General features: G+C 42.0%; 15 protein-coding genes and 1 long non-coding RNA gene across 29 annotated transcripts in view; 9 read left to right on the forward strand and 7 right to left on the reverse strand.

Annotated features, from left to right (window-relative positions):
* syncrip (synaptotagmin binding, cytoplasmic RNA interacting protein) overlaps positions 1-4,025 on the forward strand; it is a 6,134-nt gene extending 2,109 nt beyond the window's left edge. The window contains exons 3-10 of the mRNA XM_058613991.1: positions 87-205; positions 499-720; positions 805-981; positions 1,325-1,460; positions 1,558-1,763; positions 1,881-2,030; positions 2,126-2,247; positions 2,745-4,025. Of these exons, the coding sequence (XP_058469974.1) occupies positions 87-205; positions 499-720; positions 805-981; positions 1,325-1,460; positions 1,558-1,763; positions 1,881-2,030; positions 2,126-2,247; positions 2,745-3,369 (1,757 nt within the window). The 3' untranslated portion in view covers positions 3,370-4,025. The remainder of the gene's footprint in view (positions 1-86; positions 206-498; positions 721-804; positions 982-1,324; positions 1,461-1,557; positions 1,764-1,880; positions 2,031-2,125; positions 2,248-2,744) is intronic.
* A 1,183-nt stretch (positions 4,026-5,208) lies between these two features.
* On the forward strand, positions 5,209-7,940 carry LOC131443912 (uncharacterized). Its single transcript, XR_009233677.1, has 2 exons — positions 5,209-5,532; positions 5,618-7,940. It is a non-coding gene; the product is annotated as an uncharacterized LOC131443912 (long non-coding RNA).
* Positions 7,941-9,424: 1,484 nt separating this feature from the next.
* On the forward strand, positions 9,425-19,252 carry snx14 (sorting nexin 14). 6 transcript variants are annotated; one of them, XM_058613985.1, is made up of 28 exons: positions 9,425-9,874; positions 10,179-10,299; positions 10,406-10,482; positions 11,040-11,118; positions 11,222-11,265; positions 11,373-11,460; positions 11,558-11,642; positions 11,734-11,890; positions 11,982-12,057; positions 13,330-13,374; positions 13,477-13,557; positions 13,885-13,999; positions 14,304-14,459; positions 14,545-14,669; positions 14,990-15,048; positions 15,213-15,345; positions 15,422-15,635; positions 15,718-15,804; positions 15,911-16,011; positions 16,125-16,236; positions 16,383-16,423; positions 16,919-17,038; positions 17,735-17,855; positions 18,018-18,182; positions 18,632-18,727; positions 18,809-18,900; positions 18,971-19,027; positions 19,117-19,252. In XM_058613985.1, exons 1-28 carry the CDS (start codon positions 9,753-9,755, stop codon positions 19,141-19,143), a joined length of 2,796 nt encoding a protein of 931 aa, XP_058469968.1. In that variant the 5' UTR covers positions 9,425-9,752; the 3' UTR covers positions 19,144-19,252. The 6 variants fall into 6 exon arrangements, with proteins under 6 accessions (XP_058469968.1, XP_058469970.1, XP_058469971.1 ...); XM_058613987.1 differs by having other exon boundaries at positions 15,721-15,804; XM_058613988.1 differs by having other exon boundaries at positions 15,449-15,635.
* A 1,448-nt stretch (positions 19,253-20,700) lies between these two features.
* On the reverse strand, positions 20,701-31,807 carry nt5e (5'-nucleotidase, ecto (CD73)). Its single transcript, XM_058613992.1, has 9 exons — positions 31,372-31,807; positions 30,052-30,274; positions 29,769-29,957; positions 23,747-23,944; positions 23,453-23,607; positions 22,401-22,509; positions 22,177-22,326; positions 21,890-22,090; positions 20,701-21,335 (listed from the first exon to the last, which is right to left on the reverse strand). Exons 1-9 carry the CDS (start codon positions 31,726-31,728, stop codon positions 21,166-21,168), a joined length of 1,752 nt encoding a protein of 583 aa, XP_058469975.1. The 5' UTR covers positions 31,729-31,807; the 3' UTR covers positions 20,701-21,165.
* Positions 31,808-40,661: 8,854 nt separating this feature from the next.
* Positions 40,662-60,038, reverse strand: mei4 (meiosis-specific, MEI4 homolog (S. cerevisiae)). Its single transcript, XM_058612690.1, has 5 exons — positions 59,747-60,038; positions 58,456-58,704; positions 53,791-54,302; positions 48,483-48,614; positions 40,662-41,303 (listed from the first exon to the last, which is right to left on the reverse strand). Exons 1-5 carry the CDS (start codon positions 59,787-59,789, stop codon positions 41,064-41,066), a joined length of 1,176 nt encoding a protein of 391 aa, XP_058468673.1. The 5' UTR covers positions 59,790-60,038; the 3' UTR covers positions 40,662-41,063.
* A 1,755-nt stretch (positions 60,039-61,793) lies between these two features.
* On the forward strand, positions 61,794-66,620 carry LOC131444207 (5-hydroxytryptamine receptor 1B-like). Its single transcript, XM_058614417.1, has one exon. The coding sequence runs from the start codon at positions 61,891-61,893 to the stop codon at positions 63,028-63,030; it is 1,140 nt and encodes a 379-aa protein (XP_058470400.1). The 5' UTR covers positions 61,794-61,890; the 3' UTR covers positions 63,031-66,620.
* Positions 66,621-72,872: 6,252 nt separating this feature from the next.
* On the reverse strand, positions 72,873-86,069 carry LOC131444076 (uncharacterized protein DDB_G0271670-like). Its single transcript, XM_058614205.1, is given in 7 exon segments — positions 72,873-73,128; positions 76,224-76,418; positions 79,580-79,653; positions 83,339-83,361; positions 84,503-84,642; positions 84,819-84,883; positions 86,058-86,069. Coding segments are annotated over 7 exon segments (765 nt in total).
* Positions 86,070-88,190: 2,121 nt separating this feature from the next.
* Positions 88,191-117,800, forward strand: LOC131444101 (titin). Its single transcript, XM_058614244.1, has 18 exons — positions 88,191-88,390; positions 93,131-93,352; positions 93,422-93,588; positions 94,434-94,471; positions 94,672-94,721; positions 96,927-97,528; positions 97,878-98,027; positions 98,518-98,576; positions 98,898-98,918; positions 102,734-102,930; positions 103,027-103,082; positions 103,233-105,494; positions 105,543-106,548; positions 107,674-108,314; positions 112,582-112,801; positions 113,589-113,796; positions 115,165-115,250; positions 116,171-117,800. Exons 1-17 carry the CDS (start codon positions 88,324-88,326, stop codon positions 115,202-115,204), a joined length of 6,006 nt encoding a protein of 2,001 aa, XP_058470227.1. The 5' UTR covers positions 88,191-88,323; the 3' UTR covers positions 115,205-115,250; positions 116,171-117,800.
* A 105-nt stretch (positions 117,801-117,905) lies between these two features.
* myo6a (myosin VIa) lies at positions 117,906-185,040 on the reverse strand. 6 transcript variants are annotated; one of them, XM_058612662.1, is made up of 36 exons: positions 184,856-185,040; positions 177,924-178,058; positions 173,017-173,086; positions 172,474-172,547; positions 171,666-171,795; positions 171,396-171,501; positions 170,634-170,689; positions 170,269-170,366; positions 169,072-169,236; positions 165,444-165,524; positions 161,086-161,266; positions 158,791-158,935; positions 150,987-151,144; positions 149,655-149,746; positions 148,130-148,202; positions 147,376-147,503; positions 147,167-147,262; positions 146,416-146,586; positions 145,901-145,939; positions 144,251-144,344; positions 140,336-140,466; positions 139,825-139,902; positions 138,330-138,459; positions 136,754-136,844; positions 131,928-132,078; positions 130,819-131,027; positions 129,988-130,066; positions 128,145-128,305; positions 127,543-127,581; positions 127,048-127,083; positions 126,508-126,546; positions 125,115-125,218; positions 124,872-125,003; positions 124,315-124,341; positions 121,400-121,618; positions 117,906-120,695 (listed from the first exon to the last, which is right to left on the reverse strand). In XM_058612662.1, exons 2-36 carry the CDS (start codon positions 178,038-178,040, stop codon positions 120,496-120,498), a joined length of 3,900 nt encoding a protein of 1,299 aa, XP_058468645.1. In that variant the 5' UTR covers positions 178,041-178,058; positions 184,856-185,040; the 3' UTR covers positions 117,906-120,495. The 6 variants fall into 6 exon arrangements, with proteins under 6 accessions (XP_058468645.1, XP_058468647.1, XP_058468646.1 ...); XM_058612664.1 differs by lacking the exon at positions 126,508-126,546; XM_058612663.1 differs by lacking the exon at positions 124,315-124,341.
* A 2,016-nt stretch (positions 185,041-187,056) lies between these two features.
* Positions 187,057-200,509, reverse strand: senp6a (SUMO specific peptidase 6a). Its single transcript, XM_058614023.1, has 23 exons — positions 200,362-200,509; positions 197,859-197,952; positions 196,646-196,709; positions 196,066-196,172; positions 195,823-195,975; positions 195,622-195,692; positions 195,053-195,147; positions 194,540-194,924; positions 193,903-194,141; positions 193,661-193,801; positions 193,100-193,133; positions 192,790-192,990; positions 192,285-192,478; positions 191,276-191,457; positions 190,954-191,070; positions 190,738-190,860; positions 190,560-190,652; positions 190,130-190,470; positions 189,392-189,477; positions 189,198-189,286; positions 188,946-189,014; positions 188,660-188,810; positions 187,057-187,675 (listed from the first exon to the last, which is right to left on the reverse strand). Exons 1-23 carry the CDS (start codon positions 200,390-200,392, stop codon positions 187,436-187,438), a joined length of 3,300 nt encoding a protein of 1,099 aa, XP_058470006.1. The 5' UTR covers positions 200,393-200,509; the 3' UTR covers positions 187,057-187,435.
* A 2,046-nt stretch (positions 200,510-202,555) lies between these two features.
* Positions 202,556-223,081, forward strand: LOC131443280 (filamin-A-interacting protein 1-like). Of its 3 annotated transcripts, none has more exons than XM_058612752.1 (7): positions 202,556-202,646; positions 209,113-209,296; positions 209,383-209,678; positions 210,366-210,545; positions 212,120-212,298; positions 218,197-220,936; positions 222,500-223,081. In XM_058612752.1, the coding sequence occupies exons 3-7, from the start codon at positions 209,394-209,396 to the stop codon at positions 222,701-222,703; spliced, it is 3,588 nt and encodes a 1,195-aa protein (XP_058468735.1). In that variant the 5' UTR covers positions 202,556-202,646; positions 209,113-209,296; positions 209,383-209,393; the 3' UTR covers positions 222,704-223,081. The 3 variants fall into 3 exon arrangements, with proteins under 3 accessions (XP_058468735.1, XP_058468736.1, XP_058468737.1); XM_058612754.1 differs by having other exon boundaries at positions 202,628-202,646; positions 209,243-209,296; XM_058612753.1 differs by lacking the exon at positions 209,113-209,296 and having other exon boundaries at positions 202,566-202,646.
* Positions 223,082-224,012: 931 nt separating this feature from the next.
* On the forward strand, positions 224,013-230,789 carry LOC131443281 (cell cycle control protein 50A-like). Its single transcript, XM_058612756.1, has 7 exons — positions 224,013-224,539; positions 225,364-225,483; positions 225,566-225,673; positions 226,609-226,696; positions 226,825-226,965; positions 227,635-227,841; positions 229,422-230,789. Exons 1-7 carry the CDS (start codon positions 224,297-224,299, stop codon positions 229,613-229,615), a joined length of 1,101 nt encoding a protein of 366 aa, XP_058468739.1. The 5' UTR covers positions 224,013-224,296; the 3' UTR covers positions 229,616-230,789.
* A 2,110-nt stretch (positions 230,790-232,899) lies between these two features.
* On the forward strand, positions 232,900-234,559 carry nkx2.2b (NK2 homeobox 2b). The gene is made up of 2 exons (XM_058613934.1): positions 232,900-233,114; positions 234,012-234,559. The coding sequence occupies exons 1-2, from the start codon at positions 232,907-232,909 to the stop codon at positions 234,554-234,556; spliced, it is 753 nt and encodes a 250-aa protein (XP_058469917.1). The 5' UTR covers positions 232,900-232,906; the 3' UTR covers positions 234,557-234,559.
* Positions 234,560-241,837: 7,278 nt separating this feature from the next.
* Positions 241,838-244,985, forward strand: nkx2.4b (NK2 homeobox 4b). Its single transcript, XM_058613877.1, has 2 exons — positions 241,838-242,758; positions 243,891-244,985. Exons 1-2 carry the CDS (start codon positions 242,206-242,208, stop codon positions 244,595-244,597), a joined length of 1,260 nt encoding a protein of 419 aa, XP_058469860.1. The 5' UTR covers positions 241,838-242,205; the 3' UTR covers positions 244,598-244,985.
* Positions 244,986-245,770: 785 nt separating this feature from the next.
* Positions 245,771-275,018, reverse strand: xrn2 (5'-3' exoribonuclease 2). 2 transcript variants are annotated; one of them, XM_058613861.1, is made up of 31 exons: positions 274,785-275,018; positions 273,477-273,604; positions 273,273-273,384; positions 272,959-273,070; positions 272,345-272,403; positions 272,157-272,246; positions 271,998-272,070; positions 271,781-271,831; positions 271,533-271,690; positions 271,036-271,110; positions 270,760-270,893; positions 270,170-270,227; positions 269,971-270,078; positions 269,832-269,876; positions 269,597-269,737; positions 269,464-269,508; positions 269,285-269,379; positions 266,884-267,019; positions 262,074-262,181; positions 261,891-261,980; positions 261,703-261,775; positions 261,529-261,612; positions 261,015-261,112; positions 259,280-259,359; positions 259,089-259,145; positions 258,287-258,355; positions 257,455-257,583; positions 255,627-255,733; positions 249,524-249,584; positions 247,007-247,268; positions 245,771-246,125 (listed from the first exon to the last, which is right to left on the reverse strand). In XM_058613861.1, exons 1-31 carry the CDS (start codon positions 274,857-274,859, stop codon positions 246,063-246,065), a joined length of 2,976 nt encoding a protein of 991 aa, XP_058469844.1. In that variant the 5' UTR covers positions 274,860-275,018; the 3' UTR covers positions 245,771-246,062. The 2 variants fall into 2 exon arrangements, with proteins under 2 accessions (XP_058469844.1, XP_058469845.1); XM_058613862.1 differs by having other exon boundaries at positions 247,007-247,249; positions 249,523-249,584.
* Positions 275,019-286,785: 11,767 nt separating this feature from the next.
* LOC131443830 (bifunctional protein GlmU-like) overlaps positions 286,786-288,358 on the reverse strand; it is a 2,031-nt gene continuing 458 nt past the window's right edge. The window contains exons 2-3 of the mRNA XM_058613846.1: positions 287,674-287,865; positions 286,786-287,286 (exon numbers count right to left, since the gene is read on the reverse strand). Coding sequence (XP_058469829.1) covers positions 287,026-287,286; positions 287,674-287,865 — 453 coding nt within the window. The 3' untranslated portion in view covers positions 286,786-287,025. The remainder of the gene's footprint in view (positions 287,287-287,673; positions 287,866-288,358) is intronic.

Consider the following 288,358-nt stretch of genomic DNA (forward strand, 5'->3'; position numbering starts at 1 on the left):
ATTCAATTAAAGTATCTGTTCAAGTTTTTCTCATCAAAGCGTTATTTCCATAACAAGTTTTTTTTTCTTAATGAATTGATTTTTAGGACTATTAGCACACAGTGATCTCGACGAAAGGGCGATTGAAGCCTTAAAAGAATTCAATGAGGAGGGGGCGATGCAAGTGCTGGTGCAGTTCAAAGACAGCGACCTGTCGCATGTGCAGGTGAGTCCTCGAGTCACGGTCTATGTCCTCCTACGTTACGTTATAACTGAGGTTACATGCAGGGTTTCAGGCTGATTATTTGATTTTAGAACTGAAACTGAAAGGTGTTACAAGAAAGTGAGTGTGGAACTGAAAATTCCAACATTTTACGCTTCCTAAATGAATGAAAATGACTATTTTTATAAATAAAATGGGTTTCAAACTAATTAGTCAAGAAAATAATCGTCAGATTTATCGATGATGGAAAATAACAGGAGTGTGCATTAAGTTGCGCGTTTCTCTCCCTCCTGCAGAACAAAAGTGCCTTTCTCTGTGGAGTGATGAAGACTTACAGGCAGCGGGAGAAACAAGGGACTAAAGTTGCAGACTCCACCAAAGGACCGGACGAAGCTAAAATCAAAGAACTCCTGGACAGAACAGAGTACACGCTCGATGTAACGACCGGACAGAGAAAGTACGGCGGCCCGCCCCCTGAGTCGGTCTACACGGGCCATCAGCCCACAGTTGGAACGGAGGTAAACCTGGATGCCGTCCATTTCGCCGTCATCTGTACATTGTCATTTAACAGGAGTTGGTGCTCATGTTCTTCTTCTCTGTAGATATTTGTTGGGAAGATTCCCCGCGACTTATTTGAAGATGAGCTGGTTCCTCTCTTTGAGAAGGCCGGGCCCATCTGGGACCTGCGGCTAATGATGGACCCGCTGACCGGGTTGAACAGAGGCTATGCATTCGTCACGTTCTGTACGAAAGAAGCGACGCAGGAGGCGGTGAAGCTGGTATGTCTGTTGGGACGTTTGGTGGAATTTAGCCAAATATTAATATTTCACAAGAGTGTGCGTCTTTCCAGTAATTCCAAGACACTATAAATTAGAACTAGGTTTTCTGATTTCTCAGCTTCTTTTCTTTGCTCCATGTTGTAAAGAAATCATTTGAACTGATTAATTTTAATTTGTGGACAAACTTTGGGAATATTGTTTCCAGGTTTGGGAAAAATTGTTCACAAATTGATTATGAAAATAATCTTAAAATGTTCACTGAAGCTGTAGTTGTAGTGTGTGAAATACTGTCGATCTTCATCGTGTTCAGTCTGACGTGTTTTTGTTTTTTGTTGTTTTACAGTGTAATAACTTTGAGATCCGCCCTGGAAAGCAGATCGGTGTGTGTATATCCGTCGCCAACAACAGGCTGTTTGTCGGCTCCATCCCCAAGAGTAAAACGAAGGAGCAGATCGTGGAGGAGTTTGCAAAAGTCACAGGTAAAAACCTCCCGTCCGCGTTCTTTGCCGGACGATCCCTCGACCCCGTTCTGCTGACTTTTTTTTTAAAACTGCGTTGGTCTGTGTGCGCCATCAGAAGGACTCAGCGACGTCATACTGTACCATCAACCTGACGACAAGAAGAAGAACCGCGGCTTCTGTTTCCTGGAGTACGAAGACCACAAAACGGCGGCCCAGGCCCGGCGCCGGCTAATGAGCGGGAAAGTCAAGGTGTGGGGCAACGTGGTGACAGTGGAGTGGGCCGATCCCATCGAAGACCCAGACCCAGAGGTCATGTCCAAGGTCAGCTTCAGTTACAATGCGATGGAAAAAAAATATGAGTTTGAGGACGCCACTGAAGCAGCAGGACCGCAGCAGCCACGTGATTAACCGGTGCGATGTTTGCCTCTTGTTTCACAGGTGAAGGTTTTATTTGTCAGAAATCTGGCCAATGGCGTCACAGAGGAAATCCTGGAGAAGTCCTTCAGTCAGTTTGGAAAACTGGAGCGAGTGAAGAAGCCCAAAGACTACGCTTTCATCCACTTTGAGGAGCGGGACGATGCAGTCAAGGTACAGAGTTTCACCCCCTGTTGTCACATATGTCACTTCCTCTGCCTGAAACTGAAATTGATGAGTGTATTTGTTTTGGTTTTTTTTCTTCTCAGGCACTGGAGGAAATGAACGGCAAAGAGCTGGAGGGAGAGCCCATTGAGATCGTTTTTGCCAAACCACCAGATCAGAAGAGGAAGGAGCGCAAAGCCCAGAGACAGGCGGCCAAAACGCAAATGTAAGAAACGCCTCAAACGTCTTCTGATGGAAACACGGGGCACTGTTGACGATATCTTTGAGACGTGTTTCACGTCTTTATCTCACTGTGAGACAGACTTTTCCAACAGGAAACTGAAGTTTGTAAACCACTCACTCTCCCGCACCAAACCCCATAGAGAAAACCAGTGATTTTAGCTCGCAGGGACGCAGGAGCTACTGGCCCTCTGCTGCCTCGTGTGGTCACTTTGTGTCACTGAGGTAAATCTAAGTGAAGGATTTCAAACACTGAAGTGATAAAATAAGACATTTGAACAGTGATGGAGGCAGCAGTGGATCAACAGCTCCTGTGTGCTGTGGTGTTAAAATCACTGGTTTTCTCTATGGACTTTGGTGTGGGAGAGTGACGTAGAAAGATACTGACTCAGCACAAGTCATCTCGGGACATTGTTGTCAGATCATGGACCAATCAGGATGTTACTCTCTGACATCACTTCCTCTTGTTTTTGTTTAAATCAGGTATGATGATTACTACTACTACCCTCAGCACATGCCGCCGCCTGTGAGAGGCAGAGGCAGGGGTGGTAACCGGGGCGGCTATTCTTCTTACCCCCCGGACTACTACGGTGGTTACGAGGACTACTACGACTATTATGGCTACGACTACCACAACTACCGCGGTGGCTACGAAGACCCCTACTATGGCTACGATGACTTCCAGGCTCCGAGCCGAGGGCGCGGTGGCAGCCGAGGCTCGCGGGGCGGATCCTCTCCAGGCCGAGGGCGCGGCGGGGCCGGCGCACCCAGAGGCCGTGCCAGCTTCCCCCAGCGAGGCGGACCGGGACCAGGCCGCGGCGGACGGGGCGTGAGAGGAGGCGGAGCGGGAGGAGGAGTGCAGCCGAGAGGGCGCGGAGGGGTACGTGGTGCACGGGGTGGCCGCGGTGGAAATGTAGGAGGAAAGCGCAAAGCTGACGGGTACAACCAGCCAGATTCCAAGCGTCGCCAGACCAATAATCAGAACTGGGGCTCTCAACCCATTGCTCAGCAACCGCTCCAAGGTGGTGATCATTCTGGTAACTATTCCGGTTACAAATCTGACAACCAGGAATTTTATCAGGATTCTTTTGGGCAACAGTGGAAGTAAATCCCCGTAGGTCTTTGATAAGCGTTCCGTCTTTTGTTTTGTTTTTGTTGGTGTCCTTTTTTGTTTTTTTAAATGTAGAGACTTTGATCTGATTGGCCCTCAGTCCCACACGGTTGCCTGCAGTTTTTCCTCCCTCAAATTGGTGACATCTGGCAAGATCTTATCTTTTTGTACATATTTTATTAATTCGCTTGGACTCGAAGCGTAGTCGCACTCCCACCTGTTTCTGGCGAACTGGTTTCCCCCCTCCCCCCCTTATATTTGTTTTTATTTTTTTAAAAGGGTCGTTTTAAAAGATTTTTCCATAACGAAAAAGTGAAAACAATTTTTAGATGCAATTATGTGGTCGAGCTGTCTATTTGGCTATAGCTTTATGTATGTTTTAGGAATTCTGGTTATGTTCCAAGTAGCTCACAGCAACAAAGCATATGTCTCTCCTAAACATGTATTTAAAAACAAATGAAAAAAAAATACAATTTGTATTGTCACAAAGTTAATGCGTGTCTTGTTATTGAGAAAGAAAGAAAAAAAAAAAAGAAGAAGAAAAAAAAAGGACCATCGTTGTCCAATTTTTTTGGCTTTACATTTTGGCTTGTATCCTTTGCTGTTTGTCTGCTTTAATAAACATACACGCACACGTGTACAAAAACTTCAAATTGTGTTGCAAATTCATGTTTCGGCAAATTCTCTCTTCAAATTGCCTTCAAACTAATTTTTAAAGGCTCCTTGTGGAAGAAAATGGATTAAAGGTTTGCCAATGTTGGCCACATGCTACAGTGTCACCTCTGCATGCCATCAAATTCAAACCAGTCCAGTGTTCTGTATGTGCAGTGACATACTTCATCCTTATCAGTCCCTCATGACAAAAAACAAAAACACATAAATGTCTCACAATTCGGTCTGAAATTCACTGTCAGCGCAGCATCAAGAGTTAGCCCCGCCCCCCTAATGACTGTTACTGGTGGTGGTGCAGAATAAAAGCACAATTTGATCAATTTAGCTTAAGCGTGAAGCTTTTTCCTTGTCCCAGAAGGATCTAGTCGCTGTTGAAGGCCTGGATACTAATCTTGCATGTTTCTCTCTGGAGGTTTGATGTTGTGCTGCTGCTGCTGCTGCTGCTGCTGCTGTTGTTGTTTGCATGACTCCTCCCTCTGCTTTCAAAGACAAATGGGCTGCCCCTGCTGGCCACCCCTCACCCTTTCCCCTTCTCTCTGCTCATATTTTCCACCTGCTGCACACGGGACCTTTCAGATTTTTCTGTTTTAAGAGCGCGTTTTTCCTGGAGGTGCTCGGTGAAAGCGCGGCTGTCACGACCGACGTCATAAAGTCTATGATACCTTCTAATCTCAACGTTAGACAGAATTTTCTCAACGGGAAACTGACGTTTGTAAACCACTCACTCTCCCACACCAAACCCCATAGAGAAAACCAGTGATTTTAGCTTGCGGGGACACAGGAGCCGCTGGTCTACTGCTGCCTCGTGTGGTCACTTTGTGTCACTTAAATGAATCTAAATCAAGATTTTCAAATACCAAAGTGACAAAATAAGACATTTGAACTTAGTGATGGAGGCAGCAGTGGATCAACAACTCCTGTGTGCTGTGATGTTAAAATCACTGATTTTGTCTGTGGGCTTTGGTGTGGGAGAGTGAGTGGTTTATAAACGTCAGTTTCCTGTTGGAAAAGTCTGTCTCACAGTGAGATAAAGTTAAAAATCTGTCTTCTTTGTGTCTCTACTGGCAGCCACGTCTTTACCGAGAGTGAGCGTCTGCTCTCGGGCTGGTCCTGAGCAACAGGGGGCGCTCACATCTGCTCAATCAGCCACACTTGAGGGGTGGGGTGGGGGGGGGGGACCTGATCGATCCCTTTAACTCATGTTGTGAATTTGTCTCTCGCTTTGTTGTCAGTGACATGTGCATGCTTGTTCTTGTGTGTGTGTGTGAGCGCTTCGTCTTCTAATGCTCATGTTCCATGGATAAGTGTGTGTGTGTGTGTGTGAGAGAGAGACGTTGTATCCGATCCCTGTTTCCATTCTCTAATTTGCTTCCTTCTGTTACCTGACTAGCAGGGCAAAGGGGTCGAGGCTGGTCCTGACGTGTCACTATGAGGACTGACCAGCGTCCGGCGTTGTCACGCTGCAGGCTGTCACTGGTGGATGGAATGGTAAGGTCACCTGACTCAGTGGTCCAGTCGTATTCCAGCCCTTTTTTTCCTTTTTTCTTTTCTTTTGCTTTTGTCCCCTCTGAAGCTGCCGTGCTGTACAAGATAATCACGAAACAGGAGCTGTGACTTTGGGAGTGGATCACGTTTTTCTTTTTGTGTGGCGTCACCACGGGCGGATGGATGGACGTCCTCCTGGAAAAGCACTTTTTTTTTAATCTTAAAGTCTGACTTTCTGAAGTCGGACTCCATGTGACGTGATAATCTGATTATCAGGTCGCTCACGTGAGACGATCGTTGCAAAGCTGGACACTAGGATAACGGTTCTCTACAGATGTGATCATGTGACGCTGGCCGTGGGCTTGTTAGCTACCTCAGTTTCAAGGACTCGCTGGAGGCAGAGCTCCGCCCCCTCTGGCCCTGCCACGCACACTCACGCACGCACAAGAAGCAGCAACAACGAAGCACTTAAAGCAAGCGTTTTCACTTCTGAGACAGGAGCTGATGGACAGAGAAAAAACAGGCAGTCATCCTATGTCTTCCACTGTGGGGGGGGGGGCATATAGTTAAAGGGGTAGTTCAGGATTTAGGGTAAAAAAAAATTCACAAATTTTAGCCACTTAACAAAAGTCTGTTTAAAATCTACGATGTGTTCACGCCACGTCTCCCACACCAAAGCCCATAGAGAAAATCTGTGATTTTAGCTTGCGGTAGACACAGGAGCTGCTGGTCTACTGCTGCCTCGTGTGGTCACTTTGTGCCACTGAGATAAATCCGAATGCAGGATTTTTAATGCCGAATTTTACAAAATAAGACACAGTGATGGAGGCAGCAGTGGATCAACATCTCCTGTGTGTGTGTGTGTGTGTGTGTGTGTGTGTGTGATGTTAAAATCACTGACTTTCTCTATGGGCTTTGGTGTGGGAGAGAAAACGGTGAGATAAAGACGTGAACATGTTTCTTAAGATGTCGTAGACTGAAACTGACGTAGATTTTGTCTTCTGTTAAGAGGTTAAAATGTCTGTTTTTATAAGCCATGTTTTCCTGAGTGTGCGCGCTCGTGCTCACTCAGCTGTGTGTAAGATGCTGTCAGTGACTCATAAAACCTGAACCATGCCTTTAATTTGTCCTTGTTTCGTGTGTCGTGGACGAGTAACGACGTCTAGTTGGGCTGCCAATTTTTTCACAGACTCTGTGACTTGTTTTGTTTTTAGTTTCCACATCCTTGTTTTGATCATGTGGATCAGTCCAGTCCAGTTTAGTCCCGTTCACTGTGGCACGAAATTAAAATTGTGTTTCCACTGTCAAACATTCAAATTGTTACCAAAATAAGTGATCTGTACTGCCCCCTGCTGTTCTGGTGGTCCAGAAACAGTCGGTCACATGACTAGAAGACAGCACACGGACAGTTGTGTGTCCTACTGTCGCCCTGTATTTAATTTGTCGCGCTCTTCTTTGCTCAGTTTTGTTCCTCAGAAATTTCACTGGTGACGTTACGTCATCTACGTAGCTGCGCATCTCTTACGTGAATAGCATGTTTTAACGTAACTGACTCCGCAGTCAGATCAGAGGGAAAGGTTGTGAACCGCACCATGGTGACCTGGACTAGACTGGACTGTGTTGGACTACAATAAACTGGACTAAACTAAACCAGACTGGACTGGAATTTGATTAACTGAACCAGACTACAATGGACTGAACTTAATTGAACCAGAATGGACTGTGGTTGACATAAGTGCAAAGTGGACGAGACCAGACTGGACTGTGGTGGATGAAAGTGGACTTGGCTAAATGAAACCAGACTGGACTGGATTAGGGTGGACTGGACTGAAGCTCCTGGTAGAAACGAGGCTCAGACGTAGAAAAGGTTTGATTTTTAACATTAAACTGATTGTTGTGTTTTTTTTACAGTGAATTTGTGTCAAAGTCATTTCTTTAAAAGGAAAAAAAACAGTTTAAACTTCCTGTTGTTTTATGCTGTGCTTGATTCCTTTCACACACACTTTTTACAAACACAAAAAAGTTAAATAAAATCAGGAAACTTTTCAACTAAAAAACGTTTTAATTCAACACACAAACATTAAAAAAAAAATGTACTTTTAAAATGTTAATTCTTCTATTCTGAAGTTGAAGTTTAAACAGAATTTTCCTTCAAATGTTTGAACTGGGTCACGGCCAAAGGCATTGTGGGAAACGTAGGCAATGACGGAATCAATCAGGCGAGAGGTGACGCGGTGTTTCAGTGTGTTGCAGTTCCACATGTCTGTTTGTTTTTTTCCTGTATTGACTTTAAGTGTTTTTTTAAAGTGACTTTTCTTTGCTACGGTGTTTTCTTGTAAATGAATTGTTTTATACTGTACAGTGAGCCCAGGTCAGACTATTTTTTAATAAATAAAGTTATTGACTTTGAACTTGTTTTCAATTCTGTTTGGATTTTATAATTTAATCCCTCGGATTAGATGTTTTCACTTTATTCTCCTCACATTTCCCTTTGGAGTAATTTTGATGGGAAGTAAAACCATAGACATAAAATATTCTGTGTATCAGAATGAAGCTACTGCCTTTAAATGTGGTTTAAAAAAACACCTGAAATTCTACTTAATACTGTTCCAATCAGTTATGTACGATAGTGCAAATGAATTCAATATTAGCCATAAAGTGCAACATATGGAAGAATATTAGTGCCACACAAGATTTTTTGAAATGAAGTTAAAAAAAATATTAAAAGGGCATGATTTCTGAGAAAACTCAGAAATGTGACTTTTTTACTTTGAAAACATTTAGTGTATTATTTGTGCAGGTGTTGAGATGACTAGAAACAGCTGAGGTCGTAAAAAAAGTGGTTTTATTCAAGTCTGTGACGAGAGCAATTATATAAAATACTCGTCCATTCATTCATCTGTGTTTGTGTCACAGATTTGATATTTTAGATGATAAAGCAAGGACAGGTATATATATAATAAGTCAGTCAGTCATCATCTACCGCTTTATCCTCAACCAGAGGGTCGCGGGGGGTGCTGTGCCAATCTCAGCTACATCGGGCGATAGGCGGGGTACACCCTGGACAGTTCGCCAGTCCATCGCAGGGCCACACACACATAGAGACAAACAGCCATTCACTCTCACACTCACTCCTTTGGTCAATTTGGAGTGTCCAATTTACCTAATCCCCACATTGCATGTTTTTGGACTGTGGGAGGAAGCCGGAGAACCCGGAGAGAACCCACGCACACACGGGGAGAACATGCAAACTCCATGCAGAAAGGCCCTTGTTCCAACCGGGGCTCGTCTTCTCGCTGCAAGGCGAGAGTGCTAACCACTACACCACCGTGTGGCCCTATATATAATAAGTACATAATAAAATTAATATAAATAATAAAACATCTCATCACCAGAACTGTATTTAAATGACGTAAAACTACAGATGCCAAACTGAAGCAACAAGGGATTTAAAATGTAATTTATCTGAAATAAAAATGTACAAATGTTTTTTGTCTGTGTGTATAAATAACCTTTGATTGTGATTGTGATGCAGTGTTTTGTTTTTGCAAAAAATAAAAATAAAATAATTTTTAACCAAACAAACGAATCCAGAAAAATAACATATTACAGGAAGTGATCAGGAAAACAAACATTCCCTAATCTTGTATTTCAAAATAAAGGCGAGTCAAAGGCGTGAGTTGATGAAACCCTTATCGGATTAACCTGGTATAGTTTTCTTTATAATCTCATTAAACTGCAGGATTATTGTCTCGCTGTGTTCAAACACAGTAACGATAACACGTTTTATTTTATGTACATAAAACAATCAGGGTTGGGGTTTTTTCTCTCCCTCCGTGTTTCCGTGAACAGACCTGGCAACCCGGGATTAGGCGACACTCCCTGTGCGGAAGTGACCTGATTCACCGACGAGTCAACGCAGAGAGAACGCTAAAGTTAAACTGCGCAAACTTCAACGAACGAAAACGAACGGATGACGTCATGATTGAGCGTATGCACTGTTTTAGTTTCACGGCGAAACTTTTGTTCGTTTGTTTTATTTTAACGCAACGAACGTAAGTTTAAACGTGGAAAAGCTGCGTCAACAGCGAGCTCTGTTATCTTAAACCTACCCGGGTTACTGACCCGTGTTTGAGGCTTAAACTCCTCAGAGAGTCACGGAAAAAACAAACGAACGAACAACAACAACATGTCGGTGAGGTGTCGCTCTGTCTCGTGACAACATGGCGGCGCTGTTACGGTTGCTGCGGGACGTGAGGCGGGAGCTGATGGAAGCATTACGTCACTACCCGCTCTTGTGCTGCCTGCTCGTCACCATGGCGACAGTGACGTTGCTGCTCAACAGGTGAGCCCACAGTGACGTTCACCTGTGTGCATGTGTGTGTCTGTCTCTGTGTGCGCATCTGTATATCTGTGTGTGTGTGTGTGTCGGTCTGTCTGTGTGTGTTTGTATATCTGTGTGTGTGTCTGTCTGTGTGTGTGTGTGATATTTATATTATGATATATTATAATTCACGCTCACTCCAGCAGAAAACATTTATTTCCTACTTAAATATTATTATTTTCTTTTTAAATTTGAGACTTTTCTGTTATTGGCTTTAACGTGTGTGTGTGTGTGTGTGTGTGTGTGTGTCCTCACCTGTGTCCAGGTACATCCACGTCCTCATGGTCTTCTGGTCTTTCCTGGCTGGAGTGGTCACCTTCTACTGCTCCCTTGGACCAGAGTCTCTTCTCCCAAACATCCTGTTCACCATCAAACCCAGACACAGAGTATGTCACGCACACACGTCTGCAGCCGTGTTTGCTGGAGTTCTTCTTCTTCTTCTGTGGTGTGATTATTGACGCTGTGTTCCTCCTCCTCCTCCTCCTCCTGCAGCAGCAGCAGCAGCAGGAGCTGTTTCCTCTGGGTCACAGCTGTGCTGTGTGTGGGAAGATCAAGTGTAAACGTCACCGGTACGTTCAATAAACGAACAGTATTCTCTGTGTGTGTGTGTGTGTGTGTGTGTGTGTGTGTGTGTATATATATATATATATATAGTATGTGCGTGCGTGCGTGTGCGTGTGTGTACATGTTCCCACAGGACACGATATCTACAGAGCATGTGTCCACGTCTTTATCTCACTGTGAGACAGACTTTTCCAACAGGAAACTGAAGCTTGTAAACCACTCACTCTCCCACACCAAAGCCCACAGAGAAAACCAGTGATTTTAACATCACACACACAGAGTTGTTGATCCACTGCTGCCTCCATCACTAAGTTCAAATGTCTTATCTTCGTGGATTTGGTATTTTAAGTCCTTTGTTCACATTAATTGCAGTGACACAAAGTGACCACACAAGGCAGCAGTAGACCAGCAGCTCCTGTGTCCCCGCCAGCTAAAATCACTGATTTTTTTCTATGGGCTTTGGTGTGGGAGAGTGAGTGGTTTACAGACTTCAGTTTCCTGTTGGAAAAGTCTGTCTCACAGTGAGATAAAGACTTAAACTGACCACACTAACTGTTTTCAGGCCGACGCTACTTCTTGAAAACTACCAGCCATGGTTGGACCTGAAGGTTCCTTCCAAAGTGGACGCGTCCATAGCAGAGGTACCGAGATGATTTAAAAGAATAAATAAATAAACCACAGAATTAACCTTTAGCAGAGAAGAGTGACGTCCTCTAACCTCTGTCTCCACGTCGCCCCCTGCAGGTGTTTGAGTTAGTGCTGGAGAACTTTGTTTACCCCTGGTACAGGTAAGAAGATCCGTCGTCTGAACACGGTCGGTTTGTCCGCAGTCGTCTGCTGTTGTTGTTGTTGTTGTTGTTGTTTACGTCCTGCTCCGTTTGTTTGTTTGTTTCAGGGACATCACAGACGACGAGGCGTGTACGGACGAGCTGAGGACGACGTTCCGATTCTTCGCGTCCGTGGTCGTGCGCCGAGCTCAGAAGGTGACGCCCCGAATCGCGACTTCTGCCGATCTTTGCTCTCTGTGAAGTTTCCATGTCACGTTAACTTTCCAAACTTTGTTTGTTTGTTTGATCGCAGGTGGACGTCCCCGCCGTGTTTGCGGACAAGGTGATGAAAGCTGCGATGAAACACATCGAAGTCATCGCGAAGGCTCGAGGAAAAGGTACCGGCAGAGCGAGGCCATCGCGAGGCCATCGCGAGAATGTTGACGGGATTTTAAACGTGAAGTGTGAACCGGGTGATTTTGTCCGCAGTGAGGGACGTGGAGAGTTTACAGCAGGTGGCGCTGGAGGAGTACGGCGCCGACCTTCACGTCGCTCTGCGCAGTCGCAAACACGAGCTGCTCTACCTGAGGAAACTGACCGAGCTGCTGTTTCCTTACGTCATGCCTCCCAAAGCCACCGACTGCAGGTCAGTGGCAGCAGTGGCAGCAGCGCCCCCTACAGGCCCATCTCTGTAGTTGCGTAAACCTTTTTTGTGTTCTTCTTCTGTGGTGGTTCAGGTCTCTGGCTCTGCTGCTGCGGGAGGTGATGGCCGGATCCGTCTTCCTGCCGACCATGGACTTCATGGCGGATCCTGTGAGTAGAACGCGATAAATCGTAAACTTGTCGTTTGCGATGTTAGCGTCCTGCAAATACACGTCTTTTTTTTTTTCTTTTTTTTTTTAAATCGTATTTTGTTTCATCGTCCGTAACCCAACACTAACCCGGACCAGAGGGGTATTCCAGAAAGCGGGTTATGTGAGAACTCTGAGTTTGTTAACCCTGAGATGAGGGAAACTCTGAGTTATCCGTTCCAGAAAGAGAGGTAACTTAAACTCTGGGTCTGTTACTGCGGTAACTTACTCTGTGAACATAACCTGCTCGCTGGCAGGTTTACTATAAGAAACCCAGAGTTTCTACCCGTCTTCTCCCACACGAAGAAAGCAGTTAGACATGGATTGCCCATTCATTAGAAATCCAATCGACATCGAAGCCGTATTGATTAGAAATGCATTACGTCGTGAGAGAATCTTCCGACCCAGATTAGACGTTTTGATTAAAAATAAAAGACAAATTCACATGTGATTTGGTTCTTCTTTATTCTCTAAAAGTACAAAAGCCAACAGTCAGGATTTGTAATATAGTTCCAACTATTAACATACATGTCAAACTATAGGCTATGCTACGATCTTACGGTTAAATGTTACGTCAATGGAATAGTACGTTCAAACTTACGCATTGACTCGGGCAGCAATTTTCTCCCATGCGGTCTCTCTCTCCTTCGCTGCTGCAGCTGTGTTGCATTCGCAGCGAAATATGTGCTCATATTCTCCGTAGGCCAGCATAAGGATCTCCAACTCCTTCGCACTGAAATAAGTTGATCTTTTTTTTTTCTCGGTTGTCATGGTGACTCGTGGTATCGGGGCTCCATTGATGATGGCTTTTTATAGTGGTTGTGCACGCGCGTACCTCGAGGTTAACATACTCAGAGTTGATTGAACTAACTCAGATCAGCTGTTCTGGAACCGGATACTCAGAGTCTCCCGACTCAGAGTAAGTCAACTCAGAGTTCAGGGATAGACTCAGAGTGTGTTGAACCTGCTTTCTGGAATACCCCTCTGGACTTTTGATGACTGGAAATGGACTGATTTAAAAAAAACAACAACAATGTTTTTGTTATTATTTAAAAAAACACGAGTTGATTTGAAAGCGTTTGGATTCTTTTTCGGAGTTTGAATATTTCCGTGGAACTGAACACAAGTGAAAACCTGACATGGAGTTTTGTTTTTTTTGATTTGATGGATCTTTGTGTGTTGTGGATTTCGTCATGTGACTTCACTTTAATAATAATAACCTTGTGTTTTTCAGGACACTGTGAATCTCATGGTGCTCATCTTTGTCGACGACTCTCCGGTAAAAAAAATCAAACCTTATATTATAAATATATTAAAAATATATTATAAATGTAATACAAGACAAAATTTTTTAAATAATAAGTCGTCTGTGTGTTTTCAGCCAGAAGAAGCTTCAGAGTCTCCGTCTGCTCTCGTCCCATTTCTGCACAAATATGCTGACGTCAGCAACAAGAAGTCCTCAGTGAGTGTGTGTGAGAATATGTGTGTGTGTGTGTGTGTGTGTGTGTGTGTGTGTGTGTGTGTGTGTGTGTGTGTGTGTGTGTGTGTGTGAGTGTGAGAATATGTGTGTGTGTGTGAGAATATGTGTGTGTGTGTGTGTGTGAGTGTGAGAATATGTGTGTGTGTGTGTGTGTGAGAATATGTGTGTGTGTGTGTGTGTGAGTGTGAGAATGTGTGTGTGTGTGAGAATATGTGTGTGTGTGTGTGTGTGTGTGTGTGTGTGAGTGTGAGAATATGTGTGTGTGTGTGTGTGTGTGTGTGTGTAATAACCAGCAGTGTTCATGTTCAGGTTCTGCAGCTGAACCTGAAGCAGATCCGGGACGAGCAGGATCTTCTGTTCCGGTTCATGAACTTCCTGAAGCAGGAAGGAGCCGTTCACGTGCTGCAGTTCTGCCTCACTGTCGGTAAGAGACGACGACGACAGTGATTCTTATATGTTGAATATTTCCTGCTTTCTTTGCTCCATAAAACAAAGAAATCCTTAAAAACTGAATCATTTTCTGTTTGTGGACAAAAACAAAGACATTTGACAAACATCATTTCCAGAGTTTGACAAACCCTGATCAATATTTTCTGGCATTATCGGGATCAATCGATGAATGGATGATGAAAATAATCATCAGTTCATGTCCTGGTCTGAGGCGGTAACATGAATCTTTTCTGTTTTCAAACCCTTTTCTGCTTGTTTTTGCTTGTTTTCTCCTGCAGAGGAGTTTAACGATAAGATCCTGGTCCCGGAGCTGAGCGACGGCGAGCTGCAGCGCCTGCACGGCGAGGTGCTGCACATCTACGAGACGTACTGTCTGGACGAGAGCGTGGACAAGATCAGCTTCGACCCGTTCATCGTGGAGGAGATCAGGAACAGTAAGACCTCGGCCGCTGGGCGTTTGATTGTTCGTTGGTTCGTCCTCGTAGAAACGGCGTCTCGTGTCTCCTCCCTCCCTCTCAGTTGCTGCAGGTCCGTACGGGGGCGTGGTCAAGCTGCAGACCATGCACTGCCTGTTTGAGGCGTACGAACACGTCCTGTTTCTGCTGGAGAGAGTCTTCACTCCCATGTTCTGTCACAGCGACGAAGTACGAGGCAACACACGCACGCACACGCACACCCCCCCACACACACACACACACACACAGTCAATAGTTTTAAAATTTGTAAACCACTCTCCCACACCAAAGCCCATAGAGAAAATCAGTGATTTTAACATCACAGCACACAGGAGCTCCTGGTCCACTGCTGCCTCATGTGGTGTGGTGTGGGAGAGTGAGTGGTTTACAAACTGTTGGAAAAGTCTGTCTGGTTCTCAGCAGCAGGGGGCGCTCACAGTGCTGACTATGAACTATCAGTGTGTTGTGATGCGTTCACTGACACTGTGTGTGTGTGTGTGTGTACTCAGTACTTCAGGCAACTGCTGAGAGGGGCGGAGTCTCTGACCAAGAACTCCAAATCCAACAGGTTGGAATTATTTCATTGTTCTAGTTTGTTTACAAGTTGTTGTTTTCTTTCATTTTCTTGCTCACGTGAAGTTTTGTGCGTCTTATTTCAGAATTAGCTTCAGTCCAGAAGAAAAGAGGTGAAACAAACACGTTTTTGTCTTTTTGCCTTCGCTCTGTTTCCAGAAACACGTTAAAACGAGGAGAGACGTTCGGCATCAGCAGAATCGGCAGCAGAATCAAAGGCGTGTTCAGGAGCACGACCATGGAGGGCACCATGCTGCCCCCTAGTGCCATGATCGACTTTGACGACGACGTGGTGAGAATCACATTCACATTCACTTTCCTGTTGGAGAAGTCTGTCTCACAGTGAGACAAAGACCCTTTGACGTCAGCGCCTGCGTGTGATTGGTCGGCTGCAGGTGGAGGAGGCGACCGTCGTGTTGGAGGACGACTGTCCCACTGAGCTCGTCTCTGCCGCGGGAACCACGAGGAACCTGTCTGCGTGGAGCATCACCATCCCGTACATCGAGTCCTGCGACGACGACGTGAAGAAGGAGAAAGTTCCCGTCTTCTGCATCGACGTGGAACGCAAGGACAGGAGGGACGGTGAGCGAGTGGCGAGGGGGGCGGAGACTTCGCTCCGCCGCAGGTCTCACGATCGTAACCACGTCCTTTTTCTGTCTCTCAGCAGTCGGTCACGAGACGGAGCAGTGGCTCGTCTGCAGGAGATACCCGGAGTTCTACGTCCTCGAGTCCAAACTCACAGAGTTCCACGGTAAAAGTTTCACACCACATCGCCCCCTGGTGGTGACTCTGCATATTCTCTCATCCTGATTCACTTCACAGAGGAAACTGAAGTCACTTTGTTTGTTTTGTTTCAGGAACTTTTGCAGACGCTCAGCTTCCGTCCAAACGGATCATCGGACCAAAGAATTCTGAATTCCTGTCTTCAAAGAGGGAGGAGTTTGAGGAATATCTGCAGGTAAATCCACCAGATTATTATAAGATTACAATCTCTGTAATCCAGATTTGTATTTCTTAACCCTGGAGTAACAATGTGTGTCTCACTGTCCCTCTGTCCCTCTGTCTCCACAGAGACTCCTTCAGTGTCCTGAGCTCAGTAACAGTCAGCTGTTGGCCGACTTCCTGTCTCCTCACAGCATCGAGTCTCAGTTTCTGGACAGAATGTTGCCTGACGTCAACCTCGGTAACACTGACTCACCGCTGCCCCCTGTCCTCTGTCTGTGGTATTACACTGACTCACCGCTGCCCCCTGTCCTCTGTCTGTGGTATTACACTCAATCTGTTCAAATTCATCCTCTCATAATAAAGATACGTGTTTCTGTTTCACAGGCAAGATTTTTAAGTCTGTTCCTGGGAAACTGATCAAAGAGGTGAGTGAGTGAATGAAGAGTGAGTGAGTGAGTGAGTGTGACTGATTCTGTAAAAGGTCATGACCTGAATTAAAGAAGACACTGTGTGTGTGGGGCCACACGGTGGTGTAGTGGTTAGCACTCTCGCCTTGCAGCGAGAAGACCCGGGTTCGAGCCCCGGTTGGAACAAGGGCCTTTCTGCATGGAGTTTGCATGTTCTCCCCGTGTGTGCGTGGGTTCTCTCCGGGTTCTCCGGCTTCCTCCCACAGTCCAAAAACATGCAATGTGGGGATAGGTAAATTGGACAATCAAAATTGACCATAGGAGTGAGTGTGAGAGTGAATGGTTGTTGGTCTCTATCTGTGTGTGGCCCTGCGATGGACTGGCGAACTGTCCAGGGTGTACCCCGCCTATCGTCCGATGTAGCTGAGATTGGCACAGCACCCCCCGCGACCCTCTAGCAGAGGATAAAGCGGTAGATGATGACTGACTGACTGTGTGTGTGTGTGTGTGCAGCGAGGACAGAACCTGGATCCGTTCCTTCAGTCTTTCTTTAACTCCTGTGAGTCGCCCAAACCTAAACCCAGTCGCCCAGAACTGATCATCCTGAGCCCGACAGCAGAGAACGACAAGAAGGTACGAGGTTCAACAACAACAACACACTCAGGATTAGTCAGGTTATAATAACTGAACATTTCAAGTGACTGTTCATGATTGTACTAAACATATTTACCACAAGGTGGCAGCAGCAGCAAACTTTTCTGTGGTTGACACCACACACGTGCGCACACACGAGAGAGAAAAGTCTAACAGTGAGATAAGGCGTTTTTCCGTGTTCTTCTGTCAAAGGTCAACATTCTGCCGTTATCACACGTGAGGAGGAGTGAGTTGACTTTCCTCTGCTGTCAGGGAGTCACAGTTTGTCTGTATTTAGAGTGTAACTCCCAGGTCAGTCGCCATGGAAACGTCTGGATAAATGAGGGGTTTGTGGTCAGTGTGTCTGAACGAGACCTTAAAAATACACGTCAGGCGTGTCTGTTTTCACTGTGGCGCCAGTGTTTGGACAACAAACGTTATGTTATTATCACTTTAAACAGTAAATCAACAGAAAGAACAGGATTATTTTCATGTAAACTCAACACAATAAATCCACTGTGGACGACTTTTATAGAGCTTTTGTTATTTAAAGTGAAAAACATTTGTACAATCGCAATATCATGAAGTAGGATTTTTGTCAGGATGATTGCGACGTTAAAGTTATTCACTTTGACAAAATGTAACAGATAAACACCCCCCCCCCCCCCACGTTGTTTTTTTAAATATCTTTTGCAGCTCTCCAACAACCTCTTCAAAAACAACGCAAACCTGTCGCAGGTTTCAGAGCGGAGCAGCGACTGCCACGCCTCGCCGGACCCACGGGTCCACGGGATGTACGACTACGCGATGTACGTCGGTAAGTGACTGTGATCAAACGTGCGTCAGCCCTGAGATAAGCGGGTTCCGGTGAACGCGATATCTCTGGAGTTTCAAACCAAATCACCTGGAACTTCTTTCTTCTTCTTCAAGTTAAAGTTACTTTAAATGTGGGAACATGTTTGACCTTTGACCCCGGCAGGTCGGGTGGTTTTCCGCATGTCGGACTGGCTGCACCACGTCCTCGCCGCCGGCAGGATCCTCTTCAAACACACGTTTGAGGCGTTCATGGACCAGAACATGCAGAGCAAGCTGGAGCACCTTCTTCAGGAGCATCGACTGGTGTCGCTGATCACACAACTCAGAGGTGAAGACATGAAATATTCATGTTCTGTCACGTGACAGGGTTATTACCCTGACCCTCACACCGCTGAACGGTAACAGGCATGACGTTAGATGCTAGCAGCACAGCTAACAGTTGCCAAGTAGTAGCAAGACAGCTAACAGTAGCAAAATAGCTAATGCAAGCAGAGCAGCCAACAAGTAGCAAGACAGCTAACACTAGCAGAACAGCTAACAAGTAGTAGCATGACAGCTAACACTAGCAGAACAGCTAACAAGTAGTAGCAAGACAGCTTACACTGGCAGAACAGCTAACAATTAGTAGCAAGACAGCTAACGCTAGCAGGACAGCTAACAGTTGCAAGACAGCTAACACTAGCAGAACAGCTAACAAGTAGTAGCAAGACAGCGTCACTGTGAAGGGATGCTGCGTTCAGGTTCAGTGGGATTAAACGGCGCCGTTTCCTTCCTCAGACGCCGTCTTCTGTGAAAACAGCGAGCAGCGAAGTGGTGACGACAAAAAGGTCAGAGCCAAGAAGACGTTCGACGAGATGATGAAATATTTACCAGGTGAGTGAAGACGCCGCCCCCTTGTGTTCATATAGAGACAAACTGAGGAAAACAACCGTCCGTGCGTCTGTCTGTTTTCAGACTTTGTGGAAAAATGCATCGGCGAGGATGCAAAATACGAAGGAATCCGACTTTTGTTTGACGGTTTACAGCAGCCGCTGCTCAACAAACAGGTGAGACACAGGTGAGACAGCAAGACTTACGTCAACAGCTGGACTCACGACTCTTTCTGTCCGTCCTCAGATGACGTACGTCCTGCTGGACGCGGCTGTCGGCGAGCTTTTCCCTGAACTCAGCGAGGTGAGTGTTTTTTTTCTGCCTCTGTTGATGCTGAGGTTTGACAAACAGAAAAAAGAGACTCTGAGCAGTTGTTTGTTTCACATCAACAGGAAGTGATGGAGGCGACCGTCATGTGACCTCAAGGCCACAAACCACATCCTGACAAACATCCACGTGCAATAAAATCTCTGCTTTCTCTCTGTGTTCATAAATAAATAAATAAAAACTTGTATTTATTGAAGTAAACACATGTTTTTTTTGTCTTCATTTTTAAAATTAAACGCGTTTACACTTTGTGTCTGTGTGGTGATGCGTTCACTGACACACACAGTCTGTGTGGTGATGTGTTCCCTGACACACATACACTGTCTGTGTGTTGATGCATTCACTGACACACATACACTGTGTGGTGATGCATTCACTGACACACACACACACACACACTGTGGTGATGCGTTCAGGAAACCACGGTTGGAAAAACAGTGAACAGACACTAAATGTCCCACACAGCCAGAATCAGGAAAAACACAAGACTGACGCGGACCGAGAATAGGCCAAGACTGAGTCGAGACTAAGACCAGAGTCCAGAAGACTAAGAACAGAGTCCACTAACCAAAGTCAATAAGACTAAGACCAGAGTCCACAAGATCAGCGTGTACACAGATCGATACCAAGACTGAGACCAGAGAGTATTACGATCAAGACTACTAGCAATCACAATTAAGACCAAGAGTTTATAATGAGGAATTTATCCACAACCAAGTCTCAGTCTTGGTCTGTGTCCATCTTGGGTTTGGTCTAAAAGTTTGTTGGCGGGTCAGCTGAGCGTGTCCTCACAGTTGTGGCAGCTGGCAGCTGTCGTGTGTTTGGCAGCCGTGTGAACATCAACACAGAACACTTTGTTCTGGTGCCTGAAGACTTTGCCCTCAGAGTCTCAGCTTCACTGATTGTCAGGAATTATTCTGGCTGCTTTGGTCTCAAAATGTCTCCTGTTGGACAAGCGTGCACTCGCTGACGGAGCTGATGAGTCTCCACGGTAATGTCTCAAACGCTTGGAAAATAGTTCTGAAGACATGAGGTCACCGCTCTCTATCACGCCTTAAAGAGACAGTCCAGGCTAACTTCAAACATGGCTGCCATCAGGGACAACACACCAAAGTTAACAAAGTCAGTTTAAGTCTACGATGTCTTTAAGAACACGTTTGTGTCTTTATCTCACTGTGAGACAGACTTTTCCAACAGGAAACTAAAGTTTGTAAACCACTCACTCTCCCACACCAAACCCCACAGAGAAAACCAGTGATTTTAGCTTGTGGGGACACAGGAGCTGCTGGTCTACTGCTGCCTCGTGTGGTCACTTTGTGTCACTGAGGTCAATCTAAATGATGGACTTTAAATGCCGAATTGACAAAATAAGACATTAAAACTTATGGTAGTTAAGTTACTGTTCTTACTGTTATTCAACAACTGCTGTGTGCTGTCATGTTAAAATCACTGATTTTCACTATGAGGTTTTGTATTGAGGAAGATTCGTTTATCCACTTCACAAAGGTTCATAAAATCTACGTCAATTTAAGTCTACGATGTCTTTAAGAAGAAATATCATCACATGGCCACGACATTCACCGCTCCAGCTCCCCCTACTGGCTGTCAAAAGGATACACATTTCTTTATTTTAAAACACAAGCAGAAAATGAAGTGGTGATTTGTTTAATTTAAACTTGAACATGAATCTGTTAGAAATTTAAAAATATTCAGTGTTAGCGTAAAATGTTAAGTAAAAATTTTGGTTTAAAATGGTTTCGTCGTGGTTAAAAAAAGTGACAGACGGAGGCCGAAGTTATCGTTAGCGAGACGGCGATGATGATGAAGTTTGACGATCAGTAAAATTTTGTGAAAAAAAACTTCACAGTTTAAAAAATCTGCTGTTTATAAAAAAATTGTGCGATTAGAGCTCAGTGCGAACATCTGTAATCGTTAGACAAACGCTATAACACTTGGGCGTGTCCTAATACTTCGCAGACCAAAGTATCGGGTTCCGACGTTAAAAACGTCTGTCGGGAAAATGTTTGGTTACCGGAGCAACGACACGACTAGTCCGCTCATTTCATTCTTCCTGTACCCGACGTTTTGTCTTTTTCTGGACAAAATCCAGTGTCTCACATGACTCCGCCCACACGACTCCACAGCAGCAACGCTAACACCAGCAGAGACATTTGTGCCCGAAGTCCAGAGGACGAGTTGAAGACTTGAATTCTTCCTTCGACGGAAGGATAAACTTTCCGTCTTTGTGTGATGTAGTTGGAGACGACGGAAATGTCCAAATCACCTGCAGGGGGAGACATTTGAGAGACACTGACTGAACGGAATGCTCCTTTATTGTGACGAGTAATAAAATCTACGATGTCTTAAAAACACGTTCACGTCTTTATCTCACTGTCAGACCTTTCCAACAGGAAACTGAAGTTTGTAAACCACTCACTCTCCCACACCAAAACCCATAGAGAAAATCAGTGATTTTAGCTGGCGGGGACACAGGAGCTGCTGGTCTACTGCTGCCTCGTGTGGTCACTTTGTGTCACTGAGGTTAATCTGAGGGACAGTTTAAAAAGCCAAATTGACAAAATAAGATATTTGAACTTAGTGATGGAGGCAGCAGTGGATCAACAACTCCTGTGTGTGTGACGTTAAAATCACTGGTTTTCTCTATGGGCTTTGGTGTGGGAGAGTGAGTGGTTTACAAACTTCAGTTTCCTGTTGAAAAAACAGTGAGATAAAGACGTGAACATGTATTTAAAGATAAAGTCTTTTATTGCATGGTTAAAATCAGGTGTCTCAGCAGCGGCAGGGGGCGCTCACCGCGCCGTCAGAATCAAACCTCACCACTGTTGTGTGCGAGCATCTCGTCTGCGATCATGGAGAATCCGTCGCCGCCGCTCACCATGTACGACGGGAGCACCACCGCGTACACCTCCTCGTCCCGCACCGGCTCATAGTGGGGAACGCGACAGTACGTGCAGAGGATGTCGAGGCGCTGCACGCGCTGCCACGCGGGTTTGGAGACATTAAACTCCACGTGGAACCCTGGTGGACGAACACAGAAACTGCATCAACCGTGATTCACATGGGCGTTCCTAACTACGTGGACACGGAGGACAACGGTTAAATACCGGACACTTGCAGGAACTCTCCGGTGCTCTGACCGTAACGTTTCACCGAGTGTTCAAACACTTTCCTGAGCGTGGAGCCTCTCAGCTGCACCAGGTCAAAGGTTCCTCCGAACGGTAACACGGAGATCAGGTCCTCCATGGTGATGGAACCTGAAGACAAAACGTGGACAGTCAGAGGCCCGAGATCCTGCTCCGTGTTTCATCAAACACACGCAGCGACGCACCGTTCCTGCTCTGCTCGTCGATGGACGCTCGGACGCCGCCGCCGTTAAAGACGCAGGCGCTGACGTGATTCCACCTGTCGTCGTCTGGGAACCTGATGCTGTTGTCGAGCTGAAGATCAGAGAGAGTTTTCCCACAGTTACACATGAAGAAAGCTGTCAACGGTCATTTTTCAGCTTCTTTAATGTGAAAATTTTCGAATTTCTGTCATTTTTCAGCTTCTTAAATGTGAATATTTTCTACTTTCTGTCATTTTTCAGCTTCTTCAATGTGAATATTTTCTGTTTTTTTTGCTCCATGAAACAAACAAATAATTGAAATCATGAACCAAACAAGCCACTTAAAAGACTCAGCAACTAAAATCTACGTTAATAAAGCGTTCACGTCTTTATCTCACTGTGAGACAGACTTTTGTAAACCACTCACTCTCCCACACCAAAGCCCATAGAGAAAATCAGTGATTTTAACATCACACACACAGGAGTTGTTGATCCACTGCTGCCTCCATCACTAAGTTCAAATGTCTTACTTTGTCAATTCAGCTTTTGAAATCCTTTGTTCAGATTAACCTCAGTGACACAAAGTGACCACACGAGGCAGCAGTAGAACAGCAGCTCCTGTGTCCCTGTGAGCTAAGATCACTGACTTTCTCTGTGGGCTTTGGTGTGGGAGAGTGAGTGGTTTACAAAAGTCTGTCTCACAGTGAGATTAAGTCGTGAACATGTTTTTAAAGATATCGCAGACTTTCTACTCTTAGCTGAGTCTTCTGTCAAGCAGATAAAATCAGTTGAATGAGTCACGTCTCTGGATTGGTTGAATGGAACCTTATTTTGGAACAAAGTTCGTCAGATGTGAGGGATGTATTATTCCATGTTTGCTCTGTTTGTTGCTGCTGGTAAAAAAACACATGTTCACAATCATCTCACGATCTTTGACACGTAAGATTTTCCTCTGGAGGGAAAAACAAGGATACGTCCAAAGATCTTTCTGAAGGAATTGTGATTTACAGAGCGAGGAAACGACATGGAAACATTCCAGAGTGTGTTACTCTCACCATGGCGTCACAGATCAGGTTTCCCAGGTTACACTCACGGAAGCGACACTGCTCCGTTTCCCCGTTGAGGAGAACCAGAGTTCGTCCGATCACCCGCGTCGAGTAATTGGCCAGATTCTTCTTCCACTCGTCCACATCTGCACGGACGACTGGATCTGGATCAGACACAGTTCGGGTTCCTGACTCACCGTGGTTTTACTTAATAACACTGGTACATTCCAGCAGTTAATCATTAAACAGCAGCACAGAAAGTCACACATAAAGACAAAGATCTTTGTGTTACGCGCTCTGTACCCTGCTGGACGCTGCTGTCCAGAAGGATGGGGTTTCCCGAAGACCTCACCACGTTTCCCGCTTCATCAAAGGTCACTTTCAGATAACCCAGATATTTCCCGAAGGCGTAGGCCTGAACGACAGGAACCTGCCGCCCGTCGTCCGACTTCACCATGAAGGGATAAGGACCAACAGGAACTTCAGTGGAGGGAGGTTTTCCTGCGAGAGAAAATAAGGGAAAAAAACTAATCTCACTCATCTACCCTTCACTTAAAAAAAGGAGATTTCAGACATTAACTTAAGAACATGTTTCACGTCTTTATCTCACTGTCAGACAGACTTTTCCAACAGGAAACTGAAGTTTGTAAACCACTCACTCTCCCACACCAAAGCCCATAGAGAAAATCAGTGATTTTAACATCACACACACAGGAGTTGTTGATCCACTGCTGCCTCCATCACTAAGTTCAATGTTATGTTGTCAATTCTGCATTTAAAATTCTTTGTACAGATTTATATCAGTGACACAAAGTGACCACACGAGGCAGCAGTAGACCTGTGTCCCCGCGAGCTAAAATCACTGATTTTCTCTATGGGCATTAGTGTGGGAGAGTGAGTGGTTTGGAATTTCTCTTCTTCTTTTCTCCCAAACCTGAAACTCACACATAAACTATTCCTGAGAAACTGAAATCCAGGCATGACTCGTAGAAGCTCGTGGAAAAATGTGGCAGGACGATTACAAACAATGACTCAGCGTTTCTCTGACACACCATAATACTGCTGGTGTCTCTGTGCTGTATTTGACTTACAGAGAAAACAAACCCGGTCCTGACTGAGGTTCATTGTTTAAACTGTGTAACATATACATTTGCAGTCACCGATGGAAACCAGACTGTGCTTTTCATCTGGTTTGTTTCCTCACAGACACACAAGAGAGAAAGTCAACGGTTTAGCTCATCCTCCTCAACATGGGCGGAGTCACAAACACTGAAACTAGTGACCAAAAGCAGTTGTTTTGGGTGAAAGTGAATCATTAAAAAGATTTGTTCACAGATTCAGGACTCTGTCTGACACAGTCACTGAACTGAAATACCACTGAACGTCTGAAACTGAACTGAAATACCACTGAACGTCTGACACTGAACTGAAATACCACTGAACATCTGACGGTCACTGAACTGAAATACCACTGAACATCTGACACGGAACTGAAATACCACTGAACGTCTGACAGTCACTGAACTGAAATACCACTGAACGTCTGACACTGAACTGATATACCACTGAACGTCTGACAGTAACTGAACTGAAATACCACTGAACGTCTGACACTGAACTGAAATACCACTGAACGTCTGACACTGAACTGATATACCACTGAACGTCTGACAGTCACTGAACTGAAATACCACTGAACGTCTGACACTGAACTGATATACCACTGAACGTCTGACAGTCACTGAACTGAAATACCACTGAACGTCTGACACTGAACTGAACTGAAATACCACTGAACGTCTGACACTGAACTGAACTGAAATACCACTGAACGTCTGACACTGAACTGAACTGAAATACCACTGAACGTCTGACAGTCACTGAACTGAAATACCACTGAACGTCTGACACTGAACTGAACTGAAATACCACTGAACGTCTGACAGTCACTGAACTGAAATACCACTGAACGTCTGACACTGAACTGATATACCACTGAACGTCTGACAGTCACTGAACTGAAATACCACTGAACGTCTGACACTGAACTGAACTGAAATACCACTGAACGTCTGACACTGAACTGAACTGAAATACCACTGAACGTCTGACACTGAACTGAACTGAAATACCACTGAACGTCTGACAGTCACTGAACTGAAATACCACTGAACGTCTGACACTGAACTGAACTGAAATACCACTGAACGTCTGACAGTCACTGAACTGAAATACCACTGAACATCTGACAGTCAAACATTATACCAGTCATCTTCTGTTATTGCTAGTCCAAGCTCTTTTTCCCATTTTTCTTTAATATAGACAGTTACCCGCACTGGCACCTAGAGCTTGGTATAGAGCTAAGATTACATTTCCACCTACATATGCATTTATCATTATTTTAATAATCATGTTCTGTTCTTTGGGTTGTTCTAACTTTATTTCCTTCAAATAGTAATCCCTCACCTGAAAATATCGAAAAAGTTTGTTTGCCTCCAAATCAAATTTCTCCCTTAAAGCCTGAAAACTCTGCATTTCCTCCCTCTCAGCTAGTGTACACATTGCTGTAATACCACTGTGTGCCCATCTCTCAAAGCCCCAGTCACTAATTCCTGGTTTGAATCTCTTGTCATGGGTTATCCACCTCAAAATCTTTGCTTCGTTCTGTAATCCATACTTTTTCACTATCAAGTACCAAATCCACAATGTGAATTTAGTTACCGGGTCCAACAATCCCTCTTCCCTTTTAAATAATTATCTATTGGTTATTAATATTTGCACTGGCCTAGCCCCCACCTTCATTTCTATATCCTTCGACCTAGCTACATATTCTCCATTACACCAACAAGTTACGGCCCTGAGCTGTGCAGCATAGAAGTAGTCTTGTAGTTTTGCTACTGCCATGCCCCCTTTGTCCTTGGGGAGCTGCATGGTGCTATATCGAATTCTTGGCCTCCTACCCCCCAAATGAACCTGGATATCCATCTATCCCACTCCATAAACTGTTTCTGTGGTATCATTACTGGAAGAGTTTGGAACAGGTACAGTAGCCTTGGTAATAAATTCATCTTAATTATTTCTATCCTTGAACTAAGATCCAATTGTAATTATTGACCATCTTCCTATATCCCGTCTGAGTTCCTGATTAATCCAAATGTAATTAGCAGTGTACGGATATCTGGGATGTTCACTCCCAGATATCTAATGGTTTCTGAATTCCACTTAATTTTGTATTTCTCTCCTATGCCCCTAACTATGTAGGGGCATAGTTTATAGCCAAGATCTGTGTTTTGGTTACATTAAGTTTGTATCCTGAGTAATATCCATACTCTTCCAGTAGATTCATCAGTGCAGGGAAGGACTCACTGGGTTACTCCGCATAAGTTCCTTCCTTGCTCTCCCAGCGATGTTTTTCTCTCGGTCCCCAACTCTGCGCCACTTGAAGTGGCCTCAAGCTGCTGCTCCAGCGTCGGTTGTTGTTCCCCCATCAGACCACCCACCTTCATCCCCTTCTTCTCCATCACCCGTGCAGCTTCTTATGGACTGCCGTAGGTTTGGACGCCTCCTTGCCAGTGGACTTTCAATGACGCTAGCAGTGACTGGAACTTAATCCCTTCTCCCTTTAAAACCCTCTTCAGTCCCGCATAGCTACGGCGCTTTGCAGCCATCTCTGCTGCGTAGTCGTGGTCGAACTTCACTGTCTTTCCCCCAATCTCGATTCTTGTCTGCCATGCCTTTTTGAGGATGTCATCTTTGATTTGGTACAGCAGGAAGTTGACAATGATCGCTCTGGGCTTAAGCTCTGTGCGAATCAAGCGCTCTATAAACTCGAGTGCCGAATCCTTCTCTTCGCCCTCTGGTACTCCCCAAACCCGAATATTGTTCCTTCTCGATCTCCTTTTAAGTCAGTTATTTTCTCCTGCAGCCTCCTTTGCTGCTTGAGGGAAGAAGCGAGAATCCCCTTCAGCTCTGTGTTCCACTCCTCGGTCTCCACCACACGCTCTTGCGCGTATCTCACGTATTACATTACATGTCATTTAGCAGACGCTTTTATCCAAAGCGACTGACAATGGAATTGAGTACAATCAGCCAGGGGTGGAGTTGAACTTGCGACCATGAGGTCTTTCGCACACAGGGTACCCGTCTTAACCACTGAGCCACTCCACCCACCGTATCTCTGTATCTCTGACCTGGGCTTCCATCCCCCTGACGATGCCTTCAAACCTGTTGCCCATCTCCTCTTTAAAAGTGGCTAGTTCTTGTCTCAACATACTTCCTAGATTTGGAATACTGTCTCGAATGTCCTTCATTTCTTTTCGGTTTTCCTCGCTATTGGTCCCAATCTGCTTATTCATGCTATCAAAGCCAGCCTTCATGCTAGCTAGCATGTCCTCGTTAGCGGCATCTGACCTATCGTCACACTTTCTATCTCCCATTTTTTCTCGCTCTCTTTGCTTCTTCTCCTTTTCTTTTTTGGTAAGTTCCCTTCTAGTCCTCATCCCCTCTCTGGTTGTGCGTTCAAATTTTGGCTTTTCGATGTTTTATAACTTCACCCACCAGGAGCTCCTGATTTAACGTCTACCCACTCATTCGCTAAACCGGAAGTCCACATTTTTTGTTTTTCAATTAAACTCATGGATGGTGTTGTGTCTCAGGGCTCTTTGAATCACAGGTGTCAATCTCAGACACCTGTGATAATCAGTTTGCCAGGTGAGCCCAATTAAAGGAAAAACTACTAAAGAAGGACGTTCCACATTATTAAGCAGATTTTCAAGCAATATGGGAAAGAAAAAGGATCTCTATGCTGCTGAAAAGCATGAAATAGTTGCCTTGGACAAGGTATGAAAACCTTAGATATTTCAAGAAAACTTAGGTGTGATCATCGTACTGTTATGAGATTTGTGGCTGATTCGGAGCACACAGGGGTTTGTGCAGATAAAGGCACAATGAGGAAAGTTTCTGCCGGACAAATACATCGAATTAAGAGAGCAGCTTCTAAAATGCCATTACAAAGCAGCAAACCGGTATTTGAAGCTGCTGGTGGCTCTGGAGTCCCGCTAACATCAAGGTGTAGGATCCTCCAGAGGCTTGCAGTTATGCGTAAACCTTCTATTTGGCCACCTCTAAACAATGCTCACAAGCAGAAACGGCTGCAGTGGGCCCAGAAATACACGAAGACGGATTTTCAAACAGTCTTGTTCACTGATGAGTGCCGTGCAACCCTGGATGGTCCAGATGGATGGAGTAGTGGATGGTTGGTGGACGGCCACCATGTCCCAACAAGGCTGCGATGTCAGCAAGGAGGTGGCGGAGTCATGTTTTGGGCTGGAATCATGGGGAGAGAGCTGACCACTTTCTTCCATGGTACAAAAAGAAGAACCGTGCTTTCCGTAACAAAATCATCTTCATGCATGACAATGCACCATGTCATGAGGAATACCTCTGCATCATTGGCTGCTATGGGCAGAAAAAGGAGAGAAACTCATGGTGTGGCCCCCATCCTCCCCTGACCTGAACCCTATTTAGAACCTTTGGAACATCCTCAAGCAAAAGATCTATGAGCTCTGGGAGGCTATACTGACATTCTGCAAAGAAATTCAAGCAGAAACTCTCCAAAAACTCCAAAAAGTTCAATGGATGCAAGAATTGCGAAGCTGCTACCTCAAATAAGGGGTCCTTTGTTAAAATGTAACTTGACCTATTAAGATGTTTTTGATTGAAATAGCTTTTGATTTCAATAAATATGACCTCCTAAAGCTGCAAATTAAACAAATGACCATTTTCAGTTCTTTACAACCTATAAAATGTTTTGAAACTCTGTTGTGCATAATAATTTGGAACAGTGCATTTTAAGTTTAAGCTGTTATCATTGGAAGGTTTGATCAATAACATTCAAATTATACTCTAACGGTTAATGACTTGACAATAATGCTGACTGTCATTTGCATCGACTAATTAGATAAATTAGAGAAAAATATCACTTGCATAATAATTTGGAACGCGGTGTAAATACACCATACTCCTCTGTTATATATTGACATTTTAAACATTGTAGTAGATTTTTTTAAGTAGATTTTGGAACTTTAAGTAGAATTTTTAAGTCTTTTTAACTGCTCTACAGTTGGTCATTGTTTGCTTTGACTCTTCAGTGACGACGCTCTCTGTTGATGTCACATTTTAGTATCAGCTCGCTTTAACGTCGTCAGAGCAGGAACTAAAACCTCTGGACTCGACTCGCTCACTACATTCAGCCTTTTCTGATAAAGCCGTAGGTGACATCGTCGTGGTCGGAGCCGTGATCATGTGACAGAAGTGACACGCCCACCTGAGTAGAGGAACGTGTTGGTGTGTCCGCCCACGACCACGTCCACTCCGCGCACTCTCCTGGCGATTTCCCGATCTTTGGTGAAGCCCGAGTGACCCAGAGCGATGACTTTGTCCACGCCCAGCGTGTGGAGTTTGTCCACGTGCGGCTGCAGCGCCGCCACCTCCTCCTCGAAACGCAGGTGCAGTCCTGTAGGGGGCAGCGACAGGTTTACAGGTTACCGTGGGATACGGCAGCAGAATAAAGCCACGCACAGGAACACAACAGCACGTCGTTCACGCACCAGGTTTGGACAGAGCGGGCGTTTCCTGCGACGTGTACCCGACCACGCCCACTCTCTGATCGCCGACCTGCAGTATCGTATACGGACGATATGAGACCCCGAACGTCGCAGCCAGAGTTTTGTCGGGTTTGATGTTCGCACTGATCATGGGAAACTTGACTTCCTGCATGAACGGCGCCATGAGTCCTTCCACACCGTTATCAAACTCGTGGTTCCCGAGAGCCTGAAAAAAACAGACGTTAAATAAAAAAACGTCTCTGATTCTGTCTTTGAAGATTTGTTTTTTTTCCGTGGTGGGTTGTGTTGTAATTTTACTCGTAGAAAGTTATGAAGAGTTTTTTCATTCCTTACATAACATTAGTGTCCTTATATAAGATTTTAACCACAGTGCCAGGGCGATACGTCCACAAAATTATCGTGATAAAAAAAGTTTGAAAATGAGTGGACATTAATAATTATTGCGATAAAATATCAGACGAAACAAAAAAAGATAATCACATTTTTATATGAAAAGCAGGATTTTTGGCTGGTTGAATTTTGACCATAATTCACATTTTTTTCTTTAGCAGATTATGACTATGATTATTATTGCAGATTTAAATGATTTTAAAACTGTGCTGATTGAAGAGCTGCACTCAAACACCACCGATGCTTTTAAGCAAATTAAAACCACTGAGGTCTGAGTCATGTGATCAGATCTGGAACACTTAATTAACTGAGTGTTTTTTTTTCAGCTTCTTAAAAGTGAATATTTCCTGTTTTTTTGCTTCATAAAAACAAAGAAATCATTCAAACTGAATCATTTTGTGTTTGTGGACAAAAACAGGTATGTTGGTAGGTAGGAAGGAAGGAGGGATGTAGGTAGGTAGGAAGGAAGGAGGTAGAAATAAGGCAGCAGTTCATTTCCCTCTCCTCATGTTCAAACAGTCGTACACAGACATATAAATTCATTGTTAAACAACTCAATTTATCGAAGAAAATATTTAGTTTTATACAAAGTTCTTCATGTTCTCAGAGCAACACAAGGACATTTCCATCATTTAAACCTTATATTTATTTAAAATGTGTATTGTTAGTCTCACACACACACACACACACTTTATAAAGTTGTCCTGGCACTCTGTGTTTTTAAATTTAAATAAAAACTCGTCTCTCTGTCAACAAAGTCTTTATTTGATTTGGAACATGAGTCATTTCTTGTTTTTAATAATAACTGTGCAGTCTCTATTTCTGATGTTATTCATTTATCTGGTCCGGTCCGCGGGCCGCAAGTTTGACAACTTTAGCCTGACTGTGTGTGTGTGTGTGTGCGCGTCTCACCATGACGTCATACTTGAGCAGGTTCATGTAGTGCGCAGCCTCGGCTCCTCTGTAGTAGTTGAACCACACGGTTCCCTGAAACTGGTCTCCAGCGTCCAGAAGCAGCACGTTCTGCTCTGAGCTGCGGATCTGCTGCACCATCGCGGCTCTGCGCGCGACACCGGCGAAACACCCAGAACCAGAGCCAGAACCGGTACCACTGCTGCTGCACTTACCGGACAGTCTGCTGGTCTCCTCCACCCGCGCGTGCACGTCATTAGTGTGGAGCAGAACCAGGTCCCAGGAGGATGAAGAGGAGCAGGAGAGGAGCAGCAGGAACAGGAGGTGAAGGCAGGGGGCGCTGTGCACCTCCTCCATCTTCAGATAGGCGAGAAGAGAACCGGGGACAGTCTGGTTCTGACTCAGTGTCTGAAGACTGTTACAGATGAAGACACTGAGAAAGTGAGAGGAGGGGCTGAGAGGGAGGGGGCGGGGCCTATTCACCCTGTCATTAAAACAGGAACAAATTCTGAACATGAACATCATTTCCATATATGTAAACATATGTGGCTTTAATGTAGTTTTTATTTCACTTCAGTTATTTCACTTCCTCATAATCACAGACTTTCTGCACGAAATACAGACAATAAGTGTCAAAGAAATGTTTAAAAAACACTGACGCGAGTCAATGTGTTACGTTAAATGTTAAGTTAGGAGTAAACACTGATTTTTAGTCACTTAGTAAACGACTTTTCCAACAGGAAACCGAAGTTTGTAAACCGCTCACTCTCCCACACCAAAGCCCATAGAGTAAACCAGTGATTTTAACATCACACACACAGGAGTTGTTGATCCATTGGCTGCCTCCATCACTAATTTCAAACTCTTATTTTGTCAATTCAGTGTTTAAAATCCTCCACTCAGACTTCCCTCAGTGACACAAAGTGACCACACGAGGCAGCAGTCGACCAGCAGCTCCTGTGTCCCCGTCAGCTAAAATCACTGATTTTTTGACCTGCCAAACCAGAGATTTTGAAATTTGATACTAATATACTATGTTAACTTAAATCTGCGATATCTTTAAGAACATGTTCACGTCTTTATCTCACTGTTAGACAGATCACCAAACCACTCACTCTCCCACACCAAACCCCAGAGACTAAATCAGTGATTTTAGCTGGCAGGGACACAGGAGCTGCCTCGTGTGGTCACTTTGTGTCACTGAGGTAAATCCCAACAAAGTTTTTAAAAAGCCAAAGTGACAAAATAAAGACATTTAAACTTAGTGATGGAGGCAGCAGTGGATCAACAACTCCTGTGCGCTGTGATGTTAAAATGACTGATTTTCTCTAAGGGCTTTAGTGTGGGAGACATGTTCCTCCTCCTCACCTGACACAGAGAAAGATTTAACCATCATGTTCCTGCTGTTACCTTTTATTAAAGTGTAAATCACCACTGACAGCTCTCAGAGGACGGTGTTCTTCCACTAGAGGGCAACAAAGTGTAAGAAATGACAGCAGCGGGTACACTCTCTCTCTCTCTGTTGATAGATGTAACATGTTAGTGTACATCCATCCATGAAGACACAGTGAACTTTACACACAAGACTAAATTCAAAAATAAAGTTTCAATGACAGAATTTATACTCACATGTTTTTTCTCAACATTCTTCATGTGTGTTCAAAATAATCAGAATTAGATATTTGTTCAAACTCGTTCAGCTCAGAACATCTAAAATAAAAATGAATGACCCAGATGTTTCTGAGTGTGTGTGTTTTTATAGGTGAAGGACATGATTCATTTTAAATCACATATTTGTTTAGTAAAAGTCTGTGTTCTAAGAGTGAATGTAGACTTCTCCAGGTTGCTGTCGTAGAGACACCTGTACAGCAGGGGGCAGTAGAGTCACACGTCCACTGTCTCTGTGACCACAGGAATGCCAAAGTGTGAAGATTTCTGTGTTTGTGTCATCTGGAGGATGTGATCAAGAAGAACGTTGAGAAGAACAACAAGAACATCAAGAACAACAACAAGAACAACATCAAGAACAACAACAAGAACAAGAAGAAGAACAACATCAAGAACATCAAGAAGAACAACAAGAACGTCCAGAAGAACAACATCAACAAGATCAAGAACTAGAACTTTAAGAACATGAAGAACAAGAACAATAACATCAAGAAGAATGAGAAGAACAAGAAGATGAAGAGAAACAGATGAGGGGACGAGGAGAATGAAGCACATTCATCCTGTCACAGCGCCACCTCATGGTGTAGAAGCCTTTGTCATGTTTGAGTCTTCACTGAAAAACCATGTCACTGTTTCTCATCATAAGAAAAAACCTGAAGCTGTGACAAAGTCACACATTTTCATTCATGAGTGACAGAGTGACAGTGAGACACAAAGACCTATAAAAAAAACAAGATTTAATATTAATGTCAATAACTTAATAAAAAGGTGATTTTCTTCAATAATAAGAGTTTAAACGTTTGTGAAGTTTGTGACAATAACCTGAAAAAAGTCAGCGTGTCATTTAAACATCACGTGTTTGACATGTTTTCAAAAATCCACAGAAACTTTTAATATTCTTTCATTAAATCAAATTTAATTATAATTTACTGTCGAGCTCACGTCGAGTCATGGGACGAAACAATCAGGAGCGTTTGTGATTTAAAAATAATCAAACATCTGTGTGTTTTCTGTCGTAAACACTGACCTTGTCAGGACCTGGTTTAAGGTTAGGGTTAGTCATTAACTGGTTATGGTGAGTTTTTGTTTAAAACTCATCATCCTGTTAAATCTCAAGTGTTTTTAAAAACTGGATCAAAATTTTAATAACTAAACTTTCAATAACAACAGTTAATCCACACGAAAATTAAATCAACAGGAAACTAAAATCCACATGAAAATGAAAACAGGAAACTAAAATCCACAAGAAACTTAAATCCACACGAAAATAAAATCAATCTCTTCAGTGTCTTCAGTCTCTCTGTATGTCTCTTCAGTGTCTTCAGTCTCTCTGTATGTCTCTTCAGTGTCTTCAGTCTCTCTGTGTGTCTCTTCAGTCTCTGTGTGTCTCTTCAGTGTCTCTGTGGGCCGAGGTTAGCAGAGATTTCACACTTCAGACGTTTGTCAGAAGAGCAGACGCTGGCCCGGCCGCTCGGTCACACACTCGTCCAGAATACTGAGAGGATTCTTCACTGAGGACCAGAGGACAGTTTGTCTCAGCTCCAGCACCCGAGGTTTTTAAATTCACACTTTCACAGAGCATCAAGGTTTCATTCCCTCTGTGGAATAACATGAATTAAATATGTACAATGTCAAGCATAAAACCATCAAATCTTTTTCATTATGCAAAAATATTCCACTACAATTCTTACATTTACATGACCTTGACTTTGTGTATGCTGCTGTTTAGAGACTTGTCTCTCCCACACCAAAGCCCATAGAGAAAATCAGTGATTTTAGCACGCGGGGACACAGGAGCTGCTTGTCTACTGCTGCCCCGTGTGGTCACTTCGTGTCACTGAGGTAAATCTGAACAAAGGATTTCTGATCCTGAAGTGACAAAATAAGACATTTGAACTTAGTGATGGAGGCAGCAGTGGATCAACAACTCCTGTGTGCTGTGATATTAAAATCACTGATTTTCTCTGTGGGGTTTGGTGTGGGAGAGTGAGTGGTGTACAAACTCATGGGTCTGAGCATGTGACCTGGGCTTCACTGAAACAGGTCATCATCTTTAAAATCAAACAACAGATGGAGAGGAGGATGATGAAGAATAAACACATGCTATGGAAAATGATTAGCATGCTCCTCGTCTTCTCATGGAGCAACAACAGTGTTCACAGATACATAAATTACAGTGTGAGAGGATAAACAGCTGCTCACTGAAGATCAGTGGTGTGGAGAGACTCTGCTACTCACGCTCCGAGGAGGAGGAGGAGGAGGAAGGATTACAGGATAGGAAATCACTCCATGAGGTGAGTAGCCGCACCGAGACACGTTTATTTAGTTTGGGAATAATGAAGCGGAGTCGACACCATATGTTTCAATTTTCACTGTCTGGCTTTGAGAAATGAAGAGGTGTGAGAAGAGAATCTTAATTATCTTACAGTCAGACACAAACTCATCTGTTTGTTATAATAAAAGGAGTTTTTCTGTTCTTATTTTAAACACCCCTGTCTTTCTGTAATTGTTCGTTTTGATTGATTTGCCGAATGAACTCAGAAAATGATGGTAATTATATGCAGGAAGTTCTTACGGGCAGTCCAAAGTTCCTTCAACGTAGTTCAAAGTTCCTTCCTTCAACGCAGTCCAAAGTTCCTTCAAGGCAGTCCGAAGTTCCTTCAACAAAGTTCAAAGTTCCTTCCTTCAACACAGTCCAAGGTTCCTTCAAGGCAGTCCAAAGTTCCTTCCTTCAACACAGTCCAAAGTTCCTTCCTTCAACACAGTCCAAGGTTCCTTCCTTCAACACAGTCCAAAGTTCCTTCCTTCAATACAGTCCAAAGTTCCTTCCTTCAGCACAGTCTAAAGTTCCTTCCTTCAACACAATCCAAAGTTCTTTCAACACAGTCCAAAGTTCCTTCAACACAGTCCAAAGTTCCTTTCTTCAACACAGTCCAAAGTTTCTGCAACACAGTCCAAAGTTCCTTCCTTCAACAGCCAAAAGTTCCTTCAAGACAGTCCAAAGTTCCTTCCTTCAACAGTCCAGACTTCCTTCCTTCAACGCAGTTCAAAGTTCCATAGTTGCTTAAATTCTTAAGTTCCGTAAATATTAGATACTTTATCACTTCAACTTTTTCTGGCGTCATACTTTAACTCCAGTGAACTTTCACTTTTATTCTCAAACACCACGGATGGAAACATCGAGTGCAGATAAGGAGAAGAGTTTTTTTTTCCTCTCATTAACACGACTTCCATCCACCTGCCGCTGCTCAGTCGAGTGTGTCATGGAGAAAAAGGGGGAATATTTTGGACATTAAGATTGATGGACACCATTTTTTGCTGCCTCCTCTGTGTATTTGCATTCACTCAGAGGTGGCTGCGGTGAGAATCATGTCGTCTTCTCCCCGGTGACGCAAAAACCCTGTCAGAGTGAGACGAACGAGCACGAGTCTCTCCTGATTTACAGCTCTCCCGAAGCAGAATCCATTCATCAGCGTGACTTCTCAGAGCGACCAGCAGGAGGAGACAGCGCTCATGTCCGTGCAGAGGGAACAAGAATCATTATTTTTTTGAATTTCACAGTTAATGAGTGTGTAAAGTAAAGGAGTGGCAGAATGTGTTTATGGTTAATTCATAATTTATTCATTGTTTATTTATCATTTAGTTTAGAATAATGTGATGTTTGTTCTGCTGAATTCAATGAATCTTAGATTTTACTTGTTGTTTTTTGTGTGTGTTTCCTTGTTAGAATATTTAAAATATTTATACGTTATCATATTTAATATTAAACAGGGTGTTAAATAGAAACTTTAATATTTAACAGGGTGTTAAATGCCCCTTTCCCCAAATAAATGTTCCAGACTTTTTTCAAAACAGAAAACATTTTGTTTCCAACAGGAAACTGAAGTTTGTAAATCAGTCACTCTCAACGCAGTCCAAAGTTCCTTGAATTGATGTAGTTTTACACTTGCATGTTGACATTGTTCCTGTTGTGTTTTACTAGAAAAGTTAATTTTTACTATTAGTTGGCAGCAACTTTGGGTTAGTGGGAGGAGCCAACGTGTAGTCGTGCTACAATGGCTACAGCCACAACACTGTTTTTTCCTCTGACACGTCTGCAAGACGTCACACTGAGGGCATGGTTAAAGAAAAATTGAGATTGTGACACCGCTAATGTTAAGACTTTTAAGACCTGCGCAGACACCCTAATTCAAGAATATGTCCAGCAATCAATCTGCATGGCCAGACTTATTAATATTCACGGCTAAACTAAGCTGTAGAAAATTTAATTTGCAGCCAGAGTTCCGACTAGAAACTCCTCGTTAGCTCGCGACCTGCAAAATCCAAACTCTGGTTTGGCCAATCGCATCGTATATAGAGTCGGTGGGTGGTCCAAAGTTGCCTGATCACAATCCAAAGTTCCTTCCCTCAACAGTCCAAAGTTCCTTCCTTCAACACAGTCCAAAGTTCCTTCAACACAATCCAAAGTTCCTTCCTTCAACACAGTCCAAAGTTCCTTCAACACAGTCCAAAGTTCCTTCCTTCAACACAGTCCAAAGTTCCTTCAACACAGTCCAAAGTTCCTTCCTTCAACGCAGTCCAGAGTTGCTTAAATTCTTAAATTTGGTAAATATTAGATACTTTATCACTTTAACTTTTTCTGGCGCCGTACTTTGACTCCAGTGAACTTTCCCTTTTCTTCTCAAACACCACGGATGGAAACATCAAGTGCAGATGAGCTGAGCTCGCAAGTCGGCTCGCAGTCTCGTTTATCGGAACGACAGTCGATGTTGGGTGGACAACACACCGTACACAGAACACTCGCCCGGACTCTTTTCTGTCGCTCTGACTACACCGCCTTCTTCATTGCTCTGATTGGTTGTAGCGCTGTTCTATTGCGTGCGGACGAAATTTGAAAGACAACTGTTTATCCTGCCTCTCGGATTGAGCCCTGCCAATTGTGTGTGCCCAGACCAAACATGTTGATGTAGGTCTGGTTTACCAGACGAGGCTAAACCAGCTTTAACTCACTGATTTGACTAAAGACCAAAGTGAAACTTTATCATCAAAAACATGCAACACTTTTAGAAACTTTGGACACATTCAAACTGAGTTTTCTCTCAGCAGAAGATTAAAAAAAAAAAGCGATTGTCCAGCACGGCGGTGTTGAACCACCTGACCATGAAATACCGAAGTCGTAATGAAAAGCATGAAAATAAGGAAGGAGGACATAAATCAGCGACACTGTGGAGCAGCTTAGTGTGCAGAGGCTGCAGAAACCAGTGTGAGCAGAATGTGTAAATAATGCTTCACTAAGGCAAATCCACACAGTTGTGGATGATTTATGAGTGCAGTGGCTCTTTAAATCTGCTACATGTTGATTGATATAATTAATTTTCCATATGTTCAGTCGGCGGCTGCTGTTTTTGTGTTGTCATGGCTGTCGAGGTCAGCGTCGCCTGTAACCGCGTGAAGGTCACGCGGCAGGACTTTGGGAATAAGAGCATAAAAACATATGCTTCATAATAAATGCAGCAGACACTTCCTCCTCCTCCTCTTCTCTGTATTTTAATAGGTGTAAGAAAAAGACAAAGGGAGAAGCTGACAGTGAATATTTTTCAGCTTTGTTTGCCCCAAATTTAACAAGCTGGAGAATTGATTTTTAAACGAGTGGAGTCAGAAGAGGATTAAAAGTCTCCGTGTTTGTGGAGCTGGGATTCAGGAGACAATATTATCTTTTTATCTTTTTTTATAAAAAAAGTGCTGGAGACTTTGTGAGGCGGTAGGGAATGTCAAACTACGATGAAGAAGGTGGATCGTCGTGCTAGTGGAAAGAGGACACACAAGAGCTGAGCTACAAACTCACTGTGGACCAAAAACCTCCGTTCACACTGTTTAACACAAGTTTAAGGACAATAAAAGTGTCTTTTGTGAAAATGCACGACTGAAAACGCAGGATTCTTCTTCCATTTTCTTCTACTGCTTCATTTTTGGCTGTGAAGCTAATTCTGGTGTCATTTCCATCACAACACTGAAGCTGTGTTTGCATCATGGTACACTTCAGTACACTTCAGTACACTGACTGTCAAGTTCTGGATCAGGAGTGTGTTTCCACTGAGAACTGTACAGACAACGAACGACGACACAATTGTTTGTGTTTGTTGGTCTTTGTGCGAGAATAGACCGCAGGCGTCGAAGCTGACTTTCGTGGGTCTAGCTCCACCCCCGACCACACCGTGACTATGCACCCTCAAGGGAAGGATCCTGAAAAATGGGGCTGGTTATTTTGGTACTGTTCCTAATGTAAACACAAAAAAAAGGGTTCCGGAACTCTATTAGTTACATAAAAAACAACAACCTGATGTTTTTACGGCAGTCTTTAAAAACAGGGTTTTGCTCTTTTGTCTGGAAAACAGTTTCAGCTGCAGCCTTTCCTCTTTTTTTATTTATTTTTTACATTTCAATCACGAAAAATTAAGACGATATTTACAATTAATCATGAGCAGACTACTGCAGAACTTTTCATGATAGAAAATCATAATCAGTCTCATCATCATCAAACTCCACCAGCTCTTGTCTCATCATAAATGTGCATGAGCGGCACTGAACTTTGAAAATTGAGTTTAAATAACTCCTGGCGGAGGCCTGAAGGGAGCGCTGGATGTGATATTTATAGTACTATAGTACTATAATTATAGTACTATATTTATAGTGCTATATTTATTTATATATAATACAGTACTATATTTATAGTGAAAGTTTGAGTCTAAATGTTTTGCCTCATTTCTCATATTCATGTAACATTTAACATAGGGTTTTTCGCAGACTTATCGCAGCTGCGTCCTCACCCCGCTGGCAGCTTTTATGACTGCGTTAATCTCAGCTGTTTAAACTCTGCTGTACTTGCCCGACGACACCGTGGGTTTATCTCTCACACAGACACAGACACAGACACAGACACACACACACACACACACTGCGGCCTCTGCTCAGACTCATTGATCATCAGAACACGTACGTGTGAGCCATATTTATTTGTGTGGTGAAGCTCCGCCTCCCTCTCTCTCTGCTCTACTGTGGACAGGATATGAAAGATGAGGAGATCACAGACAGTGAGAACCACAGACTCACAGCTGTCACAAAAGCAGCGATGATTATCAGCTCAGCCTGGACGTGTGTATGTGTATCAAAGCCAGTCCAGTACCAGCAGAGAATCCACTATTATTACCTAAACCCTGTAGAACCTTCAGAACGTCTAATTCTCAGTGAGGCGTCGCCTTCTCTCCACCACACGTCGTCTGTTTCTGCTGAAGATCTGAGATGAACGACCACACGAGTGATAACCGCCAATTTAACAACATAAACTCTCCGACAGTATCACCATTATTTTATGGGGACGGAAAATATCGCGATATCATATGACTTAAACATCGTGATAATATTGTATGGTGAGTTAAACATCGTGATACTTAAACGTTGTGATAATATCGTATCTTGATTTAAACATCATGATAATATCGTGTCTTGACTTAAATATCACAATACTTATCGTGACTTGACTGTCACGATACTGTCACGATACTATGATACTATGAAAATATCTTGATATATCGTGAATTAAATGACGAATTTGTTATTTTTTCATCGAATACTTCAAACCTAGTTTAAGTGATTTTCCAGCTTCTTAAATATGAATATTTTCAGTTTTTTTTTTAAACAGCAACAGAATCAGAGAAACGTCGTCATGTATCATCTGCATAGAAACTGACTTTTCAAAATATCCTTCCCCAAAAATACAACAAATAAACCTGCACATAATTCATTTGACAACATTTAATTCACACTAGCCCTGCAACTATTAATTGAATAATTGATTACTAAATTATTTCCAACTTATTCGGACAAGCGTGGTAATTTTTCAGCTTCTTAAATGTGAATATTTTCTTTGTGTTTCATGAACCAAACCGAGAAAAGTCTCTACTCTTGCTGGTTTAATTCTGTCCTTTATTGGTTCAGAGTGTACGGCATCGCGAGCCCGTGTGCCGTCACGTCTCCGAGGACGTCAGGAGACGTCCCACCCTCCACATGTAGACTGAAAGCAGAGGGAACTCATCTGACAGCAGGAAGACGCGGCGCTCCAGGTGACGCAGGAAACCCGTCCGCTCCGACGCCACGTCCACCCCCACGGACGACGTCTGCAGGAGCTGCTCCGCAACCCACAGCAGGTGGCAGCAGTTCTGGTACTGGTCCAGAGGGAACGCGTCCAGACCGCCACTCTGCTGCCCCTAGAGGAGAACATCAATATCATGCAGGTCTGCATGTGCAATGTTGTATAAATTTGTAAAAAAAAAAAATAAAACAGCTGCAAACGTACATTATGACAAAAATCAGGAGGTCGAGGTGACTGATCACGGTCATGTGACCAAAATATTTATAACCGCATGACACCTGCATGTGTTTGTGTGTGTGTGTATGCCCGCCCTCTAAGTGAGAGGATGAAAAACAGCAGCAGTGACTGATAGTTGTTTGTTGGCTCGTTAGCTCTCCTCAGGGATTCACTGGTTCACAGCCTGACAGTGACAGGATCCAAACAGATTAACCTCTGCCTCAGCTTCCGCTGCACCACCGCGTCTCCCCCTGTGCCTCAGGTCCAAACCGCCCGCGCGCACACACACACACACACACAACAAATTTTATTGTTGAGCTAAAAACCTGCCGATTTCATCATCGACGTGATAATGAGTCGTGTCTTTGAAGCTGTGCAAAGTGACTCAGCAGTTTCTGCTCCGCTGATGTCACTGTGACCTCCACAGCTAAAGGACGGGATGATATTCAGTGAATAATCTCAACTCCAGAGCATGAGAGTGAATTAAAAACAAAGCAGAGCAGCTAACACGCTGCGTTCAAGAAACCCTGGAATTGTCATCACTTCTGCAACACCTTCAGTTTAGAGAAGCGGCTCAAAGATGCGTTCAAGAACTCTCGTAAATGTCATCACTTCTGCAAAGTCTTCAATGTGTTGCGCTCAGGGGAGTGGCTTAAAGATGCGTTCAAGAACTCTCGTAAATGTCATCACTTCTGCAAAGTCTTCAATGTGTTGCGCTCAGGGGAGTGGCCTAAAGACGCGTTCAAGGAACTCGTAAATGTCATCACATTTGCCACATCTTCAGTTTAGAGAAGCGGCTCAAAGATGCATTCAAGAACTCTCGTAAATGTCATCACTTCTGCAAAGTCTTCAATGTGTTGCGCTCAGGAGAGTGGCCTAACGGCACATTCAAGGAACTCGTAAATGTCATCACATTTGCGACACCTTCAGTTTAGAGAAGCGGCTCAAAGATGCGTTCAAGAAACCTTGGAAATGTCATCACTTCTGCAAAATCTTCAGTGTGTTGAGCTCATGGGAGTGGCTTAAAGTAAATCTTATAAAATCTTATGAGGTTTATTTTTGCACATGAATGAAACAAACAATCAAACAAACCAATTATTAAATTGATTGTCAACTACTTTGATCATCAATTAGTTTTAGATTTTTCAGCTTCTTAAATGTGAATATTTCCTGGATTCCTGGAAGACAAGGAACACATCATTTCCAGGTTTGACAAACTCTGATCAATATTTTTACAACAACTTCTGGACAAAACAACTAATCGAACTGAAAGATCGATCAAGGATGATTATAATTGATTAGTTGCGCTGGTTGACATCACAGAGGAAATCAGAATTCATTCCTCAATGTATTCTTTTGTACACACACACACACACACTATGGTGTCAGAACCTCATACAATCATAAAAACTGAACTCTCTCACCTGCAGAGAATCAGAGACATCAGTGTTTGTGTCACTGGAGATTTCATCGTCTTCTTCACACTGACCACACACACACACACAGAGAAATTGATTTTTTGTCTCTGTGTGTGTCAGTGCTTTATTTCGTCCACGTCCATGTCTTTCAGTCGACTCTGCTGACGACTGACAGAAAATCAATCTGGTCTCATCCTAGACTCCGAGGTCCTATCTCCACATTTTCATCACCCAAAAACCCAGAAACATTACATGCGTACAGAATCCTGGATTTGTAGAACGGAAAATAATCGTCAGATGAATCAATAAGAACGATTGTTGTAGCTCTGCTATCACATATGTACGTCTTCAGTCGTTCTGTTTCAGAGTTAAATACAAACAAACAAAAGATGACGTAGTTTGACGATGTTGGGACACAGCGTGGGATCATGGGAATTATTTGCCAATGAAAATCTATCAATGGAAATCACAGAGGGTTTTGACCAGAGAAGTTAGAGCCGAGACGAGGAGAGAAAATTAAATAAATCCACCCTTTTAGAGAAAAAAGGTGGTTTTAACCACGTAACAAGACTATAATAATAAAATCTATGTCACTTTAAATCGACGATATCTTTAAGAACGTGTTCACGTCTTTATCTTACTGTGAGACAGACTTTTCCAACAAGAAACTGAAGTTTGTAAACCACTCACTCTCCCACACCAAAGCCCACAGAGAAAGTCAGTGATTTTAGCTCGCAGGGACACAGGAGCTGCTGGTCTTCTGCTGCCTCGTGTGGTCACTTTGTGTCACTGACAAAAATCTGAGCAGAAATGTTCAAATGCAAAAATAAGTCATTTGAACTGGAGTGATGGAGGCAGCAGTGGATCAACAACTCTTGTGTGTGTGATGTTAAAATCACTGATTTTCTCTGTGGGCTTTGGTGTGGGAGAGTGAGTGGTTCACAAACTTGGAAAAGTCTGTCTAACAGTGAGATAAAGACATGAAACATGTTCTTAAAGACATCGTAGACTTAAACTGACGTAGATTTTATTTAGTGGCTAAAATCTGTGTTTTCACTGAGCGTGAGCCTAAAAAAGCCTGTTATTTTCTTCATTCCTGTGTCTTGTGTGGGGACCTCCTCCTCCTCCTCCCCCCTCCCCCCCCCCCTCGGTGGAAACGTTCCATTCCTCTTCGCTGAGCTGTTGTCAGTGGACAGGAACATTATTTAACGTCATGTACGATCACTCGTATCAGGCTCCACATAAATGGAAGCTTGAGAGTTTGAGTAATGGCTCCAAACGCCGCTCAGACGCGTTCACATCGGCTATTTCAGTTTGAGTTACAATCTGAGGGACTGAACTTAAATCTCCCCGAGTGTCGTGAGGACGAGGACGAGGAGGAGACGAGAGCTCGCGTCAGCCAAGCGGCTCCAATGTAACCGAGCCAACATTTAAACCCGTCTGCTCCCATGCCAAGTTTGTTTAAAGAGCAGGATTTTGGGCCCAGAAGGAAAATTGATTTAACTGCCAAAAAAAGAAATAGAAAAAAACAACAAAAAAACCTGCACTCGAGTCCAAACTGAGTCCACGTCTGCCAGATTATTTATTCTCAGAGTCAAACAACGCGTTCTGACTTTAAACTGTCATGTTAACATAAGGTGAAAGCATTTGTGTGTGAGGCAGACGACGTAATGTCAATAATCTGCACCCTCATTCATTCAAAACCTCCAAAGATATGCACAACACAACATTACACAACACAACAGTGTAGTGGTCTCATGTCACACTCTCACGTCACTGTTTCAGGTTATTTGTGCAACTTTAGCTTCGATAAATGTTGGATATTTTCTTGGATTTTCTCTCACATCTTCTACATATATCTGATTTCATCACAGATTAGAAAAAGGATTTTTTTATCCATTGACTCGACATTGTTCTCCTCAGCCTCACCTCAAAAATTCATGTATTTTCAGTCCACTCTGAGTTTTATTACTTTTCTAAAAGTTTACTGTATATTGGTGCCAAATTATTGAGTTCTTGCAAATAATCTTTATTCTTTCAGTTGTTTATTAAATTTTTCTTAATACACACGCAGTGTCAGCACTCAGATATCAGCCAAAAGTCCAATATTGTGTGTCCTATTATTATCAAACGAATAATAAATATGATTTTCCTGTTTTTTAACGGAGAGATGTCCTGTGTGTGCGTGTGTGCATGTGTGTGTCAGTGACAGGATATTTAAGGCGACGTGAGACGAGCTGCTGGACTCACTCGCAACATTTCCAAGAAAAATGACTTTCATGTCACACTCATGTGTTGTTGTTGTCCTCACGTGTGTGCGCGTGCGTGCGTGCGCGTGCGTAGCTTCACAGACTGTAGGCGAGAAGATGCTGAGTCACGTTGAGTGACAGGTGTAATAAAAAAAAAGCATCATCAGTGAGTGTGGAGAACTGCACCAAGACACTGGAAATCTGATTACTTCAGTGGGACGTAATCAGATTAATTCAGTGGTTTTTATTGGATTATTTCAATGTATCCAATTCAGTTATTTTAGTACAAATCAGATTATTTCAGTGGGCACGATCAGAATATTCTGAGGACTGTATTCAGATTACTTTGCCGGATGAAAACCGATTAGCCCAATTGGTGTAAACAGATTATTTTGGTGTATGTATAGAGGATTTAATCGGATAATTTAATTGCATCTAATTCAGTAATTTTAGTACAAATAATCAGATTATTTCAGTGAGTTTGGTCAGATTATTTTGGTGTAAATATTCAGATTAATTTGCTGGATGAAAAGAGATTACTGACACAGATTATTAGCTGATACAATGAGATTTTTTATGTTAAAATCAGATTAATTCAGTGGTTTTATTCAGATTACTTGAGCGCATCTAATTGTTATTTTCGTATACATAATCCAATTGCGTCAGTGGACATAATCTGATTATTCTAGTGAACATATTCAGATTAGCTTGCTAAGTGAAAAGGATCGGATTAGACACAATAGGATTATTTTTGTTGACATAATCCGATTAATTCATTGGTCTGAATGAGATTATTCTAGTGGGTGTATTCAGATTACATGGCGGTATGAAATCAGATTACTTATGTGGTTAAAATCACAATGACACGATTTGTGTTGCAGGAGAATTTGTCTGTGTCATTCAGATTATTATTATTCAGCAGATTCTATGAAGCAGGTGATTAATCCACGATGTTTGTTTTGAGTGTAAACAGAGCCGGTGTTCGAGGTTCAACAGCATCAGCTGTGAGACACTCGTCATGGTCCCAAAACCAGGATTAACATCCTCGAGCCAGACTTAATCTGGTTAAGGACGACGATCCCAGACGCCGGCGCTGAAACTCATCACATCACTGAGCTCACACAACACTTTATCTCACTGTTAGCCAGAAAAATAAAAAAAAATAAAAAGTTTAAAGATTGCTAACTTGTTGACGATGAGTCAAAAACATGCACAAATCCATTCAAAGGAATATGTGACCCAACGTTTTTGAAAATTCATTATTAATAGATATTTAAAAAGTTTAGTTAAAGCTTAAATTCATTTTTTTTAATTCTTGTTTTATTTGTTTGTTTCTCTGATCTCTCACAGCGCGACACAAATCCCTTTCTCTTTTGACAGGTTTAAATCCAATGTCTTACTTTCTAAAACTAACTTAATCCATTACTGAATAATCAGTTCATTGAATGTGTGTTTCTATGATTTTCAGCTTCTTAAATGTGAATATTTTCTGGTTTCTTTGCTCCATAAAACAAAAATCATTCAAACTGAATCGTTTGTTCAAAATCAGATTCATTCAGTGGTTTTAATCAGACCCAGTAGAATCAAATACACAAGCTCTGATTTTGATCATTTACTGTTTATTACATTTATGCCACTAAACCCTTTCATGTGTTACAGACTACACCTTTAACACCGAGTGGAGGAGGCGTGGCCTACTCCAGTGCCTACCCGCCGCCTGCCTGCCACCGCAGCTGTGACGTGAATGATAACGAGGATGATGAGTGAGTGAGATGCCGCGTCCTTCGCTTGTCGCTTCAACCTCTGGAAGGTAAAAGTGCTGAGTCAGGGCAGCGTCGTCTGACGGACAGATGGACAAACGGATGGAGGGAGGAGGGAGCTGCTGTTGTTCCACTTCATTGACTGCTGACCTCACCATTTTATTTTATTGACTGATATTCACAGATTAAATAATCTGGAACCATGTCCTCAGAAACAAGGCTTCATTTTAACTCACGTGACATCATCAAATGTCAAAAACTGAATCCACTAAATTACAAGCAGGTAATTCAGGGTTTTTATTCAAAGCTGACTGAGCAGCACCCCCTGCTGTTAAGAACCAGCACCCCCTGCAGTTAAGAACCAGCGCCCCCTGCTGTTAAGAACCAGCGCCCCCTGCTGTTAAGAACCAGCACCCCCTGCAGTTAAGAACCAGCGCCCCCAGCGCCCCCTGCTGTTAAGAACCAGCGCCCCCTGCTGTTAAGAACCAGCACCCCCTGCAGTTAAGAACCAGCGCCCCCTGCTGTTAAGAACCAGCGCCCCCTGCTGTTAAGAACCAGCACTCCCGATGAAAACAAAAGGCTTGGCCGATAAAAAGAAAAAGGTAAATGTTAATGTGATGCTTTAGATTTGTCATGAGTGGGATTACAGTGAACTGTTACATGTAATATGTTGTGGTGTGTGCGTGTGTGCGTGCGTGTGTGCGAGCAAGTCAACGTGGAGGGAAAAAAAGAAAGATTTTTCTTTTCACCACATTTCCGTTTCATCACATACTCTGACTCCACACTGACGCAGAGGGCGAACGAGGGTGAGTGAAGTGTGGTGAGAGAGAGAGAGAGAGAGAGAGACAGGCAGAGAGAGAGAGAGAGAGCCGTTTGAACGAGTGTTAGACAGGAAGCTACTGGGTTGACGACGTATCGATTACTGCGCTTCACAAGTGACCGTGGCAACCGGTCGATACAGAGATGAAGCAACAAAGACTGAGAAAATAAAAAAGTCAAAGACAACAACAGAGGAAGAAAACTACTTCTGTGTGTGTATATATATATATATATATATATATATATATATATATATATATATATACACACACACACACATATATATACACATACACATATATACACACACACACATATATACATATACACATATATACACACATCCATATATATATGAAAATATATGTATATATATATATATATATAAACACACATACATATGAATATATGTATGTATATACATATATACATGTATATGTGTATACACATACATACATACACATATATATGAATTTTAACATAATACAAATAATTTGTGATTTAATCACAAATAAATTGAAAAAAATGTCAGAATTCTAATAGACTTTAATCCCAGAATTTGATTTAAACAGATTTTCTGAGACACCCGATTTTGATCTCAGTCTGCAACAAATTTCATATTACGATTCTGACCCTAATCTCAGGATTTGACCTTCAATTTAGAATTATGAACTTAATCTAAAACTTTGATTTTCTTTTTTAATCTCATATTCTGACTTAATCTCAGATTCTGATTTAATCTCATATTCTGACACACCTCCAGCCCTAAGAGGAGAATGTGAAGCGGTGCTGCTGCTGCGGCGTTGTGTTGTGGTGTTGTTGTGCTGTTTACCTGGAGCAGCTGCCACAGCTGATCGGCCACGGTGCTGATCTGTGAGAGGATGTGACCAATGAGGAAAGACTTTGACATGTTGCTGTTGCCCAGAGTAACCAGGTGTTCTCGGAGTGTCTCTGCAGTCTGCAGCTGAACAACAGACAAACAGAAAGAGACACAATCACTGTCCTCATGACTGTCTGTACATCAGATTATAAATCTACAATCAAGACAAATGGTCATAAACTTAGTTATTTATAAATACAAGGAACGTCCCGTGTAACTGTCCAACAGAAGACATTTGAGAACATCATCATTTCCAGGTTTGACCAACATTTTATGGACCAAACAACAATCATTTCATCCCTTTTATTGATTTCTGAGCCGAGATGAAAGTCTCTCTCTTTTCACATTCAGCACTGATAGTGCTATGAGCGCCCCCTAGAGGCACATGCTAAGTGAAAACAGAGAGGGACACGGTCTTTCAATAATTCAAGAACATGTTTCACGTCTTTATCTCAAAATCAGTGATTTTAACATCACACACAGGAGTTGTTGTTTCACTGCTGCCTCCATCACCAAGTTCAAATGTCTTATTTTAACACTTCGGTATCAAAAATCCTTCATTTAGATTTATCTCAGTGACACAAAGTGACCACACAAGGCAGCAGTAGAGCAGCAACTCCTGTGTCCCTGCGAGCTAAAATCACTGGTTTTCTCCATGGGCTTTGGTGTGGGAGAGTGAGTGGTTTACAAACGTCAGTTCCCCGTCTGTCTGACAGTGAGATAAAGACGAGAACGTGTTCTTAAGACATCGTAGACTTAAAGTGACTTAGATTTTAGGAGAAGCAGAGTGTAAGTTTTGATATTTCAGCTTTTAAAATATGAATATCATTGGTCATGGATTCACTGATGTTACTGTTTCAGCCCTTATATTAATTTGACATCATGTTGAAAGTCTGAAGCCAAATTCGTCCTTAAACTTGTGTTTCATTCTCCTCCTTCTAGGGACTTTTTGTAAATAAATGTAATTCCAGCTTCTTCGTCTTCTTTTTAAACACATATTCAGAGGTTTGTTCCCCTGCACTGCGAACTCCATATTTTATTGATTTCCGAGGCAAGATGACGAAAATAAAAGTCCAGCATCAGCAGCAGCAGCAGCAGAGAGACGTTTAGAAAGAAAATGAGTTTTTGTTTTGCTTTTTCTTTCACTGAGGTGGAGAAAAGAGAGAAGAGGAGAATGTGCTCACATCTTTGTTGAGCTGCAGTGGGCAGGTTTTCATTTGTCTGCTCCTGCAGGCTGTTTGTCCGTCCTCATTCACATTCACTCCACCGCTCTCACTCATGTTTAACTGTGAGCAGCAGCAGCAGCAGGTTTGGCTCAAGGGCACAGTAAACACCATCACCTCTCAGTGAGGTGAGGGGGAATTCAACTCGTTACCACACACACACACGAACACTGAAAACAGGGAGTTTAATGTGTGCGACTGTAGTATAAAAAGTGAATTAACCTCAGAGTTGATGAACCACCAGGATAGTGTTTGATGTTTAATGACGGTTTGACCTGTTTGACCTTGTGACTGAGCAGATGAACTCTCAGACTCTCTCCTGCGTGTGTTTAAACAGTTAAATCACACGCACACACACACAGTTGTGCTCCATGTTGACGTGAAGCCGCTCAGAGAAAAAGCTCAGACTCGACACTGAAACAGGCAGAATCCATTAATTTTAAATTGAATTTGTGACGAAGACAAAGTGTCTGCTGAGATTCCTCCGGCCTTGACGGTTGTTGACAAACGTGTCTGTGGATTCCAGGGTTGTCAGAGTCTATTCTCTCCTCTGCCCTCACGTCTCTCACGTCTCTCACGTCTTACATTTTTCTTTGTTATTATTTTCTTGTTGTTAAATGTCCGTTTTTCTCTTCACAGCAGGGAGAAAAACATGTTTCTTCAAGAGCCGGAACAAACATTTGAAAGGTCTGTGTTTTTGTATGAAAAGTCACGCACTGACTGTGCTGTGAGCGCCCCCTGCTGCTGAGAACCAGCATGAGACACAAGAGGCTCACTCTCAGTGAAACCATGGCTTTGTTCAGTGGTGTTAGCGGTGTTAGCCAGAGTCACTGACGTATTCAGTGCTGACTGCGCTCCGAGCGCCACCTAGAGACACATGCTTGGTGAAAACATGGCGGCCAGAGGGGGACGCAGTCTACAGTGTCTTGAGAACACGTTCACGTCTTTGTCTCACTGTGGACAGTGAGATGGACAGTGCTGTGGTTCTGTATGTTTGGTATCTGCTGTACAGGCGAGACAAATCAGATGGACATGTCTCTTGTGGTTGTCGTCGTATGATGTCCACCAACAGTCCTGCAGTTTATACGTCGTCTCCTTCTACTTCAGGGTCAAAGAGCGGGGTGGACATTTTGGACAAGTGCAAAAATGCAAGAGTAATCAGACTATGAATCACATGATCCAGGTACGTTAGTCTGACTAAATCAAGCTGGATTATAGTCGGACTAATATGTTTACATGACATGAAGAAAACTGAATTATTGTCTTAGTCTGACTAAATCGAGCTGGATTATAGTCAGACTAATGTGTTTACATGACATGAAGAAAGCTGAATTATTGTCTTAGTCTGACTAAGACTAGCTGGATTAGTCAGACTAACGTGTTTACATGACATGAAGAAAACTGAATTATTGTCTTAGTCTAGACTAAAATCATTTGATCAGAGGACAGACATTTGATTATATTTAAAAGTTGCATAATGCAGCTTTAAGTGGTTATTCACTTCTTATTTTCTTTTAACGTACAGAGCAAAAAGTCCACGGATTTGAAAAATCTCATCACATCACTGCTGCTGCTGTAAAGCAAGACAGGGCCTCGTGTGTGGAGCCGACGGAGCAGCGATAAAAAGGTGGCGCTTGAGATTGTGATTGAGGTTGAACCACATCAGACACACAGGAGCCACTACAGCAGCAGGAGGAGATAATAAAAGTTCCTCCGCTGGACAAAAAGGGCGACATTTGAGGGCTTTACAAGGCCAAGACGTGGTGTGACATTTCAACGACACCACTCAGGATTCACACTCTACATTTTCACCGTCTGGACTCTTGGAGTCAGGTCTCGTCCGTCCGTCCGTCCGTCCGTCCGTCCTCCTGCAGAAATTGCAGCCGCTTGTGATGCGTCTCAGAATGGAGGACACTCGCTGACATTTCTAGAAGGTTCTCATTGTGCCGCTTTTCATTTCATACAGAGCCAGGAAGAGAAAGAGATGAGGACAGTGTTGGCGTTCCCATGGTAACAGAAGCAACTCCCCATCTGTGACTAGTACTTAACAGGTGGTTTGTTGAGTGAAATGTTGAGGTTTAAAGGACCAATGCGTGACAAGCTTATTGGCACAAATATAACACTTTGTATTATTGTAAAATAAAAATAGTTTAACAGATAAACAGCACCAGTCACTCTCTATGCAGACGACTCATGATCTACACTAGAGCTGAAACAATTACTCTATTCATTTTTTGACCACCGCTTCTTAAATGCGAATATTTTCTTCGTTTCTTTGCTCCATAAAGTGGATGGACAAAACAGGACACCATTTCCAGAGTTTAACAAACACCGATCAACATATTTGAACCTTTTCTGACATTTTATGGACCAATTATGGACCATAAAATGGACCAATTATGGACCAATTCCTCGATTGATCGAGAAAAAAATCAACAATCTATTTTGAAAATAATAATCAATTATGAAAATAATCGTTAGTTGAAGCTCTAGTCTATACATTTTAGAGCAGAGACGTGAAACTGAAACCTAATAATCAATAACAGGTCGATTTTCTTTAATGAAACTGTTTGTTTAATCTTCAAAATAACGAAAATGTCTCTTTGGAACTTGAACAAGAAGACATTTGACCTATTACTCATTTGGTTCATAAAATGTCATGAAATATTGATCAGTGTTTGTCAAACTCTGGACATGACAAACTAAAATGATTTCTTTGTTTTATGGAGCAAAGAAACCAGAAAATATTCTCATTTAAGAAGCTGAAAAATCACACAAACTGGTTTTAAAAAAAAAATTTAAAAAGAAAGAAAAAAAGTTGACAGTTAATTTAGTAATCAATTAATAATCCATCATATTGTCACTGGAATTAAAAACTCTCAGCAGTTCGTGAGGACACTGAATCTCAAACAGCCTCGTCTCTCCACAAATATGAAATTGTTTTTGAGCAGCAGGTTTAATGGATTAATCTGGTGTCAGGACGTTTTAGAGCGCTGTAACGGTGGTGAGGAGTTTTCCCCTCTTTTCAGTTTTATAATTAGCGCAGCTCTTCATCTCTGACGTGGCCGTCAGCGTCTCAGCCGTCTCACACAATCGGCCTGACTGACAGTGACGGCGCGTTCACAGAGCGCAAACACAAAGAGTTCATTAACGAGGAGGAATCCTTTAAAGTCTGCGCTCGCCACGGGAAAAATAAAAATGTACATTTTGATGGGAAATCAACGGGAAGGTCATCTACTGTAGAGAGGACAGTAAAAAATATACATGCAGACGACTCACACTGAGGTCCATGTGTGTTATAATATCATAAAGATGAAATTTGAACCCTTAACATGTTGAAATATTCAACATTTAGCTTTACAAGACAGGAAAATACAAAAATACCTGAGTTTATTTTCCTCTTTGCTGCAGTAAAACGCCTTCAAAACCACCGGCAGCAACAGAAAAAAAAGAGGAGCCTCAATCCTTTTCCTCTCTTCACAAACATCCATTTATCAACTTCAACAAGTGAACAACAAACAATTCTCAAGACGTTACCAGCCGACAAAAGCCCAATAACAAGAGTCTAAGAACACGTTCACGTCTTTATCTCACTGTTAGACAGACTTTCACAACAGGAAACTGAAGTTTGTAAACCGCTCACTCTCCCACACCAAAGCCCATAGAGAAAACCAGTGATTTTAACATCACAGCACACAGGAGTTGTTGAATAACAGTAAGAACAGTCACTTAATTTACATATGTTCAAATGTCCTATTTTGTCACTTTGGCATTTGAAAAACTTGGCTCAGATTTACTTCAGTGACTTAAAGTGACCACACGTGGCAGTATTAGACCAGCAGCTACCACTTTCGGCACCGTACTGTTCCTTTAAAGATATAATCATGTTCACAGCACCTAAATCATGTCTTAAAAACAACCGTCAAGAGTTCACTCACAATAAAACGAGGCAGACGATAATAAACGTACAGGATGAGAAACAGCAGATGGTCTGTTCGTGGTCACATGTCCCCCTCCCCGTGGATCACATGACTCACCTCGCCAGGCTGACGGCCGTGCAGCAGAATGGTCGTCATCTCCCTCAGCGACTCCTCCACACGCCTCCTGAACTCTGCTGACGGTAGACTGTGCCGGCAGAACACGTCCAAGGCCCGTGCCACCACAGCACAGGCCCGCCGGACCAGGTCCCCGGGGCCCAGAGGGGGCGGGGCCCCGCACGCCGCCACCACCGACTCAAGAAGCTGGCACACGGAGTCAGCCAGGACCGAGCCGGCGCCCCCGTCGGGGCCGAACCACAGAGCCTCCAGGCCTCTGCTGGTCCGCGCCACTCTGTGCAGAGAACACAGCGAGTGGAGGAAGTGAACGTGAGGACACAGCGCGGCCTCCTGTGGAGGGAGGAGGTGGTGCTGGTGAGAGGAGGGAGGTGCAGGCTGAGAGTCTGGTAGAAGGAGATCAGGAGTCGCTGAGTCATAGTCACAGTCAGCTGGAGGGTTTGAAGAAGCAAAGCCATCCTGAGAAGCGTCTACCACCGCGCTGTCATCATCATCACCTGCAGGGTTTTCACACACACACAGAAAATATCACTGCACTCACGGAAATAAAGGTTTGGAGCTACAGAAAAAGTCAGAATTCTACAGAAAAAAGTCACAATTCGGAGATTAAAGTTAATTCTGGAGAAAAGTCACAATTCTGAAATTAAAGTCACAATTCTGAAATTAAAGTCACAATTCTGAGATTAAAGTCACAATTCTGAAATTAAAGTCACAATTCTGAGTATTCGATGAGGACATTTTTAGGGGGAAAATAAAGTTTTCTCGTACTATTTCCAAGATAATTTTAGTTTAGTTTCATTAAAGAAAATCAACAATATTGATTATTTCCTGATCAGTGAAGGTCACTTTCACGTCGCTACTATACTGAAATGTTTTGATTATTAACCAATTACTAAAATAATTGCCTAGTATTTTGATAATTGATCAATTTTGTGTTAGTGGACAAAAACCAAGACATTTGGGAAACATTATCATCATCATCATCATCATCATCGTCGTCATCTCAGCAGATGATTAGTTGCAGTCGCTCTAGTTTCCAGAGTGAAGAGTTTGTGCCAAAGCTGAAGCACACAGTCCGTCTGTTTTTCAGCGGTAGCATGTGTAAGCGGAGAGAAGGCGGTCGTGGCTCCAGTGCGGCCACAGAGCCATCTGTTAGCGGGACAGATTAACAGATTAACACCCCCCTTCACTTCCCACCCACTCTCTTCTCCTGGTCTCCTCACAATCTGCTCCTTCAACTTTTCCGTGTGGAGCTGCGGTCTCGTTTAATCACTAATCACACGTGTAAATCAGACGCGAGACAGGCTGCACTCGTACCTGCAGCGTCTCACCTGTGCTACAATTAATCCACCATTCACAGTCACATTAGTCATTTTTATTGACACGAGCAGGTGAGCACTCTGCGTTTGGAGGATCCTCGTCTCCAGGGTCACGGCTGAGCGACTGCAGCTCTGGAGACCGTGTTCATGGCGGAGGAGGAGCAATATCACATAATCATAATGAACATGAAAATATCACAGCTATTAAAAGGACATAATTACAGTCAATCATTTAGTGGGATAATCACTGTGAGGGTGGAGCTTATTTTTAACTCTGCGTCAGAGAACGTGGGAGCAGGAGGTCGTAAAAACTGCGGGGAACACAGAGCCGTGTGTCTGTCGACGCGTGAAGGTGGAGGAAGACCATGATGCTTTGCTGCATTCATGTAAATATTAAAGAATCGCCTCATAAATCTGAGATGAGCTGGACCACAGTCGTCCTCCTGAAATGTCTCCCAATCGCAGCCTTGAGGTCTCAGGGAGGACAAGCTTTTCTTTTTTTTTTGCCTTGAAACAAGTGTCGTCATGAAGTCGATGATATTTACAGCTGTGTGTGTGTGTGTGTGTGTGTGACAGGAATGAGCCGTGAGTGATGGACGAAGCTCTAAAGATGCAATTACTGTATATGGTGTCAAGTGGACTCAGCGTCGCCCCCCTGTGGACTTCTGAGTGTGGTCGCTATGTCTCCCCGCTAGAGGGTCAAGTATTGATTAAAAACTGGAGCATCTTCTGCAGTTTTTTTTTCTTAGTCCACTCTGTCATCCCCCTCTTGTCCAATCAGCATGAGGCTTGTTGTCCCAGACTCCTCCCCCTTTTATAAACGCTGCAATAGAGGTGGGCAATGAATACATTGTCTGGGACAGTATGGTCACATTCGTCTTTATAAGTTTCTGTTCACGGTTTCCTCCATCAATCAATGACTCGTTTGGTTCATAAAATGTCAGAACAGTTGAAAAATATTGATCAGTGTTTGTCAAACTCTAGAAATGATGATGTTTCTCAAATGTCTTGGTTTTTGTCCACAAACACAAAATTATTCTGTTTTAATGATTTCTTTGTTTAATGGAGCAAAGAAACCAGATAATATTCACATTTAATAAGCTGAAAAATGACAGAAACTAGAAAATATTCACATTTAAGAAGCTGAAAAATGACAGAAACTAGAAAATATTCACATTTAAGAAGCTGAAAAATATCAGAAACTAGAAAATATTCACATTTAAGAAGCTGAAAAATGACAGAAACTAGAAAATATTCACATTTAAGAAGCTGAAAAATGACAGAAAGTAGAAAATATTCACATTTAAGAAGGTGAAAAATGACAAAGTAGAAAATATTCACATTTAAGAAGCTGAAAAATGACAGAAAGTAGAAAATATTCACATTTAAGAAGCTGAAAAATGACAGAAAGTAGAAAATATTCACATTTAAGAAGCTGAAAAATCACAGAAAGTAGAAAATATTCACATTTAAGAAGCTGAAAAATGACAGAAAGTAGAAAATATTCACATTTAAGAAGCTGAAAAATGACAGAAAGTAGAAAATATTCACATTTAAGAAGCTGAAAAATGACAGAAAGTAGAAAATATTCACATTTAAGAAGCTGAAAAATGACAGAAAGTAGAAAATATTCACATTTAAGAAGCTGAAATCACAGATGTTTTGCTTTTTTGGTCAGATCTCTTATTTTTTACCTCAGTGCGACATTTTTCTGGTTAAATAAACGGTTAAATCTAAAGGATCCGATATTGCGTCACAATACTATAGAGAGTTTACAGCACGTGCTCTTGTGCTGCAACGATTGATTGATCAATAACTGAATAAAAGATTAATCTGCAACTATTTTGACACTCAACATATTAGTATGAGCGCGGGTTAGGGTTAGGGTTCTTCTAGGTTTCTGGGATTTTTCAGCTTCTTTATTGTGAATATTATCTAGTTTCTTTACTGCTCCATAAAACAAAGAAATCTTTCAAACTGAATCATTTCGTGAACATCATCATTTCCAGAGTTTGACAAACACTGATCAATATTTTATGAACCAAACAACTAATTGTCTAATGTCAGATTAATGGATTATAAAAATAAGATGCTCTGATATGCTTTGTTATCTATGACCATCAGCTCCATTGACATTCCCCCGCTGCACACAGGAAGTGATTTGTTTTACATGGAGACAGACGGAGGCACCATCCACACGTCTCACACATGACGTGAGACGACTGTAAACAGGGAACACAGAATCGTGCACGGAAAGCTTCAGAAGTGAATTCTACTGCCGTTTGACAGGATGAAGCTCCTGCTCTGCTGCTGTATACACACAAACGCTCCCTCAGTCAGTTTTGAGAGGCTGAATTACAGTTCCATTGTTTCTGTACAAACTCGTCATCCAGCTGTGAGCCTGACACACGCACAGCGACTCTGAGGACTCACATCAGACCCCCGTCTGTCCTTCAAACGTCCTCAGCATGATGGCATCAGCAAAGAGACGCTCCTAGAGTGCTGACATTAAAGAGACACCGCTGACACAAAGACCGTGTTCAGACCTGGTCCTCAGTATTCTGATCACATCCAGACCAGACGGCGACCAATCCATCCCCACAAGAACATGTGACCACATTCCTTGACTGCACAAGCGCAACTAGAGACTCCGCCTCCACTGCAGGTGGTTGGGGTTTTTTTTGTTGCTTTTTTAAAAAAATTCAGCAAACACCGCAATTTGAATTATCATAATATTTTGTAATATGTTAAAACGTATTTCATGTTACAGCAGCATGAGTGGGGGCCTTGATTCACTCCGCCTCAATTTAAGTCTAAGATAGAACATGTTCACGTTTTTATCTCACTGTGGGACAGACTTTTACAACAGGAAACTGAAGTTTGTAAACCACTCACTCTGCCACACCAAAGCCCATAGAGAAAATCAGTGATTTTAGCTGTGATGTTAAAATCACTGATTTGAGAGAGCGAGTGAAAGTCAGTATCAGAGTGAAATAAAGACGTGAACACGTTCTTAAGACATAGTAGACTTAAGCTGACTGTAGATTTTATAAGCCGAGTCTTTTGTTAAGTGATTAAAATCACTTAGTTTTCCCCAGCATCTCCTATGGCAGCCATGTTTCCAGTAACAGCATGTGTTTCTCTGACACTGGGCCAGTTCTATATAAACGCACATCAAAAAACATTTCATCTCGAATCCCTGAGTTTTACAAGCAACAGTTTTTATCCAACAGGTCGAACAGGGGCAAGTGTTGTTTGATGTAAAATCACTAATATTTCTAGTATTCTTGGAATATTTGTATTATTTCTGAAGTATCTATGGTGTTTCTACCTGCTGCCTCGGTGTTGCTCTCGGCAGTTGACGTCACCCTGGTGATGAGCAGCTCCTGTCGCAGCCTCAGCACCTCCTGCTGCAGCTCCTGGGCTCTTTCCCTCCACCTCTCATCCTGCCTCTTCAGCTTGCAGGCCACGGCCTCCGCGTGCTTGCGGCCGCTCATTCCCGCAGGCTTGGTCTTTATTATCGCCAGTGCCAGGGCCACTCTGACTTGTGTGAAAAACCACGACACTTGACTCCGCGTTCCTGTCGAGAGGACAGATTTTTACAACAGCAAAGTACAAAATGAAGAATATAAATAAATAAATAAAAGATGATGCCGGTTATTTCAGGTGGAGGTCGATCGGGTTAACGGCAGCAAAGGGAGGCATCATCCCACGATTTATCACCTGAGCGATCTCCACCTCTACTCAGGACTCAACCACTTTCATCAGTCAGTGTAATCACTGCAACATCATGAAGGTCATTATGTAACACACACACACACACACACAGATCTATTATTTTTAAAAGACAATCCAAACATTCACAACTTTGAAAATTTAAATGTTTGATCAAAAGTCACTTCACTTTTTATTAAAATATTAATGAATTGATGGCTTAGGGCTGCAACATATCAATTAGTGATTAATGAGCAATTTAAAGCGAAAATATACACTTTTCGTCATACATTTATCATAATGACACCTTTGAGTTGAATCAGTCTCACTGAAAACAACGTCAGTTTAAGTCTATGATATCTGAAGGACATGTTCACGTCTTTATCTCAATGTGAGACAGACTTTTCCAACAGAAACTAAAGTTTGTAAACCACTCACTCTCCCACACCAAAAAATCCAAGCGTGAGATAGGTTTGATTAAATGTTAGCGTTTCATTCCACTGTGAGCAACTTCATTTGTTACAGCAGCAAATAGTCAAAGATGGACAATTATTAAAATACAAAAATATAAAAACATGAAGAAAAAATATTAGAAAAAAATCAATTAAAGTAAGATTATTAATTACTGCTCAATGCATGTGTTCTTTATCAGAACATCATTAAGATTAAGATTTATTATTTAATATAAAACGGCTTTGACACAAAAAACCTGAATTATTTTGAAACTAATCGTAGGTTAGCACTCGTTAGCTTAAAACAGTCATAAATGAATGTGGGTTTTTTGTTTGCAGAGCAAAAGCTAGCTTAGCGCGGCTAGCTAACAATTAGCGCGACACGCGTGACACCTCATGTTAAAACACGACACTGTTATTAGCTGTGGAGCTTTAGCTGCGACGCTAACGCTGTACCTGCTAAATGAGCTGCTTCATTCTCCGCCGCCGTCATCGTCATCAGGGCTGGACTCAGGTGTGTGTGTGTGTTTGTACAAACTACTGTTACTGCTGTTCTGTCAATAAACACTAGCTAATGCGCAAACATTCACTATTTAACATAAAACTGTTGGTTTTGACACAACAACAAAAAAGTACTATTCCGAATTATTTTGAAACTAATCACAGGTTAGCACTTGTTAGCCGTTAACTATGGTTAGCGGTAGCTTTAGCTGCATCATTCTCCTCCTCCGTCATTCAAGTAGGTCCAACTAATTAACTTAGCCCGGACTCACGAAGGCGTGGGTGTGTGTGTGTGTGTTTCTTTTGTACAAACTTTATTGATAACAAATACACAGAACAGCAGAGCTGGACTCCTTGTATTATAACACTGTACTTGGACATTCTCGTATAAAAGTACCTTAAAGTGATACTTTTAAGTATGTCACATCAGAAAATGACTTGGGTAGAAGTTGAAGTCACTCTTTATAATATTACATAGTATAGTATGTGAGTGAGTTAGGGAGAGTGAACAAGTGCGTGTTTGTGTATGTGAATGAGTGAGTGTAAGTGTCTGTATGTGAGTGAGTGAGTGTAAGTGTCTGTATGTGAGTGAGTGAGTGTCAGTGTCAGTGTCTGTATGTGAGTAAGTGACCTATGGTCAATTTAGAGTGTCCAATTGACCTAATCCCCATATTGCATGTTTTTGGTCTGTGGAGGAATCCGGAGAACCCGGAGAAAACCCACGCACACACAGGGAGAGAACATGTGACCTCCATGCAGAAAGACCCTTGTTCCACCCGGGGCTCGAACCTGGTCCACTTGCTGCAAAGACAAGCGTGCTAACCACTACATCCACTGTGTGGCCAAGTTTGAGTTCAAATGTAAAACAAAATCCATTATTTCTTATTAGTGACTATTTAAGAAGAATATTATCGATAATTAAGTATGCTAGTTTGTCCACAAGGGGGCACTAAACTTATTTTTTCACACTGCAAAAAAAGTTTGTAAAAAATGTCAAACATTGCTTTATTTAGTTGATCTGTTAAAAAATAATACTTCAATGCAGTTTGTCCACAAGGAGGCGCCACCAACTGTTTTTCTACAGTGTAAAACATTCTGGCAATATATTATCTAATATAATATTATGTTTTAAAAAAAAGTAGTTTTATTATTTTTATAATTATCATTAATGGTTAATTGTCCATGTGTTCTCACATAATTAACCATTAATAAAAATTAATCTCAATAATCCAGTGTCTTTTTAACAGTGATAGTGATGGCTTCAATCTCATATTCATGACCAAATGTCATCTTTTTATTATTGGATGAATAAATGAATGAATGAATGACTAGAGGCTTTGTATTAGGCACACACACACACACACACACACACACACACACATATATATATATAATGTGAATATTCTACTGCTGAAAATCAATAAAGGGATTTTTTGTTCTGTGAAAATCAAGTCTGATGATGATGGGAGGGACAGAGAGGGGGAGAGAGAGAGGGGGGGAGAGGGAGAGACAGAGGGAGAGAGAGACAGAGGGAGAGAGAGACAGAGGGAGAGAGAGACGGAGGAAGAGAGAGAGAGAGGGGGTACAGGGAGAGAGTATAAAAGCAGCAGCAATGAACTTGTGAGCGCAGACACACACACATAAAGAGCGGAATAAAAGATTTTTCTTCTTTTTTGCGGAGGAGCACAGATGTGGAGCTGGTTGTGACGTCACAGCTCTGATAGACGTGAGGATGATGATGAAGATGAGTGGATCTGCTTTTTCTCTGGTGGATTTTTAAGTTGATGAAAGAGAGAGGGAAGAAGATGCTGCAGGTGAAGAAGTGAAGAAGAGGAGGATGAGGAAGAGGAGGCAGAAGTGTATGTGTTCTCTGTGTGAGTGTGTGTTCTGTGTGTGATGTGTGTGTGTGCGCGCGCTCTGTCTCCTGGACAATGAAGACGCTTCTTAATCTTCATCGTCTTTGCGCGAGAGAAACGCGTCATTTGCGGGTTTGTATCTTTGCGTGTGTGCGGCCCCGCCCCCTCCTCCCCCCACTCCATGACACCTGCTGCTGCTGCGGCTGCGGGTGGACGTGGATGTGACGCGGGACGGTGGAGGTGATGGAGACACCGGTGCCGGACGCGGAGCTGCTCAACATCTCCAGCGGCGGCAGAGGCGATAACCTGACGTCCACGGACAGCCAGGTGGCGCTGCAGGCGGGAGTGGCGCTCACTCTGGCGCTCATCACTTTCGCCACCACACTCTCAAACGCCTTCGTCATCGCCACCATCTACCAGTCCCGCAAACTGCACACGCCCGCAAACTTCCTGATCGCGTCCCTGGCGGTGACGGACCTGCTCGTGTCCATCCTGGTGATGCCAGTGAGCGCGCTCTACACGGTGACGCACACGTGGACTCTGGGCCAGGTGTTCTGCGACATCTGGCTCTCCTCTGACATCACCTGCTGCACCGCCTCCATCCTCCACCTGTGCGTCATCGCGCTGGACCGGTACTGGGCCATCACGGACGCGGTGGAGTACTCCAAGAAGCGCACGCCGGCGCGCGCCGCGGGCATGATCGCCACCGCGTGGGTCATCGCCATCTCCATCTCCCTGCCGCCGTTCTTCTGGCGCCAGGTGAAGGCGGAGGAGGAGGTGACGAGCTGCAACGTGAACACGGACCACATCTTCTACACCATCTACTCCACCTTCGGCGCCTTCTACATCCCCACGCTACTGCTCATCGCGCTTTACGGCAGGATCTACGTGGAGGCGCGCAAGCGCATCCTCAAGCAGTCCAGCAACAAGCCCGGGAAGCGGCTCACGTCCGCGCACCTCATCACCGACTCCCCGGGCTCCGTGGCCTCCAGCTCCTCGCTCAACTACGGCACCAACGACACCAACTCCTCCCCCTGCTGTGACCACGCCTCCTCGTCGTCCTGCGCCAACGTGGGTCACGTCAAAGTGACGGTGAGTGACGCCCTGCTGGAGAAGAAGCGCATCTGCGCTGCCAGAGAGAAGAAGGCCACCAAGACTCTGGGCATCATCCTAGGGGCCTACATCATCTGCTGGCTGCCCTTCTTCATCTACACGCTGCTGGTGCCCGTGTGTGACTCGTGCTTCCACCCGGAACTCTTTGACGTGTTCACATGGCTCGGTTACCTCAACTCACTCATCAACCCCATCATCTACACCATGTCCAATGAGGACTTCAAAAAGGCCTTTCACAAACTGCTGCGCTTCCGGTGTTGCAGAGCCTGAGCCCCGCCCCCCACACACTGAGCCCCGCCTCCAAACCGAGACAACTGACCACGACTGACTACAACAACTGACCAGTCCAGAACCAACTCTTAACCAACACAGAACTGAGTTTTCTTACCCACACCTGATCATACCTGACCACAACTGACCCATAACTGACCTCAACTGGTCCATAACTAACCCAGAACTAACCAATAACTCATCACAAGAACTGACCAGTCCAGAACTAACCATAGCTTACCTCAACTGATTCATAACTAACCCAGACCTGACCAGGACTGACCTCAACCAATCCAAAACTGACCAGAACGAACTCATAACTGACATCAACTGGTCCATAACTAACCCAGAACTAACTCATAACTGACCTCAACTGGTCCATAACTAACCCAGAACTAACTCATAACTGACCAGAACTAACCTCTACTGATCCATAACTAACCCAGACTGACCAGGACTGACCTCAACCAATCCAAAACTGACCAGTGCTAACTCATAACTAACCGATAACTCATCACAACAACTGACCAGTCCAGAACTAACCATAACTGACCTCAGCTGACCTCAACCAATCAAAAACTGACTAGAACAACTGACTAGTCCAGAACTAGCGCAGAACTAACCGTAACTAACCAGGACTGACCAGAACTGACCTCAGCTGGCCTTTAACTAAACCCATAACTGACCATAACTAACAATAAGTAACCACAGCTGGTCAGAGCTGACCTCTCCACTTGCAGTCATGTGAAGACTTGGATTGAACCACAGCTCCCTCTACAGGTCGATTTGAGGATTACGCCATGACAATGTCGCTGCGACACAGCAGAGGATTGTGGGAAATAATGACTGACCCTCAGTCAGACTGTGCTGCTGCCATTTCCTGAGCCAGTGGAATTCCTTTAAAGGCATAGTTCAGGTTTTTTCGTTTAACGGTACAGGTGTCTACGTCTTTAATAATCTGCAATAATCTGTAATAACAAAAACATCTGCAGCGCTGCAAGAAATTAACAAAAAACATTGTTAATGTTTCACCTTAACGAATGAGTGCCACAAGGGGGAGCTGTATCTGTCTGTGTGTATCTTTTTTTCACTTAAAAACATATGAATCCTGTGTGTGTGTGTGCACTTTACCACATAGCTTAGCATTAGCATCATAGATTTCACCAGAAGAAGATATTTTTTCAGAGAGAATGACAAACTTTTCTTTGTCAGATTTTGTGCTGAGAAATTTTAATTTTCCCTTTTAAAAGTTTAAGTTTTTTGTGTCTGATTTCATTTGTTTGATGTTGATTATTTATTTAAATTTATTTTTAAAATAAAACACTCAGAAAAAGGGCTCTGAGGTCAAACCTCTAAAAAAAAAAGAAGAAAAATATGCAACAACATCGTGAAAAGTCAGAATGTTGTTGATTTGAATAGTGAAAAAAACAAATGTTGTATGAAATATGTTTAATTTAAAGAAAATATTTTAAGTGGAAAACAAAAATCTTTAGATAATAAATGAAATCATTGAGAATGACAGCAACGATGCAGCTCCCCCTTGTGGCACTTTTACATTACATTACATGTCATTTAGCAGATGCTTTTATCCAAAGCGACTTACAAGGGAAGGGAGTAAATCAGCAGGACTGTTTTTTTTGGGGTTCTTTTACAGTTCTTTGTGCTACATCCACACTCTTTCACACTCACATTTTCTTTTATAAAAGCCAGATTCACGTGTTCGTCCACTCTAATGCGCTATTTTAGAGGTTGAAAACTCTTTTGTGTTTTAGTCTGGATGAGAACGAGTCACGCAGTTTTTTTCTGCGTTTACGTACGCTACATCCACACTGCTCCATGTTTGTTTGAAAACACACAAATTCTGCTCCAGATTCACAGTTGGTCCACACTAGTGCATTACCTTTCAAGAAGTTAGTCCAGAGGACTGATTCGGTTTTTTCACATTTTTTGTTTGATTTTACTGCTTTTATGTTTATGTTAAGTTTCATTAGGCTACATCCACAATATCTTCATTTTTGTTTGAAAACTCAGACGACGCATTTTAGTCTGGACGAGTAAAAGTGCAGAAAACTTGACACATTTTGTGTTTTATTTTTCTGCTTTTTATTTTGTCTGCATTTGTGTTGTGTGTGTTGTGCTACATCCACACTAATTAGTTTCGTCCACACTAGTGCGTTATATTTCAAGTAGTTTGTCTGGATGAGTACGAGCGTGGAATTTTTTCAAAACAGCGATTCAGTTGTGTTTTATTCCACAATTGTTTCTTTAAAATTTTTCTTTGGGCTACATCCACACTATCGACATTTTTGAAAACTCAGGATGCATTTTAGTCTGAACGAGTAAAAGTGCAGAAAACTTTCAAAATGATGACAGTTTTATTTTTATTTTTCTAAGCTTACATTGGCTACATCCACACTAATTACTTTGTGTTTGAAAACACACAAATTATTCTCCACATTCACGGTTCGTCCAGACTGCTGTGTTAGTTTTTGCTGGTTCTGTTTTTTATTTGAGGTTATGGTTTTAGTCTGGATGAGTACGAGCGTGGGAAACTTTCAAAAATGATACCGTTCACTTCCTTATTGGTTCTTATTGAAACCGAACAAACTGAAAAACTAAAGAGCAGAAAGCCAACTTCCTGTTTTTTTTACGCAGACACACCCAGTGTAGCTGAACACTTGTGTGGTATACATTTTCAGGCATGTAAGTGTGGACGCGCAACAATGCTAACGCTAATGGAGTTAAAACTGTTGGTTGTTTTGATGTGAAAACATTTTGTTGAATGAAAACGTGTTAGTGTGGACGTAGCATCATAGACTGGATATTAAAAGTGGGCGTGGTCTTCTAAACAGGAAGTTCACAACCAGGCTCCTATTGGACGACGGCAGCTGTCAATCACACTGTCGTCCACTTTTCTGAAAAGAATTCACTCCTCAGGAAAATGTTGTATGGCATAAGAAAGTCGCCCCCTGGTGGATATTTAATATATTTTCACCCAGAAGACGACATCCATTTTTAATATGCAGTCTATGCAGGGCCGGCTTAAGCCTTTATGAGGCCGCAAAACTACTTGGTTTTTCAAACACTAGAGGGCAGTAAAATCACAAAAGTGTCCTCTTATTAAATTGCACTTTCAAGTGAAGCACAAAGTGTGTTGATGTTAAACTGAAATCAAACTAGTAAAAAAACAGTAACAACTAGTTTAATGACTTTGGTTTTAAAACTTAAAAAAAAAAATCACTGGTCCTGGCCCTGGCCCTGGCCCTAGCCCTGGTCCTGGCCCTGGCACTAGCCCTGGCCCTGGCCCTGGAAAAAACCTGAACTATCCCTTTATCACATCAGTGGAGTAAGATGATGATAATGATGTTTGTGTTGTTGTTATAAACACACACACACACACAGTGGGATTTTAAGCACAAACAGTTTAGCGCTAAGCTAACATTAGCCCTGCGGGTAAAACAACAACATTGTTATTTATTTATTTATTTATTTATTTATTTATTTTTGTTGTGTTTATTTTATTTTTCCTGACTCAGTGACAAGAAATCCTGGTGCCTACAACACTGACCCTGACCCAGACTCACAGTCTGACCCAGACTCACAGTCGGATCCAGACCCAGACTCACAGTCTGACCCAGACTCACAGTCAGACTCTGACCATTAAAATGTCATATTTAATCTGTGGCGAGCTGCCAGAGGCTGAACACAATCCTCAACACACACAAGGTCATCACTGACTGCACCGTGAGCGCCCCCTGCTGCTGAGGACTGAGGGAAAACGTGGCTTCCAGCGGAGACAAAAAGAAAAACTGGTTTTATAAACTTGATAAAAGACTAAAGGTTAATAAAATCTCCTTCATGTTACAGGAAACTGAAGTTTGTAAACCACTCACTCTCTCACACCAAAGCTCATAGAGAAAATCAGTGATTTTAACATCACACACACAGGAGTTGTTGATCCACTGCTGCCTCCATCACTAAGTTCATATGTCTTATTTTGTAGAATTCGGCCTTACAAATCCTGCATTTGGATTTACTTCAGTGACACAAAGTGACCACACGAGGCAGCAGTAGACCAGCAGCTCCTGTGTCCCCGTGAGCTAAAATCACTGATTTTCTCTATGGACTTTGGTGTGGGAGAGTGAGTGGTTTACAAACCTCAGTTTCCTGTTGGAAAAGTCTGACACACATCGCAGAGTCTTTTGTTAAGTGGATAAAATCTGGTTTTCCTTGCGTTTTCACTGCACAACCTCATAGTTGAACTTATTTAAATGTTTTTTTTTCTTCAGTGTCACGTAGGAGCCCTGTTTTATTCGTTTTGAAGAATTTCATAGTTGTTTTCTTGCCTTGCTGAGAGTCTGATGCGACAATCGATTGATTGAAATCTTTATTTACAGTTATTGATCATTATTTCACATGGTCCATGTCCACCCACAAATACTTTCAGTCGAGTCCGACTTTATTTGTAAAGCACTTTAAAAAGAACACAGTGGATAAACAAAAGACGCACACGGTCACACGAGGCAATAAAATACACTAAAAAAGACAGAAAATGCTTAGATGAAAGCAAAGTATCACTTCTGAACACATGAAACATAGCGGTGTCATCTCACTCTCAGCAAGAAAGTGAAAAATAACAAACTTTCCACTAAATGAAATGTAAAAAAAGATGAAAAAGAACAACGAAAAGTGTGTTTTTCAGCCAAATCAAAGAAGAGGAAGCTGCTACAACTTAAAAAAGAACAAGACATTTGAAAGAAACAAGTCGCTGCATCAAACATGGCTGCCAGAGATTCTGATTTATGAGCGTCATCTGTTTGGAAGCAGGTGTGACGCTGTTTCAGCTCAGTGACGATGGATCGCCTCTCTGTGGACAGTATTGATCGGCTCCATGTGAAACTGTGTAAATCCCCATGGATGTTGCATTTCACGCGGGCGTAGCTTCTGCTGTACAACGCTTCTGCACCGTGTCTGCACCGTGTCTGCTCTGCTCTGCTCTGCTCTGCTCCGCTCTGCTCCGGAGGACCTGGAGTCCAAACGCCCGCTGCACCCGGGAGCACCACAATGCACTGCTGCTGTTGTGAAAGCTGAAAAAAGAAAAAAATATCAATAAAACAAAAGGTCTATGGATTCACAAGGTTCTGACTCTTTCAAACACATGTTTATATAGTTTAACCTGTGATTCTGAAGCAAAGATAAACATCATTTTTATCTGTAGTGATGATGAGTGACGTGTATGATCTGACTATTCCAACAGGAAACTGAAGTTTGTAAACCGCTCACTCTCCCACACCAAAGCCCACCGCGAAAACCAGTGATTTTAGCTCGCGGGGACACAGGAGCTGCTGGTCCACTGCTGCCTCGTGTGGTCACTTTGTGTCACTCAGGTAAATCTGAACTAAATAAAAAAAAAAAATAAGACATGTGAACTTAGTGATGGAGGCAGCAGTGGATCAACAATCCTGTGTGTGTTAAAATGTTAAAATCACTGATTTTCTCTATGAGAGTGACAAGGAAAAACAAAGATTTTAGTCCTTAATACAAAATGAAATCGACGTCACTTTAAGTCTACGATATCTTAAGAACGCGATCACGTCTTTATCTCACTGTGAGACAGACGTTTGTAAACCACTCACTCACACCACCCACACCAAAGCCCAGAGAGAAAATCAGTGATTTTAACATCACACACACAGGAGTTGTTGTTGATCCACTGCTGCCTCCATCACTAAGTTCTAATGTCTGATTCAAGTGAATTCGGCATTTTAAATCCTTTGTTCAGATTTACCCTTAGTGACACAAAGTGACCACACGAGGCAGCAGAGGACCAGCAGCTCCTGTGTCCCTGTGAGCTAAAATCACTGATTTTCTCCATGGGCTTTGGTGTTTGACGTTAGCATCTACTACAGCTTCTCTCCCACACACACGTAAATGAGTGTATAGCGCCCCCTGTATGACTGTTCTCTCTTGACTCTTTGACGAGCAGCTGTCCAGCGTGACCTCAGTGTGAGTTGAAGGTCAGGACGTTCCTTGTCTGCAGAGCTTTAATCTCACAGCTTCAGGTTCTTTAGAGAGTAATAATAATAATAATAATGATAATTATGATAATAATAATGATAATAAAAATAATAATGACGGTCCTGCTGTTGTAAGTCGTTACTGCAGACGACAGCAGAGGCAATAAAGAGGAAACACACACACACACACACACGTGTGTACACAGTGTATATGACTGTATGTTGTTTATACGTATATGGTATATACATGTGTATGTGTGTTTATATACTCACATACACATTCATGTATATGTGGTGAGTCAGTCTCACCCTCTCATTTTCTCTCAGTCTCTCACCCTCTCATCCTCTCACAGTCTCACCCTCTCATCCTCTCACAGTCTCATCCTCTCTCAGTCTCACCCTCTCATCCTCTCAGTCTCACTCTCTCTTAGTCTCACCCTTTCATCGTCTCCGTCTCGTCCCCTCAGACTGTGAGTGTTTTAGGCTCCGCCTCCTGTCAGTCGTTGACACTGGTGTTTCATTCTTTCATTCAAGTGTCTTTTATATTTCAGTGTTTTAATTAAATCTGAACTCATTTAAAGTGAAAATAATGATTTCACGTCAGATGAACGTGTGACTGCTGTCGATTTATTTGTTTGCAGCTGGGACAGAACAAACGCGTCTCTTCACGCTCTGTCCACGTATGGACTTCCTGTCGTCTCGTGTCATTTCCTCTGTCCTCGTCATCGATCGTATTGAAAATGTGACGGACGGACAGACAGACGGCGGTTTCCCACTGAACTGTGGGATTGCAGACGTGTCTCGTGTAACTGTCAGAGTGTTTTCTTTTCAGCAGAGAAGAAGAAACTTTGTGACAAAGTGACAGAATGAGTCCTTTGTCTCTCACATGAGCTGTGAAAGTCTGTCAGAGAGGACAGAAGACAGAGACACGAGAAAAAACTGCTCTGTCAGAGAGGACAGAAGACAGAGACACGAGAAAACTGCTCTGTCTGAGAGGACAGAAGACACAGACAGAAGAAAACTGCTCTGTCTGAGAGGACAGAAGACACAGACACGAGAAAACTGCTCTGTCAGAGAGGACAGACTGCTCTGTCAAAGAGGACAGAAGGCACAGACACGAGAAAACTGCTCTGTCAGAGAGGACCGAAGACAGAGACAAGAGAAAACTGCTCTGTCAGAGAGGACAGAAGACAGAGACACGAGAAAACTGCTCTGTCTGAGAGGACAGAAGACACAGACACAAGAAAACTGCTCTGTCAGAGAGGACAGAAGACAGAGACACGAATAAACTGCTCTGTCTGAGAGGACAGAAGACACAGACACGAGAAAACTGCTCTGTCAGAGAGGACAGAAGACAGAGACACGAGAAAACTGCTCTGTCTGAGAGGACAGAAGACACAGACACGAGAAAACTGCTCTGTCAGAGAGGACAGAAGACAGAGACACGAGAAAACTGCTCTGTCTGAGAGGACAGAAGACACAGACAGAAGAAAACTGCTCTGTCTGAGAGGACAGAAGACACAGACACGAGAAAACTGCTCTGTCAGAGAGGACAGAATACACAGACACGAGAAAACTGCTCTGTCAGAGAGGACAGAAGACAGAGACACAGACACGAGAAAGCTGCTATGTCAGAGAGGACAGAAGACACAGACACGAGAAAACTGCTCTGTCAGAGAGGACAGAAGACAGAGACACAGACACGAGAAAACTGCTCTGTCAGAGAGGACAGAAGACACAGACACGAGAAAACTGCTCTGTCTGAGAGGACAGAAGACACAGACAGAAGAAAACTGCTCTGTCTGAGAGGACAGAAGACACAGACACGAGAAAACTGCTCTGTCAGAGAGGACAGAATACACAGACACGAGAAAACTGCTCTGTCAGAGAGGACAGAAGACAGAGACACAGACACGAGAAAGCTGCTATGTCAGAGAGGACAGAAGACACAGACACGAGAAAACTGCTCTGTCAGAGAGGACAGAAGACAGAGACACAGACACGAGAAAACTGCTCTGTCAGAGAGGACAGAAGACACAGACACGAGAAAACTGCTCTGTCAGAGAGGACAGAAAACAGCGACACGAGAAAACTGCTCTGTCAGAGAGGACAGAAGACACAGACACGAGAAAACTGCTCTGTCAAAGAGGACAGAAGGCACAGACACGAGAAAACTGCTCTGTCAGAGAGGACCGAAGACAGAGACAAGAGAAAACTGCTCTGTCAGAGAGGACAGAAGACTGAGACACGAGAAAACTGCTCTGTCAGAGAGGGCAGAAGACACAGACACAAGAAAGCTGCTCTATCAGAGAGGACAGAAGACAGAGACACAAGAAAACTGCTCTATCAGAGAGGACAGAAGACAGAGACAAGAGAAAACTGCTCTATCAGAGAGGACAGAAGACAGACACGAGAAAACTGCTCTGTCAGAGAGGACAGAAGACACAGACACGAGAAAACTGCTCTGTCAGAGAGGACAGAAGACACAGACACGAGAAAACTGCTCTGTCAGAGAGGACAGAACACAGAGACACAGTCACGAGAAAACTGCTCTGTCAGAGAGGACAGAAGACACAGACACGAGAAAACTGCTCTGTCAGAGAGGACAGAAGACAGAGACACGAGAAAACTGCTCTGTCAGAGAGGACAGAAGACACAGACACGAGAAAACTGCTCTGTCAGAGAGGACAGAAGACAGAGACACGAGAAAACTGCTCTGTCAGAGAGGACAGAACACAGAGACACAGTCACGAGAAAACTGCTCTGTCAGAGAGGACAGAAGACACAGACACGAGAAAACTGCTCTGTCAGAGAGGACAGAAGACAGAGACACGAGAAAACTTCTCTGTCAGAGAGGACAGAAGACAGAGACACAGACTCAGGTTAAGTCTATGATGTCTTAAGGACACGTTCACGTCTTTATTTCACTGTGAGACAAACTTCTCCAACAGGAAACTGAAGTTTGTAAACCACTCACTCTCCCACACCAAAGCCCATAGAGAAAATCAGTGATTTAAACATCACACACACGCACACACACACACACACACGCACACACACACACACACACGCACACACACACACACACACACACACACACACACACGCACACACACAGGAGTTGTTGATCCACTGCTGCCTCCATCACTAAGTTCAAATGTCTGATTTTGTCAATTCGGCTTTTGAAAATTAGTTTTTTTGCCTTGTTCAAATTTACCTCAGTGACACAAAGTGACCACACGAGGCAGCAGTAGACCAGCAGCTCCTGTGTCCCCGCCAGCTAAAATCACTGATTTTCTCTGTGGGCTTTGGTGTGGGAGAGTGAGTGGTTTACAAAGACGTGAAACATGTTCTGAAATAAGAATTAAAACAATTTCATGGCGCTGAAGCTTCATCTGTGATAGATTTAAACGTCTTAAATGTGTAGAAATGATCTAAAGTTAACTGGTGATGAAGATTATTTTCAGTTTCATTCCAGACACATTTCTTTTCTCTAAACTGTGAACACAAATGCCAATTTTCAAGCTACATTCACAAAACCTCAGACTCTTCTTGCAAAACCAAACTTTCACCTCAAAACAGTTCAATCTGTGCTCAAAACTCAACTATGTTGTCAAATCAAAATGAAAAACACTACTGAACAGTCACTAAACACGACGTAGAAAAATAGAAAGCACAATGCTCAGGACATGAAGCTGGAGAAATAAATGTTTATTGTTCACTGTAGGCTACATGCATGTTGCACAACAAAAAACCTGTGCATTTAGAATATAGACTATAGAATATATAATAGCACTTGTACAAAAAGACAAAAAACTGAAATCTTTACACGTAGCCAGGCAACGGGGGGAAAGCCTCTGGCAGGCCGTATCCAGACTGTTTCATGTGCAGTCTGACACGATCAACAGCAGAGAGGCTGACACTGTTGATACCCTCAACATTGACATGGTCCTCAATGATCTTCTGCTGAATTCCACTCAGTTTAATGGCGTAGTTCTCACGGACCATATCAACAATTAGGGTCTCTTGGTGTGGGGAGAACATACGTGTCCTCCCACCCCCATGTGGCAGTCCTTCAATTCTACAACAAGAGAACATGCGGTTACAAAAGATATACATGGAATACTAGGCCTACAAACAGTTAGACCAAACCTCCATTACAATACTACAGTACATTGGTACAGTGATGTACTGAAACATATATTTACTTACAGTATACTGTGGTGCAGTATATAGTATGTCATACAGTAATTGTTGTCAACATTTGCATACTATACTGTACTATAATGTCAAAAAAGGTAATTACCTGTTCTCTTCTCTAAATCTTGGGATTATGGTGGACACAGTGAATCTACTGATGTTTGGTTGTAGCCTTTGTCCGGCCTCCCTCATGCTCATACCATGGACAAGAACATGGTCAATCACAGTCGCTCTGACTGTTCTTTGTCTTCACTGACCACCTCGACCACCTCGACCTCCTCGACCTCCTCTCACACGAACCCCTCCTTCTCAGATTTCTATCCATCGTAGGGCCTCACACACCAGTGCTCTCTGAACTGGCGTATATGTTCCCTCACATCATTAGCCACAAGTGTGATCAGCTTTAAGTTGTTGTGTTCACATGGTGACACTTGTGCTCTAACTGTGTTTGACATGTGTCACCTGTGCTCACCATTGCATGCAGCACGGGTGCATCACAATGAAAATGTGTTGGCAGGTTGTGTCTAAACAGGTGAAAAGTGCTGATGGTTTTGCCACAAGAGTGATTGAGTCAATCAGTGGCTTCAGGCAACTGAGCATTTGGTTCAGACACTAGGGTTTAGTGTTTTAACTATTGAGAAGACACTGTGCTAATCTGCTAATCTCACTTCACACACACACACACACACATTCATGCTGTGTCCAAGATCCACTGTGTGTGAGTGAGTGATGGTGAGTGAGTGAGTGATGGTGAGCGAGTGAGTGATGGTGAGTGAGTGAGTGAGTGAGTGATGGTGAGTGAGTAATGGTGAGTGAGTGAGTAAGTGAGTGAGTGAGTGATGGTGAGTGAGTGAGTGATGGTGAGTGAGTGAGTGATGGCGAGTGAGTGAGTGAGTGATGGTGAGTGAGTAATGGTGAGTGAGTGAGTAAGTGAGTGAGTGAGTAAGTGAGTGAGCGAGTGAATGTGTGTGAGAGAGTGACAGAGTGAGTGACTGTGTGATGGTGAGTGAGTGACTGTGTGATGGTGAGTGAGTGAGTGACTGTGTGTTGGTAAGTGACTGTGTGATGGTGAGTGAGTGAGTGTGTGATGGTGAGTGAGTGAGTGAGTGAGTGAGTGAGTGTGTGATGGTGAGTGAGTGAGTGAGTGAGTGAGTGTGTGATGGTGAGTGAGTGAGTGAGTGACTGTGTGATGGTGAGTGAGTGAGTGATAGTGAGTAAGTGAGTGACTGTGTGTTGGTGAGTGAGTGAGTGAGTGAGTGAGTGAGTGAGTGAGTGACTGTGTGATGGTGAGTGAGTGACTGTGTGATGGTGAGTGAGTGAGTGACTGTGTGATGGTGAGTGAGTGAGTGAGTGAGTGTGTGATGGTGAGTGAGTGAGTGAGTGAGTGACTGTGTGATGGTGAGTGAGTGAGTGACTGTGTGATGGTGAGTGAGTGGGTGAGTGAGTGACTGTGTGATGGTGAGTGAGTAAATGAGTGAGTGAGTGTGTGACAGTGAGTGAGTGAGTGAGAGAGTGTGTGATGTTGAGTGAATGAGTGAGTGTGTGATGGTGAGTGAGTGAGTGACTGTGTGGTGGGGAGTGAGTAAGTGAGTGTGTGATGGTGAGTGAGTGAGTGAGTGTGTGAAAGTGAGTGAGTGAGTGTGTGATGGTAAGTGAGTGAGTGACTGTGTGATAGTGAGTGAGTGAGTGAGTGTGTGATGGTGAGTGAGTGAGTGAGTGAGTGTGTGATGGTGAGTGAGTGAGTGTGTGATGGTGAGTGAGTGAGTGAGTGAGTGTGTGATGTTGAGTGAGTGAGTGAGTGACTGTGTGATGGTGAGTGAGTGAGTGAGTGTGTGATAGTGAGTGAGTGAGTGAGTGAGTGAGTGAGTGTGTGATGGTGAGTGAGTGAGTGAGTGAGTGAGTGAGTGAGTGAGTGAGTGTGTGATGGTGAGTGAGTGAGTGAGTGAGTGAGTGAGTGTGTGATGGTGAGTGAGTGAGTGAGTGAGTGAGTGAGTGTGTGAGTGAGTGTGTGATGGTGAGTGAGTGAGTGAGTGAGTGAGTGCAGTCAGACGCTGAGCTGCATTTTCCTGAAGCTTTAAAGTGACTCTGATGTTTGGGATGAGTCACAGTGTCAGTGAGTGTCAGTCTCTGACATTTACCTTCATGTGAACATGATACAGTTCATTTAAGGACATGAAAGAGTGAGAGTTTTTGTGCTGATTTTTGAAGTGTGGCTGCATGAGGAGCTGACACATAGTTAGTGCTGACTGGGCTGTGAGTGCCCCCTGCTGTGGAGAGTGAATTTTAGTCTACGATTAACAGTTTGTAAACCACTCACTCTCCCACACCAAACCCCACAGAGAAAACCAGTGATTTTAACATCACACACACAGGAGTTGTTGATCCACTGCTGCTTCCATCACTAAGTTCAAATGTCTTATTTTGTCACTTCGGCTTTTGACATCCTTCACTCAGACTTCCCTCAGTGACACAAAGTGACCACACGAGGCAGCAGTAGAGCAGCAGCTCCTGTGTCCCCGTCAGCTAAAATCACTGATTTTCTCTATGGGGTTTGGTGTGGGAGAGTGAGTGGTTTACAAACTTCAGTTTCCTGTTGGAAAAGTCTGTCTAACAGTGAGATAAAGACGTTTTTATATTTTGGTGAGGGTGAATTCTCGGGAGTGAGACGCGATGAACTGATGAATCTCGTGTCTCTCAGATCATTACTGTGTGTGTGTGTGTGTGTGTTCAGGTGTAAATGAGTGTGACGCCGCTCGTCCTCACGGCTATCACGTGTCTCCTCTCTGTCTTCATTTATGCAGAGAGGCGTTTGAAAATGAAAACACTCCAGACGAGCGGCGAGAGGCGAGGGACACGGACGTGTGTGTGTGTGTGTGTGTGTGTGTGTGTGTGTGAGAGAGAGAGAGAGAGAAGTAAGAAGATGAGCAGAAAATAAGATCATTAAAGAAAAAATCGACCTGAGTGTTCACCAGAGACAAATGAACACATGAATGTGGTGACAAAGAGCTGCTGCTGTTACTGCTGCTGCTGCTGCAGTTACTGCTGCTGCTGCAGTTACTGCTGCTGCTGCTGTTACTGCTGCTGCTGCTGCTGCTGTAACTGCTGCTGCTGTTACTGCTGCTGCTGCTGCTGTTACTGCTGCTGCTGCTGCTGTTACTGCTGCTGCTGCTGCGGCACGGCACGATTAGATTGCATCTCCACTACAAAAAGTACCTACTTAACGTGGGCGGAGTCATCACTGCACGGCTGAGTGAAACTGAGGTGACTTTGTTTTATACGTGACACACACACACACACACACACATACACACGAGTGACTAGTGACTTTACACCAGACTTGTGTAGTTGTTGGAGATCTACAGTTCGGCTTGATTTGTGACGTCTCTTCCTGTGACGGGACTCTGGCCAGTCAGCGGCCGGCAGTCTGACCAATCATCGCATAGTACCTACTTAAGCACGCTTGGAACCTCGCTGGAGCAGGTACTAAAAATACTACCTGGTACCAGGTAGTATGCTAGAAACGCTACTTAAACCGTGGTGTGGCGTGGCGAGGCGAGTAGAGCTGGTGGAAATGCGCCATAAGACAGCTAAGACTATGATGTGACTCCGCCTCCATGGTGGCACTGTGTCTCTTTATAAGCTAGTGTGTATGTGAGTGAGTGAGTGAGTGAGTGAGTGAGTGTGTGTGTGAGTGAGAGTGAGTGAGTGAATCTGCACGATGGACAGAGATTATACTGTGAGTGTTATTGTAGGTTGTGAATGAGTGTGAGTGTGTGTGTGTGAGAACAAAGCATCTGAAGGCCTCCTCCCCCTCCTCCCCCGCCTCCCCCTCCTCCTCCACCCTGTTCTCAAACATCGTTGTCATGCACCACGTTTCTCTCCTGACCACCGTTGCCCGGGCAATAAAATCAGAGAGAGAGAGAAAAAAAAGCCTCTTTATTTATTTTATTTTATTTCTTCTTTCACGTCTGATCCTGGTCCTGGTCCTGGTCCTGATCCTGATCCTGGTCCTGATCCTGATCCTGGTCGACTGTTAAAATATCATTCTACGGCCTCTTCGTGTGTGTGCATGGGTGTGTGTGTGTGTGTGTGTGCATGCGTGTGTGTGCGTGTGTGTTTGTGTGTGTGTGTGCGCGTGTGCATGCGTGTGTGTGTGTGTGTTCTGCTCACCAACATAAAGTCCTCAGTTTTGGTAAGAAACTGAATCATATTTGATGATTAGGAGCTAATTCTTAAGATTCTGTGGACACGTCTGTCCATCTGTGGACACGTCTGTCCATCTGTGGACATGTCTGTCCGTCTGTGTCTCACCAGGAGAACAGCAAATGTTTATGATGTTATGATGAGTCTCAGGTGTTTTTAACGCCATCTGAGTTGAGATGAGTGTGTGTGTGTGTGTGTGTGTGTGTGTGTGTGTGTGTGTGTGTAGAGGTCAACAGAGGTCAGACCAACATTAGTTGTGTCCTTGTTTTTCTCTCAGCTGTTCAGGGAAACACAGTTTCTTGTTTTTCTCTCAGCTGTTCCTTGTTTTTTTCTCTCAGCTGTTCCTTGTTTTTCTCTCAGCTGTTCAGGGAAACACAGTTTACTGTTTTTCTCTCAGCTGTTCCTTGTTTTTTCTCTCAGCTGTTCAGGGAAACACAGTTTCTTGTTTTTCTCTAAGCTGTTCCTTGTTTTTCTCTCAGCTGTTCAGGAAAACACAGTTTCTTGTTTTTCTCTCAGCTGTTCCTTGTTTTTCTCTCAGCTGTTCCTTGTTTTTTCTCTCAGCTGTTCCTTGTTTTTCTCTCAGCTGTTCCTTGTTTTTTCTCTCAGCTGTTCCTTGTTTTTCTCTCAGCTGTTCAGGAACCACAGTTTCTTGTTTGTCTCTCAGCTGTTCCTTGTTTTTTCTCTCAGCTGTTCCTTGTTTTTTTCTCTCAGCTGTTCCTTGTTTTTCTCTCAGCTGTTCAGGGAAACACAGTTTACTGTTTTTCTCTCAGTTGTTCCTTGTTTTTTCTCTCAGCTGTTCAGGGAAACACAGTTTCTTGTTTTTCTCTCAGCTGTTCCTTGTTTTTCTCTCAGCTGTTCAGGGAAACACAGTTTACTGTTTTTCTCTCAGTTGTTCCTTGTTTTTTCTCTCAGCTGTTCAGGGAAACACAGTTTCTTGTTTTTCTCTCAGCTGTTCCTTGTTTTTCTCTCAGCTGTTCAGGGAAACACAGTTTCTTGTTTTTTCTCTCAGCTGTTCCTTGTTTTTCTCTCAGCTGTTCAGGGAAACACAGTTTCTTGTTTTTTCTCTCAGCTGTTCCTTGTTTTTTCTCTCAGCTGTTCCTTGTTTTTCTCTCAGCTGTTCAGGAACCACAGTTTCTTGTTTGTCTCTCAGCTGTTCCTTGTTTTTTCTCTCAGCTGTTCCTTGTTTTTTTCTCTCAGCTGTTCCTTTTTTCTCTCTCAGCTGTTCAGGGAAACACAGTTTCTTGTTTTTCTCTCAGCTGTTCCTTGTTTTTTTCTCTCAGCTGTTCCTTGTTTTTTTCTCTCAGCTGTTACTTGTTTTTCTCTCAGCTGTTCAGGGAAACACAGTTTCTTTTTTTTCTCTCAGCTGTTCCTTGTTTTTTCTCTCAGCTGTTCCTTGTTTTTCTCTCAGCTGTTCAGGAAACACAGTTTCTTGTTTGTCTCTCAGCTGTTCCTTGTTTTTTCTCTCAGCTGTTCCTTGTTTTTTCTCTCACAGTTCCTTGTTTCTGGTCATGATCATCATCCTCAGTTTCACTGATAAAGACGTGATTAAAGAGTGTGAGGCTACATTCACCTTCTCATCTTTGTCTCTCTGACAGAAGCAAAGTGTAAGAGATGAATCACAGAGGCGGAGCTTCATCCCAGAGGACCAGGAGGAGGCGGAGCCTCATTAACTCAGGATTTATGATTATTATCATAAAGATCATGAAAGAAGGTAAAATAACTCAAAATAAAAAGACAAATACTCCTGAGACAGATGCAAATAATTTGTAGAATAAAAGCAAAGGTAAAAACATTTAAAATAAAATATAAAATATAAGATGATGTTTAAAAGTAAGTTTACATATATAAACAGTATACTAACCCAGTTACTCATGAGCAGCTCAGAGCAGCAGAACCTCAGAGCGAGACCCGAACACGACAGACTGACCCAGTTCTGATCTGCTGCCACTTTAAAAAACACAGACTTTGTTTCAAAGACAGAATCTGACTCACAGCTTTCTTTTATCTCTTTTTACTAAAGCAGGAGCTTAAAGGAGGAGGAGGAGGAGGAGAATTCTTCATCTGGTTCTGCTGGGTCACTGTGGAGAGACAGAGATTAGAAATCAGTTTAATCTCATTAATCTGTAAATGATTCTGTAGATGATGTAGATGATGTAGATGAAGATGATGTAGATGATGTAGATGTAGATGATGTAGATGGTTCCTGGTTCCTGGTGCAGCAGCACTTTCTCCAAACTATCCCAGTAACGATCAGCTGATGATCAGCAGAGTGGACGTTTAGGTGTTCCCCACATGAACAGCCTCCTCTCTGCCTCACACACACACACACACACACCATCTGATATATATGTTACATAACAGCAGCGACTGCACCTGAATATCAACGAGTGTTTTTATGATGCTGATGGACTGAGAGCGAGCAGGAGACTCAGCAAGAGAGGGATTACTGTTTTGGGTTTTTTTTTTAAGAGAGCAGCACTTACAGTATCATGTCACATATTCTGCTCGTTGTACACACTCTCTAAATTATGCAGCGTTGTTCTTCTGCAAGTTTAAACAGCAGCAGTTACAGCCACTGCAGTCACGGAGAAGTAAAAATCCATTAAAAATCAAACCACGAGACTCCACAACTCACAACTCCAGCTGAGAACTTTGAATACATGAATTCACTGTTATTTTCAGCTGTTTAATGCGTTTTACTGTCCGTTTATAACCGTGCATTTAAACTGAGAACACTAAGAACATGTTTCACGTTTTATCTCACTGTTAGACAGAAACTGAAGTTTATAAACCACTCACTCTCCCACACCAAACCTCATAGAGAAAATCAGTGATTTTAGCTCACAGGGACACAGGAGCTGCTGGTCTACTGCTGCCTCGTGTGGTCACTTTGTGTCACTGAGGTCAATCTCAATGAAAGATTTTTCTGTCTAACAGTGAGATAAAGACGTGAACGTGTTCTTAAAATATCAATTTTGTTTTGTATTAAGGACTAAAATCTGTTTTTTCATTCATTTATAAACCACTCACTCTCCCACACCAACGCCTATAGAGACAATCAGTGATTTTAACATCACAGCACACAGGAGTTGTTGATCTACTGCTGCCTCCATCACTAAGTTCAAATGTCTTATTTTATCACTTATAATTATAATTAAAAGTCCTGCATACAGGTTTACCTCAGTGACACAAAGTGACCACACGAGGCAGCAGTAGACCAGCAGCTCCTGTGTTGGTGTGGGAGAGTGAGTGACTTCCGTTTCCTGTTATTTTACTTTTTTACTTCAGTTTAAGTCTATTGCCGTTTCTCAATACTCAAGTAAGCAAGTATGTACTTGCTTACTTGGGAAGTATATACTTGAGAAGTACGCTGGGAGTATATACTTGCCAAGTACGGGAGTACACAAGTATGTGGTTGTTTCTCAATACTCAAGTATGCAAGTATGTATGTATTGTTCTGCTGTTTGAATGGTGGCTGGCGCCAAGTGCTGCAGCCTCATTACCGCCACATACAGTGTTGATAAAGGAACATATGAAATACTTTTAATAAATGCATATATATGTAGTTATTAATTTCACATTTTAAATATTTAACTTCATTTATTAATGTATTTCTATTAAAATATACAATACAAATAATACAATGTGGAAAATAGATATATTACAGCATTGTAGAGTAGTATATATGTATATATATATGTATGTATGACATATATGTACGTGTACAAATATATACTACTCTACATACTATACTATACATATCTAATATTTACATATTATATTTAAATATAAATCTCGACTTTAATATAAATCTAAAATTCAAAGTTAAAATAAATAAAACATTAACAATATACAAACTTTTAAACTGTCAGGTCAAAACGTTTCCATTAAAAACAAAATAACACGTCAACAACAAATCTATGGATCACACCGAGCATCTAATGACAGCGACGTCTGAGCCAGCGGATCATTTCATCAGGACAGGCCGAGGTAACGCTGCTCTGTGCCGGGCACAGTGAGCGCCGAGCGTCCGCAGAGGCGGAGCTTATCACCATATATGAGATGCTCGGTGTGATCCATGATGATGATGATGATGATGATGATTCAGAAGAAAAACCACGATGGCATCTCCTCACGAGGAAAAAAAACCCCATCTCACAGGAGAAGAACTTGTTCATTACCTCATTATACAAGTAATCACTAATGGACTGAGTCCATTCGTCACACTTAACGCACTAATAAAAGGGCCCTAATCTCATCGTAATGGACCTGGCTCTCATTAGCAGGTCTTGTCGGGTGATTTCTTCTTGTTTGTTTTTTGTTGCTTTGATTGAGCTGGAGTTGAGACGTTTGGGACCAGGTCTGCATATTAACAACTCAGACAAGTGGTTTTAAAGCCTTTCAATTATAATTATTGTTTCTGAAGATTCAAATTGATTTTATTCTCCGCTCTGTCTGAAAATGACACTAAAAATATTCTACGTATTTATATACATCAGCCTGGTCAGTTTTTTCTACATGTGGTGACTGACATGAGACAAGATCTGGTCCTGGATTCTGGATAATTCAGCCTAGTTGTTTGTGCTTTAGCAGAATTTGACCATATTTACAGTTTAGTGAGAATGTAAATTTCCTTTATTTAAAGATATAAAGCAGATTTGATCTAAAATGATAGGTAATGATTAAAAAGTACATTTTAAGATCATGTAACACAGATCATAAACAGTAGATTCTATTTTATTTTACAGTGTATTTTACAGTGCTTTTGAGTCCAGAGAAACAAACCTGTGTGCAGCTTTATATCCACATATATTATCACATAATCTCATATATCAGGATAAATAGACTCTAAATATCCACAGATTATTTTTTTATGAAGTATTGATTGATTTACTTAGTGATGTATTGATAATTATATGCATATGAAGTAAACAATGTCATGATGTTGATGAGTTAAAGTCATCGTCTGTCACTCGACGTTCTTTTATTTTCTCTCAGTCTTTTTGTTTTTTTCCACTTAATGTCTGTGGGCTGTAAATATGCAGCGTGTCAATGAGAAATTATGGAGCTAATGATGAAGCGCCTGCGTCTCAATTATGTCTTAATTGGGTCAGAGTGAGTGAGTGAGTGAGTGAGTGAAGCCTCAGCACTTTTCTAATATTAGATATTTTCATTGGAACTAATGTGGACTAATGTCTCACATGATGGACGACGGCCGTCTCTAATCTGATGGATTATAAACTTCAGTGCTTTACGAGAATATAGTCATTTTTATATAAAATAAACAACACGTTAACACTAGGGCTGTAACTGACCATGAGTCATACATAATCCATTCATTATTGATTTTCTTTAATAAAACCTGTCGAAATATCTAAAATCTACATAGAAATAGTTCAAGAAAACTTTATTTTCCCCCTAAAAATAGTTTTTTGTAGCAAAAATTGATATCGCTCAAGAATCATTTCATTTCATTTTAAATCAGTTTCCTGTTTTTATTCCAGGTCTATGTGTTTCCGTTTGTCTGTGGGAGATTAGTTACTGGCTGTAGTTTCATGTTTGTTTGCACACACAGATGAAGACTTGGATTAAAAGCCTGCACAGAAAATGTTCCATCAGCCCGTCACAGTCTGAACCTAATCCTCAGCTGTTTATGACACGTCACACCTCACTCACAGAGACATTTATTATATGTTAAACCATCGTCATAGTAACATTTTAGCCACTTATCAAAGGCCTTGTGAAATATAATCTACGTTAGGAACATGTTCACGTCTCACGTTCACTGTGAGACAGACTTTTCCAACAGGAAACTGACGTTTGTAAACCACTCACTCTCCCACACCAAAGCCCATAGAGAAAACCAGTGATTTTAACATCACACACACAGGAGTTGTTGATCCACTGCTGCCTCCATCACTAAGTTCAAATGTCTTATTTTGTCATTTCGGCTTTTAAATTCCGATGTTCATATTTACCTCGGTGACACAAAGTGACCACACGAGGCAGCAGTAGACCAGCAGCTCCTGTGTCCCCACCAGCTAAAATCACTGGTTTTCTCTATGGGCTTTGGTGTTTCCAACAGTTTCCTGTTGGAAAAGTCTGTCTCACAGTGAGATAAAGACGTGAACGTGTTCTTAAAGACATCGTAAACTTAAACTCAGGTAGATTTTCTGATTTGAGTCGTTTGTTCAGTGGTTAAAATCTTGTTTTTGTTGGAGACTGAGCCTCTTGTGTCTCTTGACTCATTTCCACAGAAGTCGCTGCAGGTTAAACTGTGAACGTAAACATGTTCAGGGCTGATAATCTGTAGATACTCGTGATGAAGTTCACGTAATCAGTCACACAGACGTGTGTATATTTTAAGACAAAGGATTATCAGGATTAACGGCAGCACATGTAATAAATAATAAAAGTAGATTCAGGTTTCGTTGATTTACTTAATAAGAAACGGGCGCGGCTGACTGTGTCGTTGCCGTGGGAGACAGCCGTGGGGGACGGGAGGCGTGGAAGATTATTTTTAGCGGTTAAAGGTTAAACCGAGACACTCGACAGACGAAATTAACTGGATTATCTGTCGTCTTCGTGTGGATTTCACCGGTCAGTTTTCTGAGACAGAATCACCTTCTGTAAATGTGGAGAAATTAGAGAGCGATTTTCACACGGCGTCGTTTTTATTCCTCCTCATCACCTCCGCTTCATTCCCTCAGCGGTGAGGTTTGAAGTGTTTCATCAGATGTCCGAGTCCACAGAGAAATGACAACGAACTATGACGGTGAAACTTTTATTAGACCGACACGAGGAAAATCTATCTATCTATCTAAGAATGACCTGAAAAGTTCCATAAATGAGCCACAAAAAGATCCAACTGAGGAGAATGAATAAGAAAACACGTCATAAATGCTACAAACAGAACTAGCAACATTCAACACAGAGAGAGAAACAAAGTACCATGTTACTACAAAGTAAAAGTACTGTAGTAAAAAAAACAGAGAGGAACTTTATTTCTGCTGTGTCCATAAACATTTTTATACCAATACATCAAGTTCTACTACTACTACTACTACTTTAACTATTAGTACTACAACTATTACTATGTTTACTATTAGTGCTACCGCCACTACTACTACTATTACTATTAGTACTACTACTCCTACTACTACAATTACTATTACTACTTTTACTATTACTACTACACATTAGCATCATAACCACTCAGCTCTACTACAACAGCTGCTACTTCTTCAGCAAGTAGTGCTTTTGCTACTACAAATTCTACCACTACTACTACTACTATGACTTAGCATCACTACAGCAGCTGCTCCTGCTACAGCAAGTAGTGCTTGGTACTACTACTACTACTACTACTAACCACTATTACTATTACTTGTACCACTGTCACTCGTACTGGTATTAGTGTCAGTACCGTTCAACTAAAAGGTTCTACTACACTTTTTACTACCACTACTGCTGCCACAACAATAACTACTACTACTACTACTACAGGTAGTGACACCACCGTTTTTACTACCATGATGAATATCAAGTACTGTTCCTACACCAAGAACTATGTTTCTTCCTACTACTACTACTACTACTACTGCTGCAACAGCTAGTAGTGCAGCTGATGTCACACCAATTATTACTGCAAATACTGATGCCGTAAACACTCAATACTTTGTACATTACAGCAGTTATTACTGCACTGTCACTGCTACTACTATTACAAGATAATACTGCTACGACTAGTAGTACTTCATATGACCCTTACTGATACTATTGCAACTACTACTGCTGCCTCAACTACAACTATTACTCCTGGTACTGCATCTGCCGTTCTACGACTGCAGTTACTGCAAAGAGTACTGCTGAGTACTGCCTCGAATACTTACACCAACACCACTGCTACTGTCACTGCTTTAGAGTATTACAAGATAATCATGTTACAAGTACCACTAGTATTTCATATTACCAGTACTGATGCTACTTCAGCTACTACTGCTGTCTCAATGGCTGAATAGAAATACTACAATAATTACTGCTGGTACTGGCTCTGCTGTTCTACTGCTGCTTCTGTGAATACTACAAAGAGTGCTGCTAAGTACTAGCACAATACTGCTAACAAAAATACTGGTACATACTTCAAATACTAGCTCTAAATGTATCTTTACCACTGGCTAAGGCTGCTAATGCTAAAAGTAGTAGTAGTAGAGGACTACAGTAGTAGTACATGGATGACCACGGGTACTTCACATTAACATACAGTTTACTTACTTATTAGTAACATAATCACAGTGTTTACTTCTTATAGTATTACAACAACTAACTACTACTAATCCTACTGCTGCTAATCCTGGTAATAGTACTACTGCTACTACTGCTACAACTGCAGTTATTAGTACTTGTTTTTCTGAGGCAGCGGCAAAAACAAACGGAGCTGCACGGAGAAACAGCCGTGGGATTAGAGATTAAAAGAAATGTCTAATCTGCTTTTCCTGGACTCTGAAACGTCCAAACTCACTGAAGTCTGAGCTTCAGCTGACCTACAATCACTCATTCACATCAAAAACAGGTCAGCGTCCTCCTCAGCGTCCTCCTCATCCTCACGTGTCTCTTCATCTTCACTTCTCAATCTCAGCAGTTCCACTTGAGAGAGAATCAATATTTGGTTGGATGTCTTTTTAATCTGTGAGACGACAGCGGAGACGGCGTCCACCGGTCAAATCCAACGTCTAATCCTGCTCAGTCTTTTATTCAACAATTTGGAAGTAGAAAATATTCACATTTAAGAAGCTAAAAAACGACAGAAACTAGGTTTTAATGATTAAAAAAGTAACACAAAGCAAATCAATTGTGATCAAAATAGTTGAAGATTGATTTAGTCATCGATGAATAATCTCTGAATAATCATTCCACGTGTAACCAGATCTTGATCAGATATTATTTCTTAATTATTATTCTACATTATTAAATTGAAATTTCATCTGGATTGTTTGAATTCATGCATTTAATGTGATAAATGTGTTTGTTTACATTTGTTTAACTGTTATTTTTATAAAACAAAGTGATTTAATCAGGCAATTTCTTTAAAATGTAGGAAAAAAGGAACATTTCAGGTGTGATAAAAGTATTAAGCTGTCACTTCTTACTGAAGTATGACAGTATATATAGTTTGTGTTGTGTCTTCAGATCATTATTTTCCTCCCATCCTCCGCCTGAAACTCTTACTGTGACTTAAACCCATGGGACAGAATAATCTTCCGGAGTCATCGGATTTGTAACATACGCACAAAAAATAAACACAACAGAGGATTTAAGTTTTGAACGCGTGACTCGGAGCATCGCTGCAGTTAAAGCGTCCTCACAGTGAACAGTAGAAAACTAATTATAAATAAATGAAAGGACTCTTTACAGAACGAGCAATTAAAACAACGTAAAAAAACAGGCTAACGACGACAACAGTGAAGATAACAGTAAAAGTTACACAATTCAAGTAAAAGCAATGACACCGTTGAGTAATGAAGCTGTTAATGAGGAAAAAAAAACATCATATATATTTAAAGAGCCGATAAAATACAAATAAAGTAGGATGTAGGTGGATAGAAGGCAACAATAAAACCTGAAAAAGTTATAACGCAACAAAGTTTGCGTAAATAAAAATAGATGCACTGGAGGACTGAAGTTTGTAAACCACTCACTCTCCCACACCAAAGCCCATAGAGAAAATCAGTGATTTTAACGTCATACACACAGGAGTTGTTGATCCACTGCTGCCTCCATCACTAAGTTCTAATGACTTATTTTGACAAATTCGGCTTTTGAAATCATTCGTTCAGATTGACCTCAGTGACACAAAGTGACCACACGAGGCAGCAGTAGACCAGCAGCTCCTGTGTCTCCGCCAGCTAAAATCACTGATTTTCTCTAGGGTTTACAAACTTCAGTTTCCTGTTGTAAAAAGTCTGTCTAACAGTGAGATAAAGTGTTCTTAAGATGTCGTTGACTTAAACTGACATAGATTTTTATTACATGAGTCTTTTATTAAGTGTTAATCTAATTTTAACACACCAAAGTCCATAGAGAAAATCTGCAATTTAAGCTAAATGAAATGAAATGTCAAAACAAGAAAAAAGAATAAAAACCAACATATAAAAGCCTAAAAAAACAATGAGAGTGAAAATAATAAATAAATAAGTCTAACTGGAGCCTTTAACAGTCTTGTCACACGCAGACTGAGCTGACATGTTTTTGCCCGCAGGGCAACGTGTCCACCGCCCATGGACGACCAGCAGGGGCTGTCACGGCGGTGGACGACGTGTCAACGTAATGAACAGGAACAAGCGACCAGGAGCCTTCAACAGAACGAGGTGACTGCGAGGGGTCACGTCCTCTTCATGCCGCTCTGTCGGCCTGCTGGGAACCACACACCTCTGCAGAGGAGGCGGGCGGCGGCGCTGCTGAGCAAACTGCTGCTGCTGGTTGACAGATGCCCTCAAAAAAGCCACTAACAGGATGACGCCAGCAGCGCTGCCAGGGCCGTGCGGTAAAGACGGATTATGTCTGACGGCTACATAATCAGATTATGCCTTTTTAACCTCGTCACTCTTGCCACACTTCACCTGCGCTTCCTGGACTGAAGAGGCTGCTTTACCGCCGCTCATTTAGTGTTTGAGCAGGCCTGAAGGATCCACTGTCCTCCAGACCCTCTACCACCACGTCATGGCCTCCACCTGAGAGAGAGAGAGAGAGAGAGAGAGAGAGAGAGAGAGAGAGAACACCCACGTCCTCCCAGCTCCTCCCAGGTCCTCCCACCTCCCCGTCACCCTGCTGGATTTACTTTGACCTTCATATTTGGGGAAAGTCTTCCTCCACGATGCTCTGGGGCCTTGGACTCGTGTTGTTCTTCGCTTCACTCGCTCCATGCGCCGCTGGAATTAAAGGTGAGCCCCGTTTCCGTTCACAAAAACACATCTTTATTCACAGGGGGAATAAAGTTGGCGCTGGGTGAACGGGAGCGTTGAGAAACGAGGATTTAAAGGGTAAAAAGTGTCTGAACACATAAGGTAAAGTTGCTGGCACTGGGAAATGCAAAGCCTATTATGATTGCATAAGCACTTGACTGCAGAGTCATTAAAGTGCAGGAGATGACAGAGGACGCGACACTGTCGCCGCTTTAAAAGCACGGCAAATGTGTCTGTGAGTCACTTCTCAACTGCAGAGGCAGCTGACGGTGATTTACCATGAAAATGTGACCAAAGTGAAACATGAGAAAACAAAATCTTGGCAAAAAAAGAAACGGAGGGGTACGTGATGGATTTAAAGCTGCCTAACCTTTGTTGATCGTTTGTTATTCCTCTTCGTTTGCGGCGTCAGACCCGACTGAGGGAGCGTTTGTGTGTAGACAGCGGCAGAGCAGAGGCGGGCGGAGTCTAGCAGAGTTTATCCCGTCAAACAGCTGAACGACTTGCTAGAGTTCACTTATTTTCAAGTTTTTGTGGACGCTTTTACTTGAGACAGACGTGGACCTGGTAAAGTTGGACGACTGCAAACACAAAGACAAAGTGTCTAAAACTAAAAAGTTTCTCAAACTCTTTCTAGGGCTCAAAAAAATAGGGACGGGAAGAGGGATCACATGATCCAGGTACGTTAGTCCGACTAAGACTTAGTCGGACTAACGTGTTTAATTGACATTAAGAAAACGGAATTATTGTGTTGGACTTTTAACATTCACGGAAACACACTGAGTGTCTCTCACGGTGCCCTCTGCTGGACCACATGGTGATTACTGCAGACAGTGTGATGGTGTTTTTAGGCTGTATAATTTGAACTTTGAATGGGTTTTTAAAGTGTGAATTGTATAATTGGTGTGGAACAAAGAATGACAATTAAAAACAGTTCTTTCACTTTCTTCTCCACTGAAAACTGGGAGAAATTGTGAAATTGGGAGAGCTGTAACATCCCTAGTAGTAACATATTTTGTTGTTTTTCATTCACTCAGCCAGTGGAATTATGTAAAACACCCCCAAATAACAAAGAGCTGGGCGAATACTCTCTCCCAGTCTTTTACGGATCCCACAGCCAAATTGAAATTAGTGGTTCAGAGATTGAGGCACCGAATATGTGCAAACATATGCAAACAATAAGAATAGACAATAAAACCGGATAATGGCACAGTTTGGTGGATTTGCTGCCAAAATGATGGCAGCTTGACAAGTTGAATTACAGCTTTCCTTTAGACGGAGGAGAGACGACGACGAAAAACAAAATATCTTCAGATAAAACGAGAAGTCTCAGGTCGACGTGGACGGGCTGAGTCTCACCGTCACTTCAGAAACATTTCATGTAACATATATTTATTCTAAAAGCACTGACTGAGTGGGCTGCCCGCTGAGTTACACCTCCCACTCAGCCCCGGCGCCGTCTGCGAGAACGCAGAGAGCCGGTGTTTGGATGCTTTTATGCCAGGCACACTTCAAGTGCTTTTATTTTTACTGTGAGTGGGGAATAAGGAGGGAGAGTGAACCCTGAACTCTGACAGACAGACGGACGTCGAGATCGACTTAAACCTGTCAACTTTGATCACAGTCGTGGATCAGAAAGCGCACAGCGACTTCCAGCTCCGTAACGAGCTTGAAGCGTAAGAACGTAAAGTGTAAAGAACAAGTGAGGGAGTGTAAAGAACAAGGGAGGGAGCGTAAAGAACAAGTGAAGGGAAAGAACAAGTGAAGGAGTGTAAAAAACAAGTGAGGGAGCGTAAAGAACAAGTGAAGGGAAAGAACAAGTGAAGGAGTGTAAAAAACAAGTGAAATGAAAGAACAAGTGAAGGAGTGTAAAGAACAATTGAAGGGAAAGAACAGGTGAAGGAGTGTAAAAAACAAGTGAGGGAGCGTAAAGAAAAAGTGAGGGAGCGTAAAGAACAAGTGAGGGAGCGTAAAGAACAAGTGAAGGAGCTTAAAGAACAAGTGAGGGGGCGTAAAGAACAATTGAGGGAGCGTAAAGAACAAGTGAGGGAGCGTAAAGAACAATTGAGGGAGCGTAAAGAACAAGTGAGGGAGCGTAAAGAACAATTGAGGGAGCGTAAAGAAAAATTGAGGGAGCGTAAAGAACAAGTGAAGGAGCGTAAAGAACAAGTGAAGGAGCGTAAAGAACAAGTAAGGGAGCATAAAGAACAAGTGAAGGAGCGTAAAGAACAAGTGAGGGAGCATCAAGAACAAGTGAGGGAGCGTAAAGAACAATTGAGGGAGCGTAAAGAAAAATTGAGGGAGCGTAAAGAACAAGTGAAGGAGCGTAAAGAACAAGTGAAGGAGCGTAAAGAACAAGTAAGGGAGCATAAAGAACAAGTGAAGGAGCGTAAAGAACAAGTGAGGGAGCGTAAAGAACAAGTGAGGGAGCGTAAAGAACAAGTGAGGGAGCGTAAAGAAAAATTGAGGGAGCGTAAAGAACAAGTGAAGGAGCGTAAAGAACAAGTGAAGGAGCGTAAAGAACAAGTAAGGGAGCATAAAGAACAAGTGAAGGAGCGTAAAGAACAAGTGAGGGAGCGTAAAGAACAAGTGAGGGAGCGTAAAGAACAATTGAGGGAGCGTAAAGAACAAGTGAGGGGGCGTAAAGAACAAGTAAGGGAGCATAAAGAACAAGTGAAGGAGCGTAAAGAACAAGTGAGGGAGCGTAAAGAACAAGTGAGGGAGCGTAAAGAACAAGTGAGGGAGCGTAAAGAGAAATTGAGGGAGCGTAAAGAACAAGTGAAGGAGCGTAAAGAACAAGTGAAGGAGCGTAAAGAACAAGTAAGGGAGCATAAAGAACAAGTGAAGGAGCGTAAAGAACAAGTGAGGGAGCGTAAAGAACAAGTGAGGGAGCGTAAAGAACAATTGAGGGAGCGTAAAGAACAAGTGAGGGGGCGTAAAGAACAAGTTAGGGTGAGGGAGTGTAAAGAACAAGTGAGGGAGTGTAAAGAACAAGTGAGGGAGCGTAAAGAACAAGTTAGGGTGAGGGAGCGTAAAGAACAAGTGAGGGAGCGTAAAGAACAAGTGAGGGAGCGTAAAGAACAATTGAGGGAGCGTAAAGAACAAGTGAGGGGGAGGGAGCGTAAAGAAAAAGTGAGGGAGCGTAAAGAACAATTAAGGGAGTGTAAAGAACAATTGAGGGAGCGTAAAGAACAAGTGAAGGAGCGTAAAGAACAAGTAAGGGAGCATAAAGAACAAGTGAAGGAGCGTAAAGAACAAGTGAGGGAGCGTAAAGAACAAGTGAGGGGGCGTAAAGAACGATAAAATACAATATTTCTGAATGGTTTAATCAATGTTTTATTTGCGTCTTAAATGTAATCCATAAAGGAAGATGCATCGATAATCGTTTCCTCATCGAATCGTGGGCCCTGAATCGTAGTCGTAAGGGCTGATGAGAATATCGTGTCTGTGCGGCGACTTTGTTCGTGAACGTCCGCGGCGTCAGGAAGAGGGAGCGGTGACTCTGGTGGCATGCGCCGGTTTTAGTGACTCTGCCACATGGATGAGGTTTCCACTCACGAAAATGCATCATTCTTCCATGAATAGCTGATTAATAAATAACAATCATTAGAAAATGGCAAATCCGATCAGTTAATCCCGACACGACATAGTCAGTCTGTCTGTCTGTCAGAACCTCACACTTCAAAAAGCCATCTCTTTCTAAAACTAGGGTGAATTGAGGTTAAGCAGTTACCATGGAGACTGCTCCTGTTCCCTTTATTGTTCGTTTTTTCACCTGATTTATTTATTTTATTTTTATTTTTTTTAAATGTCCTCCTGCTCGTGAAGGTTTCTCACACAAGCAGCAGAGAACACGGCGGCTTTCAAGTGAGAGGGCAGTTAGAATAAGTGCCCAGTAAATGGGAGCGGACACCTGCTGCTGCTGATGAGGAGGAGGAGGAGGAGGAGGAGGAGGAGGAGCCGTCACAAACGAGAACCATTCAAACAAACAGAGTTGTTCTCCAGCAGCAGACGTTGAGTCGATTTCACAGTCCCTGCTTTTTCTTTGGCAGCGTCAGACTCTGTCTCAGCTGCAGAGTCTGGGCGTGAAGTGATTTCCCTCAGACCCTCGACTCGTTCCGTCAATACGTCAACGTCACAACACGTAGAACTAATGTGGACCTCGGGGATGTGACAGATTTAGGGAAGAGAAGTGCTTTTTTTCCTACGGTGCTGCTGAAACATCTAAATTTACTGCTGCCTCCATCACTAAGTTCAAATGTCTCATTTTGTCAAATTCGGCTTTTGAAATCATTCGTTCAGATTGACCTCAGTGACACAAAGTGACCACACGAGGCAGCAGTAGACCAGCAGCTCCTGTGTCCCCGCGAGCTAAAATCACTGGTTTTCTCTATGGGCTTTGGTGTGGGAGAGTGAGTGGTTTACAAACTTCAGTTTCCTGTTGGAAAAGTCTGTGTGACAGTGAGATAAAGACGTGAACGTGTTCCTAATTTAATTTAATAAGGTGAGTCTTTTATTTTGGTGGCTAAAGCCAATTTACTTTATTTTCCTGCCGGCAGCTTAACTTTCTCGTTAAATAAAATTGGATAAACGGTTACCAGGTGGGCGGGGTTTCATTGTCATATCTGTGGTCATATTAGTTGTAAACACAGTTGGATCGGATCAGACTCTCATAAGCCTTCACACTGACTCCACATGGTTCTCGTTTCTCCTGCTCAGAGAATGACGCGAGGCTGCGCCCGGGAGTCCCGGCGGACGCCGGCGCCTCCACGCGCCTGGTGGAACTCTTGACGGCGTCGACGTACGCCCAAAGTTCGGGTTCTGACGTCGGAAAACCTCGAGCCAAGAGGTCAGTGTTCATTCACCCCGGAGTGAAGATCTGTCCTGAAGAGAGCGTCAGTGAAGTGCTCGCCAGCCACCAGGCGTACTACCAGCTCAGAGGTACACACACACACACACACACACACGCGCGCTGGTTTCTTTATTTATCGTGTTTGTTTGTGCACTCAGTTTGTCAGGAGGCGGTGTGGGAGGCGTTCAGGATCTTCTTGGACAGGATTCCCGGGACAGCGGAGTACCAGCGATGGGTTCACACGTGTCAGCACGAGTTGCTCTGCATCTCCGACCTCGCCAAGAACTTCAGCGGCTCTGAGGAGCACGTCAGATTAGTTCAGCGGGTAAAGACGTCTGTCTGTCCGTCCAACAAACAAACACACACCATCAGATCTTTTCTAAAGTGTCTTAAAGGTGACATAGAATGCTTGTATCACACATATATGTTAGTTATGGAGGTCTACTTACATATATTAACTTGTTTTCATGGTTAAAAAACCTCCTAATCGCTGCAAACGAGCCGAGTGTCGATCCGCTTCGCAGAGCCCAGGAAAACAATACAACACTATTTTCTCAGCAGTGGCTGAACTGTTTGTTCTGAAACTTTAGGGTTTCATAAACGAGGTAATGACGCAGATACACACACAAACGCAGCGTTAATTGGAGCTTCCGGTCTATGTGGGCTTTAGAGGGTAAATCGAGGGCTGCTGGGATTTTAGTATCTTCACAAAATACTCTAACCGACTAAAATCTGTCAGTTTAAATCTACGATATCTTTAAGATCCTGTTCATGTCTTCATCTCACTGTGAGACAGACTTTTCCAACAGGAAACTGAACTCACTCTCCCACACCAAACCCCACAGAGAAAAGCAGTAATTTTAGCTTGCGGGGACACAGGATTTGTGCCACTGAGGGAAGTCTGAGTGAAGGATTTCAAAAGCCGAAGTGACAAAATAAGACATTTGAACTTAGTGATGGAGGCAGCAGTGGATCAACAACTCCTGTGTGTGTGATGTTAAAATCACTGATTTTCTCTATGAGGTTTGGTGTGGGAGAAACAAACAAACAAACAAACAAACAAACAAGAAAAGGAGGTGAATTCTGACGATCAGCTTGTTGTCAGAGTGAATTTTCCAAACGGAGCCTTTTGACTAACAGCTGTTGTTGTTGTTTGTGTTTTGTTCACAGAGGATGAGTCGACTGAGAGACCGGAAGCCGCCGCCACGGTAAGACACGCCACCGCAACACGTTCAAGTTTAATGTAAAAATGAACAGAATTTAGTTGTTGAACAGTGACTCTGACCGTTCAAACGAACTACCAAAAACAATACGAGTAACAAAACAGACAAAGATATTCTATTTCCATGCATGCGATGTAAATGCAGAGGTTTATGTTTCAGTCTGACATGTTTTTATTCTCCCGCAGAGAATCAGTGTCTCCTCCGGCTGCGACGCTGAAACTCCCTGACATCAAAGGTACAAAATCATTCAGAAATTTAAAAATATTCACATTTAAGAAGTTGAAAAATGACAAAGTAGAAAATATTCACATTTAAGAAGCTGAAAAATGACAGAAAGTAGAAAATATTCACATTTAAGAAGCTGAAAAATGACAGAAAGTAGAAAATATTCACATTTAAGAAGCTGAAAAGTGACAGAAAGTAGAAAATATTCACATTTAAGAAGCTGGAAAATGACAGAAAGTAGAAAATATTCACATTTAAGAAGCTGAAAAATGACAGAAAGTAGAAAATATTCACATTTAAGAAGCTGAAAAGTGACAGAAAGTAGAAAATATTCACATTTAAGAAGCTGAAAAGTGACAGAAAGTAGAAAATATTCACATTTAAGAAGCTGAAAAATGACAGAAAGTAGAAAACATTCACATTTAAGAAGCTGGAAAATGACAGAAAGTAGAAAATATTCACATTTAAGAAGCTGAAAAATGACAGAAAGTAGAAAATATTCACATTTAAGAAGCTGGAAAATGACAGAAAGTAGAAAATATTCACATTTAAGAAGCTGAAAAGTGACAGAAAGTAGAAAATATTCACATTTAAGAAGCTGAAAAATGACAGAAAGTAGAAAACATTCACATTTAAGAAGCTGAAAAATTACAGAAAGTAGAAAACATTCACATTTAAGAAGCTGAAAAATGACAGAAAGTAGAAAATATTCACATTTAAGAAGCTGAAAAATGACAGAAAGAAGAAAACATTCACATTTAAGAAGCTGGAAAATGACAGAAAGTAGAAAATATTCACATTTAAGAAGCTGAAAAATGACAGAAAGTAGAAAACATTCACATTTAAGAAGCTGGCAAATGACAGAAAGTAGAAAACATTCACATTTAAGAAGCTGAAAAATGACAGAAAGTAGAAAATATTCAGATTTAAGAAGCTGAAAAATGACAGAAAGTAGAAAACATTCACATTTAAGAAGCTGAAAAATGACAGAAAGTAGAAAATATTCACATTTAAGAAGCTGGAAAATGACAGAAAGTAGAAAACATTCACATTTAAGAAGCTGAAAAATGACAGAAACTAGAAAATATTCACATTTAAGAAGCTGAAAAGTGACAGAAAGTAGAAAATATTCACATTTAAGAAGCTGAAAAATGACAGAAAGTAGAAAACATTCACATTTAAGAAGCTGAAAAATGACAGAAAGTAGAAAATATTCACATTTAAGAAGCTGAAAAATGACAGAAAGTAGAAAACATTCACATTTAAGAAGCTGGAAAATGACAGAAAGTAGAAAATATTCACATTTAAGAAGCTGAAAAATGACAGAAAGTAGAAAACATTCACATTTAAGAAGCTGGAAAATGACAGAAAGTAGAAAACATTCACATTTAAGAAGCTGAAAAATGACAGAAAGTAGAAAATATTCAGATTTAAGAAGCTGAAAAATGACAGAAAGTAGAAAACATTCACATTTAAGAAGCTGAAAAATGACAGAAAGTAGAAAATATTCACATTTAAGAAGCTGGAAAATGACAGAAAGTAGAAAACATTCACATTTAAGAAGCTGAAAAATGACAGAAAGTAGAAAATATTCACATTTAAGAAGCTGAAAAATGACAGAAAGTAGAAAACATTCACATTTAAGAAGCTGAAAAATGACAGAAAATAGAAAATATTCACATTTAAGAAGCTGAAAAATTACAGAAAGTAGAAAACATTCACATTTAAGAAGCTGAAAAATGACAGAAAGTAGAAAATATTCACATTTAAGAAGCTGAAAAATGACAGAAAGTAGAAAACCTTCACATTTAAGAAGCTGAAAAATGACAGAAACTAGAAAATATTCACATTTAAGAAGCTGAAAATTGACAGAAAGTAGAAAATATTCACATTTAAGAAGCTGAAAAATGACAGAAAGTAGAAAATATTCACATTTAAGAAGCTGAAAAATGACAAAGTAGAAAATATTCACATTTAAGAAGCTGAAAAATGACAGAAAGTAGAAAACCTTCACATTTAAGAAGCTGAAAAATGACAGAAAGTAGAAAATATTCACATTTAAGAAGCTGAAAATTGACAGAAAGTAGAAAATATTCACATTTAAGAAGCTGATATTCTTCGATCTCTGGTTCTTCACTAATAAAAGTCTGTCACTCCACTAAAATGTTGAATTTTAACTCAAACTGTGTAAAAATGTGTAATGATGTCACTTCAGGTTCAGACGTTCAGACGATCGACTCCACAGAGACACCGACTGCCGTCACCTTCCCCGTCCATCTCACTCCTGTGAGCTCCTCACCAGACCAGGACCTGGAAGAAACCCAGTCTGAGGAGGAGGTGAAGGTTGAAGAAGAGGAGGAAAATAAGAAGGTGGAAGAAGATGAGGAGGAGAAGGTGGAGGTGGAGGAGGAGGAGAAGAAGGTGGAAGAAGAAGAGAAGAAGGTGCAAGAAGTGGAGGAGAAAGAGAAAAAGCTAGAGGAGGAGGTGAAGAAGGTGGAAGAAGAGGAGGAGGAAGAGAAAAAGCTAGAGGAGGAGGTGAAGAAGGTGGAAGAAGAGGAGGAAAAGAAGGTGGAAGAAGAGGAGGAGGAAGAGAAAAAGCTAGAGGAGGAGGTGAAGAAGGTGGAAGAAGAAGAGGAAAAGAAGGTGGAAGAAGAGGAGGAGGAAGAGAAAAAGCTAGAGGAGAAGGTGCAAGAAGACAAGGAGAAAAACGTGGAAGAAAAGGAGGAGAAGGTGGACAAAGAGGAGGAAGAGTGGGTGCAAGAAGGGGAGGAAAAGAAGAAGATTGAAGAGGAGGTGGAGGAGAAGAATGAGGAGGAGGTAATACTGAGCTAACACATTTTCAGATGTTGACTGTAGAGTGGGAGGAGCTGGAGGAGGTGAGTGACAGGAGGACTTTTTTGGAGAATTCATCTGTGGAAGCTTTTGAAAGAAAGAAGAAGAAGAAGAAGTAAAGAAGTCTCAGTCTCTGTTTGTTGGTGCAGTGACAGAATGTCTGTTGTTGTTTGATGAGAGCAGGTTATTACTGTTTTTACACAGACTGACATTTCTATTATTGTGGAACCATTTTCTCTCTCTGCTGTTTCTCTTACTAATGTTTTACTCCTTTGTTTTTCTTAACTTTTCTGCAATGACTCTTTTCTTTGTTTGTTTCTTTGTTGCCGTGCAGGACCCGGAGCTTCCTAACGTGGTCCCTGAGAGTCCGCTGCAGCGCGTGCTGGAGTTCAGTATTGACCTGGTGGATCCGGGTTACAGAGACCTGCTGGACGACCCGGACTCCCCACAGTACGTGGATCTGGCTCATCACCTGCAGGACCAGGTGTGACTTCCTGCTTTTCTGTTTATGGACGTTTCCTGTGTTGAGCTTTCACTCGCCCACTAGAAAGAATATGATAGAGAGAGAAAAATCACACAGAGTTGTTGATCCACTGCTGCCTCCATCACTAAGTTCTAATGTCTTATTTTGTCAATTCGGCTTTTGAAATCTTTCACTCAGATTTACCTCAGTGACACAAAGTGACCACAAGAGGCAGCAGTAGACCAGCAGCTCCTGTGTCCCTGATGGCTAAAATCACTGATTTTCTCTATGGGGTTTGGTGTGGGAGAGTCTATCAAAGGGAGGACATTTTCAAAAAGGGAGGACATTTTCAAAAAAGTAAAGACATTTTCAGAAAGTCAGGACATTTTCAGAGAAACCATGTTCAGGTGCTTTAGGAGTCACAGACAGTTCATCTCATCCCACTCTCACTAACACACACTTCCTGTCAGATCTTCACTGACCTCAGTTTTCGTTTTGTCTTGTGTCTCAGATGCAGCACGTCTTTGACAAACTCCCAGGATTTAAAACCATCAACGTGCTGCGAATCAGGTCAGTTGTAAACATTGTGATTTAAAGAGAGAGACGTAATAAACGCTAAATGCTCTGTATTTATACAAAACTCATTCACACTTTCTATGTGCAGCACTTTTTTGATTCATATTGGTTTTTATAAATAAAGTTAGTATCGTCGTAACGTTGAGTTTAGAGAAAATACAGCGTCTCATAAACTGAAGTGGTTTTTACTTATCGAGACGTTTCAGTGTCGTAAACACCAACTGCTGAGTGTGTGTGTGTGTGTGTGTGTTTGAGAGAGTGTGTGTGAGTTTTATTTCTAAAACTTACTCTTGATTTTCTTCTCTCCAACATAAGCGAGACTCAGGACACTGACGGGTAAGTGAGACACACACACACACATATACACAGCTCTGCATTGAGCTTGGATCTGAGTCAAAACATTGAAAAGTGTCCAAACAGAGACAAGGACGGAGACACCTGCTGGGACCTGAGCGTGTTTGTGTCTCCAGCTGAAGGTGACGTCCTCGCGTCTGTCATGGTCAATAACACGGAGACGAGGTCTCAGCAGGAGCTCGTCCTCTAAATGTTTGGACAGATTCATGATCCATGGTCCTGGTTCTCTGTCTGCACTGCACTGAAACAACCTCAGGGGGCACTGTGTGTCAGACTGTGTCAGGGAGCGAGGACATTTACAGGAAGTGGGGACATTTTCAGAAAGTGAGGATATTTTCAGAAAGTTAGGACCTATTCATTAAAGTGAGGACATTTTTTTTTTTAGTGAGGATATTTTCAGGAAGTTAGATCATTTTCAGAAAAGTGAGGACATTTTCAGAAAAATCTGGACATTTTCAGAAAGTGAGGATATTTTTAAAAAAGTGAAGACATTTTCAAAAAGTGAGGACATTTTTTTTTTTACTGAGGATATTTTCAGGAAGTTAGATCATTTTCAGAAAAGTGAGGACATTTTCAAAAAAAATCTGGACATTTTCAGAAAGTGAGGATATTTTTAAAAAAGTGAGGACATTTTCAGAAAAGTCAGGACATTTTCAAAAAGTGAGGACATTTTTTTTTTTTACTGAGGATATTTTCAGGAAGCGAGAACATTTTCAAAAAAGTGAGGACATTTTCAGAAGGTGTTCTGTTCAAGGATTTGCAAAAATGTGACTCGTACAGTGTGACAACAGCCTCTTCTGTGTGTTTTATTGTTATTGTGGACATGATTCACCTTCACAGACAAATCTGCGTCTCCGTTAAAAACCATGAGACCTTGAGGTTGAAGAAGACAGAAGGAAGCAGGACTTTGTTTGCTTCCACGATGTCCCTTAACTTTACAAAGAGGAAGAGGACACACGTGGCAGGCCAGATTGTCCGTCACATGAAAGAAAAAACATCTTTGAAGACAAAAGACAAAAGCGGAGGAATAAAAGCTTGTTTTGCTTGTTTTCGGTGAAGGTTGTTTCCCTCAGCGGGAGCAGTTCAATGCCCTGTGCTCAGCCTGGAGAGTTAAAAAGCCTTTTTGTTGTGTGGGCCGCCTCCACTGACTCCATCTCTGCAAAAATAGCAGCGACGTGAAGCCAGGTGAGGACGCGCCGGGCAGCAGGTGTAGTGTTTTCAACAGCGGTGGAGTGGGCGTAGACGTGTTCGACCCTTTTTAAAATGCAAGCGCACGGGCACAACACGCCGGAGAGCAAATAAACCAAAAAACATATTTTCACATGTGTGACGAGGAGAATGAAAGTCAGGCCGGCAGTCGCTCGTAGAGACGAGAGGACACGCACACACGAGCAGGACAAAAATCAGCTCCACTCGAGACAAAGCAGCTGTGTCTGAGGACGGAGAAGCTCTAATGAGGAAGAGCTGTTGTTTGGCAGATGTTTGGTTTTTAAAGAAAAACACAGCATTTCCATGTGTGTGTGTGTGTAATATGGATGATAGAGTCCTGTCCTCTTTATTCTTTTGCCACATGTTTTGTGTCATTTCCTCAATCAGTGTGATAAACTCTGACAGAAACATTTATGGACCTAATCAAGTCGTCAATTAATCGAGAAAATAGTCGACAGAAACTTGTCAAAGACAAACTCGTAGACTCGTTTTAGTTTTGAAGCTTAAATTAAAGAAAACCAACGTGTGATTGATTATTTCCTGATACTGTAAGTAAAGGTCGGGTTTCACGTCTCTACTCTGTCGAGACTAGAACTTACTGTTCTTATAACTGAGTAATTGTTTTGAGTGTTTATTTTAAATAAAGTTTCTGGAATTTTTTAGCTTCTTAAATGTGAATATTTTCTGCTTTCTGTCATTTTTCAGCTTCTTAAATGTGAATATTTTCTACTTTCTGTAATTTTTCAGCTTCTTAAATGTGAATATTTTCTACTTTCTGTAATTTTTCAGCTTCTTAAATGTGAATATTTTCTAGTTTCTGTCATTTTTCAGCTTCTTAAATGTGAATATTTTCTGCCTTTCGTCATTTTTCAGCTTCTTAAATGTGAATATTTTCTAGTTTCTGTCATTTTTCAGCTTCTTAAATGTGAATATTTTCTAGTTTCTGTCATTTTTCAGCTTCTTAAATGTGAATATTTTCTAGTTTCTGTCATTTTTCAGCTTCTTAAATGTGAATATTTTCTAGTTTCTGTCATTTTTCAGCTTCTTAAATGTGAATATTTTCTACTTTCTGTAATTTTTCAGCTTCTTAAATGTGAATATTTTCTAGTTTCTGTCATTTTTCAGCTTCTTAAATGTGAATATTTTCTGCCTTTCGTCATTTTTCAGCTTCTTAAATGTGAATATTTTCTAGTTTCTGTCATTTTTCAGCTTCTTAAATGTGAATATTTTCTAGTTTCTGTCATTTTTCAGCTTCTTAAATGTGAATATTTTCTAGTTTCTGTCATTTTTCAGCTTCTTAAATGTGAATATTTTCTAGTTTCTGTCATTTTTCAGCTTCTTAAATGTGAATATTTTCTAGTTTCTGTCATTTTTCAGCTTCTTAAATGTGAATATTTTCTAGTTTCTGTCATTTTTCAGCTTCTTAAATGTGAATATTTTCTAGTTTCTGTCATTTTTCAGCTTCTTAAATGTGAATATTTTCTAGTTTCTGTCATTTTTCAGCTTCTTAAATGTGAAGGTTTTCTACTTTCTGTCATTTTTCAGCTTCTTAAATGTGAATATTTTCTACTTTCTGTCATTTTTCAGCTTCTTAAATGTGAATATTTTCTAGTTTCTGTCATTATTCAGCTTCTTAAATGTGAATATTTTCTAGTTTCTGTCATTTTTCAGCTTCTTAAATGTGAAGGTTTTCTACTTTCTGTCATTTTTCAGCTTCTTAAATGTGAATATTTTCTACTTTCTGTCATTTTTCAGCTTCTTAAATGTGAATATTTTCTACTTTCTGTCATTTTCCAGCTTCTTAAATGTGAATATTTTCTACTTTCTGTCATTTTTCAGCTTCTTAAATGTGAATATTTTCTACTTTCTGTCATTTTTCAGCTTCTTAAATGTGAATATTTTCTACTTTCTGTCATTTTTCAGCTTCTTAAATGTGAATAATTTCTAGATTCTGTCATTTTTCAGCTTCTTAAATGTGAATATTTTCTAGATTCTGTCATTTTTCAGCTTCTTAAATGTGAATATTTTCTACTTTCTTTAATTTTTCAGCTTCTTAAATGTGAATATTTTCTACTTTCTGTCATTTTTCAGCTTCTTAAATGTGAATATTTTCTAGTTTCTGTCATTTTTCAGCTTCTTAAATGTGAATATTTTCTACTTTCTTTCATTTTTCAGCTTCTTAAATGTGAATATTTTCTAGTTTCTGTCATTTTTCAGCTTCTTAAATGTGAATATTTTCTAGTTTCTGTCATTTTTCAGCTTCTTAAATGTGAATATTTTCTACTTTCTGTCATTTTTCAGCTTCTTAAATGTGAATATTTTCTAGTTTTGTCATTTTTCAGCTTCTTAAATGTGAATATTTTCTAGTTTCTGTAATTTTGTAGCTTCTTAAATGTGAATTTTTTTTACTTTCTGTCATTTTTCAGCTTCTTAAATGTGAATATTTTCTACTTTCTTTGCTCCATATAACAAAGAAATAATCAAAACTGAATAATTTTGGTCTGTGGACAAAAACAAAGACATTTGTCTGTGTAGACAAAGTGGACAGAATTAAAGGGTTTACAGTAGGTGTGTCTTCTCCTCTTCAGGTCTGGAGGAATCTCGGTGCTCTACTCTCTCGTCTTTGACGTCACGTCGCCTGAAATCAACCTGGGGGAGAATTCGGAGGTGGCGACCAACAGTCCGGAGTTGTCGGCTGACTCCGCCCTCAGGGCGATGGTGACGGAGGCTTTAAGAGAAGAGGCGTCGCTGCCCATCGACCTGGACTCGCTGAACTTTGAACCAGGTAGCTGCAACGTCACGTACAGTTTATGCTTTTTCAGTTTCTGCTTCAACTTCAAAAATATATTATTAGAATATTTTTTTGTCTTCTCTTTGACAGAGGTCAGCCTCATGCCAGCGTTTACCTCCTCATCTTCAGTAGAAGTAGTGAACGAGGTGAGATGTTGGGTTGTTGTTTTAGGGCCGTGACTAACAAATGGTTTCTCTTAATGGAGAGAAATTGATTAGTTATTTGGTCAAGTTTTCAGGAAATGCTCAGGCTTTAGAAAGCTTTTCTTAAAGGGCATGTCGTTCATCTTCCCACAGTCCAGTGAACCAGACTCTCACAACGAGTTTGAAGTGGTCACCGAGGAGCCGGAGGTGGGCAAACCTCGTCTGCCAGTTCCTCTCATGCCCCTGGAGAAGGAGAACGCCCTGGTGACCCTGCTGGATCCCACAGCTCTCCCTGACGATGGGATGGCGGTGACAGAGTTTAGGAGTGACGCTCCGCCCGCCACAGAGGATCTCATTGATGAATCGGAGGCGATTTATGTGGGTGAGCCATCGAGTGAAGGCAGAGAGGAGGAAAAAGAGGAATCGCTCATCATTACACACGAGATTGAGACCATTCGTCATGATGAAACTGCCGAACTTGTGAGAGAGTACATCCCGACCCCAGCGGTGATTCTTCAGCTGGAGACGGATGCTTCATATATCAGCCTGTCACCTAACCTGATATCAGAGGAGGACCTAGTTCCTGTAGACGAGGACAGCCACAGTCCTCGTGTGGATGTTGATTTTACTACCACTACTGCAATTTTATTAACCACCACAGCCTCAACCAAAGAGGCACTGTCTGGTTTGGGACAAGCTGTCACAACACTCTCTGCCCTCACAGGCCAACCACCCACCGAGTTAACACTCCGTCTTCAAGAAGCTGACGAGGCAAATGCTCTTCCAGACGAGGAGGGTGTAGAAACTGGAATTGAACTGCAAGAACCAGAGAGAGAGTTAGAGGTCAAAGCTAATGAAGGAGTGCTTGAGGTTTTGCAGCCAAATCCTAAACAACCCGAAAACTTTGATGCAGAAGAAGCGAAATTAAAGGTGTCAGAGGAAGTTGGTGCTACGGAGCCGGAAGGAGACCCTGCAGTAGAATCTCCTCCTAAAGAAGTGTCACCTGAGGTTCCAGACACGGAGGAGATGGAAGTTGAGGATTTGACAGAAGGACAGGAAGAAGGAGTTGAGTTTTTGCAACCAGAAGAGGACATAACTGAAATTGCAGAAGAAGGTATAGTTGACATGTCAAGTCCAACTTCAGAGCCTATGGATATACAACCTGAAGTACCTGAGGAATTTTTACTGGAGGTCTCCAATAATAGGCTACCTGAGGTAGCAGAGAGAACAGTACCTGAGGTAGTAGAGAAAACAGTACCTGAGGTAGCAGAGAGAACAGTACCTGAGGTAGTAGAGGAAACAGTACCTGAGGTAGCAGAGGAAACAGTACCTGAGGTAGTAGAGGAAACAGTACCTGAGGTAGCAGAGGAAACAATACCTGAGGTAGCAGAGGAAACAATACCTGAGGTAGCAGAGGAAACTGTATCCAAGGTAGCAGAAGAAACAATACCTGAGGTAGTAGAGGAAACAGTACCTGAGGTAGCAGAGAGAACAGTACCTGAGGTGACAGAGAACACAGTACCTGAGGTAGTAGACGAAACAGTACCTGAGGTAGTAGAGGAAACAGTACCTGAGGTAGTAGAGGAAACAGTACCTGGGGAAGTGGAGGAAATGGTACCTGAGGTAGCAGAGATAACAGTACCTGATGTGACAGAGAAAACAGTACCTGAGGTAGTGGAGGAAATGGTACCTGAGGTAGCAGAGGAAACAATACCTGAGGTAGCAGAGGAAACGGTATCCAAGGTAGCAGAAGAAACAATACCTGAGGTAGTAGAGGAAACAATACCTGAGGTAGTAGAGGAAACAGTACCTGAGGTAGCAGAAGAAACAATACCTGAGGTAGTAGAGGAAACAATACCTGAGGTAGTAGAGGAAACAGTACCTGAGGTAGTAGAGGAAACAATACCTGAGGTAGTAGAGGAAACAGTACCTGAGGTAGCAGAGGAAACGATTCCTGAGGTAGCAGAGGAAACGGTACAAGAGGTAGCAGAGGAAACGATTCCTGAGGTAGCAGAGGAAACAATACCTAAGGTAGCAGAGGAAACGGTACATGAGGTAGCAGAGGGAACAATACCTGAGGTTGCAGAGGAAACAGTACCTGAGGTAGGAGAGGTAATGGTAACTGAGGTAGCAGATGAAACGGTACCTGAGGTAGCGGAAGAAACGGTACCTGAGGTATCGGAGGAAACGGTACCTGATGTAGTGGAGGAAACGGTACCTGAGGTATCGGAGGAAACGGTACTTGGTGTAGTGGAGGAAACGGTACCTGAGGTAGCGGAGGAAACGGCACCTGAGGTAGCAGAGAAAATGGCACCTGAGGTAGCAGAGAAAACGGTACCTGAGGTAGCAGAGAAAACGGTAACTGAGGTAGCAGAGAAAATGGTACCTGAGCTAGCAGAGGAAACATTACCTGCAGTAGCAAAGGAATCTGTACCTAAGGTGGTGGAGAAAACGGTACCTGAGGTAGCAGAGGAACCTGTACCTAAGGTAGGAGAGGAAACAGTATCTGAGGTCACAGAGGAAACAGTACCTGAGGTAGCAGAGAAAATTATACCTGAGGTAGCAGCAGAAACTGTACCTGAGGTAGAAGAAGAACTGGTAACTGAGTTAACAGAGGAGCTGGTAACTGAGTTAACAGAGGAGCTGGTAACTGAGTTAACAGAGGAAATGGTAACTGAGTTAGCAAAAGAAACTGTAAGGGAGGTTTCTGAGGAAGCAGTAGAAGATATTCCTGATGTTCCAGCACCAGATGAAGGTGTGGTCGACTCTTTGGAATCAAAGCAAGAATTGTTGCCCAAGGGGGAAAACAAATTTACTGAGGTGACAGAACCAAAAGTTGTCAAGGTTGAGAGTGCAGAACCAGAGAAGGAACAAGAAGTAGTTTCTGAACCTAGTGATAAAGTGGTAGAAGTTGTGGAACTGGGGAAAGATTCTGATGAAACACCAGAGGAGCCAGTTGACATTTCAGAACCCAAACTACCTTCAGTACTTGAGGAAGAAACCCAGCCACAGGAGATGGAGGAAAATCCAGAACCAGAGGAAGATATGATTGAAATTTCACTGCCAGTTGAAGTTCCTGGGGTTTCAGAGCCAGAATCAAGTGACACTGTAACAGTTCAAGTTCTAGAATCAGAAGAGGAGGATGTTGATGTACCCGAACAAAATCCAGAGGAGGAGGTGGTTGAGATTCTAGATCCAGAAACAAAGGAATACATTACTGAGCCTCCAGCAGAATCCATTAAAGTCCTTCGCCCCTTAGATGGTAGGAAAGGCCTTCACTTTGGTGCTGACACTATTCAGGTTGTTGAAGATAATGAGGTCCTTGAGTATCATTTTGATGTCGATAATTTACCTGACGTCCCAGCAGCCATCCATCCTTCTATAGAAGCTGAAAACGATTCCAGGCCTTCAGTGACCACAGAGGAAGCAGAGGACAATCTGGAGTTTGAGACAACCTCCATCACTGCAGGTGAGCAGGAATCTGTGTCTGTGCAGATATTACAGAAGATACTTAAAAGTCCGCTGAGTTAATAACATTATGTTTTTAGAGCTGTGCATTTCTTGTTGACATTTTTTTGTGGATCCTGAGAGGGGAGCAGTTCAAACCTGGAGTGTGATGGATGAGACGGATTAGCTTTTTCTCACAAATGTAGTGACGGAACTAGTCGAGGAACAGCTGGTGATGGCAGGTTCAGGTGGAAATGGGAGCCTTCTTGCTGTGAGGCAACAACACCACTAGAGTAGTGAGTCAAGTTTGGAAATGGTGTCCCCTCCCACTTTCAAATGCAGAGCGACAGTTGTAGTTTTTTTTATAGGAGCGATGGCTTCTTAGAACTGACATCTAACGATTTTAGCCAGGGGGGATCCGTGGAGCAACTCGTTAAAGCAGAACTTTGCTAATCTGGAGCTCCCCCTACAGCACTGTACAGTATTTTTTTAAACGTCCATCCATCCATTATCTACTTCATTATCTTCACTGTTGTAAAAGCTCACAGCTGACGGTTGTTTTCGACAGAGCTGGCGAACACAAGCCGTGGAGCCATGTCCATGTTGGTCAACATCCTTTTTTCATGCTTCTGTGGTTTTTAATTCTTGCTATTTACTCATGTGTGGCCCCTCGCTCGGTCAGACAGTTGGATCCTCTTCCTCGCAAGACCTCCTGATTCTAAGGACTCTGGGTCGGCGCCCCTGAATCTTGCAGGGCTGCTTTTCCACTTACAGACAGTAGAGGGCAGTGGAGACGGCCCCCAGTGTCCCCGCAACAAGACATGTTTAACCCGCACAATGACTCTGAAGCTGTAACCCCGCCTCTAATATGCCAGGGGTTTGTGAACATTGCGAAGTTGGTGAAAACAGTGTCCTTGCCGGGTTCACCCACATTAGACTCAAGTGATGTTCAATGTAATTCATTTGTGGAAGAAGTGACAGAAGTGACAGAAGTGACAGAAGCCCCTTTTTTAAGCTAAAATCTAAGCATGAAGCCGTTTGAATGTGTTATGCATGATTCAGGCTCATTTCTGTAATTTGTGGAAATCCTTTGTTGGGCATGCATGATTTAATTTTGCTTTTTTTTTTTACCTCTGACATTTCAAAGAGGTGGCAGCTTCAGATAGACGAGACACAACAGAGCACATCAAAGACCAGCCGGAGGCGACACAAGAAAGTGATTCCTCCCCGGAGAGAGACATCAGCGCGACAGCACCGCCGGTTTCACACTCCCTCCCTTCACCTCAGGCTACGTCTGCTTCTGAAGTTTCCTCGTCCAGCCCGACTCCAGACTCTGGACTCTTTGAGGTGGCGGAGCGAACTGTGATCCCCTCCGAGTTTGATCTCAACGAGTCGGAGCTAAATGAGACTGCTGTCGTCGTCACAGATGAAGACTTAGAAGAGACGCAGCAGCAGGGAGGAGGCGAAAGCCAAACCAGCTCTCCGGCGCCGGCTGCTGTCACTGACCAGAAAGACCTGTCCGTCGAGCTGGAGGAAACAGATGTGGTGACCACTGAGGCAAATGAGCCACTGCATGAGGGGAGTGGCTTCATGGCAGCAGGTGACGACGTCACAACCCCCACTCCGACACTGCGGTACCTGACCACGCCCTCTATGACCGCAGCGAGCCATGGCCGGGAGCTGGTGGTGTTCTTCAGCCTGCGAGTCACCAACATGAACTTCTCTGAGGACCTCTTCAATAAGACGTCGCCCGAGTACAGATCCCTGGAGAACACCTTCCTCGACATGGTGAGTCAGGCACACTAGCAACTTTATATCACGTCTTATAAAACATGTGTTAGAAGTAATCTAATCTTTTTTTGACAACACCGTCATACGTCTCAAATATTTCTGTGACGTTTTTTAAGAGGCTCTCAGTGAAAACATGGCTGCCAAACACAGATAAAGGCAGTTCATAGAGAAAATCAGTCATTTTAACATCACACACACACATTTACACACATTTGCTACCACATTTACCTCAGTGACACAAAGTGACCACACGAGGCAGCAGTGGACCAGCAGCTCCTGTGTGTCTCTGTGGGCTTTGGTGTTGGAGAGTGAGTGGTTTACAAACTTCAGTTTCCTGTTGGAAAAGTCTGTCTGACTTGACCGTACTCTGTTTCTCTGCAGTAGGGGGCGCTCACAGCACAGACTGCAACCACACTCTCAAAAAACCTTATTTATCCCTTTAAGACTCACTGACTTAATTGAATTAGCTTCAGATCTTAATGAGGTAATATATTGTGTACTCGGCTGTTTGTATGTTCTCTCTTTTTCTCTGCAGTTAAATGTATTTATTTGTTTGTTTCTCGCTTGAGTGCAGCTTGTAAATCTCTTTCAATTAGCAGCTGGGCAACAGTTTCATTTACAAGATGTGTTTTTCTGCAGCTGGTTTCAGTGATCTGGATCACAGTGTCAGTGCTGTGTGTGTGTGTGTGTGTGTGTGTGTGTGTGTGTGCCACGAATGGCAGGGGCACTCGGCATACGCTGATTTCCACCGAATTCCCCGAAACTTGGTGGGAAGACGAACACAAAAGTTGACCGTAACCATGGCCTCAACTCAACAGGAAGTCGTCCATTTAGAGTCTTGGTGTCCATTTTGGCGACAGATTGATATTTGAGGTGTCAGGATGACAATTCCTGTTTCTCTCTGTATTATTCTGCACATTTTTTTAATGTTTTTAAAGAGATTTTCGTCCGTGTGCAAGTAAAGGGATAATTGGATGGACTTAAAGGGCATTTAAGTGTATTTTTTAAGTGTATTTTCATACTGGTTGGCGACAGTGGTCGACACACTCGGCGTCTTTGGCTGTTTGTTTTGTTTGTTTTTTTCACTCCCAGTTAATTGTTTGTGGTGTAAAGATTTCTGCTCTTTGTGTAATGAGACACTTTATTCTACTGAAGGACACACACACACACACACACACACACACAGAGACACACACAGACACACACGCTGTCTTAACATCTCTTACAAAAACACTCATTTGTTTGTATCGACTGCTGACACTGTGTGTGTGTCTCTGTGTGTGTGTGTGTGTTCCCCAGGTGTGAATGTTGTGTATATTAAACATGCAGAGACAGAAGCTGGTGCAGAGTCAGCAAACCTTCAAATGTTGACTTGTTCTGTGTCCTGTGAGAAAACACTTGTGATTCTTCCTGGATTCAGTGACTGAATGAAGACAAAAAACTCAGGGTTGATGAAATAAAAGGAGTTTTTTATCTCTGCAGTTTACAGTGAGTGAACGTTTAAAAGTTATTGATCAGAGTTGTTTTTTAATCAAAGCCGACGTTTCACGGCTGCCGTTCAGAGACGAGGAGGCGTGTCATTGTTTTTAATGAGCTGCTGAAAACCCAGCGTCCACCAAGAATCCACGAGACACGGGTTTCACACAGAGACGCACGGTGGTCACGAGGCTTTAATGTAAACATGAGTTTTACTGCAGTAAACTTCAGTGTGGACCAGGAATCTGCAGCAATTACTCCATTAATCAATTATTCAGCAATTCATCTTCAACTATTTTCAGTTTCTGTCATTTTTCAGCTTCTTTAATGTGAATATTTTCTACTGCAAAGTTTATTTTACTTAAAAAAACACATTTAAACACCATAGAAACTGAATCAGTGTCTGAAACACAGTCATTATGATACGACGCGTCATTTAGCTCAACACTTTCTGTGAAACTGCGTCAGTCCAAGCAATTACCAGAGGTCATGTGGGAGTTACACAAACTAAACTGTCAAGTGTTTGTTTCTTTTGCTTAATTGAGTTGTTGAAATGTAGCACCTCCGAGGCTGTTTGGAGTGTGTGTGTGTGTGTGTGTGTGTGTGTGTGTGTGTGTGTGAAACATGCTAATTTGTTCACGCGGCGTCTGCCTCGATGCTCGACGACCTCGATTACAGGAGGAATCAGTGGAGAAAAGTGACGACTGAAATAAACTTAATCAGCCGTCGTGTTGTTTAACTGCGTCGCCTCGGTAAACAACACAATCTCATCAGCTGCAGCTGCTGCCACTAATGCTTAATAATCTATTTATCATTGTAGGACGCACACACACACACACACACACACACACACACGCACGCAGCAGCTAAAAATGAATTCTGATGATGGAATTAATCCAATTTTTCAAGATTTTTTGTTAAATATTTTTTAAGTGTGGTTGTATTGACACATAAAGCTGACTGTGCTGTGAGCGCCCCCTGCTGCAAGAACAACAACATGTTTACGGCTTTGTCTCACTGTTAGTCGGACTTTTCCAACAGGAAACAGTTTGTAAACCACTCACTCTCTCACACCAAAGCCCATAGAGAAAATCAGTGATTTGAGCTGGCGAGGACACAGGAGCTACTGGTCTACTACTGCCTCGTGTGGTCACTTTGTGTCACTGAGGTCAATCTGAACAAAAGCATTTCAAATCCCGAATTGACAAAATAAGACCTTTGAACTTATTGATGGAGTCAGCAGTGGATCAAAGTCTGTCTGACAGTGAGATAAAGACGTGAACACGTGTTTTTAAGATATTGTAGCGCACTAAAGTCCTTCATCATCAGTCCTTCATCATCAGAAAAGTTGTGCAGAAACTTTTCTTGTGTAATAAGAGACTCATGAGAGCAGAGCAGACCCAGAATCACCTCGTGTATAAAATGACAGATGCTCAGAAAATCTGATTGAAGACACAAATCTAATTATCTCAGATTTTCATCTGCGACTGATGAAGTGATTTGATAAATGAAACCAAACGCGTGGTCATTAATATCCCATTATCTCGTTTTCATGTCTCTGTCTGAGGCCTGTCCGTCTGTCCGTCTGTAACCTGTCTGACTTTTGTGTAACCTGTCCTCTGAAGCATTTATGGTCTTTTTACGACATTTTTGACACATTACTACCATGTTATTACCTCATTTTGAACACATTACGACAATGTTTTTACTTCATTTTGAACACATTACTACGATGTTTTTACTTCATTTTGGACACATTACTACCATGTTTTTACTTCATTTTGGACACATTACTACAATGTTTTTACGTCATTTTGGACACATTACGACAATGTTTTTACTTCATTTTGAACACATTACGACAATGTTTTTACTTCATTTTGAACACATTACGACAATGTTTTTACTTCATTTTGAACACATTACTAACATGTTTTTACTTCATTTTGGACACATTACTACAATGTTTTTACGTCATTTTGGACACATTACTACCATGTTTTTACTTCATTTTGGACACATTACTGCAATGTTTTTACGTCATTTTGGACACATTACTGCGATGTTTTTACGTCATTTTGGACACATTACTACGATGTTTTTACGTCATTTTTGACACATTACTACAATGTTTTTACGTCATTTTGGACACATTACTACGATGTTTTACGTAATTTTTGACACATTACTACGATGTTTTTACGTCATTTTTGACACATTACTACAATGTTTTTACGTCATTTTGGACACATTACTACGATGTTTTACGTAATTTTTGACACATTACTACGATGTTTTACGTAATTTTTGACACATTACTACATGTTTTTACGTCATTTTGGACACATTACTACGATGTTTTACGTAATTTTTGACACATTACTACATGTTTTTACGTCATTTTGAACACATTACTACAATGTTTTTATGTTATTTTTGACACATTACTACCATGTTTTTACGTCATTTTGGACACATTACTGCAATGTTTTTACGTCATTCTGGACACATTATTATGATGTTTTTTATGTAATTTTGGAAACATTACTACGATGTTTGTTACATTTTTGACACATTACTACAACGTTTTTATGTAATTTTGGACACATTACTACAACATTTTTACGTCATTTTGGACACATTATCATTAATATCCCATTATCCTGTTCTAATATCTCTGTCTGAGGCCTGTCAGTCTGTTACGTGCCCTCTCGGTGACCTTTAAGGTCTAAAACTATGTTGTGAAAGTGAATAACGGAGGTTAAAACCGTTGTTGTGGTGTTTCCAGCTGCTGCCGTACCTGCAGGCCAACCTGACGGGCTTCAAGAAACTGGAGATCCTCAACTTCAGGAAGGGCAGCGTGGTCGTCAACAGCAAGATGAAGTTCGCCAAGTCTGTGCCGTACAACGTCACCGAGGCTGTCCACGGCGTCCTGGAGGAGTTCTGCTCCGCCGCCGCCAGGAACATGCACATCGACATCGACACGCGCTCCCTGGACATCGAACCAGGTATGAAACCTGCCTCCAGTCCAGGAGAACATGGTCGATGAGCAACTCACACGATGGTTCTGTGAGTGAGTGAATGAGTGAGTGAGTGAGTGAGTGCTTGTGTTGCACATTCACAACCTCCACAAAACAACCGGAACATTCCAAGCAAAAGAACGAGCTTGAGTTTTATTAAGTTGGAGTGAATGAATGACTGTGTTTAAAGATGAATCTTTATTTCTATTGTGACATTAGCCTTGAGGGAGAAATGAGTGAAGGCCTTTAAGCTCATTGTTTATGTTCCAGCTGCGTCACACTGACGTCCAACAAGAGCTTTTCTATGAGTGTGAGGACAAGCAGCAGCAGCAGCAGCAGCAGCAGCTTGTTTGTATTCTCCTCAGCCTCCACCAGCTTTGTCTTGTAATGTTGTCCACGCAGAGGAGCTGGAGGCAGAGCAGAGATCACACACACACACGTTCAAACAGACTCAGTGATCAGATGTGCGTGTGTGTGCGTGTGTGTGCGTGTGTGTGTGTGTGTGAGTTCAGCTGTTCACAGAGCTGCAGATGAAGATGATGAGTGAGTCTCTGCCTCACAGGAGGCTGATTGTGTCTCATCATCATCATCATCAACATCTTATTTACTATGCTACGACAATTTTTAAGACAACTATATTGCGATGTTTTTACCACATTTGTGACATGATGTTTTCAAGACAGTTATTCTACAATAATGATAAATTATGATAATAATTGTCTTTATTGTCCCAGAGGACAGATTTTAGAGGACGTTTTGTCTCCTGTCTTCACAGCTGACCGAGCAGATCCCTGTAAGTTCCTGTCGTGTGACGACTTCTCTCGCTGCCAGGTGAATGTTCGTACACAGGAAGCGGAGTGTGTGTGTGAGCCGGGCTTCCTGTCTATGGACGCTCAGCCATGTCAGAGTGTTTGTGTCCTGCAGCCAAACTACTGCAGCACGGGGACATGTCACATCGTTCCTGGACACGGTGCCATCTGCAGGTAAACATGCGTTTACTCCTTATCTTACTGTTTATGTGTTTACGATGTTTTTGATTCTTACGATTTTTTAATGTTTTTTTAATGCCTTAATGTTCTGGGATGTTTTTCTGACAGCATATTGTAGTAAGACAATTTTCTGATATTCTGACACATAACGATGTTGTGATGTTTTTAACGACAGTTCTTATTATACTACGATGTTTTTATTCCCTGATGTCGTACTCTAGTATGACAATCGTGCAACATTTATATGATACATACTGTATAAGTATATTTATGTTGTTACGACATTTTTTACACCTCACTATGTTACAATGTTTTTACGACAGTTCTCATTGTACTACGAACTTTTTCTCTTATTATACTACAATGTGTTACGTAATTTCTGACACCTTACGATATTGTGAGGTGTTTTACGACACTTGTCATTATACTACAATGTTTCTACGTCATTTCTGACACCTTACTATGTTATGATGTTTTTTTACGACTTACCGTATTATGTTCTTTCGTTTTACGATGTTTTTTAAGTACTTCGTGTACTGTATTTTTTCCGACATTCTTGCTACGCAACTTGCATAGTTACAGAGTGAAGTGTTATTTTCAGATGTGAGACGTTTAACCACACACACATTGATGAGAGGTCGATGGTGTGAAGTAAATGAACACAAACATTGTTTACTGCCTTTGTCTTCTCTCATCTCTCACATCTCCAGCCCTCGGCGCTGTAAATCAATGCTATGTTGATTTTTAATGGAGAGAAGGCGTTTATTTAATTAACCACTGACTCACAGACTGACGGAGAAAATCTCATTTGACTTCTGAGTTTAAACATTCATCTCCTCCGAGATACTTTAGGTTACGTCCTTATCATCATCATCATCATCATCATCATCAGGCCTTTTGCTCTCTCACACAGTAAAGATTTCATTCTCTGAATTTTTCCATTTAGCCTCTGAAACTGCAGAGGAGACGACAGCAGAGAGCTGAAGGTCAAACACAGATGATAATAACATCACAGCTCAAGTCTGCAGGAGTTCTTTAAGGGGGTTTGGTGTTGAATGTTGCTGAATATAACAGCTGAATATTTTCTACTTTCTGTCATTTTTCAGCTTCTTAAATGCAAATTTTAAAATGTTTAAAATGTTTTATCACAAAAAAATCACAGTTGGATATTTTTCCCACTGAATCACTTGGGTCTTGTGAAGAAGACATTTGCACGTGTCGAAGTGTCCTCAGGAAGTGTCCTCAGGAAGTGTCCTCAGCTCTGGTTTGAGGGCGGAGTCTCGTCCGTGTGCGTGTAGCAGAGTTGCTGTGGCTGCAGTTCTGTTCGGCTCTCACACCTGCTTCATTATTCTCTGTTTACAGACACACACGCCGCTCGTCGGCGCTCGGCCTGACCAGTTAAGAAAATCTATGTTGCTGGACGTCGCCTGAGAATACACGAGGAGGAGGTGAGAGCGAGGCAGTGATGTTCTGCCTTAAATCCCGCATGTGCAATCATGTGCTGGTGCTGGCTCTGCTCACTCAGCAGTGTTTCCAGACCATAGCAGAGACTCTAAATCACAGTGATCGGCCCTGATGGTCTGGAGAAACATTGGTTTGGAACAGTATCGAGTTTTAGAGACACAGAGGTGAGCTGAGAGTAATTAAACCTCCCACAGGATCTGAGAGACGGAGCAGGAGAAGCTGTCGTCGACACATTAACACACCGCGACTTATCCACAGTTCATGTCTCTCCTCGGGCTCATTAGTCTGCTCCACGTTCTGACCCGAGGCACGAGACCGAACAGTTCACGTGTGAGACTCTCGGAGTCAGTTTAAGTCTACGATATCTTAAGAACACGTCTTTATCTCACTGTCAGACAGAAACTGAAGTTTGTAAACCACTCACTCTCCCACACCAAAGCCCATAGAGTCACTTTGTGTCACTGAGGGAAATCAGAGTGAAGGACTTCAAAAGTGGAATCGACAAAATAATGTGAACTTAGTGATGGAGGCAGCAGTGGATCAACAACTCCTGTTTGCTGTGACGTTAAAATCACTGATTTTCTCTGTGGGCTTTGGTGTGGGAGAGTGAGTGGTTTGTTCATGTCACAAAAGTTTTTAAGTTTTGTGATATTTAGCTCAAAAAATGCCTGAAAACATCAATAATCCATTTGTCTGAGTTATAAACAAAGACGGTGATAAACTAGAATTATGTTTCCAGAAGATTTCAGTGTGTAGTTTAGTTTTCATCAGGTCAGAAAAAGCCTCTGTAACCAGATCATGACTCGTACTGTGTTTGAGTGGCATCATGGGAAATGTAGGAAACATTTAAACCTTTAATCTCACCTTTGACCTTTTCTTTTTCTCCTTTCCTTCTCACCTGCAGACGTGAGGACACAGACTCAGGAAGTGGACGATGGACTCAAGCATTTTTCTTTCAGGATAAAACTCATTAGCGCTTCAGCTTCACATCAGAGACAGCGCCCCCTTCAGGGCACCGTGACTCTCAGACCACTACAAACAAACAAACAAACAAACAAACTTGGGAAGATTTGTCGCAGGAGAAAAGCTCTGCTGATGATCAGGTGTTTACTGATCAACTCTGGTCTGTTTTTTGTTTTTTTTCGTAACAACATATTTTCTGTTCTGTTTTACGACTAAACAAGTTTTCTTCTAATCTACAACATTTCCTGATTTTGACTTTTAAAAGGTAAAAGTTTTCTTTAACCTGATGCTACGTGCTGGTTAGCATGCAACAAAATTCAAAGAAAAAGAATGAAGTAACTAAATCACTGAAAAACCTAAAATCAATAAACTGTGTCGCTGGTGGCTTGCTGGTTAGCATGCTTACTTGTTTAACCCTCTTGTCATTATGGACAAAAATGTCCATAATAGCTGACCATCATTTTGATGACGGTGCAGAAAAAGTTTCTCTCGACATATTTTGGAATTAAAAAAATTTTTTCCATTTGAGGACAAAAACGTCCACTTCAAAAACATTACAGATTATAATTTTGAAGTCATGTTTTTGAGGGTTTTTGTTTTAGCATCATGTGATCAAACTGGCATTTAAAGGATAAAAATCATGCTACTTATTCAGTGTTTGATCGTTTTGATCAGGACTGAAGTTGATCAAAAGATTTAACCCCCCCAAAAAAACGTTTTTGTTCTATTTTTAAAGCAGTTTTTGGAAGTGGACATTTTTGTCCTTAATGACTTAAAAGCATAGTAAATTAAACTTATGCCTGAGGGTGGAAATAAAATAAAAGAAGCTGTAAAACACTTATTTTTTTAAAGTTATATAAAATCCTTCATTACCATAATTTAGTGTAGGCTTGTATAACTTTGTGCTAACTAGCTAATAAGCATGCTAACTTCATTAAAGTGTTTGTAAAAGCTTAAATGGACACGTTTGTCTTAAACTTGTCTTTATGTTACGTCATAAAAATACGAGAAGCAACTTGATCCTACGGTCATGTGACTGGCTGGTGGCTAACTGGTTAGCATGCTGTAACAAAAGCAAAAAAAGAATTTAAAGACAGGTTAGCTTTAACGTTTTGTATGGCTAAATAATGTTGTGCTAATGTTAGACTTTTGCTAATCTGCTGGACACAGACCTAATGCTTATGTCAGGGAAGGCGGGGCCTAATCCTCAGGTTTCTACTCAGTGGTACAGTGTTAGCATGTTGACGCTAACAAGGATTATTAAGTAAGTTTTAGGCTAAAAAAAAAATCGATTTATTGTGTGAAAACCACAAACTCTGGATTACAAATGTTCTTCAAAACTCTGTCGTTTCCTTTCCTTGTAAGATTTTGTTTGATTACTCGTTAACTGTTAATGAAGTTTTCAGTCACGCCAGCTGTCGTCATGATGACGCACGAGGAGTGACAGTGAATCAGCTAATGAAACGTTTTAAAGACTGAAACCTTATTTTTTCACTGTAAAATAACTGTGTGTGTGTGTGTGTTAGCACGTGTAAATACATCGTTAAGTTTTAGTAAAAAAATACAAACAGTTGAAGAAAAGTCGTACGTCCGTCTTCACTTTGTTTCCAGTGTTTTCTTTCAGATGCGCGGTCGTCGTTGACGACGCGTCGTGGACAGACTGAGAGACTAGCAGGTGAGTGAAAACATGAGTGAATTTATTCATCGTTAGATCAACATTAGAAAAGAGGCGGAGCTTCCTCAGGAGTGATTGACACGTGAAGAAGAAGAAACTGACGGAAGCAAAAAAAGAAGACGCAGGACGGAGCTCAGAGCGACTCGACATTAAGGTTTTTGTTTGTATATTCGTGTTTTCAGAGTGAATCTAAACTGCGATAAACGTGTTTCTATGACGATTTATAGGTTTAAAGGTCCAGAGCTGAAAAACGCGATCAGTGACTGTTGACGACGATGTTCACGGTAGGACAATTACGTTTTTGTGTACGAGCACTTTTTAATCTTTTACATGTCAGTTAAGTCTAAATTCTCATGACTTTGTTCACGTTACGCTTAAGTTTTGAAACGTAGTTATGTGTTGCTTCAAACAATCGGCTGTAAATGAAAAATGCGTAGACTTCACGATCATGAAATCTAATTTGCGACATTGGAATTTTAATGAGGAAAGTTGTGAGAACACAACGGCGGAAAAACAAAACTTTTCCTGAGAATTTTAAACAATTCCGAACTTTGTACGACTAAATCTACTGTAAATCACCTTTCAGTTCACAGAGGAAAAAATCTGACATGTTTTAAAACAAAAAAAAGGCTTTAAAAAAAAGTGGGGCGGGTCCAAAAGAAATTATCTCATAAAGACGATAAATATGACGCCATCAAAGGCCAAACTAAAGTTAATTCGCAACGTTATAACTTGTGCTTGTCAACCTATCGTGATTAAGCACGATAATTATGATGTATGACATTATTACGATAAATTAATACCCGAAAATGTCTCTACCTGACATTTTGGGTATGAAACATCGCGGACAGGAAGCAAGAAACAAGCAAAGTAAAAAACAAGAATCATTATAAATGGAAAGATGCAGCGCCCCCTTGTGGTGCTTCACGACAAATCACTAGGACTGTATTTTTAAGTAATTTGTGTGAAATATTAAAAGTTTTTTTCCCCCATTTATGATTAAATTAACCAGTACGAACTTTTTTTCCCTTTATCGCAATGATTTTAACGTGTCATCTGCTTCCTGTTACGTCATAAAAAAAACTAGCAGCGTCACAACAGATTGTCCCGACTCTTTTATTTATTTTTTTCCCGAACTCCATCGCCCTTGTTTTTTTTTTTTGCTTCTCTCGTCAGGGTCACATGCTCGAGTAGAAATAGTTCTTTTATTTTGAAAAATAAACGTTTGTACATCGCAGTGGAAAACGCGGCGTAGAAAAACACGTCCAGTGTTCAGAACGAGCCGCTCACACATTTTTAATCTTTCAAACAGTTTCAAACAATCGGCTGATTTTTAAACAAAGAAAAACTGCGACGAGAAATCACTCGTCTAATTTACAGACTTGAGATGAATTCACTGGAACTTTTTTTTCTTTTTTTGCTCTAAACAGCAGCAGCACATGACGTTTGCATAATTTCATTCACATTTTCTGCTTTTACTTTGTTGAAACCAGAGGGGAAAAAAATGTGTTTTAAGCAAAGTTTGGTCTCAAAGTAAAAAGTTTAGAGGAATTTTTTTCTAATTTTAACTTAAAAGTAAATGGCTCAGATTTTTTTTTAAGTAGTGACACAGAGAGAAAAATGTATTTTAGCCACTTAACAGAAGACTAAGACATCTTTAAGAACATGTTCAGGTCTTTATCTCACTGTGAGACAGACTTTTCTGACAGAAAACTGAAGTTTGTAAACCACTCACTCTCCCACACCAAAGCCCATAGAGAAAATCTGTGATTTTAACATCACACACACAGGAGTTGTTGATCCACTGCTGCCTTTATCACTAAGTTTAAATGTCTTATTTTGTCAATTCAGCTTTTGAAAATATCAATTTAAATTTATTTATGTGACACAAAGTGACCACATGAGGCAGCAGTAGACCAGCAGCTCCTGTGTCCCCGTGAGCTGAAATCACTGATTTTCTCTATGGGCTTTGGTGTGGGAGAGTAAGTGGTTTCGTGGCTGTGTCTTAGTGTTCTCATACAACTGCACTCCAAAAAAAAAAAAAAACCTGAACTATCCCTTTAAGTCACATGTAATAACAATATTTTTTTTATATTTGGTTCAGCAAAAACAGGTGGAATGAAAAATGAGGAATTAGCAGAGTTTGGATTTAACGTAAAGGAAAAAGATCGGACTCTCACGACTTTTCTTTTCAGACAATGTAAACAGCAGGTTTTCAGTTACTCAGTTGAAAATGGAGGAATGTGTAATTTACACAGGAATCACGATTTTTCTTGTTTGGAAGGCAGCTCCCAAAAAAAAACAACAACAAAAATAAAGAAACTGAAGAAGAATCATCGTCAGTCAAACCCTGTTAACGTGTTAAGGCCTCGGAGTTAAACTAAACACAATTCCTCGGATGTGACGTTAATGATTTTATCTGCATAGGGATCAGTGCGTGCAATACGACAGGCCCCGCCCCCTCCGATCCAGGAACTGTAAGTTGGGCGAGAATGAAAAAAAAAAAAACGTGACGACAGAGAAACAGAAAGGACGAGTTGTTTAGCGTTAAATCTCTACAGTCTGAGCTCTGCGGCGCCATGGCGACAGCGTCACTTGAACATGCTCTGCAGCATGGCGGTGGCGTACGTGGGCCGGGCCTGGCGGCTCTCGATGGCGCTGCGCAGATACTGGATCCCGCCGCAGCGTTCCCAGATCTCCTCGTACTGTCGCGGCAGAATCTCCGCCCCTCTCTTCCTCGACAGTCCCGTCTCCTCCAGACTCAGCTCGCACATCTCCATGTCGTCCTTTCCTGTCGGACGGGAGAGAGACATTTGGTGGTTTTTAACCGACAAAAGCATCGGTGAAGTAAAGCCGTGATCGTCTGCATATACGAGAACCTTTATTGTGAAAGGTTCACTCCGACGTGGCGCGATCACTGCTCCTGACGCTCATTTTCAGCTCATTGTCGTCCGACTGACAGGAGATCGCAATCTGTGTCGCGTTAAATTACGACTTCCAATGTATGAATCGTAGCCTTTCGTCTTCATTTCTGTTTTTTTAACGATGATTCTGACTTTGATTCTCATGATTTTAGCTTTTAATTCAATATCATAGTTTTTCATTTAATTCATGATTTAAACTTACTGAAAAAGAACTTGCTTATACGTCGCACTTATGACTAGCACTTCATAGTTTGGCTTACTTGAAGCTCTTACTTACTTCTGCTCTTATTTGTACCCAAATGTTTAAATGCACTTATTGTAAGTCGCTTTGGATAAAAGCGTCTGCTAAATGACATGTAATGTAACATGTAACTTTGGATCTCGTCATTTCACTCTTTTTTTTTTCTTTGACCTCATACGAGCATGTGTAGAAAAGTCTTGAACTTTAACACGTCGCCCCCTGCTGTTCGTGTACGTATTGCATCGTGTGAACGTAGTTCAGTTTTTTTTAGCCACGTTGCTCAAAGCTCCTCCCACAGACGCGTGCGTGTGTGTCGCGTGCAGTACTTGCCTGCCACCAGCAGGATGGGGTGTTTGTCGGGGTGCAGCTCCATCTGCCGGGCGATCCAGGGTCCGTCGAAGTGTGCGTACCACCAGCCTTTCTTCTTGCCGTGAGGATCCTTGTATTGATCGCCCGGACGCACAAACGGGATGCGGAAGTAGCGCTGCTGACGATTCATCGCCACCTCGTACTGACGCGCCGGGATGGGCGGAGCCGGGTGCTGCTGAGCTGTTTGTTTACGTTGGAAAAAAACAAAAAAAAACAAAGAGAAAACCGGTGACTTCAGTGATTGAATGATGATAAACGTGTGATGATGCGTTCAGGGACGGCGAGAGAGTTGGAAAGTCCACTTGTCTTTTTTTCAAACGACTTTTGTAAATGAAATCAGGTTCAAAATTGAAATTCTAAATGATGAACTTTATTTAAACTTCTTTCACATTATTTTATCATTTCCTGTGGTTTATAATTGTAATGGTTTAGTTGAGACAGAATATCACAGACAACAAAAGATGGGAATTATTTTGCGATTCATTGAGTGAAATAAGTATTTGAACGTCTATCAAAACATCACTTAGTGGAAGTTCAGAGGTCACATGTTTGTTGTCGTCGATCACAAGGTTTGCAAACATCTCAGGAGGAATGTTGGACCACTCCTCTCCAAATCTTTACGGTTTGAAGGCTGTTGCTTGGCAACTGAAGCTTCAGCTCCCTCCACAGATTTGTCTGTAGGGTTTAGGTCTGCAGACTGGCTCGGCCCCTCCATGACCTTACTGTGCGTCATCTTGAGTCACTCCTTTGTTACCTTGGCTCTATGTTTTGCAGGAAGAATTTATCCACGACCCAGTCTAAGTTTCCTGAGAGGAGGAGTTTGTCACACAGGGTTTGACGTCCATCTGTCCCTCGACCTGTCCCCTTAGCAGAGAAACAAAGATACCAAAGAGCTTGGTTTTGGTCTCATCTGACCACTTGACCTTCTCTCCATCATTCTCTGAATCATTCAGGTGTTCATTGGCAAACGTCAGACGGGCCCGGACCTTATGGGGACTGTGGGATTGTGATCCATTACGGTGTAGGGTGTAACCAATGGTTTTGTTGGTGACTGTGGTCCCAGCTGCAGCTGTGGGCTGATCATTGATACGTCATGAGGTGAAGTGTTGTGTGGAGACTGCAGTCTCATTTTCTAACTGTGGCACCGACAGTTAGAAAATGCCTCTTGTCAATGGTCTTGTAGCTCATTGTGGCCTAGTGCAGGTCTACAATCTTGTCCCTGACGTTGTTAGAAAGTTCTCTGGTCTTGCCCGTGATGGAGTGTGGTCTTTCATACAGGTAACGAGTTGAGATCAGGAGTACTTTCTTAAAATGAGAGGACTGGTCTGCGGGAGACAGAAGTCTTTATTGTTTGTTGGCACGGGTTCAAATACTTATTTCAGGCAATGTCTTGTTTTAGGACGCAACAGGAAAGGGTCTTGATGAGTGTCTGCTAGTGTAGTCTGTGCTTGTTTGCTTGCTATAATGTGCGGGGGAATCAGTGAAGACAACAACAGCTGGGTCTAATTGCAAGAGCAATATGAAGCAGCGGTTCAGACTGAAGCATCAGCGTCCAGCCCTGCTCGTGTGAAGACCGGCATGGAGACCTGGGCATGGACACCTGTGCATGGGCCACCCTACGACCCTCCACTCTGGACAGTGGAAATTCAGGTACAACCTTTTGAGGAACACAGCATGTTCAAGACTGCGCCGGTCCAAGACGACCTGACTGTCAGTGTCATCCTCTAGGACAACTGATGAGCTACACATGAACTTCCACTGAACATCCAAGCTGCCAAACATCTCGACCTCAGTCTAACCAAAATGTCTTCCACAGACAGTCATGGCTGTATGTGTCAGCATGTGAGTGAGTGTGTGTGTGTGTGTGTGTGTGTGAGACTCTCGGTGGATCCTGGGCCTGAACCTCCCGCTGCAGTGGACTTCCTTGAGCCACATTCTGTGCTTGGTTTCAATAAACCTTTCAAATGTTGGGTTTGACTTGCTGCTGCTGGTTTCTTGGGAGTTGGGAAGAGGGAGTCTCATTACTCATGATGCAATCAGGTTTCTCCCCTAGACCTGGTCCTAACACTACTCTGACCACTATTATAATTCTGCTTCTACCCCCCCATGGTTTCCTTCCACCAGAACCTTTGAAATAAGATTTTCCATCTCTCACTGTTAAAATCAACCTGCCATTAGTTTGTCGTCACAATCGTGAGTCACTTTAGATCAGATTATTTAGATCAGATTATTTTTTCTATGTTGTTCAGAATCAATGGAAAAATACAAAAGAACAAAATTAAGATGAAATCAGGTTGTTTTCTCTGTGAGTGTTTTTCTTTAGTCACTCATTCACTCACTCACTCACTCACCGTCACCACAACATGGTGTTTAGAATGTTTAGATTTTGCCGTCACTGAACTTTGATTCTCGTCATTTTAACTCGTAAACTCTTTTATTTAAACTTTGTATCCCATAGTTTTTTTCTGTCACATTCTGCTACTCATTTCCTTTGACCTCATACAAACACGTTCACTTTAACACTCACTCACACACTCCTGTGACTTCTCCCCTCCTCTGTCCTTGAACGTCCTCTGACGTCGGATCAATAATGTGAAAAATCATCTCTTTATCAACGAGCGACTGAAGGAAAATGACTTCACCTATCACACACACACACACAGCAGATGTTACCATGGAAACCAAACCACCCTCCCAGCCTCCACCATCACCATCTTCATCATGATGATGAGGATGAAGGACAGAGGAAGATTTCCCTCAAACAGAAACACTGAACACCGACAGACGACAGGAGCGGCAAGGGGGCGGGGTTAATAAGGAGTTGGGCGGGGCTGTAGCTCTGCTGTTAGCTGTGTTCAACACTAAAGGAAACTTACATGGTTTTTTCACAGGGGCGGGGCAACCTGAAAATAAACGTGACGGGGTTTACACACACACACACACAAGAGACACAAACACACAGACAAGAGACACAAACACGGAGAGACAGACAAAGAGACAGAGGACAGGAAGTGATGTAACACAAGCAGTTCATAAATGACATGTTCAAATATGTTTTTATTTAAGTGTAAATAAACGTGAGATTAAACAAAAAAAGTGGATTAATACGTCCATGGAAAATAATCCCTATAAAAAAGATGAATTTGTTATATAAGTCACTCAATATAAATGTATATATTCAAATATCACCTTACATATAAATATAAATCTATATTCTAAATGTAAATCTAAACCTTTATTTTTCCCATAAACATTTTATCGAAAAAGTAAAGTAACGCAGAACACTGATGTTTAGTTTTTTAACTGCGCGGAGACGCTAACAGTTAAGTTTTATCAAATACGACGGCGACTTTTTTTTAAAGTCGCACTTTTTTTACACCGTACGAAGAAAACAAAAAAAGTTACGTAATGGGGAAAAAAAACATTGTCGTACCGTAGTCAGTGACAGATTTTGGCGCCCGCTGCTCCGTCTCCGTGTTTCTCTTCTTGTTCTTTGATTTCCAGGCGTGATAAACTTTGAGACGACGGTGAAACTCCTCCCTGCAGGCGGCCAGAAGCTCGATGTCTGCGCGCAAACAAACAAACAAACAAACAAACAAAGAATCTGTGAGTGCGACAAAGTGTTTACGAAACATCGCAGCATGAAAACGTTTGTTGTAAAAAAAAAAAAACTCACCACAGGAAGTGTTGATGGCGTCTCGCAGCTCTGCGTACTTCCACTTGCTCAGCTCGTACTTCTTGGCACCGGCGGCGGCTTTAGACGCCTGAACCTGCAGACCTCTGCGACGGGACGGCAAAAAAGATCGCAGAGAGTTAGCAACAAAAAGAAGCACCGCAGCAAATGTACGTGGAGTTCAGTCAGAGGGGCGGGGCTTTGTTACAGGAGCTTGGGTTTAAAAAAAAAGAGAATTAATCACATTTGAATAAGTGAGTGGGCGGAGCTTACCCATAATGCCGCAGGTTACGTTTCAAACCAACTCAAAGATGAGTCACATGTTAGCTTTTTTTTCTCGCAAACTTTATTTAAAAACATAAGCAGACTCTAAAAAAGTTGTTCTTTAAATGGGACTCTTTTCGTAAATGCCACTATTTTCCACGTATTCAGGTGTCGCATATCGTTAGCCGCACAGACTTGCGATCAATCGGAGTTAAGTGCAATAAGTGCAGTTTAAACAAAAAACTCTCTAAAAACAGTCTGCGATTTTTAACAGAAAGTTTGCTTAGATGCTATAACAAAGTTTTGCTAACTTGTGAGCTAAACACGTGATTTTGATATTTGTGGCAGACTTCCTGTGTGCAGATCAAATCGAGTTCAGAGCAGATTGGTCCATGTACGGGCGAGTTAGAGGGCACTTCCTGTTTTTGCGGCGCCATGACGCCAACCTGAGTCAGCTGATACAGTAAGCTCCGCCCACACCTATCACAGCACAGTCACATTTGTAGCAGGTGAAGAAGAAGAAGATCAGGAGTTCACATCAGCAGCTTCACTGTTAGAAGGAAACAGAAAACTCGTACACGGTCATGTGATCTTTCCGTCGCCACGGCAACACGTAGCAACAGTTCGCTTTGTCGGATTCTTAGTGGCGACATGAAACAAGTCGCGAGGAACGACTTTGATCCAAACTCGTTGTAAATGTGGAACAGGAAGGTGGTAGGCGGAGCTGTGCTCTTATGTCAATTGCTGCTTCAAAATAAGAGCCAACGACAGTCGTAAAAAATAAAAATCACATGTTTTTTGTGAGCTATCGTTTTAGTCGTTATTCTTATAAACAAAAACAAACAAACATGTTTTTTATTTTAAATGTCGTAAAACAGGAAGTCGTCAAACTTCGCACGTCAGCAGAACGCGTCAGCTTTTTCCGTGATGTGACTTTTAAAGGTGAAATATGTGAGAAATGTATGAGATTAAAGACATAAAAAGGGACTGTGATGATGTTTTAATCAGACGTGAAATTACAGGAATTAACATTTTTGATTCAACAATAAAAAAAGTTAAATCAAAAATCTTATTATTTTTTCTGATTGATTTAATTCTCTGAGGTTTAGACGAACATTGTTTTTATACCCACCGCGACAGAATCTCAGTCATTTCTTTCGCCATTTCTTCCCTAAAAAAACCAACATGACGTTGCAGTGAAGCAGAAACAAAGTTATTAAAACAGAAATAGGCAGCGAACCACGAGTTTTACGACAGGAAACAACCACTCACTCTCCCACACCAAAGCCCATAGAGAAAATCAGTGATTTTAGCTTGCGGGGACACAGGAGCTGCTGGTCTACTGCTGCCTCGTGTGGTCACTTTGTGTCACTGAAGTAAATCTGAGTGAAGGATTTCAAAAGCCGAAGTGACAAAGAAAGACATTTGAACTTAGTGATGGAGGCAGCAGTGGATCAACAACTCCTGTGTGTGTGATGTTAAAATCACTGGTTTTCTCTATGGGCTTTGGTGTGGGAGAGTGAGTGGTTTATAAAAGTCTGTCTCACAGTGAGATAAAGAAGTGAAACATGTTCTTACTTAAGAACCACATGTTAAAACAGTCTGAACTATCCCTTTAAAGTGTTTATCATAATAAAAATCAAAAGATTGTGTGTGTGTGTGTGTGACCTACATGGTCATGCTCTTGAATTTTGTGACTCCAGCACCGCTGTGGACAGAGGATTATGGGATGTTATGTTTACGACAAGGAATAAAAAAAGGAAAATAATCAGGAAAAAAAAAGTTTTTATCATTTAAAGTTACATTTGGAAGAGTTTTATTGATTATGCTGTAAATCTTACAAAATGATATTTGTATTCATTCAGTTTTAAGATTTTAAAGTTTTAATGATTTCTTTGTTTTTAAATTTAACTAATAATTCACTTTTATCGCGCGTCTCTTGAATTCATTTGTTCACTCAGTCACCAACAGTTTGATCGTGTTTCTGCTATAGTTCGGATTAAAAAAAACGTGATGATGTTAGAAGCAGATTATTACAGATTATAACAGTCACATGCAGCAGCAGCAGCGGGGGGGTGTTGGGAGAGGGGGACACACAGAGGTGTTTAAAAAGATCAAAGGTCAGATCAGGGGTTAAATGATTGGGTTAAATCTTCAGAGTTCTTACGCTGCTCGTTCTGGAGACGATGGAACTGAAGAACCGTCGCTGAGAGAAGAAAAAAACAGAGAAAACAAAGAAGAAACAAAGAGGTTAAAACACGCCGTCAAACAGGAAGTCCATGTTTCCACTTCCTGTTCACGATCGTTTGAATTTCACTGGAGGACAAAAACAGAAACATCTGAAAAAAAAGGATTGACATGGACAGTTTCCTGTCTGCCTCCCTGACCTTTGACCTCTGCCACTCAGCCTGTCAGAGTCAGACGTCCTGTGAGGTCAAAGTTCATTCAGAGCAGAAGAACGACAGAAGTTTACCTTTCTTTAAAAGATTGTGAAGGAGGAGAAGAAGAGAAGAAGAAGAGAAGAGAGTGTGTGTGTGTGCGTGTATGTGTATGTATGTGCATGTGTGTGTGTGTGTGTGTGCATGTATGGGTGGGTGTATGTGTATGCATGTGTGTGCACGTGTGTGTGTGCATGTGTGGGCATGTGTGTGCGCGTGTGTGTGTGTATGTGTGTGCATGTGTGTGTGTGTGTATGTGTGTGCATGTGTGTGTATGTATGTGCATGTGTGGGCATGTGTGTGCACGTGTGTGTGTGTATGCGTGTGTTACCTGCGCAGTCCTGCATCGTTGAGCGTCTCCTCAGGAATAAGCTCCGCCTCACTCTGAGCGATCCTCAGCGCCAGCTCTCTGTCTCTGCGCTCCTGCTCCAGGACCGTCTGACGAGTGGCTTCTTCTTCACGCTCGGCCTGAAACTGAACCTCCATCTCCATCTGACACACAGACAGACAGAGACACACAGACAGACAGAGACACACAGACAGACAGAGACACACAGAGCTAACGATGGGAATCTGTACAAAGACGACACTGATTGATCGATCTTTCGCAAAAACGTCGCGTCGCGCAAACATTTTTGTTTGTCACCAAAGCCCACAGAGAAAATCAGTGATTGTAGCTCGCAGGGACACAGGAGCTGCTGGTCTACTGCTGCCTCGTGTGGTCACTTTGTGTCACTGAAGTAAATCTGAGTGAAGGATTTCAAAAGCCGAAGTGACAAAAAAAGACATTTGAACTTCGTGATGGAGGCAGCAGTGGATCAACAACTCCTGTTTGTGATGTTAAAATCACTGGTTTTCTCTGAGAGAAAAGTCTGTCTCACAGTGAGATAAAGACGTCTCCTGTGCTGCGTGGGAATCATGATGATGGACGGTCAGTGAGTGCAGCTCCACTTTCATATCCTGTCTGAAGTGACACTGAGGCTCACTGAGCCACAGTAAAACGTCACGTCGTCACACTTTTCCCTCGCATTCTGGGTCATAACCGAGAAAATCTGGACAGAGAGATAAATAAAACTCCTGCTGCTGCGTCTGTGCTCAGCCACCAGCACGCGGGTATTCGTGGGTGACCCAGCCTGAGGCCCCCGGGCCCCGGGGCCCTCGGCAGCAGCTCTGATCTAAACACTCGATGTGTGTCGACACTCGAGGGAACGACAGATGATTCAAACTCATCTCTGTGTGTGTTTGTGTTTACTTGGTTTATGTGGTCATGTGACGCATTGACACAAACAGAAACGATTTTAACCACTTCACAAAACACTCACCTCATAAAATCTACGTCAGTCTGCGTCGTCTTTAAGAAAACGTGAGACAGACTTTACAACAGGAAACTGAAGTTTGTAAACCACTCACTCCCCCACACCAAAGCCCATAGAGAAAATCAGTGATTTTAGCTCGCAGGGACACAGGAGCTGCTGCTCGACTGCTGCCTCGTGTGGTCACTTTGTGTCACTGAGGTGAATCTGAGTGAAGGTTTTCAAAAGCCGAAGTGACAAAATAAGACATTTGAACGTATGGTAGTTAAGTTACTGTTCTTACTGTTATTCTACAACTCCTGTGTGCTGTGACACTAAAATCACTGATTTTCTCTATGGGCTTTGGTGTGGGGGAGTGAGTGGTTTACAAACTTCAGAGATAAAGACGTGAAAGTGTTCTTAAAGACGTTGTAGACTTAAACTGACGTGAGAAAGAGGTTCTCAGCAGCAGGGGGCGCTCAAGTGTCAGTGCCTCACACAACCACACTTCAAAAAAATCCAAGAAGAAAATAAAAGTCTGTGGAAGACTGTTGTTTTTACACAAAATGACCATAACCATATCCAGTTCCTCAGAAATGAGGTTCTGTGTCTTTAGGACCAGGTTTTGGGCTCCATGAGGACTGCTGGTCCTGACAAAGGTCAGTGTTGTTGTCTCAGGTCATAAGGTTCAAATGTAATCACCGCGCTGAGCAGAACAAACGATCAGACCGAAGCAGTCGAGCTTTCATCCGCTCATAAATCACACGCCGTCTGTTTGCTGTAAGATTATTCTTCATTCAGATTAAATTACTAATCTCACTGGTGTCGGCTCGCCGGAGGAGAACGTGGAGGCAGAAATGGATTCACGCGACAAACACTCACCTGAATCCTCCTCTCCTCCTCCTCCCTCCTCTTCCTCTCCTCCTCCTCGTGCTTCCTCTTCAGCTCCATCTCTGCTTTCCTGATGGAGGGAAGAAGAAGAGAAGTGATCACAGATGAAGAAAGGATGAGAGGATGAGAGGATGAGATGAAAACATCTCTGAAAATTATTCAGTTTGAATGATTTCTTTGTTTTAAGGAGCAAATAAAGCAAAAAAAGATTCACATTTAAGAAGCTGGAAACTTTCCTCATCGTTTCATTTGTCAAACAAACGTTTGTTGTGTTTTAAATTCATGAAACGTCTCAGTTATGTAAATAAAGATTAATGATGGATTAATAACTGTTGTTTCTTTCCTCTGTCAGGCTGTGAAATAAAGATGGATCCAACTTTATATATTTTATTATTATTATACAACAGTGTCTAAGAAGATGGATTTAAATAAAGAACTATTCTTTCAAAAATACACATTTATGTTATCTTTCTTTTTAGTAGTTATTCTTTCAAAATAAAATACACATTTTATGTTATCTATCATTTCAGTAGTTATTCTTTCAAAATAAAATACACATTTTATGTTATCTATCATTTCAGTAGTTACTCTTTCAAAATAAAATACACATTTTACATTATCTATCATTTCAGTAGTTACTCTTTCAAAATAAAATACACATTTTATGTTATCTATCATTTCAGTAGTTATTCTTTCAAAATAATGATGATCATGATGTAGATGTTTCCCCACAGTGCACAGGCTTGATGTCGGGTCAGAACTCGCAGACCTTTGACCTGGACATGTTTGGTCCTGTGTGTGTGTGTGTGTGTGGACACTCACTGTCTCCTCTCATCCTCGTCCTTCTTGCGTTTCTGCTCGTCCTCCTCCCTCCTCTGTCTCTCTCTCTCCATCTCCTCCTGGATGCGCCTCAGTCTCTCTCTCTCCTCCTCCTCCTTCTTTTTGTTCTGCATGGACGTGAGCAGCTGCTCGGAGCGGCTCACCAGAGCCTGGTGCTCGTGGTCGATGTCCAGGCGAGACATGACGGTGCTCTGAGGAGGGGACAAAAGACAAAAGACACCACCTCTCAAATGTCTTTAAATTATTTCTTTGTTTTATGGAGCAATAATCCAGATGATATAAATCTCTCTATTTGCTCTGCATAGTTACAGTATACGCTGATGACACCATTAAATATACTTACATATTACAATGTAATGAACCTGATTTGAGTTAATAAATGACTGCTTACATAGTGCTAGACACTTCAAAATAAAATACATCATTTTAAATTGTGTTAGGCTGTAACTGATGGTTATTTTCAGATTTGATTCATCTGTGATTATTATATTGTTTGGTCCAGAAAATGTTGAAAAACAAAAGACTGTACTGAGTGTGAAGGTGAAATGTCTTGTTCTGGGGAGATATTTTGAAAGAATAATTTCTGGTAAGAAAGATAATGTAAAAATGTGTATTTAATTTGAAAGAATAACTCCTGAAAAGAAAGATAACGTAAAAATGTGTATTTTATTTTAAAAGAATAACTACTGAAAAGAAAGATAATGTAAAAATGTGTATTTTATTTTGAAAGAATAACTACTGAAATAAAGAGAACATAAAATGTGTATTTTATTTTGAAAGAATAAATAATAAAATGAAAGATAACATAAAAATGTGTATTTTATTTTGAAAGAATAACTACTAACATGAAAGTTAATGTGTTGTGGTGTGGATGGGGCTGCCTGCACTGCCCCCTGCTGTCTGTTAGCAGGAAACCAGTCCTGAACTGAAATATTTGTTATGATAATAAATGAAACCGCCTGTCAATCAAACTGCAGCACAGTCTGCTCTCATTTGGTGCTGTCCATCATTTTGTGACAGCAGGTGTCACTTGAGATGAGAACAGACCATGTGACCAAACATCATCATCGTCGTCTTCGTCGTGGTCTCACCTTGATTTTGACCATCAGAGCGTCGATGGCGGCGTCCAGATCCTGAACCTGACGACTCATCTCCTGTTTGCCCTCCTTCAGTCCGGACACCACCTCGTTAAAGCCAGTCATCCTTTTCTTCAGGTGACGAACCTTCACCAGGCCGTCAATCCTGAGGACACACACACACACACACACACACACACACACACACACACACACAGCTGAATTAAAGGGATAGTTGAGGTTTTTACAGCCTGAGACAAAGAAGCTGTGAAAACATGGCTGATTTTAGCCACTTAACTAAAAACTTGTGTAAGAAAATCTTCACGTCTTTATCTCACTGTGACACAGACTTTTCCAACAGGAAACTGAAGTTTGTAAACCACTCACTCTCCCACACCAAAGCCCATAGAGAAAATCAGTGATTTTAGCCCGCAGGGACACAGCAGCTGCTGGTCTACTGCTGCCTCGTGTGGTCACTTTGTGTCACTGAGGTTAATGTGAGTGAAGATTTTTGAAACCCGATTTGACAAAATCAGACATTTGAACTTAGTGATGGAGGCAGCAGTGGATCAACAACTCTGTGTGTGTGATGTTAAAATCACTGGTTTTCTCTATGGGCTTTGGTGTGGGAGAGTGAGTGGTTTACAAACGTCAGTTTCCTGTTGGAAAAGTCTGTCTCACAGTGAGATAAAGACGTGAACGTGTTCTTAAGATATTGATGCGATGATCAGGATAATCCTGACATGAACCATGTATAGATTCAGTTAGTACAGACATGTAATCCTGTGGTTTTCACATCTCAAACAAACCTCACAGTCAAACACCAGTGAGTCGTTCCTGATTATTAAACTCATATTTCTTTGCTTTCTTCATAACGGCCGTTCTGAGAGGTGCTACATAAAAATAAGTTATTATTTCTGGAATTATTAATCAAGTGCGTCTTCCAAACATAATGCTCTCCTTTTGTAACAGCGCCTCCTGTCACAGGAGACTTTACACGACGTGCTGATTTATGGTTTAATCTCAGTAAAAAATGGTTTCCAGAGCAGCCAGGAATTACCAGCAAGACGCATTATTCTGAAAGGGCTTCCGACTCCTGGGGAAAATGTGCACACAGCGGCGTGACAGTGACAGTCAGTCACACAGCGTGTGTGAGTGAAACAAGAGGCTGAACGTACGCGCTCGTTTATCCCAGTGAAAACATCAGGGAGCACAGTCTGCTCATGAATACATTAGCATCTGTAATCTGGATCACACCCAGATCCTGCACATGCTCACCAACACCTCACTCTGGACACAGAACGGCAACGGTTTCATCGCCTTTAGTGAAGTCATTAGTGGGCGGTTCTTACCACATGGGTGTTAAGAGACAAACAAGGATGTTAAGGAAAAAAACACATAAGTTAAGGGAAAAACATGGACTTTAAGGGAAAACATGGATTTTAAGGGAAAAGCATGGACGTTAAGGAAAACATGATCTCAAGGCGGGAAAGGACACTAAGGGTCAAACATTATTTAAGGGGAAAACTTTGAAATGAAGGAAAAAGCATAGATGTTAAGGAAAAAAACCCATGGACGTTAAGGGAAAACAAAGTGTGTGCAGCTTTATATCCACATCTCCTTTATCAGGATAAATTGACTGTAAAAATATGCAGATTATTTAGAAGATTTATTGATTTGATTGACTTTGTCGATATCCATGTAAATGTTGTCAGTGTTTGTCAAACTCTGGAAATGTCAGAAAATATTTACATTTAAGAAGCTGAAAAATCAAAGCTACATTCATCGATGATCAATCGTGTTTTAAAACAAAAGGAAAAGACGTTACGACGTGGGAGTTTAAAACGACTTGACGAGATCTGGAGTCGACTCTCGGGGAAAACGACTGAGACGTAAACTGAGAGAAGCTTAAAAAAAAAAAGACAAACGACGACGTGGAAGTAAAGTGAAGTGTTTGTCCTTCATGTTTACATTCCCTCACCCTCACACTCATCCCTCACTGTCTCACACTCTCTGAACAAACACACTGGAAATGGACTTCCTCCTATAAACCATCAACTCTATCCATCATCTGTGCACCAACACAGCACATGTTCAGCTCATATAAACTCTTTGACGGCATCATTAAAACATTGTTCTTCTTTCACTTCACGTTAACTGACATTTATCGTCTACAAACGTTGTCGCTCTTTCTGAGAACATATTTCTTGTTACGTTTGTAATTCATGATGAACGTCTACACTGACAACCAACTTGCCTACTAACCAGCCATCCTACTAACTTACCGACCTAAAGACAAGCTGACCTTTGCGCCAATGATCTACCAAACTACCAACAATCCAACGATTCACCTAACAACCAGCTGACCTACCAACTTCCCATCACATGACCAACACAATTATAACCTACTTATCAACCAACAACCAGTTCACCTACTTACCAGAACATCCTACTCACTTATCTACTGACCCTAACGACCAACTAACCAAGCCACGGATCTACTGACCAACCTCCTACTGTGAAACCAGTCAACTGATCAGCCAAGCCACCGACTCATCAACCTCACAATCAGCTCACCCACACACCAGAACTTCTTACCAACTGATCTAAAGCCCAACTCACCCGCCTACCGACCGACCGACCGACCGACCAACCATCAAACAACTGACTTCATGATCCACTGACCAACCTTCTTACCTCCCTTAATCTGCTGACCAACCTACAAACCAATGGCCGAACTTCCTATCTACATTTCAACCTACCAAACTATCAAAGAACTGACCTAATGACCTTCCGTCCAATCTACTGAACTCCAAACAACAAACAAACCAATCAACTAACAGACCTTCTTTAGTGCCTATACTAACTACTAACCAAGCAACCTACCTATCAATGTAATGACTGACTGAACTGTCAAACAAATGACCTATTGACCTGCCGACCAATCTATTGGCAGAACTACCTCTGTACCGACAGACAGACCAGCTGACCGAGGGATTATCCACCAACTGATTAACCTGTTTACACAGAACTCAACCAGCATCCTTACCTCCCAACCTACCTAGCACACCTCCTACCGACCAAATGACCAGTCAACCGACGACCACCCAATTTACTGACCCACCTACCAACTGACCAAACAGTTGTGAGCTGCCGTCAGAACTCTCTCAGCTCTGTTACAGCTCAACTGTCCAATGATTGCTGTTCAAAATCTAAAATCAATCGAGAAGAGAAAGAAAAATGATCAGCGACTTTTTCCTCACATCATGTTTGTCGCTAAATTCTGCTGCAGAAGTCGTTTCGTCTCCTCCCTCCTCATCAGCTGAGCACCAGCGGGTTGCCAGGTCAAAGAAAACCCCCCAACCGAGGAGAATAAAAAACAAAACACCTGCCTCCACACACACACACACACACACACACACACACACCAGCCGCTGCTGTTTGTCATTTAATGTTAGAGGCAGACGGACGCTGCTGAGCTGTGAAAGTGGTAGATAATAGCGAAGAAGATGAGGGAGAGGAGGAAAAAAGGTGAGGTGAAGTGATAGCGACAGCAGAGGAGAGAGGATGAGAAAGGGAAGGAGAGTTGAGGATAAAAAGATTGGAGAGAGGATGACAGCAGCGAAGAGGAGGAGAGAAACTGAGACTGAACGACCACGATGATGAAGACCAATGAGGTGCAGAAGCAGATGAAGACGTCAACGGAGGACAGAGCATTGAGGAGAAAACTGAGGAGGAGCGGCGAGGTCTAGATCGGTGGTTCCAAAAGTCTTGGGTCCAAACCGCTGGGTCAAATTTATGTCCGCAGACGTGTTCAGGGTCGGTCTCTTGTCTTGTTTTTGAGCCGATGGGTGAATGTATGGCAAAGTTACAGGCCACTTCCTGTTCCGTGGTGAATGGTCAAAATTTACCATGGCCACGCCCCTTTAGAAATCTTTAGAAATCTCGAAACATTTATCACAAATTGGCACTTTTTCTTTGTTGACTAACGATTATACAAACATGCGTCAAACAGTTCGTCCATTTTATAAAAATGAACAAATCGCGAAAAAAATGGATGCCATATTCAAAATGGCCGACTTCCTGTTGAGGTCATGGTCCCAATGGAGCCTTTTGTACGTCTTGGGCTGTGACATGTTCCCACCAAGTTTCATGAAATTTGGTGGCACTTTGCACGATTTGTCCTACCAGGTGTCACCTGAGGGGGCGCTGTGTGTGTCTGTGTATGTGTGTGGGCCTAAATATAATAACATAAGTTGTTGTCCAGCTCATCTTAGAGACTTTAAAATTTCACAGGTCTGAGTTGAACCGGGCAGGAAGTCAGTGGAGGACAAAAGTGAAGTCATGTGATCACGCTTTATTTTTCCAGTCAGAGGACGAGGGCTGCTGCTCGTAGAGGACGGAGAGACGACTCGTCTTCAGGGTTCAAAAGTTCACCCACATGCAGAGAATTACAGTCGGTTACAACATGAAAAATTCCAGTTTCACCTTTGGCAAGAGAAAAAACTGTGTTTGACGACTGAACTCATCTGTTTTTCTGCAGCTGCAATAAATCACTCTCTGAGACTTCTGTCAGAACGGGCAGGAGAAGTTCGAGAGACAAGGGCGAGGACACAGCTGTCGTCAAACACAACAACATCCGTCTTACTTTCATTTACTCCATCCAGGGTTTAATGTCGTTTTTACGTTTAAGACTGAATGAGGTCTTTGTGAAACCGTCAGACAAACAATGAACAATGACCTTCAATGGGCAGAAAAGAAGGTGGAGCTCAAACTAGAGCCTTGAGGAACCCCTACAGAGACGTGGGGCTGAGCATGAACAAAGAAGACAGAAAACTCACCTCGGCTTGTGTTTCTTCTTGCAGAGCCACATCCGAACCGTCTTCTGCATCTTGATGCAAGCGCTGGCTCGATACAAGATCTTGTTCTTCACTGCGAGACAGAGGGAGAGAGAGACACAGAGAGAGAGAGAGAGAGAGAGACGTCACGCTGCAGAAACATCTATCTCTCTGTTTTTAGGCTGTTGTGACCTTGACGTCTGACCTTTGGCCTCTGAAATCTGTGACGTTAATCTCTGAGTCTAAGTGAAGGTTTGATTCTCTGGAGCTGAATGACCTTCAAAGCAAAGGTGGAATCAAGGATTTAACCACGCCCCGTGTCAACATCGTTAACTTTTCTGTTTCCTGTCACTTTATTTATTTGTTAACCATGGAAACAGACGGTGGCCGGGAGAGAGAGAGAGGGAGAGAGAGAGAGAAGGAGAGAGAGGGAGACAGTGTGTGGACGACAGAGTGTCGACGACAGTGTGTGGACGACAGAGTGTCGACGACAGTGTGTGGACGACAGAGTGTGGACGACAGTGTGTGGACGACAGTGTGTGGACGACAGAGTGTGGACGACAGTGTGTGGACGACAGAGTGTGGACGACAGAGTGTGGACGACAGAGTGCAGGTCAGTGGGTTGTTGTAAAACACTAGTTAGATGTTGTGTTTATGAACAGACGTGGAAACATGGATCGATTTTTATTACAAATGCAGCTGCAGCAGAGCAACACACACGCACACACCCACAGACACATACGCACCCACGCGCACCCACACGCACACACACTTTTTGCTTTTGCTGAGGTAACACTGATCTGATTTGCACTTTGAATTCTGTATCAATATTGTGATATTGTTTCTATAAATAAATCCATGAGACACAGAGAGTGTGTGTGTGTGTGTGTGTGTACGTTGTGTTTGTCAAAATCAAATAAAATGTAATTATGTTATGTGAAGGAAAACAAATAAAAAGATATTTAAAGAAGACAAAGAAAAAGGTTTGATCATGATATATAAACATCCACACACAGACACTCTCCCACACCAAACTCCATACAGAAAATCAGTGATTTTAGCTTGTGGAGACACAGGAGCTGCTGGTCCTCTGCTGCCTCGTGTGGTCAGTTTTTGTCACTTATTTTTATCTAAATTAAGGACTTTTAATGCTGAAGTGACAAAATAAGACATGTGAACTTAGTGATGGAGGCAGCAGTGGATCAACAACTCCTGTGTGTGTGATGTTAAAAACACAGATTTTCTCGATGGGCTTTGGTGTGGGAGAGTGAGTGGTTTACAAACTTCAGTTTCCTGTTGGAAAAGTGTGTTTAACACTGCGATAAAGACGTGAATCATGTTGTTAAGATATCGTAGACTTACACTGATTGTATTATTATATTGTTCAGAGGCTAAAACATATTTACTGGCAGCCATGTTGTCACAGCTGAGTTCTTGGCGAGTGCAGCTGTGAATAAGACACTGACCTCATACGACCACACAACATTTAAATCCTCCCTTTTTCACATTTCCTGCAACTTCAGTTCACGAGAGTTAACAATGAATGACGCGATGAAAAGACATTTTCCAGGACACTCACGTTTGATGACGGACAGCGCGCACCACTGCACCTTCTTCCAGCGACTGTGGATCAACCACGTGTTGACTTTCTTCACCAGCTCGGCCAGATGATCCGGGTCCGACTTCATGATCTGATCAAACTCTGCAAACTGGACCGACACACAGACACAGACGCGGTCAGGCCTGTGTTTTATTTTGAATCTGTGATGCAGCAATAATGAAAAGTGTGAACACATTTGCTTTAAAAGGTTTGTTATTTGTGGATTAAATCAGATTAAAGCACACTTTCCTGCAGATGTAACACGGATCCAATATGTCACCACTCGTTCTGGTCCTTTAATGTTATAACGTTTTTGAAAATGTCCTCACTTCATTTTATAAAAGATCGTAATATAACATTTTTATTATTATTTCTTTTTTCAATTTAAAATCCCTGAAGCTGTCCTCAGTCGTCACGCTTCATAAATCAAAGTTTCTGGTCCAGAATGAGATTATGTAATCTGACGATGTTTAAATGTAACTTTCAACTGACCCGACGTTCTTATTTTGAAAATCCCCACAGCCGCTTGCTCACTGCTGCATTTTTTTTTTTTTTGGCAAGAACATCGATAATACATTTGACTGAATCATGAGTCGGGAGGATAAAGGTGCAGATTTTCACCGCAGCCTCTTCATTCATGCATCTTTTATGACGGCAGGATCACGACTGGAGCTGGATCTGGAGCTGGAGCTGGAGCTGGAGCGCGTGTCCAGGTGTTGTGATGTCCTCAGAAAACCTCTGACTGTCAGACCTGCAGAGTCTAAAGCTGCTGCTGCTGCTGTTTTATTAATGATGCAATTTACTTCTTCACTTTCCTCTTTCTCATTATTATCAGTTTAACTTCTGGCAGACAAAGATTTGTGAGCTTCAGCGCCGACACAACCCGGGTTTATCTTGCCGCGTTTCCACCGACGAGCGATCATACGTGGTACTTTTCTCAGTGTCTGTTCTAGGGAGGTTCCAAGCGAGCAGAGGCGATACTACGTATGACGTATATCCCAAACATCTACCTAAATTAACAAAAACTACTTAAAGTTGCAATGATTGAGTTCCACTGAAAACAACTGCTTGTTTGTGTGTCGTGTGTAAAACAAAGTCACAGCAGTTTCATGCAGCTGTGCAGTGATGACTCCGCCCACGTTGAGTAGCTATTATTTGTAGTCGAGGCAAGGCGAGCTGGGACCACTTCTGTTTCTATAGTTTCTATAAGTGTTTTATTAATCCTGCAGATTTTCGTCTGACTTTCTCTTTTCCACCCTGGAAACCAGGAGTTTATAACGATAAGATGAATTATTCATGTGGTGAGGAAGTAAAAGCACCATCTGTTTGTGTTTGCTCGTTTAAAAAAACAAACCTCATCTCACCTGAGCAGCCAAAATGACTAATGCCCTTTATCCTCTCTTTCTGCAGGAGAACAATAACTAAGTGTGCATTAGCAAGGTTAGCAGGGTTAGCAGGGTTAGCAGGGTCTCACCTTCCCGGGCCGGAAAAACACTCTGGTCAGCCCGAACTTGTAGTCGTGCTCGTTCAGTCCCAGAGCTTTGAATAAAGCCTGCAACACATACACGAAGAACAGTGATAAATGTGGTGAAGAAGAAGAAGAAGAAGAAGAAGAAGAAGAAGAAGAAGAAGAAGAAGAAGAAGAAGAAGAAGAAGAAGACGCTTTGAAAATGCTGTGAGTTTTGAAGGTTTGGATGTTTGGAGGTTTGGATGTTTGGAGGTTTGGAGGTTTGGATGTTTGGATGTTTGGATGTTTGGAGGTTTGGATGTATGGAGGTTTGGATGTATGGAGGTTTGGATGTTTGGATGTTTGGAGGTTTGGATGTATGGAGGTTTGGATGTTTGGAGGTTTGGATGTATGGAGGTTTGGATGTTTGGATGTTTGGATGTTTGGAGGTTTGGATGTATGGAGGTTTGGATGTTTGATAGTTTGAAAGTTTGTGGATTTTGGGGTTAAGATGTTTGGAGGCGGAGAAGTGACTGACCTTGCAGAAGAGCCGTGGGTCGAGGCGAGTGAGTTTGGGAGGCATGTACTTCTGGTACATGTTGTAGAGTTCGTGGAAGGGAGCTCTGGACGGGAAACCGCCCTGCATCAAGTCCAGCACTGACACCATTCCTGCAGACACGGGGGGGAGGGGGGGTGTCAGTTAGAGACGGACAGAAAGACATCGTGCTTCTTCATACATGTCAAATGTCAACAATTGGTTCAGTATCTTTAAAACTTTTCTTTAAAACCTTTTTAGGGATCAGCTATATTAGTGTCCAGGGTTCCCACACATTGGTAGGATCACATCGTTCCAGCCCGAGTGAGCAGGTCCTGTAATAATCATGACGCTGCCGTACCACAGGTGACTTTTACAGACAGGACTTTAACTTTGAAATAATTCAATCACGGCCAATAAAAAAGACTTGAAAAGCCGAGGGACGTGCGGCTGCATGCTAATCAACACAATCTGTCAACCTTCTGGACTTCATGGTTCAACTTTGTGACCTTTGTCCCCGTTTGTCAGCGACTTTGTGTTGTCATGGTTTTACAGAGTCGACACGATGAATTAATCACACACACACGCACACACACACGCTGTGAACACTGATGATTTGGCCTCTCGGAGACATCGTTAATCTGCGCAATTAGCTTTGAAAACTCAAATCAAAGAGCTAATTTCCCGAGCACTCACACAGCGGACAGATGCTGCTAATTGGTTTTCAGAGCAAAAAAATCCTCACAGCAGCGTTTACTGTCATTAAGTCGCTTCACAACTCAAGGACCTTTTTCCCCCGTCAGGTGTTGTCACGCTGCTACACAACATTACACACATTCAGCTTTGACAGCATGAAACAACATCAAACTCTGACAAACACAAAGACCTGTGTTTGAGACGACGGAACGGCATGTACTGCTTATATACATGTATATATATGTATGTCACGGTTGTGGAGGCGGAGTCGAGGATTTGACCACGCCCCCAGTGTGAAGTCCTGCTTCGCTAACGTCGCTGACGCTCAGTTTATTTACATTCATGTAAAAATCAGATTTTAATCAAAGACTAAGACAATTATTCAGTTTTCTTTAGTCCGACTATAATCCAGCTAGTCTTAGTCAGACTAACGTACCTGGTGATTCATGGTCCGATTACTCTTGACTCGAGTCAGACTTCAGGCCTGTCTGTGTGTCCTGAGTCTTCAGTCCTGTCTGTCTGTCTGTCTGTCTGTCCTGAGTCTTCAGTCCTGTCTGTCTGTGTGTCCTGAGTCTTCAGTCCTGTCTGTCTGTCCTGAGTCTTCAGTCCTGTCTGTCTGTCTGTCCTGAGTCTTCAGTCCTGTCTGTCTGTGTGTCCTGAGTCTTCAGTCCTGTCTGTCTGTCTGTCTGTCCTGAGTCTTCAGTCCTGTCTGTCTGTGTGTCCTGAGTCTTCAGTCCTGTCTGCCTGTGTGTCCTGAGTCTTCAGTCCTGTCTGCCTGTGTGTGCTGAGTCTTCAGTCCTGTCTGTCTGTGTGTCCTGAGTCTTCAGTCCTGTCTGTCTGTCTGTCTGTCTGTCCTGAGTCTTCAGTCCTGTCTGTCTGTGTGTGCTGAGTCTTCAGTCCTGTCTGCCTGTGTGTGTGTCCTGAGTCTTCAGTCCTGTCTGCCTGTGTGTGTGTCCTGAGTCTTCAGTCCTGTGTGTGTGTCCTGAGTCTTCAGTCCTGTCTGTCTGTGTGTCCTGAGTCTTCAGTCCTGTCTGCCTGTGTGTGCTGAGTCTTCAGTCCTGTCTGTCTGTGTGTGTGTCCTGAGTCTTCAGTCCTGTCTGCCTGTGTGTGCTGAGTCTTCAGTCCTGTCTGTCTGTGTGTGTGTCCTGAGTCTTCAGTCCTGTCTGTCTGTCTGTCTGTGTGTGTGTCCTGAGTCTTCAGTCCTGTGTGTGTCCTGAGTCTTCAGTCCTGTGTGTGTGTCCTGAGTCTTCAGTCCTGTGTGTGTGTCCTGAGTCTTCAGTCCTGTCCGTCTGTCTGTCTGTCTTTTATTTCTTCTTTTTCTTTCATTGTATTCATGAAAACAACTGTGACTTTTGGAGTTTTTTTCCCTCGAGGACAGATTTGAATTCTCTCTGCTTTCATGTGGACACAGAGATCATACGAGACCTGACTTTTCCAGATTACCTTAAACTCGTACTCTTGTGTAGACGTTATATAATTATATATATATATATTATATAAGACTATATTGGCATATAAGTCAGTGTTTTACTTTCTGCTGAAAACAACAAACTTCACAGAATAAATCTACATCTTGTTTTCAGGAGAGGAAAATAACCTAATGGAAAAGTTCTGTTTGGTTGATGATCATTCTGTTTTTGGACCCGGCAACACTGTGTGGATGCTTGCTGTCCCCCGTGTCCCTGTGTCCCTGTGTCCCCGCCGCTGCCGCCTGCTCCAAAAGCGTTTGGATTCCCAGTCCAATAAAAGTGATAAAGGAGCAGGTATCAGAGCGGGGCATCGCTGGGGTTTGTGAGGAAGAGAAGGCAAAAATCAGAATCTCTAAGGATATTAAATCTCTGCTCCTGTAGAGCCACAGACGGAGCGGATCACTTCTATTGTTCTGCAGAACACAACAAAGACATTAAGGTCAAAGTCACAGAGATCGCAGCATAAATCTGTGAGTGAGAGGAAATAAAGAGAGCAAAGGTTTGCTTTGTCTTTTCTCTCCCACACACACACACGTCATTAAATCTAACATCGAAAAGTAAAGAAGAGACGGTTTTTCATGACAATTTAAGGGAAAATAATAGACTTCATTAAATATTGATATATTCATGAAGCTTAGTTTAAGTTAACGGGTTAACATTAGTCACATTTATGACGCCTTGACATGAGCAGTTCTAGCTCTACTGTTTCTTTTCTTTTCCATCAGTGAGAGAACCTGGTGTTTCTTTAGATCCTGCTCTTAAGAACGAGCTGAGCCGATGCTAACTCTTGACCGATGCTAACACGTGACCGATGCTAACACGTAATTGATGCTAACTCGTGACCGATGCTAACACGTAATTGATGCTAACTCGTGACCGATGCTAGCACGTGACCGATGCTAACACGTAATTGATGCTAACTCGTGACTGATGCTAAAACGTGACCGATGCTAACACGTGACCGATGCTAACTTGTGACATCACTGAAGAGTCATGAGCGCGACGTCCGACAAACAATCAAACAATCAAACTGTGTCCAACAATGTCCAACTGTAGATCAAAGTTAAAAAGACTTAAAATTCTACTTATAATTTTTGGAATTATAAGTAATTTTTTGGAACTATAAGTATTTTTTTAGAACTTTAAGTACATTTTGGAATTATAAGTACATTTTGGAACGAGAAGTAGAATTTAGAATTATAAGTAGTATTTTTAAGTCTTTTTAACTGATCTACAGTTGGACATTGTTGGCTTTGATTCTTGTGTCAGACGTCTCGCTCATGACCCTTCAGTCACGTTAGCATTGGCTCAGCTCGCTTTAACCTGGTCAGAGCAGGAAGGCCGTGTTGCGTCGTGCTTGAACTGTGTGGTGGAATCAGAAAATGCCATAAATGAACAGTGCAGTTTCAGAGCTCTGAGCTGTAAAAAGAGTAAAATGATGCGAGTGCAGAGTGTGAGTGAATATCAAGGTTCAGTACGGTGTCACACACTGAGGTTTTTCTTTAAATGCCAACCCATGAATCCTGCTTTTTATCTCTAGTTCAGTTCTGTTGTGTGCACGTCGTGCAGCAGATAGTGATTATCTGTAACTCAGCTGAACGTTTTCACAGAGCGTGAACGACTGAAAGCGTCCAGCTGAGACAGCTGCAGCGAAGGGACTGAAGGTACCGAAGTTACCGAAGTTACGGAAGTTACTCATGGTACTGAAGTTACTGAAGTTACTCAAGGTACTGAAGGTACTGAGGATACTGACCCGAGCACTGCAGTTGAGACAGAATCTGAGCTCCTTCAAACTGGTGGCTCACCATCTTCAGGTTTGGTTTAATGCAGCGGATGAAACTGGAGCCCTGGAGGACACATGTAGCAGAGACATGAAGACATGGAGACACATGACATAACTTTTATCTAAAACATGTAGATTTAGATAAAGCAGATATATGTGAATATAAAGCTGCTCACACTTTGTTTCTCTGGCTTTTTTTTTTCTTAACATCATGCTTTTCCCTCAACATCCATGTTTTTCCCTTAACGAATGTATTTTACCTTTAGTGCCCTCCCCCCAACATCAATGTTTTCAAGTTTTTTCCTTAACTTCAATGTTTTTCCTTAACATCCACACTTTTCCCTTAACGCTAATGTTTTCCCTTAGCGTCCACGCTTTTCGCTTAACGCCAATGTTTTTCCTTAACATCCATGTTTTTCCCTTAACTAACATGTTTTACACTTAATGCAGGAGGTCTTGATCCACTGCTGCCTCCATCACTCAGTTCAAATGTGTTCTGTGTTTGAAATCCTGTGTTCAGGTTGACCGCAGTGAAACAAATGGCGCATTTCCACCGGCTCGCCTCGCCCCGCCACGGTTTAAGTAGCGTTTCCACTAGCATAGTACCTGGTACCAGGTACTATTTTTAGTACATGCTCCAGTGAGGTTCCAAGCGTGCTAAGTAGGTACTACTTAACGATCCTAAAAATGTTTGTTAATCTCCAACAACTACCAGGGAAACCTCTATATTTAACAGGAGTCCTTTAAAGTGGAGTGCTGTATTTAGGAACAGCGCCGGCGATCGTGAGCGGCATCACAGACCGCTGCCGTTTGTGGAGTAGGAGGCTGTACTCCGGAGACGTGTGGACAGAAATCAAGCCCAACAGTGCCGAATTGTAGATAAGTTAAAACTACTTAATAATCGTAAAAATGTGGGTTAATCTCCAACAACTACAGAAGTCTGGTGTAGTCACTAGTCACTTGTGTGTGTGTGTGTGTGTGTGTGTGTGTGTGTCGCGTACAACACAAAGTCACCGCAGTTTCACTCAGCCGTGCAGTGATGACTCCGCCCACGTTAAGTAGGTACTTTTTTGTAGTGGAGATGCAACCTAATCATGTTGTGCCGAGGTGAGGCGAGTAGAGCCGGTGGAAATACGCCAAAAGTGACCACACGAGGCAGCAGAGGACCAGCAGCTCCTGTGTCCCCGCGAGAAAAAACATCACTGATTTCCTCTGTGGACTTTGGTGTGAGAGAGTGAGTGGTTTACAAAAGTCTGTCTCACAGTGAGACAAAGAGGTTCGTGCAGAGCAGGGTTCTCGCACAGCTCAGCTCACGTCAGTAACCTCACACAACCACGCTTCCAAAAAACCCTTAAACTATCCCTTTAACAGTTGTGGGTCTGAACACGTCCACAGAGACAGAAATGAGCTGGAGATTGAAATTCATGACATGCAGCACTTTGTGAACAGGACGTGATGATGATCTCCTGCCTGTGGTGGGCGTTTGTCTCTGGTGACAAATAAAGAGCTCAATCACAGGAGCTCCACTGCAGCTGTGACGCCTCCAGCACAGACAGACAGGCAGACAGACAGACAGGCAGACAGGCAGACAGGCAGACAGGCAGACAGGCAGACACTCACCGTGCTGCGCAGCTTCTCCAGGAGAATATTCAGCTGAGTCTGCAGGCGATAAAGAAGAGAAACGTCTCTGTGACATCAGACACGAGAGGACCGAGACAAAACAACATTTCTCTGTGTTTCCTTTATAAGCCGCGTTTCTTTTCTGCAGTTGTTGTTTTCAACAAATGCGACTGTGAGAAGTCAAACAACTCAGAGAAACACAGGAAACACAAAAACACAACCATCAATATCATCAATATCACTGAGCTGCTGCTGAGTGTTGTCGTTAGAAAAGCTCTTTGTTTTACAGCTGTGATCTAATCAGTGCTGACCTCTGCACTTTCATTTGCCTCTCTCTCTCTCTCTCTCTGTATATGTATATGTATATATATATATATATATATATATACATATACACATATATATGTATGTATATACACACACACACAAACATATATGTTTGTTTTCATGCTGGTCTGAAAGTGACTTAGTCACTTAGTCAAAGACCCTTAGTTAAGGTCATCCTTTGGTTTTACCTTGAACTTGTTGCCGACGCTGATGAAGCTGAGCTTTCCCGCCTTCTGTTTGACGTCTTTGCTGTTGTTGGAGTTCTCAAAGAGTTCGCGTACGAAGCGGTCTTTGGACTCGCTGACCAGCGTCTGCAGGGACAGGTGCAGCGCGTCGTTGTTCTTCTCCACGAACTTTGTCTGCAAAAACAAACACAGTTTCATCTAAAAGCAGAGGACAGAAGGGAAACAGTCAACGTGTGGTTATTATGGTTATTACGGTAATTTCACTAGTGCTGTCGCAGGAAGCCGGAGAATCAGCGTCTTAGTTTCTATTTATTTGTCCTGTTCTTGAGACAAAGACTCAGTCACTCATATTTCTAATTTAACAAAGAAATGAATTAACTTGTTTCTTCACTATTTTAACATGCAGTATATTATAAATAACTACCTTAACGTCCACACTTTCACTTAACGTCAATGTTTTTCCCTAATGTCCATGTTTTTCCTTAATGTCCATGTTTTTCCCTTAACGTCAATGTTTTTCCTTAATGTATATGTTTTTAAATGTGTAAAATCTGACATATTGTTCAAATGTCAAATTTAACACAAAAAATCTGCTGTATTTCCTTTTTTTTCTAAATAAAACTTGTTAAAATTACAATATTTTAACATGCAGTAAATTGTAAGTAAGTGCCAGATACTGACAGTTATTCTAAAAGCACTGAACTGACGGGGCATTTTCTCAGGTGTTAAGTGTTAAAGCGGTCAGTGAACGCACCGTCTCGTAGCACACCGCTCCTGCAAAGTGTCTGACGATGAAACCTTCGTCGTCCCTCACGTTCCTGTGGACGGCCAGCTTTGACTTCCTGGGAACCTGAGGAAACATTTACAGTGACACGTCCGTCAGCCTCAGCTGTCGCCTGAAGACGTCACCGCGTGTCTCTCCCGTGTGTCACTTAAAGAACGCTACGCAAGTGGTGGATTTACCGTCAGTCTGAAGTGGTTCTTGTGTTTGTTGTGAACGGTGTCGGTGAAGTGCTGGTCGCTGGGCTGAGGGAGTCGGTTCTCTTCGTCCAGGATGTCCAGGATGCCGACCAGCTTGGCCTCCACCAGGTCTGCGTGAAGGAGGGAGAGCGAGAGTGAGAGAAGGCGAGAAGAAGACGCGTGAACGCCTCGTCAGCGCTGCCGGTAATGAAGCCGCTGAAGTTTGCCTGAGGCCGCGATTCATTCCAGCAGAGGTGACGTGGACCATTAAAGTCTAAATGAAAGTTTAATGGAAACAGAGAAGTTAAAAAGTCCAAACTCCTCAGTGAAGACCTACAAGTCTCAGGTCAAGACCAAGACCTACAAGTCTCAGGTCAAGACCAAGACCTACAAGTCTCAGGTCAAGACCTACAAGTCCACATCAAAGATCTATAACTATCCAAGGTCAAAGTCCAAATGTTTCAAGTTCAAGACCCAAAAGTCCAAGGTCTTTAAGTCTCAGGTCAAGACCTCCTCAGACCTACACATCAGAGGTCTAAATCCAAAAGTCCCAGGTGAAGATCCACAAGTCCACAATCGAGACCTAAACGTTCTCAAAGCTAAAAAGTCCCAGGGCTGAGTCTTACTGAGTCTACAGAGATAAATATTCATGAGTCCTGAAGACGAGCAGCTGCGTCTGTGAATGAACAATCACGTCACAGCGTGAAGGAGCCTCAGCATGAGAACCCACTGTGAGTGTGTGTGTGTGCGTGCGTACCTATGCAGTCCTGATTATCCACGTAGTGAACCTCGTTGACTCCGAGCCCCTCCCTCTGGTACAGCTCTTGTTCCTGGAACGCAAACAAGACGTTGATCATGACGATCCGTCACGTTAATGTCGGCGAGCGCGGGAACGGATAATGAGGCCGCTGTGGGAGGCCACTTACACCACGCTAACAAACACACACACACACAGACGCTAACAAACACACACACACACACACACACACACACGCTAACAAACACACACACACACACACAAAAACACACGCTAACAAACACACACACACGCTAACAAACACACACACAGGCTAACAAACACACACACACGCTAACAAACACACACACAGGCTAACGAACACACACACACGCTAACAAACACACACACACGCTAACAAACACACACACAGGCTAACAAACACACACACACGCTAACAAACACACACACACGCTAACAAACACACACACACGCTAACAAACACACACACACGCTAACAAACACACACACAGGCTAACGAACTCACACACAAACTCACACACAGAATGAGCAGCTAAAGGTCACGACTTCAGTGTTTCTAACACATTTGCAGTGTGAGGATGAGGAGTTTGAAGGAGGTTAAAGGTTAAAGGTCACAGTCAGTGACTGAACTTTGTGACTGATGTTATTGATCCAGGACTATGATGATCGTCATATGGTCTCGGCTGATTAAACACACACACACACACACACACACACACTAATGGAGGCCAGTGTTTTCTGAGGAGTCGTTTATCATGAGACACACTTTTATTTCCAGAGTCATTATTTTCCAAAATAGAAATGTCGTCTAGACACACACACACACACACACACACACACTAACACAACAACAGCAGCAGCAGCAGCAGCAGCAGCAGCAGCAGTGTCTGTTTTCGTGCTGCTGCTAATGGTTGTTTGGGTTTTCAAGACGCCTGGAAATTGAGAATTGAATCCAAAAAAACCAAGATGACCTCGATTTATAGAAACACACACACACACACACACACACACACACACACACACAACATGTTCACGTCTTTATCTCACTGTGAGACAGACTTTTCCAACAGGAAACTGAAGTTTGTAAACCACTCACTCTCCCACACCAAACCCCATAGAGAAAATCAGTGATTTTAGCAAATGTCTCATTTTGTCAATTCAGCATTTTAAATCCTGCATTTGGATTAACTTCAGTGACACAAAGTGACCACAGGAGGCAGCAGTAGACCAGCAGCTCCTGTTTCCCCGCAAGCTAAAATCACTGATTTTCTCTATGGGGTTTGGTGTGGGAGAGTGAGTGGTTTAGTCTGAGATAAAGATGTGATTGTAGACTTAAACTGTCTTTTATAAATTGATGCAAACTCACAGATAAAACCAAATAAATGAACAAAAACACAACCTTTTATCAAAGAAGAAATCAAAGTTGTGAGAGGCCTCAAGATGTTTACTTCCATTTCCTGCTGTTTGTGTATGCACTGAATCTCTCCCTCCCTCCCTCCCTCACCTCTTTCAGGATCCTCTCGTTAAAGAACTGCTGCAGTTTCTCGTTGCAGTAGTTGATGCAGAACTGCTCGAAGCTGTTGTGTTCAAAGTACTCTGCAATAAAAAAAGAGAACGAGAAGAGAGGAGGCTGAGCAGCAGTGGGTGAAGGAGGAGAAGCAGCAGCAGCAGCAGCAGCAGCAGCAGCAGCAGCAGCGTCACAGTGTTTCAGGGTGAAAGTCACGCAGTGCTGCAGCCTCGCTCGCTCGCACACGCACGCACACGCACACACACACAAACGCAGAGGCAACACTTGTCAGACGTGGTTTGTTTGTTTGTGTGAAGATCTCACAGCTGTCATCATCATCATCATCATCATCCACACAAACTTCCTCTGCTGCCTTTCTTCTCCACAGACGTCAGAAACATCAAAACAACTGGAAACACTGTGTTTCTTTCTTTCTTTATAAAAGAAAAGAAAAAAAATCAGTAAACATGGAGAGAAAAGTCCAGTTTTTTTTTAGGATAAAAATGATTTTAAAACCTGTTGTTTTTAGACATAATTTGTCTTTTAGACATTTATTGTCTTTCATAATATAATCTAAATAATAATTGATTTTTTAACTATTACAAGATATTGGGGATAAAAGAGATAAAGTGTCCTCTCTGGGCTTCCGTACAAATCATCTAAACGTCCTGAAAACTATACTTCTTATTATACTACAATATTTTTTACGTCATTTTTGACACATTACTACGGTGTTTTGACGACATTTTTGACACATTACTACAGTGTTTTGACGACATTTTTGACACATTACTACAATGTTTTTACGACATTTTTGACACATTACTACAAATTTTTTACGCCATTTTTGACACATTACTACGGTGTTTTGATGACATTTTTGACACATTACTACGATGTTTTTACGTCATTTTTGACACATTACTACGGTGTTTTGATGACATTTTTGACACATTACTACGATGTTTTTACGTCATTTTTGACATCACTATGGTGTTTTTACGACATTTTTGACACATTACTACGGTGTTTTTACGACATTTTTGACACATTACTACGATGTTTTTACGACATTTTTGACACATTACTACGATGTTTTTACGTCATTTTTGACACATTACTACGATGTTTTAACATCATTTTTGACACATTACTACGATGTTTTTACCACATTACTATAATGTTTTTACCACATTTTTAACGCCTTACTATGATGTTTTCACACATTACTACAATGTTTTTAGCTTGTTAATAACACATGAATTATTTTACTCGGCTTCAGTTGTCGATTGCTGACACGAAATAAAGTTTTGTTTTTTTGACACTGACCGAACCCCGCGATGTCCAGGACTCCGATGAAGTTGCTGGACGAGTCAAAGGGGAAACACTGGTTAACTCTGGTCACAACGTGGTCAAACAGTCGACTGTAGACGGCCTTGGCCAGAGCATCACGAGCATTGTTAGCCTGCTCCACTTTGAGCGGCACTCTGAAAACAAACAAACAAACAAACCAACAATTATAACGGTTCAAAGACAATAAATCATATTAAAATGACTTAACACCAATAACCACCTAGTGTCCCCCTCATGGGGACCAAAATAACCCCATGTACTTCTCATTTTGTGAAAGTGAGGACATTTTGTCTGGTCCTCACAACTTTAAGGGGCTTTCTGGACGTCCCCGGGGTCTTTACATTCAGGGCCGCACCGGTCCCACCCAAGCTTTTATGTTTTCCTGTGTCAAAAATGTCGTGGAGCACAAGTTAATAATAAATTCAACGTTGTCCCCAATGAAATGTCTGTAGTTTTCATTTGATAAACGCAATTTCCTCTGTAGACACATGGTGTAGTTGTTTGTGAATAGTCGGTTGTGCCGGATGCTGCGCGTCCTCTGTTTCCGGTCGGTGGGGCCCGGCCGAGATATCCTCCCAGCACCTGCAGTGTTGTGTATTGCTGAACTGCTGCTCGTGCACATGCGCGTGTACAGCACATGCGCGTGTACAGCACACGCTTCAGTTTCAGCAGTGGGGGCCTGAAGTTCAGGGACCGCTTCTCATTGGTTGATTTGAAGCAAGGGCGGCACTGGTTTGTGCACATGAAGGACCGCAGAGCGTCATTCCTCTTCAAGAAGTGAGCGGTCAGTCTCATTTATTTTTATTCTAACTTGTAATTGATAATGTAGTTTACCAATTGTTTTAATTATAGTGGAATTTCTGTAACATGTAACTGGCGATACGTGTGTGTGTATGTGTGTGTGGTGGCTTTGTGTATGGGGTGTTCGCGTTCATGCCGTGAGTGGTGCATTGTTGTTATTGTTGTCCCGTTGTTGTTTTGATCTTGAGTATTTGATATTGTGAGATTTTGAACTCTGCCATTTGGTGGTGTTATTGATATGATAATCATCAGATCATCAGATTGGCATTGTTTGTGTGATGTCATTATTCAGCTGCAATTTTGTGTCAAATGTGCAGTGGTCCCCTCTCTCACTTGCTACTGTGTTTTTGTTGTGAGTGTATAAGAGTAATATGTGCTATTTCTGGATTGCATTACAAGATTTTCCTGCATGGCCCCACCAGAATTTCCAGACCAAAATCGCCACTGCTGGACGTTAAGACATGGTTTAAGTGTTTGATCTGGGTTTAAGTGAAGGGCAAGGTCAAGCAAAGGTAAGAAGTGGGTTCAAGTTAAAGGATTAGGCCTTTAGTTATCATGGTAAAGGTTAAAACCACAGGAAGTGAAGACATTTTGTCTGGTTCTTGTAGCTTTTAAGGGCTTTCGGAGGGTTAAGACTTCAGTTGTAGTGTCAAAACTGGGTTTAAGTTAAGATTAATATCAACGTTAAGGTCTTAGAACGAGGTTTAGGTTAAAGATGAAGGTCAGCCGTTCATGGTTAAGGTCGGTGTGAGAGGTCGGGGACAGGAAATGCATCATATCTGTGACCTGTGTCCTCACTAAGGACGCTGTACAAGAACGTGTGTGTGTGCGCTGCATTAATAAGTGAGTTTGTGCTCAGACGTCACACGAGGATTTGACTCCTGTGAGACAGAAGCAGCAGCAGCAGCAGCAGAGTGAAGGACACGCAGGACAATAAGTGAGTATGATGAGCCACGCTCTCAACAACAACTCCCACATTCTCCTCACCCCTCCCTCACCCCAGCGACAAATTATCTCCACAGCACACACGCGCACACACACACACACACACAGGCACACACTCGGCATCATGGGTAAGAGCGACGCCTGATCCCTGCAGGTATGTCTGTAATTTCCTGTTCACTCTGCAGTTTGTGTGCGTTTCCATCACAGCTCAGTGTGTCTTCCATGTTTATAAACACATTTATTTACACGTGATTTACATTTTTATTCAGGCGTCGATGGAGCAACAACGACAACAACAACCTTGTGGAAGACTCAAGGTCCCCAAACAAACACGTTTAACTCGCCGTAGAGAAGACTCACTCAGCTTTTATTATCCCTTTATCTTATCTTAACTACAGGAGCCCGAGGTCGTAGTCAGGCAGGGAAAGCAAGGACTTTCCAGGACCAGTTCCCTCAAATTCAAGGCCCCAATGTGCTGACCGAGTTGAAGACGAATATTGTCCACATTGTGCATGTGATTGTCCTCGGGATCTTTTGCTCTCTCTTTGCTTAACGTTACTCGCAGTGTCAAGTCCACGCCACCCCCATAGAGAAAATCAGTGATTTTTAACATCACGGCTCACAGGAGTTGTTGATCCACTGCTGCCTCCATCACTAAGTTCAAATGTCTGATTTTTACAGTTCGGCTTTAAAAATCCTTTGTTCAGATTGATCTCAGTGACACAAAGTGACCACACGAGGCAGCAGTAGACCAGCAGCTGTGAGCTAAAATTACTGATTTACTCTTTGGACTTTGGTGTGGGAGAGTGAGTGGTTTATAAACTTAAGTTTTAAGATGGAAAAGTCTGTGAGATAAAAACGTGAACATGACCCCATTTTTGACACATTACTTCAATGTTTTTACGTCATTTTTGACACATTACTACGATGTTATTACATCATTTTTGACACATTACTTCAATGTTTTTACGTCATTTTTGACACATTACTACGATGTTTTTACGACATTTTTGACACATTACTATGTTTTTACGTCATTTTTGACATATTACTGCGACATTTTCACGAAATTCTTGACACATTACTACGATGTTTTTACGACATTTTTGACACATTACTATGTTTTTATGTCATTTTTGACACATTACTGCAACGTTTTTACGAAATTCTTGACACATTACTACGATGTTTTAACGTCATTTTTGACACATTACTACGATGTTTTTACGACTTCAGTTTGCTGTTGGTAAAGTCTGCCTCACAGTGAGATACAGACATGAACCTCAGCATTTGTCCGACTGAGTGGCGACGTTTCCTCCAGGTCCAAAAACAAACACACAGAACAGAAGTGAAAGAGACTCGACGCAGCAGCGGAACAGAATCAGCCGTCGTCAGTCCCGCAGCTCGTCACCTTCACCTCTGTCCTCGCTCCTCTCACCTGCCATGATTAATTCATGACAAGCCGGGGACTCTTTAACACGGCAAGAGGGCCCTCTCGTTTAAAAACCCACAGGTCGAAAAGCCAGGGCAGCGAAATGTCACAACACTAATCGCACACAAACACAGCCTCATATGTATTCCCCATGAGTGCTTCTCTGTGTGTGTGTGTGTGTGTGTGTGTCTCAGTCAGGTCTTAAATTGGATTTTTCCACCGACGTGTGACTTGATTGTGACTCACAGGACTCGTCTTTATTTACAGCTCGTCCACGGTCGTCGTCGGTCACCGAGCAGAGTTTTCACACAGTAAAAAACACACAAAAAACTCCGTCTCCAAACGACGTCGCCGCGTTGCAGAGTCTGCTGGTGTTGGACATATTTTAGGTTCTGTCACTTTATGGTCTGCTGAGCACATTACATTATCAGAGGTGTAATAAGTAGCAGGGAATCAGAGAGTAATAAATTTTTTTCCTTGCATTTTACGTTGAAATTATTTCACATCTGAGGAAATTCTAGTTGAACATAAAACCCGAGTTACTGCAGTCAAACTCTATAAATGGTCACGTAGTTGTGTGAGCACCGCGCTTTAAAGTCACAGCTGTGCATTTATGAAGTGCATGATGGACTCAAACAGAGTCGGTGTGTTTCATATAGAACACTTGATCTCCCTGTTTTACATCAGATTTTAGCTCACAGGGACACAGGAGCTGCTGGTCTACTGCTGCCTTGTGTGGTCACTTTGTGTCACTGAGGTTGATCTGACTGAAGGTTTTCAAAAGCCGAATTGGCAAAATAAGACATTAGAACTTAGTGATGGAGGCAGCAGTGGATCAACAACTCCTGTGTGTGTGATGTTAAAATCACTGGTTTTCTCTATGGGCTTTGGTGTGGGAGAGTGAGTGGTTTACAAACTTCAGTTTCCTGTCCCACAGTGAGATAAAGACGTGAAACACGTTGTTAAAGATATCATAGACTTAAACTAACGTAGACTTTACAAGTTGAGTCTTTTTGTAAAGTGGTTAAAATCCATCTTTACTCATGTTTTCACAGAGTGTGTCGTAACACACGTCAAAGGTCACCAACTCCTACTTTGAGGGAGTGGAACAATGACTCGGCCTTTATGCGTCACAACAGCGTTTTATCCTGGTTTAACGTAACTGAAAAATTCAGACCTCATGTTTCTAATTGACACGAGGACGAGTGGAACGTCCACTCACAGTTTGTCGTCATTAAGGTTTTCAGCGAGCCGTGACCCGACTATGCGAGCGCGTGGGCCTTTAATGAGAGCATGAATAACAATGATGCAGCCTTGAGTACGTGAGTGTGTGTGTGTGTGTGTGTGTGTGTGTGTGTGTGTGTGTGTGTCTCACAGAGGAGAATAAACTGCCTTGTTAACAAGAGTAAAGTGTCTTTTGACTTGTTTGCAGCAGAAAACGGCCTGAAAAGCGTCACAGTTTCCTGACAACAGCAGCAGCAGCAGCAACAGCAGCAGCAGCAGCAGCAGTGACTCAGCGTGCTGACTCTTAATTAGGACCTCAGCTCTGAGAGCATCCACAGCAGCGTTAGAACATCGACTGTGCACCGCTGGTCTGATTTAGTCTCAAGTTTGCTGTTTTTTTCAAGCCCGCAATTATTCTTCTGTGTCTTCCGCGATCTGAGATGAGGCGTTTTAAAAAGAGGAACGCGACGTTCTCGCGGGTAAATCAGGGACAGCGACAGTGACCGGAGACGTTTGGCAGCAGGTGACCTCGCGTTCCTGCTCTGCTGCGGTGAAGTAAATCAATGTTTGTAACATTCAAGGTTCATTTAGCAAACACACGGGTCTTTGTGTCCCCGTCTGCGTCATCACGTCCTCTCGTCGATCCGACATTTTTAACATTTCTTGGCATTGAATGTTTTTTTACTTTTTCTTTTCTTTTTTTATCATAACAAAAAAACATTGACGTTTCAGTCACTAGATGGAGCCAAGTGCTAACTCACTGCAGCTGGTGAATATGATTTCTCAAATACTGTACTAGAGTTTATCACCGTGATAATATCATATCGTGACTTATATATCTGAGAGTCGTAGTGTGCCTTAAATATTGTATCATGACATTAATATCGTGATAATATCGTGAAATAAACATCGTGACTTAAACATCGTGATAATATTGTGACTTAAACATCGTGACTTAAACATCGTGATAATATTGTGACTTAAACATCGTGACTTAAACATTGTGATAATATTGTGACTTAAACATTGTGACTTAAACATTGTGATAATATTGTGACTCAAATATTGTGACTTAAACATTGTGACTTAAATATGGTGACTTACACATTGTGATAATATTGTGACTCAAATATCGTGACTTAAATATCGTGACTTAAATATTGTGACTTAAATATTGTGACTTAAACATTGTGATAATATCGTGACTTAAATATCGTGATATCGTATTGCGACTTCTATATCCTTAGAATATCGTATTTTACATCGTATAATGTAAAACAGTCGCAGTCACTCAAAAGCTTGTGTGAGGATTTGAAGCAGGCGCACGGAGTGCGTTCATCAGTGACGTTGATGTATGAACACGAGATTGTGATAACACAAGGTTTTTGTCCTTGGTTTGAAAAGACGAGCGCGTCCAAATCCCCCCCCACATCAAAGCACTGGAGATAAATGTCGAATCAAAAAACAAAACATTAATCTCTTCACACGCCGTCGCTGGGAAGGAAAGTGAAAACAATGCGAGCTCCTTGCGCCGCTTTAATAAATTTGAGGTTGAATTTGCATTTCCTCTCTAAATAGGAAGCTTTAATATTAGAGGAGGACGCGTTCCAGCATAATCTGTGATCCATCGCCAAGCTAACAGGGAAAAGTTGCAGCGAGGTCACTTTGGCTAAAAGTGGCTGTAAACAAGAGGATTTTAGAGGCAGAGAGGAAAATAAAATTGATGACAATTCTCCCAAAATCACGAGGTAACGTGGAGGAGAGTGGATATAAGTGATAAGTCTGAGTTATGGATTTGTTTTATTTATCTGGACGAGTGAAGACAACGAGTCAAACGTGATTTAAAAAAAGATTTGACACTATAACACGACGTCTACAGTGTCTTCAGAACATGTTCACGTCTTTATCTCACTGTGAGACAGACTTTTCCAACAGGAAACTGAAGTTTGTAAACCACTCACTCTCCCACACCAAACCCCACACACACACACACACACACACACACACACACACACACACACACACACACGAGTTGTTGATCCACTGCTGCCTCCATCACTAAATTCAAATGTCTTATTTTGTCAATTCGGCTTTTGAAATCTGTCACTCAGACTTCCCTCAGTGACACAAAGTGACCACACGAGGCAGCAGTAGACCAGCAGCTCCTGTGTCCCTGTGAGCTAAAATCACTGATTTTCTCTATGAGGTTTGGTGTGGGAGAGTGAGTGGTTTACAAACTTCTGTTTCCTGTTGGAAAAGTCAGACAGTGAGATAAAGACGTGAAACATGTTCTTAAGACATCGTGGACTTAACCTGACGTAGATTTTTTGAGGTGACTCTACCGTCGAGTGAATCGAATCAGCTTTTTCTTCAAATATCATGAACTATCCCTTTAATCTATGCAGCTTTCTACCACATCCTCCCCCCGGCTCTTGGTGCTCCTATTTTGCTCTAAAATCTATATTTAAATAACAACGCAGTGTGAAATGGGGACATGGAGACGACGTGGGAATGTAAACGGAGTCTCTGGCGGAGACGAGACGACAGAAAATGACGCGTCCTCTCTGTGAATCTTCTCGCCTCATTTTCTGTCAGAGCCACACATTTACCGGTCACGCTCGCCGCCCTCACGGCGCCGTGTGCAGCCGCGGCGGGCAGCTGTTCTCAGACAAACAGCTGCTAAATGCATATGTCTCCCACAGACCGAGGACGTGAGCACACATTTACATACAGACCAGCAGACGATGGAAATGAGGCGTCACGTCCATGATACTTATCTCCTCTGGAGAAAAAACAGTCCACAGACGAAGTTTACACCAAACTCTGGTCGACATTTTAATGTTTTATGAACCAAACAACTGATGGATCAATTCAGAAAGAAATCGCCAGATTCATCAGTGCGAAGCCTGTGTTTGGAACAGATTTGCACTAATTTTAGAACGTGTTCACGTCTTCATCTCACTGTCAGACACACTTTGTAAACCACTCACTCTCCCACACCAAAGCCCATAGAGAAAACCAGGGATTTTAGCTCATAGGGACACAGGAGCTGCTGGTCTACTGCTGCCTCGTGTGGTCACTTTGTGTCACTGAGGTAAATCTAATGAAGGATTTTAAATGACAAACTAAAATCTTTGAACTTAGTGATGGAGGCAGCAGAGGATCAACAACTCCTGTGTCTCTGCTGTGTAAGATCACTGGTTTTCTCTGTGGGGTTTGGTGTGGGAGAGTGAGTGCTTTACAAACTGACCTGTGGATCATTTTATTCAGTTTGTCTTTAAATGGCTTTAGACGACAGAAGCTAAAGCAAAGACACAGTGGATGTTTGTGCACGTATTTAAGTGTGTGTGTGTGTGTGTGTGTGTGTGTGTGTCTTACTTGATGACTGTTCCTTTGGCGCCCCCTGCTGTTGTGAGCATAACCCTGGAGGTGAGGCTAACCCTCAGGTCGTCCTCCTCCAGGCCCAGCAGCTCGGCACAGTGCTCCAGGGTTTTACTCGACTGGTTCTTGATGGCACAGCCACCTGTGAGAGCAGCACAAGGGGGCAAAGGTCAACACGACTGCCGTCACACCCACTCACTCTCCCACAAATCAGTGATTTTAGCTGGCGGGGACACAGGAGCTGCTGGTCTACTGCTGCCTCGTGTGGTCACTTTGTGTCACAGTAAAGTAAAACCAAATTCAGGATTTAAAATGCTGAATTGACAAAATCAAACATTTGAACGTTGTGATGGAGGCAGCAGTGGATCAACAACTCCTGTGTGTGTGTGTGTGTGTGTGTGTGTGTGTGTGTGTGTGTGTGTGTGTGTGATGTCACACACTGATTTTCTCTCTGGGCTTTGGTGTGGGAGAGTGAGTGGTTTGAAAAGTGTCACTGGAACAGTTTTCCAGACAATTCCGATTATTACATACAATGTTTTAAAATTGTATGGTTTTATAATTTGTATTTTCTTACCGTTTCCCTCTGATCTTTTTTATTTATTGATCTTTTATTAAGAGATACTAACACAATTTCCCTGCTATACATCTTTTATTCTCTCAACCTTTCTTTGTTGTTGTGTTATTGATCCATATCAAATCTAAATGTCACACTCTTTTTACTTTATATATGTGTGTGTGTGTGTGAGAAACACTCTGACTGACATTAGTTTTCTTTGAAAAGTTTTGTATAAAGAAGCTTTTGACTGATTGTTATTGATGTTTTTTTACAAAAGGTCGTCTGCGGCGAACAGTGGTAAACGGTAAAAACGGTAAAAGTTCCCACGGTGACTCAGCAGAAGAAAAACGACGACACTGGAGGAATCTTCACCAACATCTGTGAGAAAAGTTTCTTCTCCTTCATTCCTCAGAGTTCAGATCATTCCTCAGAATCCAGATCATTCCTCAGAGTCCAGATCATTCCTCAGAGTCCAGACACTTCCATCCATCTTGTGCGTCTCTGCGCGTCCGATTCGCCGCCACGCTTCTGCGTTTCCAACGCCGTCTCATTGGTAAAGGTCACCAGACGTCATGACTCAGCAGAACGGACGTGGTTTTAAGGACAACAGTCAGATGAACGTCAGCTTCTCCTGACTGTCTGTGTGCGTCTGATTCGCCGCCACGTGTCGCCGTTCTCGACGCTGTGTGGTCGGTAAAACTTCTCCGAGCGCCATTTGTCGTTGCTTGTCGTCAATTGGCGTCGCTTGTCGTCAGTTGTCGTCACTTGGTGTCGCTTGTTGTCAGTTGTTGTCGCTTGTCGTCAGTTGTCGTCGTTTGGCGTCAGTTGTTGTCGCTTGGCGTCGCTTGGTGTCGCTTGGCGTCGCTTGTCGTCAGTTGTCGTCACTTGGTGTCGCTTGTTGTCAGTTGTTGTCGCTTGTCGTTGTTTGGCGTCAGTTGTCGTTGTTTGGCGTCAGTTGTCGTCGCTTGGTGTCGCTTGGCGTCAGTTGTCGTCGTTTGGCGTCAGTTGTCGTCATTTGGCGTCGCTTGTCGTCAGTTGTCGTCAGTTGTCGTCGTTTGGCGTCGCTTGTCGTCATTTTGCGTAGCTTGTCGTCATTTTGCGTAGCTTGTCGTCAGTTGTCGTCACTTGTTGTCAGTTGTTGACGCTTGACGTAGTTTGTCGTCGTTTGGCGTCGTTTGGCGTCGCTTGTCGTCATTTTGCGTAGCTTGTCGTCATTTTGCGTAGCTTGTCGTCAGTTGTCGTCACTTGTTGTCAGTTGTTGACGCTTGACGTAGTTTGTCGTCGTTTGGCGTCGCTTGTCGTCAGTTGTCTTCGCTTGTCGTCAGTTGTCGCTTGACGTAGTTTGACGTCGTTTGTCGCCGTGGACTCGGTTCGACCTGCACACGTGTGTTTGGATGTTTTTCAGAATCTGGATTCAATCCTAAAAACTCCTCCCTGGAGAGAGAGTGAAGAGAGAGTGGAGCTGTTGACTGAACACGCGCCGCAGGACGACCTCCTGCTGAGAGAAGCAGTCCACTTAACAAGCTCCCTGCTGCGCCTCCTCCTCCTCTTTATCTTTCTACTTTGTAATTAACACATTTGACTTGAAGAAAAGTCCTAATTCAGAAGATTTGAGTCGAGAGTCTGTGGTTTTTCTATTTCACAAGAAAAAAGTGGAAGACGAGGAGGAGGAAGAGGAGGAGGAGGGGAACAGAGAGAGGAAGAGTATGTGTGTGTGCGTGCGTGTGTATAATCACCTGAGGTGCTCCCCGCCTCCTCAAAGTTGATGTTTCCCAGGTGCAGGACTCCTGCCACCACCCTGAACAGGTCCAGCTTCTCGGTGTCGTCCAGTCCGATCTTCTTCATGGCCCCGCAGATCCTGCTGAAGTCTCCGTGGTCGTCCAGCAGCGGGTCCTTCAGAGGACCGGACTTCAGGTGCTGGAGGACGAGGACGAGGACACGGGGACAAAAAAAAACACGATGATTCTTCACCTTCTTTCATCTCTCGTGTGTCAGTGATTTGTCTTTTATAATTCTGTTACTCCTGAAGTCAAAGTTCTAAATCGAATTAAAAAAATATCGATACAGTAATTTGACTCGTCGTTACTACTCGACTCCTGGTGGTGGCTTTTAATCCCAGATGATCTCATTTTTCACTTGTTTATTATTATTATTATTAGACAAATGATATTTTTCTATTTCTGTGTTTACATATTTTAACTTGTGCAGCACTTTGATGTTTAAATGTAAATCTACATAAAGACCTCACGACCAGCCAGGATTATAGCAACAAACATGTGCTTCTTTGTTTTTAATCTGTTACACTGGCAACATTTTTATTTATTTTTTGTTCAGTTTAAAGCTACGACATTTAAAGAACACGTTCACATCTTTATCTCACTGTGAGACGGTTTACAAACTTCAGTTTCCTGTTGGAAAAGTCTGTCTCACAGTGAGATAAAGACGCGAACAGGTGTCGTAGACTTAAACTGACATGGATATTTATAAGCTTTTTGTTAGCCTTTTGCTAACAGAACAATCATGTGTATAAAACCTCTGTTTATGTCAGTGTCTCATACAACCACGCTTAAAAAAATACACTATACTATCCCTTTAAGCTCATATAACTCATATGTAGAATCTAAAATATAAAAAACAAACTCTAAAGGAGACTTTTTGTCCCTGATGGTCTGTGGCCACACCCACATCACACTGTGACAGAAAAGTTGAAGATGTGAAACGCTCTACGGTTTCTACACAGCAGCAGAGGAAGAGCAGGAAACCCGGCAAAGCACACCAGAGGAGAAGGAGACACAGAGAGACACCATCATGCACCGCACTGAGCCAAACACAACGTGAAGAAGAAGATGTGAGAGGAGGAGGAAGAGGAGACGCCACTTCACCTGGTCGTCCTGGGTCATATGAGACGGAGCAGTGAGGAAACATACAGTAAATACATCATTTATCAACACAGTGGAGCAGAGGAACCACCACCAACCCTGCTGTGTGCTTGTTTTAATGAACCTGACACACCGGGAGGGAGGAGAGAGACTTTTAAGTGACACGAAACATTAGAAACAGCCTGAGACGCAAGAAAAAATGATCTCAGCTGCTCAACAAAATTCAGTTTAAGTTCTACGATATCTTTAAGAACGCGTTCACGTCTTTGTCTCACTGTGAGACGGACTTTTGTAAACCACTCACTCTCCCACACCAAGCAAATGAATTCAGCCTTTGAGTTCCTGCTCAGCAGTAGACCAGCAGCTCCTGTGTCCATGTGAGCTAAAATCACCAATTTTCTCTATGGGGTTTGGTGTGGGAGAGTGAGTGGTTTACAAACGTCAGTTTCCTGTTGGAAAAGTGAACATTGTTCTTAAAATTGTTCTGTTTTTCCGTCTGAACCTGAACTGTCCCTTTATTCACATGATTTTATTAAAGTTTCTCACCTCAGATTTCCTCCTACACCTTGATTTATTTCAGATATGATCTCAGTCTTCTGCTCTTCTTGTTTGAAAAGTCTCTGCAGACTCTTTTCTTTCTCTCTTTTGTTTTACGATAAGGGATTTTTGGAGGACAAAGTGGGTTTTGTGTTCTTCCTCAGCACAGAGAACAAAACAAGCCTGCAGTGATTACAACAAAACATTTAATGACAACTCATCTCTAAAGTGGGTGGGTTAGGGAGAGATCTGCACTGAATGGAAACGTGTCTGTGGAGACACCACTGCACTCATCTCACTCCCTTTAATCTTTACTCTTACAAGCTCAATTAAAACATCACATGCACACAGCGAGCGCTCACAGCTGGACACAGCGATGCTGCCTCACAACTGTGGTTTTTAACGCTCATTCATCAATCATCAGAAAACAAGAGAGTGCAGCAGTTAATCTGAGATTAAAAGAACCGGCAAAAATCCAAGTTTTTCAACAGAGGTGAGCGGGTGAACCTGTTTTTGTGACGTCACAGGGATTATGACCTTCAAAACCATATCAGTTAATCCTCGAATCCAAGTGAACATTTGTACCAATCTAGTTTTCTCAAGAGTTTTTTTATTACACACAAGAGAGTTTTCTATATAATCTCATTTTAAAAGAGATAATCCAATATCATTATAAAAGAGATAATCTATAATCTCATTATAAAAGAGATCATCTATAATCTCATTATGAAAGAGATAGTTTTCTAAAAATATATTCTAATTAAAAACAAGATTGTTGTCTGAGGACAATCTCATTAAAGCAAGAGTTTTCTACAGATATGATCTATAATCTCATTATAAAAGAGAACGCTTTCTAAAGACATAATTTCATTAAAACAAGATATTTAAAAAAAAATATTATTATATCATTATTATAAACGAGATAATGTTCTAAAGATATAATCTCATTAAAACAAAGTGTTTTAGCGACGCAACAGCGACGCTGCTGCTGTGTCCAGCTGTGAGCGCTCGCTGCGTGCATGTGATGTTTTAATTGAGCTTGTAAGAGTAAAGATTAAAGGGAGTGAGATGAGTGCAGTGGTGTCTCCACAGACGCGTTTCCGTTCAGTGCAGATCTCTCCCTAACCCGCCCACTTTAGAGATGAGTTGTCATTAAATGTTTTGTTGTAATCACTGCAGGCTTGTTTAGTTCTCTGTGCTGAGGAAAAACACAAAACCCACTTTGTCCTCCAAAAATCCCTTATCGTAAAAAGTGATAGTTTTCTAACAATATAATCTCATTAAAAGTGATAGTTTTCTAACAATATAATCTCATTAAGAGAGATAGTTTTCTAACAATATAATCTCATTAAGAGAGATAGTTTTCTAACAATATAATCTCATTAAGAGAGACAGTTTTCTAACAATATAATCTCATTAAAAGAGATAGTTTTCTAACAATATAATCTCATTAAGAGAGATAGTTTTCTAACAATATAATCTCATTAAAAGAGATAGTTTTCTAACAATATCATCTCATTAAGAGAGATAGTTTTCTAACAATATAATCTCATTAAGAGAGATAGTTTTCTAACAATATAATCTCATTAAGAGAGATAGTTTTCTAACAATATAATCTCATTAAAAGAGATAGTTTTCTAATAATATAATCTCATTAAAAGAGATAGTTTTCTAACAATATAATCTCATTAAAAGAGATAGTTTTCTAACAATATAATCTCATTAAAAGAGATAGTTTTCTAACAATATAATCTCATGAAAAGAGATAGTTTTCTAACAATATCATCTCATTAAGAGAGATAGTTTTCTAATAATATAATCTCATTAAGAGAGATAGTTTTCTAACAATATAATCTCCTATAAAAGAGATAGTTTTCTAACAATATCATCTCATTAAGAGAGATAGTTTTCTAACAATATAATTTTATTAAAAGAGATAGTTTTCTAACAATATAATCTCATTAAGAGAGATAGTTTTCTAACAATATAATTTCATTAAAAGAGATTATATTGTTTTGATAAAAGAAGCTGTTGCAGAGAAAAGCGTGCAGTTAATTATAAATCTATACGAGTGTCTCAGCAGGACGTTCCCTCTGTTCAGCAGTGACACACACACACACACAGACACACACAGACACACACAGAGTGGTCTTAATGGCTGTTATAATGAACGGCGCTGCTCTGCGGGGAAACAGCGAACACCGGCCCTTTAATAGAAGACGTGTGTATAATTAATCAGAGGCCGAAGGCGAAAAGCAAGGATGTGGTTTCACATGACGAGTTTCTGTTATTAATGCAGCTCCTGCCCGGGATTATAATAATTATTATTATGCAGTTTCTATTTAAATGTGAGCTTATTCACAAAATCCTGACACGGCACAAACAGGTTTTTACAGAGTGAGATTACTGAAACGTAACCAGCTGAAAAGATGAAAAACCTGCTGCCGCTGATGATGATGATGTTTGTTTGTGTTTGAGAGGAAAAGTTTTCAATGTCAAGTCACAAAGAGACGAAAACGAGACAAAGACAAACTCTCTGACATATAATCTCATCATTAACAAGATCATTTCCTAAAGGTATAATCTCACTATAAACAACAGAGACACGCCGACCACTCAGTCACTCACACACTAGTCCTGCACTGCAGAGCGTGCGTCACAGTTGTAGCTAGCGTTACCTCGGGGCTCTTGCGATTCTGCAGGATGTGTTTGTCCGTGTCTTTGGAGGCGAAGAAGCGAGTGCATCCTCTGTTCAGGTACTGCAAAGAAAGAAAGAAAGAAAGAAAGAGAGATATAAATATAAAACATGTCACAGTGAGGCTTCAGAGTATGATGCAAACAAACCTCCCGCAGCTACAACAGCAGCAGTTTGTTTACAGCACGTGACGAAACAAAGAAAATATGAGTTTGAGAATAAAAATCACAACGCTAACACTTTCACTGACAGCGTTGTTCTGTTCCCAACAGGAAAAACAGCTTTGACTCCACACTGGAAATAAATGTTAGAGTTTGTAATAATCCAGCACCGACCACACGGCCACTGTTACTCAAACCTGCTTCATGAAAACTTCCTGATTCCACAGAAATAGTTTGCTTTGAGAAAACGTTTGTTCAGGGTTTGTTTGTCTAAACTAGACGGAATAGTCGGAACTTGACACACTTCCCAGATTTCTTACCAGGGTTTTAAATACACGTCATGTGAGTTTAGAATATTAAATAAATGCTTGATTTCTTTAGAAATTCCACATCCTGAGTCCAGACCTTACAGTTCAGCATCTGCATGGGATGAAAAATCTCGGAAGTGTGTCAGGTTTGGAATATTCCGTAAGGTTGGACCAGAAGAAATTGCGTGTGTGTGTGTGTTCGGATTTCTTTTGGAATACTCGTCGGGTTCGGACAGAAAACAGATCTAGAAAGCGTGTTAAGTTCGGAATATTCTGTTCACTTTGGAAACAAAAAATTTGTGGGAATTCAATAAACAGTACCCTTGGAATATTCTGTTGGGTTCAAAGGGGAAAAATTTATTTGGGAAGCGCGCCGAGTTTGGGAGATTCTATTGGGTTCGGACGGAAAACAGATCTAGGAAGTGTGTTGAGTTCGGAATATTCTGTTCACTTTGGAAACAAGTGCGGTAAACAGTAACTTTGGAATATTCTGTCGGGTTTAAACAGGAAAACATTTGGGAAGTGCACCAAGTTCAGGATATTCCATTGGGTTTGGATGAAAAACTAAATCTAGTAAGTTTGTTGAGTTTGGAACATTCCATTCGCTTTGGAAACAAAAAAGTCTGGGAAGCGTGTCACGTTGGGAATATTCCGTCGTGTCCGGACAGAGGAATCATCTCAGATTTCCCCGAGTGACATCTTTGTTTTATTAGCGTCTGATGAGACTGAACTTTTGTGAAGGCGTCAGATGTTTTGAACTCGTCTCAATAATTAAATTTGCATTTGCTACAAAAGGCTCCTCCCGCTCCCGCTCCTCCCCTTCCTCCCTTCAGTAATTGATAGTGGATCTGTTGTAATGGCTTCTTCTCCAGCACAGGAACCAGGTAATGACCACTCTGACACAGATTTCCCAGGCGACGCAGGAGGAAAAAAAACAAGCAAGTTCGTTCACAGCTTATCTTGTTTAGAGGGACGAGTTGTCCCGGTCCAACAGACGGACGTAAACAGAATGTTTCATTATAGAAGAAGACACACGGGGCAGCAGGACTCCAGGCTCGTTCAGCTCTGTTCTCTCCCTTTGTTTGTTCCACTTTCCTCCTCTGAGGACAACACACACACACACACATGATTCTGCTGTCGTAGCAGTTGAAGCATACATATACACATATACAGTATATATATACAGTATATATATATATATATATATATACATACATATATACATATACAGTATATATATATATATATATATACATACATACATATATACATATACATATATACGCATATATATATACATATATACATATATATACATATATACATATACGTATATATATATACACATATATATATATACATACATATATATATATATGTGTGTATACATATATACACATATATACATACATATATAACAGTAAAGTGATGAATTCTAAATTATTCTCGTTTGTTTTCTTTATTGTGATCGGACTGAAGCTGTGAGGCACAATTATTCTGCGACATAACAGTCGATAAAGGGAATTAAAATATTGATGGAGCAGTTGACGGTCAGTTAGTGAGGAGACGCCTGAGGTGAGAGAGTTATTATTGCTGTGTACATTCATGCACTTTGCTTTAATAGCACTTTTATTTTTGTTGTATTGTGAAAGTCTGTGGCGTCTCAGAGACAATCGGAGACGATCAGTTCTGCATCTGACCCAAGAAGCAGAAGAAGAAGAGGAAAAGTAACAGCTATTGTAATAATAATAATCATCATAACTAAACTGCACACTCATGGTTTATGTTTGAACAAACAACTGCTCTCTCTGTGACGGTGCTGTGCTGCCCCCTGGTGTCAGTCTCACCAAAGATCCGCCAAGTCTGACTTGCAGCACTGCAGCGTGTGTGTCTGTGTGAGTGCGCGCGCACGCGTGTGTGTGTGTGTCAAATCCCATAATAAAGAGTTTTTAAATACGATATTAAAAACATATTTTTGCTCTCCAGTATGAGACACTTACTTTACCAGCTTTTATAGTTTTTATAGTTTTTATTTTCTCTACAGTATTTTCTTTTATTCTTGCTTGTTTTTTTTAGGTCTTTAAGTTTTTATATTTGATTGATCTCTGATGAGCTCGTTTTTAATGAAGAAAACTAAAAGTAAAACTTTGTCTATTTTGGGACAAAATGCACAATAAACGCGACTACAAAGGAAAAGAGTCTGTGTGTCTCTGCTCTCTCAGTGTTATAGTAAACAAAATGTGCAGCTCGTCTGTGTCTGCATCAGCATCCGTGTCTGCGTCCGTGTCTGTGTCCGTGTCTGTGTCCGTGTCCGTGTCTGCATCAGCATCCGTGTCTGTATCCGTATCCGTGTCTGTGTCTGTGTCTGTGTCTGCATCAGCATCCGTGTCTGTGTCTCCTCCTTTAACCTCAGTCTGACGTCACTCATCTTTAAACAGGTGTCACCAGGTGTCAGCTCAACATGACGCTCGGAAATATAACCACGCCATGATAATAATGATGATGATGATGATGGATGTGACGGAGACACAGAGAGACAGAGACACAGAGACAGAGACACGTCGTCCATTAATAATTTAATTTCCCGGCGTCGTTTTGAACACGACACTTGGTCAAAATGCAAATCTCGAGGGCACCTCCTACTGGCTGCTCTGCTACAGAGCTGCATGTACATGTCACCTTCAGTGGAAAGGTGACCTTTTTTTAGCAACTTTCTACACTGCAAAGAAATCTAAAAATAAAATAGGGGGCCTAACATGGAACCTTGTGGAACACTACATTTAAATAATAACTTTAAAAGAACAAATAAATGTCAATATGGGCGGAGTCTTCACGTGTAGTATGTCATGTATGACACGTGAGCATGTTGTCTAAAAGTAAGAGGAGCTTCAATCCCAAAATGTTAGCATTTAACAACCTGAGGACGACGACGATGACGACAACACTGGCTCACAGAAAACTCCAGGTTTACCTGTCTTTGTTTGTTTGTTTGTTTAAAAAACCCATCATTTCATCTGCCTGATTCTCCACCCTGCTGCATTCATTCATTCATTCATTCATTCATCCATCCATCACCTGCAGTGTGGACTGTATCTCTGCATCCCTGTCTGTGTGATTCATCACTCAGATAAATCTTTCATACCCTGAACGTGTCCGGGGAGCTGAGGTAAAACTTCTGCCTGATTTCCTCTGGAGCTCCGGCGCACAGTCGGTAGAAGATGTGGTAGTTTCTTTCTTCTGGACTCTGACGGCAGATCCTGGACTTTTCCAGCAGGTAGTGAGAAACAAAACCACCCACGACGATGTTCTGATAGAAGACACACAATGTTTCTGACGTTTATGTCCTCAAAACAACAGGTTAACAGCATCTGTGAGTGTAATTAAAAAGGTTTAGTTTCAGCTTATTCGTTTTTCAGACTTTTCCAACAGGAAACTGGAGTTTGTAAACTCACTCACTCTCCCACACCAAAGCCCATAGAGAAAACCAGTGATTTTAACATCACAGCACACAGGAGTTGTTGATCCACTGCTGCCTCCATCACTAAGTTCACATGACTTATTTTGTCAATTCGGCTTTTGAAATCACCGATTTTCTGTAAGGGGTTTGGTGTGGGAGAGTGAGAGAGTACAAAGTTCAGTTTCCTGTTGGAAAAGTCTCACAGTGAGATAAAGACGTGAAGATGTTCTTAAATATATTAATCTGTGAGACTATTGTTAAGTGGCAGAAAAAAATGCAAACTATACCTTTTTATGACAAAACTGTGACAGGAAATGAAATAATTAAAGTAAAGTAATACTTTTTAATGAGTTTTTTTTTTAATGGATTTATTCTGGCGAGAAATTGGAAAAGAACAGAGATGACACAAGCAAAAATGACACAATTAATCAGAGCAGAGTGTGTGTGTGCGTGTGTTTAATCTATATGGTAATACAGTGATTTATAGAACATATGCAGCTCAGCACAAACCGGAGGTCTCATTAAGCTGAAACAGAGACTGTGCTGTTTATACAGACATCGCACAGATCAATACAAAAACTGTTAGTGCTAAAAATAACTGTGGCTACAACAGCAATACGACAGAGACACGACAGAGACACGACAGAGAAACGACAGAGAAACGACAGAGACACGACAGAGACACGACAGAGAAACGACAGAGAAACGACAGAGACACGACAGAGACACGACAGAGAAACGACAGAGACACGTCAGAGACACGACAAAGAAACGACAGAGACACGACAGAGACACGACAGAGACACGACAGAGAAACGACAGAGACACGACAGAGACACGACAGAGACACGACAGAGACAAGAGTATGGACGATTAATTCACCTTATCATTAAAGTGGATTTCCACGAACTTCCCGAAGCGGCTGCTGTTGTTATTCCGCACGGTTTTTGCATTTCCAAAAGCCTCCAGCAGGGGGTTCGCTGCAGGACGAGAGGGGAACAGTTAGGGATGATTGTAGAGTCTGTTACTTTAAAATGATACTTTCACAGTAAAAGTACGTAAGTATTTTACCAGAATATGACTTTGACTTTCTTAAGTTACTTAAGTAAAAGTCTTAAAGTTTATGACAATTACTACACTGTGTGAGTGAGGGAGTTGTATGAAAGATAAACTGTAGAAACACAGCTGTTTCACTGCCCCCTGGTGGCAGGCGGAGGCGTGTCGTGTATGACAGTGGCGATTCTGACCTTCAACGATTCTCTCGTCGATGGCCTGACCTGTTCCATACGAGGTCGTCAAGTATCTGAAACACACACGCGACGATTTAACAGACGAGTCAGACATGGACATCACTAAAGAGGAGGAGCTAAACTACGGAGGAGGAGGGGCTAAACTAAGGAGGAGGAGTAGAATACATGAGCTGCTTTAATAACAGTTACTCCAAAGACACAGGATTAAACATGGGGGACATTTGGATTTTTAAAGGTATAGTTTCTTTTTTTTCCAGTGTGGTTGTGAAACACAGTCAGCTGATTGTGTCCTGAGCGCCCCCTGCTGCTGACAACTATCTCTTGTGAGTTTTTTTTTGTCATTTTTATCTTTTTATATTTATATACCATGTATATTGTAATAAATCTAAAGCAGCCTACGTCTGTTTAAGTCTATGATGACTTAAGAACACGTTCACGTCTTTATCTCACTGTGAGACAGACGTTTCCAACAGGAAACTGAAGTTTGTAAACCACTCACTCTCCCACACCAAAACCCACAGAGAAAATCAGTGATTGTAGCTGGCGGGGACACAGGAGCTGCTGGTCTACTGCTGCCTCGTGTGGTCACTTTGTGTCACCGAGGTAAATATGAACATCGGAATTTAAAAGCCGAAATGACAAAATAAGACATTAGAACTTAGTGATGGAGGCAGCAGTGGATCAACAACTCCTGTGTGTGTGATGTTAATATCACTGTTTTCTCTATGGGCTTTAATAATGTAATAATGTCGTACTCACTTCAGCACAAACTTGGTATTTTCCGTCTTCCCGGCTCCAGACTCCCCTGAGACGATGATGGACTGGCTCATCTTCAGCACCTTCATGTCTCTGTATGCTTTGTCAGCTGGACGACGCGCACACACACACACACACACACACACACACACACACACACACACACACACACACACACACACACACACACACACACACACACACACACGTTAAACCACAGAGAACTGCAGATTATAAAAGGGTTAATAAATAAATAAATAAATAATGAGTCACCGATGGCGTAGACGTGGGGGGGCAGCGTGCCCAGAGAGCGACCCCGGTACTGTTTGATGCTCTCTGGAGAGTAAAGCTTTGGGAGGTCATAATACGGATTCACCGCGATCAGGATGTTCGCGACAAATGTCTGCGAAGAAGAGGAAGAAGAGGAAGAGGAGTTCACTTTGTCACCTGCTCTCACATAAACACACAGATTACAGTAAATCCTCAGTTTATGTGTGTGTGTAAGAGTGTGTGTGTGTGAGTGAGTGAGTGAGTGGTCTTTCAACTGGAAGGTTGTGGGTTCAATTCCTGGCTCTGCTCGTCTATATGTGTCCTTGAGCAAAGACACTTAAACCCATGTTGCAGCATGTGAATGTGTGAATGTGTGAATGGGTGAAAACTGTAGTGTAAAGCAGATTATCAAGACTAGAAAAGCTCCATATAAATACAGACCATAATACCAACTCTTCTTCCTCTTTGTTATTCAGTATTTTCTAACACTTAAACACCTGCGCGTTTACTCGTTTATCTTAGATTTATAACTTTAATTGAATGAGTTCTGAAATGTTAGTGCGTCTGTAACAAAGTCAATAAAGAGAGAAAGAAAACTCACTTCATTTAGGTTAAGAATTGTATTTATAGTGAAGGCTGAACGTGAGTCAGACACAGAGTCAGTTCCTCTATCGGCCACTAGATGTCAGCATAGGCCAACGTCAGAGGACGATCAGGTTCACATGAGAAAGACGACAGAGTTTCAGACTCTGTTATAAATCACTCCATCTCTCTTTCCCCTCATCCCTCGCTCCGTCACGTCCGTACTCACGTATATTCTGTCTTTGCTGTATCTCACACGGACGTTGTTGAGCAACGTGGCTTCATTCAGGTACATCAACGAACCTGAGACGCACAAAATAACAACAACAACAACAACAACACAAGGGTGACAGACACAACAAGCTCAATAGTTCAGTTAACAGCACAAAACAAGGACTTGTGCTCCAACACCAAAGTCCATAGAGAAAATCAGTGATTTCAGCTCACGGGGACACAGGAGCTGCTGGTCTACTGCTGCCTCATGTGGTCACTTTGTGTCACATAAATAAATTTAAATTGATATTTTCAAAAGCTGAATTGACAAAATAAGACATTTGAACTCGGTGATGGAGGCAGCAGTGGATCAACAGCTCCTGTGTGTGTGATGTTAAAATCACTGATATTCTCTATGGGCTTTGGTGTGGGAGAGTGAGTGGTTTACAAACTTCAGTTTCCTGTTGGAGAAGTCCGTCTCACAGTGAGATAAAGACGTAGCAAACCACACTTTAAAAGAGGTGTAAGTGTTTGTAAGTTAGAAGGTAAATAAACGTACAGTTGTCCTCCACGTGTTTGTTGACATCGTCCTCGGCAGGAAAGACTTGGTTGATCGGAGCCAAAAATGTCTGAGAGAAAAAAACAAAACAAAACAAAGTGATCAGATCGAATGATGTAACTGATCAACGCACTGAAACGGATTCATTTGTTCAGTTTTCAGCCGCTGAACAAAAACAAAAGTGTGGAACAAACGACTGATTAACTGATAAATACTTAATCAGATTATTTCAGCTGCTCGGCACACGACGTCCTGATGAATTATTTGGACGAAACAGGAGCCGAGTGAAAGTTTATGCACGGAGACAACGCGATGACAGAGAGAGGACGATGGACAAGTCCACAGCAGCACTCTGGATTATTAACCTCCCAGAGGAGACATTTCAGACTAAATCATAATAATAATAACAATAATAATAATTTGTAATATTTAAAACGAGCTGATTTTGTTCAGCTGAATTATTTTCTTATTACTTTTGAATGATTTCCTTGTTTTATGAAGCAAAACATTTTTTTTTTAATAAGTACTGACTGATGGATGATGAAAATAATTTATTAATTTAGCAATTGAGACAAATCTTACAGACTCAGTTGTGATAAAAGGTTTCTGTTGGGTCATAGATAATGTTCTGATGATTAAAGACGTGGACGGAGAATCTTCAGAACCTTCTTCAGATGATCTTCAGAGAATCTTTAGAACCTTCTCCAGATGATCCTCAGAGAATCTTTAGAACCTTCTCCAGATGATCCTCAGAGAATCTTCAGAACCTTCTCCAGAAGATCCTCAGAGAATCTTCAGAACCTTCTCCAGATTATCTTCTGAGAATCTTCAGGACCTTCTCCAGATGATCCTCAGAGAATCTTCAGCACCTTCTCCAGATGATCTTCAGAGAATCTCCAGGACCTTCTCCAGATGATCCTCAGAGAATCTTCAGAACCTTCTCCAGATGATCTTCAGAGAATCTCCATGACCTTCTCCAAATGATCCTCAGAGAATCCCCAGGACCCTCTCCAGATGATCCTCAGACATGATCCTCTGGCTCTGTTCTGGAGCCTCAGAACCACGGTGCCTCCTGGGGATTCCCGAGGATTCTCAGGCAATCTTCCAGACATCAAAACAGCTTCTGAATCATGTTGTGCCTGAAGCTGCGAGGCCCGTTTCACACATTCCTCAAATTAAAGCCATGTTGGACTAATGTGAGAGGGTTTTTACGACGCCCACGTGACTCGAGAGTTTGAGCCCTGGAGGTTTTGCTGGTGTTTAATCTCAACTACTTTTAAAGAGGCAGCGCTCGGCCAAGAAGGTGACGTACACGCGATTCATTCTTTCCAGTGGTGGCATGTTCCACATTCTCAGCCCAGACTGGACGGATTCCACAAACGCTGAGCCACCGTGTGAGAAGAACAGAGACGAGAACATGGAGGAGACGCTGGGCCGATAATCAGAGAACGTGCAGCAGTCCTGAGGAACCTGACACCGGTGTGTCTCTTTCAGTTCTTTAACTCCAGGTCATGTGATCTCATGTGTTCTCAGTGTCTTCGTGAATCACAAAGAGGAGGAAAAATTAACTTGCAGAGACTTGAGCGTTGTCGGTGTCTGCTGAAAAATCAGAGCCAAAAACCACCAGGAACACTCTTCTTTAAATCTTTACCGTACGGGATAATGTCAAAATATTTACTGCTATGCTCTCAAGCAGTGGAGAACAACTGGTGGCTCATGGGCCAAAACTGGTCCGCCAGCATCAGTATCTGTGGCCCCACGGACGATTTAAAAAATTTATTTTATACGATTTTGTTATCTTGACAAATATGACAATCCCGACTCCACACCGGTCCAGACTGTCTCAGATCTGGTTTCACTGAAGACTATCACGTGTTTTTAAAGAACACTCTGCGATTTTTTGAACATATTTAACATAAAACCTTTAGTTTTTCTCTTTTACCGACAAACAGAGAGAGTCTGACAGTGTGAGTGTGGGTTAATAACACACTCTGCCATTCTCCAGACGTCATCATCATCATCATCATCATCATCATCATCATCAGACACTGGCACAAACTGGCTGCAGCTGAACAGACGCAACATTGTTCTGCTTCACAGCGGAAACTCTCTGACAACATCTGAACTGTTTGTTATTCAAGCGTTTAGGATTCACGGCGCTGAAGAAGCTGACGTCACTAATTAGAAAAAAAACATTTTCCAAATAAAATGGAATAAGTTACAAAATGTTTTTATTATTTTTGAGACGCCACAATACGATATCATCAGGATATTTAAGTCGCAATATTATCACGTTACTTAAGTCACGATAGTATCACGATATTTAAGTCACGATGTTATCATGATATTTAAGTGACGATATTATCACATTATTTAAGTCACGATATTTAAGTCACAATATTTAAGTCACAATGTTATCATGATATTTAAGTCGCGATATTATCACGATATTTAAGTCACGATGTTATCATGATATTTAAGTGACGATATTATCACATTATTTAAGTCACGATATTTAAGTCACAATGTTATCATGATATTTAAGTCGCGATATTATCACAACATTTAAGTGACGATATCATCACATTATTTAAGTCACGATATTTAAGTCACAATATTTAGGTCGCAAGATTGTCGTGATATTTAAGTCGCAATACTATCACGATATATAAGTAACAATTTCATGATATTTAAGTCACAATAACGTACTCGCTTGACTTTATTCTTATAATTTTCTTGTTTTTTTGGTTTTTTTCGTCTAATGTCCTTGAGCTCCATGATGTCAGGTGACATCAGTCTGAAAAATCTCAATGCAAATGACGCAAAAACGTCATGGCCGTCTACTCACATCTGTGTTACCGCAGTTTTACCGTCATAAAGAACTTTGATGGACAACAAAATAAAAAACTGCGATTAAGAGCTTCTTAGTGTGCAGCCTACCACAAATGATTAGAGTAAGAAGAAAGTGGATTAAATAAAGAAAAGAACACTTCCTGTGCAAGAAAAACTAGGATTTTTCACACTCATAATTCAAAATGTCCGACTTCCTGTTGAGTTGAGGTCATGTTCAAAAACTCTGGTGGTTGTCGTGACCACAACCTTTTTAAATCTGTGGGACTTTAGAACAGGAACAGGAAGAACGCGCTCCCTTGCCCAGAAACATTATTCCATGTCCGTCTGATATGATTTCTTTATAAACCACGAGTCAGTAAAAAGGCACTAAAAGCCTCGTGTGACTTCTGTGAACTTGTCCATTAAAGTAAAAGACACTCATTAACTGCACATGGTGTCATTTATACAAAGTTCAAAGATCAGAGGAGGAGGAGGAGGAGGAGGAGAAGAAGGAGGAGTAATATATGTCACCTGATCAAACTGCAGAAAAATATCATGTCAGTGGATGAAAAGAGAAAATATTAACTTGAATAATTGAAATAAACGTCTGAAACAGCCACAGTCAAGTGTTTTATTGTCTCGCGGCAAACACAAATCAATGAGGATGCTCTCGGCACTCAGAGACAGGGTTACCGTGGCGACGGGAGACTCTCAGTGACATTAAAAGCTTTGCCGAGGCCGATCGACACTCAGTGTCAGTGGAAGAGTGAATTAATGGGGAAAAAACTGGAGATAATCAAAGGTAAAGAGCTGAAGAGCCACTTGACTTCAGAACAGGCTGCAATAACCTGCTGTGACCTGCAGGCGGACCAGTGAGTCTGTGAAGGTGCTTTACTGCTGCTGAGGCCACGTGTTTAATCATTAACACGCTGCTAAAACTGCTGCTGCTAAAACTGCTGCTGCTGAAGCTGCTGCTGAAGCTGCTGCTGCTAAAGATGATGCTGCTGAAGATGATGCTAAAGCTGCTGCTGCTAAAACTGCTGCTGAAGCTGCTGCTAAAGCTGCTGCTAGAGCTAAAGCTGCTGCTGCTAAAGCTGCTGTTAAAACTGCTGCTGCTGAAGCTGATGCTAAAACTGCTGCTGCTAAACCTGCTGCTGATGCTGCTGCTAAAACTGCTGCTGCTGAAGCTGCTAGAGCTAAAGCTGCTGCTGCTGCTGAAGCTGCTGCTAAAACTGCTGCTGCTGAGGCTGATGCTAAAACTGCTGCTGCTAAAACTGATGCTGCTAAAGCTGCTGCTACTGAAGCTGCTGCTAAAGCTGCTGCTGCTGAAGCTGATGCTAAAACTGCTGCTGCTTAAACTGCTGCTAGAGCTAAAGCTGCTGCTGCTGCTGCTGCTTCTGAAGATAATCAGCATCAAAATAACACATTCACACAATATCACTGTGATGACTGTAAAAAGCTCTAATAAAGTTATTTTAGATTCTGGTTCATATTCACAACATCTCATCTTCAACGAGGACAAACAGATTCAATGTCACAAAAATATTACTAACGCTGTCAAACAACAAACATACATCGCTACTCGTAATTTTACAAAAACTTGTTACTTAAATTAAAAAAATAACCAAAATGTAACAAATTCAGGTAATTTTATGAAAATGACTTTTATTATCAGCAAAAAACATATTGTACAAAAACCTGTTACTTATGTCAAAAAAATCCCAAATTGTAACTAATTTTTGTAATTTAACTCATGTTAAAAAAGTTACCAAAAATGTCACAAATGTCGGTAATTTTACGAAAATGACTTTTAGTATGAAAAAAGTTTATTAGCAAAACATTTTTACATTTTACAAAAACCTGTGACCTATATCAAAACTCCCAGATTGTAACTAATTGTCATAAATTTACAAAAACCTGTCGTAAAAAAATATTTGTAATATTATTAAAACATGTGATCAACAATACAATAAATGAATGAAATAAATCACTAGGACTGTGTGTTGACCTGTAACCTGACAGCAGTAAAGACTGATCACTCACACACACACACACACACACACACTCACACTCACCTTCCCCTTCTGCTTCAGAGGTTCGATGGTCAGACTGTCGGCTCCGATGTCCACGATGGTTCCCAGCTGGAACCCGTCTGCTGGGTGCGGAGCCCACACCGGCTTCCCATCCTCCATCGCACCACTCTGAAGAGTCTGGAGAACAAGAGCAGTCACAAACTGAGCCTTTAAGACATTTACGTCAGATACCAGAAAAACATCACTTTATTAGTATCTTTATTATTAAATTAGCTTTAAAAACAAAAGTTCAAAATGATAGAGTCAAAAATAAAGAACATAAAGTAGATAAAATACTAAATATGACATTTACACCAGCAGGAAAAATATTCCAATTAAATTTACATAATTTTTAGACATTTATTTTGAAATAGATTGAATCTTAGCGTGCACAATATCTTTAAGATCATGTTCACGTCTTTATCTCACTGTTAGACTTTTCTGACGTTTGTAAACCATTCACTCTCTCACACCAAAGCCCATAGAGAAAATCAGTGATTTTAACATCACACACACACACAGGAGTTGTTGATCCACTGCTGCCTCCATCACTACGTTCAAATGTCTGATTTTGTCAAATCGGGTTTCGAAAACCTTCACTCAGATTGACCTCAGTGACACAAAGTGACCACACGAGGCAGCAGAGGACCAGCAGCTCCTGTGTCTCCACGAGCTAAAATCACTGATTTTCTATGGGCTTTGGTGTGGGAGAGTGAGCGGTTTACAAACTTCAGTTTCCTGTTGGAAACGTCTGTCTCACAGTGAGATAAAGACGTGAACGTGTTCTTAAAAGATATCGCAGACTATCGCAGAGTGTTTCCCAGAAACAGCAGGAGCCGTGGCTTCCTGCCAGACTGAACACACTCGCTGAGAGCCCCGTGTTTTCCGTGGGAACTTTGAGTAATCACCTCCAACAGTCACTTTACTGTCTGAGCTCCACACTAAAAGACACTCAGAGAATCAATTAGGGACAATAATCTGTCATTACTGTGAGGACAAATGTCTCTTGTACCGCCGCCACCGCAGCAGCATTGATCGCTGTGTGACACTGAGTTCATGTAAACAAACCGGATTACACTGCAGGTAGGTCACAGAGGTCACAGAGGTCACAGAGGTCACACACTGTGTCACACTGTGTTTTGAGATGAAAGAAACAAACAGAAAATGCTGCAGCTCCAGTCTTTGTTTTCCAAACAGATAAACTTTCCTGTTCTTTAAAGATAAAAAAATGATTTTAAAACGAGTTACTTGGACTAAATGGACTAAAGCAGCAGCAGCACTCGCCCGCCGTCACATTAACGACGCTAAAAAGGGACACGGAACCAATCTATTTCCACACTCTGCCCCAAATATGTAAATCCTCAGAGTGATTTCAGCTCAGCGGCTGAATAAACGTCTCTGTGTGAGGCCGTGAAACATCACAGATACAAACAGAGCGGGCATGTTTTTAAAGAGGACGCAGCGTGACCTCACAGGACGACACAGGACAGCACTCAGCGACCACAGACTGACACATGCCAACACAGCAGGGGCACAAATCCCAGAAACTTTCCATGGGAGCTCAAATCCATATATTACATTACATTAGAGAGAACTCTGGGCGGTGACTCGTGTTAGAACTGTACATGAGCAGAGATCAGAGCAGAGGCTGGAGCTGCAGCATGTGTCGCTCTGTGTCCACACAAACACACGATTGTTGAGTGTGAGACGGACGACGTGTGACCAGCATTCATCACGTCACGTGGTTTAAACACAGAGAGAGATTCGGTGATGCGTTCACTGACTTTACAGACTGGAAAAGTTATTTTACTGGATTTTTTTTTTTCACCAGTTGGTTTGTGATGACTTCAGCAGAGGTGAAAGGTCAAGCTCGTGGCACGGTTTAAAGATTGACAGGAGTCACTCTCCCGCAGTCAAAGTCTGACGAAAATAAAAAAAAAATCACGTGAAGCTGAAAAGTTGAACATCATCATAATGACAAAAAAATGCTGCTTCAGCAAAATCTAAAGATTGTAAACCCAGATAATTACACAGAATTCACGTGAATTCAATCTGAGACGATTTAAGAACATGTTCCGACTTTATCTCACTGTGAGACGGACTTTTCCAACAGGAAACTGAAGTTTGTAAAGTCGCTCACTCTCCCACACCAAAGCCCATAGAGAAAATTAGTGATTTAAGCTCACAGAACACAGGAGCTGCTGCTCTACTGCTGCCTCGTGTGGTCACTTTGTGTCACTGAGGGAAGTCTGAGTGAAGGATTTCAAAAGCCGAAGTGACAACATAAGACATTTGAACTTAGTGATGGAGGCAGCAGTGGATCAACAACTTAAAATCACTGATTTTCTCTATGGGCTTTGGTGTGGGAGAGTGAGTGACTTTACAAGCTTCAGTGTCCTGTTGGAAAAGTCTATCTAAAGTCGGGGGTGACCCAGGTTCTCAACAGAAGGGGGCGCTCAACTGTCAATACCTGATTCCACCACACTTGAAAAACCTGAACGGTCTCTTTAAACAGTGCAAGTCACACACACACACGCTCACACGCATGCGCACACGCACACACACACACACACACACACACACACACACACACGCTCACACGCATGCGCACACGCACACACACACGCGCACACACAGAGAGAGAAGAAAGCAGCAGTGAACAGTGAAGTCCAAAGTTCAGAGCAGTAAAACTGTGGCAACAGCAGAGACAACTCTGACAGGTCTGAATATTTAAGAGCAGGAAACTGAGGTCAAAGTCCTGCACATACACACACACACACACACACAGGCACACACAGGAATCCACAAGCGCACACCAGCTGCCCTCACTGTTGCTAGGGTTACAGGCCTCACCTTCATAATAACATAATTCTGATGGGTTTGGTTCATTTGAATGAGGACAACACTGAAGACACTGGAGACACTGGAGACACTGAGGACACGGAGACACTGAGAAGACACTGTAGACACTGAGGAAAATTAAGACACTGAGGAAAATTAAGACACTGAGGACACTGGAGACACTGAGGACAATGAAGACACAGAGAAGACACTGAGGACACTGAGGACAATGAAGACACTGAGGACAATGAAGACACGGAGAAGACACTGAGAAGACACTGAAAACATTGAGGACAATGAAGACACTGAGAAGACACTGGGGACACTGAAGACACTGAGAAGACACTGAAGAAGACACTGGAAACACTGAGGACAATGAAGACACTGAGGAACAGCGTGAACATGAACGACAGGAGAAGACAGAGATAACAGAGTTTGTTTTCACACAAACAGAAAACTGAGCGACTTCTGTGTCCATGTGACTGCTGTTGACTGTGTGTGTGTGTGTGTGAGAGAAACAATAACAACAACAACAAAGTGGGCTCCTTCAGGAAGCTCCGCCCCCCTCACAGTGTGATGAGGTCAGGTTCACAGTGAGTGTGTAAGTGGACTCTCTGCTGTGGTCTGTGGCTGCTCAACATGCCCCGACTAATTCAGCTCATATTCCTCTCATTAGAAAGACTGACGAGAGGGGGAGGGAAGAGGGAGGAGTGTCCTCACCCCTCCTCCCTCCTCCCTCATTGCTGTATCATCGACAGAAACAGGATCCTGTTGTGTGTAAAGAGAAAGTAGGTGACACCAGGTAAAAGTGTCTGAGACAGAGATATTTGGCAGCTCTGCCAAAGACAAGAGAACCAGATTTTAACTTCTTAACAACCGACTCAAATCATAAAATCTACGTCAGTTTAAGTCTACGATGTCTTCAACACACACCTTTCCAACAGGAAACTGAAGTTTGTAAACCACTCACTCTCCCACACCAAAGCCCATAGAGAAAATCAGTGATTTTAGCTCACAGGGACACAGGAGCGGCTGGTCGACTGCTGCCTCGTGTGGTCACTTTGTGTCACTGAGGGAAGTCTGAGTGAAGGATTTCAAAAGCCGAAGTGACAAAATAAGACATCTGAACTGCTGTGATGTTAAAATCACTGATTTTCTCTATGGACTTTGGTGTGGGAGAGTGAGTGGTTTACAAACTTCAGTTTCCAGCTGGAAAATGTTTTCAAATGACGACATGAAGAGGTGAACACATTGCTAAGACACCGTAGACTTAAACCGATGTTGATTTTATTAAACCAATATTAAAGTAGCCATTAAACAGAATTTTCTGGCTGGAAACGGGTGTTTGTAAACTCACTCACACCAAAGCCCACAGAGAAAATCAGTGATTTTAACATCACAGCACACACACACACTTATTTCACTAATTCGGCTTCAGAGATCTCGCGTTAGGATTGACCTCAGTGACACAAAGTGACCACACGAGGCAGCAGTAGACCAGCAGCTCCTGTGTCCTGTGAGCTAAAGCTTCAGTTTCCTGTAGGAAAAGTCAGTCTAACAGTGCGATAAAGACGTGAAACATGTTCTTAAAGATATCGTAGACTTTAAGATTCAATCCATTTCAAAATAAAAGTCTAAAAAAGGACTCATCAAATATTGACATTAAAGAAGCTGAATAAACAAAAGAGCCTGCTTTAAATCAATTAAAACATTATCAAAACAGTCCTTTGTGTTAGGAATCGATTAATGGTATTGGAAAATTTAAAAATGTCACTTGGACATGAGCCGCTCACGCTGGACGCCACCAGCAGCAGCTACGCTCACAATAGTCACATGACTGCAGCCTCTCCATATCCAGCTAATCCAATCAGCACATACACACACACACACACACACACACACACACACACACACACACACACACACACACACACACACACACACACCTCGAGGATCATCTCCTGAGGAGAACTTTGATCCCAGAACTTCCTGTGACAATAAAACCACTTCCTGTTGCAACGTGAAGCAACAATGGTGTCATAAAAAACAGAGGGACGCGGTGAGAGGAGGTTAAAAGTTAAAGTCCTCTTAGATAACGGGAACACACACTTCCTTTAAAGGGATATTTCAGAAAATCAGCTTAAAGGCATAGTATGTAACTCCTGCCTCTGGGCATCAAAACGATAATAAAACAAAAGACTTGAGGTTTGAGGATGCCAGAAAGCAGCGTGGGATCATGGGAACTGTTGTCTTGTTACAGCAAACTACAACGAGTAGACGTGAAACTGGGTGCCGATGTTTTGTACGAGGTTTGACCTGGAAGTTACAGCAGACGCCGCAAATAAGCAGAGACCGTAAATAAACGGAGTGAACTGCTACTCTTTTCTACGTCGAGTAGAAAATTTAGATTTTGTATGGATAATTTAAATTCATTAATCAACAAAACATATAATATTTGCCTTTATATTTTCAGTTGCTTAAATTCACGTCTTTATCTCACTGTTAGACAGACTTCAGGAAACTGAAGTTTGTAAAGCACTCACTCTCCCACACCAAACCCCATAGAGAAAATCAGTGATTTTAACATTACACACACACACACACACACACACACACACACAGGAGTTGTTGATCCACTGCTGCCTCCATCACGAAGTTCAAATGTCTGATTATGTCAATTCGGCTTTTAAAATGCATCATTCAACATTAAGCAAGTGACACAGGCTGACCACACGAGGCAGCAGTAGACCGGCAGCTCCTGTGTCCCCGAGAGCTAAAATCACTGATTTTCTCTATGGGTTTTGGTGTGGTAGAGTGAGTGGTTTACAAACTTCAGTTTCCTGTTGGAAAAGTCTGTCTCACAGTGAGATAAAGACTATGTGACAGTGCCTCATACGACAAAAACACAGGTGTTTCAACACATCACAGAGACATGAAAACAACAGATGACGACCATTAACAGTGAACTGGAACAAACACAATGACCACTGAGAGCCTCTTATGTAACCGTGCAACACAAACACAAAGAGCAGAGCACCACTTTATCATCTTCATCATCGTCGTCATCATCATCATCATCACGGCTCAGGAGAGAACATCACAATAACCACAAAGGCCAAACCCACCAGCAGCTTCACAAGGGTTTTTTTCTCATGCAAAGCATGTCCATTGATCCTTGTTCCCAGGCTCAGCTGTGTGTGTGTGTGTGTGTGTGTAGGCCGCAGGCGTGTGATATATCTGACATATTGGATCTGCACCACCACCACAGCCTCGCTGTGTCATGAACGCACCACTGAACACTGTTTCATCTCAGGCTTGTGCTAAGTGCCCGTCCTGCTGCCTGCCTACACACACCATCTCACCGCTGAGCCGAAACCCTATTGAAAAAATTTGAAATTTTAGATTCGCCTCGGTGAACTGAGCCCACCGTGCTGTATGAACAATGAATCATCACTTTTCTCCGCTTTGGGAAACTCTTCTCCTCAATTCGGCTTGAGTTTAATCACCGAGGAGGCAACAGCCACTTATAATCGAACTTTTTAAATTTTGCTTGACGTTCGTTTCAACTACGCTCTTCCACTAGCAGATACACCCATGTAGACGTGAGAGCAAGAGTAGGTAAAAGGTGAGTGTATGAGAATAAGTTGAGAATTCGCTCATAAAAAGACAGGTGTAATAAGCCGAATTTTACCATGTTATACGTGTTTATCAAAACACACCTTATACATCGTATTCTGCAACAGGTGCTGCTAATTAGCACCAGTTGATCTTAAATTACGGGTAATGTGAAGGAAGTCTGGCGTCGCCTCCTCTCAACAAAGCCAGGGGAGGAAAAACACGCACGGTTTAAATGCGTTTAAAACCGCAGGACCTGAACAAACCCGGCGTGTTAAAATGTGAGCTAAATCCCCGTGGTGTCGTGGATTTTGTGCCTCAGCTCTGCGTGGACGCGTTTCCTTCCTGGATGAAACGGGAATGTTGTGTTGTGACAGTAGCGGCTGCTAACACCGGGACGCTGCTCAGCGCTGTAGCCCGTCTGCTAGCTAACATCCCCGGCTCGAGGAGCTCAACATTCCGTCGCCGGAGACACTCACCTCGTCTGCGGGTTAAAGTCCCGGGAGTTGTCGCTGTGGAGGAGGCCAAAATAATAATAATAAAGAGAATAGTAATAAAATCCCTGTAGAAAAAAAGAGGAGCCGAGCCGCCGGTGTCTCCCGCTGATAGGTGTCCGCTCCGGCAGCCTGGGCCACACTTTCCCCGCCTCTCCGCCTCCGACTCCCGCAGCGATCCTGGGAAACTGGCCCCGTGACGTCACGAGTTGGGTAAATAGTGCCCGGCAGAGGGAGCGGCCCTGCAGGGGGCGCTGTACCACACTAGTCCTACAATAATAAACGATATTATTATTTATAATGTGAGCTTATTTTTTTATATATATATATATACATACATACATACATACACACACACTGGTCTAAAAAATAAAGGGAACACTAAAATAACACATCCTAGATCTGAATGAATTAAATATTCTTATTACATACTTTGTTCTTTACATAGTTGAATGTGCTGACAACAAAATCACACAAAAGTTATCAATGGAAATCAAATTTATTAACCCAAGGAGGTCTGGATTTGGAGTCACACTTAAAATTAAAGTGGAAAAACTCACTACAGGCTGATCCAACTTTGATGTAATGTCCTTAAAACAAGTCAAAATGAGGCTCAGTAGTGTGTGTGGCCTCCATGTGCCTGTATGACCTCCCTACAATGATTGGGCATGCTCCTGATGAGGTGGCGGATGGTCTCCTGAGGGATCTCCTCCCAGACCTGGACTAAAGCATCCGCCAACTCCTGGACAGTCTGTGGTGCAACGTGGCATTGGTGGATGGAGCGAGACATGTGGTCCCAGATGTGCTCACTTGGATTCAGGTCTGGGGAACGGGCGGGCCAGTCCATAGCATCAATGCCTTCGTCTTGCAGGAACTGCTGACACACTCCAGCCACATGAGGTCTAGCATTTTCTTGCATTAGGAGGAACCCAGGGCCAACCGCACCAGCATATGGTCTCACAAGGGGTCTGAGGATCTCATCTCGGTACCTAATGGCAGTCAGGCTACCTTTGGCGAGCACATGGAGGGCTGTGTGGCCCCCCCAAAGAAATGTCACCCCACACCATTACTGACCCACTGCCAAACCGGTCATGCTGGAGGACGTTGCAGGCAGAACGTTCTCCACGCCGCCTCCAGACTCTGTCACGTCTGTCACATGTGCTCAGTGTGAGAAAGAGAAAGTTTTGGAAAACATTTATTAAAATGATTAAACTTTTATCCCATAAACCTTGAATTTTTTCAATTAACTCCAATTCTTTTCTCTCTTTTTTAATTTTTATGACTTCACTGTTTGAAATCCTTTGTTCAGATGAACCTAGCCATGAAACTGGCTGGAAACTGAAGTTTGTAAACCCCTCACTCTCCCACACCAAAGCCCATAGAGAAAACCAGTGATTTTAACGTCACAGCACACAGGAGCTGTTGATCCACTGCTGCCTCCATCACTAAGTTCAAACGTTTCATTTTGTCACTTCGGCATTTAAAATCCTTTCTTCAGATTCACCTCAGTGACACAAAGTGACCACACGAGGCAGCAGTAGAGTGAGTGGTCTACAAACTTCAGTTTGTATGTTCTTAACATATCATAGATTTAAACTGATGTAGATTTTATTATCACAAGTCTTAAGTCAAGTGTTTAAAAACAACACAACAAAGTCCATAGAGAAAACCAGCAATTTAAGCTTGCAGGGACACAGGAGCTGCTGGTCTACTGCTGCCTCGTGTGGTCACTTTGTGTCACTGTGGTTAATCCTAACAAAAGTTCTAAAGCCAAATCAGCAAAATAAGACACGTGATGGAGGCAGCAGTGGATCAACAACAACTCCTGTGTGTGTGATGTTAAAATCACTGATTTTCTCTCTGGGTTTTGGTGTGGGAGAGTGAGCGGTTTACAAACTTCAGTTTCCTGTTGGAAAAGTCTGTCTCACAGTGAGATAAAGACGTGAACACGTTCTTAAAGACGTCGTAGACTTAACCTGATGTAAATCAGAGTGAGCCTCTGCGTCTCCACATTCCAAAAACCCTTAACTTTATCTTTAAAATGATAAGACATTTGTATAGAACACACACACACACACACACACACACAATGTGTGCGCTTTCATCTGAAGTGGTTTTAATGCTGAAAACTTGAATCCATTCACTCGACACTGAAAGAGAAACAACAAGCAGTGAACGACGACGTCTGCGAGTCAAGCGCTGTGAAACCTGGCTTTTTATTTTCCAGACGGTGGATTTGGTTAAATGACAACACAACAGTGACGTAGTCTCTGGGTTCTGTTGTTGTTGTTGTTTTCCTCTACACAGCTGGATAAAGAAACGATGGCTGAGCCCAAACAGAAGAACATCCATGACAACATAAATTAACGAGCCACTTCTCATAAAACAGTAAAATTACAAAGGCAGCGGGAAGAACTCCTGCGTATTTACACGTCGACTTCTTTATTTATTACAAACGTAAAGATGTGTGTGTGTGTGTGTGTGTGTGAGTTCAGGTGTTTCAGTGAAACCAGCAGCAGACAATCATCAAATCCTCAGGCTCAGGACCAGGTGGGCGGGGCCACCTCAGCGGCTCACGGCTAAATTCGGTGGCTGACTCGTGGTCAGGCTACAGGTCTCCTCAATCTCGGGCTCCTCTGGCGAGGTGGGCGGAGCCTCCAACGGCGCCAGCTCTTCCCTCTCCACGTCCTGCTGCTGCTGGATGTCCAGGATGAGCTCTTTGATCTCGTCGCGCTTCGTCTTCATCCTCTGCTGAGGAAACCAGTCGCTCAGGTTCACCGGCAGCTGGAAACTGGGGAGGGGATTCTGCACGGAGAAGAGGAAAACGTGGATTATTGGAAACTTGGGATGGGAGTCTGCACGGAGAAGAGGAAAACGTGGATTATTGGAAACTTGGGATGGGATTCTGCACGGAGAAGAGGAAAACGTGGATTATTGGAAACTGGGAAAACATGGATTATTGGAAATTCAGGATGGGATTCTGCACGGAGAAGAGGAAAACGTGGATTATGGGAAACTGGGAAAATGTGGATTATTGGAAACTTGGGATGGGATTATGCACGGAGAAGAGGAAAACTTGGATTATTGGAAACTGGGAAAATGTGGATTATTGGAAATTTGGGATGGGATTATGCATGGAGAAAAGAAAAACGTGGATTATTGGAAACTAGGAAAATGTGGATTATTGGAAATTTGGGATGGGATTATGCATGGAGAAAATGAAAACGTGGATTATTGGAAACTGGGAAAACATGGATTATTGGAAATTCGGGATGGGATTCTGCACGGAGAAGAGGAAAACGTGGATTATTGGAAACTGGGAAAATGTGGATTATAGGAAATTTGGGATGGGATTATGCACGGAGAAGAGGAAAACTTGGATTATTGGAAACTGGGAAAATGTGGATTATTGGAAATTTGGGATGGGATTATGCATGGAGAAAAGAAAAACGTGGATTATTGGAAACTGGGAAAATGTGGATTATTGGAAATTTGGGATGGGATTATGCATGGAGAAAAGGAAAACGTGGATTATTGGAAACTGGGAAAAACGTGGAGGTTTTTGTTGTTTTTTCAGTTGAATGATCAATATTTAAATAAATGATAAATATCTCTGAATAAACACCAGATCCTGTTAATTTTACAAAGTATTAAAAAAAGTTTCTACCTAACTTAACTTTAAAATTAAATCTTAAATTTACCGATGGGGGGGGAAAAAGGAGTTTGTTAAAACAAAAAAACGAGGGCAGAAAAGTGAATAAAGTGAGTTAACATGAGTTTCTCTCTCACCTCAAAGAAACTCTCCACATACTGCAGGACGTAAACTCCACAGTCACTGAAATTATCCTGCTGAGGCACACGGGGACTTGAACCCTTCATCACGTCCTTCCCAAAACTCCGCTGACTCCCTTTACGCACCTCCCACTCCACCTCCAGGTACCTAAAACAAATGCACCCACGCTCAGTTTCCTCAGTGGAAGATGATCTTTTCTCCTCTTTTCATATCTATGACAGAGTTTAAGTCTACGATATCTTAAGAACATATTATTATAATAATAATAATTGTTAGACTTACTCTCTGAGAGTTTTCACCACAGTGGAGCGAGCCGGACCACGCAGCGAGTCCATGATGAGAATACAAGGCCTGGTGACACAAGACAAGAGATGAAATGTTTGATTCAGTGTCAGGGTGACCTCTAGTTTCTCATGTCTGTGTTCAACTGAGTGAACTTTCATAAAACACTTGTGCTTTGTGCTCACTGTAACGTTAAATCAGCATAATCAGAGCACTGGTGCCCCCTAGAGGCCAGAACATGCATCCACTCACTGTTTGCACAGGTTTGGTTTTGAGGCCAAACTGGAGGCGTCGGCGCTGAGCGTGTCTTCAGCCAGAGTCTCGTCTTCACTGCACTCGTCCTGCAAACACACACTCAATTTAAACTACCAGTTAAAAAACATTCATGTAAATCTTCTCCAGATCACCGTGACCGACGAGAGAGAAGAAGAAATCAAACAAGTCACCTGACACGAGCTTTGGTCGTCGGAGAAGGTGTAGGTGTCGTCTTCTTTATTTGAACCGTAACAGACGCTGATTCTGTGCAACTCACCTGCAAAAAAACACCAACAACAATTATCATTCAGCCACACAGAAAAAACTCACATCACACCGATGTTAAAATCACTGATTTTCTCTATGGGGTTTTGTATTGAAGACAAAGATTCACTTAACAAAAGACTCAGCTAATACAAAATCTACGTGAGTCCAAGTCTACAACGTCTTTAAGAACATGTTCACGTCTTTATCTCACTGTGAGGCAGACTTTTCCAACAGGAAACTGAAGTTTGTAAACCACTCACTCTCCCACACCAAAGCCCATAGAGAAAATCAGTGATTTTAACATCACACACACACACACACAGGAGTTGTTGATCCACTGCTGCCTCCATCACTAAGTTCAAATGTCTTATTTTGTAAATTTGGCTTTTAAAATCCTTTCTTCAGATGTACCGCAGTGACACAAAGTGACCACACGAGGCAGCAGTAGACCAGCAGCTCCTGTGTCCCTGTGAGCTAAAATCACTGATTTTCTCCATGGGGTTTGGTGTGGGAGAGTGAGTGCTTTACAAACGTCTGTGTAACAGTGCGATAAAGACGTAAACATGTCCTTAAAGATATCGTAGACGTGATGTAGATGGACCGGGAGTCTCTGTGTCTCAGGCTGGTTCTCAGCAGGAGTTCTCTGTCAGACTAAAACTCACTTGTGTATTGCTGTTCGCCGTCAGCTTGGACGCTGCCGGCCGCCATAAAAGTTCTGGAAGGGTCTTGTCTCCCGTCTGTGAAGCCGTTGTTGGCGAGGTCACCACAGAGGCGACCTTCTCCAGGCACGTCAGCGGCGCCGGGCGACGGCTGCTCCGAGGACACGTCCAGCCCGTCTCCGTCCGGCGATAGAGGACGACAGTGTTCCGGGATGTTCTCCTCCGACGAGGGACGATCCACAAGCGAGCTGGACGCAGCAGACGGGTCCCGGGACATCGGGTTCTGCTCGAACACTGGACCCTCGAGGCCCGGGAAACAGATGACGGCGAGGTACCAGTGAGCTCTGATGGAAAACCCACAACGATCAGATCATTCTTCAACAAACAAATCCTTCAGGACAGAAATCTGAACGTCAAATATCGTGGAACTCACGACTCGTTGATGGGAACAAAAATAAAGTCCTTCTGGAACAGATCCACGTGTCGAGTCCACGTCTTCACCCTGTTGTGCTTCCTCTTCTGGATTCTGGGGAGAGACAGAGACAGCGTTTGTAGTTCAGCAGACAAACGTGTGAACACACAGCAGTGTCGTGGCGCGGTCGTGTCCTCACGGCAGGTTTGTGGTTTCTGGAACGTTCCTCCTCTCCCGCTGGTTCAGCCTCTTGTAAAAGAAGGAGCTGAACACATGGATTCTTTGTGCGTCGTCTTTTTTCAACTTCTCTAAAACTAAATATCTGAGAGAAGGGCAAAAAAAAAAAGTGTGAAGGAAATCTTCAAAAACTTTTTTTTAGAAGGTCGTTCGTTGGTTCGTGAAGCAAACGACTTACTTTAAATAAAAATCTATGATGACGTCGTTGAGGAATTCTCCATCGTTAAGGCAGTGGAGGTCTTCATTCGTGACAGAGATGCCACCTTTGGCTGGAGGAGGAGGATACACCATTAACCTGGAAGACAAACACAAGTCACTGTGTGGTTCATGAACAACCCATTTCACTGTCAAAGGACAACTTTTAAACTTAAAAGACCTCAAATATTTATTGGTTATCGTTTACCAACGAAAATCAAACATTGAGACATAATTTAAGTGAATTCATCGAGTGAAATCTACGTCACTTTAAGTCTACGATGTCTTTATCGTTCCAGACTCACTTGATGATTGGTCCGGAGAAAGTGGGCTGCAGGTCGGTCATGTCGTCGTCCTCGTCTTCAAAGTACGTGCTGTTCTGTTGGCGAGTGGACATCCGAGTGCGGACGGGCATCGTGACCTGTGTGACCTGCGTGACCTGCGTGACCTGCGGGGCGTTTTTGGGAGGAGTTTGCGTCGGCTTCACCTGCAGAGGAACAACAACAACAGCAATCACTGCAAAAACTCAAAAAACCTTTATTTTCCAAATACAGAGTCCAATAAAGAGCTTTTAAAGCCCAACTTCTTGTCCAATAAAACTCCTTTGATCTATGATGGGATTTTTGTCCTTTTAAATGTTTCTTTTCAGGTGTAGAGTTGTTTTTTCTGTTATTTATCGATAATTACGAGTATTTAAATCAAAGCAAGTGATTCATAATTATAATCAATTGCAATAACTTCAGTGAATTAATTGACGATCTAGAGAATCAGCAGGTACTGGAGGAAATGTGACGCTTTTTAAAGTGAATGAAGTGTCATAATTATTAGTCTTTTCACCAATTTTAAACACGATTTGTTTGTTTAGTAAAAATGTCAAATCTGTCAAGAGACGGAAAAATGCACGAGGGGGCGCTACAGAGTCAGAATCTGAAAACCTAGATCAGTGTTGGTCAAACTGTGGAAATGATTCTTTGTTTTATGGAGCAAAGAAAACAGAACATATTCACATTTAAGAAGCTAAAAAATCAAACAAACAGACAAACAGATTTATCAATTATAAAATGAGTTGACAGTTAATTCACTTTTCCTAAAGACCTCAAATGTGTTTAAAAACACAGGAAATCCAACATGGCTGACTTCCTGTTTGGGGTGCATTTCAGGAAGTTTCATCAAAATCAACGACGATTTTTTAAATGACGACTTTCAATAAGGGCACTATTGAGCCACACTGTTCCACCTGCACCTGAATCAAAGGCTTCATCACATGTGATGGCCGTGTGAGGCCACGCCCCTTCGGTTGCGTCCCCCGCTCACCTTGTCCTCCTTCTGCTTGCTGGCCTTGTTGTAGTTGACCAGGCGCATGTTGGCCTCCTCAAACGGCAGCTTGGCGGGGAAGCCGACGAGGTTGTTGGCGCGGCCGATCTCGTTCAGGATGTCCTCCAGGATCATCTGCTCCTGCATCGCCAGCCCGTTCTCGAAGATCAACACGATGTACTTCTCGTCCGACTCTGCGGAGGAGCAGAGAAACAGAACCGGTCAGCGGTGAGGACCTGAGGACCCAAGGCTCTGAGGCTCTGAGGCTCTGAGGACCTGAGGACCTGAGGCTCCGAGGCTTCGAGGCTTCGAGGACCTGAGGATCAGAGGACCTGACCTGAGGAACAGAGGACCTGAGGACGTGAGGCTCTGAGGATCCGAGGCACTGAGGACCTGAGGACCTGAGGATCTGAGGATCTGAGGATCTGAGGACCTGAGGACCTGAGACTCTGAGGACCTGAGGATCACCCCCGCCCGTACACACACACGCCGTACATGAACTCACCGTGGCTGGTGCAGTCGTACCAATCGCTTCCCTTCTCCCTGTTCATGCTCAGCTGCGTGCGCAGACGCTCACACTCCAGCGGCGTCGTCTGGAAGAACAACACGGGCAGCTTCCGCACGTTGCACCACTCGCAGCTGATCAGCTCTGACGCTCGGAGGCTGACGTTCTCCATGGTCTTGGCGCTCGACTCCGAATCCGACACTGACACACGAGAGGAAGAAGACGTCAGAGCTCACTTCACTTTCAACAAAAACTGTAACGACAACGTAATTACAACACAATACAAGGAGTTTTGCTGCCGTCTTTATACCTTCTGTTTCCAGCTGGACGTTGGTGGTGGTAAACTGAGAGGAGAAAAAGCAAATAAAACATTTATTTAACGTTCATTTTATACAAAATCTATGTCTAAGGCTGTGATATCTTCACGTCTTTATCTCACTGTGAGACAGACTTTTCCAACAGGAAACTGAAGTTTGTAAACCACTCACTCTCCCACACCAAAGCCCACAGAGAAAACCAGTGATTTTAACATCACACACACAAACACACACACAAATATGTGAACATATTCTTAAGCTGAGTCTAAACTTAAACAATTACACTTAAATAAAACCCTTTACTTTCCCTTTAAAGTGTGTTTAGTTGACTTTAGCGTACCAGGAATAAAAACCCCAAACTTAATCGCTTTCAAATTAAAAGCCCACAGACAGACATATTTATTTTCTTTTACTCAATTTCCGTCTGTCAATGCTTAACAATAAACAATAAAAATAAACTTTCAACTTTCAAAGAGCTCATGTTGCTCTGACAGGTGAATCAGTGGGAAAAAGGGCACCATCTAGTGGCTGTGCTTCAAAATAAAAGTACTCACGATGACGGGTTTGGTCACAACCCTGCGAAGAGTTCCCACCCTGACACTCCGACACTGCAGTATGATGTTGTCGCACTTGTCAGACGACACTTTTGGCTTCTTTGTCCGCGGAGAAAACTGCTCAGGTGGTTGATTTCCAAACTGAAAAAAATATTATTATTATTATTATTATTATTATTATTATTTATTTTGTCAAACGCACGACAAACACCACGACTCTGACCCGCCTCCTGCCCCCTGACCTGGTCTTTCATCCGAGCCCGCCGCGGCAGCGTGATCTTCATGTTGACGTCTTCAAAGAACTCCGTGTTCATGTCCTCGCGGTCGCCTGCACTCTTCTCCGCTGCCTCCACTCTGCCACCGGAGGGCGCCGGCGAAGAGTGCGCAGAGTCTGCTGGCCGAGGGGAGACGTTGTCCAGCCTGTTGACACTTCCTGTGCTGGCATTGTCGGCGTCGTCCTCGTCATCGCTGGACAGGACGACTGAAGCGGAGACAAAGGATTAGAATATCAAATATTAGTCTTGATTAAAGGGATATGCAGTCAACCCCCCCCCACTCACTTTCTGCACTCAATTTTTAGCATTTGAAAATCTTAATTTAGATTTACTTCAGTGACACAAAGTGACCACACAAGGCAGCAGTAGACCAGCAGCTCCTGTGTCCCACGAGCTAAAATTGCAGATTTACTCCATGGGGTTTGGTGTGGGAGAGTGAGCGGTTTACAAACACTGAGACAAATGCGTGAACTGACGTAGACTTTATGAGCCGAGTCACTGATTTGGTTTTGGTGTCTTTAAATTTGAAATTCACGTTGCACAAAGTTTATGGACTAAAATCCTCGTCGTGTGCAGAAATAAAACCACGGTGGTCTTCACTCACTGGGGTCGTTGAGTTCGTGCTGCTGGCTCGCGGTGGTCGCTCTCTTGCCTTTGGTCGGGTTCCTGGCTCCGCAGCAGCTCGACGTCCCGGCCGACAGCGGCGTCCTGCCGTTGCTCAGTGGCAGCAGAGTTCCCCTGGCACTCGTGAGCGACGTCCTAGTGGTCGTGGCCGGCTTGTAGAAGTTCTGCTGTGGGCTGTTTGGTCCGGGGGACGGCTGCGATCTGATGGGGGGTCGAGGGGTCGGGGAGGAGAGCGCCGCCTGCTGGCAGGGCAGCAGCGCTGCCGGCGGCGCCGCACCGCTCCCGCAGCTGTGACACTTGGTGGCGCCGTTGCTCGGCTTGTTGCACTTCACACACAACGAGTGGAAGTTTGACGGCCGCAGAGGCTGAAGCAGACAGACAGAGGGCGCCACAGGTTACAATAATCCAAGACCATCTGATCTCAGTGTGTGTGTGTGTGTGTGTGTGTGTGTGTGTGTGTGTGTGTGTGTGTGTGTGTGTGTGTGTGCGTTACCTCTGCTGCTTTGACCTGTGAGGGGAAAGAACAGCAGCCGTCCAGCGGTTTCCTTTTCTGATGCACGCGACGTTTGATGTTCAAATCCTCGTCCTCTGGAATGTTACAGAGAAGAAACCATGAGTCACTCCAGACGCACGGCCCGTGGAGTTAGGAATTATAATAAGATTTTGTGACTTTAAGTAGGATTTTGGAACTTTAAGTAGATTTTTAATTCTTTCAAACGTTGATGTACAGTTTTCATTCTGGTGTCGGACGTCGTGCTCGTGACTCTTCAGTGACGACTCTCTTGTCACATTTCATTCTCGGCTCAGCTGAACCTCAGAGCAGGATCTAAATAAAGCACCAGGTTCTATCACTGATGGAAAAGCAGAGGTGCCGAGTCGTGCCGTGCCAGGACTGTGTGGTGGAAAAGCACCATCAGAGGCGGAGTTACGGAGCCTCTCTATTACACACTTCTAGCGCGACTCAAGTCTACTCGCTGTGGCATCAGTCACGTTGTAGCAGGTGCTAACAGACAGTACGATGATGATGATGATGATGAAGAGTCACTACAGGTCAGAACGCACCTGGAACCTCTGGACAGGTGAGGACGATGCTGTCCATCTCTACAGCCTGTTGTGTTGCGGAGAGGTCGTTTCTGCAGGAAAACAGACACACGAAGACCGCAGCTCTGAGTATATCAACACAATAATCCCTTCACATGACCCGTCTGGAAGAAGACATGAGGATAAAGGAGTTTTCCTACATTAACACTGTGTGCTCCTCACCTCTGAGCCGGTTTCCTGACGGCAGACGGCATCTGTGCGTGCTGGAAGTGTCGACCCTGTAAGACGATTCCCGGCGGCGACGCGGGACTGATGATGAAATAGTTGGTTCTGTTGGGCATCGGCGAGGACGTCGCTACCGACAGAGGGACGTCGCTGTGGGAGACAGAGAGACAGAGGGAGGGAGTCAAACATGGACCTGTCTCAGGCTGCGACAGCGGCGGCGGCAGAGCACGGACGTGGTACCTGAGTTTCCTGGGTCCCGGTTTGTTCAGAGGCCTCATGAGATGATTTGAGCGGTTCTCGTACGTTCTGATTGAATCGGAGGACGTGAAGTGTCTGAGGGAGGGAGACTGGACAGAGGACAGGGTTACGGTGTGGTTTTCTGTACAGTAGATTTTTATTATTGTGCATCCGTCTCTCGCGCTTTTTTCGAAACAAAAGCCACTTCGGCGTTAACTCGTGTGTGTGTGTGGGTCCTCGCTCGCTCGCTCGAGAGCGGCACTCGATCCTGCCAGGCTGGTGTTCCGCTAACGGACAGCAGGGGGCAGTAGTGATCCTGCATAGTGCTGCTTTAACATGAAACTCATCTGGGGCTTCACCTGACTCCACATCTCCAACATCGTTTCAGCCCGACTGTCTTCAGTTTTTCCACGTGCCTGATGTGTCGTTTAGTGCACACGGTAAAGTCACACCTGCCAGCTCTGAAGCCTTGTGATTAAAAGTCAACTTCTGACGTCTGCCAGTTATTTTAGTCCAGTACTGGACCGACACCCCCACAAAATACCAGACCAACCAACCAGGCCAAAGCGGGAGCAATTTTTACCTTTTTCTCCTCAGGGGAGGTCGACTGTGGCCTGCTCATCTCCTCCATGCTCACCACGCCGGCTCTAACAAGACAAACATCAGGAAAGACATCAGAATCATGTGCATTAGTGTGTGTGTTTTATCACCATCTCTAATGAACACGCTTCATTTCTATATTTTGTTTTGAGCTGTTGTGTCGAACATCATTGTTTTTTTTCCAATGAAGTAGACAGGGATCAAATTTAAATAACATGCAGATGAAATCAGTCAGAAAAATCTTCAACATTTAACCATCAAATATAAAAAGAAAACACATCAGTGCGTCTTAAATTAACCGATTCATTTGTTGATTGAAAGACACGAAAGTTTTGAATTGTTGAATGATGGAAGTGACTCAAAGTCAGCGGCGACTGTGCCTTGAGCGCCCCCTGCTGCTGGGAACCAGGAAGGCCACAGAGAAAAACACATTTTTGCCACTTAAAAGATTCACTCAAGTTTGTAAACCACTCACTCTCCCACACCAGCCCTCATAGAGAAATTCAGTGATTTTAGCTGGCGGGGACACAGGAGCTGCTGGTCTACTGCGGCCTCGTGTGGTCACTTTGTGTCACTGAGGTCAATCTGAACAAAGGATTTTAAAAGCCAAAGTGACAAAATAAGACATGTGAACTTAGTGATGGAGGCGGCAGTGGATCAACAACTCCTGTGTGTGTGATGTTAAAATCACTGGTTTTCTCTATGGGGTTTGGTGTGGGAGAGTGAGTGGTTTACAAACTTCAGTTTCCTGTTGGAAAAGTGAGATAAAGACGTGAACATGTTCTTAAGACATCGTAGACTTAAACTGACCTCTTTTGTTTAGTGGCTAAAATACGATTTACCTCATTTCCTTAATGGCAACCCCAACAGGGGGAGGCGTGTCAGTATGTCATAAAAGCATGATCTATGCTTTCAGGATAACTTGCTGGAATTCCTTGTTAAAAGGGTAAAATAAAGAAACCACTAGAGACCTAAATGGTGGGAATCCAATCAGGATCCAGTTTCTACGACTTAGGATTGAGGTGAGATCTGAGTGAGACCATGATGTAAGACCGAGCATAAAGAAGCTGCTCCTCAGCAGGAAGTGTCAGTGGAGTCTTTTCCTGTATGTGGAGCGAGCGAGAGAAAGAGACAGAGACACAGATGGAGTGATGCAGCGCAGTGCTGGCGGCGGGGGAGAAGAAAGAAGTGCTTACTCATGTCTCTTCTCCTCTTCACTGTCACCAGACAGAGAAAAGCTCCAGTTGTGTTTGAAGCCTCCATCTCTCCTGCTCTCTGATCTGTCCAGGCCTGGAATCACAGACGCCACACTCAGTCAGTGCAGGGACACACAGACACGCACACAGACAGACACGCACACAGACACGCAGACATGCAGGCGCACACAGACAGGCAGACACACAGACGCATACAGACAGGCAGACACGCAGACAGGCAGACACACACAGACAGGCAGACATGCAGACACACACAGACAGGCAGACAGACTCACAGACAGACAGACAGACACGCACACACGCAGACACGTAGACGCACACAGACAGGCAGACACACACAGACAGGCAGACAGACAGACACGCACACACGCAGACACGTAGACGCACACAGACAGGCAGACGCACACAGACAGGCAGACGCACACAGACAGGCAGACACGCAGGCGCACACAGACAGGCAGACACGCAGGCGCACACAGACAGACAGACACGCAGACAGACAGACATGCAGGCAGACACACAGACAGGCAGGCAGACAGACAGACATACATGCAGGCAGACAGACAGACAGGCAGACACACATGCAGGCAGACAGACACGCAGACGCACACAGACAGGCAGACACGCAGACAGACATACATGCAGGCAGACAGACAGACAGACAGGCAGACACACATGCAGGCAGACAGACACGCAGACGCACACAGACAGACACACACACAGACAGACACGCAGACACAGACACGCACACAGACAGGCAGACACACACAGACAGACAGACAGGCACAGACATCACAGAGACATTTTCTTCATTAAAACTCCTGTGTGTGTGTGTGTGTGTGTAGATGCCACAACAACAAAATGCCCCAGTGTGTAACTTCTGTCTCCAGAAACACTGCTAATATGACCATTCAACCGTGCTTGGAATGTAACAGCAGCTTGACTGTATTTAGATGTTACGTACTATAGCAGTAAATGATTCATTTTAGTTTTATTTTGAAGACGCCGTTCAGCTCAGTCCTAGAGACAGAAGTGGAAGTTCTGCTGTGAATGAAGTCAGCGCAGAAAACATCAAACAGACGATCAATAACACTCATTTTCATCAGCGATTAATCAGTCGGTCATTTTCTTGATCGATCGATTAGAAATGTTCACATTTAAGAAACTGAAATATAACACACTTTAAGTTTAACAATTAGCCCAAATCAAAACGATTTCTCAGTTGACAATGAATTTAGTAAACATGTATTTAATTGATTCAGTCTTGCATGTTGAAACACAGAAGTCTTATTCTTCTCTTTTATAATCTCAGAATACATCGCCTAGATAATTTAATTCATTATAATTATGTCATGAATGAATCGATTAGTTGACAGAAAATGTCAGAAAATACTGAAAAAATGTTGATCAGTGTTTGTCAAACCTGGAAATGATGGATGTTCTCAAATGTCTTGTTTTTGTTGACAAAATGATTCGGGTTTAGAAAATAGTCACATTTAAGAAGTTGAAAAATCATACAAACTGGCTTTAAATATTAAAAACAGTAAAACCAATTAATCAAGTATTCAAATAGTTGACGATTAATTAAGTCATCGATTCATCAAATAATTGTAGCAGGACTAACATTATATCAAATGCAAATAAAAACCATATAGTGCTTCCCTGTTCAGGTTGTATAGAATCTTGTTGTATCTGTTTATTGTGTCATTAAAGCTCAGTTTGACTGTTTTCATGTTGCTTATTCACCTCATTTTACTCGTAGTATTTAAATTGTGAATGTAAGCTGTCAAAAAAATGAAGGTCAACATGAAAAAGGACAGAAAAGCAAAATAAAAACACTGAAAAATTGATATTTTCTGCAATACTCTTTTTCTTCATCTAATAGCCGGCTAATATGTGATGCTAACGCGTTAGCGGGCTAGTTCTGAGCTAGCAGATGAGTGTCTGTCTCTTGGTGTCAATTCAGACACAAATGATAATATTACTTTCTCTTTGAAAATAGTTTATGCATTTCTTAAACGTTGTACCAGCGTTGTGTTGAGGTTGGTGTTATTTTAGAGGCAGAAAAAGCATTTTTCTCTGCTGTAGCCACGTCCAGCTTTAACAGCACAAATCCGGCTAACTTCTGACTGAACGATGCTATCTTATTAAGCTAACAGAGAACCGGATTCAGTGTTTAAATAGAAGAAGATAAAATCGAGCCGAACAGGCCCGAACCAGAGGCCCATCCCTGGCCGCTGTGGTGCATGTTTGTTGACCCACAGATGCGGCGCTGTCACCGGCCTGGCAGCTCGTTTAAAGCCCGGCTGTGTGAGCAGAGCGAGGCTAACTAACGTTAGCTCGTGTTAGCCGCACTGCTCAGGAGCCTTCACATATTTTGTGACCGACATGAGCGGCGCAGGAGCCGGACTCAGTGTGGGCAGCGAGCCCGGCGTGTGGAGCCGGGGCAGTGGAGCAGCGGAGCGGGAGTGTCAGCGCTTACCTTCGAAGAAAAAGCTTCTGTTGTGGGCCATGTTTATTCCATGATACTGCCGCTCAGATGACAGCGGTCGGTGCTCCTCATCACAGGCTTACACACAGTGAAGCTGCAGAGCTGCTGGAGGGAGGCTCCGCCCCCCCGGAGCGAAGCTGCTGCGCAAAACAAACTCCCCGCCGGAAGTGACAGCAGCGGGCTTCAAAATAAAAGCATTGTGACGGCATAATGGCGATGTTATTCCTCTTCCGCCAAAACGTACCGTTTAATCGGAAATGGTGTGCTATGTCTTTTTTAAGTGTTCGAGTAACCATGGCGATAAAAATCCACAAAAAACTGTGGATAAAATGAATGGAAAACGGTTGAAAAAATCATCACACCCCACTTTGGAGCCTCACAGTGTTGTCATACTTTAACGCAGAGACGTGGTTCAAACTTTAAACGGATCACAAGACTTAAGACTTTTCAGATTTTATAATAAGTGTGTTAAAAGTGGCCCACTCTAGCTGAGGTCCATGAAAATAATCTGTAAACAAACTCTTTTCCTGCCCACTATTTTCCAACCTACACAGACAGATTTTTACATAAAAACGTTGCTATGGTTGTCGTCTAAACCTGTGTGTTGTTTTCATTCTCATATGACTTGCAGTTAGTTTTTTTAAAATCACCTAAAATCACCTTTCATTCACCCCCATGTTAAAACTCGGCTCTGAAGTTTTTTAAAAATGAAGATGAGGGTGATTTTAAAACTGTAATTTCTCTGTCAGTTCACAGCCGTTTTTCACAAATGTAAACGTGGGAGCTCCTGAAAACCTCCTGACACTCACACACCATCTCTTTCTCTGTTTTTCACAGGTTTTGGACAGTTAGAAACAGGTGCTTGGAAGGGGGAGGGGCTTGTGCGACCAGCTGCAAAAGTCAGCCTCTCTCTCTCTCTAAGTTTTAATGGTTGATTCCACAAAAACAGTATTTTGTCTAAATACGTCATTCCACCATGTGTGACCTGCTGACCTTTTGACCTCTTGGCCAGGTCACCCTTTAAAAAGAGATCTCTTTCACCTGTTAAATAAAGATTAAAAAAACATTTGAATCCACGCTCGACACCAGGGGGTGGCAGGCGGTAATGTACATGGACTTGACTTAATATTTTACCCTTGACGGAAATAATGACAGAGGACAATAAGAGTCACGCTTTTATTTTGAAGGCTTTTTCAAAACATTGATGTTTACGTTTGGCAAACTTTTTAGCTTCACGAAAATACACACACACACACACACACACACACACACACACACACACAACCGGGAGTTTCATTAACCACAGTGATGATTGTTCTTCACACACACTAATTCAACTATTGTAAAATAAATAAATATATATATTTATTTATTTTTATATACATATATTATTAAAAAAATTAATATTGTACATAAAGACAATATAACACCAATATGCATATATACATAAAGATGATGACATATGTTAAAGTTTTGTTCTGGTTTTGTGTTTTTGTGAGAGGGAAATAAATGATTTTGCGAGACATAATATGATGAAAAATGATACCCAAGACAAAGAGTCAGAGTCTTATTTTATTTAAACTGTATTATATTTGTGCTTTGTTAATTAACGTCTTGTTAAATTGTAATAAGATATTATTAATATAATAATAATAAGGAATGAAATAAAAATGTATTTATTAATTAAATTAAATAAACTGAATAAAATGTGACATATACAGTCACTGGTCATTTTAATAGACATTCATCATCTCCTGTATATAAACTGAGCTGAGCTGTGGAGGAGGAGTGGTCTCATAGTTCAGCTGCTCTCACACACACACACACACACACACACTGAGGGCACAGGTTAAATATAGAGCAGACTCTCACTGCTGACCACAGACTCTCAGCATGTGATTTGATTTAAGAGAAAACAACAACAACAGAGTCTATTCTCACCTCTCTCTCTCTCTCTCTCTCTCTCTCTCTCTCTCTCTGTCTCTCTCTCTGATTCCATTTAAACTCAGTTCATCACAGAGGAGACACTTCACACGCTGTTGTCCCTGACACAGAGGAGGAGACAGTGTTGACTGGACTCGAGCACAAAAGAGACTGAAGACTGGAGTAATGTAGTGATGGTGTGTCAGTGAAGGCAGCACGAGAGACCTGGACTCACTGTGTCACAAAGACCTGAACTCACTGTGTCACAAAGACCTGGACTCACTGTGTCACAAAGATCTGGACTCACTGTTGGATCTGGACTCACTACTGTACTGAGAATAAAGAGAGTTTAGGTAAGAGTCATTTATTCACTGCTGTTTATGATTTGATTACAAACAAATAAACACATTTTAACTCTATTTATGTTGAAATAGAATGATATTTATTGTCATTTCATAAACCTCAATGACACACAAGGCTTCTGTATTTTTAATGTGCAACAAAAACTTCAATAAAAATCATTCATATAACAATATTCATTAAATCGACAGATTTTTTCATATTACTTCACACTTTCATACTTTATTGTCATATTTGTATTATTTTAGTATCTTATTGCATAAATAACTTAATATCGATCTATCTTGCAGCAACTTTGGTGACAAAAGTGTAGCATGATGTATGACCATGTGACTAAACAGATTATCAGGGATTAACCCTTACATTTGAAGTGGAAAAGTGAGGAAACTAAATCAATCACAGATTAAGGGAAAATCATCTGTGTTATCATACCCAGCATGCTCTGCTCTGCACTGCTCGGCCCCGCCCACCTCCCCTGAGACTCCATGAATAGCTTTGCTTTCTTTACCGTCACTGTCACCGTCACTGTTGTTGTTGCACGTGTTATTTAATGCAGAAATCTGATAAACGCTCCATCGAAGAGGTTTGAGCGATAATCCACTAACTGTTGTTTCAGATCCTCGAGGAATCAGTGAATCATTTTCACTGTTTTTCACAGAATCCTTTGCTTTTAGCATCTGCAGCAGAAAGAAAGAAGAAAGGAGAGATTTTATCCTCTGAACAAAAGACTCAGCTCACAAAGATCTACGTCAGTTTAAGTCTACGATGTTTGTGTTTCACGTCTTTATCTCACTGTGAGACAGACTTTTCCAACAGGAAACTGAAGTCTGTAAACCACTCACTCTCCCACACCAAAGCCCATAGAGAAAACCAGTGATTTTAACATCACAGCACACAGGAGTTGTTGATCCACTGCTGCCTCCATCACTGAGTTCAAATGTCTTATTTTGTCAATTTGGCATTTGAAAAACTTGTTTCAGATTCACCTCAGTGACACAAAGTGACCACACGAGGCAGCAGTAGACCAGCAGCTCCTGTGTCGCCGCGAGCTCAAATCACTGATTTTCTCTATGGACCACACTGGTGTATCTGTAACAGAGTCACTGATAAGACGGGAACCATGAGCTCATGATGCTAATTCAGAGCAGTGATGTGTGGGAAACTGATGACGCTCAGCAGTGTCTGCCCTCATGTTTGCTTTCATAACAGCAGCGGCTGTTCCCATGGCAACACAACAAGGAGTGGACGTGCAGAGGGGAGTTTGGGTCCAGCGTTGTGTTCCTGAGGAAGGCGTGTATGAAAGCATTGAAAGCAGCAGATAACATGGTGAGGGACGACGACATGCTCTCTCACAGCTCACTGAGACTCAGAGGTGAAGTTTTATCTCGAGCAGCTAAAACTCACCTGAATGTTCCGACTAAAGTCCAGACAGTAACAGAGTCTGAAGCAACGTAGACTCACAAACATCTGCGCTCGTCCGACTAAAACTGAACATACAGTGAGAATCCGCTCCTCTAAGTCAGAGCTCATAGTTCTTAGTAGGAAGCCGATGGATCGCCTACTCTGGCTGAGGAATGAGTCTTTACCCCAAGTGAAGGAGATACAGAAGTATCTCGAGTGCGGGAAAAATGGAGCATGAAATTGGCGGTAGAAAAGTAGCTGAGCCAAAAGGCAAAGCTCTCGAGCTACCGGTCTACTGTCCTCGCGGGTACAAGCATCAGAAGGTTGTCTGGAGTCCCCCTTAGAGATAAGGTGAGAAGCTCAGTCATCCAAGAAGAGACTCTGGGTATAACCGCTGATCCTTTACGTGGAAGGGAGCTAGTTGAGGTGGTTCGGGCAACCAGTAAAGATCCCACCCACGGCACCTTCCTTAGGAAATGTTCCTGGCATGTCCAACAGGGAGGAGACCTCTGGGCAGACCATGGACTCAGTGGAGAGATTCAACCTCCTTGCTGTTCTGGGAGCACTAGGGGAGCCCTCAGACAGAGTTGGACGATGTGGCCAGGGGAGGGGAAGTTGTAGGGCCCTGCGACCCTATCTCGGATAATGGATGGATGGACAGATGGATGTTAGTCCCACTTCTGCTAATGGTGCGTTCCATTTGTTGTTGGAACACAGATTTGCAACTTGAAACAACCTCACCAACCCCCAACATGGGATTCCAAGATGGCTGCCACCATGCAAACACTGCTACTTTTACCAAGAACCAAACTTTAACTGTAGACTTGTTGCTACAACGTTAACGTGAGTAGCATAACACAAGCCTTGTTATTGACTGGTCTTGCGAACAGTGGCTAACAATGGCTAACAATGGCTAGACCGGAAAGGTTTGCGTCCATGATTTCTTTTCTCGACTTCTCAACAGGAACGCAGTAAATTCACTCCCAGATGTGAATGGAACTCAGCATCTGCTCTGGACACTCTGAACATTTTCTACAGTTCCTGCCTCTGAACTTTGACCTGCAAATAATATAAGAATTTATGCTGAGTCGTATGCTAAAAAGCCACTGAATATAGCTGGACATGCTAACAACTAGCCACCAGCTAAAATTGTTCAATGAGATCTTGAGGAGACACTGAGTCCAAAGAATTTCATGCCTGGTAATAATGTTGCACACAACTACATAAAGAATCTTGTAACAGACATTATTTAATTATATTTAAAGGTTACGTACTACAGCTTTAAAGCGATGGTTTTGTGTGTGTGTGTGTTTGAACGAGTTCACGCCTGCGTTCCAGATGCTCGGCCTGCGTCTATTTCTGATGTTGCGGTGACGCGCTAAACATGGTAACGTGAGCCGGTGGTGACATTCAAGCCCCGACTGTAAGCGTCGCTATTTCAAGCAGCGCTGCCTGATATGACTGATATCACTGAGGCACTGTACTGAGCACTGTATGTCTCACTGTGGTGGTTTCGTTTCCATGGAGATGAAAACACTGACGCAACTAAACTCAAAAAATTTACACTTTTGGCACAAAAAAAAAATGTGTTTTGTGTTTACATGCTCACAATAAAGCCTTCATTCATATGATCAGTAAAAAACCTCATCAGGTGTCTTTGATGGCTTTGAACTCTGAACTCTTTTCCTGTGGAGGGGAGCGTCTCCCAATGTACATCTGCAGAAAATGATTAGGAGAAAAAGAAAGAGAAGAAATCAACAAACCTGAGACTCAGCTTCAGATGGAGCGGGAGAAGCAAAGATTCCTTCAAGAAAAACTGAGGAGCATCAGAGATTCACACGGGCATGAAGCTGAAGTTCTCTCACTGTGGAAGCATGATGAACAAAATCAGAAGATGGCGGAGGAGCTTGAGACCGAGAGGAGGAAACAAAGAATTCTCCGAATCCTGAGGAATGAACTTCAAGTACAAAATCTAAAGTATTACCTGCAGGAGATCCGTATGAAGATGGCAGATGACCTCTGTGTGGACGGTAAAAAAATATGTATTCTCCAGCAAGAACTTGAGAAACTCAAAGCTGCTTCACCACGGAGCAGTAAACTGTTTCACACTGAAGTTCTCACACTGAGGCAGAAGATTGGTGACCTTCAGCGTAGACTCCATGAAGAAACCAAAGCTATGGAGAATACTGCAGCGCGAACCCGCTTCTACATGAACCACATGAAGGCAGAGGATAGAGCGTTCTGCCAGAGAACGGTGGTGGAGCTTGAGTTGGAGAGGGAGAACAAACTGACCATCCAAGACGAGCTGAAGAACCTCAGAGCTTCACACCACGAGGAGAGAATGAGATGGTGTGAAGCTGATCTCCACAAAGAGGGGCAGAACATTAACCTCCTTCAGCAAAAACTTCAGAGGGAAAAGCAGTGTCATGCAGACAGTGTGTCAACGTTTCAGCGCTTACTCCAAAACCTGAGGACTGAGAGGGACACCTTCTGTCAGAAGATACCACAGAAACGGTCTGTGTTGAGAGACATGGAGGAACTGAGATCTCAGCTCAGTGTTCAGCGGTCACTCTACCTTCATCTTTCCACAAGGATCCAAGCTAAAAGAGAGGACAGTCAACCTCACCAAGAAGAGACAGATGAGGTCCAGCCTACAGTCCAGTCTGAAGAGACAGTTGAGGAACAGAGTGAAGGGACAGCTAAGGTCCACATTGAAGAGACAGTTGAGGTCCAGTATAAGGAGGCTGGTGAGGGCCATTCTGAAGACACAGCTGAGGTGCAGGAGGAAGCTGTCCTGGAGAAAGTCATGGAAGACGGTAGACATGCAAAATTTCAGATGCCAACTGCCATAAAACAGCAAGAAAGAAAACATAGAAGAAGAAGATGGGTCCCAGTGAGGAAGACAGAGGAGAAGTCCAGCTCCATTAGAATTGTTCTAGGCGAAATGACAAATTTATGAGAATCCTCAGGACTCAAACATGTGAAGAATCGATCTAAGTCCAAGAGAATTCCTGAATAATTTCAGTCCAATAGAACCACTTCCTAATTCAGCTTCTGTTGTGGTCACTGGTGAGGTGAAGAGTGACAGACTCTGAAGACGTCTTCAAGGTTGTCGTCCGAAAATAATTTGGAAAGATTCACAGCACAAGAGCATTCTGTAAACTCATCTTTGTTGTAGATTAGACCGGGAAGGTTCTCCGTCATGCAGGTCATAGTCATCTTGATCTCGGAACTAATGTTTTCCATGTTTTCACTTGTAGCAAGCCTGACTGTCTTAGAGGCTTGTTCTCCTGATGCCTCCATCTTTACAAAGCAACCAAAACCTGGGAGCTGCGTTGAAGGAACTCTGAACTGCGTTGAAGGAACTCTGAACTGCGTTGAAGGAACTCTGAACCTCGTTGAAGGAACTCTGAACTGCGTTGAAGGAACTCTGAACCGCGTTGAAGGAACTCTGAACAGCATTGAAGGAACTCTGAACTGCGTTGAAGGAATTTTGAACTGCGCTGAAGGAACTTTGAACCGCGTTGAAGGAACTCTGAACTGCGTTGAAGGAACTTTGAACCACGTTGAAGGAACTCTGAACTGCGTTAAAGGAACTTTGAACTGCGCTGAAGGCACTTTGAACCGTGTTGAAGGAACTTTGAACTGTGTTGAAGGAAGTGATTGTAACAAATAACACAAAGTAACACGACAAGTAAGGTTTACAAGTTTACAATTGATACACAATTAGTGCATAACAAAATGTCATTGAGTGTTACTATTTTATCCTGAACTGGACTAAACACATGTTCAGTTTCACAGTGTTGACGTGTTGTCGGTGGGTCGACGTTGAGCAGCTGTTTACAGTGTCACTGTGTTGGGGTGTGCGAGGCTGAGAGCGGCAGCTGTGCAGTAACATGGAGGTTCAGGCATGTGAGGGATTGCTGATGACTTATAAAGTGATCGCCTCCAAGCTCTTGTTAGAGTCCAGACACAAGCGGAGAGACCCTAAAAATACTCCTTTTAAAATTTGGCTAAGAAGCAGCTGCGACTGCGTTTATACTCTGACTGTGTCAAAGTCAGTTTGTCTCATCACGGTATGGATCCTTTCTTACACTATCAGACTTTCACATCAAATCTAAACTCTACATATTTTTAATAGCATTTCATTTTCACGTCCTAAAACTTTGAGGTAAAAGATTCAGGTCACACAGAACAATTAACTCTGTTTAGAACCAAACCAACTTTCAGCCAATCGCTCTGCAACGCTAGCACATGCATTCATCGTCTAGCTGTTAGCATTAAAAATTAGAAGCTTTTGAGAATTTGGTACAGTGCTCAATATTATTTATTTAATCAACAAGCTCATGTAAATGAGCAATTTATAGACACCCTGAAGTAAAATAGCAACAAAGTAACACTAAAACCATGGTGTTTTTGCCAATGGGATTGGAGTTGCAAATTCACCTAGGTTTGAAAATCCTGAGTGAACCCTCCAATTTTTGTGTGAAAGAGACATTACACAGACTTTTCCAACAGGAAACTGAAGTTTGTAAACCACTCACTCTCCCACACCAAACCCCATAGAGAAAATCAGTGATTTTACACAGGAGCTGCTGGTCTACTGCTGCCTCATGTGGTCACTTTGTGTCCCTGGGGTAAATCTGAACAGAACATTTTCAATGCTGAATTGACAAAATAAGACATTTGAATTGGAGGCAGCAGTGGACCAACGACGCCTGTGTGCTGTGAAGTTAAAATCACTGATTTTCTCTCTGGGGTTTGGAAACAGAAAAAAACCAAGCCGCTTTTTATTTTAAAGCGACTCCGCTCTTATACAAACATAAGTATGGTTGTTTCACACTCTGTGGAAATATCTTGGCTTCTCTCCTGAAACAACTATAAATAACAGGTGATGCTAACGTTGTTGCTAACACTTAGCTTCCAGGATTTTCCGTGGCTGAGTCATGGTCTGCTTTCACGGGAACTTTGACCTCCTTCAGATCTGGTGTCAGGACTCAAGAGAGCAGACGAGAGCCGCTCACTCGCTCATTTCATCTCCGCTTTGTTTGTGTGCAGTGCCAACAGCCTCCCGACCATGTGGACGTTTGATTCCTGTCTGTTTGTGCTCAAGGGAAGAGGCAGATTAGATAAAAGTACATACTGTTCACATACCAGGTTTTAATTTAGCTAACCTTTCCCTCCAAAGACCTCGGAGCTACTCTCAGGGTTCCTACTGCTGCTTGAAATCCTTGTCTTCCAGGTTTGAAAAGTGCTTGAAAATGAGATTAAATCTACATGTTTACATGACATGAGTGGGTTTCTTAGTTTTCTTTATCCAATTCACAGGTAAAACAAAGATGCGGTCCAGGAACTGCACCATGGACGGTCCAGACCATAACGGACACATCCAACCAACCAACGGTTTCCTCAAGCAGGAGGAGGAGAAGGAGGAGGAGGAGGAGGAGGAGAACACACCAGGGCTGATGAAGAGGAAGATGAGAGTCCAGAGACAGGAGAAGGACGGGAGGACTGGGACAAAGAAGACACCTCAGAGAGCTGGAGACAGCAGGAGGACGCCAACGCCAAATCTGTCAAAGAAGGAGCTGCTTCACCTGCTGGGAATCATGGAAGGAGAAGTTCAGGTGAGAACTTTCTGCTTCTTCTGGAGCTTAAACCATCCTTCATATGTTCATACGTTCACATTGTAGCTCCAAAACAAGCTAACAAAGCTAAACAGACAAGCTAAAAGAGATAAACATAAGCTAACAGAGTCAGACATAAGCTAACAGAGCTAATCACAAGCTAATGGAGCTCAACACAAGCTAACAGTGCTAAACAGACAAGCTAACAGAGTTAAACCTAAGCTAACAGAGCTAAACAGACAAGCTTAGAGAGCTAAGCACATTCTAACAGAGCTAACAACAAGCTAAAAGAGCTAAACATAAGCTACCATAGCTAAATACAAGCTGACAGAGCTAAGCACGCACTAATAGAGCTACACAGACAAGCTAACAGAGCTAAACACAAGCTGAAAGTGCTAAACAGACAAGCTAACAGAGCTAAACTCAAGCTGAAAGAGCTTAACAGACAAGCTAACAGAGGTATACACAAGCTAACAGAGCTAAACACAAGCTAACAGAGCTAACATGGTCGTCAAACAGCTGCAGTTCCACCTCGAGCAGACAGAGAGCAGCGCATCTGATGATGAATTGTTTCGCTTTGTGTCACATTAGATTTGACCGTATTGTCGTTTATTGAAATCGTACAGTTTATCGCGTCTGAAATCAAACGTTGCTGTGACTGAATGTCATACAAATGTTCGTCCTCAGGCCAGAGAAGACGTCATCGGTCTGCTGAAGTCAGATAGAACCAGACCTGAGACTCTGGAGGCTCACTACGGTTCGGCCGCCCCTATCAAACCTCTGCAGGCGCTGCAGAGAGACGGCGTCCTCGTCCACGGCGGCGGCAGCAGCAGCACGGACGACGTGTACGAGAAACCCATGGCCGAGGTGAGGACGGGAAGTTAGACGCCGCACAAAAATCACGTACAGTAAAATGACATTTTAGAGAAGGATTTTGTTTACGCCGCCATGTTGGCAGGAGAAGAGTTCACTGTGCACTTTAAATCCACAAAGATTGAGTGATACGTCCCATCATTTGACAGACTAAATATATATATGGTCCTATTACTGCCCCCTGGTGCTTTTCAAGAGTATGGAAACACCTGCTGCGGACATTTACTTTCATAGTATTGTTCAGTTTTGTTCATTCACAATCATTGTGAATGTATAGAAACAGTGAATCCTGAGGAGAAACATAATTAGCAGCTCCCATTAACAATTCTATTTTATACTTTTATATTATAGGGCCACACGGTGGTGTAGTGGTTAGCACTCTCGCCTTGCAGCGAGAAGACCCGGGTTCGATCCCCGGTTGGAACAAGGGCCTTTCTGCATGGAGTTTGCATGTTCTCCCCGTGTGTGTGTGGGTTCTCTCCGGGTACTCCGGCTTCCTCCCACAGTCCAAAAACATGCAATGTGGGGATTAGGTAAATTGGACACTCCAAATTGACCATAGGAGTGAGTGTGAGAGTGAATGGTTGTTTGTCTCTATCTGTGTGTGGCCCTGCGATGGACTGGCGAACTGTCCAGGGTGTACCCCGCCTATCGCCCGATGTAGCTGAGATTGGCACAGCACCCCCCGCGACCCTCTGGTGGAGGATAAAGCGGTAGATGATGACTGACTGACTTTTATATTATAGTTATTATAAACAAATATATTTACAGAAATTGAGAATAAAAAAAACCCAAAAAAACCAAAGGGTGTTTTCACTGCAAAATATGATTAATACAAAGGCACAACGTGGTGTAAACATTGATATTTGACAGGAGAAATACTGATTATACATTTATTACATGTAATAATTATATAAAGAATGTAAAAAATTATAAAGCAGAAACAGCCGGCTATTCAGTGAACCCCTTTTTTGTATTTAAACATATTTTAAAGAGTTTTAAAGCTGCAACACACAATGTGGCCTAAGCTTTTATTTTGGCGGTGCCTTTGGATAATGTAAGAGGAGAGTGAAATCTAAGCCTAAACCATCTTAAATTATGTGTGAAACAGCAACAAAAATACTTAACATAATTAGCCTGTGCTTCCTAAAAGTTGTAATGTAAAAAATAAAATTCTATGACGTAAAAACTTACCCAAAAAATTGCAAAATATATATGATTATACACACAAACATCGTGTGTATTAAACAGATTTTCAAGGGTTTTAAAGCCGCAGCAGCAGATGATGTATGTGGAGGTGTAATCTTTTATTTTGTTGGTGCTTTTCATTCATGAAAGAGAAGAATGACATGTGAGCGTGAAATCGTCCTTTCTGCGATGAGTCGCAGCAGTTCTGTGACGGGAACATGATTTTCTGCTTCGAACAAAAGTCCATTGAGCGTGAAAGTATTCAGAGTGAAGCTCAGTGTGGACACTTTCTCACACACACACACACACACACACTCGTACAGTCGGCGTGGATAATCTGTGTGTTTTGAGTTGTGTTGTTGTGCTCGTGTCGTCGTCAGTTGGAGCGTCTGGAGGACAAACAGAAGGAGACGTACAGACGGATGCTGGAGCAGCTGCTGCTGGCGGAGAAGTTTCACCGCCGCACCATCACCGAGCTGGACAACGAGAAGCGCAAACACGCCGACTTCATGAACAAGAGCGACGACTTCACCGGCCTGTTGGAGCAGGAGCGAGAGAGGTGAGCGAACGCCGCTCACGCACTGGCCTGTGAGCGCCCCCTGCTGCTGACAATCAGCCTGGGACACAGAGGCTCAACTCAGACAGACTTTTCTAACGATAAAGTAAAGTTGTGTTTGTAAAGCACTCACTCTCCCACACCAAAGCCCATAGAGAAAATCAGTGATTTTAACATCACAGCACACAGGAGCTGCTGGTCCACTGCTGCCTCCATCACTAAGTTCTAATGTCATATTTTGTTTAATTCTGCTTTTAAAATCCTTTGTTCAGATTGACCTCAGTGACACAAAGTGACCACACAAGGCAGCAGTGGATCAACAACTCCTGTGTGCTGTGATGTTAAAATCACTGATTTTCTCTCTGGGCTTTGGTGTGTAAACTGTGAGCAGTTTACAAACTTCAGTTTCCTGTTTTTTATTAATCATTGTCTAACTCTCGAGTACAAATCAGTGTGGTCGTAATAAACGCCTGATAACAAGCAGAGAGTGTTTGTGGCGTCGATGTATTAGTCCATGACAGTTGTTGAGTAAACAGAGGTTGTAATCACGCAGCAGGATCTCTGCGGGGAATGACATCACTCTCTCTGTGTGAGTTCAGGGTCGACTCACTCCTGCACACTGACTGCAGCCGACAGGAATGTGTTTTCACACATTATCATCATCGTCAGAAATGATCTGGCAGTTCAGTTAACGTCTTTGAGAAACAAACGGCATCAAGAGAAACTGAACGTTAAAGGTCCATTGTGTTAAAATCTAGGTGAAATAATGTTTTAAAATTGTATTTCTGTTTTAGCGTGGTTCTGAAAACTATGGGGTTGCACTTTAGTGTGGACAGACAGAAATTGGGACTTTCATTTTAAAAACTGCAGGGTTGCATTTTTTTAGGTGGATAGACAGAAAGTGAAAGTTTTATTTTGAAAACTGCAGGGTTGCATTTTTTAGGTGGATAGACAGAAAGTTAAACTTTTATTTAGAAAATTGTGGGGTTGCGTTTTAGTGTGGATGAAGATTTTTTTTAAACTAATTTCTTTTATCCATCATCATCATTATTACGTGTTATTTTGAAAACTGTGAGGATTTGTTTTAGTGTTGTGAGACAGAGAGTAAGACATTCATTTTGGAAACTGTGGGGGTTGTGTTTCACACTGAGAGCTTTATTTTGAAAAAACTGGGATTGGGTTTTAGCACGGTTGAACAGAAACAACAGGTTATGATGAAAACTGTGAGGATGTGTTTTAGTGTGGACGGAAAGAAAGTGAGACTTTTATTTTGAAAAGTTAGGATGCGTTTTTGTGTGGATGAAGATTAATAATGATAACATCATTACGTGCCATTTTGAAAACTGGGGAGTTTTGTTTTTAGTATGGATGAAGAGAAAGTGAGACTTTTATTTTGAAAGATTTGGGTTTGTGTTTTAGCACTGTTGAACAGAAACAACCAGTTATTATGAAAATTGTAAGGATGTGATTTAGTGTGGACGGACAGAAAGTGAGACTTTATTTATCAATTACCATAAAAACATGCTGCCTACTGCAGCTTTAATGTTAGTGGACGCAGTTAAAAATGAGACAAACAGCAGAATCTGAGTGTGACTATAATTAGCTGCAGATCAGCGCCTCCTGGTGTGATTGTGTTTGCTGTGGGCTCAGAGTGTTTGTGGCTTCCTCCTCCTCCTCCTCCTCCTCCCTCTAATTCTAACTCTGTGTGATGAGCTTCTGTCATCACTGAGGCTATGAATAAATCTGAACAGGAAGAATCTTTCTGCAGCTTCATCATCTGCCAACAAGGTTTTAATGACAGACACTAGAGGAAGAATGTGAGTGACGTCAGAAGAATTCATATACACGTTTGTATCAGAATCCACTCATTTCTGTTCATCCACACAAGATTAGTATTATTATCAATGTGTTATTTTGAAAACTGCTGCGCTGTAGTGTTTTAGTGTGGATGAAAAGAAAGCAGGACTTTTATTTTGAAATCTGCTTGGTTGTGTTTTAGTGTGGATGAAAAGAAAGCAGGACTTTTATTTTGAAATCTGCTGGGTTGTGTTTTAGTGTGGATAAGAAGGAAAACAGGACTTTTATTTTGAAATCAGCTGGGTCGTGTTTTAGTGTGGATGAAAAGAGAGCAGGACTTTTATTTTGAAATCTGCTGGGTTGTGTTTTAGTGTGGATGAAAAGAAAACAGGACTTTTATTTTGAAATCTGCTGGGTTGTGTTTTAGTGTGGATGTAAAGAATACTTTTATTTTGAAAACTGAGGTTTCTTTTTAAGGTGGACATACGGAAAATAGGACCCTTATTTTGAAAATGGCTGGGTTGTGTTTTAGTGTGGATGAATAGAATTAGGGACTTTTATTTTGAAAACTGTGGGACTGAGACCATTAACTCTTAATTTCTTTTTTTGATGTTATGAATCGAATGAGAAGCTCATTGTACGATAAACTTCCTTTTAAACTCCGGAACCGGTGGAGCCGCCCTCTAGTGGACACTGAATATATTGTCACTTCCTATTTGGCTTCAGGAAGAACCTGGAGGTCCTTTTCTGTTTACGATCTGTGGTGTGAACGCACTGAATGCTCATCAACAGAGATCGTTTTCTCAGGAAGGTCCTTGTCTTTTCTTGAGGCCACGCCCTCTCTGGGGACAGGAAGTGTCATGTCAGCGCTGACGACATCGTCCAGGGTTTTCATCCTCTAACTCACAGAAAACGTGATGTTCTTCACGTTCTTCTCTCTTGTCCTGCTGATGTTTATGAGCATCAGATAAGTTCTGGTATTTTCCTGTCCAAAAGCAAAACGTCTCGCCCTGTATTGTTGCTGCCGCGTTGCCATGGAAACACGGCTGGGGCCCCGCAAGAGCCACATGCATGGAGACAAATGGGTAAAAGTTTTTATCCAAAAAGAAAAACAACAGTGTTGTCAGTGTCACACCTGCTGCACAGTTGTCCTTTTATTCTCCCCGAGGAGGAAAAACAGCAAATGTTAGAAAGAAGAGGAGGACATGTCCTCGTCCTCCTCCTCAGTGTCCTCACTCCTGGGCACCATATATGGAGACATGGGTGACATCATCAGGCAGTGGAGCAGTGCTGTTTTGCACAACATCCACCTTTTTCATTGTCCTCTGATGACATGTTTGGAATGTGATGGCTAATTCCCAGCAGAGTCGCTTCCCTCTGATCCTGTGAGACTCAGAGCAGCAGCAGCAGCAGGAGCAGCAGCAGCTCTGGCTCTGGTCCTGGTTCTGGTCCCTTGCTGAGCTTTAAAAAGCTTCTCGGATATGGATGAAATCCTTCCTGCATCCTATCGCGTTGGTAAGTTGAGCAGAGTCTTTTGCAGGAGCAGAGTGACTTTGACACTCTGACTTTTACATTTTTGTCACATGTGACCATTGGTGTCTCGCATCTCCTGCAGAGATTAGCTAAACATCCACCAGCAGCACATTAGCGCAGGCGTGTCAAGTTCTCAGAAGTGTGTTGGCAGAGCTCCAGTGTCAACAGTGTCCACACCAAGGCTAAATTATTTGCAGATGCAACTCTAAAAATCTGTGATGGTGTAAAGATTCAGGAACTGTGTTGAAACAACTATATTTATTTGCCAATTATCTGACTTCAGGTTCAAACACCCAGTGATATTTTCAGTCCAATTTGATCTTGTCAGTAACAGGAATTATCTTTAACAAGCTCAACTGAAAATACAAAAGAAAACTGATAAGTGGGTTTTAGTTTATTGTGGATGAACAGAAAACTGAGACTTTTATTTTGAAATCTGCAGGGGTTGGTTTTAGTGTGGATGAAGAGAAAACTGTGACATTTATTTTGAAATATGCAGAGGTTTGGTTTAAGTGTGGATGAACCGAAAACTGAGACTTATTTTGAAATATGCAGGGGTTGTGCTTTAGTGTGGATGAACAAAAAGCTGAAACTTTTATTTTATTATGCAAAATCAACGTTTTAATCATTTTAATACTTATATTTGGGACTCTGGAGGCCCTACCAGCCGCCAAAGTGTGGAAAAAGAATACTCAGTCATGTTTTCGTGGTCCCCCTTAGTGTAAGTATAGGCGATAAAACACGTGATGTTGAATTCCCTGCGATTGTGACGACACAATGCGAATTTCACCGCAAATGTTGCCACCCCAGCAGGAAGTTTACTTTGAGAGCTCCACCTTAGCTCCACCTTGTCCCTATAAAATGCGAGAGTGCAGGCGAGGGAGGACGAGCGGTATTATGTCAACACGGAGGGACAAGTGTGCTGTTGGTGGCTGCACAGTGGAGCACAGTGTTTTACACAAACTTCCAGCCTCAGAGGATTTTATATATGAAGCAGGATAAAGTCATCAAACGTGTGTTTGTGTGTTCGCACCACCTCACATCAGACTGTTTTATGAACCTTGGTCAGTACAATTCTGGACTGATCAGAAGATTAATAATCGGTGCTTTTACATTCCCACAGCTGTGGAGAACACAGGAGTAGCATGCTAGTTACTGAAACAAATCTAGAGTTTTATAAGCAGTGAGTTACACAAACAGCGGCCAGCGGTCGCCGTATTTAGTCAGCGACCGTATTTAACCGACGTACAAACACACAAATTTTTAGGAAAAGGTCAAATAGAGCTCATAACTGACCATTCTGACACGTCCTGTTGCAGTCTACATACAACAACTTCTTCCGTAGCTTCCTCTTGTTCAGGGTCGGACTCTGGTTCAAACATATGGTTGAACCGCAAAGTTTCCTCCACCAGCCACGTTCTTCCCATGGTTCACGTTCAACGTTCAACATTGTAGTGTGAGCGTGTCGGCGTCGACACCCCCCCTGGAAGAAGTGGGTGTGTGTTTGCCTGTGTCTCATTTGCATATAAAGGGACAAGGCACAAAACCGAGCGTTCTGAAAAGGGCGGGTTTAGCAGGGTTATTGAACTGCTATGGTGCTTCATCCTTATGGTATTTTGACCAAAGCATGTCACAGACATGTTCATTAGGACACCAGGGAACTAGTTTAACTTGGAGAAATAAGGTATTATATGGGACCTTTAAAATCTGCAGGGGTTGAGTTTTAGTGTTGATGAACAGAAAACGGAGACTTTTATTTTGTAAAATGTAGGCTTGTGTTTAGTGTGTGTTTAGTGTAGACAAATGGGAACTGGAACCTTTATCTTGAAATCTGTGGGAGTGGTGTTACAGTATGGATGAACACTGAGACTTTTATTATGAAAAGTGCAGAGTTGTGTTTTAGTGTGGACACAAATAAAAGAAATACTTTTACTTTGAAAACTGTGAGGTTGTTTTTTAGTGTGGATGAAGAGAAAACTGAGACTTTTATTTTGCAAACTGCAGGGGTTGTGTTTTAGCGTTGACAAAAATATAACAGATTCTGTTCCTCACTGGTTATTGTTACCAAAACATTTGTGACACTTCCTGTCAGTAACAGTTCAGTCATTGTTCCAAAAATCGTACCTATGTAACATCTCTAATAATACCAAAAATATTTCAAGTTAGAAAACTTCTGAATCAACTTTCTTATCCATTTTTAAAACCATAAATCAAAATCATCAGCTTCTGCTGAGTCTCATACGCTCTCACCTCACTGACCTGCAGCTGTGATCTGCTTTGTTTTCCCTCCTCCGTCCTGCTTACCGCGTTTGTTCTGCTCGCCTGGTCTCATTAGCCCGGTCTTGTTAACCAGATGTGTTTGCAGGGCTCATTAAAAAAATGAGCCCGAGGACGTCGGAGCACTCAAAAATAACTTTTCCTGCATCTAATCATTCATGATTGTGAGCACATTTGCCAACATCCTTGACGCAAAATGGATTCAGGATTGTTGACATCTGCACTGGAACAATATGTTTGATGTTAGCTTTCAAAACTCACATAACGTTGTCTTTTGTTCTGTCTGGTTCTTAGACTCAAGAGGCTGCTGGAGCAGGAAAAGGCCTACCAAGCTCGTAGGGACAAGGACCACAGCAGGAGGCTGGAGAAGGTCAGAGCTGAGCTGGTGAAGCTCAAGTCCTTTGCCCTGATGTTGGTGGACGAGCGGCAGCTGCACATCGAGCAGATCGACCAGCAGAGCCAGAAGGTCCAGGAACTCACCCAGAAGCTGCAGGAAAGAGAGCAGCGACTGGCAGCTGTCTCTGACGCTGCCAAGGAGGACGGCCAGAAGGTCCTCAAGCTGGAGACCGAGCTGGAGCACAGGGCAGCCAAGTTTGCTCAGGAGCACGAAGAGATGAGCACAAAGCTGGCCTACCAGGAGTCACATAGCCGACAGCTGAGGCTGAAGCTGGCAGGACTTTCAAACAAGATCGAAGAGCTGGAGGAGAACAACAGAGTGCTGCAGAAATCGGACGAGGACCTGCAGGAGCTGAGGGAGAAGATCAGCAAAGGGGAGTGTGGCAACTCATCTCTCATGGCGGAGCTGGAGAAACTGAGGAAGAGGGTGCTGGAAATGGAGGGCAAGGATGAGGAGATCACCAAAACTGAGACTCAGTGCAGAGAGCTGAGAAAGAAGCTGCAGGATGAGGAGAACCACAGCAGAGAGCTGAGGCTGGAGGTGGACAAGCTGCAGAAGAGGATGGTTGAACTGGAGAAACTGGAGGAGGCATTCAGCAGGAGCAAAGGCGAGTGCTCTCAGCTTCACACCAACCTGGAGAGAGAGAAACGTGTTGTGAAGGATCTGGCCGGAGAGCTGGAGAAAGTGAAAACCCGACTGAAAGAACTGGAATCATCGGAGTCACAGTTTGAAAGGACAGAAATGGTCCTCAAAGACGATCTTGTGAAGTTGAAATCCTTCACTGTCATACTGGTCGATGAGAGGAAAAACATGGCAGAGAGACTCAAACAGGAAGAGCAGAAAAGTGACGATACGAATAAAATGTTGAAAACAGAGCAAGGCAAGGTCACAGAGGTCACTGAGAAGCTGATTGACGAGAGCAAAAAACTTCTCAAATTCAAGTCAGAAATGGAAGTGAAAATATCAGCTCTGACCAAAGAGAAGGAGGAGTTGAAAACTAAACTTGCAAGTGAAGAGGAGAAGTGTACAGCTCTAAATAGCAAGCTAAGTGGTATGAAAATAAGAATGGACGGACTGGAGGAGTCGGGGGGGGAACTGCAGAGGAAGTGGGCCAACAAGAATCTGGATGAAGACAACAAAGTAAAAGAGCTAACACTGGAAATCGAAAGACTTAAGAGCAGGCTCAAACAGCTGGAGGTGGTGGAGGGAGATTTGATGAAAACAGAGGATGAGTACGATTTACTGGAGAAGAAATTCCGAACAGAGCAGGACAAAGCAAACACACTCTCTAAGCTGCTGGAAGAAATGAAAAGTCAGATTGCCAGAAACAAAGCAATAGAGAAAGGCGAGGTTCAGAGTCCTGAGGCCGAACTGAGACTTCGCTACAAGATGGAGGAGACTAAAACCAGAGAGCTGCGGGCAGATGTTCTGGCCCTGAAGGAGAAGATTCATGAGCTGATGAACAAGGAGGACCAGCTCTCCCAGCTGCAGGTGGACTACTCTGTGCTCCAGCAGAGATTCATGGAAGAGGAGGAGAAGAGGAAGAGCATGACCCTGGAAGTGGCCTGCCTTACCAAGGAGCTGGAAGCCACCAAGTGCTACAGCCGTGCATTGCGGCCTAGCATGAACGGTAGGAGGATGGTTGATGTCCAGGTTACTTCTACAGCGGTTCAGACTGATGCTATAGCTGGTGACTTTTCTGAGGATGAGACGACAGCAGGCTTTATCAGAAAATCAGTACTTGAGGAAAACCACTTGATGAGTAACCTCCGACAACGGGGTCTGAAGAAGCCAACCGTCCTTGAACGATACCCTCCAGCATCTGCAGAACTTGGGGCAAGTAAATCATGGGTTCCTTGGATGAAAAAGAAAGAGGCCATCACCCTCAATCAGATGACATCGGTAAAGACCAACGGGGCATCACACCCAGGCCATCCACTACACATCCGAGTGACCCCAGATCATGAAAACAGCACTGCCACTTTGGAAATCACCAGCCCTGGAGCTGAAGATTTCTTCTCAAGCACCACCATCATCCCAACTCTCGGTCTCCAGAAACCTCGCATTACAATCGTCCCTAAGCCCACAACTGTGATGTCAAAGAGCAAAGCCTGCGACATGACGGGAAGTCTTAATCGAGCAAAATCTCCTGTCACAATAACTACCATCTCCAAGGCCCGGAGTCCGGAGAAGACAAACAGCAGCAGATCTGGAGGCCTTCAATCTCCGGTATCCATCATCACAGTCAGCACCACACCTGTGGCAGAAGCGTGCGCATCATCCGAGCCTCACGAAATGACTTCAGGCCGAACTGTGATCAAAATGACCCCAGAGAAGCAACCTGTGCCTTCAAATGTCCGGAAATACAATGGCAACAGCAACATCATCACAACAGAGGACAATAAGATCCACATCCACCTGGGTCCGCAGTTTAAAAGACCTTCTGATGGACGCAGCAGTCCCATGGTGACGCTCAGAACTCTTGGTATGAACTCAGAAAGCAAAGAAGCCTCCACAGGGACGGTTTTGCGCTCCCCACACCAGACCTCGATGGGAAAGACAACTCCAGGCAAAATGACGAGCAGCATAACGATCACACCCATCACCTCTGCAGCCTCCAGGCCGACACAGTCAGTGGTGAGTCATAGCAAATCCACTTTCTATAGCATGTAAAGAATGCAGCAAGGGGTTTTCGGGGGTTCAGACGCAGGAGGAATCTTTCCAGAACATTCTGGCAAACGATGGCACCTGGGAGACGGGACACTTGCCCACAATCTTGCTGTGAATTTTCTGGAGATTTTCCTACTGTTCTCTCCTGTGGACTCATTTCAAGTCCTCTGGAAATGAGACTAGAGGAAAAGCACCAGAAAATGTGTGTACAGACATTTTCAGTCATTAGGATTCTTGTTAGTCTGGGTCATACATTCTGCTTCCATATGTCCAAAGAGTACAGCTAGGGTCTTCATGTAAATGTCTTTATCTGCTCATGTCTGCAGTGTTGCTTGCAAGGACTGCGTGGACTGTACCTGCTGGCTGCACATGCCACTGTCTCACAACACTTTCCAGGCCAGTTGTTTGGCGCACTCTTCTTTTAGTCAAAAGTTTAAGATGGTAACCATAGATGCTTGCTTCAGGATGTCCAGTTCCTGTGTTCATCCTTGTATTCTTTCGAGTGTTGGGTTATAAAGGTGTGGGGAGTGGCCCCTCTTTGCTCGTCTTCTTTTTCGACCAAAAACAAAAGAGTGCACCACCTACTGGACTGGAACGTGTGCTACATGGGCCAGTCATAGTCAGAGAGGTCATGAAACGTCTATTTTCATAAAGGTCTGCATCAAACATTGTGGACATGTGCAAACGATTTAAAGCAGCATGAACCGCATTTTCCTCTTTGATTGACAAACAAATCAATGACTGGATGATTTTTGTTTTATGTTTCAGTTGCTTCTGAAATGTGTAAAAATGAAATCGCGTGGTGTGTGCTCCCTAGATAGCACTATCTCCAGGTATAAAACAGCAACGTTACACTAACGTGATGTCACTGGTATGAGCTAACACTGGAATGACCTGATCCCACTCTGAAGAGAACACCTCCTACTGGTCTCATTTACAAATTCACAAATTTCCCAACTGACATAATTTCCTCCCTTTTAACGAATCACAGCTACAAAGAGTTTGACGTTTTCACAAACTGCAGAAATGCAGCTCCCTTTTCAAACTTACAGTGAGAAGGTGAAAACTGTGATTTCACGCTCCCACACCAAACCCCATAGAGAAAATCAGTGATTTTAACACCACAGCACACAGTCAGTAAGTTCCAATGTCTTATTTTCTTAATTCAGCATTTAAAATCCTTCATTTAGATTTACCTCAGTGACACAAAGTGACCACACGAGGCAGCAGTAGACCAGCAGCTCACCATATAATTAGTATTCCCTTGTATTTCTCCATTACAAAATGCTACTTTCAAATGCTAGAGCTAATTATTTTCGGAGTAAAGTGTGAGCAACAGCCCAGTTGCCTACATCCAAATCCTTGGAGATCAGATCCCACTCAGGCTGGATGACACCTGGTCTGAACATGGTCTTTTGACTTGGTGGAGATGGTTCATTGTAGTGAAACACAGCTACGTAAAACCAGTACACACATTGTCCTTAATGTCATTTCCTGTGTCCTTATGTTGTTTTGCTGTTTGTTTTCCAGCCCAGTCCGGATGTGCAGTCGGCTCGGATCGCGACCACACGGATCCCTGTATCAAAAGGTTTGAAACCCACCAGCAAGGCAGTTCTGGGCGTGTCGGCGGTGACGAGGTTAGAGTCGCGGGCCGAGAACCAGTCGATGAAAATCGAGCTGAGGAAGTCGACGGTGTCCGCACACTCTACCTCTGCGGCGGGAGGCAAGAACTGAGGAGGTCGAACACGCTTGCCGTCATGGCAACCGCTCAGCGCGAACCTTCACGGTGGTTCAGATTGCCTTCGCCACCGAAACGACGGCTATTTGAAAAAGCACAAGAACTGAGGAACTGTGCGTGTGAGACGCTTAGTTTTTACGTCACTTTGACGTTAAAGAGCAGAGCTTAATTTTTTTAGGGTTTTATATCTTTGCATGTCAACGCTGGATTTTGATTCAATTCATGTTTTCTCACTGTAGGTCGAGACGCGGTCATATTTTCACAGCATGTCAGGTTATGGAGGTTTTCCAGTCGCTGTGAACTGTGTGCAGAGTATGAATTTGTCATCATTTGCCACTGGAACCAAAAATAAAAGCTATTTATCTTTGAGCCAACTCTGTGTGTGTGTGTGTGTGTGTCATCCTAATTCTCCTAATTCTAGGTTCCTAGTAGAGGATGGGTTAAATGCAGAGAGAGAATTTCCCTAAGGGATTATTATAGTAAATAATTTTGTTATCTGTTGCATTTCTCATCCAAACACCACATAAGTCATCACAGGTCACACTGGTGCCCTCAGTACGTCACCTACCAAGTTTCAAGCCAGTCAACAAAACGTGATGATTAACAGACAGACAGACGCTCCTCAGATTAATAGAGATTAAAGATGTATAATCAGTGCTCACGTATTTGTTAGCACAAAATAAGAGCTCACACGTCTACCTTTAAGTTACAAAAACTATTATATACAGTATGTACTATGTACTGTATTCATATATACATGTGGTTCACAATTTTAAAAAAGGATTTATGATGCAAAATTAATTTATAAATATCAAAAACAGATATTTTAACTGAGGGCCACATGAAATAGATTGAGGGACTGCAACCACAGGTTTGAGACCTCTGGAATATATTGTACAATGCAAATCATTATTGTTTACAGTATATTGTCTCATTTATTCTATATATTTTGCTTCTGTTCTCATTTCTACTCACTTTTTGGTTCCTTTTTTTCACCTTTGATCTCATAAACACTGTTTTATTAACAATGCGTTCAACTCAAGCAGTTGCCTTTGATTTCACATGGGAGAAATATAGCTGGAAAGCGCAATACTTCAAAAAGTACTATTAAGTCCTGCCAATACGCTGACAGGACCATTCGTTGCTGTGTAATAGTTTTTAAAATCTGATTAGAAATGTGGGAAGAGATAGCGACTGAAATAACCGCGGTGGATGACGATTAAATCATAAATATACATCGCTGTATCAACTGATATTTCCGACAGCCGTGAAGGCAACAGCAAACGCAGCAGTGACGTCACCATGTGTTGCGGACACTGGATGTAAACTTCCGGAAGGAGCAGCCGTAGCTAGGCTCGCAGCTAGGACGTAGAGCACTTAAATATGGAATACATCGCCAGTTGGGTTTAAACAACGCATATGACGTGACGTCGTCCGTGTTATTTATAAACAGAAGCCATCCGTCGTCATCCGTGAACGCGCTCAGTTTGGAGCGTTTTTAATTAATATAAAGTCGGTGACAGCGAGCAGTTAACTGTGTTAGCAGGCTAACGCTAGCAGCAGCATCATCTTCAGCAGCAGCCGCAGTCATGATGGCGTCCAGTTACAACGCTAAAGACGAGGACGGACACATTAGTGTGAGCGGGCCCGGCGGCGGAGCCCTGCGGAGCAAGAAGCCCGAAAACACGGCCTTCAAACAGCAGAGACTCCCGGCGTGGCAGCCCATCCTGACCGCGGGCACCGTGCTGCCCGCCTTCTTCATCATCGGACTCATCTTCATCCCCATCGGCATCGGCCTCTACGTCACCTCCAACAACATCAAGGAGTTTGAGGTGACGCTGGTCTATTTATTTATTTATTTATTTACTGTGTCACATTGTAAATGTTTAAAAGTAAAACTAATCATCAATAATCATCCTGTTCTTCACTGAATCAAGCTGCGATTCACTTCTCTGGTCACTTGAACCAAATCCCGTTCGCTTAAGTGGATTTTAGAATAAAACGGTCCTGTATTTACGGTGTTTTACGAATTTCGTCCAATTTCACAGGTATTTCTGTGACGTCAATGTCCATCTCTAAAATTCGGCATACATGTTTTAAACATTGAAACATGTTACAAGCGATGGACATTAGGATGAGTTAATACCATAAATCCTAATGCAAGTTGTGTTTTTGTTTCGTTTATATTTATTTCTATGTGTGTCACTCAAAACCTCACACAAATAAAATGCACCCAAACAGGTTTATTTAATTATAAAGTTCTTCTTCTTCTTAGTTTAATAACTTTGCTCGTGTATGTCCTGTGTTTACGTGTACATTTTTACACAGTGAATTGGTAAATAAAAGCGTTTTTAAAAATGAATAATGTGACTCGTATCAAATGAATATATACTTGTATATGATGTTCATTTCTTTCTGCTTTGACAAAATGTCTATTAAACACTTTCATGCACAATTATCTCCCTGAAAATGATGCTCCCAATGATAAAATGTGAAGATTTAATGATTTTTTTTCACCATCGCACACGACATTAATTTAGTATCTTTGACTTTTAGATGGATTAAATGATTTGCAGATTCAAAAGAAGCTTACTTCCAGTGTTGTTTTCTGTCTTTTCTTGCTGTAACGGTTGTTGGACTTGTCTCTGTGTGACAGATTGATTACACAGGCGTGGACATGTCCAGTCCCTGCTTCAACTGCTCACAGAACTTCAGCTGGAACAGCACCAGGCCCTGCACCTGCACAATCCCCTTCTACCTGGAGCAGTCGTACGAGGTCAGCGCGTCGCAGCGATACACACGGAGACAGTCGCTAGTTTCTGCATCACAAACAAACTGTTTTTAATCTGAATCCACAGAACAACGTCTTCATGTATTACGGCCTCTCCAACTTCTACCAGAACCACCGTCGCTACGTCAAGTCGAGAGACGACAGCCAGCTGAACGGAGACGTCAACTCGCTCCAGGTCTGAAAACTAAACGTCATCATCGAAGCGTTAGTGGAAAGGTGTCCTAACCTGAAACGGTTCATTCAGTGAAGATCTGCTTTGACTTTATGTCTCTGTCTCTGGAGGAATCGCCACATTAAATCAGTAAATGCATCATCTGCTGCTGCACAAACAGCTTTTACAGCAACATTAAACCTACTGATCGTCTGAAGCTTTTAACAAACAACCCGGAAAAAAGCAACAGAACAACGTTTGCATGAATCCGCATCTGCTGAGGTCTAAGAACAAAGCAGGAGACTTCTCTCCTTTTCTCGTGTTTCGAGTCAGTGAGGTGAAAAAATTCATTGATTACTAAATCAGTCGTCCACTCTTGATAACCAATTACTCTAAACCCAATTTGGAAGCTGAAAAATCATAGAAACTAGAAAGTATTCAAAAAAAATCAGTGCTGGATTTATTGTTTCCACCGTGGTCCACAGATGAGTGCTGCTGTTGGTTTTTTGAAACCAGAACCATATTTGGACGTTTGGGGGCGGAGCCTGACTGAGAACTCGCTCACTTCTGCCCAAAACCATACAACGTTTGAATGAAACGAGCTGTCAATCATAGTGAACCCCAAAATGGTTCCGTTCTAGCCGTACCATCTCTTTTAGGTCTTTATTGACTCTAAATGGGTCCATTATTCACAAAATGGACGTCACATAGTGTTGAAAAAGAGCGGAAACTCGAACTCCTCTGGAAAATGTTTACTGACATTATAAAACGAAGAGAGAGTTAGAATCAGTCGCCCCCTGGTGGACATGTAAGAGAATGCACCCTTTTAAATGCTTCCACATTCGCTTCAAACATTTAAAACACAGACATTATGTCCATTTTGAACATTTAGTGGTTTTGGCTGCAGCTTTCACTGTGACCAGAAGGTGGCGTCTTTTAATCTTTAATGTCATTCACAGTTACCCAGTAAGGAATGTGAGCCGTACGCTTATCACGACAACAAGCCCATCGCACCGTGTGGCGCCATCGCCAACAGCATGTTCAACGGTGAGAAGGTTTCCTTCACTAAAGCAACTTCATCTCCTTATTTATTATTATTATTTTTATTATTATTATTATTATTATTATTATAATAATAATATTGTTAATGATCCTCATCTTTACATCTGTCGCAGACACACTGGAGCTTTTTTACCACCCCAACGGCACAAAGGTTCCGGTTCCTCTGACGGCGACAGGAATTGCCTGGTGGGCGGACAAACACGTCAAGTTCAGGAACCCGGGAGAAAACCAAAACCTTACGGCAGTTTTCCAAGGTGTGTACGCGTCTGAAGTCCTAACTGAAGCAGCACATGTTTATGTTCTCCGTTGTTTGGGTAAAGACGACAGTTCTTTAAAGATTTGCGTCCTCAGCAGGAGTCGGCGAGCTGAGAGCCACACACGGCGTCAGGAAGTGTCGACAAACAAATCACCACACTCGTGGTATTTGGTCTCGTTTTAATGGAATTTGTTGTCGACGAAAACAAAAACAGAATAAAATGTCAGACTTAAGCCACAGAAATGTTAGAAATGTCATCATCAAAGTCTGTAATTAAAAAAATTAAATGCCAAAAAAGGATAATTTTTACTTGAGCATGAGGAGTTTGTAAACCACTCACTCTCCCACACCAAACACCATAGCGTGAGGAGTTGTTGATCCACTGCTGCCTCCATCACTAAGTTCAAATGTACTATTTTGTAAAATTCGGCTTTTAAAATCCTTCACTCAGATTTACTTCAGTGACACAAAGTGACCACACGAGGCAGCAGTAGACCAGCAGCTCCTGTGTCCCCGTGAGCTAAAATCACTGAATTTCTCTATGGGCTTTGGTGTGGGAGAGTGAGTGGTTTACAAACGTTTACAACGACGTGAACATGTTCTTAAAGACATCGTCGACTTGTAACTGACAGTGAATGAAATGGACTTGGGCGTGTCTGTGTTTCAGGAACGTCAAAGCCGGTGAACTGGCGCCGGCCCGTCTACGAGCTGGACTCCGACCCCCTGAACAACGGCTTCATCAATGAGGACTTCATCGTGTGGATGCGCACCGCGGCTCTGCCCACCTTCCGCAAACTCTACCGCATCATCAACAAGAAGGACAACATGGTGCCGACCCTGCAGCGAGGAAACTACACGCTGGAGGTCGTCTACAGTATCCTCCAACATGACTCAGCTAAAACACTTTTAATGTTTATTCATATTGATATGTAGGAAGGTTTTATCTTCTACGATATCTGATCCAGAGCGATACCGTCACTAAATATCATGTTGGTTATAAATGCTTGAGTTACTGCAAGATATGGAGCAAAACATTTTATGCCATAAAATCTAAATAAATCCAGACGGCCTGATTATCATGACGCTCATGAGAGGCTTAAATATCATGATAATATCGGCTTTTGACTTAAATATCGTGATTTCGAGACTTAAATATCGTTATCGTATCGTGACTTTAATATTGCAAAAATATATTGTGATTTAATTATTTTGATAATATCGTGACTTAAGTATCGTGATAATATCGTGGCTTAAGTATCGTGATAATATTGTGACTTAAGTATCGTGATAATATTGTGACTTAAGTATAGTAATAATATCGTGACTTAAGTATCGGGATAATATCGTGACTTAAGTATCGTGATAATATCGTGACTTAAGTATCGTAATAATATTGTGACTTAAGTATCGTGATAATATTGTGACTTAAGTATAGTAATAATATCGTGACTTAAGTATCGGGATAATATCGTGACTTAAGTATCGTGATAATATTGTGACTTAAGTATCGGGATAATATCGTGACTTAAGTATCGTGATAATATCGTGACTTAAGTATCGTGATAATATCGTGACTTAAGTATCGGGATAATATCGTGGCTTAAAGCGGCCATAGCATGGTCTCTCTTTGATCCAGAGTCTGAGCCAGAGTCAGAAGACACTGTGACAGTGAAAGACTGCTGCAGGACGCCTGGAGCTTGGATAACGTTGTGGTTACCGAGATGATAAACACACATGCAAATGAAACACCAGCGTAGCCTGTAGCTTAGCGTGTAGCCGGCTATCGCTAATGTTAATGACAAAACAAGCACACAAAGACAGTTATATACGTATTGTTGGCACTGCTCCTTCCTTTAGGTGAAGTTTGGTGCTGTGTCCTGCTTTATATTGAAGAAGAACTACTCTTCTTCTTGTAAGGAGCTCAGCAGCTACAACGAGAGTAGTTCTTCTTCTTCTATGGTTGAAAGTACGTCCCCGGATTTGTCCGGACTCTAGTGCACAGACTAGGAGGCGCTGCTGTTCAGAGGAGTGGTGAAATTCACCAGTGACGTAACTAGTCAACGGAAGTGCCGTTCCTCTTCATAGAGCTCAGGAAAACAATCAAACCCTGCACTCTGAGCAGTGACTGAACTGATTGTTATGGACTTTTAGGGCTTCATAGACGAGGTCATGACACAGATACACACAAAAATGCAGCGTGAATTGGCACTTCCGGGCTATGGGAGCTTTAAGTGTCGTGATAATATTGTGACTTAAGTATCGTGATAGTATCGGGGTTTAAGTAGCGTGATAATATTGTGACTTAAGTATCGCGATAATATCGTGGCTTAAGTATTGTGATAATATTGGGGCTTAAATATTGTGATAATATCGCAATTATTGTGGTGAGGATAATCCTGACTCTCATGACTCGGCAGGTTTTCCAGTTTTGTCCTTAACTTGCTGAACCTTCAGATTTCCCCGTCCGCAGCTTCGAGGGCAGGAAGCGGATGATCTTGAGCACCATCTCCTGGATGGGAGGGAAGAACCCGTTCCTGGGCATCGCCTACATCACCGTGGGCTCTGTCTGCTTCTTCCTGGGCATCGTCCTGCTCCTCATCCACCACAAGTACGGCAACCGCAACAACAGCGCCGACATCTCCAACTGAGCGCCCCCTGCTGGCCACGCAGCCGCGACAGCAGCGTCTTGTCCTTCATGTAGTCACGTGATCATTTAACACTCTCTATCCACGCTAACGTGTCTTCTTCTTTTATGCCAAAGTGAATTTTAAAAGTAGCTTCAGTCGACGTCTAACATTTACACTCACGCCGTTTCATGTTAGTGCTCCTGTGAGAGTTCGTGTTTTTGTCGCACCGTGTGATTTAGTGGCTTGACGACGGCGACATCGTGGACACCAGCTGACGTTAAACTGCCGTAGAGGAAGAAGACAGACATCGCGACGTAGTAACGTAACCAGTCGAGCTCATCGCACGTGAGAAAACATCGCAAGTGCATGTCCTCGTCCTGCATGACCAAAAACCTCTCCTTTTATTTTTAGTGCCTTTAAATGGGATTTGTGATCTCGTTTTTTTTTTTTTATTCAAACAAAAAAAAAAAGACAAAATGGTTGCTAGGCAACCATTTTTCATTACATCATCGTAAAAACAAAGAATGAAAGACAGAGGGGAAACAAATGAGTCTGGTGAAAAAAGTAAACAACTGCGAACTCTTAGTGATTGATGTTCAATGGGGAGGAGTCCAGAGAACTGAGTTGCTAGGCAACGGAAATGCTAGTTAGTGATTCATGGTAAAAGAATTAGGATGGAGGGAAATTGCGACAGAGATCGCGATCGTCTCGTCGAAACACTGTAAACGCGGTTTAGTCTGCGGAGATTTGAGCTGAATCCGTTTGCGTGAAAGTTAATTTATTAAAACGTGAGAAAAATGATTCTCACGTCGTAACAAGTTTTCCTGTCGCAGCTGTAGTCGTCCCAAGGTGCATGCTGGGAAATGACCGCAGAGCTGCTCGCAGAGCTGTCGTCCCCTGCTTCGAATCTAAACAGCGTACGTTTCTGAGTCGTTGTTTTTCTGTTTATTTATCGTTTGTGGAGCCAGTATTTGCACAATGGACCTCAGGGAGGTTTGAAAACTGTCACAACAATAATAAAGTGACACAGCAGCAGCGGCAGTGACAGATGTAAAATTGTGTGGACTTTTATTTTGATAGTCTCTGTATCGCGTTGTTGCTTTAAACTGGAGTAAAAAAAACCTTAATATTTAAAGGCGTTTGTTTCTGTGAGTTAATTCTGTCATAAAAAGCAAATAAAACTGTTTTAAAGTGACGTGTGAATGTAAATCTGAGTTTTTTACATTTTAATCTGAAAACATTTATGAGATTATTGAAAATTTAAAAAAGTGTCACAAAACTTTATTTCAAACGACCACAGTCCTGCACAAATCTCTTTAAAGATTGAGGAATAAAATACTTAAAAAAGCATTCAAAGTTGAGTCAATATAAAAATGAATATAAACGGATTGACTTTTTAGTCGATCCGTTTTTTAGTTTTTCAGATCTCTTCGTTTCTTTGACCCATTTAAAAAGTAAATGAAACCATCTTATTTTTAATACAATGCTGCCCCCTGATGGCCTAATCCCTACATTACTCTTTCTCTTTATTCCTGGAAACATCATTTCACTAAATACCTAAATAAATCACTTTTTAATTTTACAGGCCTTTAATTTATCTGTTAATAAATGAATCATAGATTTATAACTGAGAATAAATGATTAGTATTATTCATTCAACGTTTGTCCAAACAACTCAAATACAAATCCATATTTTCCAATAATTCACAAACTTACTGAAAATGTTCATTCAGTTTTCCCAAAAAAAAATCTAAATATGTTACATTACATGTCATTTAGCAGACTTACAATAAGTGGATTTAAACACAAACAAGAGCTAGAATTAAGTAAGTGCTTCAAGTAAGCTACACTATAAAGTGCTCGTCATAAGTGCGTCGTACAAGTAAGTGCTTTTTTTTTACACATAATATGTCCATTATTGGAAAAAGAAATGTAAAACTAGGAATGTATAGAAAATAAAAACTAAAAAATATAAGATTAAATAATGTTTTACCAACTCATGAAAATGTACAATGAAAACATTTTTTTTTTGTTTTTCAGATTTAGTTTTTGGCGTCTACATGCAGTTCCTCTGTCAGACAGCAGGGGGCAGTGTGAGCTCAGGGTAGACAAGCTGCTCTCTCTCTCGCTCTCTCTCGCTCTCTATATATATCTAAAGATATATATATATCTAAAGATATATATACATATATACATATATATGTATATATATAGATACACACATAGACACACACACATATATACATAAAGTACAAAAAAACAGTACATAAATGATCTGGTTTTATAAGGATATAAAAATATTTTTTGTTCATCAGCAGCGAAGAATGTTTAATTTTTAATACTTTCCTGATTTTTAGTCAATCAAAGTTTTAATAATCATGTGTTTCTGCTGTAAAATAATATAATAATAATAATAATATAATAATTATTCATAAAAGTGAGCCGTTTCTTTTATTCACCCGTTTCATTTAAATATTTGGACTAATTATAAATAACCTGATGTCATTTCTGTTCATATTTCAAAAATGTTTTGTATTTTTCTTCGTTCTTTTATTTAATTCTGAATTATTTTACATCAATTGCTTCTATGTGTTGACATTTTTTATTGTTGTAAAAAAAGACTTTCTTAATCATTTAATTATTAATCTTATTTAAACTTAAACAAATATAATGTGCAGTTATTTTTAAACGCTGCTGTTTTTTGTGTCATGTTTTGTTAAATCTGTTAATGTTTTATATGTATTTGCTTAAATAAAAAATGTTTTTGCTTCTATTGTCACATTTTCATTATGAATTGTTAACTATGTTTAATGTTGTTATTGTTTTTCATCGCATGTTTTAAACCGTGGACTTTCGTTTCGTTTATTTTCTATTTTTGTATTAGTGACATGAAACCTCTGATCCTGTGTGTGTGTGTGTGTGTGTGTGTGTGTGTGTGTGTGTGTGTGTGTGTGTGTGTGTGTGTGTGTGTGTGTGTGTGTGTGTGTGTGTGTGTGAGAGAGAGAGAGAGAGAGAGAGCGCGCGCGCGAGTGTTTAATCCTCCATCATTAAACATTTATTTCTTCATGATGTTTTTTTCTCTAGACTCCCGGGACCCGCCCACACACACACACACATACACACACTCACACACACACACACACACACACACACGCACGTGTTTAAAGGACACAGGGCGCGCGCTCCTCTCTCTCCGGTCCAGTGTGAGCTGCTCCGGTTTACCGGACATTCATGGACTCGAACCCTCCGCTGTGTTCAGCTCTTTAACGGCCCGCTGCTGTCTCTCTCTCTCTGTCTCTGTCTTTCTTCATCATGTCTTTTGGCACAAACACAAAAACGGGATTTTCAGTTCGGGACCTCCTGGACCTGCCTGACCCGGCGAGCCGCTGCGGTGCCGGGTCAGGGACCGAGGAGACGGAGGAGGAGGACACCGAGGCTCCAGGCGCGGAGACACCGCAGCAGACACTGGGATTTACCGGCGGCCTCAGCAGGTGGAGCCGCGGGAACATCAACTTCTCCTGTGAGGACGTTTAAGCCTTTTTAAAAAAAAGATTTAAGATAAAAACTCACAGAAAACTCGCGCGTAAAAACTGTTACGATATTTACGAAATATTCAGATTCATGATTAAAGTTTAGAAAAATGACCTCAGACATCAGGTCATCATCGCTGTGTCCAAACAGACACACACACGGAGACACACACACACAGACACACGCAGAGACACACACAGGGACACACACACACATACACACACAGAGACACACACAGAGACACACACAGAGACACAAACAGAGACACACGCAGAGACACACACAGGGACACACACACACATACACACACAGAGACACACAGACACACACACACAGAGACACAAACAGAGACACACACACAGACACACGCAGAGACACACACACAGAGACACACAGACACGCACAGACACACACAGACACGCGCGTAAAATGGATAAAGTAAATTTTTTCCTCCTTTTATGGAGACAATTTAGAACTGTAATATTGTTTATCGAGTTCTTTTCAATTGTTAAACACAATCAGACGCTTTGTGTTTCTTTACTATGTTTTGTCAGTGGAGATTATTCTGATTAGAGATTAACGATTATTCTGAGAGACTTTGAGCTATAATAATAATATTAATATTATCTGAAAATATATGACAATTATCTCTAGTTTTCCCTAATTAAGGAAATAAAAGTGACCTCAGACCATGAGCTCATCATCACTGTCCACGCACGGACACGCGCGGACACGCACACCCGCGCGTAAAATGGCTAAAGTCTATTTTTACACTTATTTAAATAATGTGTTGTTGTTTGTGGAGCTTTTAACCATAAAGTTTGATCTGATCCACAGTGATCGGATTCAGGAGAGTAATCAGATTACTTCTCATCTCACCCCACAGTACACGGTCTCCCCTTAAAGTCCCGGTCCGAGCCTAAATCCCTCGCGGACGCAGAGCGGGACTGCGCAGGCGCAGAGACGCAGAAGAGCCGCGGCCGGAAGCGGCGCGTTCTGTTCTCCAAAGCGCAGACCTTCGAGCTGGAACGTCGCTTCCGGCAGCAGCGCTACCTGTCCGCGCCGGAGCGGGAGCACCTGGCGGGTCTGATCCGCCTCACCCCGAACCAGGTAAAGATCTGGTTCCAGAACCACCGCTACAAGATGAAGCGCGCGCGGACAGAGCGCAGCCTGGAGGCGCTGCAGCTGCTGCCGCCGCCGCGCCGCGTCGCCATCCCGCTGCTGATGCGGGACATGAAGACCTGCGAGCGGATTACAGCGCAGGACCTGGAGGCGGCGGCGCAGCTGAGGAGCGGCCTGAGCCTGAACCTGTGCGCCTACGCGCCTCTGCTACACGCCGCCTACGGTCCCGAGCAGCCGGGCCTACAGCAGCCGCAGCACCCGGGGCTGCAGCCGCAGCTGCAGGCGCACATGTGGAGCTGGAGCTGGTGAAGCCGGAGCTGGTGAAGCCGGAGCAGAGAACTTTAACTGAGACACTGAAAAACCATCACGACACACACGCAACAACGAGGGATCCAGCGATTCTGCTCAAAAACTGAGAAAAGTCCGGATTTCTTAAACGGAGTTTGGTTTTAATCGGAAGAATTCGTCCCAAAATAAATAAAAACTTTCACTATCATTCTTCAACTAAAACATTTAACTGATTTACGTTCAAATTAAATTAAATCAAATTCTGTGAGTCATAAAAAAACAACAAAAAACAATATACCAGTTGACCCGCACGAGAAATGCAGGCCTGCAGCAGGGGGCGCGCGCGTGCATCCGGAGCTCGTGAAGCCGGAGCAAAAGACTTTGACTGAGACATTTAAAAATGATGACAGCACTCACACAATCATGAATGATTCAACGGCTCGGATTTATTTTAACGGAGTTTGGTTTTAATTTGAAAAAGTGCTCCAAAATAAACAAAAGAGAGTCAAACTTTTTACCATAATTCAACTAAAATGTTTAAATGACTGAATCTATTAAAATATTAGATTCATTCAAATGTGTGAGTCGTAGAAAACAACAACAATATATGGCTGCTATAGGGCGACAGCTAACACTCACACAACCATGAGTGAGAAAATTGATTATTTTTTAACTGAGTTTGGGTTTAACTGGTCCAAAATAAGTGTTTTGAAATAAGGAAACAATAATAATAATAATACAAAAATATCCTCACTCGTCAAATAACATTTTTTAAATCAGGTTTTATTAAAATGAGACAAACCAAACATTTCTGAGTCATAAAAAACTAAATGTTGACGCACAGCATGGGGCGCACGTGTGAAGCCGGGAAAACTGCAGTGTTTTTGAACGGAGTTTGGTGTTAACGTGTTGTTTTTGCTGCAGAAGTCACTTTGATGTCTGTGTTTTTATTTATTCTGTTGATGACGTCACGTGTTTTGTAACAAACTTGATATTGATGATTATGAGGTGAATAAAAGTTTCATTAATGTGATCAGAAAACACCGAGTTTCTTTCCATAAATCATTACATAACTTTCTACATATAAATCTTCATTATTATTATTTTAGATAAAGAAAATCAAGACATTTAAAAATATGTAAAAAAGTTATTAGAAGTAAAAATATTGTTAAACTGAGCTGAATTTACAATTATCCAAATAATCTTATTATATTATAATGATTTTAAATGAAACTCATTAAGCGGCAAAATTAAACTTACCATGATCATGACGTCATGATAATGATTGAATCTTCTTTTTTTTCTTTTTTTACAAATTCTCAATACTTTTTTACATTTTAATATCATATAGTACAGTATTAGTAACATAAATGTAAATATATGAACTTCAGTGGTTTACACTCAAATGTACATAAAAAAAGATATTTAGAAATGATTAAATCTCACGTTTGAATGTAAACACGCTCATATGTTTCATATTTCTTTGTACATTCATCAACAGCCAGCAGGTGGCAGCACAAGCTTGATTAAAATCACACACACACACAGTTTAAAGAATGAACTGATTTTTAAAATAAAACATTTAAACTGTTTTCAAATCAAAATGTCTGAAGCTTTAATGTTGTAGTTTTATCAAACAAACGTGAGTGAGTGAGTGATATATGACCATATGTGAATGGTTAGTAAACAGTTCTATGTGATGAATGAATGAATGATTTACTGCGAAACAAAAACAACAGAAGTGAAATTAACGTACGAGTGGCGGCCATCTTAGAATCCTACATGGAGGTTTTTGAGGAGAAACTTCTCACAACAGGAAGTCCCAACAAACAACAGGAAGTCACTTATAGCACATGGGCAGCTAGCTGTAAGCTTGCTAACGTGTTAGCCTCTAAAACATTCATGCTGTCATTACTTTAACGTAAAAACACAGATTCAGTTACGCCTTTTGTTGAAACTGTGAATGCTAACAGCAGCAACAGACAGGAAGTTAGCAAACATTAGCCACACAGCTGTAAATGCTAACATTAGCAAACTGTGACAAAAACTGACCTGGACCATGTGACCTCTGACCACCTCTGTTACAGTCTGTGAAGATGTTTTTTCCTGCTGAGCTATAGTTGAGCGAGTGAATGACTATAGGTGAGCAAGTGAATGATTATAGGTGAGTGAGTGAATGGCTGTAGGTGAGCGAGTGAATGATTATAGGTGAGTGAGTGAATGAATATAGGTGAGCGAGTGAATGACTATAGTTGAGCGAGTGAATGACTATAGTTGAGCGAGTGAATGACTATAGGTGAGCAAGTGAATGATTATAGGTGAGTGAGTGAATGACTGTAGGTGAGCGAGTGAATGACTATAGTTGAGCGAGTGAATGACTATAGGTGAGCGAGTGAATGACTATAGTTGAGCGAGTGAATGACTATAGTTGGTGAGCAAGTGAATGATTATAGGTGAGTGAGTGAATGACTGTAGGTGAGCGAGTGAATGACTATAGTCGAGCGAGTGAATGACTATAGTTGAACGAGTGAATGACTGTAGGTGAGCGAGTGAATGACTGTAGGTGAGCGAGTGAATGATTATAGGTGAGTGAGTGAATGACTATAGGTGAGCGAGTGAATGACTATAGTTGAGCGAGTGAATGACTATAGGTGAGCAAGTGAATGATTATAGGTGAGCGAGTGAATGACTGTAGGTGAGCGAGTGAATGACTGTAGGTGAGCGAGTGAATGACTATAGTTGAGCGAGTGAATGACTGTAGGTGAGCGAGTGAATGACTATAGTTGAGCGAGTGAATGACTATAGGTGAGCAAGTGAATGATTATAGGTGAGTGAGTGAATGGCTGTAGGTGAGCGAGTGAATGATTATAGGTGAATGACTGTAGGTGAGCGAGTGAATGACTATAGTTGAGCGAGTGAATGACTATAGTTGAGCGAGTGAATGACTGTAGGTGAGTGAGTGAATGACTATAGTTGAGCGAGTGAATGACTATAGTTGAGCGAGTGAATGACTATAGGTGAGTGAGTAAATGACTGACTATAGGTGAACAAGTGAAACTCCAGGAATGTCTCAGAGACATTAAGTCCTGGATGACCTGTAACTTTCTTCTTTTAAACTTTTATACTCGGCCCTAAACACCTCAGAGAAAAACTTTCCGATCACATTGTCACTTTAGATGACATCACCCTGGCTTCCAGTTCCACTGTGAGGAACATTGGAGTTACTTTTGACCAGGAAATGTCATTTGATTCACACATAAAACTCATTTCCAGAACAGCCTTCTTCCACCTGCGGAACATTATGAACATTAGAAACATTCTGTCCTTACAGGATGCTGAAAAACTAGTTCATGCTTTTGTTACATCTAGATTAGATTACTGTAACTCCTTATTATCAGGATGTGCCAACAAGTCTGTTAGAACCCTTCAGTTCATTCAAAATGCTGCAGCACGAGTTCTGACAGGAACGAGAAAGAGAGACCATATAACTCCAGTGTTAGCTTCTCTACACTGGCTCCCCGTACAGTTTAGAATTCAATTTAAAATTCTCCTCCTCACGTACAAAGCACTTAATGGTCAGGTCCATTCATACCTGAAAGATCTAGTCTTACCTTATCACCCTAATAGACCACTTAGGTCACAAAATACAGGTTTACTTGTGGTTCCAAGAGTCTGTAAGAGTAGAATGGGAGGCAGAGCATTCAGTTACCAGGCTCCTCCTCTCCTGTGGAACCAGATTCCAATGACAGTTCGGGAGGCGGAGCCTCTCTCTGTATTTAAAGTTAGACTTAAAACTTTCCTTTTTGATAAAGCTTATAGTTAGTGCTGGTTCAGGGAAACCTGGACCAGCTCTTGGTTATGCTGCTATAGAACTAGACTGCTGGGGGATTTTATTGTGGTGCACGCTCATCTTGCAGTATGAGTATGTATGTATTCTCATCATGCAGGTTGCAGGATCCAGATCCAGTTTTTGAGGCTACCCATATCATCACCATTATTATTGTGCTATAATTAAAAGTCGATATCATTAACTGTATAAACTTGTAACTTGATACAGTCGTTGTGTATCTGCTCCTAGTGTCTCTCTCTCTCTTCTGTCTCTACCTCATCTCCCTCTTGTCCTTTCTCTCCCCCCTTTCTGTCCCCCACCTCTCCTCCATCTCCTCTCGAGGCAGATGACTGCACATCTCTGAGTCTGGTCAGAGATTTCTTCTTCTGTTAAGAGGAGTTTTTTCTCTCCACTGATGCCAAGTGTTTGCTCATTGTGTGAACTGTTGTGTTTCTCTGCTCTCCTTGATGTTGTCTATGTACAGATGTTATGATTTGGCCCTATACAAATAACATTGGTGAGCGAGTGAATGACTACAGGCGAGCGAGTGAATGACTATAGGTGAGCGAGTGAATGACTATAGTTGGTGAGCTAGAGAATGACTATAGGTGAGCGAGTGAATGACTATAGCTGAGTGAGTGAATGACGATGGGTGAGCGAGTGAATGACTATAGGTGAGCGAGTGAATGACTATAGTTGGTGAGCGAGTGAATGACTATAGGTGAGGGAGTGAATGACTATAGGTGAGCGAGTGAATGACTATAGCTGAGCGAGTGAATGACTATAGTTGGTGAGCGAGTGAATGACTATAGGTGAGCGAGTGAATGACTATAGATGAGCGAGGGAATGATTATAGGTGAGCGAGTGAATGACTATAGTTGGTGAGCGAGTGAATGACTATAGGTGAGCGAGTGAATAACTAAGTGAGGGAGTGAATGACTATAGATGAGCGAGTGAATGACTATAGATGAGCGAGTGAATGACTATAGGTGAGCGAGTGAATGACTATAGGCGAGCCAGTGAATGACTATAGTTGGTGAGCCAGTGAATGACTATAGGTGAGCGAGTGAATGACTATAGGTGAGGGAGGGAATGATTATAGGTGAGCGAGTGAATGACCATAGGTGAGCGAGTGAATAACTATAGGTGAGGGAGTGAATGACTATAGGTGAGCGAGTGAATGACTATAGTTGGTGAGCGAGTGAATGACTATAGGTGAGCGAGTGAATAACTATAGGTGAGGGAGTGAATGACTATAGGTGAGCGAGTGAATAACTATAGGTGAGCGAGTGAATGACTATAGGTGAGGGAGTGAATGACTATAGGTGAGCGAGTGAATGACTATAGCTGAGCGAGTGAATGACTATAGTTGGTGAGCGAGTGAATGACTATAGGTGAGCGAGTGAATGACTATAGTTGTGAGCGAGTGAATGATTATAGCTGAGCGAGTGAATGACTATAGTTGGTGAGCGAATTAATGACTATAGGTGAGCGAGTGAATGGCTATAGGTGAGCGAGTGAATGACTATAGGCGAGCGAGTGAATGACTATAGTTGGTGAGCCAGTGAATGACTATAGGTGAGCGAGTGAATGACTATAGATGAGCGAGTGAATGACTATAGGTGAGGGAGGGAATGATTATAGGTGAGCGAGTGAATGACTATAGGTGAGCGAGTGAATGACTATAGTTGGTGAGCGAGTGAATGACTATAGGTGAGCGAGTGAATGACTATAGGTGAGGGAGTGCATGACTATAGGTGAGCGAGTGAATGACTATAGGCGAGCGAGTGAATGACTATAGGTGAGGGAGGGAATGATTATAGGTGAGCGAGTGAATGACTATAGGTGAGCGAGTGAATGACTATAGGCGAGCGAGTGAATGACTATAGTTGGTGAGCCAGTGAATGACTATAGGTGAGCGAGTGAATGACTATAGGTGAGGGAGGGAATGATTATAGGTGAGCGAGTGAATGACTATAGGTGAGCGAGTGAATGACTATAGTTGGTGAGCGAGTGAATGACTATAGGTGAGCGAGTGAATAACTATAGGTGAGGGAGTGAATGACTATAGGTGAGGGAGTGAATGACTATAGGTGAGCGAGTGAATGACTATAGTTGGTGAGCCGGTGAATGACTATAGATGAGCGAGTGAATGACTATAGGTGAGGGAGGGAATGATTATAGGTGAGCGAGTGAATGACTATAGGTGAGCGAGTGAATGACTATAGTTGGTGAGCGAGTGAATGACTATAGGTGAGCGAGTGAATAACTATAAGTGAGGGAGTGAATGACTATAGATGAGCGAGTGAATGACTATAGGTGAGCGAGTGAATGACTATAGGTGAGCGAGTGAATGACTATAGGCGAGCCAGTGAATGACTATAGTTGGTGAGCCAGTGAATGACTATAGGTGAGCGAGTGAATGACTATAGGTGAGGGAGGGAATGATTATAGGTGAGCGAGTGAATGACTATAGGTGAGCGAGTGAATGACTATAGGTGAGGGAGTGAATGACTATAGGTGAGCGAGTGAATGACTATAGTTGTTGAGCGAGTGAATGACTATAGGTGAGGGAGTGAATGACTATAGGTGAGCGAGTGAATGACCATAGGTGAGGGAGTGAATGACTATAGGTGGGTGAGTGAGTGAATGACTGTGTTTACCACAGAAATATTTTAATAATGTTCTTCAAACAGATTTTTAATCGTTTTAGAAAATAATCTCAGTCAATGTTTTTGAATTTTAATTCAGAAGAAGAAAACACCGGGATTAACCTCATGATGGCGCTGTGGAGTGTGTCACACACACACACACACACACAGACATGTCGTTAGCTGTGTGTGTGCAGCGTCTTGACCTCAGTGACCTCCTCACAAACTCACTCAGCCTTCACTGAAGAACACTTCAGAACCTGTGACCTCTGACCTCTGACTGAACTCTGTGTCTCACAGACATCGTTACAGAGTAACTTTACATTTAAAATATACTTTATTTCATCATCATCGTCATTATTATTATTATGTGTGGACGTCGCTTTTATTATAAAGAAGTGAAGGAGTGAATGAGTGAGTGAATGAGTGAAGGAGTGAAGAAGAGAATAAGTAATGGGGTGAAGTGAAAGAGTGAAGGAGTGAATGAGTGAGAAGAGTGGAGTGAGAAGAGTGAAGGAGTGAGAAGAGTTAAGGAGTGAGAGGAGTTAAGTAAAGGAGTGGATGTGAATGAGTGAAGGAGTGATGAAGTGAATGAGTGAAAGAGTGAAGAAGTGAAGGAGAGAAGGGGTGAATGAGTCTAAGTGTAAATCAACGTGAAAGAGTGAAGATCTTTGTTTCAGAAAGTGTTTATTATTCACTCAGTCACATGAGGACAAAAGTCCTCTGACGTCAATGATTAGATTATAAGGTGAAGAAATATTGTTTGGTTTAAGTTTAAGTTAAAGTTAAAGTTAAAGTTAAAGTTCATGTAAGTCAAAGTAATGTCCTCTGTAGTCATGGAAACCAGACTGTGTGTGTGTGTGAGGACATCTTGTCTGGTCCTATTTTCAGGGTTAAGACCTGGTTTTAAGGTTAAGGTAAGGGGCCTCAGGAATGCATTGTGTCTGTGAGGGTCCTCAGTAAGGATGCTGTGCAAACATGTGTGTGTATCCACGTGGCTCCGCCCCCTGCTTCCATGTGACGGAGTGAGTTTAGTGGGATAAGAACAAACTCCTCTGATACACACACACACACGGGGGGAGAGAGAGAGACCGTGTCAGAGGATCATCAGAGGAGCTTCAGCTTCATCAGGACCAGGATCAGGAGCCGGGGTCGGTCGGTGAGACAGGTCTCGGTGCCGCAGCTGCATCATGTCCTTTAGCCCTAAAGCGTCCTCCACTCCCTTCTCCGTCTCTGACATCCTCAGTCCCATGGAGGAAACTTACCGGAGGTTTGGGGGCGTGGACGCCGCCGCGGGAAGCCTCGGTTCCCCGCTAACCTCGTACCGGCAGCCGCAGGTCCATCAGGCCGGCGCGCAGCACCAGAACCAGCACCAGCACCAGCCGCAGCACCTTCATCACCACCATCACCATCATCACCAGCCGCCGCTGCCTCCACATCTTCACCACCATCACCACCACCTGTCCTCCTCCTCATCATCATCTTCATCCTCCTCCTGCTCCTCTTCCTCGGCCTCCGCTGCAGCCGCGCTGGGACCCGGCGGAACTTTCCACCACCACCACCCTCATCATCATGTTTCCCACGCGGTGCCGCAGTTCTCCGGGGCCGTGGGTGGATTCTGTAACGGAGGAGAACTTCCGTCCTACCAGGACACGGGGAGAGGAGGAGGAGGAGGAGGAGGAGGAGGAGGAGGAGGAGGAGGAGCAGCGTGGTACAGCGGCCCGGAGCCCAGATACAGCACAAGTAAGAACAGACAAACCACTAAAGTTCTCTGAAAACTTCACTTAAGTTTAGTTTTAAATTTCTTATTGGTGAAAAACATTAAAATTAAAAAGTGGAAACTTTAACACGAACTAAAAATGACGAGAAAAGTTTTTTAAAATGTGATTTTCTTTCCTTCAGAAAAGAACATTTAATATGAAAATAGGATTTTATCAGTTTAAAAAATACCGTTACGGTTGTTACGATTAACGTGGTAAACTTTATATTATTTATCATCTCCACGTTTTTAAAAAGTGATGGAAATATTAAAACTTTGATTTACAGATATTAAGATACGTTTTAAATGTCTGTAGAAAAAGAAAACATGATTTTATTATGTTATGATTTTAATATAAAAGTCTCAATCATGAGAACTTTATCTTGTTTTAAATAATTTAAATTTTTTCACATGTAAAACTTTAATTTAAACCGTAGAACTTTTTTTAAAATACCAATTATAATTAAATGTGTGGAGCAAAACCAACATTCTACAATAAAACATTTGAACTAAACCGTTTCTGAATTTACTTTAAATGTAAATTTTGACTTTTTTTATGAGTTACATTTGTAAACCTTTAAAAAACTTAAATAAAAATGTCTAATCACAAACTGATGTTTTCTTGTTTATAAAAAGACCTCAAAGAAACAAACATTTAAATATAAAGTCAAATATTTTCGGACAAATCTGACAAATCAAATTTCTATTTTTGTGGAATAAATAAATCTGCGATAAAAATATTATTTGAAATCACCATAAAACGATACATTTTAAAATGTAAATGTTTGACATTAAAATTCGTTTTAAACTTTTTTTTATTTAAAAAAAAAAATGCGAATCTCCAGTTAATTCGATTTTTAATCTTATATTTAGTTTTATTTGACTTTTTAAATCTCGAGATTTAATTTACAAAAAGGCTGCGAGAGGACAAAGTTCTCAAATGTTTGAATTTCATTAATTATAGTAATTAATGAATATAATTAATATAGACGCTTGTTATTATTATTATTATTATTAATAATAATAATAACAATAATAATAATAATAATAACAATAATAATAATAATAATAATAATAATAATTCACCCATTTGGTAAACTCTTTTTTTGTTCCAAGTTTCCAGATTCATGGGCCCCTCCGCGGCCGCCGGGATGAACGTGCCCGGGATGATGAGCTCTCTCACCGGCATGGACTCCGCAGCTAAATCCGTGGTGTCGCTTCATGCTGCCGCGGCCGCCGCTGCCGCCGCCGCCGCGCCGCGCCGGAAGCGGCGGGTTCTGTTCTCACAGGCGCAGGTGTTTGAGCTCGAGCGACGCTTCAAGCAGCAGAAATACCTGTCGGCACCGGAGAGGGAGCACCTGGCCGGACTGATCCACCTGAGCCCGAACCAGGTCAAGATCTGGTTCCAGAACCACCGCTACAAACTGAAGCGGCAGTCCAAGGACAAGGCCCCGCCGCCGCCGCCGCAGGACGGAACCGGAGGAACCGGAGGAGGGTGTGACCCGAGCCGCCGCTCGTCCTCCTTGTCCCCGGTTATGTCCAAGAACGAAAAAAGCTGCCACAGCGACACCAGCGGGTTAAACCAGAACCAGGGCCAGAGCGGCGGGAGACAGCGGGAGGCCGTGAACGGTCCACCGCAGTCGCAGCCGCTGAACCCGGTGTCCTCGTCCACCGACGAGCTGGAGGACATGTCCCCGAGTCCAACTCCCGTGATGATGATGGGAATCCACAGTCACATCAACATGACGCAGAGTGACGTGGCGCTGATCGATTACACCAACAACATGATCAGCTCCAGCTTACTGTACGGGAGGACATGGTAGTTCACCGGGGACAGCAAGGAGACTCACCGGGGACAGGACAGAGGACTCACCGGGGACAGACCGGAGACAGGACCGAGGACACACCGGTGACAGGACAGAGGACTCACCGGGGACAGACCGGAGACAGGACCGAGGACACACCGGGCCTGGTTGGGATTCTTTCTAAAACCGTTGATAAAAACACTTTTGGCGGTAAAGTCCCGGATGTTTACAACTCTCAGATTCTCCGCAGATTATTTTCTTGTTTTAAAAGAAAAAATGACATTCGTTAGATTATTAATGTATATTTGGTTTTGTTTTTGTAAATGAATTTGACTCCGCTGCTGCTTTTTAAACATAAAAACAAACAAAAACAAACGTCATTAAATCTAATCTGAGAAGATTCAGGAGTTTGTTTTTCATGTTTTCTACTAATAATTTAAATTATTGCAGGATTTATATGAAGAAGCAAAACTATATTTACAAACATTTTTGTTTCAAGTGAATTGTTCTCTACTGAAGAAATATTTTCATTTTGAACATTTCAGGTTTTTTTTTTATAAATATGAAGTTTCCTTACAATTTAAACAAGTTTTGTTTATTTTAAGAAACAATTTTAAATTCTGATATAAAATGAAAACTTTTATAGTTCAGTTCACACCCTCAAAGGAATTGATCTTCTCTTCTCTGACTTTTTTGTCCACATCGTTGTTTTAGAATCAAAATCAATTCTTTAAATTCAACATTTTTATTTGTCTAATTAAAGCGATTTAAACATGTTTTGTTTGAGGTTTTTTGGAAACAGTTTATTCATTTTTAATAAAATATATTTATTTCAGCTTAAAATCTGATGTAAATTAAAAACTTTTATATATAATTTTATATTCTGACACTTTAATGCTTTAGAATTTATTTTTTCTTGTTTTTTTTTTAAATTTACGTCAAAATTTGAAATTGGACTCAACTCTAATTATTTGAACTAAAACTGTTCCCAACACAAAACAAAACACATTCACATTAGAAATAACAAACTTTTTAAATTAACTTAATTTTTTGTTTTACAAAATATTTAAAGCAATAACAGAAAAAAACACGTTTGCACTTGAACGCATCACGATATTTTCTCCTTGAGATGTTCACTGCCTCAGATAGATATTTTTTGGATTCTAAATCAAATCTGACAGGAAATCAAAGTTTCGTTTCCTCCACGGTTTTTATTCGTTGATTTGTTTGAACACAGAAGCTTTTTTTTGAGATTTCTCTCAGAAACAAACATTTTTGACTCACTTGTTTTGGACAAGTTTTACAGGTCGTTTGGCTTAAAAATCACAAGTTACACACGTGTGTTTCCTCTGTTCAAAGTAGGATAAAAAGGAAAAAAAAAAAAGAAGAAAAAATCAGTGTACAAGACGATAAAAAAGAAAAAGAAGAAAAAGAACTCATTCTTTTGATTTTCTTTAAAAAAAGAAAAGCTTGCTCCGTCTTTTTATTTCCAGTTGTATCTTCTTGACGGAGGAGGAGGCGGGAAACCTCGGCCTGAGCCGTAACCCTGAAACACACACACACACACACACACACACACACGTTAAAACACACAACTGAAAAAACTTTCAACAAACATGTTCAGTTTTTGTTTTTTTTCTTCAGGTCTTAAAAATCAAACCATTTAACAACCTGCAAACTAAAAAAACCTTTAAATTAAAGAAGAATTTCGGTTTTATTCACGTTTTAACTTTTGATGCAAAGACTTTTGTCAATTTCACGAATTTAAAAAACAAAACAGTTTAAAACAAAGCTTAAAACACCCAACATATGAGATAAAAAAACAGATTTAGATTAGATTAAAACCACAGATTATTAACAATTCATTTAATTTGGAGATGAACTTTGTGTGATTTTATGTTTTATTCACATTAAAAAAAATTCACTACAATAATTAAGACTAAATTGATTTCAATTAAAAATACTGCTCCTCATAAAAGACTGAAAACATGAATGAATAAGAAATAAATGATTAAAACTGAAAAATAACACAAAAAGAGAGACGTTCAGTTTCCTGTGAAAAATATGATTTTTCTCTTCTTTTTTAAAAACATAAAAAAAGAAAAAATCGCCATCGCAAAATTTCTAATATGTAGTTAAAACTTTGTGGTTTTTGTTTTTTTCTTTGTAAACATGAAAAATATTGTACCATGAAAAAAAATGTGAAAAGAAAAAAAAAATCTGAGTGAAAGTTTGAATCACATGTTTACAAATAAACTTTTTTTTACATCAAAGTCAACAAAAAAAAAAAAAAGCAAATTAGCTGCAACGTCAGAGTGAAACTTTTATAAAAATGTAAAATGTTAAACCTCAATCCTGATTTTTTTTTTAGAAAATCTGTTTTTGAAATGTAGGCTCCACCCACACACTTCAATGACAGGATGTTACCTGTTGGTGCTGCCCCCTGTTGTCTCTGCGATCGTGCCAGTCGTCACGGCGCTGATCGTAGTGCTGCTGCTGTTGGTAACCACCACCGCCACCAGGGGTCGCCCCGCCCCCACCACTGGTGGCTCCGCCTCCCCAGCCACGGTTCATGTTCTGCTGGTACGCAGATTGTTGTGACTGAACGGCTCGATCCCAGCCGTGACCTCCGCGCTGCTGCTGCTGCTGCTGCTGTTGTTGTTGTTGTTGTTGTTGTTGTTGTTGTTGCCTGGAAACAAAACAACAACGTTACGTTAAGCTTCTGCGTCTTTTTACACGTTGTCCTCTGGAGTCAAAAAGGGAAAAAACCCATGAAAATTAAATCACTCGCGATAACTGGATGATGGCGAATTTTTGAATTTACAACATCGTCGAGGTCGCACCGTTCAGACGTAGGGATTTACTCAGAGGCACCACAAGGGGGAGTAGACATCTTTCCAGTCATGGCTAATCGCGATCGTATTTTATAATTTTCACGTAAAAATGCTCATGAAAATGTCTTAGAAAGACACGTATTTTTCCTGTTCCGTAAAACAGACAGTAAGCTCCACCTTTTGAAGGATATTTTTTTACACTTTTTTTTTTACGAAAAATGACACAATTGTGACCGAAATTGTCTTACTAATTTAAAGTGGAAAAAAAAATGTTAATATTCAGCAGATTTTTGTCCTTAGGAACAAATGTGTCGCGTTTTCTTCTGAAACTGCAAAAATTAATGTTTCAGCCAATCATTGACTCGTTTCAGGGCCCAACAACAACAATAATAATAATAATAATAATAATAATAATAATAATAATAATAACAATAATCAAAATAATCAAATACTTGGAAATATATTTTATGGAAATTGTAGTTTAGTTTTTTCCAAAGTATAATTCATTGATAAGTACATTTCAGGCTGAAGATGTTTTTAAAGATTGACTCGTTAAAAGTGGAAAATCATTTTTAATATACAATAATTTTACAGCAGATTTTTGGAAGGTGAAATTTGTCCTCAGGAACAAATGTGTCACTTTTTTTATTCTTAAATCTAAAACAAAAATCAATGTTTCTGCCAATCTTTGACCAGGGCCTCGTAATAATAATCAAATACTCACTTTTGGGTTTCTTGGAGTTTAAAAAAAGATCTTTAAAGGGTTAAAATCCCAAATGTATAATTCATATTTGATATGTATATTTCAGGCCTTCCTTTAAAGTTGAAGAAAATATGATGTAATAATTTAACAGCTGTTTTTGGGACATTTTCTGCAGTCAGGGACAAATTTGTCGGGATATTAAAAGGAAACAGATCAAACTGATTTTACTAAAATGTCAACAAAAACAAAATTGTGTCACTAAAAATATTGATGTGAAAAAATGTAATAAAAAAATACTACAAATAATGAATTACTAAAAACATTGATAACAGTTGTTGCATTTAGAGTTTGACTCTTCAATTTGATTGTTTTTAGAAACTTTTTATTATCGTCAGTTTCCGGAAATGTGAACATTTATTTGACCTTTATTGTGAAATCCTGGATCAAAGGTTTTATTTTATTTTATTAAAACTTATTATAAATGAATATTTATTCATAACAGCACAAAGTGACGCGACCTCTGGAACTCTCAGAGATGAGAGCTCATCCCCTCACACGTGACGACATGAACCACACTCACATGTGTTCTGGATCAGAACCACACGCCACTGATCCACCGCGAGACACGGCCGTGAGTGAGGATTCAAACGTCTCCTCGTCGTCAGCCCTGATTACTGAACCATGTCACACTCAGGCCGAGCGCTGGAATCTTTAATCCTCGCTCTCTTCTCCAGGCTCCGCCCCCCTCCTCCCACGTCAGCGTTTCATTCGCTACAGAAACGGTTTTCGCTCACTGCTAATGACACGTGACCTGCAGTGACACGGAGCCACAATGGGCCTGAAGAGTTCGTACCCTGTGTGTGTGTGTGTGTGTCCCCGCTGCATTAGTTCTGCCTCATTAAGCTGCACAAACGTCCTCGAGAGAAATTTGTTTTTAGAGCGACGGAGACAAATCTCAGTTCAGCGGCAGAGACAGAGAAGACAGAGTCGGCAGAAACAACCTCAACTCATCCATAACTTTTTGGCTTTGATGTGTCTAATAAAAACTGTCGTGTTTTTTGTGTCAGTTACGATAAACGCGCTCAGATGAGTTTGTTCATTTACGAAAGCTTGCAAATCGCCACCATGCACGCCAAATTCAAAATGGCCCACTTTCTGTTGAGTTGAGGCTGTGGTCCCAATTTACTTTTGTGTTCGTCTTGGGCTTTGACACGTTCACACCAAGTTTCAGGAAATTTGGTCCAACTTTATTTTGGCGTGCTCCATCCACGTTAGACCTGAGGAGACGAGGATTTTCACACTCACACACACCGTCTCACTGTCTCAGGTCCTACATGTCCGTCTCCGCATGGACGGAAGGATCGAATGCCAGAAACAAACAAACTCAAACCACAGACACAAACTCACCTCGGATACTGTGGCTGGTGGAAAGAGGGCGGAGCTCCGAGCAGACTGTTCTGCCTGGAATCTGCAGAGAACAAAAACACACACACACACAGAGATAATTTTCACAAGTGCTTCAGTTTAAACAGGAAAAAAAGGAGGAATTCTGCTGAAATTCAGTCAAACTTTTGAGTCATAATTCAGTGAATCGAGGTTTAACCAGACTTTAAACCTGGCAAATAATTAAACCCATTTCATGTCAGCTGTAAACTCCCAGATTAAAAAACGCTTTTAATTTGTGTCACGGATACAGAACAAATGTGTTGTGATGATGGAAACGGCAGCTGACTGTGGAGGTGGAGGTGCAGAGGAGGAGGAAGAGCGGCTCCTCCACATTTGCATTTTTTGTTTCGGGGGGAATGAAATAAGTATTCAGCCGGCAGCATTGTGGTCGACTCAAGTACCGCGGTTCCATCGCTGTGAGCTCTTCACAAAGACACACTTAAAAAAAAAAAAAAGAAAAGAAAAGAAAAAAAGGCTTCTTCCAGATTCACCGTTGCCAAGGCGATGACCAGCTGCGAGCTGCGGACTTGTTTATTTATCGGGGCCTGAGCTCCTCTGTGGGTTAAGGAGCTGCAGGTTCACGTTAACAAACCTGACGACAACACCGCTGCACAAATGTGGATTAAACACACACACAAGAATGAATATTGATTATCAGCATCAGGGGATCATGATCAAAATACTATCCCACTCATACTTCTGATTATTGATCAAACTGTAACCTGGTTCACGTGAACACAGCTACAGACCCATCACTGATGTATAGAAACACTTAAGACGGCAGAGACGGCAGAGAAGGCAGGGACAGTCGAGACGGTAGAGACGGCATAGACAGTAAAGACGGCATAGACAGTAAAGACGGCATAGACAGTAGAGAAAGTAGAGACGGCATAGACAGCATTGACAGTAGAGACGGGATAGACAGCAGAGACAGTGGAGATGGCAGAGTCGTGTTTGTCGTTGGTGGGATGGGATGCCAAATTCAAAATGGCCGACTTCCTGTTGTGTTGAGGTCATGGTCCCAATTTACTTTTTTGTTCGTTTTGGGCTTTAACACGTTCACACCAAGTTTCATGGAATTTGGAGCAACTTAATTTTGGCTTGCTACATCCAGGTTTCGCCTTAGTCTGACCTGGTCTTTCTAAATCAAACTTCAAACACATTCATTCAGAATGGCTTTTATTCTCGTGTGTTTTCAGGCTTTGGTTTTAATGCCGCGCCTCTGTCATGCTTTTATTTTGAAAAGCCCTTTGCTCACCTGTTGGGTGTTGTAAAGGGCTATAGAAATATAAAGCACATGACATTACATTTAAACGCATTCAGTTCAATTATCCACTCCATTTAGAACCGTATCTGGTATAATTCACCACGACCCGAGTCACTGTGCTCACACTGAGCGAAACATCTTTTATGTTCAAAAGACGTTTTATTTCCTCAGTATTGTATTCCGTCAAGACTTTGTTTCTTTCTTTCTTCAAACAACCAATTAATTGAGGATTAAAAGAATAGTTAATTGTAGCAGGACTGGACAAGAACAAACATTCATAACTGAACAGCATATACGTTTAAAGGTGCAGTATGTGATTCAAATCCATATTAGGAGACATGTTCGTGTCTTCATCTCACTGTGAGACAACAGGAAACTGAAATTTGTAAACCACTCACTCTCCCACACCAAACCCCATAGAGAAAATCAGTGATTTAAGCTCACAGGGACACGGGAACTGCTGGTCCTCTGCTGCCTCGTGTGGTCACTTTGTGTCACTTCAATAAATCTAAATTAAGATTTTCAAAAGACGAAATGACAAAATAAGACATTTGAACTTAGTGATGGAGGCAGCAGTGGATCAACAACTCCTGTGTGCTGTGATGTTAAAATCACTGATTTTCTCTATGGGGTTTGGTGTGGGAGAGTGAGTGGAAACTGAAGTGGGAAAAGTCTGTCTCACAGTGACTTCAGAGACAGGTACAGCTCAGGCTGTAAAAAAATTATCTAAAATCTAATCTAAACAAATGTGTTATATAGAAAGGCTGGTTGTAGAAAACCATTTGAAAAGTCATGAATTATAATTTACAGTAAATTAGGGAAATATTCCACCATTTTCTGCAACAGAAATAATCTTGATTATGGATTAATCTGTTCATTATCCGTGTGATTAATCTTTGCTGGTTCAGTCTGTAAAAATGCATAAAAAGTGTTTTCCCACCAATGTTGGAGCGAAGAAATCACAGATTTAATTACAAGAATATTAATCACACAAATCCAGTCATCGATTATTTGTTGCAGCTCGACTGGTGTCAGCTGCAACAACGATTAAAAAGTAGAGACAATTATCTTCCAGCAGGCAGACTGCTGTCGCCACATTATCATTTTGTTTCTTGTCATTCAGGTTTCATGTTTGATTATCTCCTCCACCAACAAACTTTAAGTGGACCACCCAGCCAGCCTCCAATTATAAGTCCACAACATTCTGGTCGTCTTTTCCTCATCGCCGGCCGCGACTCAAAAGAGAGAATTACAAGTGGACACCTGTCAATCTCCTTAATTAACAATGATCTGAAAGTGTATAGACCTGCAGTCTGCGCCGCACAAAGGCCAACAAAGGATTACGCTTTAAATCCTTAAAAGACGCTGTGTCCACTGTATTAACGCCGGGATTACAACCGCGCTAAACAACTAAACGTCTCTCTCCACCTCTTTTCAATTAGTGCGGCAACTATTTGACTCAGCTCCCGTCCGGCGAGCTCAGGTCTGCACACAGAGTCGCTTCTGTCCGCCACACAAAGAGCACAGAGCAGGACCTCAGCGGCTTCCTCAAATCAATAATCAATTTCAGAAAAGATCTAAAGCTCCCAGTGAAAGATGGACTCGCAGTGTACGCAACAAATCAGCGTATCCCTCTTCTTTTTCTACATCAACATAAACAGCTGCTAAAAGAACTGCATGTTTGATTAGTATTGTATCAATTTATGTTTGGTCAATAAAATGGTGCTAAACGACAAGAAAATTACTAAATGGTTACATAAATATAAACTTAATTAATACCTCCGTATCTTTCCTACTGATTAATAATCACACTCTAAAGTGATTTAAGGTTCACTGAAGCATGGTTTTATGAGGAAATGACACAAAGACCGAAAATATGGCTGTCAACAGGGACAAGAAAAACCTAACTATGCCACTCATCAAAAGATTTGTGTTATAAAATCTACGTCAGTTTAAGTCTATGATATCTAAATAACGTGTTTGCGTCTTTTTCTCACTGTTAGACTTTTCCAACAGGAAACTGAAGTTTGTAAACCACTCACTCTCACACACCAAAGCCCATAGAGAAGATCAGTGATTTTAACTTGCGGGGACACAGGAGCTGCTGGTCTACTGTTGCCTCGTGTGGTCACTTTGTGTCACTGAGGGAAGTCTGAATGAAGGTTTTCTAAAGCCGAATTGACAGAATCAGACATTTGAACTTAGTGATGGAGGCAGCAGTGGATCAACAACTCCTGTGTGTGTGATGTTAAAATCACTGATTTTCTCTATGGGCTTTGGTGTGGGAGAGTGAGTGGTTTACAGACTTCAGTTTCCTGTTGGAAAAGTCTCTCTGCTTTGTTTCAAATTGTGATTTTGATTTGAAATTTGAGTTCATCTCTATGTGCACGTATTTCAAATCTCCAGTGTTTTTTTGTCCCTGATTCACTAACTGTGTTGGATTAGATCAGATTATATTGATCCCACACTGGGAAAATTCACATTGTTACTGCAGCAAAAGTTTTACAAGAAGTACAAGGAAAAGAGAACTGAAATAAAAAGCACGCAATTAAAATAGCTTCATCGGGGGCCGAGTGAAGTTAAATCACCAGAAAAGACCAAATCATTCCTGGGATTATTACACGTACATATTCTGACACCAGAGAGAAGTTTGGTGAGAATGAAACAGTGTCAGTGTGAGCCTGTTGTTGTGCTCGAGTGGCTTATCGGTGTCTGTTGCCGCCGCATCAATGCGTTACTCTGCTGACCCGGTTCAAACGTGGTGTCAGGGCGAGTAAAGACAATAATGGCCACCAGCAGAGCGTCCAGCGGCTGGTTATTAAACACCAGCTGCTGCGGCCGCGCCTCACAAAGCCCGGCGGCGTGTTCCAGAGGCGGCGTGTTGACACATCACTGCAGGAGGGAGCCGTGCTGTCAAAGGACCAAGTTAACTTTGGTTTCAACCCTCTTCACAGCAGCAGTGCATCACACTCCCAATCAAACAGGGATCCTCCCGCAGGCTTTCATCAGGAGGGGCCACTGTGTCCAGCGGAGCCACTCCACAGTCTCATTACTGGCCCCCGATCTCCCACAACGCTAATCACCAACTAAACCCTGCCCCCCCCAGAATAAAATAAAAAAGCCCACAAAAGCACAGAGCAGCAAAGCCTGCGGTGATTACTGGCCAAGCAGAGGACTGGCCCTGAGAAAGTGTTAGGGGACAAAAGCAGGTCTGAGGCCTCCTGCTGCAGATTTAGACCTCCTCCTCCTCCTCCTCCTCCTCTGCATAATCACATTCCTACAGTCACTAATATCATTGACCTCCATCTGCTAATACGCCTTCTTTTACAACAAAACCAGCACATTTGTTTATAAACACGGAGAAACTCTGAAAACCTGGTAGAAATGGATCGGGTAATCAATACAGGTCTCAAGGTCCACACTGACAAAGCTTTCCATAAAACATGGCAATGTTTCAAGAAATGTCTTCATCTTCACTTAAAAACACTTTGTTTATGAGTCTAAGTAAATCTGAGTTTCTGATATACCTTCTAAAATGACAAAACGTTTACACGCAGTTTAATCCAGCTAACGCCGTAGTCCGACTAAGAGACAGAGTCCGAGTTTACACGCAGAGGACAAAATGGATTTATTGGCTGTGTACATGTGACTCCGCCTCCGTAGGTGGCGCTGTATCTCTCTATAAGATACTATGTATTGAATCAGTTTACACTTCCTGCAGTTTATACGTCGTCTCCTACTTCAGCGTCAAAGACCAGGGAGGACATTTTGGACAAGTCTGACTAAGTGTACAGATGCAGGAGTATGAATCACATGATCTAGGTACACAGGTCTGACTAAGACTAGCTGGATTACAGTCGGATTAAGGCATTTATGTGACATGAAGAAACCTGAATTATTGGCTTAGTCTTTGGCTACAATCAGACTTAACATGCAGGGATTTTGTAGAATTTAAATCAATGAAGTGAAAGTGAGAGGATACGGTGTGACAAAATATCAGTGTGTGTGTGTGTGAACAACATCGACTCATCTAGTCACGACAGGCAGAAGAAAAGCTGAGGACTGATGTTAAACGTCTCACTGTGTCGAGTACAAGGTCAACAACACATTCACCTGTGTGCACTGAACTTTCAGGTCATCCTTGTGTGTGTGTGTGTGAAGTGAAAGCAGCTGAAAAACGAGCGGAGGCGACGGTGAGTGTGAGAAACGCTGCAAAGCTGTTTTTGATATTAATAATATTCACAGAACAGACGAAACAGGAGTGATTATCAGGCAGGAGATGTGATGTGTGAGACTTTTAAACCAGATTAGAAACTTCTACTTCAGAGTGTCATCACTGAAGAGTGATGAGTGCAATGTCCGACAAGAATCAAAGGCAACAATGTTCAACTGTAGATCAAAGTTAAAAAGACTTCAATATCCTGAAAACATGCGTTCATCTCCAACATTTAGCAAAGGCAATGTCAATACTTAACATGATATTACCACAAGAGTAAAGACACAATATGATATTTAAGTCACGCTACGATATTACCACGAGAGTAAAGTCACAATAGGATATTTAAGATACGATATTATCAAAATATTTAAGTCACAATGGGATATTTAAGTCGCGATATATAAGTCACAACATGTTATTTAAGTCCCGATATTTAAGTCACAAAACAATATTTAAGTCATATATTTAACTCACTTTTAGTATATTTAACTCACAATAACCATGCTCACATTGAGGAAGAGCGATGAAGTCATGGAAAACAACGTGACACGTGGGTGTGTGTGTGTGTGTGTTCTTACGTTGGTGGCCGCCGCTGGCTGAAGAACGGTAGTTTCCGTGCTGGTAGGTGTTTGGTGGTGGAGCGTTGCTGTACTGTCCTCTGCCTTGGTTTCTGTTCATGCTGTGACTGCAGGGAGAAAAAGATCAGAAATCCCTCTGAATTCTGATAATAGCTTAATAATTTAGATAATCTTTACAGGGAAGGAACTAATCTCTCATTAAAGGGAGGGCAGGGCAGAGGAAAATCCACTTTTTATTTGGATTAAAGATGGATTTGAGGCCATTTTCTGCCCAATCTCGCCGTATATTTTCCAAACTTGACCAGGTTCAGAGTGTGAATTATCATCTACAACTGAATATCACATAAAAAGTGCATGAAGGTAACAATTCTATTTATATAAATTCATATTTATATGAATCACCAGGTTAGAGAGAGTAACTTGCAGCATTAACTCTGTGTCTATTTCTAAATGAATAGATATTAAATTAAATTGAACAGGGACCTTGAGAATCAGAGTTGATTCAGAAAATTAAATGTTTTTAGAAAAACAATTGTGCTTTAAAATAAAATAATAGTTATATATAATAGTTTTCGATAATTTGGTCATTTTTCAAAAGGTCAGGTGTGTTAAGTTAACAATTTATTAAAAAATAAAACCGTGTGCAGACACGAGTTAAGGTTGTTTCTCATTAGTAAAGATTTTTTTGTGCACAAAAATAATAACTATAACCCCAAATGTTATCAATATATAAAGACATATACACAACACTAGAGTTAGAACATCATATAGAAACTTTGTTCCTGATTTTCTTTAAAAACACGTTTGTTTTTTCCCCCTCAGAGCAGCTGCCTGTTTAACCTCCATCCCAAAAAAAACACCAAACTGCCTCATTTACTCGTCTGAAGCTAAAGCTGCAAACGTTTCTGCTGCAAACCCCGAGCCAGATGTTCAATTATTCACATTTCCTTAATGATAATATCAATGTGTGGATCATAATCAAGGACGGCTGGTTAATGGGGACCGTTTGTGTGTCTGTGTCTGTGTGTTAACAAACATTTAAACACATTTTAAATTCATCTTCACCCAAATCTGAGTCTTTGAGTCGTTGCAGAATCAGCAGCTATTGTTTAACAACACACAGCAGTGTGTCTCACAGACAGGTGTGTGTGTGTGTGTGTGTGTGTGTGTGTGTGTGTTTCTGCCTCTTTACGGAGTCAAACCAGCACCGGGACTCTTTATATTTTGATCCACTGTATAGAACTTTACCTGCTTCCAGCATTTACAATCTAAAATAAACATGACAAAATTCAGACTAATCTGGATCAGATCTGGATGAAACTTAGTCTGGTGGTAGAGTGTCTCATCCCGCACACATATGCCAAATTTGGTTTAAATCCGACAGAGAATGTCTGGTTTTGACAGAGAATGTTTATGTTTTTTGACCGTTTTGCCCATTATAAGTGAATGGGATTTCTTGAAAATCCACAAGTACTTTGTGAAGTCATCAGAGGGCAGATTCTTACCAAATTTAAATGGGAACACACTTCAGTGATCACCTACCAATCACAAACAAACACCAAAACCGTAATCTGTATCAGATCTAGATTACAGTAGAGTGTATCCACCTTCACACACATGCCAAATTAGGTTTCAATCAGATTAGTTTTGACAGAGATATTTTAGGTGTTCACCATTATAAGTGAATGGGATTTCTTGTGACGTCATCAGTGGGCAGATATACATACTTCAGTGATCATCTACCCATCACATAAAATTCACATTGATCCCACAAACCCACAGAAGCTCTTTGTTGGAGGTAAAAAACAAAGAGAAAGAGTAAACTGACCCCAGAGCTCTGAAGCCTGACTGGTCCAGGTGAACCTGCTGCCGGTTTGGGTTGAAGCCCAGCTGAGGTCTCCATGATTCCCCGTTTCCTTTCACCCACTCGTCTGGTCTCAGAACCTTGGTCGGCATCCTGAAAAACAAACAAACAAACAAACAAAATTAACTTGAATCAATATCACTATGTCGTTCTTCTTCATTTGCATGTTTAGACAATTTAAAAGGAGCGCAGCGTCATCGAAACATGACACTTTCATATCGTTTCAATATACTTTATATCGCTTTCAAAACTACCATTGTTCGAGTATACAGCAATATATGATTTCACAAAAAAACAGTATTTTTGCAATATCGTGATAATATCGTATGTTGATCATATCGTGACTTAAATATCACGATAATATTGTATATCTTAAATATCGTATGGTGACTTAAATATCGTTATATCGTATTGCGACTTTAATATTGTGATAATATCGTACCGTGGTGTGGATGTAGGGTTAGTGCAGTGGTTGTGGTGTAAAGTCGTCTAAAAATTAAATCAATAACTTAAATAACGACAGACACAGGTGAGGACATTACATGGACTTCACATCTCTAATGGAGAATAATGTTTGTCAAAACTACAGCAAACAGCCGTTTCTCTTTATGGAGGAAACTTTACATTTGTTTGAGGCCAGAAAAGTAAGAAGTGATTGTTGGATTTAATACATGAAATAAAAGGGATTTGTTGGTGGTTGGAAAAACTGAGAAAAAGGAAAAACACCAAAACATATTCTTTAGCAATGAGGAAGAGCTGGAAAAAGAAGTGTGTGTGTGTGTGTGAAAAGCCTCACTTGGCGTCAGGCAGGAGAACCGCCTTAAACACAAAGGCATCTGCATACTGCGGATCCTTGAACTTCACTCTGGAAACAAGAGGAAAATCATTTTCAATGAGTCAAGAGTTCCATTAGCTCACGTGTGTCTCAAAGGCTGGAGGGAAAAAACCTCCCCCTTCAAAACACAGAGACGGAGTTTGAGGTGTTTAATGTCCACGAGTATATGCCGTCATTTTCTTCCCGTCTGCTTCACCCCTTCATTTCCCAGCGTCTCTGTCAGGAAAACACGCCGGCACACTGACATTGTTCTAATGAAAGACTGCAGGCAAAACCAATCTGCACTGAAAACGCCTGCTCCACACAATACCACACCATCACTGGAGCAGATTACACACACACACACACACACACACAAACAAAGGAAACCAAACTATATATGAGAGATGGTTTGTTGTCATTCATGAATAACATGTATGCATATTCACCGACTGAGATTAAAGCTGCCAGCACAGGCACAAGGAAAAACTGATTTTAGTCACAAAATAAAAGTCGACGATATCTTAAGAACATGTTCACGTCTTTATCTCACTGTCAGACTTCAGTTTCCTGTTGGAAAACCTAATGAAATCTGCGATATCTTAAGAACACGTTCACGTCTTCATCTCACTGTTAGACACTTGTTTAGATTATTGTACTTTCCCATTAACTGAACTTTGTTTGACAATCACCCTTTGAGTCAAATGAATGAATTATTAACAAACGCATCACTATCATATTGTGTCATTTAAACCAGTCATTCTGAATAGTTCAAAGTTCTCACCCGATGGCGCTGTTCTGTGAGATGTCCCGCAGCATCGGGATGGGCGACGTCACTGGACTGGAGAATAAACAGATAAATGAGTTAAATAAAGGCTGAGCGGCGGTGACAGTGGAGCGGCTCTGCTGCCGAGAGCGTCGCTTAGAAACACGGCAAAAGTCAGAGTGAGTGAGAGTAACGTAGGCCTTCCTTACTTATCTGGTAGAATAGGGTCGTCATCAAGATTTAATGTACCTTGGATTCCATGGCAAAGCTCTGCAGGAATCTCAGTTCCCTGAACGAGAGTAAAACAAAAGACAAAGAATCAAAAACCACCAGCAGGTGATACTCACACTGTACTCAACAGAAATCATGATTATAAATCAATTACTGAACTCATTGTGGACAACTTCCATAATCAATTAATCAGTTTGAGTGCTATTTAAAATAATTAAAAACAAGTTTCTGTGATTTTTCAGCTTCTTATATGAATATTTTTTAGTTTTTTTGAGAACATCGTTATTGTAAAAATAACCAAATGAAAACTCAGGTTACAGAGTTTGTCATCCACGATGGTCACACATTTGAGTTCCCCCCAAAACAACGTCTTATTCAACGTCACATCCACACACACACCTTTGATTTTAATCAGTAAATCCTTTTTTAACAAACAGCTGCACACGTTATATTTAACTATAACTCGGAAACACTTTGACTTCTCATTTTTCCTCCAGCGACTTGAGTGATGAGGCGTTAAGACTCTGGATAATAGGAACAGCCGCTTTTCTTCAGCTGCTGTGAAGACGCACGGCGTTAGAGGAAAACGTCCTTGAAATGTTCTCAGAACTTTCCGTTAACCTCATCTTTCATAACATGAAAGATTAAAAAAACATTTAAATATTCTGTTGTTTTGCGGGTTAAACAGATGATTAAACGTAAAAATGAAAGGTCAGGGTTTTTGAAGTGTGCTTGTGTGAAGTACTGAGACACACACACACACACACACACACACACACACACACACACACACACACACACACAGACACACAGACACACAGACACACTGAAAACAGCTGCCAGTGGGTAAGACTATACAAATAAACACCTGCTTAAATCAACAATGTCTTATTGTCATTTTATTTAGCAGTAACAGTCTTCCCAACTGTGGAGTGGGGTTTGTGTCCCACACCAAAGCCCATAAAGAAAACCAGTGATTTTAGCTCACGGGGACACAGGAGCTGCTGGTCTACTGCTGCCTCATGTGGTCACTTTGTGTCACTGAAGTAGACAGACAGACAGACAGACAGACAGACAGACAGACGACTTTATTGATCCCTTTGGGAGGTTCCCTCTGGGAAATTAACAAGTAAATCTAAATGAAGATTTTCAAATGCTGAATTGACAAAATAAAACATTTAAACTTAGTGATGGAGGCAGCAGTGGATCAACAACTCCTGTGTGTGATGTTGAAATCACTGATTTTCTCTCTGGGCTTTGGTGTGGGAGAGTGAGTGGTTTATAAAAGTCTGTCTCACAGTGAGATAAAGACGTGAAATATGTTCTGAAGACGTTGTAGACTTACACTGACGTCTTTTTTTTAACGTGGATAATCTTAGTTTTTTTCCTGTTTCTCTGCCATGAGTGACTCCTCTCGTCTTACACCGGTTCTCAACACAGGGGGACGCTCACCGCACAATCAGCACCACCTGAGTCAGTAACTAAAAGAACTACATGTTTGGTATTCGTATTAGTGAAATGTTCCTGTTTTTAAGGTCAAAGGGGCATAAAACACTTGAGCATGTGGTACAACTCGGCTGTAACTGTGCAGACGAGTTTGATTAATAAACATGTGACGCTTCAGTTCACAGATGCAAAATCAACGTCCAGAGACTGTGAGGAGGAGGATCTGTGAGTAAAACACAGGTTAAGTCTGACATTGAGCTTTGTTACCTCTCGAGCTTCTGTGCGATAAAGTTCATGGATGAAGTCGAAGAGCGGGTGAGATTTACTGAGGAACATGATGTCACTTCCCAGACTGTTCCTCTTCACTGCAACACAGGACGGAGACAATCAGCAGGGTCCACAAGGGAGGAGAGGAAGGAAAGGACATGTGAGAGAAAACATACAAGAAGAGGAAAGGAGAGACGGGCAAAGGAAAGACAAGGAAAGGAGAGACGGGCAAAGGAAAGACAAGGAAAGGAGAGACGGGCAAAGGAAAGACGAGGAAAGGAGAGATGTTGAAAGTAGGATGAGAAATAACCATGGAATGAAAGAAAGCAAAGGATTCAAGGAAACAAAAAGAAATGAAGTGAAGGAAAGACAAGGAAATTAAAAAGGAAAGATGAGGAAAGGAAAGACAAGGAAAAAACAGAAGACAAGGAAAGGAGTCAAGGTGATGAAAGGAAGTTAGGGGGAAAAAAGCAAAGGAAAATCAAATCAACTTAAACTTCCATCATGGACTCACCTTCCACTGCTGAGAGGTCGGGATAAACGTCAGCCAGCGCCGCCCTCAACCGCCGCTCATCCACGAACGGCAACAAAGCCACGCCTACAAACACACACACACACACACACATTAGAGGAACAAAAACAATCAGACACTGACGTTGTGACCCACGTGTGAAACCTCAACACTCACCTTGCCACGCGTACTTCTTGCCGTTGAGATCGATGGCAAAGTCGTCGGGGTAAAAGTCAATGATGGAGGAATCCTGCGTCAAAGACACACGGTTACTGTGGTTACCACGACGTTAGTAAGAAGCTAAAATGATCTAGACGTTTAAAGGCGAGGGTCAAAAGTCTGGTTCTGGACTTTCATAAACTCACAGGGCTGCTCATCAGATTCCGCCATGTCGGGGGCAGGAAGTTACCGCTGGCGGCAGGAAACACTCCCATCAGCTGCTCCAGAGGCTTAAACTACACACACACACACACGTTACCAACAAGGTAATTTTCTCTCCTGCATCTGTTAAACATGGCTCCAACATGGTTATTATGGTCTGTTCTTACCGGTTTGGTGTCCGTCTCAAACTCAGTGAACATCTCTTTGATGTCTTTGAAGTCGGAGGCGAACGGGGCGTAGTGGAACGGGAAGTACCATTTCCACGAGGCACAGCCCTGTCAATCATAAAGTCGTTAGTGTGTCTAACTCTTACATAGGAATTTTGTTTCAGAGCAGATTTTAGAGTTAAAAAGCCTCAAACTACAGCGGCAAAAAAGTCTAGTGTCTAGTGTTCAAATATGAGACGGATGGACGCAAGCCACTGGAAATGACGCACGATTCTTTCGTGAAAATACTTGGTGATAAAGGATCAGTGGACACAGATTTTAGAGTGAGTCTACATAATGAAGAAGATGACACAAAGCTCAGAGTAAAGGAAGCTCAGCACGAGAAAAAGGGATCAAAAGGACAGAATTCAAGACAAGAAGAGCAACAGACGACAGCTGATCGAGTACAAGGCGACAGGAACATGGACTGCTTCTGAAACACATTTAAAAACCCGCTTTAAACCTTTTTACACTTAAACTGCTGCTCTAGAAAGATCAATATTTACAGTAAAGAGTCAAAAAGAGGAAAAAAAATGAAGCAGAAAAAGTAAAAAATGTTTTTTCATAATTATATAAGGAGGACAGAAGACAGACATTAAAATAAAGCATAAATAAATAACCGTGTGTGGACCACTTATCCTTCCTGAGCAAACACGGCCCTCGCACCAAAACGAGGACCTTCACTTCCCACAATGCACCTCTGCTGAATCCAAATCCGCGTCATTCAGAGAGAGCCACTCTGTTATCAAAGGCGCTCATTCACATGATAATATGGGACTTTACCATGAGAAAAGCCGCAGGGGGCGCCGTGCCGCACATTACAATAATCGCACACATCATTTATGCTAATGCAACGACATGCTTTTGTCCGAGAGGAGGAACTCATTTGTGACTGTGGCCGGCGAGAGGTCAAAGGTCACAAACCACAACGTTGACCATCCCCGATAAACAACGAGAGAAAACAACTCCGAGTAAATAAACACGACCCGATCAAATCTGTGGCGACTGGCGTCAATAATCATAATGTGAATATTTGGACCAATAATAATCATAATTGACATTGTAAACGTAAATACATAGAAAATTGTGATGAATTCACATTTATTTTAGTGAGTTAATAAATTAACAAAATTTTTTAATCTTTTATTAAACGGTAGTTTCTTTAACTTCTTCAGATTATTTTTGATATAAATTGTGCAGTGAGGCCAAAAATCTAAAAGAAAAGACAGACACACACACAAGCACACTATTTTGACTCCACCTTGTAAAGTGAACTCCAGATACTCATTTTTTTTACTTTATTCATTATAACATATTAGTGAAAAGTTCTTATTAAATATTTGATTTCATTCAATTCATATTATTTTCACATTTTATTAAAACAAAGTCCTTAAATTGGTCAATTGTGACAGGGGAAAAAAAATCTAATTTAATCACGGTATAAACATATTTTTAAATATGGTGATTATACACATTTGAAGCATAAATTAAAATTTTGTGGGCGTTTCATTTGTGTTTGACGGAAAATGAACAAGTTTCTTTGTGTTTTTGTGAAAACTGTTCAGTCCTAATGGACAGAAATGTTAGATACAATTGAAAAAGGCATAAATCCAGACACTTTCCATATCTGATGTAAAGTGAATAATGGGACTGGGGTGAGACCGGTTAGGTTAAATATAAGTTAATTTGTTAAACGTTGCTCACTGTATTTAAACTGCGGCACTTTGTGTTCACTTCAAGGTTTCTGCTGATTTCTGACGCTGCAGAGAACAAAAAGCTTTAAAGAGTCGACGTAAAACTCTGAATGAGAAGAAGAAAATGATCTCGATGAGTTTCAGCTGCGGTTTCATCCACTGCTTTGTCTTTCCTCTCTACATCATCAATATTCAAAAAAAACAACAAAAAAAACTCCATAAATTTCACACTGTGGAAATTTGGGGATTAACTTGTGGAGATTAAAGACAACTGCAATGAATTAAGTCACGTTAGTTATGACTGCGTGTAACTAATCAACTGCTGATGATGATCCAGTCTGTTAATCACACAAAGACACATCTGAGCTTTCATTTTTTCCTCTTCCACCCAAATTTCGCCATGAAACGTGTCCGTTTCATCGTGAATGGTGAGCGAAATGAATCATTTTCACATACACACCAATGGAAAACAATCACGACCCCGCCTACTTTAGAGCCTCAGTGTAGACTTCAGTTTTTCTTAAGATCACCTAAAAGCACAGAGAGTTCTGCTCAAACCTCTCATTCACTCCCATGTTAAAACTCAGCTCTGGAGTTTTTTTAAACATGAAGACGAGGGTGTTTTTAAAACTGTCGTTTCTCTGACACTCCACAGCCTTTTGTCACAGATGTAAACTAGGGCGTGGCTTAAAGCCTCCTGACGCTCACACACCAAACATTTACTCCGTCATCAACCGTTCCTGAAAGACGACAACTTTAAGAACACGTCGCTTTCTCAGTTTTTCCCCTGGTTTTGGACAGTTAGAGAGGTGTTTGGAAGGGGGAGGGGCTTGTTACTCCACTGTAACTCCATCAGCAGCTCAAATCCTGCACCTGACATTGTGTGGCTTGCTGTGAATCATGAATAATCTGTACAACGATCTTGTTTAGAAAGAAAACTACTTGTAATTTTAAATCTATTAAACTCTAGTGGACTGTAATGCTTGTTTTTCTTTATGTAACATTACTAAACTAAATCACCAATGATGAGATAAAAAAGATAAAAATGTGAATATTTCCTGGTCTCGTCTTCCCTCTGTGACTTGATAACCAGAAATGAAAAAAATAATCTGTTGAGACATTTAAAAAGGAGCAAAGAAACCAGAAAATATTCACATTTAAGAAGCTGAAAAAAAAATAAAAAAAATCACACAACTGGTTCTAATCATTTTTTTTAAAAAAAAGCCACTCAACCTGAATAATCGATTATCAAAAGAGTTAATTTTGTAAACAAATGACGGCATTACCGATACTAGCACTACCATCGATGACAGCGCGTGCTGCCACTAACTCTTTTTAGTCCAGTTATTCATCATTTGTCCATTTTTATTTTTTCAACACCTCAACAAAATATTTCAACCAAAAAAATATTCTCCTGTAAGATTAAAAAAAAACACCAAAACCGTGTTCGTCTCCTCTTATTAGTGACAGTTTTAATGTTTTTTTTTTTAAGTTTTTGTCGTAATTTGATGTAAATTAATGTTCTTAATGACAAAACAACAATTTTCTGACATTGTTAACTTACTCAGACAATATGATTAGTTTCAGCCCAATTCCAACACTTGATTTATATATTATTTATATATTAGATATTTCTGAAAGACGTTACAATATTTTTTATGGCTAAACTGACAGAATTTAACATTTAAAACAGTAAAAACTGTGAAAACAAAGGCTGAGAAGAGACAGAAATGAAGTGTGACTCTTTCATTGGCTCTTTTGTGTTTTGGATAAACACCACCCTCTCTCTCCCTCTCTCTGGTTTTTTCGTGTGTGTGTGTGTGTGTGTGTGTTACGATAGCGGACACAACCGTGAATGTGCGACAGCACAGAGCAGACACGTCCCCCGTCCACTGAGGGGCCAGTTAATGAATTCATCCACAGCGCGGCCCCCACCCCGGGGGATTGTCGAGCATGCGGAGTTAGCAGCGAGCGTGCGTTCACGGTGAGCCTGAACAAATCCCCCCCGGCTCAACTGAAGAGGCCACACAGCTGATTAAATCATTCTCTGTGCTAAAATATTGATCTTAATCTTGAAATGAAATAGTGTTTAAGCCCACGGCAAACAGTGAACGGAGTATAGAGGAGGAGGAGTCACACAAAAACTCCACAATATTAAAGAAATAACTCTTAAGAATATCTTTAAGAACATGTTTCACGTCTTTATCTTACTGTGAGACAGACTTTTCCAACAGGAAACTGAAGTTTGTAAACCACTCACTCTCCCACACCAAAGCCCATAGAGAAAACCAGTGATTTTAGCTCGCAGGGACACAGGAGCTGCTGGTCTAGTGCTGCCTCGTGTGGTCACTTTGTGTCACTGGAGTAGATCTGAATGAAGGATTTTTAAAGCCGAATTGACAAAATAAGATTTGAACTTAGTGATGGAGGCAGCAGTGGATCAACAACTGTGTGTGTGATGTTCAAATCACTGATTTTCTCTATGGGCTTTGGTGTGGGAGAGTGAGCGATTTATAAAGATGGATAAAAATATCCATTTCAGTGAAAATTAATACATTTTCAGCATTAAAGTGCCTCGCCTTTATTTTCAATGTCAACTTGTACGTTTTGACGGACAGGACAGTCATTACTGTGAATTTCGAATAATTTGTTTTCCATCTTCAAAATGGTGACGCCCTCAAACGTTTAGGTTTTTTCTTTCTTCTTCCAGAAACCAAAGATATTCAGTCGCTGATGGAAGTCGCTGGTGAGTCATTTAGTAAATAATTACTTAGTGATGGACATGAGTGTTCAATTATTTGCTTGATTATTAAAGTCGATCAGTTACGATGGTTGTTTGTAAAATTAAAAACGAATAAAAACAAATCTTTCTGCTCCAATGACAACCTCAGTTGTGGTGGATTTATGAGCACAAGGAGACAGCAGCAAGTATTGAGATCGTCGACTTTATGGGTTCATGTTTGCAGAAGTTTGGAAATTTACCAGGGTCTTTGAATGCATCTCGTTAGCTCAACAATACAATACCATACCATATAAATCTCAGTGTGTGTGTGTGTGTGATGAGGGTATCAGCTGACCTGGTAGTAGTAGCGCAGCACCCAGCACAGTCCCTCTACGTACGACTTCACCACCTTCTTCCTGAAGTCTTCGTCGCTCACGTCCACGTCAAACTTGGTCTTGTAGTATCGCTGTTTCCAGCCGTCCTCCCACAGCCTGCAAGAAAACGTCAAATGTTGTCGTTTCAAATGTTGAAAAATATTCATCCGTGTTTGTCAAACTCTGGAAATGATGACGTTCTCAAATGTCTTTGAGAAAACGATTCAGTTTGAATGATTTCTTTCATATTCGGAGCATATTCACATTTAAAGAAGATGAAAAAAATCTGGTTTTTTTAGTAATTGATTCATAATCAATTTATTATTGCCATTCCAGTCTCAAAATAAGGAAATAATGAATAACATGTTCATTTCATATTCTGTCTTTGAGGCACCAACATATGTAAAAAAGTATTTGTTTGGACTTGTCTTCATACGTTTCTGTCCATTATTTTCTTCATTAATCTCTGTGTTGTTTTGCCCATAAAGTGTTTGACAAACGTCTCGTTTTTGTCCACAAACACAAAAAGTCACTTTGAATGATCTTCTTTGTTTTATGAATCAAAGAAAACTGAAAGATCCCAGGGGATAGAATGAGAGGATGAGGAAAACAAAAACAACATTTTTTCCATTTTTTTAGAAACGCATTCAACATCCTTTTAAATTTCAGTCTGAGAATTCCACGCGTTGCCTTTAACTCTCTGGTGCACAGTTTATAAGGTAAATAAAAAGAAACGACGCTTTGACACATAATCAAAGCAGTGGCGGCATCTGTGTGGCAGATCCTCGCGGCGGCCTGCAGGGAGCGCCGGCCGGCTCCTGAGAGCAGAAAGCCTCCATGAATACCAATTTAGCCCGACGGATTTAGCGGCTTTGACGAGTGCGTCGCAGAGGAATTTACTCCAGTGTTCCTGCTTTACATGTTAATCACAGCGTGTGTGTGTGTGTGTGTGTTGCAGCACTGAGGCATTAATGAGTTCATCTCACTGCTTCTGTTTAACACCAGCATCACTGACTCTGAGGAGGAGGAAGCGGGAAAGACTGATTTAAAGAGGAATTTTAATGACACACACGCAGAAGGAATCCAAGTGATTGCATTCAATTTATGATTCTTAAATGATTCAAAAGTGATTATTAAATAATTGCATTTTAACGCAGGTTCTGCTCGATCATAATCGCGATTATTTCAAACAATTATTCCTCAGCAATGATGTTGGCCGTGTTTTTTTTGACGATATCGATATTTAGCCAATATCCTTAAAAATATATATATATATATATATATATAAAAAATATATGGAAAGAATGTTTAGTAATATAAAGAAAATTTGTATGAAAACTGTATGAATTTATAACGACTGCAAAAATTAAGTTAGAACTCATTTATAACACGAGCAGGAGGTCAGGTTAGTTTGTTTCTCAGTTTTCTGCAAGATTCATAATCACTTGTTTAATTCTCTCTCTGGTTGTTTGTGAATCCTCCGCTAACGTGACATTGTTCCCCACACGTCAGCTCTTAATCCAGATTATGCTGGTGGAATTACACAAACATTTACACCGTGTGATGTATTGGACACAATGACACAGACGTTGGGCCGAGCACAACACACACACACACGTTGCAGTGATATCTAGCGTTTTTTCACACCAACTTTAGTTACTTTTCATTGACAGTAGTTGGTAAAAGTGTCAAACTAAACTAGAGCTGCGACTAACGATTATTTTCATCATCGATTCATCTGTCGATATTTTCTCGATTAATCGTTTGGTCGATTAAATATCAGAAAACCGTAAAAAATGTTGATCATTGTTCGTCAAACCTGGAAATGATGATGTTCTCAAATGTCTTGTTTTGTAGGCAAACCAAAATGGTTAATTTTTAATGAATTCTTTTTTATCCAGAGCAAAGAAATGAAGAAAATACTCATATTAAAGAAGCTTAAACTTTTAGAAATCTTGTTTTAATCATGAAAAAAAAGCTTCAAACCGATGAATCGATTATCAAAATAGTTAATTTAGTAATCGATGAAGAACTGATTATTGGTTTCAGCTCTAAACTAAACAATCTCCAAAACACAAGACAATGAATGAAAGCACAAGAGAGAGCTGGGAATGTGACATCATCGTTCTCCTGAATTCTCCGTTTACATGGAAACACGATATTTTCCAAACTCCGGGAGGCGTTTTCAAAAACACCGCATGGACGCAACGGCAAAAAAAGTCTGCATGTTCACCTAAACCGGTTTCCTTGTGGACGGATCCTTAATCATCGATTTAATCATCCGGCATTTTTTCCATTTTTTTTGCCAGCCAAATTCCCATGACATATAGCGGCTAACATAAACTCTGCTCCCACCTCTAACACACACACACACACACTTACCTGACGTTGTCTTCAGGCTCAGGTTCGCTGTCGTCGTCGTCGGCTTTCCTCTTCACCCCCCTGTTGTCTGCGCTGTCACTCGTCCCCGCAGACGACTGGACAAAAACATTGCATGCACAAAGACGTTAACGTGACCATGAAGGTGTGTAAACATTAGCTATGAGATATGATTTCCTTACGTTGCCTCCGTTCTTCATCATGGCCTTCAAAGACTGAGCTGCATCCTGCAGGAAAACAAACAAACAAACAAACAATAAGTGAAAGGTTGAATGAACACACTCCAAATCCTAAAACATCAGATGAAGGCGGCACCATGTTGTGCTGCTCCCTCTGCATCCTCATGTCGTACGCCTGATGGCGAGCGTTCTGGACCGCGTCGGGTCGGTCTCTTCTCCCCAGAGCCTGTGGGGCGAACTGGCCCGTGGTCAGGTAGGCAGGGCCTCGCTGCTCCGCCTACACACACACAGAGAGAGAGGAGACAAAACATCTGTAAAGGACGCCGTGCACAAAAAACCGAAAGAAAAGTCACTGCATGAGTTTGACTCACTTTCATCCGCTTCTTTTTGTCTTTCATTCTCCTCTTGAAGCTTTCCTGAAAACAGACGTCTTAGTGTGAGACAGTGAAATGACAACAAGGGGATGAGAGGAAGGAAGGAAGGAAGGAAGGAAGGAAGGAAACATCTCACGTCGTCGTCTTTGCGTTTCTTGAAGATGTTATCCTCAGCCACGCCCACCGCCTGCATGATCAGCTCCACCCGCTCCAGGTTGACGTAGCCGTTCTCCGTCAGGTAACCCTGAAGAAAAAAAACAACAACTATGAAGTCTTCTGTGTTCTCTCCAGACGAGCCTGCAGGGGGCGTCGCTCAGATTTACGAGGATTCTCACCCCAGTTTTGTGCACGACGTCTTTGTAGATTCTGACCAGTCGATCGATCGCTCCTTCTCTGAAAAGACACGACGCGAGGGGACGTTTTAGCTTTTGATTTAAACAACGTCAACAGCAGCAGCAGATTTGGCTGCTTCTGCTGCCGCGTTTCAGATCAGACAGATCAGTGATGAAGGTTAAAGTCAGTGACGAAGGGTAAAGACTCTCTTCTGAGACTGAGAGCCGACAGATTTAGTGTCAGTCCAATATCGTCAAAAATCACTGGATTAGATAACGGTGAGCCAACATCTGCTGGTGAAGAATTCAAAAATAACGTCGCATCCCTGTCTTCGTCTGATGAGCAAAGAGGGCACACTGCGCTCACAGCACCCTCTGCTGGTCAAATGACTGTAAAATGTCTGCTGGTGGTCGTAGGCTGGACATATTCAGCGTTATCGTGTGTGGTTCTGGTTCATTTATAATGAAACTTTCACAAACAAGCACGATTATTATGAGAAAACCGAGAGATGGAAATCCGCGCTGTAACTGGTGAGATGTTTGGACGCTGCTTTAGCTCCACGACAGAAACAAACAAAGAGACGGCAGCTCACCTGATCTCCAAGGATGGCAGGTGAGGTAAGAAGTCGTTCCCGACAAAGAAGCACATGAAGACCCAGTCGTCAACGCTCCTCTCAAAGTCAAAGGGAAATGGCAAACTGGCCATGGTCAGTTCTCTGGTCAGATACTAAAAACACATGACGAGTCAAAGTTTTTCAAATACCCTCAAACTCTGGGAAGCTGAAGCTTTAAATCATCAAATCCTTCCTGACTAAAAATCACCCGTCTTTCATATTTTGAATAAAAGGAACACAGAAACACAAACTGACCTCTCTCAGAACACACAGTCTGATGAAGATGAACTCCTGCTCAGAGACCGGCACCGTGCCGGCAAACTCGTCGTGCTGAAAAAGACACAGAGGCAGAGGTGGAAACCTCATTCAAGACATTTTAAAGCACAAAAGAAAATACTCACATTCTATCACATACATTACAGTCGCATTTAAAAAAAACGACAGTGATATTAAATGTATTCCTGTTATAACCACAATATTTAATCACAGAAAACCTGAAGCTGTTCGTTTCTCCCCAGGCTTCTTGTGTTTATTTTTGTTTCCATTACATTCATAATTCATCTTCATCCTATTGTTGACAATGACAAACGCTTTTATTTGTAGCTCTGGAGCAAAGCTAAGCCCTAATCTGTCACATTTCTCAACCAAACCTAACATTTGAAGCTCGCTGAGTGAATGGCTGGACAGTTATGTGACTGACAGACAGACACATGGACACGGTACTTCCATACTGTGTGAGCTGGACTCCTCACCTCTCCCTGCTTCTCTCTGGCCGTCCCCTGACAGTCTTTGATTTCGTGGCCCATCTGTCCGCAGAGAGCACACGGCCGCGGTTTGTTTGGTTTGAACTCTTCTCGGATGATGGTGAAGTTTGGCTCGTGCGTGGCGAGGCCCAGCATGATCAGGTCAGCTGATCGGGGGAGGGAGAAATAAAACAAAAACAAAAGACGAGTGAGTTTAACGCAGAACTGAACACGAGTTCAGACAGAGTTCCACTCACCGTCGGCTCCACACAGGCAGTGGTGAGTGTTGGGGTCGTGGTTGGGTTGAGCTGTGAATCACAAACACGAGTCGGTTTCATTTCAGACATTCGACATTAAATGAGAACATAAATGTGGTACAGTGTGTGTGGGTCCGGTCCAGGGCCTGATGCTGGACCCGAGCACAGGGTGATTGAGAACCTCTGTATTAATTGTACTTGTTTGTAATGATTGTACCTCTCTGTCTGCGGATGTAGTCCATGATCTTGTGCTCGCCTTCACCCGGAACACTGGCGTCAGACAGAAGGACCTGCATCAGACACAACATCAGTGACCGAGCCGTTCATCAGCACACAACTCTGGTTTCTACAACCACAGAGTGGCAGTTTCACTCACGGTAACATTCTTCCACCCCGGATCATTGCTGAGTCTGTCTGCGACATAGTATCGAAGACAATGTGCCAGGTTGTCCATGAACTCTGTTCCCTGAAGAAACAAAAACTTGTATAAGATTTGCAAAAAAAAAAAAGGTTAATCTGCCAAAATTCATGTGTAAAAAATGCTTTTGAGGTTTGGTTTCTTACTGGAGTGATGCAGTTGCTGTCAAACCTCTCTTTAATCTCCTCAGGTGGAAGGTAACCTCCTGAGGAGTAAAACAAACAGAACAATTAAGAGTTAAATCTGTACATTTCCAGCTCTAACTCGTAAAGGATTCATTTATCATGCCACGGCATCTCCTGCAGGGCTGTAATTTAAAGTTATAATTTGTTTGAATAAATCTGAACAGCCCCCCACACTTATGAGATGATTATGAGTAGATAACTACAGTTCAGTCATTTATAAACTCCATCATTACATTACATGTCATTTAGCAGACGCTTTTATCCAAAGTGACTTACAAGGGAATTGAGTACAATCTAGCGAACTTGCGACCATGAAGTCAATGCACACATGATCTTAACCACAGGCGGTCTTAACCACTGAGCCATTGCACCCCCATCAAATTTTGACTCAAAGGGGACAGATCGACTGGACTGAAGAGAACAGAGATACTGGCTGTTCTGGGTTCAAATAATGTCACAAAGAAAGGAGTGTTTTTCTCTTTCAAACAAGTTTAAATGAGTCCCAGATTATAGGAGAAAATATCTGTGTCCTCTCTTTGCCGTTTGTAATTACAGGTGCACAAACACACGCCGACCTCTCTGGATGATCTCCTCCCTGATGCGATGCTTCTCGTCCGTCAGCTCCACTCCTTCTTTGGAGGCACGGAAACGGCGAGAGCGCTGCTGGTTCATTTTGGCGCGCGGGGCCTGAAGGCGGTGAGAGGGTGAATTATTTCTACTGTACAGCAGCTGAGTTCTGGTCAACCACATCGAATACATTACATAAGAAATGAAAATGATCAATGTTTGCCCACAGATGAAACAGTCTTTGGTTCATTATCAGACTCTGGTGGACATTTCAGTTTCTGATAAAGTAACTGTTGGGTTTCTGTTACTGTAAGTTACTTACGACGCCATCGATGGCCATGTACAGAACTCTCCTGGGCCGCACGATATTATAGAGACGGTCAATGTACTCGAAAATGGCCACCATCATCTCATCTTCATTTTTGGGGGGAGGTCTGTGAAAACAGGACAGAACAAGTTTAAAAAAAACTATTAAAACTCTAGAAAAATGTAGCAGTGTTGACAGAAGTGTCTTATATGTCCTCACTTGTCTTCAGGATGTGTACAAGGATGAATGATCCCATTCATGTCCAAGTACAAGTTGTCAAATTCCACCTCGTTGGGATTGGGCTTCGTCGTGTCGACAGGAACACGGACTCCATTAGATTCTCTTCCCTGTGTCGGCAAAACAAAAAAAACATCAAATATGTAAATAAACACTCACTTACTGGTTTGTTTCACATAGACAACACATTAATACATGTTTATATAAATATACCAGAGTGGGTCAAAAGGCCAAGAAAAGCACACAAAATTAAATACAGTGATAAGTTACTACAGGCCACCGTAGATAAAGGGATGGCGTATTGCTGTGGTGCTTGGAAAATAAAAACTGCTCCGTCTTGCTGAAGCTGGGTTGTCACGTTATTATCTCGGCACATACACAGACACTATTTTAGTAAATGATTAGTCAGTGTCTTTCTTACCAATTAAAACAAGTTTGTGTGATTGTTTTGGCTTCTTAAATGTCTTTTCAGTCCAGTGTCTCATTTAAAAACACACAAAAAAAACTTGAATTGACAGAAGTTAGTTAATTTGTATTTCTAAACACAGACACTTCCTGTCCATTCTTCTCTGCAATTACATGCACACGACCAATTATGCAGATTTGGTGATGACGTCATTTGGCGGCTTCTAGGACAGCCAATGGCTAGCGTGCTTACTGAGGAGTTGACAAACACCGTTTCCCGGGAATTCGGCACTGAGTTTCTCGTATGTATGTATATCGTATGTATATACAAGTATGACATGTCCTGGCTAGAACTTACTTTATTCTCGTTCTTGCCACTGCGAGGAAAATAATACAATGTACGTGCCTTAACTTACGATTTGGACGTTTTATAGACACAGGCATCATCAACTCGAGTTTATTCTAATTTATTCATCATTTGTAGTCGGCAATGTTTGACAAAATAAATATTATTGAATCAAACACTTTTCAGTTGGCACGTGGCTAAAACAACCTCGAGGTGAATTGAAAATATGGCGACTGGATGACTATTGTGTGATATGATACGATTAGTCAACTGATCGTTTCAAAAATAGTTGTCGTTGAACTAAAGAGGCGGGTTTGTTTACACGGCGGAGTCCACAAACTTCCCATGTTTTGCGGATGATTTGATGAAAACAAACTAATTTAAAGACAACGCGACATCCAGTGTAAGACAAAAATACGCATCAGTCGGTTTATTTCTGAAACAACGCATACACAAAATATAACCCCGCTGTTTTTAAAGCGTCACACTTGTGGCGCAAACACATTCAGACATATGCTAACATGCTAACAGCCGCTTACCTTCTCTTCTACACAGTGAACAATGATAGACGGATACTTCCGGCTCAGCCAGCGGAAAAACGCCGGGACTCCCATCTCCGGTGACGAGACGGATGCTTTCTGTGCGTTTATAAAACACGCGTAACCGTACAAAACAGATTAAAAACAGCTTAATTTAAAAATGCGAGACAATTGTGGAGTCTAACGCCGCAGATACATGCTGCTAGCCACGGCCATGGTCTAGTGTTTCCGGTTCATGGTGGCTTTATCCGGTCAGTCTCGATCTACAGCGACAACAATGGCTAACAGAGGTACTGCAAGTGGCGAAGTGTTGGGAGTGTTTAAAACTGTTTTTTAAATGTCTGTCTCTCGTGATTTTTGAAGAAAAAAAAAAGTGTTAAATAATTTGACACCAAGAGCAAAAAATAAAATAAAACAACAAAAAAAACAACATGAGCAGAAAATTGGGAATGACGATGCCTTTGATTTGTGTACGATATTGTCTGCCTTTCATTTACTATGTAATCTTTTAATTATGAAACCATATTCTCATATTTTCTCCTGCACAGTTATGTTTCTCTTATTGGTATATCAAAGGACATTTGGGATCTTGAGGTATGAAGTAATTTGTGTTTGTCTCTTTATATTCATAAAATAACGGTCACTAATAAAGCAAACAAACTATGAATTAATATTCAAAAACCCTGCGCAACACAAACCATCATCATTCCTCTAGCTCATAATCTATTATTTAATCATCATTAATAGAATTTAATTACATACATCTAAAAAAATCTCCCATGACCCACCTGTGGAGTCCGTCCCAGTGTTTGGGAAAAACTAAGTTGGAATGTCGATTAAAAACAAACATAAACTACATGTGATGTGTTTATTATTCAGTATCTGAAACTTTTTCTCAGGTTCAGGGAATTTATTGGATAATTATATAATTATATAAATATAATTATAAAAGCACCTTTGAGCAAAAAAATTCAAACATTTGATTAAAACCTGTGAAAATCAGCAGAAACTGTTTGACTTCATTAAAAAACAACCTGGAATCAAATGAAAACATGGTGTGTGTGTGAGAGGATTCTGTGCAGAGGGAGAGCGCCCTCACCTGGTGGAAGATCACTATTATCACCCGTGAGACACTAGACAGTGTGTGTTTGTGTGTAAACGGCAACATTTATTTTAGTGATTCTATTATAATCACATTTTTAAAGCTACTTTTGCTCTAAACGTTAAATCACACAGAAACATTCTTATGTGACAGAGTGAATTTTTACATTTAGAAAATGTTATCATTTGAAATCAACTGAATATATATAGTGGATTTCCCTTTTTTTTAGGTTTTGTTTTAAATGTTATTGTCATTTAGCTGACGGACTGAAAAATACACATTTGTAGACTTTTTAAATGAAAACAGCCTGATCTCACACGTCATTCTCTTTGATGACAAGACTTGTACATACATCACATTTTTGTTTCTCTTAAATATGAAAACTACTCTCACTTACTGTGAAAACACCAGGAAAACTTCAGTAAAATAATAGAACAAAGTTTATCATCATCTGAATTTTACATTTGAAAGAATTCCTGCATCTCTGTTTCCGCAGTGACTCAATCTTCTTTCACCGTTTCTTCTTCTTCGTCTTCATGTCATTACATGAAGACGAAAAGCTAAGAAAATTATTTCAGTCTGCATGTAATTGTTTTCTTTTTGTCAGTTTCATTGTTTTATTACTGTAAATTAATGACCACGTAAACAAAGCAAAATTGTGAAGAAAATCAGAATAATTAGCTTTTTTTAATCAAACACTGACCTGTGTGATTACCTCATTATCATATACTTCCAACAATCAACTAATGGATTCATTATGTTCTGCTCTAAATTCCTGTTTCAAAAAATCAAGAATAATTCTGAAAACCTGGAGATTCATTAGCTAGGGTTAGCTAGCTAGCTACCAACTAGATAGATAGATAGATGGATGGATGGATGATGGATGGATGGATGGATGAGTGACACAACATGTAAACCAAAAAGTAAACAGCACATAATGCAGAAATAAACACATAAACTTGCTAATTAGCATTAGCTAGCTATCCAGAGACGTAAAGCACAGATGAACGTGTATATTTTTCATACAATTTTCCAACATTTTATGGATTTAAACGACTAAGCGAACAAACCAGGAACTAATGAATGATGAAGATCATCATTTCACTGGTTCAAAAACAAAGGTTGCCTCAGGTTTTGTCGTCAGTCACAGCTAACGATGATGTGTTATGTTCTTAGTTCTTTTCTTTCATTTAATGCTTTTACAACATTATAGGATAAAGCAGTAGAAGATGAATGAATGAATGAATGAATGAATTAAACACTTTACAGACAGGTCTTCTTGGTCAGGTCACTCGAGAAAAGTGATATCTGTACATATATGTATATATATATACATTTATATGTATATGTACACATACATACATACATACATACATAGGACAAAAGAAACAAAAGAAAAGTTTAGAATTTCGCAGCTTTCGCTGAATGATTCAAACACATTTCTCTTTTCAGAATCTAATGTGTGTCTTTGTGCGTTGAATGTCGCATGAGGAGCGACACGTGGACGCACAACACCAACGATCAGCATTATTAAAGCGAGAGAATCTTCACAGAATAAAAAAGGACATCTCTCTTTCCCGTTGCGTTGAGTCCAGTCCACACTGCAGTGTGGTCTCATGCTCACAAAGACACTGGCTGAACGTGGAAGCTTTCATTAGCCGCTCCCTTTAGCCTGCACATGAAAAGCTCAGCGGGAAGTCACATGGCATAATGCAGCAATTTGTGTGTCCGCGGCCGTGTCGCTGTGTCTTCAGCTCGTGTCTGAGCCTCTTTGAGTCAAATTCTGCCCGCCGTGCGGCAGAGAGAAAGAAGCAGCGGCTGGGTTCCAGTTTTTCATGCTTCTCACCGCTCTTTTGTTCTGCTGTGGAAAACACTTTCAGGTAACCACAGCGCAGCAGGCCACAGAGTCCACACACCACAACACAAACTGGACTGTTGACCGCGAGGACGCAGGTTTGTGTCACATGAACATGAAGAACACGTTCACGTCTTTATCTCACTGTGAGACAGACTTTTCACACAGGAAACTGACGTTTGTAAACCACTCACTCTCCCACACCAAAGCCCATAGAGAAAACCAGTGATTTTAGCTCGCGGGGACACAGGAGCTGCTGGTCGACTGCTGCCTCGTGTGGTCACTTTGTGTCACTGAAGTTGATCAAAGTGAAGAATTTCAAATGCAGAATTGACAAAATCAGACATTTGAACTGAGTGATGGATGCAGCAGTGGATCAACAACTCCTGTGTGAGTGATGTTAAAATTACTGATTTTCTCTATGGGCTTTGGTGTGGGAGAGTGAACAGACACAGTCCTGGGCACATGCATGTTTTTCTCTATTATTTCCAGGTCAAAGGTCAGGAGCAGTCAGAGCAGTTTAACCACATGACCTGAGTGTGTTTATCATGTTATCGTACAGACTGTTGCGATGTTTCTGCTTCTGAAGGTCACAGCTCTAACTTCTCTTTTTCAACGTTCAGGCAAAGATTTTGTGTTTATTTAAAAACATGTTTTTTTAATGAGTGAAAATGTCCTTGAGTTATTTTATGGACGTCCAGGTTTTAAAGTTGACACGGTGAGAAGCTGAAACAATCACGGCATCGGTGATTGAAAAAAGACACTCGGTGAAGGTAAAGTGGGTTAAATGAGCTCAACGTGTCTCAATAATGTTCTCACTTCATAAAAGCGAGAGAGAGAGAGAGAGCGGTGAGGAGTCCCTGCACACACACACACACACACACACCTCATCCTCCTCCTCCTCATGGAAATTCAGCACATTAATGTTATTTTGATATATATTTGAACTGTGAATTTCTCTGTGAGATGAATAAAGTATCTATCTATCTATCTATCTATCTTTTTCGCCTCGTCTTCGGCTGCAGACGATCTGATGTTGACGCTGAGTTTAGATCACAAAAAGTGTTTTTGTAAAGACAAACAAAACAATCCTATGCGAAAAAATACAAATATTCTCAAATGTTTTGAGACAAAGAATCAAAGAATCATCTGTAACTGTCATGTTCCTTAAAATGAGGAAAAACTCAGGTCAAAACGAGACTTAATTTACTTTGATTTTTTTTAAGTGCACAAAGTCATTTTTTAATTTTAACATTGTTTTTGTTTTATAATCTACTTCATTTCATTGTTGTCATTTTTGTGTTTTTATTCAAGTCAAATGAAAATCAGAGTATTTTCTTTTTTCTTTCTCAGCTTCCTCCCTGAGACGTCTTGTCTTATGCTGCCCCCTGGTGGTGAAAAGTAGCAGCAGTAGCAGTTACAGCAGTTACAGCAACAGTAACAGCAGCAGCAGCAGTGACAGCAACAGTTACAGCAGCAGCAGCAGTTACATCAACAGCAGTAACAACAGCAGCAGTAACAGCAGCAGCAGCAGCAGCAGCAGCAGTAACAGCAACAGTTACAGCAGCAGTAGCAGCAGCAGCAGCAGCAGCAGCAGTAACATCAGCAGCAGTAGTTACAGCAAAGGTTACAGCAGCAGTAACAGCAGCAGTAACAGCAACAGCAGCAGCAGCAGCAGTAACAGCAACAGTTACAGCAGCAGCAACAGTAACAGCAGCAACAGCAGTAACAGCAACAGCAGCAGCAGCAGCAGTAACAGCAACAGTTACAGCAGCAGCAACAGTAACAGCAGCAACAGCAGTAACAGCAGCAGCAGCAGTAACAGCAGCAGCAGCAGCAGTAACAGCAACATTAACAGCAACAGTTACAGCAGCAGCAACAGTAACAGCAGCAACAGCAGTAACAGCAGCAGCAGCAGTAACAGCAGCAGTAACAGCAACAGTTACAGCAACAGCAGCAGCAGCAGCAGTAACAGCAACAGTTACAGCAGCAGCAACAGTAACAGCAGCAACAGTAACAGCAGCAACAGCAGTAACAGCAGCAGCAGCAGTAACAGCAGCAGCAGCAGCAGTAACAGCAACATTAACAGCAGCAGTAACAGCAGCAGCAGTAAGAGCAGCAGCAGCAGCAGTAACAGCAACATTAACAGCAGCAGTAACAACAGCAGCAGTAACAGCAGCAGCAGCAGCAGTAACAGCAACAGTTACAGCAGCAGTAGCAGCAGCAGCAGCAGTAACATCAGCAGCAGTAGTTACAGCAAAGGTTACAGCAGCAGTAACAGCAACAGTTACAGCAACAGCAGCAGCAGCAGCAGTAGCAGCAACAGTTACAGCAGCAGCAACAGTAACAGCAGCAACAGCAGTAACAGCAGCAGCAGCAGTAACAGCAGCAGCAGCAGCAGTAACAGCAACATTAACAGCAGCAGTAACAGCAGCAGCAGTAACAGCAGCAGCAGTAACAGCAACATTAACAGCAGCAGTAACAGCAGCAGCAGCAGCAGCAGTAACAGCAACAGTTACAGCAGCAGTAGCAGTAGCAGCAGCAGCAGCAGTAACATCAGCAGCAGTAGTTACAGCAAAGGTTACAGCAGCAGTAACAGCAGCAGTAACAGCAACAGTTACAGCAACAGCAGCAGCAGCAGCAGTAACAGCAACAGTTACAGCAGCAGCAACAGTAACAGCAGCAACAGCAGTAACAGCAGCAGCAGCAGTAACAGCAGCAGCAGTAACAGCAACATTAACAGCAGCAGTAACAGCAGCAGCAGTAACAGCAACATTAACAGCAGCAGTAACAACAGCAGCAGTAACAGCAGCAGCAGCAGCAGCAGTAACAGCAACAGTTACAGCAGCAGCAGCAGTAACATCAGCAGCAGTAGTTACAGCAAAGGTTACAGCAGCAGTAACAGCAGCAGTAACAGCAACAGTTACAGCAGCAGCAACAGTAACAGCAGCAACAGCAGTAACAGCAGCAGCAGCAGTAACAGCAGCAGCAGCAGCAGTAACAGCAACATTAACAGCAGCAGTAACAGCAGCAGCAGCAGTAACTGCAGCAGCAGCAGTGACAGCAGCAGTAACAGCAGCAGCAGTGACAGCAACAGTTACAGCAGCAGTTAAAGCAGCAGTAACAGCAGCAGCAGCAGCAGCAGCAGTTACAGCAGCAGTAGCAGCAGCAGCGCTACTGAATAAACAGTTGAATGAATAAACAGCTTTGAAATGAATTCATTTAATGAGAAGAACAACATTTCTGCACCCTGCATAGAACCATGAACCAGATTAACCCAGATTAACCCAGCTTAACTGAGTTGAGGTTTTAAGTAAATGCATTTTTATGATGATGTTTAAAACATAGGAGGCAACAGAGTCTCAACAACACAGATTAGAATCAGTCGATGAAACCAAAATATTAGGTACAACAAAAATCTGCAGTTACACACTGGTGCTTTAAAGAGAAACTTTCTCATTGTTGTTGTTGTTGTTGTGAACTGTGACTGTGGTTGGTGTGTGTGTGTGTGTGTGTGTGTGTGTGCAGCGAGCTTCTCTCCATGTTTGAATACAAACTCAGCAAACTTGTCTCTGCTCTGATGTTTTCATCTGTGCTTTAACGGCGTCTCACGCTGAGACATTCAAACGCGTCTCTGTGTCATTAGATCTGTGGCTGCAGACACATGAAAGCAGGGCCGCCCGTGTGTGTGTGTGTGTGTGTGTGTGTGTGTGAGACGCCTCTTCTTCACTCGTGTCCCCCCGGTGTTTAACTTCTAAATGAGCCGGCCTGGACTCGCTCACCGCTGGTTCCTCAGCACACGCGCGACTCATTAGCTGTGACGGTGAAAATGAAAGAGGCCGAGGACGAGAGACGACAGGAGGAAGACACTAATGAGACAAAGAGGACATACTAGAGAGGAGAATTAACATGGAGCCTCCTCAGCGTCCTCTCTGTCTCTGACACTGAGTCCTGCTGCAGGAGGACGAGGAGGAGGTTCACCTGAGCACAGGAGCTTCTTCATCACCTGTGTGTGTGTGTGTGTTCAGCTGTAAATAATTTAAAAAGTCTTTCCTGTCTCTGTGATTCACCCATTCACACGTCTTTCACACATCTCTACATTCGGGTTAAAGGTCTTGCATCATGTAGCGTAGAGGAGCTGAACATGACATTCACCCATTCACTCACACATCCGCTCGCTGCAACTTGAGCTCCAAGTGCCAAAGGACACATAATCAGCATGTAGCAAAGCAGAGCCAGGAATCCAACCCTCAACCTTCCAGTGGACGACTCGCCCACCGCTGCCCCCTACTGTTTTCTGCCATTCATCTATTCACACAACTTTTTAGAATGGGCAAAACGACAAAAAAAAACATCAAATGTCTCTGTAGAAACTCAGCGTATTCAATCTGATCCAGATTATGGATTAGATGTCAATTATTCAGTCCCATTGAACAAGTTCAGATGTGTATATCACAGCGATGACTTCACAGTTCAGTCTGATTGTTTTGTGACAGGTAGGTGATCACCCGATCATGTTGCCATTCAAGTTTGGTAAGACTCCGCCCACTGATGATGTCACAAAACACGATCAAACTTTGAAAATATCCCATTCTCTTACAATGGGCAAAACCATAAAGAAAATATTAAATATCTCGGTCTAAATACATCACATTCAAATGGGATTTGGTATGTGTGTGCAGGAGCAGCCCCTCTACCATCAGATTAAGTTTCATGTGGATCTGATCCAGATTATGGATTTGGTGGCAATCTAAATGTAACACCAGAGGATCAGAATGTAAACATTTCAAAGATGCAGGTGACAAAATGTTTGTCAAATTTGAAATTGGATTTTCAAGAAAGTGAAATCAGCCTGGTTTGTGGGAAAATAAAGAAAAATAATCTCATAATCTCTTAATAAACTGTTAATGACCAGTAATCACAGATACGCTAAAGTATAAATTCTTCACATAAATAAGTCACATTATAAATTAGTTTTAAGGCACATTACAGTCTGGGATTACAAAATAATCTGCTAATTTTCTGACCCCACACTGACAGATTATTTGTCCTTAATTAAATGAAAGAACATGTGGTTTATTTGTGCAGTGTGCGGCAAAACTGTGGAGAGAAGAATGTGTGTTTTCATTAGTGCTAAAGTTTGTGTTTTCATGTCTCAGAGCAAACACACATTAAAGTCCACTCTTTGTTACAGTCCAGATTAAATTGGCTCCTCGCAGCAGGAGATAAACAGCGAGCGCTGCAGCGGGAACATGAATAAACAACTAACATCACTTTTCCACGTGTTTGTGCAGGAAATCCTAACAAGTGTGGACGACGACAGCGTTTTTAATCATCTGTGCATCAGTGACGCGAGAAGACGAAACACTGAGCGCCGGCTTTACATCAAACGCCCTCAGACTGCAGCTCTCTGTCGCCTCCTAATTTGTCAGGAAGGACACGAGAAAAGCTGCTTTAGTTGGACGTGTCAAACCGTCCCCCAGGGGAGGACGGGGGGGGGGGGGGGGGGGGGGGGGGGACAGCGGGGCAGACCACCAACGCTTCAGCGCCACCATGCTGCGCCAATGCTGCCAAACAAAAGCACAAAGCTGCAGCGGGGACGCTTTAATGTGGCTGTGGAGCGGCTGTCCCGCTGTCCTCAGGCCTCGTCCTCCTGGAGGACAAGAAAAAAACATCATTGTCTTAAAAAACTTTAAGGAAAAAGTCAACATTTTCTCAAGACTAAAAATAAATAATGTGTTTGGACAAACATATAATGTCCCGCTGTCCTCAGGCCCTGTCTTGTCTTGAAACCTCACATTGTCTTTAAGGAAAAATTCATTAATTTAACATTTTCTCACACAGTTTTTCTTTTTTTTTTTGTAAATGTCTTTTTTTTGGACATTTGGACTGAAGAATACACTGAAAAAAAATGTTTGGACAAACGTATTATTTAGTGGCGGTGGAGCAGCCGTCCCACCGTCCTCAGGCCTCGTCCTGGAGGACAAGAAAAAAACAAAAAAACAAAAAAGAACTTAAAAACTTTCAGGAAAAAGGCAACACATTTTATAGAAAAAAATGTCGTTTGGACTCAAGAATACACTGAAAAAAACGTTTGGTCAACCTTTTTTTAAATTAATGAATAAAAATTAGTTAAAGAAAATTGTTCGTATGATTTAGTTAAATTGAGTTGGATCTTTGGAGGAGAGGGAAAAAAACAACGAAAACAACTGAAATATAATCGTCTTAAAAAACTTTAAGGAAAACATGTACATTTCCTTACACAGTTTTTATAGAGATGTAGTCAAAGGCAACACATTTTATAGAAAAAATGTCTTTTGGACATTTGCAGTCAAGAATACACTAAAAAAAGAGTTTGGTCAAACTTATTTTTTAAATTAATGATAATTAATAACATTTAATTAATGTTAAATTTCATTTTTAATTTAATTAACAGTTAAAGGAAATTGTTGATATAATTCAGTTAAATTGAGTTGTATTAAGTGAATTCATTTACACGCTGAACTAGAATGAAGTGATTTCAAAGTAAAGTTAACGACAGCTGTCCTCACGCCCAGAGCCGGCCCTGGGCATAGGCAGTATAAGCAAATGCTAGGGGCGCCGAAAACGGAGAAAAAAAAAAATTAAAATATAAATACTACTTTTTTTACCAGTCCCATTATTACTATTGCTATGCTTATAATATTATATAAGCCCACAGCGACATAAAGTCATAGCAAAGACTATTAAATAAGGCAGAAGACTTTTTTCTGGGTGCAATTTGCCGTTGCTCTGTGCCTGCCCTCTGTGAGGGGGGCGGGGTCAAGAGGCCAGCTGCCTGAATCTGACCAGACAGTGACCCAGAGACAAAGAAAAAGATTAATGACACTGTATCGGAATTATGTCCAAAAGACTGAAGCCATCCGGCGCCCAAGGAAGGAAAAGAAGGAAAGAAGAGGAAGAAAAAGGTGAAAAAGATAGAGGTACAGTAATGTCAATGTGATTAATAGTTTAATGCATCGTAGTTACCGTTGTTGGAGCAGAGTGTTAGCTTGCTAGCTTACTTCGGACGATAGCAACATTGTTTAATAATCAATAAATAGCTGAGTCGACGTGTGTTAATGTTACTCCACCTTAAATTCATCAGGGACGTTTGGAAACTTAACGTTAGGCCTGTTCAATTTCCTGTGAAATTGACTGCTGCGATGCAAGGGGGCGCCAGCTAAAATCTTGCCTAGGGCACCAAATTACTCAGGGCCGGCACTGCTCACGCCTCAGGACAAACAAGCAAACCTGCAAAAAAGGAAAAATTCAATATTTTCTGACAGTTTTTATAGAAATATTCTCAAAAGGCAACAAATCTTTTATAAAAACAAAATTTTGGACACTTGGACTCAAAAATACACTGATAAAATTTTTTTTGGACAAACAAATGTCCTTCAATTGATGAAGAAACACGTTTTTATCTGAATTAATTTACATCATGAACTACACGTTATCCCAAAATAAAGTGAATGATTCATGTGTTCATATAAACTTGGACTGAACTTCATTTATTTGTATGTTGAACTGGAATGAAGTTGATTTAAAGTTAAAAAAGTTCAGCTTTTAAAGAACTTTGAATGAATAATTTACACGTTAATTCATCGAGAATTCATTCAAAATAAAGTGAGAATTGAAATTAAATTGAGTTTGAATTTTATTTAGTAAAGAGTTTTTTGTTTAAAAGTTCTTTGTAAAAACAAATAATTGTCACATGTTATATTGAGTTATAATTAAACATTATATATTTATGATTCTTTGCGTTCTTTAAAGTGATCGTGGTCATTATTATTATTTATCATATATATATGTTATTATTATTCATAATCTGTGTTCCTCCTCTTCTAATCTCTTCTCCACTCACAAGAGAATTTAATACAGAATTTGATCAATAAAATGTTATGTTCAATCAAAAAATACTGGATCATCAACGTTTACATTTTCATTTTAGGAAAGAAACAAAAAAAATAAAATAAAAGAGAGAGTAAATAATCTGTGAGTATTTCTGAGATAAAAACCATAAAAGGGTACAAACACTATAATATTATTATTATTATTGTTATTATTATTATTATTTATTATAAATAAATGTAATCAACAGCACCTGATGATTTCATTTATTTAAATTTCAGACCAGCAAAGAAAATCTGTCATGTAATAAATGTTTAGTAAAAATGTATCTTTCTTTCGAAAAAAAAGGAGAAAATTAAATTCCTAAATTAAGACTAAATTCATTTTACGAACCATTGTTTCATCTTGTTACTGCTAATTAAAACTTAATTTAAGGCAAAATTATGTTTTTTTTCCTTTAAAAATGTTTTAAATTTTCCTAAATTGAGCAGATTTTGTTTTTTTTCACAGGATCTGAGAGAAAAGAAGCTGCTGACGATAAACGACGATGATTGAGGCGGTGCAGTAACCACGCCCCCTCCCTCTGACCCCTCCCCCCCGGATTACCGCTCCATGGTCACGGTTAATCCCCGCGTGTGTGGTCGTGACCTCGAGGTCAGAGGCTCTGAAAAGCTGCAGCTCAGTTTAACATCGATTAGCAGAACGCGGCGCCCCCTGCTGTGAGCTGCAGCCACTGACTGTGAGTGTGTGTCTCTGTCTGTGTGTGTCTGTGTGAGTCTGTGTGTTTGTTATTTTTTTTCAGTTTGTAAGTAACATGCTAATGAGCAGCTAGCTGCTTCTGCTCTATGACATCACAGGTGGCTACATGCTAACGTTTCAAAACTAAATAAAACACTCCAGACTTGGGTACTGAAAATAAAGTTGTTGATTTTTTATGAAACAGTGTTGCCATGGAAACATCCACACAAAAGCTGTTCAAAGTGCCTGACGTTGCTTTTAGCCACGTTAGCTTCATCACTACAGGCTAATGTCTACAAACGAGACGGCTACACTCATGACTCAGCACTTTTTACATTATTCAAGAAAACAAAACAACAAAAACAGCTTCAGCGAAGTATAGTTTTGTCTGTTTGTTTGTAGGCGGAGTCAATAAACTTCAGATTACGACAAAAGAGAATGAAAATGTTTTTATTTAATTTTTTAGTAAATCATATGACGACACACCACTGCTGTAGCTTTAGGCGACGATACGACGCTGCTTAAGCTTTAGCTAAAAGACGATACGGCGCTGCTTTAGCTTTGGCTAAAAGACGATACGACGCTGCTTTAGCTTTAGCTAAAACGCAACACAATACTGCTTTAGCTAAAACACAAAACAGCGTTGCTTTAGCTTTAGCTAAAACACGATGCGCTCAGTCAGTTTTTTGCGTCTGTGAACGCGACTGCACCACGAGTTCGGGGAAACCCGTGCGCTCATCCGTCTCTCTGCTGAACTCCAGGTCGAGTGCTTCGCCAACGACAACCTCGGCCGTGGTGAAGACGTCCAGGTCCCCGAGGACGTGGCCCCCGACCGTCCGGCCCTCACCGTCCGACAGGCAGACATGCAGGTGAGCGCTGGGGTTCAGTGTCCCAACCAGAGACACGATCTCATGCGGTCCGCTCAGGTGGATCACCTGAGGGAGACGACAACAGTCTCTTTGTTCACTTTGTAAAACAGCTTTTGTCGGATTTTAAAATCAATTTGAATTTCTAAAATAAGAAATAAAATCATTTCCACAATGAAGTGAAACTGGATTCTGAATTCTGAGATTAAAAACTGGATTTCTACAAAGAAAATCAAAATTCCGAGATAAAATTCTGCAAAGAAGTCAGAATTCTGAGGAAAAAATCACTTTAGAGTCTCAGAATTCTCCAAAATATCACACACATATTTATTTCATGACTTATTTAAAGGTTGGGAAAATTCTCCTTTGTGGGTCCCGTCCCCAGACCTTTGGAACCCCTGTTGTAAAGAACAACACATTTGTGTGTCATCATAAATCAAAGTCAATAAAGTGAACCTCGTTTGTGTTTGTTGCCGTGGCGTTGGCCAGTCTCAGCGTCGCCTTGGTAACGCTGCCCACACACGTGACGATGAACGGAGCTCGCAGTTTCCTCTCCTGCACAAACGCCTGCAGAGACGACACCAGATCCTCACCTGGACCCAAGCGGATCACGTGGACCTGCAGGGACGAACCTGCTCCTAAAGAACTCTGGGAACATTTTTTAAATAAAATCACAGAAAGAAGAAAATATTCACATTTAAGAAGCTGAAAAATCACTGAAACTTGGTTTTAATTATTTAAAAAACAAACAAAACAATCGTTTTATTGATGATCAAAATAGCAGACGATTCATTTAGTCATGAATTATTTATGTATGCATGTGTATATATATACACACGTATACATATAAACATACATATATACGTCAGTTTTAACTCATTATCAACACGTTTGTTGTTCATTTTTAATAATTATGCATTTTTTTACTTTTTTAAAGTTACTTTTAAATCTATTTTGCCCTTTTTTTCCTCCCAGATATTGTTCTCTTTTTTCATTTAAAGTTTTTCTGTTAAAAGAATGAAGTCAAATTATATGTTACATATATATAAGTGAATTTATAAATGGTCAAATATTGTGTGTTACTTGTCGACAGTAATCACTGTCGACACTGTTTGTTATCTTATTATTATTTTCTGCAGTT

This window comes from Solea solea, chromosome 17, assembly GCF_958295425.1.
Source record: "Solea solea chromosome 17, fSolSol10.1, whole genome shotgun sequence".
NCBI classification, from domain to species: Eukaryota; Metazoa; Chordata; class Actinopteri; order Pleuronectiformes; family Soleidae; genus Solea; species Solea solea.

Coding starts and splice junctions, on each gene's coding strand:
- snx14 (XM_058613985.1), top strand. CDS start 9,753: ATGGCGGCGCTGTTACGGTTGCTGCGGGACGTGAGGCGGGAGCTGATG. Junction 11,891..11,981: donor CCCAAAGCCACCGACTGCAG/GTCAGTGGCAGC, acceptor GTGGTGGTTCAG/GTCTCTGGCTCTGCTGCTGC. Junction 15,049..15,212: donor AAGAACTCCAAATCCAACAG/GTTGGAATTATT, acceptor CTCTGTTTCCAG/AAACACGTTAAAACGAGGAG.
- nt5e (XM_058613992.1), bottom strand. CDS start 31,728: ATGGAGGAGGTGCACAGCGCCCCCTGCCTTCACCTCCTGTTCCTGCTG. Junction 22,327..22,400: donor CGACGAGCAGAGCAGGAACG/GTGCGTCGCTGC, acceptor TTTTGTCTTCAG/GTTCCATCACCATGGAGGAC. Junction 22,091..22,176: donor AGAGTTCCTGCAAGTGTCCG/GTATTTAACCGT, acceptor TTCGTCCACCAG/GGTTCCACGTGGAGTTTAAT.
- mei4 (XM_058612690.1), bottom strand. CDS start 59,789: ATGACGATGACGGCGGCGGAGAATGAAGCAGCTCATTTAGCAG. Junction 58,705..59,746: donor TGAAGCAGCTCATTTAGCAG/GTACAGCGTTAG, acceptor TCCTCTCGACAG/GAACGCGGAGTCAAGTGTCG. Junction 48,615..53,790: donor ACGGCCGTCAGCCTGGCGAG/GTGAGTCATGTG, acceptor TCTGTTGTTCAG/CTGCAGACTGCAGAGACACT.
- LOC131444207 (XM_058614417.1), top strand. CDS start 61,891: ATGGAGACACCGGTGCCGGACGCGGAGCTGCTCAACATCTCCAGCGGC.
- LOC131444101 (XM_058614244.1), top strand. CDS start 88,324: ATGCTCTGGGGCCTTGGACTCGTGTTGTTCTTCGCTTCACTCGCTCCA. Junction 105,495..105,542: donor CAGAGGAAACATTACCTGCA/GTAGCAAAGGAA, acceptor ACGGTACCTGAG/GTAGCAGAGGAACCTGTACC. Junction 113,797..115,164: donor GGACACGGTGCCATCTGCAG/GTAAACATGCGT, acceptor CTCTGTTTACAG/ACACACACGCCGCTCGTCGG.
- myo6a (XM_058612662.1), bottom strand. CDS start 178,040: ATGGAGGATGGGAAGCCGGTGTGGGCTCCGCACCCAGCAGACGGGTTC. Junction 171,502..171,665: donor CCCCCACGTCTACGCCATCG/GTGACTCATTAT, acceptor CGCGTCGTCCAG/CTGACAAAGCATACAGAGAC. Junction 147,263..147,375: donor AGAACCACTTCAGACTGACG/GTAAATCCACCA, acceptor ATGTTTCCTCAG/GTTCCCAGGAAGTCAAAGCT.
- senp6a (XM_058614023.1), bottom strand. CDS start 200,392: ATGGCCCACAACAGAAGCTTTTTCTTCGAAG. Junction 197,953..200,361: donor CAGAAGCTTTTTCTTCGAAG/GTAAGCGCTGAC, acceptor CTGTGATTCCAG/GCCTGGACAGATCAGAGAGC. Junction 191,071..191,275: donor TTCTCCGGACCAATCATCAA/GTGAGTCTGGAA, acceptor TTTGTCTTCCAG/GTTAATGGTGTATCCTCCTC.
- LOC131443280 (XM_058612752.1), top strand. CDS start 209,394: ATGCGGTCCAGGAACTGCACCATGGACGGTCCAGACCATAACGGACAC. Junction 209,679..210,365: donor TCATGGAAGGAGAAGTTCAG/GTGAGAACTTTC, acceptor GTTCGTCCTCAG/GCCAGAGAAGACGTCATCGG. Junction 212,299..218,196: donor TTGGAGCAGGAGCGAGAGAG/GTGAGCGAACGC, acceptor TCTGGTTCTTAG/ACTCAAGAGGCTGCTGGAGC.
- LOC131443281 (XM_058612756.1), top strand. CDS start 224,297: ATGATGGCGTCCAGTTACAACGCTAAAGACGAGGACGGACACATTAGT. Junction 224,540..225,363: donor ACAACATCAAGGAGTTTGAG/GTGACGCTGGTC, acceptor TCTGTGTGACAG/ATTGATTACACAGGCGTGGA. Junction 226,697..226,824: donor CGCCAACAGCATGTTCAACG/GTGAGAAGGTTT, acceptor CATCTGTCGCAG/ACACACTGGAGCTTTTTTAC.
- nkx2.2b (XM_058613934.1), top strand. CDS start 232,907: ATGTCTTTTGGCACAAACACAAAAACGGGATTTTCAGTTCGGGACCTC. Junction 233,115..234,011: donor CGGGAACATCAACTTCTCCT/GTGAGGACGTTT, acceptor CTCACCCCACAG/TACACGGTCTCCCCTTAAAG.
- nkx2.4b (XM_058613877.1), top strand. CDS start 242,206: ATGTCCTTTAGCCCTAAAGCGTCCTCCACTCCCTTCTCCGTCTCTGAC. Junction 242,759..243,890: donor GGAGCCCAGATACAGCACAA/GTAAGAACAGAC, acceptor TTTTGTTCCAAG/TTTCCAGATTCATGGGCCCC.
- xrn2 (XM_058613861.1), bottom strand. CDS start 274,859: ATGGGAGTCCCGGCGTTTTTCCGCTGGCTGAGCCGGAAGTATCCGTCT. Junction 270,228..270,759: donor CTGCCATCCTTGGAGATCAG/GTGAGCTGCCGT, acceptor GTGTCTTTTCAG/AGAAGGAGCGATCGATCGAC. Junction 259,146..259,279: donor GACCCTATTCTACCAGATAA/GTAAGGAAGGCC, acceptor TTTATTCTCCAG/TCCAGTGACGTCGCCCATCC.